At 40.2% G+C, this 288,358-nt stretch overlaps 12 protein-coding genes and 1 long non-coding RNA gene across 23 annotated transcripts in view; 4 read left to right on the top strand and 9 right to left on the bottom strand.

Moving 5' to 3' along the window:
* cecr2 (CECR2 histone acetyl-lysine reader) overlaps window positions 1-4,024 on the top strand; it is a 33,377-nt gene extending 29,353 nt beyond the window's left edge. For all 3 annotated transcript variants that reach the window (XM_086072706.1, XM_086072707.1, XM_086072705.1), the window contains one exon: window positions 903-4,024. Coding sequence is in view for 1 of the 3 variants with exons in the window: in XM_086072707.1 (XP_085928833.1) it covers window positions 903-943 (41 nt within the window). In the remaining 2 variants the exon portion in view is untranslated. The remainder of the gene's footprint in view (window positions 1-902) is intronic.
* Window positions 4,025-4,359: 335 nt separating this feature from the next.
* On the top strand, window positions 4,360-11,805 carry LOC147175694 (adenosine deaminase 2-A-like). The gene is made up of 10 exons (XM_086072710.1): window positions 4,360-4,489; window positions 4,888-5,223; window positions 5,305-5,521; window positions 6,692-6,905; window positions 6,986-7,113; window positions 7,190-7,280; window positions 8,281-8,389; window positions 8,499-8,656; window positions 10,032-10,234; window positions 10,311-11,805. Exons 2-10 carry the CDS (start codon window positions 4,920-4,922, stop codon window positions 10,489-10,491), a joined length of 1,605 nt encoding a protein of 534 aa, XP_085928836.1. The 5' UTR covers window positions 4,360-4,489; window positions 4,888-4,919; the 3' UTR covers window positions 10,492-11,805.
* ribc2 (RIB43A domain with coiled-coils 2) lies at window positions 10,188-16,110 on the bottom strand. The gene is made up of 7 exons (XM_086072711.1): window positions 14,025-16,110; window positions 13,868-13,949; window positions 13,181-13,465; window positions 12,997-13,115; window positions 11,473-11,643; window positions 11,235-11,401; window positions 10,188-11,175 (listed from the first exon to the last, which is right to left on the bottom strand). Exons 1-7 carry the CDS (start codon window positions 14,145-14,147, stop codon window positions 11,106-11,108), a joined length of 1,017 nt encoding a protein of 338 aa, XP_085928837.1. The 5' UTR covers window positions 14,148-16,110; the 3' UTR covers window positions 10,188-11,105.
* Window positions 16,111-16,239: 129 nt separating this feature from the next.
* tp53i11b (tumor protein p53 inducible protein 11b) lies at window positions 16,240-54,327 on the bottom strand. 3 transcript variants are annotated; one of them, XM_086072712.1, is made up of 8 exons: window positions 54,178-54,327; window positions 50,099-50,183; window positions 34,458-34,597; window positions 24,674-24,732; window positions 24,395-24,443; window positions 24,022-24,118; window positions 19,764-19,796; window positions 16,240-18,791 (listed from the first exon to the last, which is right to left on the bottom strand). In XM_086072712.1, the coding sequence occupies exons 3-8, from the start codon at window positions 34,584-34,586 to the stop codon at window positions 18,547-18,549; spliced, it is 612 nt and encodes a 203-aa protein (XP_085928838.1). In that variant the 5' UTR covers window positions 34,587-34,597; window positions 50,099-50,183; window positions 54,178-54,327; the 3' UTR covers window positions 16,240-18,546. The 3 variants fall into 3 exon arrangements, with proteins under 3 accessions (XP_085928838.1, XP_085928839.1, XP_085928840.1); XM_086072714.1 differs by having other exon boundaries at window positions 18,516-18,852; window positions 19,695-19,796; XM_086072713.1 differs by lacking the exon at window positions 50,099-50,183.
* Window positions 54,328-65,537: 11,210 nt separating this feature from the next.
* LOC147175691 (tripartite motif-containing protein 14) lies at window positions 65,538-72,766 on the bottom strand. Its single transcript, XM_086074802.1, has 7 exons — window positions 72,483-72,766; window positions 70,765-71,654; window positions 70,205-70,300; window positions 68,983-69,231; window positions 68,874-68,896; window positions 68,450-68,592; window positions 65,538-67,667 (listed from the first exon to the last, which is right to left on the bottom strand). The coding sequence occupies exons 1-7, from the start codon at window positions 72,733-72,735 to the stop codon at window positions 67,123-67,125; spliced, it is 2,199 nt and encodes a 732-aa protein (XP_085930928.1). The 5' UTR covers window positions 72,736-72,766; the 3' UTR covers window positions 65,538-67,122.
* Window positions 72,767-75,110: 2,344 nt separating this feature from the next.
* Window positions 75,111-105,846, bottom strand: LOC147175690 (LHFPL tetraspan subfamily member 3 protein-like). 2 transcript variants are annotated; one of them, XR_015094604.1, is made up of 5 exons: window positions 104,921-105,846; window positions 77,810-78,046; window positions 77,506-77,536; window positions 75,424-76,175; window positions 75,111-75,360 (listed from the first exon to the last, which is right to left on the bottom strand). XR_015094604.1 is itself a non-coding variant. In XM_086073892.1 (4 exons), exons 1-3 carry the CDS (start codon window positions 105,345-105,347, stop codon window positions 77,520-77,522), a joined length of 681 nt encoding a protein of 226 aa, XP_085930018.1. In that variant the 5' UTR covers window positions 105,348-105,846; the 3' UTR covers window positions 75,111-76,175; window positions 77,506-77,519. The 2 variants fall into 2 exon arrangements, 1 of the variants encoding a protein (XP_085930018.1); XM_086073892.1 differs by having other exon boundaries at window positions 75,111-76,175.
* Window positions 105,847-134,513: 28,667 nt separating this feature from the next.
* On the top strand, window positions 134,514-244,382 carry reln (reelin). Of its 4 annotated transcripts, none has more exons than XM_086073388.1 (65): window positions 134,514-135,013; window positions 160,336-160,443; window positions 180,332-180,470; window positions 193,807-193,877; window positions 202,661-202,693; window positions 202,804-202,882; window positions 202,963-203,059; window positions 203,475-203,526; window positions 204,990-205,095; window positions 205,209-205,449; window positions 206,466-206,611; window positions 208,030-208,181; window positions 208,258-208,373; window positions 210,389-210,597; window positions 210,770-210,898; window positions 210,973-211,082; window positions 211,217-211,283; window positions 211,372-211,605; window positions 213,882-214,043; window positions 214,351-214,587; window positions 214,677-214,869; window positions 215,546-215,658; window positions 217,102-217,239; window positions 217,319-217,505; window positions 218,489-218,694; window positions 218,768-218,939; window positions 219,055-219,261; window positions 219,357-219,592; window positions 220,623-220,780; window positions 220,865-221,072; window positions 221,155-221,231; window positions 221,309-221,467; window positions 221,550-221,744; window positions 222,166-222,439; window positions 222,523-222,663; window positions 222,746-222,923; window positions 223,001-223,085; window positions 223,215-223,397; window positions 224,339-224,507; window positions 224,665-224,770; window positions 224,879-225,105; window positions 225,189-225,412; window positions 225,483-225,633; window positions 225,739-225,997; window positions 226,082-226,331; window positions 226,423-226,591; window positions 228,098-228,238; window positions 228,536-228,713; window positions 228,790-228,983; window positions 229,063-229,313; window positions 229,418-229,572; window positions 230,732-230,946; window positions 231,156-231,333; window positions 232,406-232,581; window positions 232,675-232,781; window positions 232,857-233,099; window positions 233,171-233,346; window positions 233,429-233,502; window positions 233,572-233,733; window positions 234,940-235,097; window positions 235,275-235,494; window positions 236,243-236,440; window positions 237,893-237,991; window positions 239,411-239,534; window positions 243,077-244,382. In XM_086073388.1, exons 1-64 carry the CDS (start codon window positions 134,761-134,763, stop codon window positions 239,526-239,528), a joined length of 10,449 nt encoding a protein of 3,482 aa, XP_085929514.1. In that variant the 5' UTR covers window positions 134,514-134,760; the 3' UTR covers window positions 239,529-239,534; window positions 243,077-244,382. The 4 variants fall into 4 exon arrangements, with proteins under 4 accessions (XP_085929514.1, XP_085929513.1, XP_085929516.1 ...); XM_086073387.1 differs by having other exon boundaries at window positions 235,275-235,500; XM_086073390.1 differs by lacking the exon at window positions 239,411-239,534.
* A 243-nt stretch (window positions 244,383-244,625) lies between these two features.
* On the bottom strand, window positions 244,626-245,979 carry LOC147175688 (uncharacterized). Its single transcript, XR_015094634.1, has 2 exons — window positions 245,772-245,979; window positions 244,626-245,128 (listed from the first exon to the last, which is right to left on the bottom strand). It is a non-coding gene; the product is annotated as an uncharacterized LOC147175688 (long non-coding RNA).
* Window positions 245,980-246,636: 657 nt separating this feature from the next.
* On the bottom strand, window positions 246,637-248,027 carry LOC147175687 (protein Bouncer-like). Its single transcript, XM_086074758.1, has 2 exons — window positions 247,993-248,027; window positions 246,637-247,024 (listed from the first exon to the last, which is right to left on the bottom strand). The coding sequence occupies exons 1-2, from the start codon at window positions 248,007-248,009 to the stop codon at window positions 246,637-246,639; spliced, it is 405 nt and encodes a 134-aa protein (XP_085930884.1). The 5' UTR covers window positions 248,010-248,027.
* Window positions 248,028-249,215: 1,188 nt separating this feature from the next.
* On the bottom strand, window positions 249,216-251,060 carry LOC147175686 (protein Bouncer-like). The gene is made up of 2 exons (XM_086074037.1): window positions 250,327-251,060; window positions 249,216-249,844 (listed from the first exon to the last, which is right to left on the bottom strand). Exons 1-2 carry the CDS (start codon window positions 250,347-250,349, stop codon window positions 249,391-249,393), a joined length of 477 nt encoding a protein of 158 aa, XP_085930163.1. The 5' UTR covers window positions 250,350-251,060; the 3' UTR covers window positions 249,216-249,390.
* A 160-nt stretch (window positions 251,061-251,220) lies between these two features.
* Window positions 251,221-252,389, bottom strand: LOC147175685 (uncharacterized protein C3orf18-like). Of its 2 annotated transcripts, none has more exons than XM_086074039.1 (4): window positions 252,033-252,389; window positions 251,917-251,942; window positions 251,722-251,827; window positions 251,221-251,355 (listed from the first exon to the last, which is right to left on the bottom strand). In XM_086074039.1, exons 1-4 carry the CDS (start codon window positions 252,297-252,299, stop codon window positions 251,317-251,319), a joined length of 438 nt encoding a protein of 145 aa, XP_085930165.1. In that variant the 5' UTR covers window positions 252,300-252,389; the 3' UTR covers window positions 251,221-251,316. The 2 variants fall into 2 exon arrangements, with proteins under 2 accessions (XP_085930165.1, XP_085930164.1); XM_086074038.1 differs by having other exon boundaries at window positions 252,015-252,300.
* Window positions 252,390-254,687: 2,298 nt separating this feature from the next.
* pik3c2g (phosphatidylinositol-4-phosphate 3-kinase catalytic subunit type 2 gamma) lies at window positions 254,688-271,383 on the top strand. 2 transcript variants are annotated; one of them, XM_086074725.1, is made up of 33 exons: window positions 254,688-254,792; window positions 255,426-255,867; window positions 255,942-256,021; window positions 257,016-257,173; window positions 257,556-257,670; window positions 257,750-257,861; window positions 258,191-258,261; window positions 258,408-258,471; window positions 258,548-258,673; window positions 258,781-258,811; window positions 259,533-259,716; window positions 259,800-259,922; window positions 260,572-260,700; window positions 260,807-260,921; window positions 261,007-261,140; window positions 261,986-262,174; window positions 262,269-262,362; window positions 262,474-262,568; window positions 263,289-263,469; window positions 263,545-263,652; window positions 263,732-263,824; window positions 264,004-264,133; window positions 266,259-266,395; window positions 266,485-266,654; window positions 266,722-266,878; window positions 267,617-267,726; window positions 268,931-269,099; window positions 269,202-269,320; window positions 269,395-269,491; window positions 269,599-269,662; window positions 269,910-269,989; window positions 270,077-270,202; window positions 270,523-271,383. In XM_086074725.1, exons 2-33 carry the CDS (start codon window positions 255,484-255,486, stop codon window positions 270,673-270,675), a joined length of 4,098 nt encoding a protein of 1,365 aa, XP_085930851.1. In that variant the 5' UTR covers window positions 254,688-254,792; window positions 255,426-255,483; the 3' UTR covers window positions 270,676-271,383. The 2 variants fall into 2 exon arrangements, with proteins under 2 accessions (XP_085930851.1, XP_085930852.1); XM_086074726.1 differs by having other exon boundaries at window positions 254,728-254,788.
* Window positions 271,384-272,227: 844 nt separating this feature from the next.
* LOC147175683 (1-phosphatidylinositol 4,5-bisphosphate phosphodiesterase zeta-1-like) lies at window positions 272,228-287,732 on the bottom strand. The gene is made up of 13 exons (XM_086074029.1): window positions 287,672-287,732; window positions 287,515-287,581; window positions 286,696-287,167; window positions 285,198-285,399; window positions 282,810-282,954; window positions 282,503-282,655; window positions 279,789-279,989; window positions 279,497-279,653; window positions 278,633-278,749; window positions 276,332-276,504; window positions 274,551-274,677; window positions 273,069-273,218; window positions 272,228-272,997 (listed from the first exon to the last, which is right to left on the bottom strand). The coding sequence occupies exons 3-13, from the start codon at window positions 286,958-286,960 to the stop codon at window positions 272,915-272,917; spliced, it is 1,773 nt and encodes a 590-aa protein (XP_085930155.1). The 5' UTR covers window positions 286,961-287,167; window positions 287,515-287,581; window positions 287,672-287,732; the 3' UTR covers window positions 272,228-272,914.
* Window positions 287,733-288,358: the final 626 nt, after the last annotated feature.

The raw sequence follows: 288,358 nt of genomic DNA, 5'->3' as shown, positions 1-288,358 counted from the left end.
TTTATTTTTTTGCAGCAGATTCGATATATACACTGTAACACTGGTCTGCATTAAAACATAAACAAGAATGAAATATTTTCTAGATTAGTTTTTCACACTGAATATGGTGGTACCATTCAGCTTACCCCTCATGCTCCAGTTTTTCATTTAGTTTTTCCGGCTATTTTTATGTAGTCATTGTATTTATTATTATTATTATTATTATTATTATTATTATTTGTCAAATTACACCAACAAAAATCTAATGATATATTTGGATTCTACATCCGAAACTGCCCAAGAAAATGTTGTTGGCTACTTTGTTTATGCTTTATTATTATTATTATTGCAGACCAGTGTAATATGAACATGTGTATGAATCGTTTGTCCATTTGTGCCCTGTGATTGGCTGGTGATCAGTTGTGGGTTTGTCCTGCCTCTCGCCCAATGACAACTGGGATTAGCTAGGGATTTTCTAAAAGGGTCAGTTACTCCATAATGATAGGGTGAATAGCAATTTTATATGTAAAATGGTTACAGGAAAAAAATATACATGATCAGAAGGACTTATTTTATCTAATAACTAGTAGACAATAAAGCCATATGATAATGATTTAGTATCACTTAAACTGTGCACACTATGTTTATCAGCAGATAAGTTTATAGGCCATGCTAAAATGACATACATCCAAACAAAATGGTATAAAAAAAAAAGAGGAAACACATTTTAAGAGACTTATCATTGTATGTGTGCAAATGTTTAGAGCAGAGTAGATATCGTTGGTGGAAACGGGTTTATAGAGTTTTTACACTGCTACGTTTGATGATGACTGATTGTGATAAGGATTGACCCATGTACTTCATACAACACAACATGTTTAGCTTCCCAAACCTGAATAATTTTTTGTCTCCCCCCCTTTCAGGCATGATGAACCGAAGCAAAAGGAAGACTTGGACATGCTGACCCACCTCACACACTACAGAAGGCATGATTTACAGCATACAGTACAGTATATGGCCACTTGTTCAATTTTGTTACACTGGCTTCCAGTTTTGGTTGTACTTGGAAGTACTGCTGGAAAACCCCTAAATCTAAATTTGACTGAGCCCTTGTGAACAAAGAGATTGCGGTCCTTATGTGTTGTTGTTTTGTAGACACAGAAAGAACAGTTGTCACAACATACACTTGGATCTTCTATTAATTGACTTTACCACTGGACTGCCCTTTTCATTGTGATCAATCGAAATATACACAGGGAGGGGGAACTTTTTTTAAATTTTTTATAATGTTGCCGTTATCTACTGACTCGACTTGTTAAAACTCAGGTACTTTAATGAACGAAGAGTGTACAGTGAGACTGTCTCCTTGACCCAGACAACTCGGGTCCAGTTGTCTTTGGTTGCTTTTTTTGAATGTATGAGTGAATGTTTAGATGATAAGCACACTAGCTGTGAAGGAGAGGGGGAAAAATATGGATGAATAGCTATTCTAATTATTTCCACCCGCTTCCTATCCGTTTCCACTTAGACACTGTGTTTTGTAATCCTAAAGAAAATACACTATTTTACTACGTCCTTCGCTGGTCGTATTGGATTTGACCTGACTCTATCATGCACTGTGGCTTTGTTAAACTAAACCTCCTGAAACTGAGCGGCCTTGGATAGTCTTTATTTTTGAGTAAATCCTTGTTTATATGAATAAATAAATACAAATCTATCCGCCAATTGCTTAGTTGAATAGATTAATCTGTAACGAAGGCAACATCGTCAGAAGTCGTGTTCATGCCTGCTGTTACATTTTGAGAGAAACCCCATACTGAACATCTAATGTGACATTTGGCGTTTTGCATTTTTGCGCTATGTCGAGATGTGATATGAACAGCCTTGTTCCTCTGCGTGTTTGCTTCTGTAATTTGCTTCCTCCTCTCAGGGACTACACTTTGTACGGGTATTTTCATCCACTGTTATGAAAGAGGTGCAGCTTGAAGGAAACATTTTACTATATTTGTAGCAAGTTGACCCGTTTCATGTGAGATCCACTTTTCCTTTTGTTTTCATGAAGTCATGAATTTGAATGTCTTATTTCTCACTGGGCTTATTTGATGTCACACAGTGGATTTAATCGTTTTTGGGGTATCTTTTATACCTTTTTTGTTTTGTTTTGACCTCAGAGCCGCCACCATTGTTTTTTGTTTTATATCTCGATCTGTTTGACAGCAAGTCAGTCTACCTCGATGAGCCAATCTGTGGATTCTACAGCGCCCTGTAAGTCCATTACTTTTCAAAAATTCATTTTAGGCTTGATCATATATTAGCGTCTTTAGTAAATGTTGTCATGCTGTGCCAAATGATGGTGCTCACTGCTCTACCGAATACAGATGTGACATAAAATGAATCTTGTTAAAACATCCTAAATGACAATTTTACATTAACACTGCATACTTGTACACAATACATGGTGTTGATGTATTTGTGGTTGCCTTCCTACTTGCATATTTTTTATCCATGTGCAAATTGGTAAGTTTGACATGCACTATATTGGCACCCCTGATTAAGTTGCGTTCTTTAGCTTCTAATTTAGTTGTTTGCTTTTTAATCATAGTAGCAACATATTTAAAAAGAGGAAAATCCAACCTTTAATTGAATTTACCCCCATATTAAGAAATTATCATAGGTAGACACGTCACTGTATCTTCTTTCGTCAACGGCCAACATTGTCAATCCATCATATTTAAAGCTGAACCAAACAGTAATTGTCAATCCATCGTCCCATATTTTAACTGTGCTTTTGTCATGGCTAAATTACAGTGAATACAGTCAACTTCACCGGTCGCTACTATTTTAGGATCATCAGTAAATTTCAACGGTCCGTCAATCCGTCATCATCGTGATGAACTGGTGAGTGGTGAAATGTTTTTTATTAAAACATTTTTTTTTAACTGACGTTCCCTAGTCTGTCAGTTTTTCAAAGTTTTCTGTTCGCCAATAAAACGGGCATCCATCATTGACGGAATTCCCTCTGAAATGACTGTATTGTTTTACAGTACATCAAATCACGTGCCACAATCACTTTGTAGAACCCCCCCCCCCCCCCCCGTTTTGCCAACAAAAAACAAAATATTTCATATGTGAAATTACAGATCTTATACCATTCCTCTTTCCACATGTCTCTAAATCATCCAGTGACCTGGGTCCTCCTTGGCAGGCACTCTCCCCTTTAGGTCACGCCACAGGTTTTCAATGGGGTTGAGGTCTGGGAACTGAGATGTGCATGGGAGGAGGCAAGGAACTTAATTCTGTCTGGTGAACCATTTCTAGAATTTTCAGTATGAGTACGCTGCTGCAATAAAAATTTAATCTATTTTAAGGCTTTTAACACACGTAAACCAGGGGTGCCAATAATTATGGATGGTACTGTAGTTTGGCATGGAGCAATAAAACATTTATAGCAACAGGTACCTAAGTTTTATATATGTTGATGATGCAGGATTAATAGGGGGAAAAAATAGTAGCTTCCAGGAGTTATGCTTTGGTATTCTATTAAAATTGTGAAATGTAGTGGATCTAATGAGGGCTCGGAGGTTGTGTCTTCACTTGTACTGTTTTACAAGGATACAGTATGTGAAGTTGTGGGTGGTGGTTTCTTACAGTGTACAGGTGTGTGCGCAAGTGTTTGTATTCCCGTGTGTGTCAGTTGTGCAGAATTGATGCCAGTTATCAGTGTGTATATGTATGCGTGTGCACAAGTCCAATGTCATTCAATAGCGAAAACCATTTAGATGTGTAATATATTTATTTGCTATTTTCTGTATGTATTTTTTCTTCATTTGTGTTAATTTTAATATAAGTGTGCTGTCCAAGTTTCTGTTTTGTTTTTAAATGTTGGATACTGGATAGTATGAAGAGTTACCTGTTTAATTTGAAAATGAGTTAACTTTTACTTTTTCTTTTTTCTTTTTGACTTGAATGACACGGATTGTTTGGGAAATGGACTGGATTAATTTCTATACTGTACATTTCTTAGAAATAAATAAGTTTGCTCAAATTGAAGTGTTTGTGTCAATATCAAATACAATAGGCAATGGAGCCATTGATTATTTTTTATTTCAGTACAGTACTGTATTGCCAAAATACATTTAGTAATAGGACATCTAATGCGTTTGGCAAGTAGCCAATATTAATTACATGCACAGAGTGAATAGAAAAAATTATGGCACTCACAGTCTCATCTAAATTTCTTACTACTAGTTTTGTGGTACCCTACATTAAGCTATATCACATATATTTATTATATTTATTTATTTATCCTGTTTAATTAATCTTGTTCCGGGAGAATTTTGTTTACATGATATTTGAGCCAATCGTGTTGGAAGGGGCGGGGCTTATGAGCCTCAGGGAGCTGCTTTTGACAGCACTACTGGCAGGCGAAAGGAGACCTAGTTGGCATACTCGGACTTTTTCGGCGTCTGCTCGTCAGTCAACTCGTTAGGTGGTTCTGCTCTCTTTTAAGGTAACTTGTCATGTTTGGTACTTCACGTTGCGTCGTTTATCCGTCGGTGTTGATACCGCGTCTATCGTTTGGTTTAAAAAAAGAAAGAAAGAAAACGCACAGAAGCCTTTACGTGTCATTTTACATTATGCTTTGTGTGTTGACCTTTTGCTTTCATGTTCATTTTAAAGCCATTCTGTAATGTTAACCCAAAAATAATTGTTTTCTTTTTGAAATCTGATCGACACCCAAGTACACATAGTAGCCTACCGATGATTTCAAATGAAGGCATTCATTTTGGTACCTTAATCAATCCGAATGTAGTCAATAGGCAATGCATTGAGCAAAATGTGTTTTTGATTTTTATCCATAGGGACGTTTAATGAATTTAATAAAACGTTTCTTTTGTGTTAAATAAGGTCATTACGTCTCTCTGGTTTGCCAGTGAAGGATGGTGGCTGTGTTACAGCGCCCCCTCGCGGCGGTCGCCTGTCTGCTGCTGTGGCATGCAGCGGGGGTCCTGTCCAGGCCGGACCCCAAGAGGAGGGAGGCTCTCATAGAGCTGGAGGCCTCCCAGCAGACAGGGGGGCAAATTGTGCTAACAGACTTGGAGAAGCTTCTTGATGCTCGGCTGGACCAAATGAAGCAGGAAGAGATGGCCAAAGCTAATTTCCCTCCGGCCATGCACTTCTTCCAGGCCAAACCTTTAATCGAGAGCAGCCCCATCTTTAGCCTGCTGCAGAAGATGCCCAAAGGTTATTCGTTTAATTAATTGTTCAATTAATTAATTAATCAATCATTAAAAAGACACAAGTGTAATTTTGGTTTTGTTTCAGGTGGCGCGTTGCACGTCCATGACCTTGCCATGGGGGATCCCGAGTGGCTCGTGAAGAATGTGACGTATCGGCCAAACTGCTACATGTGCATAACCGAACGGTCGGTCAGATTCGTCTTCTCAGCGGGGCAGCCTAAGGGTGTGCCGAACTGCTCTCCTTGGATTCTGATGGAAACACTCAGGAACAAATCGGTCAACGTCACAGATCTAGACGACAGGTGAGGTTTTACGGGACAATCTGAGAGCCGCAGAGAAGTGAAAGCTTCTGTGGCTGATTGTTGTTGTAGTTTGCAGTGGCAACATCTTGTGGTTAGCACGTTAACCTCACAGGTTTGGGGTTCGTGCGCTTTTCTCAGCGTAATTCAAACGTGACCCCAATATAAAAATAAAAAAAATAATTTAAAAAAGTGGGCTGAAAGTTTGCAGCGGTGCAAAACTGATTTCACTTCCTGGCTCAGATGAGCGTGACTGACGTGCTGGAGCAACTTCCCTATTCACGCAAAGTGAGATTTTTTTTTTTGGTCTGCTTTCAAAAGCTCATGCAGGTCATAAAGTAATATTTAATATTTCACAAGGTCATGAATCTTAACTAGGTTTGATTCTATATACAGATTATTATTGTATGCTAGGAATAGAGTATGTGTATGATCCTTGCTGCTTGTTTATATGTATAAAGGAATAAAGGATGTATAGAACGTTGATCATTGTTTCTCCATCGTTTAAACACAATAAGTGAGATATGGAAGGAATTGCTTTTGATTGAGAGGCTTTTAGAATTTTTTTTTGGTATATATCCATTTTTGCTCCCAATAGTTTATATTCCGTAACATTTTCTAGATGTACACCATCAATATGTATGTAATAGCAAAAGGCAATACTTTCATTTTATTCACATTTTACTGGACTCATGAGTTTCTAGGGGTGTGAATTGCGTAGTACCTGGCGATTCGATCCGTGTCACCATTCGATACAATGCAGATTAATCCCGATACAAATCTATAAAGTTACGCAATTTTTTTCCTTTTTTTTTACTCAAATTTAGAAAGTACTAATCAGTAGACTTGTACATGTACACTGTAAGATTTGTATGAAAATGTATTTATTTATCTGAAAATTCAGGTTGCAGTCTGTTTCCTGTTTGAACAGCACTGAAATCAAATATTAAGGCTTAATGTTCCATTAATATCACATTCTCCCATGCTTAAAGTGTGAACCCTAAGTAAGACGTTTTGTTGAATATTCCCATCAAAAATTGATCCGGCCGCATATCGAATCGATTCGAGAATTGTGCACTGTAAGATCGCGATATATTGCCGAATCATCCAAATATCACATGCGGATGATGCCGTGCGGTCGCTGATGGTGTGGATCTCGTCACGCCTTTACAGCATCCGGGCCAACTTGACACTCTTCACTGACGGCGACCCCGAGGTCTTGTACCCCGACCAGGATGCGGTTTGGGAGACGTTTGAGCTGAACTTCAGGGCTGTGATGGGTCTGCTCACATACGCTCCGGTCTTCAGAGACTATTACTATCACGGCCTCAGCCTGTTAAACGAGGATCATGTCATGTATGTGGAAGTGCGCGCATTACTTTTGGAGGTTTGGAGGTTTTCATGGCTGTTTTGAACTTTTTTTTTGGGGCGTTGGCCATTTCTTGATAACTTGTCGACGACACTCAGGTATACGAGCTGGACGGCAGCGTTCACGACTCGGCGTGGGCTCTGAAAACCTATGGAGATGTCACCAGGCAGTTCGTAGCGGACCACCCGGATTTCTTTGGAAGCAGATTCATCTTCATTGTCCACAGGTGCCCTTCGGAGTCCCCGCCTTTTAAAAAAGATAATGGTACTGCAAGTGAACACTAATCGCGGCTTATGTTTCAGGACGATTGATGTCGACGCGTTGAAGGGGTTAGTGGAGAAGGCAATGAAGCTGCAAAGAGACTTCCCAGACTTGATGGTGGGCTTTGACTTGGTGAGAAACTCACTCAAGATGGCACCCAAGCAATGCGGATATTTTGTGAGAAGAGACTAAAGTCAAAACAGGAATTCAACACCTTTATTATTATGATTATTTCCGATATTATATTTTTTATTTTTTATTATATCAACTACACCTACATTTCTCGACCAATTCAAGCGATTCCAAATTCAACATGATCCAAAAGTTCACGCTTCGCGAGCCATTTCTCGCACAAAGAAGACAGAGACGTTCAAAATGTCACTTCCATTCAAAGTTCAAACTGTTTAGCTCATTAAATTTACCTTGCGATCAATTTTCAGCACTCCCCCAATTCTCACAAAGCAAAAATGACACCTTTTCCCCCCATACATTTTCTCAGTTTGAGGGAAGGGTTTGTTAAATTTGCAGCGCGCAATATTTTTGCGTCGTCTTGTGGTGACCTAAGAGAATGCATCAATTCAAAACGTCCACCCCATTCTATTCAACTTGCCATTAATAAAATGCATACATAATTCTACATTTTTGACCCAGCAATTCCCCATTAATTTCCAATCACACGTCCAGCAATTCATTCCCGTTCTAAAATGTTCCGCTAAATCAGTTCACCTTGGGAATGATTTTCAACATTCCTACAATTCCCACATACCTAAAAATGTCACTTTTTTCACTCTTATTCAATATCATTCAATGCCATTCGAATACTGTAATTCCATTTCTTTCAACAACATTCACCTCATCCAATATGATTCCACATGTTTCTTAAATTTGTTTATTCAACATTTGCATGCAATTTCTCCAGAAATTGCTTCATATAGTTTACAGTATATAGTTAAAAACAAAGTGCTGTACATAAATACAAAGGTGCAAATCGAACAAAAGACAACAATAACAAGGTTAAAACTACTATCTAAATAAATACAATAAAATAAGACACAAAGGCAGTTCTAATAATCAGCAATGCAATTAATCATCAAAAGATAAGCACTTTTATTGGAAGACATTTTCTGTGCAGGTCGGTCGTGAGGACAAGGGAAAGCCGCTTTGGTATTTCCGAGATGCCTTGTCGCTGCCAGAAGACACGGGCGTGACCCTTCCCTACTTTTTCCACGCCGGAGAGACAAGTGAGAGCTCAAGCTGCTTCCAGTGAAAAACACCTTGAGGAGAAGGGTTCAAATGGAAAAAAAAGTAGAATGCATAAATTTTAAATATTTCTCTTCGTTCCGTTATTAGATCTGGAAGGGACTGACGTGGACCAGAACTTGTTGGACGCCATTTTGTTTAATACTTCCCGCATCGGCCACGGGTTTGCTCTGGTTCGCCACCCTTTGGCGCGAGAACTGTCCAAGAAGAGAGGCGTGGCTGTGGAAGTGTGTCCCATATCCAACCAGGTACACATGGTCTCCTCTATACTGTTCTACATGGAATGCAAACGCGTTTATTGACGTCTTTCAGCATATTCGCAATTTTTTTGGGGGTGGCAGAAACAGTAAATCATAAGCACTAAATACATTTTAAAAAAAATCAAACAAAACTGTAAAACATTTTAAATTGGACACTTTCTACACAATTTGCATATATTAAGAAGAATTATGTGTGTTTTTTTAGGGATGTTCTGTACCACTTTTATTTATAAATAAAGTTTCTAAAAAAGGATTTTTGAAAAATGAATCTCATAGCTATGTTGGTAGCATCCAAATAAATAATAAAAATATTTTTGGTTTTCGGGCGACAATTCTAACTGAAACAGGATGTTGTGGCGAGGCAAGCAAAAATTAAACGCAGCTGCTTCATTCGCGCACACTGGCGCGGCAATCAGGTAAGCGCGGGTTGTGCTAAATACTTTGTTTAATGCTAAACGCTAGCTTGGTAGTTCAACAGCTGTAAACGAGTCAATACGAGGCGATGATGATGAAGATGATGATGATGTGTTTGCTTTCCATGTAGATGATTTATTTTTGGTGTTTTGTTTTTTGGGCCAAGCGTTTCTCATTTTCACTTTTGGCCAAACATTTTCATTTCGGTGCATTCCTATGGAAAACCTCATTTACTTACGTAATTCAATTAAAGTGAGACTCATAAGTGCAAATATTTTTCAAGGTATAAATTGGCCATGTGAAAAATATTTGTATGTGTATTTAACTCATTCACTGCCAATGACGGCGATAGACGTCAAAAAGTCATTTGAACTATTTCTATTAGTTTAACATTTTTTCCCACTTTTGTTAAGAGTATGAAAACCTAGATTTGTTTTTATTGTATTAGAACAGATTTAAAAATTTGGATTAATCGTGAGTTAACTAGTGAAGTCATGCGATTAATTACGATTAAAAATTGTAATTGCCTGACGCCCCTGATTTTTAATAATCTTTTCTTAAAGAAAAAAAATTATATATATATATTTTTAAAGATTAAAAATTGGGGGCAGCAGGCGATTACAATTTGTAATTGTAAATATTCGCATGACTTCACTAGTTAACTCACGATTAATAACACATTTTATATCTGTTCTAAAGGTACAAAAAAAATTCTAGGCTTTCATAAATTAACATTAATTTAACAAAAATGGGGGAAAAAAATTTCAAACTAATAAAAATAGTTCAAATGAATTTTTGACATCTATAGCCGTCAATGGCAGTGAATGAGTTAATGAATCTCCACAAAGTACTACAGCCAAATCTATTGAAAAATTCCACGCAAGGATTTCTGATTGAGAATTTTCTATGGTTGTATGTTAGTGATGCAAGTCGTCCTGTCTTGGAGCAGGTGTTGAAACTGGTAGATGATCTACGAAACCACCCGGCGGCGGCGCTGATGTCCCAGAGCCACCCAATGGTCATCAGTTCGGACGACCCGGCCATGTTTGGAACCTCCGGCCTCTCCTACGACTTTTACGAGGCCTTTGTGGGTTTCGGGGGCAACAGGTCCCACGTGGGCACGCTCAAGCAACTGGCCATCAACTCTATTCTGTGAGTTCCGACAAAATAAGTGACATGCTTGAGTTTGCCCGCTGACGTGTTGCCATTTATTTATTTATTTTTGCAGGTACAGCTCGCTGAGCCCAGAACTGCAGAACAAGGCTTTGGGTCTGTGGCAGAGGAAATGGGACAAGTTTGTCTCTGAAAATGCTTTCCCGAAACAAGAGTGCAGTCATGGCAATTTTTTTTGCTCAAATGCTGACACGTTTCCTTTCAGGAGACTCTTTAATTCTGCCGCAGTGCCGTGACGTGAGAAGGATGGCGGGGTTTGACTGTTTATTGGACGAAGGGCACCTGCTTGGCTTTTCTTCTGAATTTGCACTAAATGCGACATGCTTTCTCATCTGCACTTGCCATACGAACTACACTCGCTATTTTTAAATATTTTGTTCGCATTTTGCTCAAAACTTGTTTAATTATTAGAAGACCAAAAATGATATATATATTTTTTTTACATTTGTTTGCCACTGATTATTTTCTGGCAAACACATTGCAGACATCCGATTGGCTCTAATGATGGCCTTACAGTTTGAGTTTTTTTTTGGCAATATGTAGACCGATTTCCATTTAAGAAATGCTCAAGACCCCAAAAGTAGGGCAACTATGTTTTTGCTTTGGATCTTGCAGTTGTTTGCGTGGTTTGCTTGTGTTTTAATAAGTTCAAATGTGTCGTATGTACGATGTGGCTGAGGAAACGCTCTTTGATGATACTTGTTTTTAAACTGTCCCCTTTCTACAAGAGCGCTGTTGTCGCATTGATTGTGACATTTGTCAAAAACTGCCAATGAAACATTGCATATGTGAAAGGTATTTATTTGTCTGATTTTGGAACACACAATAAGTCCGCCTTGGATCGTCGTCGTCAGCGGCAACTGGTGTTGAATTGGGAGAAGAATCGCTCATCAATGTGTCCCCTCCCGATGTCCTCTTTCCTTAACGTAGAAACATGACTTATGAAGCATCCGGGAGAGAACACACAGCTGTTTTGTACCTGTGCTCCTGCGACGCAGCCAGATGTTTGTTGGCGGTGTCCACATGCCGTCGGAGCTGCTTCCTGCGTCGGGCCTGCTGCCTGTCCAAGAGCACTGCTGTACGAGCCGAGTCCAGACGGACGCCGTGGTGTCGCATGTCTTCTCTTTTCTTCTCTAATTCCGCCCTCTATGAATAAACGCGTCCATTTCAAGTCGAGCGTGTTTTACACGTCAAATAGAGAATATGATGGACTTGACCATTTTCTCTTCAATCTGATGCTCGCGGAATTGAATGATTCGCGCCGAGCTCTCGGGAGGCGGCTTCCTGTCGCTGCTGGGATAAAGTCCGGGTGCTCCCATTGTGCCCGTGTGCTGACCTTGCTGCTGGGCGTTGTCCTGATGATGCTCATGACGACGCCTTTCTTCTGTCTTTGTCATTTTAACAGCAGAGCCAAATACAAATTTTAGTAGTCAAATTTATGGAGGGGGGGAAAAAAGAATCAATAAAAGCTACACATTTTTGTATCAAATGGTTGAACACAACTATATCTGTTAAATAATTAAACAAAATAAAATATTTAATTTGTCTCACTAATTGGCTCAGTTATTTATTGTAAATATTTATTTTTAAATCACGGGGGTTATGTGACAAACTGAAATAAGTGAAATCCATGATAGAGAAATACCCTATTTAAATACTTCCTATATACCAGTAGGCATGTTTTTTTTTTTATAACAAATGACATTTTATTAAATTATTAATTATTTGAGAGGGAACAATAAGACAAAAAAAACTTGGTGTACCAATCCATCTGTTTACAATAAACAAATCTTTTTACTTAAATGTATCTCACAATTTACATCACTAATGACCAAAGATGTACATTATAAATAAACGCTGCCACTTTGTGTAAAAAGCACGATTACAGAGAATTTAACATTCAAAATAATCTGATACAAAAGATGGACTGAGGTTGAAATAGATTTCTGACAAAAAAGAAAAATGTTATATATGGGATTCCTTGAAACGGTCATCCATCTGAGGCTTGTCTGTTACATGGGCTTTCGTGTATTTTCGTGTATTTGGGGGAAGAACACAAAAGACTTACTTCCCATTTTCAAATTTAGTGTAAAACAAAATGCTTTGCTTCCATCTAGTGGCCAACCGTGGCGTTACGTCCAAAATAACAAAATTGAGTTATAAACTGCACAAAAATAAGTAATCATAAAATCCAGGAACTAGAAGGAACGTGAACCAGGGAGCTGTGATGGAGTGAGGTTTACTGTACATACTTTTTTATTTCATTACGTAATTGTTTAAGAATTATAGTAACTTAACCAGTTCAGAGTACACCCCGCCTACTGCTCGAAGACTTAAGTGGTTCGGAAAATGGATGGATAGATCGTTAAAAATTAAAATGACTTATTACTTCATTATTGAATCAAATATTTAGCATTATGCTACATACACATTTTAACTATTTATTTTACACGTCCTGTTCATTTTAGGACTTGCTGGACTTCGTTTTGAGTCCTGTCAAGATAAATCTGCCTCCTGTATTTGGGTACAAATTCATCATTAGAAATTCTGCCTTTAAAAAAGGTAAATGTTTGCTCGAAATTACACAAATGTCAATGTCAGAATTGCTCATTCACTCCAGTTATCCGTTGGCAGGTTTAAATACAAATAGGGCATTCAAAAAAAAAAAAAGAAGATACAAAGTAAAATGTGTAAAGAAGCACGTCGGTCAAACACATTCCGAGCCTCCAGACACGACTCACCGCGTTGAGATTCCACTCTTTAGTCGCTACCGCTGCTGCTTTTCTCCTGGCCAGCTCTTCGTCCTGCAGCTGCAGCGCTTCAGCGTCCATGTCTACTCTTCTTCGGTCGTCCTGCAGTTCTGAAGGGCCCAGACGACACACCTGTGAGATCAGGCGCGCGGGTTTGAATGTTACGAAAACCTACTCTCCGTTTTCTCTCGGTGCTTTTCTGCGGCCTTCTCTTCCCGCTGCTGGACGAGCCACCTCTGGAGCTGCTCCCTCTGCCTGTGCGCTCGCCCCCCGCTGTCTGGGTCCTCCCCGAGCAGACCGGGCAACATCATCACCTGCGCTTCTGGGTCCAACTCCTTCTCCCTTTTCCCGGCCGGCTGATGGCAGTAGTCCACGACGACCTTCTCCGTGTCATGTTTGACCTTCAGTGGTTGAGGACGGAGCAGGGAAGTTCGTCTTATGTTGTCCAGCAAAGGAGTATCTGTGGGGAGCACCTCTCGCTGTTTAGTCAAACATTCTACACTGTAAAAAATGGGGAGTGATATTTACTTGGAAAAACAAAAATGGTAAAAGTTTTTTTTCCAGGGAAAAATTCTCAGTCCATTTTATAAGGCAGCAGTTTGCCCTCATTAGCGTGCAAGCGGATTATACTTCATATACATTTTTCAGATTTCAAACTATTTTCCCCTCAAACATTATTTATTATACTGTATGGTGCATCTCAATAAATTAGAACACCATGGAAAATTGAAAACGTTTTAAACTACAGAAATAAATTAACTTGAAAACAAAATGGGTGAATGCAAAAAAAAAAAAAAAAAAAAAATCCATTCAACTCACATTCGTTTTTAATTCCAAGGTAATATTTTTCTATTTGCCTCACCATAGGCATCTTGTTGTTCCTTTTCTGCCCTTTTCCTTGCTATCTTCTCAGCCACTTGCTTGTCAAGAAATTCCTTGTCAACCTAAAGTATTATTTTTGAATAAGATTCAAGTTAATTGTTAAAGAATACTGTATGCCCAACAAACACGAAACTTACTCCGATGGTCCTCAGCTTGTCGTCAAACAGCCTCTCTCGTCTTCGTGCCTCAATGTCCCGACGCCTCTGCACTTTCATGTTTGACAGGCCTTCCGATAACAATTCAATGCTGGTCGTCATCATTTGTCACACTTGGGCGAGTGGAAAAATGTTCACCGTGGAAAAACGAGGAGCTTTTTCCTCCCCAGTGGGAACTGTGCGAAACACCACGGGTTGCTAAGACAACGCTTCGTGGTTCATCGGAACAAATCGGTCATTTTCGGGATTTCTCCGAGACACCGACAAAAGGTATGCTAAGTGAAAGAAAGAATGTAGGCCTACTTTTATATCAGCGGTATAATTGTAATCGGTACGGTACACACGTCTGACCAGACTTCGTTGTGTTCCTTTGAGCAGAAAATGAGCAGGACACAGATGTGTATCTAGAGTTGGGATTTATTTCCGCAAGTGAGATAAAATAAAATGGATTGGGCATGGGGATGCCACTGAGACGGGAGCAACCACAACATATCCCGTATTCTTTCAAAATAAAAGCTCAAACTGACGCGAACATAGGAAGTAACCAAAATAAAGCAACGCGTTTTCAATAACTCAATTGAAATATAACATTTAAAGAAAAAAAAATAGATTTTGGAGAAATTATTAAACAAAATGACAATAATTGTTTTTCTGTTACATAATGACCATTTAGGTTGTGTTTGAGCAATAAACATAACTACATGCATATTTTTTTTTTAAATAAATGTGTGCGGAAGACATTCAGAATATTTGTTCATGTGAAACTATTGTTTGTTTGTTTTTGCATTTTAAATTATGAAAGTAATTAACTGATTAGAAAAAGAGGATGAGCATGTGCAGTGGATCAAAAAATGTTGAAGACATCCACATAACATTAAACGTCGAAATAATCAACACAGAACAGGCGCTCTTTAAGTTTGGCGGGCAAAAAATGTTGATAGAAAGCCTTTAAGCGATTCATCGTAATCAATCAAAATTTCAAGATGTGTTTAATCTGATTAAGAAATGTAATCGTTTGAGTTCTAATTTTAGAAGTTCAAATATATATTTACACACACACACAAAACCATAAATGTTATCTTTTAAGTAGAGCTGTAAAACAATATATTATTTTAAATGAGATTAATCACATCTTAGAATTTTGATTAATCACGATTAATCGCCTAATAAAAAAAGGCTTCTTTTTTTTAAATCTACATTTTATTCCCCCACCAAATTTGAAGAGCACCGGTTATGTGTTTATTCTTTTGACAATTAATGTTATGAGAACGCTTTCAACATTTTTGATCCTCTGCACACGCTCATCCTCTTTTTCTAATCAGTTAATTACTTGCATAATTTAAAAATAACCCCAATATTTTGACATGAAGAAATATTCTAAATGTGATACGCAAACATTTATTAAATGCTTTACTTTAATGCATGTAATTATGTTTACTGCTCAAACACAACCTGTGCTACCTTAAATGTAGCCATCCGCTGTCACGCTAAAGGATCATCTATGGTGAAAATTAATAGTATGATTAATGCGATCATTTTTTTGTGATGAATATAATCAGTTAATGCTTTAACTTTGACAGCACTACTTTTAAATTAACAAAACCAGACAGAGTTGTTAAATACTCGACACCGACAAGACCCATTTAATCTAACCATCGAAACTTATTTAACACAAAATAAACGAGCCCCGGCCGGTAATGATGATGTCACTTACTGCTCAATTGAATAATATCATTCAGTTTAAGTTACTCCACGAACACAATATTAATGTTTTGAGTAGTGACGGCACATCACTGAAATATTGCATTTAAAGAATAACCATTTGTGTGCTACCCTTACAACGCATGATGTTGCACATCCGTGTCAATTTCAATTTTAATGGTACTTGCATATAACGTTACACAATTTTGTTTTACTCATCCTAAATATTATCCAGTGAAAAATATCCACATGATATTTTCATGACTTTTCTATACTTAATATAATTTTTTTCTCTTCTAATAACTGGACCTGGAAGATGCATGTTCAATTTCCATAACTTTTGCAGGTTTTTCATGACTGTACGAACACTGACAAGAACATCAAGCACAAACTTGCGAACTTGTTCCTTCGTCGGATGTTGGGGTCTCACAAATCGGATGTTAAAAATGTGTGCGGGTTCCAGTTTGGTGCGCAACAAAACAAGCGATGGCATGCATTTTGGACGTCTTCAAAATAAACAAAGAAGGTTCTTTATTTCAAACCAACAATTCAATTTGAGGTACAAGATCCACAAAACAGTATATACAAAAGAAAACAATGCTACAAGTTGAAATGGGATGCAATTTAGAGCAGAACGAAATGTATCAGACTTAAACCATTTCTATCAATATTTCACTCAATTGACATTTTGGAGTAATGTAGGCGAACCACGAGGACAGATGTGAAGTTGGCCTACTAAAAAAAAGCTCATCTGCCCTAAAATGTTGCTGGGGAGAACTGTATCGAATTAAACACGGGTAAGAGATAATTACTATAGTATTCCCTATCTGGAGTTAAGACTGACTCTCGTAATAAGCATGCGTGTGCTGAATACTGAACAGGCAACTCCAAACCTGCATCCACTCAGACCTCAGCGCTTCTCCCATCTGGGGCGGGATCAAGGGACCAACTTTGAAGGAGGCTCTGTGTGTATTCACCAATTAAGCTTTGTTTTCAGTCGAATTTCTGGATCATTGACTTGACGGAGTCTAATTTGTGGAAAAGCACGAGCTGAGAATAAAAACCTGAACGAAACTGGAATGATGGCAAATAACTGGGAGGTAGAATTGTACTGAATGCAGTAGAGAAGGAGTCAAATTCCAAAGCACATAAGTTCCAAGTGCACCAAACCAAATCATTTTTAATTTTTTTATTTTTTTTAGATGTTCACTTCACATCCACCACTCTGAACACATTTAAGTGTTTGGTTCATTGGTTGCTACGCTATCTCAGCCATTGACATTTATAGACACGAGTTGTTTAAATAGGTACAAAATGACACTTGAGAGAAACCTTAGCTTGACCTAATACTGTGCTAACAAGTGCCATGTCCGCTTCACAACACCACCACATGTACTTTTATTTACAAAATACACCCAAAAAGGGTCAAGATTCTACGACGGCGTATTAGGGCCACGTATGAATTTTGTATATATATTTTTTTATAGAGGGCGGGGGCAATAATACGAGAGAAAAACGTGCAAATTTGCAAGAAAAAAAACTTGTAAATTTGTGAATCTATAAAGTGGCAGATTTGGGAGAAAAAAACCCTATATACGTAAAATATACGTAGCGTAGCTATAGTCTAATCATGTGAGGATTCGTTGGAGGTAAATAATGGGACACTGTTTATAAAATGAAAAGGCAGGTTGGAGACGGATTCATTCTTAAATTTAAACTTTACTCGTCATTCACCGCAGCTAGAGCGACAACACTTCCTGATCCTCTATCAGCTGACGAACACTAACCAATCAGATGCTAGCATACTTTCGGTAAATGCTAGTGAATGACGGAGAGCTGCAGATTCGACACTTGTACAAAAAAAATGCCAAATGGTATGAATGTGTAAATAATAATTCTGGAAACACAAATGTACAAGTAAATATACATCTTAACTTAAATCTTTAAAGTTTAAACTCAGTCACAAAAGTATTGGCACAAATACGACTTTATAAATTGGCAATTTGTGAGTTTTTTCTCTCTGAATATTGCCCCCACCCTAAAAAAATAAATATATATATATTTATGTGCCGATGTCCCTAATACGCCGTCGTAAGATGCAGTGTTGGTGACCGTTGGTAAATATTTTGAAGGTAAGGCTACGGATATGGTGTTATATAAAAATTGTGCTACACTACTCCAGGACCAGTAACCAGAGCAGTTTTGTTTACGCTAAATTTCTAAAACAAGGACTGCTTGTGACGCCAGTTCAACACAAACGGACACATTTTCCATGCTCATCTGCCTCGCATGTCGAAAGAAAGCATTACTGGTGTGAGCACACCGTACACATTTACTCTTCACTTTTGGTAGCAAATAAAATCACTTTGCTTCCTTGTTGAACAATTAAATACAACGTGAGCCCAGTTCCGTTCGCTACTGTGCTAATTATCAAAGTGAACAGAGAAAATGTGACTTTTTAGGCCTACATTTGAATCTGACTGCGCTGTTGACGCTTAAGCAAGCCAGCGCACACAGTTTGAATAAACACAACTGAACCACAGGTTCCAGCACAAAGAATTGGTCTTTGAGTGCAGGTAGGAGGCAGTGGCAAGATGCCACTTTATAAGGAATAATAGTAACAGTTTTTTAATGGAATAACAATAACCTTACATTTGGAGCTATTGTGAAAGAATACACATAAGGTGAAATAATACAATGCAATTTAAGGCACCCCCCCCTTTTTTTTTTTTACACTCTGTAGGAATTTATGAGGTTTCGACCTCACACACATCAGAAGGAGAAACGCATTTATTTTTCCTTATCAAGTCTTAAATGTGCTTATTTGTTGACTATTTGGGGGTAACGCTAAGCTAGGTCCTTTGGATGGATGGAGAAGCACTCCAATCAAGCTCCAAACCTTGTAACCACCCTTTTTGTGATCTGCGCTCAGCTGTCCAGTCCTCTGCCCGTATCCGTGTAGCGTGCGCATCAGCTCAGATCTTCTTTGGCTTGCGGCCCAGGTGGTAGTAGTAAGCCATGGTGACCAGCAGGAAGAGGACTCTGCTGAGAAGCAGCAGTATGGCAGCGTTGGGAAGCATGCCAAGCTCTATTAAGGTGATGGATGTCACTGAAAAACCACAACGCATCCCATGATTATTTATAGCAAAGGCACAGTTGCTATGGACATACAAACATTCGCCAGTATGTAGCGCGTTCTATGCAAGGGGTGGGAATCTTCTCCAACGCAGCGAGCTGAAGGCTAACGCTAATTAGCGCGCTACTCACAGCACTTGTATCGCTCAAAAGAATGGCTATTCGTACAAAATGCTTCAGGAATGCACACAGAGAAGCATCTTAACATTACTCACCGGCATATGCTCTTCCTACGCTGACAACTTCTATTGGCAGAATTTGATCGTGACTTTTTCCTCCTTCTCTCTAATGTGGCTACAACTTTACAGTGTATCAGAATGCGCTGAACCACACTGCCCCTAAGTGGCCAAATTGTGTACAACACGAACAGCGCTCCAAATAAAAGGCACACGCAAACAAGGGCAAGAAATCATTTAAATAAAATCAATTTTGGGACATTATAAAATCGATTCTGAATCGCTCAAAATGAGAATTGCAATTCTTATGAGAATCGATTTTTTTTGGGCAGGCTGGTATTGTTTCAAGCATACCCAACTCAAATGTCATTAATCAACAAAGGAAAAATATTCAATGTATTGACTGAGTTCATCTCGAGGCCTGTAGGAGCATTTGAATGTCCCGAGCTCCCAAACTCATCATTTTCATTGAGTTGAAGCTCTGACAAATGGAGGTTGTAACTCTCCATGCTGAACACTAGAGGGCAGTTTCTGCTCATGAATGTGAAGACTGCTGAAATGTGTAAGCGCTGCTGATCTTTTGAATAAAAACGGCTAGAAGTGGTGAAGAAAATGTGGCGTGGGGAAATGCGGTGAATACCAAGAAACTGCACTGCAAAGTAGCAAGCTTCGCTCAGCAGAGTCCACTGGATGATGATCTTCTCTGCTGTGTAGAGGCCATTCCACATGATGAGGGCCAAGCCTGCACAGACAAGCCGACGTGGGCAAACGATAGGATCAGGCGCATTAGAATAAACAAAACAAACACACACAAAATCCCCACATTTAGTTATCTGTTACATTGTGTACACGTGACAATATAATTGCTCTATTATTGATTCGGTTAAGTGCTTTGACTTATTGATTTTGGTAAAAGCTTGTGTTCCATTTCATGTTCTTCGCTGCCATTCTTGCAGTTAATTTCCCTGCATGTCACTCCCAGCCTGCATGCAGACAGACATGCGACGGAAACGAGCGAGGGTGGGCTGAAAGTTGGGGGTGGCTGATGAACTGTATCGTCTCGCTGCCAGAGAGCGGCTGGCTGCCTTGCATGATGAGACCCCGTCTTTCAAACCCTTTGCTGCTTCTTATCCAGAAAGAAATCAGCCCCCTCCCCTCCCCTTTGATAATCCCCAAAGGCCTGTTGACATTCAACAAAGGAGAAAAAGACTGTTTCTTATTGCCCATGTTGCCTCAGTCACATCTTCTGCACTGCCATGTTTAATGTCCCCATTGTGCTAGGCAGCATGTTCAGTTGTTCACGCTTTATTTTTGTTGCTTGGTTCAAATGTGACACCGCTACAGCGCACGCTGGAGGTTAGTATAGAAACATAAATGATGGAATGAGTACGTACGTACTTGATGCAACAATTGAAATGCAAATACTACATTCATCAATTGTGCCAATATTTAGATTTTTTTTCTTTCAAATTGAGTTCAGGTGAATTAGGGGTGCTTGTAAAAAATAAAAGTCTTCTAAATCTGACACACGACCCCAAAAAATATTTTTCATTAAAATAAAATAAAAACGAAAATGCTTAAAAAAAAAAAAAAGAGAGAAAAATAACAGAAACTATAATTATAGCAAAAATGTTCTTCGTTTTAGTCTTTGGTAGTTAATTTAATGCATGAGCCTTTGGGGATGATTTTAAGTCGATTTTTATATTAACCGGAATAAATACGTTCGAAACAAAGTGCGCCACAGAAGTGATGTCATCTAGCAGCAGCCAATAGAAAAGCACCTCCAGATGTTGTCACACCTAGGCAACAATTTTTCATGCTTGACTTTTGTCTCAATGACTCGGCTTGCCTGCTTTTTCCATTTAACTCAACCCAAATGCAACATTAGGTAAGAAATGCGTTACTTTTCTAAATTTACCATGGTGGTTTTTAACTCATTCAAACAAACAAAAAAGGATTTATAACTTTAAAAAAAAAATGTTTTAATGCTAGAACATACAGAAGGCTTTGATGCAGCTTCTGACCTGAAGAGGTCACTTAAAGCAATGGTAGTTATTACAAAAAACGACCAGCAAGTGGCAGCAGAGTATAAGAGATCAGCCAGGGTCATGTTGCAACAAGCTCTTTTCCCCACCGTTTTAAACGGCTTTGTGAATAATGATGAAACCTAGCTATATTCTAATGCTAATTGCTGCAAAACGATGATGAAAGAAGAGACTCAAATCTTTCTTTTGGTAGGTTCCATGTTTTCATAGCAATAGAACACAATATTCTGTGGGCCTTGCAAAATCTGTCCAAATCCAGTAAAACAGCCAGGAGAGAAGTGAAAATGTCTGGGAGTGAATGAGTTAAAAAACATAAAAAAAAAAAAACAATAATGCTGAAACAAACTAAAACTAAGCATCTTTTAAAAAACTAAAACTAACAGAACCACCCCGAAAACTAATTAAAACTAACTCAATTTAAAAAACAAAACTCAAAACAAAATCAAGACTAACTCAAATGAAAATTCTATACTATAATAACCTTACACGCTAGTGTTGTTGACACTGACAAATTTGAATGATTAAAAAAACAAAACAAATCCACATCTTGCTCAAGTGTCAATTAAAGGCCACTTCTATTTCGTCAAAACTACACGTTTGAGCCCTGAAAATAAAACCACTTTAAGTCTCTGGTGTCTGGAATAAATCCCATCAGGCCATCGCAGGGCTGGGATTTTCCTCGCTGTGACAACGAGGCACTCGAAAGTGGAAACACCAGAGTGAAGCCCTTGCCCACATGCTGGTTGTCACGTCTGCCCTCCTGAATTCAATTATTAGCGTCTTAACCTTCGTGTTTGAAGTTGAGTAGAGCATCATAAAATGTAAGTCTCTCTGGCACGTAAAGTATTTCTCAAGCGTTTCCCTCATCAAGGCCAACCTGCTCGGTCTACTCTTCAACAGGTCATGCATGCTGTCAGTAAGCCAGCACGAACCCTGCAATCATAAAGTGACTGACTCAGGCTTGCCTGAGGGCCTTTTACTCAAATTTCAGCTATTACAGTAAACATTATGCATTGCCAATATAATTTCTGTCAAAGGAAGCAGCAAAGCAGAAAAGCCATAATTGGCCCACAACATGGCTTGTCCTCTGTTGATTGCAATGCTTGAATTCAAATGGGGTGGGGGTCCAATTGAAGGTATAAGGGTCTTACAGCAAGGGTGGTCTCGCTTTCCAATCTCTTGTTTGACAAGTTGCCAACTTCTTAAGTGGATTTGTGTCCTGTTGAGAATGATTAAATCCAGTTGTATTGTGTACTTTAAAAAAATAAATATTATTTCATGTGTGAACTAAAAAAAAAAAAAAGTCGCGTGGCGCTTTTTAATCTTTTCTAGGCAACACACACGACCACAACTCTCAGATGACTGGCTAAACTAAATTCTCAGTCAACATCCCCTTGTAACCAGGTCACGACTCCATACAGTATGTCACCACTGTGCGACTGCTCACTTTAATGCTTTCCCTTTTCGGCATTCAAGCCCGCCACGGAATTACGCAAATGACTGAGATGAAGATTCAGTACGAGCTCGGATCCTGAAAGTTTCATTCGTCCACTGTAACGTGTTCGGTAATTTCACTGGTTAGATGTGACGAGACTATCAATCAGTAAATATATTGACGGCATGAAGCTTGTTAGTAAAAAAATAGGGGTGTCAGGGGATTAATTTTTTTTATCACAATTAATCGCATGAGATTAAATTCTTTAATCGTAATTAATCGCATGACTTCAATAGTTAACTCACGATTAATCGCAAATTTTATATCTGTTCTAAATGTACAATAAATCATGTTTTTTTTCTAAGTTTCATACTCTTGTTAACATCAAAGTGATTTTTTTTAACTAATAGAAATATGGCTAAATCTTTTAGTCATTGATACAGTAATTTCACAATAATTCACAAAATTGAGTTAAAATAAAAAATATGTACTGTACTGTAAAAAAAACGTGTGATATTGATTTGTGTTAGTCATTTTTTTATTGCATTTGTAAGACGTTGGTAACAGCTCAGTGAATTTTCTTTTTATATTAAGAGCTATATAATTTTCAACATGAAGTAACTTGTGAAATTCTGCACATTTTTAAAATTGTAAAATACTACTTCACCCCAGTCTCCACAAATATATCAATTATTATTAAATTTACTGCTGCTCACTTTTGACGTGGACATATCTGCTGCGTTGCAACTGGAATTTCCCCAGTACAGACTTTCCAAGTAAGGTGTGGTCATTAATTAAAAAAATTGTGGCATTAAAGGAACTTTAAAATGAAATAACTCAAAATTAACACACTCATTTTGACACTCCTAGATAAGTACAACGTATAAGCCGCAGGGTTCAAAGCAGTTATTTCTTAATTTGTACAGAACGAGAGCACCATCATTATGGAAAAGAAAGCAGCGGTAACCTTAAAACACCTGCGGTTTACACTCGGGTGCGGTATTCCCCAAATTTAGCTAGCGCGGCTTATAGTCCAGAAATGACTGTAAATCTATTTCCATTAATTTCATTAGGAAACATTTCTTGAATTCACAAATCTTGGAATGTTGGTAAAGCAAGGTTCCACACTACAGCACATTAACCATCCTGCCAGAAAAAAAGTGATGTATGAGGATACAGAAGTTATTTTTGAACAATTCCTGGAACCTTTCCATGCCCCTATAATAAACTCAAGACACAATGAATGAAATTAGAGGGAAAAAACAGAAAGCCTCGGCCATTACCCTACGGGATGTTTTTCAGCCTCCATTATGAATGCTTGGATGGAGCCATTATGACTGCACTACACAAGAAACCCAGTGCAGTGTGTTGAGAACATGCAAGCATTAAGACATCATGTCTCCATTTATACAAGTACAGCTGCAGATTACTGAGTGGGAAAGCTGTGTGCATTTATCTTTTTGTTTTTGCATCGGATCAAGACTCACTGAGTACTGCTCCTCCATAAAGGCGAACGGAGAGGCTGGTTGTAGATAGTTCCTCCTCAAACACAACCTCATATAGATGGTTAGGAAACACCAAGGCCTGTGTAGGAAAACCACCATACAAATGTCATGATCACAACACAGGAACATTGTCGCCCCCCGCCCACTAAAGGAACCCTCAAAATACAGCCAGTGTGCAACATGCCATAAACACTGGCCATATTCAACATGGAAGCAATAAAGCGGACAAAGACGAAACTGTTTCTCAAGACGCTTCATGCACACACAACTGAAAAACTGACCATTCATTCATAGTTGCACATGACAAAGACCGATTGCTCAGAATGCTGACTGGTTAAATTTCCGCAGCACTTACCATTAAGGCGATCACAGTGAAACCCACAGCTGAGGTTAGCAACCACATCCTACAGGAGGACACATAACAAAGACATTGCTCTAAACCACATTGAATTTGTTTGGACTTCACTGTAGGGCGAGACTGAGCGTCGGCATTAAAAAAATAAATAAAAATAAAAATCGAACAAATGATAAAAGATCCATTTCAAGCTGTGATAATCTCAGGGAACTGTTTATTTACATTTTCAGTTAGCCTCATAAGAGATGCTGCTGAGTTACTGAGGAGCCGAAATCTCACCTCAGGCCGATTGGCTCTCGAACTGCGAACTTCATCTCATTTCCCAGCATCTGACTGATCTGTAACACAGAAGGAATGAGAAATGAGTTAGGACAACGGACAATTAGTAATTACAGTACTAATGAAACTTTAATAGCTTAATATCTAAATTATAGTTATTCACCGAGTATCAAATAATTTGTGGATGATGATAACAATATAATTGACAATATTAAACCTCCACCCATGTTGAATTGTAGGAAACAGCACGATGAGTAGAGAGAGCAAGTGTGGAGCGATACATACCGGAGACAGCGAGAGTCTAAAAATCATATAAAACTCTATATGGATTTAATATTATGAATTTGAAACGCGTCGGTCAAGGTGCATCATTTAATTTAACTTGAGAGTAATGAACAGAAAGTGGAGATATTTAAAAACAAATTTGAGGCAGGCAGCTATAGCACTGCTCCTCCTTCGTGAGTCATCACCTTATCGTGGTGGAGGGGTTTGCGTGTCCCAATGAGCCTCGGAGCTATGTTGTCCGGGGCTTCATGCCCACCCATGGCAAACAGGTCCTAGGTGAGGGACCAGACAAAGCATGGCTCGAAGGACCCCAATGATGAATACAAACTTTGGATTTTCGTTTCCCTTGCCCGGACGCGGGTCACCGGGGCCCCCCTCTGGAGCTAGGCCTGGAGGTGGGGCTCGAAGACGAGCGTCTGGTGGCCGGGCCTACACCCATGGGGCCCGGCCGGGCACAGCCCGAAAAGGCAACGTGGGTCCCTCCTCCCATGGGCTCACCACCGGTGGAAGGGGCCAAAGGGGTCGGGTGCGCAGTGAGCTGGGTGGCAGCCAAAGGCGGGGGCCTTGGCGGTCCGACCCTCGGCTACTGAAGCTAGTTCTGGGGACATGGAATGTCACCTCTCTGACAGGGAAGGAGCCCGAGCTGATGTGCGAGGCTGAGAAGTTCCGACTAGATATAGTCGGACTCACCTCCACACACGGCTTGGGTTCTGGTACCAATCCTCTCGAGAGGGGCTGGACCCTCTTCCACTCTGGAGTTGCCCACGGTGAGAGGCGCAGAGCAGGTGTGGGCATACTCATTGCCCCCCGGCTGGGCGCCTGTGCGTTGGGGTTTACCCCGGTGAACGAGAGGGTAGCCTCCCTCCGCCTACGGGTGGGGGGACGGGTCCTGACTGTTGTTTGTGCTTATGCACCGAACAACAGCTCAGAGTACCCACCCTTTCTGGAGTCCTTGGAGGGTGTGCTGGAGAGCGCTCCCCCCGGGGACTCCCTCGTTCTGCTGGGGGACTTCAACGCTCACGTGGGTAATGACAGTGAGACCTGGAGGGGCGTGATTGGGAGGAACGGCCCCCCCGATCGAAACCCGAGCGGTGTTTTGTTGTTGGACTTCTGTGCTCGTCACGGACTGACCATAACGAACACCATGTTCAAGCACAAGGGTGTCCACATGTGCACTTGGCACCAGGACACCCTAGGCCGCAGTTCGATGATCGACTTTGTAGTCGTGTCATCGGATTTGCAGCCGTATGTGTTGGACACTCGGGTTAAGAGAGGGGCGGAGCTGTCAACTGATCACCACCTGGTGGTGTGTTGGCTCCGATGGCGGGGTAAGATGCTGGTCCGACCAGGCAGGCCCAAACGGATTGTGAGGGTCTGCTGGGAACGTCTGGCAGAATCCCCTGTCAGAAAGAGTTTCAACGCCCACCTCCGGCAGAGCTTCTCCGTTGTCCCGGGGGAGGCGGGGGACGTTGAGTCCGAATGGACCATGTTCCGTGCTTCCATTGTTGAAGCGGCCGATCGGAGCTGTGGCCGTAAGGTGGTTGGTGCCTGTCGGGGCGGCAATCCTCGAACCCGCTGGTGGACACCAGCGGTAAGGGATGCCGTCAAGCTGAAGAAGGAGTCCTATTGGGCCTTTTTGGCCTGTGGGACTCCGGAGGCTGCTGACAGGTACCGGCTGGCCAAGCGGAATGCGGCTTCGGTGGTCGCTGAGGCAAAAACTCGGACATGGGAGGAGTTCGGTGAGGCCATGGAGAACGACTTCCGGACGGCTTCGAGGAAATTCTGGTCCACCATCCGGCGTCTCAGGAGGGGAAAGCAGTGCGCCATTAACACTGTGTATAGTGGAGATGGGGTGCTGTTGACCTCGACTTGGGACGTCGTGAATCGGTGGGGAGAATACTTCGAAGACCTCCTCAATTCCACCAACACGCCTTCCTTTGAGGAAGCAGGGTCTGGGGACTCTGAGGTGGGCCCCCCTATCTCTGGGGTTGAAGTCACTGAAGTGGTTGGAAAGCTTCTCGGTGGCAGGGCCTCGGGGGTGGATGAGGTTCGCCCGGAGTTCCTAAAGGCTCTGGATGTAGTGGGGCTGTCGTGGTTGACACGTCTCTACAACATCGCGTGGACATCAGGGACAGTGCCTCTGGATTGGCAGACCGGGGTGGTGGTTCCTCTTTTTAAGAAGGGGGACCGGAGGGTGTGTTCCAACTTTAGAGGGATCACACTCCTCAGCCTCCCAGGTAAGGTCTATTCGGGGGTGCTGCAGAGGAGGATCCGTCGGGAAGTTGAATCTCGGATTCAGGAGGAGCAGTGTGGTTTTCGTCCCGGCCGTGGAACAGTGGACCAGCTCTACACCCTCAGCAGGATCCTTGAGGGTGCGTGGGAGTTCGCCCAACCAGTCCACATGTGTTTTGTGGACTTGGAGAAGGCATTTGACCGTGTCCCTCGGGGAGTCCTGTGGGGGGTGCTTCGGGAGTATGGGGTACCGGGCCCCCTGATACGGGCTATTCGGTCCCTGTACGACCGATGTCAGAGTTTGGTCCGCATTGCCGGCAGTAAGTCGAATTTGTTTCCTGTGAGGGTCGGACTCCGTCAAGGTTGCCCTTTGTCACCGATTCTGTTCGTAATTTTTATGGACAGAATTTCTAGGCGCAGCCGGAGTGTCGAGGGGGTCCGGTTTGGTGGCTTCAACATTGCATCTCTGCTTTTTGCAGATGATGTGGTGCTGCTGGCTTCTTCAAGCCGTGATCTCCAGCTCTCACTGGAGCGGTTTGCAGCCGAGTGTGAAGCGGTTGGGATGAGGATCAGCACCTCCAAATCCGAGACTATGGTCCTCAGTCGGAAAAGGGTGGAGTGCTCTCTGCGGGTCGGGGATGAGGTCCTGCCCCAAGTGGAGGAGTTCAAGTATCTTGGGGTCTTGTTCACGAGTGAGGGTAGGTTAGAGCGGGAGATCGACAGACGGATCGGTGCAGCGTCTGCAGTGATGCGGACGCTGTATCGGTCCGTTGTGGTGAAGAAGGAGCTGAGCCGAAAGGCAAAGCTCTCGATTTACCGGTCGATCTACGTTCCTGTCCTCACCTATGGTCACGAGCTGTGGGTCGTGACCGAAAGAACGAGATCCCGGATACAAGCGGCCGAAATGAGTTTCCTCCGCAGGGTAGCCGGGCTCTCCCTTAGAGATAGGGTGAGAAGCTCGGTCATTCGGGAGGGACTCAGCGTCGAGCCGCTACTCCTCCACGTTGAGAGGAACCAGTTGAGGTGGCTGGGGCATCTGGTTCGGATGCCTCCTGGGCGCCTCCCTGGGGAGGTGTTCCGGGCATGTCCTACCGGCAGGAGGCCCCGGGGACGACCCAGGACACGCTGGAGAGACTACGTCTCACGGCTGGCCTGGGAACGCCTTGGGATCCCATCGGAGGAGCTGGCTGAAGTGGCTAGGGAGAGGGAAGTCTGGGCTTCCCTGCTAAAGCTGCTGCCCCCGCGACCCGACCCCGGATAAGCGGAATTGAAGACGGAACGGAACGGAGCTATAGCACGTCATACACAAGGAAACTCGGTCTGCTTTACATAATTAAAAATACAATATTTTAAAGCAAAAACAAAAGAGCTAAAGACACCCACAAAGTACGGAAACAAACGTTTACATTTTAGAGGACTAAAATTAATAAAAAAAACTTGAAAATAATTTAGGGTTAAAAACTTTGAAATATTTCAATCATAGGCACGGTGAAAAGCATCGTTTTTAACCTGAAATAAAACATATTCACACTTTAATATTAGTTTCATATTTAATTTGTAGGTCATTGAGTAATATTTTCCTTCTCGTCACATATGCACCAAAATGTAACATGTAACTTCAGAAGTATTTGGGAGCAAACAGTAACTGTACTTTGAGCCAAATTCGTGTCATTGGCCTCTTTGTTGATCAGTTAATAATTAATTCAATGTATCTTAACTGAAAATGAAAACAAAAAAAACTCACTTTATGACAACACAATTACCTTTTTTTTTTTGCATATATATATTTTTGGTTAATTTTATAAAAAAAATGTGTTTGTGTACCATATTAAAACACTGTCGAAAATAACACTTCAAGTCTAATGATGACTTTAACTTTTATTGCATTCCTTTTATATCTGTCCTAGGGGGAGGGGCGGGCAAACTCGGTCCTCGAGGGCCGGCCTCCTGCATGTTTTCGAGGTTTCCCTCTCCGAGCACAAGCTGATTCCAATCAACAGGATCATTATCAGGCTTATGCAGAGCTTGCTGATGAGCTGATCATATTTCAGCTGTGTTGGAGAAGGGAAACATCCCAAACCTGCAGGACTCCAGCGCTCGAGGACCGAGTTTGCCCAGCCCTGTCCTTGGGGCCCCTCCCCCCTTTCCATGAAACCTAGTGACGCCCATGGTGTAGCTCATGGCTATTAGTAAGCTGCCTTTAATAAACAGCTTTACAAAACAAGCAGACAAAATGAGAGCAAGGCGGACGACTGACAGAAAGTGCTCTTATGATGTTAATTAGCGACTGTAAATGTCTTCATCTCCTTAATCAGAGCCCAAAGATTAAGAGGGGATGTGTCATAACATCATCATCTTGTGAATTCCGGATGAGTAAGCAGCCGCCAAGTAAATCCCAGGAGACAAATGGTTTGCTGCAAATTAACTTCATCTAGGCAACGCTTGCTACCAAACAATGTTTAATTTATATTCCTGAAAACTGAAAGATGCTTGCAGGGGGCAGTTATGACAGAGTTGTGCCTTTTGGAGTCGGATACAAAGTAGTATTCCATTAAAACAATGCTCAACTGGCAATTGCCAAGTCATATTTGGGGCATGTTTTACATCACTGGATTTTCAAGTCTGTACTATCAGGCACAAACGAATATCATGTCTAAAAACTGTGGCAATGACAAAAATCGGCATATAACTGATGCCCAAATGCATCGGAGAAAAAAACTATTTTTTTAAACTCTAAATTGAGCAAATGGGAAAAACTACCAAATTACAAAATACTGAAGAAGAAAAAAGAAAAAGTAAACACTGTGTAAAATCAGCATGCAGTTTTATTTGTATAAAGTTGATTTACAGCCACGTTCTGTGTCATCCAATTCTTAAGAGTAGCTGCAAACAAGCGGGGCTTGAGACTGCGACGAAAATGCGACCTGACTTGCTATAAATTTCATCTAGTTGTGTTTGTGCAAGTGCATACGTTTTAAGGCTCACATCAACACCGGCACTGTAATGTATATTTAATTTGTGGTTAAAAATCTTCCAGTCTCCGCATTGTGTGCACACTGTCCTCTGTGGACTTGCACGCGGCTGCAGATGTGCGCGCTGTTCCAGTCATAAAACATTTCAGGACGTCAACATGCTGCGCTTCCCCGTCGACAAAACGCTGCATGCATGAGCATTTATAATCCAAATGGCAACCCCGCGAAAGCATAAATAAATAAATAAATAAATTAGAGCTGTCAAACGATTACATTTTTTAAAATCAGCTCAATCACATCTTAGAATTTTGCTTCATCACGATTAATCACTTAAACGTTTTTTTTTTGCCATTCATACATTCTATGGCCGCCAAATTTAAAGAGTACCTGTTATGTGTTAATTATTTCGACATCTTTGACATTTTTTGACCTCATCCTCTTTTCTAATCAGTTATATAAATTACTGGCATAAATTTAAAATTAAAAAAAGAATGACCCCAATATTTTCACATGAAAAAAAAAAACATTCTGACCGTCATATGCATGCATACATTTATTAAACACTTTACTTTAAGGCATGCAGTTATGTTTATTGCTCAAACACATTCTGCGCTACCGTTAACGTAAGCATCCGCTCTCAAAAAATCATCTACGGTCAAAATTAAGTGTGTGATTAATCTGCGTTAATGCATGATTAATGCGTAATTTTTTTGTCAATAATCAATGAGTTAACACTTTGACTGCACTCAAATAAATAAATACATAAATTGTGTGTTTATAATATTGGATTGAAGGTTATGCTGCTGTTGATTAAGAAAGTACAGCATTTAAGTTGAACTGCTTTGCCCAAAGCATTGAATCTCCAACAGCAGTGGTTTCTTCTCACTCCAAACTATTGTTGTGTTGTGGTCAGAGCATCAGTATCATAAAAAAAAATAATACACTGGGGCGTGAAAAGCAGCAAAGCAAGAAAGATAAAACATTTTCCAACAATGAGTGCTTTCAACAAAATTGCTATCAATTAGTTGTTATTTTTGCTTGACAAAACCCTTAAAGAGAATCAAACCTGCCCTATGACGGACGGCGGAAAGAAATTATTGTTGAATGGAAGTGGCCGTGTCCCGCAGCGACTTAGTGACTGTTATTTTACAAATTAAAAGTTATTATTGCCCATAAAGCCATGGAATATATTACTTCAACCGAAGGTCGCCTGTCAGTCGAAGTTGAACATTTAGTCGGCACTCATAGAGCGCGATATTTACTTAAGTTGGAGGTCGCTAATTTGAAAACAGCCCTTTACCTTCTGTTGCCTGCTGTTTTTACCAAGTTAATCAAATCGCCGACTTTGCCGGCATTCACAGTGCACGACCTCCTTCTCCGGGGCTGATTCAAAAGCTTGTCGCTGGGACGAGATGCTACGCTCACACCGTTGGACAATATACCTCGTAAAGCAAAGGTAAAACTTGTTTATCATGCTAACTGATTTATTTTTATATACATGCCCGTTCTATATTGAACCGCTGTGATGATGTTATGTTACTATGTTTACTAGCATGGAAACAGTGGCAAGCTATGCAGTCATTTCATGAATATGACTCCGGCACCAGAGTGGAAAAACTCCAAACACAAAGACGAAATCCCCCATTATTGTCAAATGCACTTAATAGTTTTGAAGTTTTAAAACTAAGCTGTGTGTTCGTGCAGTTGGAGTGGACGCTAACTATCTGGCTCGTTAATGTGATTTGAAACGCGCAATTCGACACCTCTGTTACAATCTTTGTTAGAGTGTACGTTTACTAGTAAAATGTATGAACATGTATCTACCAATTACAACATTTATCTACTAACCTCGCAAAAAAATTATCGCTGCAAATCCTTGAATACTTTGTGGGATGCCAGTCCTTTCTGTTTTCTGACATTGTTTGTCTTCATTAATAGGTATGCGATATAAAGCAACATTTGGTTTACTCCTTTGTCTGTCTGTACAACAGACCGCACAGCAAGATATGACCATAAAAAAAATATATAAAAAAATTAGATAAAGGACTTTACGCTGTACGAGATTCAATGGTTACAATACAGGCAAGTGGCTCTTTTGCTGTCCAGCGTCCCGGAGGGGGCGGTCCCATGAGGGCTGTGACGTCACGTGCAAAAGGTCAATAGTTAACATAAAACATAAATGCAAGTGTCTGTCTTTGAACCATAATGTTTGAAATAAAATGCAAATTTTATCAGAACATGTTACATATATGTGGACGTATTTATTACAATTGTGTTTCTCATCAAAACAAAAATGAGAAAAAATATTTTCTGAAATAATTTTAGATCCGATTGAAATGTTCAATATTATCTGCTAACAAAATTTGTAAAAGGGTAAAATCATTGCCCTGACTAAAACTAGACTAAAATGTGTAGTTATTATTATTAAACTAAATGAATAAAAAAAACAATTCTTGCACTAAAACAAAGACTAAAACCCTCAACTTCAATTTCATCTTAAACTTGACTAAATAAAAAATGGGATGAGGTTGACTAAATGTGATCAAAACTGACAAGCACGATTGAAACTGGACTAAAACTGACCCCCTGCCTTCACGTGCTACGGGAAAGATGGACCCTACCGCTCGGAAACTCATAATTACGACCGAGTTCTGTTCATGTGATTTTGTTGTTATAGCAAAATTTCGTAAGCTACGTAATTGTGTAGATTCTAAAACAACCTGCCGTGCTAGCAAAAGTTAACGCCCTTATATGTGCTAATATTTTTTGCTATTCACAAACTCTTCTGCGCTCTCCGCCATGTTGAAACTTGAATAGTTCTCTCAACTTGGAAACTCAGGTATCAAAATAAATTCCCAGTTGTCCAGTAGAAAATACGACATGAGGTTCACGTGCAATTTACTCCACGTGTGGTATTTCCCATAATTTCGATACCACATGAAGGCAGTATTAGACTCCATTTCAAAACGGCTGATAAAATTAACACTACAGTACATTATCGTTATATTGCACAGCCCTACATAGACCATACATAATGAATACATCTGTGCCAGCTGTGATCACGTGATATCATGAATACGCTTTCTTGTGGTTCCAGGGGGCTGTTTGACGGAAACACAGGAATATTTGTGCATGGAAAAATACCCAAAGCGAGCTTTGCAGCAACTGATGGGAGCAACTGATGGCAGCAACTGATGGCAAAGGATTGACTTGGGGAGGGGGCAAAGGGAGAAACAGGAAATGAAGAACTAGCGTGGCATTTGAGGAGAGACGCTTAATCACAGCTGCAGTGTTTTTTCACCATTCATCACTGCGTCCGAAACGAGCAGTAAACAGAGAATGAAAAATGTCCACGTCAAACAGAATGTATACGAGGCTGCTCTGCATTTCGACAGTTAATGAAGCGGTAGGCGTTTGTGGGGGCCTTGTCAGAGCATTGAAAGAGCGACCGCTGCGTTAAGAAGCTGGCAGTGAAACACAGCCAATATGTCTGACATAAATAGAATGCGTCTATCTAACTGGTGTGGCAGATAACAGCAATAGTATTCCTGTCTCGGCAGGAAGAGGCAACAAGTGAGGCACAAGAGAAACACTTCCCTCCTTTGTTTACAAAGCCACATCGATTCAGACTTCCCATCCACATTTTCTCCTCATCACCTCACATTATGAACCACAATTAAAATTCTAAACCAGTGTGAATGTCTGATTTAAACAGGGAATTAACACAATTTACATACGTAAAACCACAGTGGCTTAAGTGTGACTAATACCGGATTGCCACGAAATCTTACACTCCATAACACCGACGAGGCTCAGTTCATTAGCATGGACTGTCAAGCATTAACAGATCCTTCCCTCTGTCGGATGATGTGTAACTGGATGTACATAGCAGATGTCTTATTTGGCCTCCGAATGTTTGTGAGGGTGTCCTTACTACTAATTTCATTTTCAGCATTCAACTATAATCTCAAAATGATCAAAAATGTTGAATGAGTCTTATCAGGCCAACTTGGTCACTGTGTTTTGGAAAAGGAGTGCTTTGGATACGCATCACTGTCTATTAGCACAAGCACACATGAATTCTTATCGGAATGCACAGTCCTCTGTCTTCCAGAGGAAAAAGCAAATGCACAGAATAGGACACCAAATAGCAGATTGGTGTGGCTTTAAAAGCGGATCCAAAGACTGTGTTCTACACATTGCTCTCAAAATAACCATTACAGTAACGATGAAGGATGATTTACACCAGCTACAATTTGCCTTTTGCACAACCCACGATTGGAATTTAATCTGACCTTTGATCGGTGAACTTCACCGTCGTCATCCTCGCCTCCAACTCCGAGAATCTTCCGGCTTTTCAGGCGGCTTATCAAGTCGGTCTGACTGTGCTTCTTCATCAGAGGAGGGTGGGGTTTAGAAGCCATGATCCACACACCTGGCAAGAAAATAGAAAATGATCTTGAAAAAAACAACAACACACATTTGGGGGATTTCTCTTTTATTTTTTTAAATGATTCCTATAAAATGTGGAACGCCCCCTTGTGGAATTAAAAATGATAAATCAGAAAGTGAATAACATAAGATCGGCCTAGCGCACAAACTCTGTGTCAAACTCAAGGCCCGGGAGCCAGATCTGGCTCGCCACATCATTTTACATGGCATCAACTTCAGGCTCGGCGATATGACCCAAAAATAATTTCATTCTGGACGATTACAATTTTAATCAAAGTAATAAACCCAACAAACGTTTATATAAATGTTTCGTTTATTCGAAAATGTATCCCGTGCAAAATGTTCACACAAGATGGATATTGATTTAAAATCACTTTTAACATAAATTTAACATTCCTACCTTGTAGGGGGGAAAAATAGCTATTCTTAGCTATAGCAATAATTAGCTAACTTGCTTAAATGCCACAATTTAGTTTGTAACTAAACACCTCTTGTAAACCACCCATGCCACTTGTGCAAAATTACAACTCACTGTAACATTTGGATATAAGAAGACTGTAGTTACTATATTACTAAAATGTCTTTGACACTGCTGGTCGAGAAGATAAAGACAGATATCGCCTTAACTCAACTGTGACGCATGTGACTGTTACTTTGTTGGTCTGCCGACTGCCGACCGGCAAATGAAAGCACAGGTTGTGAATGACTGTTGGTATTCATCTTGACTTTATGACAATAGGATGGGCAAACCTTAACATGACAAATCTAAATCCACAATGTCTCACTTGGAAGGGTGGGAATTTTATTGAAAGATAAAATCAGATTCAAGCGCTTTTGCACATAATGTACAAAGCTTGACTAAAGAAGGCTTTAAATGCATGTTGTTCAGTAATTATAGCTTTGTCAACTCATATGAAAAAGAACGGTCACAGGCAAATTGCAGAGGAGCAACTGATTAGCGCTAATGACCATTGCCTGAGGACACAACATGGACAAGCACTAGTCAAAACAAAGACATCATCATCGACCCAATAATGATCATCTCCACAAAGCACACATGCTCTGAACAGCCTGTAAAGAATTAAATGACAGTTCCACAGGGAAAATCCTTGGGGGGCGTTTAAAGCAATACTTGACTCGTTGAGACATCTTCAACAGTAAGAAGATAATATCTTGTCTATAATGAATGTGATGACTTCATTAATTTTCATGAAAAATTAATACCTTTGAAAATAATTTTTCCCACTTGTCATCCTCATTCGACAGCGACATCACCTGTGCTGAGGTAACAGGTAACGACCAATTATGGCTCAGTTTGCTGAGCAAAACCCCAAAAATAGGTGTGCCATGATTGGTCGTTACCTATTTCCTATGTCATTTTCAGTCGACAGCAAGTGGAAAATTTAGATTTTTCTTTAAAGGTATTAATGGTACATGAAAAATTATGAAGTTATCAAATTAATTCTGGACAAAATATTAACTTTTTACTGCTGAAAATGGCTCAAAGACTCAAGTATCCCTTTATCAGGAGCAATTATTGAAAAATTAGTGAAAAATACAGAAAATTAAACACCTTTTTATTTTTTACTAAATAGTGTATGTGCAGTGTATATAAATACACATTATACTGTATATACCATCTTTCTAGCTTTTAAAATATGCACATTAAAAGGTGCTACGATCGATCGGCTAATCGTGAACAATTTCCGTGGAAAAGTACGTGATTGCATATATTGATCAATGCCTTGCATTGCCAATCACAAAAACTCAGAATTTGCAACCTGTAGCCAACTAGAGACAAGCCTGTGAGCAGTATAGTGTCCCCGCCCACTTTCCTGCACTTTCCTTAACACTGCAGATCAAACCAGTAACTGAATCATAACTATTAATTTTCTGCACTGTCAATTTAAATTCAATAATATCTTGCTTTTGCATAATGAAGGGACGGAAATTTGGATAAAATGATAACAAAATTATTGATTGATTATTCAAAAACAATTATTGACAGATTAATTAATTACTGAAATAATAGTCAGTGAAAAGCTCAAAAATTAAAAAAAATGTGCAGCTAATCATTGTGCTTAATATTGGAATTAGTATTAGCCAATCTCACTCAGGGATGATCCGTAACGGAATCTGCGGCATAAGACCCTGATTGGAACATCCCTAATATATGCACATCCATCACTCTACATGTCTCTCTATAGTGTACACACACACACACTAAATAAGATGAAAGGACAAAAAAAGACAAATGTACAAATTTGGCGATTTAAAACAAACAAACAAGTGACGTAGGTGTGCTTAGAACATGGACATCGAGGGATTCCATTTGCTAGTCTACTCAGAGAGCTGTCACTCCAGAAAAAGCTTGACAACAGTGGATTCCTTCCTGACTTATAAATTCAGAGATCAATGGGAGCGGAATTGCATGTAGGCAAGCTCTCTGAATGACAAAATCTTGAGCCAAAACGGAAGCAAAATACATTTCCTGCCACTTATCCAGTCAACATCTGAGAGGCTGCGTGCATACCCTGTAATGGTCACCAGTATGTCGCAAGAATATATTTGACATCAATGCAATGCATTTTTAAAAAAATATTTGTTAAGCCTTTCACAATTAATTACCCAACTTGCTGTACCTCATTGTGGTAATGACAACATTTCATTCGAATGTCTTGCTCGGGTTATAAAGAAAACGCAAACTAAAACAGTCCACAGAGGAAAACGGAAAGTAATAGTGGAGAACCTCCCCATTTGGACCAAACACTTAAGTCTTTATAGCGTCAAGACCCATTGACTTGGTTATGTGGCGCAGCATGAGCCAGCCTGTTCCAAATGTTTGCGATATATACGACTATAGCCGTGACCCCTGGAAGCTTGAACTGCTTCATGGCCAAGACCCCATTAAAGACCGAGTGCAAAATGTGATGCATTACTGTACAAAATCTTCCATATGCTCAAATACTCCTGCATAGGTCTCCCATATGAATCTCCCTAACACTGCTTCTTGACTTGCCAATGTAGCACTGATGCAGTTGCCTAGCAACTACCCATGGTACAATCAACTTCTTATCGTAGAAAACACCTGTCATGATTACAACTACCGTAGCTTTGATGAGGCGCTCGCTGTTGAGAGCCACTGATGATGACACTACTGGCGGTATTTTTCGACAGCATATGGGATACTGCAAGATCTAGTAAGATGAGTGTTCAGTCAACTGGAGACAGGCCGTGTTTTGATAATGAATTTGAGAAGAACTTATGCTGCTTTCTTCCGAAGTTGTAAAAAAAGAGGAAAGTACACAGTGAGAAATCCTGAGGAAATTGGAGGGTTTCCAGAGATTGCACTGCTGAATTAGGAAGATGGAAAATAAATAAACAATGTGTGTGAATGTGAATAGTCTCTGTGATCGAAGCTACTGAAGGGTGAGGAGGTCCAGGTGGACCCAACCTTTCACTTGACAGTCTGCAAGAATCAACCACTGCAACCTATAATATAAATAAAGTGATCCCTTACGATACCATGAATACTCTTGTAACTCAAAACACTCATCTCAAATCATCTTTCCCCGTTGAAACATATAATAATACCATTAATGCATTACAGCCCCCCCCAAAAAAAAAAAACTTTAATGTGCTTTTTAATAAGGAAAACAGCAGTCCAAAATATTGTACTTAATAAAAAAAAATCAGCCAAAGATTACGATTGGCCAATTTTGTGGCAAAGTAAGTGATTGGCAATGCAAAAAATAAATACAGTGTAAAGAATTGAACAGGTTTTTTTTTTTTTGCTTCAGTTCAATGGACAATAAGCTGCTCCTTCTGGTGTCCGTGCCTTGGCCACCCGGGGTCAGTATCATACAACTGCACAACTTACTCAGTAAGCTGCTGTAATTCATTTTTGAGCATTGTTATATTGCCTGTTTAAATGTGTTGTTCCACCGTTCCATCCATCCACTTATCTACAATACACACATACATGTACATGATAGCAATATACATATATAGAGAAAATACACTATTCATCCAATATATGCACAAGAGGCAACGCTGTCTCAATTCCTTTGCTGGATTTGCCGGCAGAGCATGTGTTGGTGAAAGGACAAAAATGGCTAAACATAGTAAGAACTGTGGGAAATGTGTGAACTCCACAGGAAACCCTTGCAAGAGAAACCCTTGCAAATGTGTTAAAAACAACAACAACAAAAATGTGTTATTTAAAATTAAAGAGGGTTGACACCCTAGCTTATCTTTTCCAAAAATAAGAAAAAGTAGCCAAGCATCTTACCTTCTTCTGGTACAACCTTTTGGTTTGTACCAGCAGTTAAAAATGTGATGCACGCGAAGGAGTTCTTTTTAACATAATAGTCATTTCCGACGTTCCTTTTTCGGTGACATATGATGTATGCCTTCCTTGTGTAGCCGTGTGTAATAACGACTGCTAACGATTTCATTCCTTGATACCTCAGGGACTACTATAGCTTCATAGTGGTGTAACTTTAAGCTAATGAAAGGAAGAACCAATCCCCATGGAGCAGGACAGCAGGTGCATCAGTATACTGCAGGCCAAGTCACTATTACACACACTGTATCATATCGTCATTTCTGCCTCTGCATATAGATTTGACCATGTGCGGTTAGCACAGTGAAAGAAAGACAACAAAGTAGAAATGCTCGTTTATTCCTCAAAAGAGGTGAATGCTGATGATTTAGAACAATTGGTCCTGGTGCCTATGATGAAAAACATTTAGTCATCAATGATGGCAGTGCATATCTAATGTGTGTCAAGTTACTGAACATGTGTGTGACTTAGCATCCAACAAACACATATACGTATAATAAAATAATCTAAAAAAATATTTGTATTAAATTCAGCAATACCAGCCCACAGTTCAGCGCTAAAGTACAATTAATTTGTAGATATCCAATCCCCCAAATATCCAGACAAGGAAAAATACCGCAAACTGAATGGGGGGGAGAGAAACCTTGAGAAAGAAACACAGATTTGCCCAACCTCACCCCTTTTCAGGATAATAACCATGCTGCAGTGAATGAAACATTGAACACATGAAATTATATACCTATTTAAATTATACGGTTTAAACAGCATGAGAGTCAACTTAATATGTAGCGCCTGTAGCTAGTAAAGTCAGGCCTTTAAAATAAAGATGGCGGTGTAGCAGCACAGTTACTACAAGTGTCAAGATGAAACTATTAAATTATCAACGATATTAATAATTGAGGGCTCGTTTAAAGCCATTGTTTAAATACATTTTTTCCTAATCCTCTGATTTCAACCTCTCAACAATTAGTTATTAAATTGCTTTCCGTGGTCCTTCATGAAAGCTGGTTATCTTTAAGAGTGACATTTGCAAACATCGTCTTTTACTTTGGAAAACAATGACCGAACCAGTAACTGAATCAGCCGTGTGACATTGCATAGTTGTTGTTAAGTTAATCACTAAACAACATCAAATGAACAACAATGATTGATGACAAAATAGTAATCAATACAAAATGCTTTTGTAATAGCATAATTAGTGGCTAATTGTGAAGTAGTACGTTTGTACAACGCCTATCCCTGAGAATGGTGATCTATGAAACAGAAAAGATTTGCAGCACTTGTGCAGTTCGGTGAATAGAACTAATCTCCCGTTTACCATCAACAGATTATTGTGGTGGGATAAGAAAAAGAAGAAGATGAAAACGGTTTGCTCTTCTGAGAGCAGTCAACATAGAATTAGCCCGTCAGTTAATAATAACACAAAGAGAATTAGCTCCCTTGTCAAATATCTTATCCATTGTAATTGCGAATATTTTCAGAGTGACTACTTGAGTCCACAATATTAGAACATTCAATATAACAACAATTGTTTGTATTAGATCAATTGCTGTCATCGTATTATCATAATAATCAACTATTCAAAAGCTGGGGAAAGTTTTTTTTTTTTTTTTTTTTTTTTTTTTTAAAGGACACCAACACCAGTTTCACAGGGTAAAAGCTTTGCATTTTCTTTGAAGAAAATGTCAAGTAGAACAAAATAATCTGTGCTGGGGTAAAAAAAACAACAACAACACACTTATATGGTAATGGTGGCACTAGGAGACTACAAAAAAAGGTGAATTCGGAGCAAGACTGAGGAAGTAAGGCAAATCAAGACAAAAAGAAACTTGGGAACAAAAAAAGAATAAGGCCTGAAATGATAACATCAGCAGAAGTCCATCACCGGGGGTTGGCAATCACTTCAATTATTTCTTAGGTGGGGAGGAATGACAACTGTGATGTATATGTTGACAAAAACACAAAGCAACCTCACTATAAATCCAAGGAGAAACATGAATGATGAATGGCTAGTTGATTGGTTTACAAATGAGAACGCGAAGTACGCCTTCTAAAAAATAGAGCTCGTCTCGTAACAATCACAAGCTAAGAGGAGGACATAATACGAGGTGTGTTTTCATGACATTACACAATCAAGATGTTTTGCTGAATTCAAGGGTCGTCTCACTGGTGCGCTAGAAAAATCAGGTATCTGGCGTCACTATCACTTTGCCAACCAGCTCAGTGGCCTAGTGGTAGAGTGGCCGCCCTGAGGTTGTGGGTTCAATCCCCAGCCAGGTCATATCAAAGACCATAAAAATGGGATTTGCCTCCCTGCTTGACACTGTTAAGGGTTGAAATTGGAGGGTTAGATCACCAAATGATTCCCGAGCACGGCCCCTGCTGCTGCTCACCGCTCCGCTGAGTCAAATGCGGAGAATGAATTTTGCACCACTTAGGTGGGTGTGACAATCAGCGGTACTTTAACACAAACCCAAGAAAAGGTCCAACCCGGGTTTCAAAGAGTACCGCATTTTACTGATGAATTTTGTTTGACTATCGTTATCCGAACGTCACAATACAATAAATATTACAATAACGACCTCACAATATGATAATAGTCACGATATTGTGGGGAGATTCGGGTTATTATAACAAAAAAATGCTCACGATAGTGTATAAAAAAACTTATGGTATTGTATTTAAAAAAAAATCTGATATTGTGGGGGGGAGAATAATATTGCGTTTTTTGTACATATTACCAGCCGTGACAAAGACAGTCTTGGCCATGACTGATTTATGGGAGTGATAATCGCCACCGTGGCCAAAACATCCATAATTAAAATTAAACTGCACTAAACTAAGCACCAGAGTGTGCTAGAACTGCACACATGGAATACAACCTGAACCAAATTAATTTGGAAAGTTTGGTTTCCTCTTGTGTCATGACGTTGACTGAGATTTGTTTTATAATCCGTTACATCATGCATATGTGGGTCACAGCATCGGGGGACGCGTCTTCAAAGGCGCAGATTCATTAGGGGCTGTCAGTGATGGTGTTACTGTCGCTGGAAACAGTACAAATTGGGAAGTAAAACAGTGCTGACAGACACAGTCGAGAGATGAAAGATTTCCGAAGAGCAAGAAAATAAAATAAAATGACATCACAGCACAGCAGGGATCTAGCCAGCGCTGAAAGAAAGATAAACAATCGAGTCTTGAGTTTTTTGCACAGCAGCAAAGCTGACAAATCGTTATTCTGTTTTGCACCAACATATAGTTACCCTCTTAAAATAATTGCCCAAGTCTTTTTTTTGTTGTTGCAAAAAATATATTTTTTGTCTAAATCATATCCTCAAGATGAAAATGGTTAGATTTTTTGGGGGTTTCCTGAAATATCTGAAAAAAATTACGATTATTTTAAGGTGTCGATATGCTTTTTTATATGACAGCCGAACAATAAGTACTTATGTGTAATTATTTATTTGCTGTTTTTACGTTTGGTAACAATACACTACAAATAGGATTTATAAATAAATTTGCTTTATTGATTGATTTGAAGTTCTTGTACTTTTCTTTTCTTTTAATCAGGTACAATGTAAAGGACAGAAAAACATCCTTTCTTATCAGCATCTGTAAAGAAAATTGAGGCCATGTCATGACAATAAGGCAGAATCAAAAAGTATCTAGAGATACTAGCTAGAGACAAAAGCTTGTTGTGCGTGGTAACTGAGTGGAAACTAGTAGGGGTGTGCCCCCCAAAAAAACGATTCTCATTTAGTACAATTCAGAATCGATTTTAAATGTCCCAAAATCAATTTTATTTAAATTATTTTATACTGTCTTGCCTTTGTGTGCCTTTATTTGGAGCGCTGTTCATGTTGTACCTGATTTGGCCACTGAGGGGCAGTGTGGTTCCACTAATACACTGTTAAGTTGTAGCCACATGAGAGAGTAGAAGGAAAAAGTCACGGTCAAGTTATTCCAATAAAAGTTGTTTTTTGCAGTGTTCTTTTGAGTGGTAAAAGTGCCGCGAGTAGCATAGAGTATTATCAAATCTGAATCGATTTGTGAGACATTCAAAGATTCCCACTCATACTGATTAGGTAGGCTTTAATTACAAATTAGTGGATAAAAACCCTATACAAACAACACCCCCCACCCCCACCCCCAAGGCCGCAGTAAATTGAAGGAGATTTTATTGTTATTTTTTTACATTGCTCAGGCAACCCGCAGAGCATTGATTACACAGCAGGCACTGTGGATTATACTTAATTTTTTTACAGTTAGGTACTAAAGCAAGTGTGAAGTACCATTAACTTTATTAACTGTTAAACAAGTATAAGACAAATTTAATCAGTTGCGGTTCATTCGGATACATAAATATAAAAAGTAAACGTAAAAAAGTGCATTACCCACTTGAGGCTACTCATTTTGAAGATAATCAGCATTTATGCGCATATCTCTTCTTTATGACATACAGAGTATGAGAAATATCTTACGGAAAGGACATTTCCTTTCTGTTCTTGTCCTTGGGTGAGCGATAAAGCAAATTAAACCATTTTTTCTGCTGCCCACATCCTGTAGCCTCTGAACAGCACTGGCAATAAAATGACTTCTCTTACTGATCAAGCCATGCATACGAGACGGTGCAGTCAATCAAGAGAAGACTCCTTGACTTTGTGGCTATTGCAGAAAACGTTTGAGTTCTACTGTAGCTCTACTAAAACAATATTAGTTGCACGCAGGAGGTAGTCTAGCTTGATGAAGTCCTACCGGGTTGCTAAGCAGCCTCCTTGGGTGACGGGCAGAACTAATTTCAGGGCTTAAGTTGCGTCCGAAATAATGCCTACTCATGGACTTTTACGGCTTGGCAAAGGTCAAAAATAGTTCTGAATTTTCTAAAATATATCATTTATTTGCTTAACAATAACAAGAATTTAATTTCATCAAATGTATGCTTTTGTCAAAAGTGTGAGGTTGGGTTTGAAATGACCCACCAAGAGGTTTTGACAAGTCAGTAACATTTAAAGCCACCCACTTGAGGATACAACAGTTAAGAGTACATAAACGGTAATATATGTTTTAGGGCCGATTTAAATCGGCCAATATTAGCTCTTTGAAAATGGCATTATTTCAGCATTAATCGGTCGATTAACCGGTTATCTGAATTTTATTCTGCCAGCAATCAGCCTTACTTAAGAATGAAGGGGATTCTTTACACATTCAGTATAAGTGTAAAATCTGATGGATTGATTTAAATTGATTTCACTTTCAAAGCCAAAACAAAAATAATTAGCCAGCGATTGTTCGGAAACCCCATCAGGCCTTTCAATTCTCTTTCTGCCCTTTGTTTCAGTGTCTTCGGGAGGACTGTGTTTGTTGCCTTTTGACCATCAACATTGGACCGTAAACAAGGCTGACATTTGGATTTCTGCTCTGTAGGACAACCCCTAACATAAGAAAATCCCACACTTGTGCATACTTGATTTGTGAAAGACAAATCTGAGTTAACATATCCTCACAAACCCCTTAGGAGAATGTCACCAACCTGTAATTATTACTGCAATAACACAACTGTCAGCATCACCTGAATCAATTGCCACTCATCAGTATGCAGACAACACACATTCCTCACTTGTGCAGCCACACAAACAGGTACATATTTAGGGCTGGGCGAGAATTCGACATCAGTATTTATCGCAATAGACACATGATCAATATCAATACAAAATGTTTTGATATGGATATGTTCGACAGAAAAAACTAAAAAAAATCAGGAATCAAACGCGGACCCCGGCATTGTGAGTGTTGTAGTATTAAGAAATCTTCATAATATGCTCATCTTGATCTTGAAAGGCTGCAAAAATGGATTGGAAAGATTGTTTTGCATGCTTGTGGCAAATGATTAGGTGCCAGACAAGAGAATTCAATTAATTCTGATATCGAGGACTTAGTAAATTGTCTTCGAAATGACCTCATCTTGGAAGCAGAAAATAACCAGCAACCAATCAAGAGAAGCACACACAAACAACTAAATTACGTTTGTTGAGACGCATGGGTTCTTCGGGGAGCAAAGCTGTCTTAACTCACGCTTCAAATTTCCATTCAATGCCTTATGAGTCTCAAACACTACACAAGCTTTCCAGATGATTTATTAACCATTGCTTGTTTGAATGTGTGGGTTATATTCAGGGGTGCACATAAAATGTTGGGTGTGGTTCTCAAATGAGCACCGGGAGTTATTGTTTGGTGCTCGTTAGGGCTGGGTTTAAAATATCGATATTGAATTGATATTGCTTTTCATAGCCCAATATCGGTTCATAAAGCCATGTATCGATACTTTTAATACGGCTTTTTCCGGTACATTAATGTGCCCGAGGCGAGCACGTACTTGTTCAAAACCTCGTGTGAGGGTTGTTGAAACGTGCCCTTCTGTTATTCAGAGTAACCCCAAAAGGTGCCCAGCGCTTACAAAAAAAGGAAACAGCTCAAGCCTCGCCTTTCTCCCTCTCAAAAAATACACACATGCAAACACACAACGTCTAGACAGATGCATTATGGGAAAGGTTTTTTTGTGTGCAGTTTTAAATTCTTAAATTCACAAAAATTCTGTGTCACATTGGAACCTAAAGTAGAATCCTAATCGTTTACTGTGCATCTTGCTACTCTAAATAGTAAATAGTAGCAGACTACGGACTACTTCTTCTACTTCAATTTGATGGTTGTCAAATACTTTTGGTTCATTAGCGTCACCTTCTTTACCATAGATACCTATGGCTATGAAGAAGGCCACTGGCGGTAATGCATGACTTCTTCTACTTTATTATTGCGGTTGGCAGGTGCGTTTGGTGCATTACCGCCACATTATTAAACGGAGTGCATGCATGTGGCAGTAATTAAACTGTACATTAAATGAAAGAAAAAGCGAAAGACTGAACAAATACACCCACCAAAAGAAGTAAGGTAAGAAATCGGGCATAAAAACACAAAATGTGGATGCATAACTATGCACTATTACTATTTTTTAAATGTATTTATTAATCACTGGAACCTTAGCATAAAAAGTGTTTTTCCCACTGTATTTACATTGCGCTGTAGTTGTAATTGATTTCAATTATTATTTATTGTTTTGATCAGGTCATGTTCAATAAAATATACATGATTAATGTAGCTGCTTTGGATTCATTATAAATGTAAATATTTATATTTTTACTAATGCTCCAAGTAAGAGAAAGAAGTTTCCACAATTTGCAACATTGGTACTTCTGAGAATGTCTTCCAAATAAAAATAAAAATTGCTACGGCAACTCACTCCAAGCATCACAAATAAAGCCAAAGAAAAATTACTGAGCTTAAGTGTCATGTAACAAATGACAACATGCTTAATGAATCGACCATTTTTTATTCAAATGAGCTTGTTTCACATTCATGTGCATAATTCGCTTTACAACTTTGTTGAACCTCCGTGAGTATTAAAAGACAGCTTTGAAGTAGACAGTAGACACGTCAGCCTTTTCCTCAGACGCCCTTACTGACCCTTTAGAAAAAGATCAGTGTATTGAAATGGCTCAATCAGTGAACAGATAAAGCTAATTTGATTTCCTTTTTTTGATTGAGTTATGAAGGTACGGTGTACTGATAAGGCCTTGTATGGTGTTCATATGAGACGTGTCCAGATTGGAAGGCTCCATTTAAGTGGCTCCTCTGCCTTTAATTTTTGACATGCTCTATATCTCAAAATAAAACAAAGCGGCTACTTGGTAAATGCGAGTGCAGCCACACAGCTTGCTAATCAGGTTTTTACCAAGTCCCCAAAATGCCATGAGGGTTTAACAACGTTTACATAGCAACAAATGAGGGAATCAACCTTAGACGGCAGCAAATCTTTGCTTGCACATTATGTCTGATGTTCATGCACGAGGAGCTTGATCTTTAATCACAGGAAAGGTTGCATTTGTCTCCTGGACCAATTTGTTTAATTTATTTCCTTAGTTAGAGCCTTTTGAGATTTTTATCTTTTTAAGGATGAATTTAACTTCAGTGGCCTACTGCTCAGTCTCATGTGTTAGTAACAGATTTTTCAATCAGGATACGTTGGCTAAATCTAAATCTGTTAATTTGCTAAATATTTGTATTTTAATGATGGAAAAAAAAAGCAGAATATGGTCAAAAGAAGAACTGCCAGTCATCACATTCACATAATACCCTGTTTTATGTAACGATGAAACCAGTAGATTTGTCTTTTGCTTGGGCCAACATACTCTACATATAATCTCAATACTAGGGGATAGACTGAATATCAGCCAGGCCAAGTATCAGCGCCGCTATTTCGCACTTGAATGAATGAATGGATATCGGAAAAAAAATCAGACGACCAATAACAGAACAATTTAAAGCTGTGCTAAATTTAGTTAAACCACTTATTTCATTCACTGCCACTGACTGCTATTAACGTCAAAAATTCATTTGAACTATTTCTATTAGTTTAACATTTTTCCCCACTTTTGTTAACGAGTATGAAAACCTAAAAAAAAAATTGTTATTGTACATTTACAACAGATGTAAATTTTTTGATTCATCGTGAGTTAACTAGTGAAGTCATGTGATTAATTACAATTACAAAATGTAATCGCCTCTTGCCCGTCATTTTTTATAATCTTTTTTTTTTTTTCTGGCAGTGAATTTCTGGCAGCACGTTTCCACATGTAAGTGTAGTTTGCAATTACGGACGATGTTTCGGAAGCAAACATTTTGCTCCTTTACCCATTTGGCCATGTTTTGCTGAGGTGAACTTTTGGCGACAGTCAATCGGTGTTGAGAATGTACTTTCTACGTCACACCACATTCAGGCCCAGAACAAGCTGACATACTGCCAAATAAAGTTTAAAAACATACAGATGCACAAAACCACACACAGCGTGGTAAAATAAAAACAATGTGGGACAATATCATTGGTTGTCTCAGGGACCACCGGTAATACAACACAGAGGGCTGTAATGGATGGGACATCCAACTCTCATCACCTTCTCCTCACAATTAATCATATACTGTATAATCCAACATGAGAGCATCCAATCAGAGCCATTCGAGATATCGTGTTCACAAAAACACTCCAATGAAAGCATCTGCTCATTTCTAAAATTAATATGCAAAATGTGACAAGAGAATTGTGTAAATTGTGTGTGCCCGTACAAAGCACCAGCCTATCTTATTAGCATATATTTGCATACATTTGCATTTATATGTACTTCCTCCTTTCAAAAGTGGGCTATATTTTCCAAAGTCAGTTGCTTAAATATAGACTTCTTAGATGGCAAGAAAAACTTTAAATGCAATTTTTAATTGACAGAAAGTGACATGGCAAATAAAACGACAAGAATGCCTTTGGATGCATCAGTACAGAGTGAAGAGACAAAATAAACATTTATCTTTTTGTAGTGATCACTAAGGAACTACTTCAGTGACGCTAATTCCGGATGAGCCAAGAAAGTTCAGTGATGAATGATGCAATAAGACAGCAACTGTTTTAACCAACTGTTCAATAAGGAAACACTGCAGTTAAATAGTGTACATGCATTGTTTTCACAAATTTATTAGGCCACCACCAAGTGTAGTGTTTATACATAGCCGCCCTAAATTAAAGTACCGTAAAATCCCGTGACATTTTTTTTCCATATAAAATGATCCAAAATTGTCCCACCATGATACACACGGAATCATTAAAAAAAACATAAAAATACAGACGTTTACCGGTACCTAGATGTTGCGTACTTACTTTCCAACATGATATTTAATAGCGAGGCAACTTCAAAATAAAATATTTCCATATGCAGCAATATGCTGACATTAGTGCCTGGCTGCTTTTATTTTGAAGTTGTTCCCAACAGCCTGTCGCGGTGTGACCGCTGACTTGACTCGTTTTTTGCGTCACTATGGTTGCGGTGTCTTGCAAACTTTTGCCACCGACGCCAACAACAGAACGTTGTTCTGAAATCAAGTTAAATCACTAATTAAGGTCACTTAAAAGACTACTTAATTACACTAACATTGTATTATATGGCACTTGTTGCCGGCATTCATCACCGGCTCCAGGGTTAGCATCTCTGGCTAGATGGCTAGAGGTTAGCTAGCCGCTAAGCAAACTAGACAGCGAGAGCCATCAAAGGCAGTTTAATAGACATAAATGACTTTGTACACATGATGCTGATAGCCTGACACATTTGCCTTTCCTACTGACCCACTTTTGAATAAACCAGGGCCACTCAAATGTGCTGTTTAAGCTGGCAAAATCGCTACTGACGTCACTTGGTTTAATCGATCAAAATCTATGGAGAGAGATTATCTTAAAAAATAAAATCGGAAAATTAAGCAATTATAAATCAATTAATTGTAAAAAATATATATAAATTTCTCTAAAACTAGAGCCAATTCAAAGAAATGGATGTCATTTTCAGACTCAGCAGCCCAGAATTACTCAAATCATTAAAATGTCCTTGGCATTTGGAAAAAAATACAAATAAATTGTTGGCCAGTATAATAAAGGATATCAGCAAATCAGGGGACCGTATCATACACTGGTACAGAGAAAAGAGAAGAAGAAAAAAAACTTTTTAAGGGTGATTTTTGGGGGGCTTATTATACACGGATGCATAATGAGACTTTTTTTTTTTATGTTTCTATAATGATTAATACTACACACTATGGAAAGGCCTTTTAACCAAAACTACGTTTTCAATGAGTTTGAAATGTATAATATAGGCTACCTAGAGTAAAACCTGATTCCAATGTTCATTTAAAATATTATAATGATTAGATAATGGCTCTATTCTAGTGTTTTGATAAGCACAATTGTGCACATTCTGTACTCATATCATTTGAATAATGTCAGCATCAGAAAAAGCAGCTCCAAAATATCAGCATTAGGTGCTGAGTTGAAATGTTAGACGTGAAATACAAGAGGTTCTAGGTGAAAGTGGCTGATGACCTCATCTAAATGGCAAAAGGGGAATGTGAAACCACTCACCCATACATACATCTGCACAATGCGCGCACACACGGAAACTTGGACTGACAAAGCAATGGAACTGAGCAACACAAACTGACAACAAAGTGATTTCCAGTGACTGTTAGCCCTTGAAGGAACTACAACGGGCTTACCGATTGTAGATATGGGATTTGCAGTGGCAAGATGACGCAGCTATCTTGTTGGAACAAATTTCCCGTGGTGTCAACAGCGGTTCGCCTGTCAATCAAGTTAAGAGCATGTTTAAAAATATATTCAACTGGAAACTATCTCAATGCAGTACAGCAATGAATAAATAATAAACATAAAAACAAAAGGTCAGGTTGACCGACATGACAATAAGAAGTGGAGGAATTATACAATAAATGCCAAAATTGATTTGCAGACAGCTGGACCTGCCCGAGGAGGGACATGAATTTCCAAATATACACACAATATTGTCTACAGTGGCTTGTCAGCACTCAAAAATGGAATTGCTTCGGTGTCTTCTCCCTGCAAGAATTAATGACTTTGGCAGCCTACAGTTGCAATAAATGTGCCAGCATCATAGAAAGCAGCATATGGTCTAAGATTTGCTAATCTTGTCCACGGGAAATGAACAAGCACATCTGCTCGAGGGTCATTATTAAAGCCACAGCTAAACTTTCATCGCAGTCGGCGGGGAATTAAGAGGTGGGATGCCACGAAGAAAGTGATCCGTGTTGGATCATACAAAGACTCCCGACAGACTAAACACAAAGCAGCATTTAATCGTGATTCTAAATATAGCGGACATTGTACACTTGATCTAAATGATATCTGCTTCAATCTTAATAACTTTTGAGGCATTCAAAGTAATGCCTTAATGCATTTCAGTGAAAGCCTCCGATATTGAAAATACCAAAAGACAGTTGACTTTACGATGTGCATTCCAATCTTCTGTTCATACGCATTTACAGCATGGAAGAAACTTGTTACTACCATTTTTGCATGCTGTAATAATTTCTCTAATTATCCTCATCAATATTTGTTTTTGTGATGGTTCAGACTAAGAGTAACAATTCAAAGAAAAGTATACATGCTGACAAAGGTCTTTCGGTCTGCATTACGTCATGCATGACAATGGTTCAAAAATGTTTGCGTTTTTGTAGAATTATTTAGCGGTTCCATTAATTTTCTCAAATATGCATTCGTAAAATACTTATTATCCACGTTTTAATCCCATTATAAGATAAAGTGTGTCAAATAGATTATAAATGTTTAAAGTACAGGTCAAATGTGCCAGCCATACAGCGGTTAGTTGTGAAAGTAGTACTGATGTATTTACAAGCATTTCAGACTTTTTTTTTTTTTTTTAGCGCACGAGGGATGCTTGCCTTCGATCTGCTGCATGAATACTACCCGCCCTGTTCCGAATGCCCTTTTCATTTCAAACCACTAATAATCATAAATCTACGATGGATTCAGCATGCCGTGCCATAATGACCTATATTATGAATTTAAACTGTTAGTTAATGAGGAAAAAAAAAAAAAGGGGTCACCATCTGCTTTGGCTACCATTGAAAGAATATTCAAAAGGACCTGAGGGACCACTTAAAGCTGTACAATGTGCTGCTATATGCCTCAGTGCCTTGTCACAAAAAAATGCAGACACATCATCTACATATGCTAGTGCTTAACTCTTTGCCAATTAGTCAGGACTCACTGCCTCCCTCCTGGGATGCCCATGCTAAAAATAAAAAATAAACACTTGTAGCATGAAATTGTGCGAACGTGTTCATGTCAATAAAAGACTCCGAAAAAAATTACTTGGGCCCAACGGCCAGCCAAATTAACTGGCCAATATAAGCTCATAAAACAAACAAACAAACACATTAAAACGTAACAATACTGGATTCAGGTCACTTGAAAATACACACAGATCAGATCCGAATTGTGTACTTAGACATGCAAAGCAAATCCAGCCAGTGAGACATAGCATGCTCTTGCTGTTGGTTTGCATGAGTGCCATTAGTAAGATGGAGGACTGAATGAGGGTTGCCCATGGTCAGTCTATCCCGAGGCTACAAGTGCAGGAAAAAAAATTAGGCTGGGCGGGGCAGATCGTCATCGGGCCACTCTGACCCATTTGCCAAAACCTCACATAGATTTTGTGACCCACAATAGCATATCACACATTTAACCATCGGCAACAATAAATATGATGGTGCAGCAATTAAAGTGTAAAGGAGAAACTTGCATATTGAGCAGACTAAAATGATTAGATATAAGACTGACTAACGTTCGTTATTCTATGTCTACATTTTTAGAGGCAATTTCAGGACGAACAAACGCCTACCGAGCACAATTAGCAAGAGACCTGGAACAGGCGCTGTCAAATTGTCAAGTCACTGACTGTGATTGTGTCTTGAAATGGAAAAAAATAGCCAATTAGCAAGAGACTTGAAGCTGGTGCTGTTGCTGTTGCTGGACCCATAGAGGACTACTGGACAAGCAACTAGTTGGGTTAAATGTTTGTATATTCTACTAAATGGAGCAATGGAGCTACAAGTAAAGCTAACAGCAGGGCACAACGATTGATGCTTTTCTGATTGAAAGTGTTTTATCAGGCAACATGATCATGTGATCGCCAAATCAGCTTTTTTTTTTTTCTTTTTTTTTTAAACATCTGTTGTTGCATCCTACCCGTCGTCCTGCCAAGCTCACCAATCAGAAACAGCATTCTGCTTGTGGACAGGTCAAGCTAGCCAATCAGCATGAACCTCCTCCTCGTGCTTTCCAACATTAATGTATTCTCAATTGGCTTCAATTGAACCAGAAACGCAGTTATTATAATATATTATAGTTATATTTAATCCCTAAGGAAAACAATAGTACGTCTGTCGTTTGGGAATATTTTGGATTTAGGTTGCAAATGTCAACAATGCAAAGTCTAACAATTTGTCTATGAAGTGGAACCTCGGTTTATGAACGACCCGTTTTAACAACAATATTTTAAAAGAAGAATTACCGCAGAAGATTCTGCACTATTTCCTAAACTATTTTGTATTGCATCTTGTTTTTCCTTATGCGTGGGCCACAGCTGACATTAAAAATAAAATAAAAATAGAGAAAGGCAAAAAATTCTGTATGTGGATTGACTAAGGAAAATATGAATCAAATATTTGGATATGTATGTTTGAGGAGAACGCATCAGCCATAGAGCTATAAGTATTAATTTCAAACCAATGCTTGTACATTGGAGCACTTAGAAATGTAAAAACAGGCATGCTTCTTCCCGCATGTTATGATTGGCGCCCGTTTGACCCAAGCCACCATCTTTCGTTTAATGGTTTGTTGTGTGTTGTTTTCACTGCAGGCAAAGACAAAGACCCATGCATGGATTGAGGGCAAGAACGTTGTTGTCCTACTCAAAACAAAAAGTGTTCCTGTTTGAAGCTCAAGGCGTGATGAAGGTGTGCTGCAGTATTGCTTGTCGGCTCTGACGACAAGTCATGACACACCTGAACTGCAGCATGACTTCATGCGTGCCTCCTGCTCATACCACAACACCCTTCATTGCTGTGCAAATGCAATCGTCTAAGAAACCGGGCAAACAAACTACATTGTGTATGAAGGGAGATTATATAAATGCGTGTATGTTTAAACTGTATTAAAATATTCAATGTATTACTTTAACTAGCTCTTACTGTTATTTATTTTTCTATGTAGTGGTTGGCAACAACTATAAAACAAATTACTTAACTTAAATACAAGGTCTTCAAAACAATACCGCACTAGCTAACGTTATGCATTAATCAAATTAAGATCGACAGGGCGGGGAGAGACAGTTGTGTTTAGAATAACCCGAAAAAAAACACTTAAACGGTGAAGTTTACAAGATGACAACACGGACACAAAAATTCGCCTTTGTGTAAATAAGACTTGTGTTTGACACGCATTGTTTTTGCGGTATTTCATTCGATTTCATCAGGCAACCAACACTTAACTTGGCCATACGACGTAGAACACACTTACACATAAACTTCATAAGCGCATCAACTAAACCCAAGGACAAAAAAAATACAAATAAAGCAGGGAAGCAATCTTACACTTTACTGTGAAGTGGACTCTCGTGGACCGACAGTATTTGAGCTAACAGTCATTATGAGACGTTCACGGACGCACGCATAAAAACATCGCCCAAATCACCGTAAAGTACACGTTTTGTAAAGGAGAAAGTAAAGTAACTTACAGGTTGGGGAGCAGCGCAGAAGCCGAAGTTTGGTTGAAGGTAAACAGTCGTCGTTTAGTGCAGCGAGTGAGCCCCGCAGACAGTGAGGAGGAACATCCCTGCGCTCCGAGCTTTCACTCGACACAATCTCCTCAACCGCTAAAGCCAGCCACGAGCTCCCGCTTACCGTAAACACCAGAGCTCTCTTAAACGCGCACATTTAAAAAAACTACCGTAATATACACAAAGCGCCGCCGCGTTGCTAATATGGCCTCTCACGCAACTATAGACTGCCTTTGGTGTCAACAGAATCACTCAGTCATGATAAAAACAAAAATACATCAGAATAATAAAACACTTTTTTTTTATTATATAATGGCAACAATTTGCAAATATAAAATGATAAATCTCATGAAATATGTTTACTTCATTTTACTTTTATTTTTTTAACTTGTCTGTGATTTTGGCATCTCACACTCGGTTCTGCTAACTATGGTGTGCGACAAGTGGTTAAATGTAGCCTACTAAAAAAAAAAAAGGTAGGCCCCATGGTTTTATTTGCCACAACAAGGTATTTGATAAAATGAATCATTCTGTTTTCATAATCATATTGAACATTTTTCATTTGTCCCTGAAATTGTCCATCATCAAATCTTAACCAGGTTTAACATTTGTGATTATTGACCCTAACTATTTTCCTAGCAGAATGGGAAGGAAAAATCATTCCACTTTACAGGATAATCACTCAACTCACTCAATATAATCTTTAAGACATCTGATAATGTCTTGACTTTATTTGGAAGAGGAAGAAAAAAAATGTAGAAATGTATATATCGATTATTGACATGTGTACTACACAAATAAAAAATATTCTCTGTGCTTCTCACCACTGCAGAACAGCTGTTCATCTTTCTGTTGTCACATTTTGTCTTTGTCGAGAAAATAACAGTACTGAGACTCAGGTGTTAATAAAACAAGTTCCTCGACATTGAACAGAGGTGCTGAATTAGTGTTGGGGGAAAAAGGCTCAGAGGAGTCAGCGGCGGAGGCAGGATTACAGTCAATGTGTAGGTGGTGAAATCTGAAGCCGGGACTGAAATCTATGCATTGAATAGGACAGCTCCATCGCTGCTGGGAACACATGTCAAAAAGTTGTCATGGCAATATAATTTCAATCTATATTTGATCACATTTGTAATATATGTGCACATACCCATAAATATATTGTTGGTCCGTGACGTAAACAGTTCCACTTCAGAAGTACACCGTGATAGATGGTGCAGAATGTGATCTGACAAACAAATGTAAAAACAGCTACTTTTAGTAAACAGTTCGACTTTGTTACAGCTTTATTCGAGACATCCTACATCCACAGATAATCCTTTTAGACACCCCTAGCATTAAAGTCTCTGTGGATTTTTCTTTTTAAAAGCATGTCCCTTTTATACGATAATTCCATGGCCCAAAAATGGATCAAGAATTCAAAATTTCTCCTCCTCCAAATTCCCCGATGCTGACATGGAAAACAGGATGTTGCTGTTTTAAGCGCAAGACGGTAAATACGGCATCTTCATTTAATGAAAGGGCTTATTTAGGTGCTGTCGCCGGAGGGGAACCACTCATCACAACGGTAAGGTTGTAGAAAATCAATGGGGGAAGTTACTTCCTGAAAGAAGGAAAGAACAAGCTAATAATGCCTGCTGAAAAACGGTGATGCCGATACTGTAAACACAGCAAGAGGAAAGGTATTTCTGGCAACATTAACGCAGAATGAGGCATCAGCGTCAAGTGTTATATCTCTACGGAACACCAGAGATCAATACATATACTCTATGGATGGATGGACGGAGGGACGGACAGACGATAGCTAGCTAGCTAGATAGCTAGATAGCTAGATAGATAGATAGATAGATATATAGATAGATGAATTAGATTAATCATTATTTGCTCCATCAGAGCTTTGAATAGAATTAGAGACGCTGCTAATGCATAAGACAAACAGAACATTATTGCCAGTGAATCGCTCTCCCAAGCATACACGATAAAAGTGGAAAGTAAAAATGTCCTCCCAAAAGAGTACACAGACAGCATGATATCTCGCATTCAAAAACAATTAGACAGCCTTTGAATGTGAAGGAATTCTCCAAAGCTTTGGTACATTTGCCTCTCACAATTTGCTTCTATAAGCTGCTCCTCTTATAAACACAGTGGCATCTCTTCTTTCTAGTAATAGGTTATTAAAACAAAAATCTAATTAATATTTTTCTCAAGGTTTGACATTGATAGACTGTGGGGTTACCAAATATTATTTTATAAGCTAAACATGTCTTGGATCTTATAATATTAAGAGTTCTTCCAATTACGCTCAGTCAGCCCAGAACCCTAATAACTTAATTGATGTTATATTTCTGCTAAGTATGACAGTGGATGCACGGACGAAGGTTTGAGAACCATCCAAATTCAGGCAAAAGAATAGAAAAATCCTTACGTTGACAGCGTGGAATACATTTAAATCCAACATGAATATGCATGACTTTGTGCATATGGCTGCAGGTGCGTCGCCACAATATATAATCACGACCTAATGCAATCGCTGCATGTAAGAGCTCAATGATGTCAAGTTGTCAAGTAGATAATCCATCTGCAGCTGCAGGAACCAAAAGTCTTCCCATGCTTGTCTAAAATGCACTTGTTTGCTTTGTTACTCAAATTGTCTTCATAAGAAATACTTTACTCAAGAGTATTGTATTGCATTTGCTCACCACGTAAAAAAAGAAAATCTCAGCATGAATCACAACTGTGCCTAATGTATCGTCTCCTTCCATGTTCTTCTTCATTTGTGGGGTCTTTTGGCACTTGGAAAGCCATCTTGAAATGGCGCATTACTAGTCTGCATCCAACTGATATTGGCTTTCCACTGCAAAGAAACCAATGTGAATTGATAGCGGCTCGATGTTGTGAAGTGTCATATCTTAAGACAATACAACTGGTCAAAAGACTGCTCGTATCTTGAAAAATTAAGAAACTTAATTTTTAATGTTATATTTGATGTGTAGTAAATTGGTCATCAAGAGTGGGGTACCAGAGAAAAAGACTTAGGGTATTTGATATTTCAAACAATATTTAGAATATTTTTTTTATGACAGCTACTGTTGCATTTTGGAACAGGACAACTGTAATTTAAGGGCAAGTGTCGTGTATATTGTTTATTAATTATTTGAATAGAAAATGTGCTAAAGCAAACGTGAGGAAGTTGTGGCGGACAGTCCATGGAGCACCCACTAAAAAAAACAATCACTCTTAGGAAGTAAAACAGTGTAGTTTGGGAATCTCTGAACTCGAGCCTTGATTTGGTCCAGAAATATCTCAACGAATGAATGGCTTCCCGTGATTAATATTAGTTTTGCAGAGCGGATTCATTTTTATGACTTTTCCTCCTCTATCTCGCGAGCTGCTTTCAATCATAATTACAGGGCAATTCATCTTTTCTTGCGGTAATATGGAAGGAAATGGCGTGTGTATAATAAAGTAGTGCAGGAACAGGCTCACGTACTGCTTTCCCTGGTTTGTTAGACTGATGCGAGGAATATTTTTAATGTAAAGCCTTCGTAAACACATTGATGAAATCAGACTTTTCAGCCTGAGAGGCAGCAGTCGTCCTGTTACTTGAGTGCTCATTAAAACCCACAAAGCGGTAAAAAAAGATTGCTAATTTAACCTGCATAATGCAGCCTCTCGAGTGTGACGCAACGCTGCACCATCAAAGAAACATTAATAACTTAATTACAGGGTAAATATTTTTAATTCTCCCAGCTCAAAAGCAAAAACAATTTCACAGGTTAGTGGGTAGTTATTAACATCTGAAGCATGGACATTTATATTTAAACCATTTTAGCAGAAATTGTCTATAGGTATGAACAGTTCTTTTTACCTTCTATGGGCTACTGTGTGTGTCCTGCGTTTGGCTGGCGGCCAGTCCAGTCCAGGTTGGAACACGGCTCCAGCCCCCTACTGAGGACGCACACTGGAGATAAGTATAATACATTTATTTTGACAGACAAATACTGTTAATATCTGTCTGAATTTGGTAATACTTCAAGGCTAAAAGTCAGTAGCAGTCATGTAGCTCACTTGAATCAAATACAAATAAGGACATCATGAAAAACTTACTTTTACAAGTTTGCATAGAAGTATTCGGGTGTCTGGTTGGTGCTTGCCCACCTATGCCCATATCTCACTGAGCGGTGAATGCTTGTGAACATAGCAAATTTTGTGTTTTGTCAGAGTTCATAAAACATGTTTGCAAACAATTTTCTTGTCTTTCATAGTTTGTAAACAGTGGCAAGTGTTTGCAAAAGAGTCACAAGTATTTGTAAACAGTTGTAAGATGTGTCGCCGTATTTCTTTTTTTATTCACCAATACTAGAGACCTAGTGACCACGGCTCTAACATGTAGAGCCATTCCTGCGCTGCATTTGCCGGTCAAACAGCCACTAATAGTTGCCATCCATCACTTTCCTAAACATTTGCGTGTTGTATCTAGGAATCGCTAAATGTTGCTTATGACAGAGGGTGGCCTAATGATTTTCATCAACATTCATCAGAAAAGTTGACAAATCCAACATTCGCCAAGTTCGCTAAGTGAGATTTAGTTTGCAACTAAGAACATAAAAAAACTCTACTATGGTGGCTTTTCAGGGACAACGATGATTTTATAACGCATTGTTGTAAAAGTCCCAATTAGCAGTGTGTGTAAATAAAAATGCTTACTGTTGACAACATTCTCATAAATGTCTATTATAATAACAAACTTAGGTTCGCCATAGTATTTCACTGTTACCGTAATACTCTTTCTTTCTCCTTCACAAGTGGAAATTGAGTGAGAGGTGCTGACACTCACGATAGTCGTGAAATGTTAGCAGCGCTGCATGAAAATATGACAGCCCTCTGGGGATCCACAAAGAGAGGCGACTTCTATTACATTTCCCCCCACAGCTTGCATTTTCTTTACAGCCTGAAGATCCAGCAAGGCCAATTACTTATCTGCTGCTGTGCAGCTATTTATCGACAAGGGCAATGTACAACTGAAACGCACTTAGTTCAGCCTACAGTTAAAACAATAGTAGTCCTCGGATAATTTGCAGTTGGCAGAAATAGTCAAGTGTTACTAACAACCACTTTTTGGCTGTCTTTTATTCACATCTCGTTGAATAGCTCCTAAAACACAATATTGCAGCCAGGTAGGTCAAAGACGGCAGCCTTTTAATTTGAACTATTACAAATGTGCTGAGTTCAAGGACTCCGCATCCTGTCTGCCAAGAAAAAACGACACGCAAGCTGACCTTTATTTCACCTCACTTCCAATAACTGTGCGAAAAATGACACGTATGACCAAGCAAATGTTGACTGTGGCGGCCATCTGGTGGGTTCGGTCATAAAAATGATCTGTAATTGGCTTGGCTGTAGATCATGTTGTTGCAGTCCTCAATAACGTAGGGTAAACACAGCAATAAGCAGTCCTAATTTGAGCATTTTCTTTCTCTTGCAATCAATGTTAGCAAAAGTTAGCAAACTCTGTTATCTCTGAACAATGTCAAGTGGTGTGGGGTGTTTATTTGAATTTGCTGTAATGAAACAGGAATATTATCTAGTCAACTGTATTCAATACATGTATGGTAAATACCCAAAGGAATCTTCACAGGCATCCGTCCATCCATCCGTCCAGTTGCTTTTCTCGATAGGGGCCGTGGAGTCCATCCCAAATGACTTGGAGGGAAAGACACGATTACACCATTTACTGATCACCTGTCAGTCAAGGTGGGATTTGAGCCCACAACTACATTTCCAATGACCCCTTGTCTCTGAATCTGAAATTGTGCCATTTCTGTACTCTCTGTGAAAATGGGAGTTAATAGCGCTTCACTTTGAAGTGTATTATTTTTACAGGGCCGCCCTGCCTAATGTATTTTTCCAGCCCTTAATGGGGTAATACACCACCTACACACTTAGAATGTAGGATTCAACTTAAAAAACAATTTTTTTTTAATGCCAAGATGCTGCTGCATTAGTCAAAAGGGCGACTCTGGCTTTTATGTTCACGTTTAAGTGTAACAAACATGTGAATGATTGTCAGCTTTGAAGGGAAATGGCTGCAGAGTGTATTCAGCTGTGACCAGTGAGCTATAAAGAGACCCGCAAGACATTATTCACATTTCTCCCCCAGCATGAATTTGAGCAGTGTAAATTAGTCACGTCGGAAAATCTCAGAGGAGGCAAACAAAGGTGCATACGAGGGAAATAGAAAACCGTGAGAATTCAAAATAGCTCCAAGGAAAGCACCGAGGAGGAGGTGTAAAACTTTTGAGGACATCGTTTCAATGAGCACTTCAAATCTCCATCATTTAAAAGAAAATTCCGCAATTTAAATTTGATTTGTAGCTTTATGGCTTTCATGGTGATGAAAACAGCAAAACTATCAGAATCCAAACAAGCTATTCAAACAGCAGCATACCAATTAGCTTTCACGCTTACAAAAAACAGAAATGCATTGGAGGCAATTGAAAAGAGGTCCAGGGGAAATGTGATTTACATGGCAGAAAACTCATTGCATTGGGAACCACTGATGGTCTGTTTGTTGTGTGCAAGCGGCAACTCATTTGCTAGTTTACAACAGCGTTGGATCTCTCCTGGATGGTATTTGATGTTGCAATGTGGAGCTAAATATGTTGACACAATGCTGTAAATGTAAGGTGTTTCAAGCTATGTAACTCCATCAGACACTATTGTTTGCTTATCTAATTTTTTCCGTATTTAGTTTTGTGCCCATGATATTTGCTTTTACTGTAAGATTTATCCATCCATCCATCCATTTTCTTAACCACTCACAAGGGTCGTGGGGGGTGCTGGAGCCTATCCCAGCTGACTTCAGGCAGTAGGCGGGGTACACCCTAAACTGGTTGCCAGCCAATCGCAGGGCACACAAAGACGAACAACCAGCCACACTCACACCTATGGACAATTTGGAGAGTTCAATTAACCTGCCACGCACGTCTTTGGAATGTGGGAGGTAACCAGAGCACCCGGAGAAAACCCACACAAGCACGGAGAAAACATGCAAACTCCACCCAGTAAGGCCAAAGCCCGGACTCGATCTCACGTCCTCTGGACTGGGAGGCGAACGTGCTAACCAGTCAACCACCGTGCCGCATATGATGTGTCCACTTATTGGAAATGTGTGTCAACAAGGGGAAGTTAAAAAGGTATGTAAAAATGGCTTTCATAATTCACTACGGTGCCTCAAAGAGACTTTGCAAAGCTACCACTTATTACCACCAATTATTATTTGGAGCGAGCGAGTAAACAAGCAAGCAGTCCGGCAGCTGGCATGTACTCACTGGGTGGCTAACAAGCGCGGCTAGTGGTTGAAGCAGGTGTGAAAGTGGGCCGGAAGGTGCGGAACTGCATTCCGATTAAAATATAAATAAATAAATCGTTTTTGGTCTGAAAACATGATTGCAACTGTCAAAACCCTATGTTAAATAACCTGCCAGGCTGCCACCCAAGAAGAAAAAAATCTACTAACGTCAACTTTACATACACAACAAGTCACCAAAAGCGGGGGAAGCGTGAGGCGGCGCAATTGCATATCACGTGGACGGGCGCGAGCGTGGAGCGGCGTGGAGGACGCGTTTGGAGACATGGTGTGGTGAAAAATTTGAACTTTCTTTGCATTTTGCCCCGCGGCCTGATAGGCTGAAATATGTGCCACATCGGCTTCGGGGGTGGACTACGTCACACACAGACTAACTGTCTGACTGACTAACCTGCGTGCAACAACACGGGCAGCCACTTAATACCCCGTAAAAAAAATGTATGCCCTCCTGCGGGTACAACGCATGTTTTTCAATAAATACATAAAAACACACGTGGGCATTGTTTTGAAACAAGAAAAAAATATTAATCGTGGAGAAGAAAAAGAAAAGCAAGCACTCGCGCTGCACTCAATGACCACACACGTAGTAGGAAATCTCAGATATACATTCAGACGACTGAATGTTACTGTTTTTCTGTTTTGTTCCAGATGTTTGAAGTTTAAATATGTTTGCAATGAACCTTTTCGAAGAATCTCCACTTTTCTGTGGTAAAAGTTATAATATCCCACGGCAGGGGATGCAATTTTTGTACGGGGGTAAATACTTTTGCCAGGACAGCGGAACGCTTCCCAGTAATTTTTGGTGTGAACATAGCACAAAGTGCTTTTGAATTGTTCCAGTGTGCTTGTGTAGCGTAATCCGTTTCCAACGATATCTATTATTTACGGAATTCTGTCCACCGGCTTCGTGCTCTGTGTATCTGACGAGTCACGTCGATGTGTGCACGTCAGTGTTTTTGTTATCTGCTATTTTGCACATCATTTAAAAAAACAAAACAAAAACATTCTCGCAGCGACCTTTATGTCAGGGAGTTCCGGCGAGAAATTCTAGCCACTTTCACCCTTTGGTAGAAGCTAGCAAATGCAAAGCAGAGGGAGACAAAAGGCGGGAGCCTGAATCACTGGACTCAGCTACGAACAAACGCAGGATCGAGCTCTGAAAGGTAAGCGGTGGTTATCCCATTGAGTCCGACATGAGCTGCAACTATACTACTACGTTGGCAAAGTTCTTCTTCTTCAGGTATCTGTAGCAAAAAGATGGACCAATTAGTGATTAATACCCTTACGATTAATTTTTTTTTAATGTGCGTTGATGTGATATAAATTTTTTTGGGGTACATATTATTGAAATTAATAGTGTTTTTTAAACCCCTTCAAAGACCCATAGATGATTGCAGTGAACATGACATAAACCAATAACTACGAAGCAGACGTACAGATCACTAGTCCATCCTGATGGCCTCATTTCCAAATGATTATGTTGCATTAATCAAAAGTAATAGCGCAAAATTGGCTGTCTTTAGGACACACATAAGGTAGGATATTTGAGGTCTTGCAATCAGGCATATGCTGACGTGCGCCTTGAGGCCAGAGCAGCTATCAGAGAGGCAGCAGGCGGGTGGAGGGGGTGGGGGTTATACATGGCATTTCATCTTCGCCAAGCGTGAAAGAATCCGTTCGATGAACATGTCCTTGACAAAAACGCAGACTCCGAGTCGCCTCTTGACTATCAAGAGAGCTCACTACTCAGATGCTCTGCGAGGACCCAGTCTGTCATCGTAGGACGTGTCAAGTACAGCAGATTTCAGACGGCATGTTTGAAGAGGACTCAAAATCACAGCGAAAATGTTTGCTTAACTGTGAAGACAGAGAGGCAGGGGGTACTTAAAGGAAGAATGAGCACCTTGTCTGGTGTGAACCATGCTGATGGATGATGAATGATGGTTAGTGTGCATGGGACATAGCAGACATAGCTCATAACAGTGTTGAAATAGATAGTGCCACTTTGCCCTCTCTCGTCCAATGTGCTGACATGTCAATGCAGGGGTGAGCAAAAAAAACAAAAAAAAAACAAACAAACCCTGAGGCCAATTGCAGACCGCAGCACGTGTTTACTTGGCTCACCACATGTTCTGTTCATGAAAGTTTTAAGTATTATATGTACAAAGACGATGACACACTATTATCTAATGTTAAAAAATTGAAGCGTTTTGTGTTGAAAAAAAAAAAAGAATTCAATTTTATTTCTAAAAAGTAGGTTTAAGAAAAATTGCCACACTACAGTATTGTTCTTAAAATTAGACGCCATATTTTTGAAAAAAAATAATAATTCTGACTTGACACATGCATGTACACCGGGCTTTGGCCTGATGCGACCACTTTAGAGTGCCTCGTTGTCTGCCATGGGTGCATGCATGGCACGGAGAGAATGCGGAAGAGTAACTAATTAATTGTATTATTTTAGTAATTTCTATTTTTTCAATTTGAACATGAAGGCCAACATGTAGCCAAGAGATTTGCACTGGTGTAATGCTTTTTGTTTGTCATAGATAAGACCAAATTGAGTGGCCTGTTTTTTTTCTTCCATTTAATATATTTATCTTGTAACCATATCCTGACCTACAATATATCGAATTGATTTGAGCATGCTTCTCAAACACAAAGACTGTTCCTATCATCTGTATGTGACCCCTCGTGAAAACGGTTTGGATATCCTTGTGTCAATTACACAGTGGCATGTGATACTAGTCTGTAACATTGACTTTTTTTGGCAAAGCACAAACACAACATTTTAATCAAGAGCATCTCTGCAGAAGTCCTGAGGTGAGCGAAAAATAAACACAATTGCCCAGAGGCCAAGCCAAGAGAGTGGGGGTCAACAAACAAAAAAAAGACCTGTCACTAGCCTCGTCTCACATTTCCATTCTGTGCCAAGCCGAGCCTGCCAGGTGACTCACATGTGAGGCTCCCCGCACACCTGAGCTCACCAGCTGTTGCCATGCCAACGCAAGATGTAGCCACAAGGCATGACGACCCCGTGCGTCGAGACGGTGCACGCCCCTGCTCCTCGCATTTGCCCCCAGCTTTCTCTCGCTCTCGACAACCAACAGACCTCATGAATCATGTCGGCCGAGATGCAATGAAATAAACATGAGGTTCACACTGAAAATGACATTTTAACAGATCCGCTCCTCTAGAAGTACACCAGCAAAATCGATCGAAAGAAGTGCTGTGTCAGCAAGTTCTCTTATACATATGGGGTGTAACAAAAACATATCTGAATTCAAAAACTTGTTTTGATTTAAAATGTGAGTGAATCTAATCAAACTAAGATACGTATTGAACAGTCTTTTATTGGAAAGCTAAATCTTTGAAGAAAATGCCACGTTTAAGTCTCTTGAACTGAGCCGTACAAAATCAAACCGTAATCGTACCTCACCCAGGGAATTAAGATGTTATCAAATCGTCTTTCATTGGAGAAGCACACCAGATATTCAATTAGATAAATATAAATTTCTGGAAAAATGCCTAAATTGATGCAACAAGTATTACAAGACTGCTTGGCAGGATAGATTTAAAAAAAAAAGGAGGTGCAGGCTACATTTCTCCCACAACTGCTCTACCCTGTTTGTCTTTTGCATTTATTCATTCAGATATGAATATTGAAAATGATTAATCTTTAGCTCATTAATATTTCAAAGGGGATGTGTATACTTTCCTTTTTTATCCCCACTGTATTGGCACCATTCACTGACTAGAGAGAGAGAGAGAGAGGGTCTCTCATGAGTCTGAGCTGAAGAAAGACACTAGTTTCTCATTTCTCAAACAACATCCAGCTATCCATTGGGGTACATTATCGTCAGACGTCAGCCAATCTCACATGTTGCGGCAGGAAGTTGGCACGTTAACTTGTACTTACGGCGGCTGAACAAGACTAAATTCAATCAAGAAAGTTGTATATTTCCTTTATTTAATTTCTGTAGAAAGACAGGAAGAATTTTGAAAGACAGAATTATCACATTAAAACATTGCTTCATGATTATTGACAGACAAAAAGGTCAAATTGTGGTATTACCATAATACAGTGGACACCCACTCGTCGCAGAGAAAAAGAGAGATTGGGCTGACCCATGACTAGCGAAAAGTCTGTGAATAATTGACAGCCATCGAAATGCATTAAAATATTTTTTAAACCCCAAAAATTCTTTAAAAACCACCGATACACTTCCGATGTGCTTTTTCCGTGAATAACGGAGGGCAGGTGCCGAACCGCGAGTATGCAGGGATCCACTGTAAGATTAACTGGCGAATGCCCATTTCTGACAAAATTGAACGTGAATGCTTAAAACGGAAGTCAATCCAAAAATGTTCTTTACAATATGTTCTATGCAGCCCTACGAGAGCTCTCAAGATCGCATGTTGTTTCTTTAGGAACGCTGCGGAGGCTTACCTTGCTTTCTTTATATCCGTTTCACATTGCTCGACAGAGAGCCTGCCGCCAATAAACTTCACTATGCAGAATGCATTTGGCACGTAAATAACAATGGTGCCGTACGTCCAAATAAAGTTTCTACAAAATGTATTATACTGGAAATGATTTTTGAAAAATCTATCTCATAGTTATGTTAGTAACAACCAAATAAATTATATGGAGCAAACTTGTCATCACAGTCGGGGTTCTTTTTAAGCAGCAAAATCCACCCATTTTACATTTTGCCGCTCATTAAGGCCAGCTTCAGTAAACGGGTGTGCCATGATTAGTCATTACCTGAGCCACCCACTGTGATGCCATTTTCAGTTGTCAGCAAGTGGCAAAATGGCCACCCTGAGATGGATGAAAATGGTGGATTTAGCTGCTTAACTAATTTTCCACAAACACAATACAGTATTAAATAACAATACCGTGTTTAGACTAGTGGGGGCACATACAACAGCCATCCATCCATTATCTAAACTGCTTATCCTCAGGAGAGTTATTTGTGAGCGTGCTGGAGCCTGTAATTGTAAAGTAAATTTTTGGGTTGACTTCTGAAGAGCTGACATTTTCAACTTGGAATGGTTTTAATCAGTCAAAAAATGTGGAAAATGAAGGTAGAACGGTCATAATTCATTTGAAAGGTCAAGGGATTTTAGGTCAATATTGGAATGTAGAAGACTTCCTAAGACATCCTGAAAGAGCTCAACAGTTTGAAGTTGAAACATGAAAGAGCAAATTTGTTGACGAATGTCTCATTCCAGTAAATAGGATTTTTTAACCCCCACATTTTTCACAATAATGTGCAATGTGGAAATTGTGGGCATGTGGAAACTTGCTACCTGCATATCTTAGATTTTGTGAGGTTTTACAACACTGAATGGTTTAAATCAGTTTAAGAAATGTGAAATGAGTAGAATGCACTCTTCAGAATTCAAACAATTAGAATGTCATATGAACATAGTAAAAATGACAGCTTTTATGCTCTCTTCTATAAAAATAGCCCTCAGGCTCTATAGTAGATTATTCTTAGCGTAAGGATGATTATGGAAAATGCCAATTAAGACTCAAATAAATTGCAGATGGCCAGCTGGGCTTTGGACACAGACACCGCAGGGTACAAGGGCCCAGTAAACTTGTGCTTGTACAAATGCATTGAAGCAAGACTGCCCCCTGGTGTCACATTGAAGAATGTTAACATCCCACCATCATGGTCAAGAAACACTCCTACCCGCTGCAGCCTGTCTGCAGTCACGAGCGTCGCCGTCTTGTTGTGCAGCACTTCCAGCTTCCTCCTATCACACGCCAGGCACCAGGAGGATGTGTTGAAGCCCAAACGGGAGCTGTCCCGTTGACCTTTCCTCTCCATGCGCTCCTCGCAGACTCCCACCTTCCAGCGGCCTTCGTCTACGGGCACATCCACCTCCCAGTACCAGCGACCTCCACGAAGGCCGCGCTTGGCCAGCACCTGCGGGAAGTAGCTGAAGCGAGCATCTTGATTGGTGAAGGCCCGCTGGGCCTCGGTGTAGGTCACCCTCCTGTTGTTATCGGATAGTTGCAGCTTAGGATGGGCCGTGTTGGCATTAAAGATGGGAACAGTGCCATCTGCGCATGAAGGAAAAAAAAAACTCTTAGAGAGAGAAGGGGAAGGGGCGGGGGCGTTAGTTATGAAACCATCGATTTCTGTTGTCCTTCATGACAACAGACAATCAAAACAAAACATTAGCTTTCCTTTTGGAAAACAATGATCAGCATTTTTCTGACATGTTACGGACCAAACCCATAACAGAATCTTAATTTATGTGCACTGCCAAGTTGAAATAATGTCCAGGTTTTTAAAGGGATGGACATTAAAAATCATTTTTAATCTGATCCATTTAAAAAAAAAAAAAAAAGCTTTCTAAAGGGGAAGTTTTTTGCTTATTAATTTCTTTATTTATGATTAAAGCAGCAAAATACACTTTTTTTATTATTTTTTTTTACAATTTCAGGGAACAGCCATTTTGTCACTGGATGTCGATCGAAAACAACATCACAGTTGCTCAGGGCTCAGATAACAACCAATGACGGATTCTCGTGTTTTTTTTCTGAAGCTGAGCCATGATTGGTCATTAACTGTGATGTCATTTTCAGTCGACAGCAAGTGGCAAAATGGCCGCCCCCTGAGATGGATAAAAACGGGTGGATTTTGCTGCTTAACTCCTATTCCAAAAACTCAACATTAATAGAATGTGTTTAGACTAGTGGGCACAAGTAACATATTATTATTGTAAAGGAAAATAAACATTTTGGTTTGACTTTTACTTGATAAAAATATTTAGTTGCATCTCTTCTGGCTTTGTTTTAAAAGGTTTGATTATAATGAATGGAAGGCTATCAAGTCTCACAGAGCACTGTGTAGAGCTCTCGGTCCTTCGGCTTCGAGATGACCACCATGTTGAGACGTTTCTCCGTCCACTGCTGAAGACATTTCAGCCGAGCTTCATTCGCTTCCTCCGGAGCCTCCGACTGATGCACAGTTTCCATGTTGCTGAGCGGAGACAACATGAAGACCATAGGAATACCACTTAATCGGGCCACAAATGTAATGATTTTTAACCTTGTAAATAATCTTTTTTTTTTCTCCAATATGACAATTTCCTTTACATAAATTCAAATAATGGTGTTGAATCCATTAATTTTGATAATGGCCTCATCAGACTGTGGAAATTGCCGTTACGTTGTTTATATAGTATATTACAGTTTGTATACTGGACTATTCGTTTATGAATTAAATTAGGTTCCATAATAAAGTAGAAGTGAATGACTTACAGTTGGGGTACTTTTCTGTATTCCTGTGACAAAGGAATAGAACATATTGTCATGTTTAGCTATGACTGATAAATATGTCATATACGACAACCATACCATACAAACTCACCATAATGAAGGCTTGGTCCCTGATGAGATTTTTCCCCTTGGCATCAACCAATGTCTCCAAGGTGTATAGTCCTTCCTGGATGGAGCGCAGGGAGTTTTGAAGGTGGCTGAGCTTCTCCTGCAGGTCGCCCACCACCCTGCTCTCCTCCTCTTCCACACACTCGAGCGCCGATTGCTCTTCCTGCTGCAGGGCCTCGTTGATGGCTGCGTACTGCTGACGCACGCCTGCCCGCGCTTCGTTCATAACCCCCTGCAGTTGTGCAAGACAGGCACAAATGAATTGGTTTTTGCACTTAATAAAGATAATCATCGTTCAAAAACGGCACTTTGTCTGACATGGAACAAATTAATTTGAGAAGGGGTCAAACACTATTTCTTGGCATTCAGGGTTTTTCCTGTGTAGAAAATTCAGAGGCGGCCACCTCCACCTTATTTTCTTGCCACCTCCAGCTTGAGTGACTGATAATGAATGAATGCTTTAACATGATAACAGCCATATTCTTATTGGAACTATCATTCTTATTATTGAAACATGGAATTATTATATGTTGCCTGTAATAAATGAGAGTGAGTCAGTTGAATTTACAGAATACATGCACGTCATGGCACATGGTCAGGATTAGGGATGTTCGATACCACTTTTTTCCCGACCGATACACAACTCTTGATTAGTCACCACTACTGATACCAAATACCGATACCACTAGTAAATAAAATTCCCCACCCATAAATGACAGATGATTTTAAATAAAGACCTATATACCCAACTATATTATTTTTTCTTAAAATTCTATGAAGTAACTTTGTATTTATATCATTTTTAATTTCCTGTCCCTAATCCTAAAACGCCGCGGGCAGCCGATAATGGTATCGTCACCGCCGTGAGTACCGATACCTTAAAATAAGAGTGGTATTGGCACAGATACCGATACCTGGTATCGGTGGTCACCCATCATACTCCGGATGATACCACCTCTGCCCCAATTTGAGCCAGGAAAAACCCTAGCATTGTATGTTTGGAAGGATGAGTGCAGCCAGCCAGGCAAGAGAGACAAAGGGAGACTTAAGGGAAGGTTGATGAAGGCAGTTAATACTAGAAAAGATGCAGAAATAGGCTTAGAAGGAAAATGATCATGTGCTGCTGCGACGGGACAACCAAAAGTCAGTGTCACATGAAAACACGGAATAAAACAAAACATGCATGTACGGTTTTTTTTTCTTACTCTGACGGCTTCTTCTTTCTGAGTGAATTCTGTCACTTGGTCTTTCACTTGCTGTTCTACACTCTGCAGCTGATGGATCTCCCCTTTCAGATTACCCTGCACAAACACACACACCTTCCTGTGTTACACAAACCAATGCAGAGACCGACATTTGGGCCAAATGTGACCATTTTCCTTCACTAGTTCCAATTATGGCCGAGCAATTCATTTCAAATTGACATCATATATTTAAATGTATTTACATAGTGCCTAGAGCCATTCAATGCTTAAGAAGTGATGTCCATATGTTTACATACCATTGTTCCAAGAAAACATGTCAAGTTGATGTGATTTTTTTCAAAGTCACTTCAAAGTCATTCAGCCCCAGTATGTACAGTCCCCCGCACATAATATTGGGGACATTTGTTATTGTAACTCTTTGCTTGTCAATTTGATGGCGGAGAATGACAAACAATCGAAATGAAGCAGTTTCATCCCTCCAAATTGCAGCCTGTGCGATTAGAAAATTGCATTCTACTACATCGAATTCAATTAACTGTTCAGCCCTAGCACACGCTTACCCTGAGCTCTTGCTCTGCCTCCCTGATGCTGATGCAGACGTGACCGCGGTGGGAGCCGATGACGGTGCACACTGTGCAGACGCAGACGGCGCACTGCCGGCAGTAGATGCGGTTGATCTCCTGGTGCTCCTGGCACCTCCAAACAGAAATGTCCACCGTGGGCGGAACCAGTGCGTGACTTTGGAACACGGGGGACTCCATGTGGGGACGCAGATGCTCGGCACACATGGAGGCTCCGCACACCAGGCAGGTCTTCACCGCCAACTGTTTTACGATTCTTCCAGTGCAATAATGGCATGGCACGGGGCCTGTATTTTTGCTCTGAGGCTGGCCAAATACGTCAATCCTGCTTGGGGATCCTGAAGCGACAGCACCATGTTTGGGGAGCATCATCTGTGGCTTGCTGACATTCTGTACAAGGGGAAGTGATACCAGTGAAGTGGAGGCTGCAGTAAACGAACAACTACTGGCAGCAGCGTCGCCTGACACGTGGCCATCTTGGTGCGGTGTCACAAGAGGAAGGACACCACATAAATCTGATTCAGCGATGGCGTCGGAGTCATCTGGTTCCACATTTTCAGTTGGAATAGGTTGCTGTGAACTTTCTTGTGACCCATCATCATCATCATCATCATCATCCTCATATGAGGAGGCTGTATGGCCATCCCACTCGGGATTCAGCCCATTCTCGGTTGCCTCTACACTGGGTGGGTCTTCTGCTGTGTCCGACGGGGAATTTATCGGAGTCTTGCTGACAGATGGCCGCTCACCTGTCGTTGGTCGCTTTGTGTCAGGTTGCTCTGGACCAGGAGCGCTGGCCTTTCTCTTGCCAAGGAGTCGGCTAGCCAGTGAGGGCCTTGTCAGTGTGGTTGAGATTTTAGTGGACATACCTGGAAATAACAGACAACCAAAAGCAGCAAGGATTAAAACAGCAATATAAATGATATAACACTAGTATAAGAATGCTAATTGGAATTGGGCAGGGTGTGAATGTTTGTCGGTCAAGCCAAGTTAGGTGGATATGAATGGGCATGATTTTATATTACAATGAAATGCATTGGATGGACAACATATGGATAGTCTGGGACTAGTGTGAATACTCAACAAAATATTAAATAATAATGAACGTTTCCGCGATTAGACTGCACTAAGGGGTTAAAACAAGAATGTGTGTGTTCATTAAAATTACATATTAAAGCAAAGCCTTTATATTAAAAAAAGATGCTTGACATTTAACTGCTTTAATATTGCCTCTTTGATATACTTAACTATATATTTAAAACGCTCTGGCAAAGCATTAGTATTAAAACCATTCAGGTAAAGTATTTTCAGCTTTAGATGATAGTATTCCACATTTAATATAAGTGTATGTGATTCATTAAGGGGTTATAAATGTTAAATGAAATGAAAAATAAATAACCAAATATACCAAGAATGCAAAAGAAAGAGTACAAATTACAATTGTACATAGTTTTAAAATAAATGCTTAATTATTTGTCATCAATTACAATCATACCTTATATGATAAATGGTACTTCATTCATATAGCGCTTTTCCACCTTAAAAGGCTCACAAAGGGCTTTATATTTTGACTACTCATTTACCTATGGCTATATGTTTAATTTTATGGAATTGCTTGGCCCATTTGTCCGTTTTAAAGATTAAACCTGTACCAAGTGAAACCGTTCAAAGTTAAGTTTCATTTCTGCATCGCGTACCAGGGCTGCTCACTGTCGAAAGTCGTCGACTGCTGTTGTTTGGCAGCCATAACTTGGTGCTGGCAAACGGCAGCTTGTCGTAGCTTGTGTTACACCTCCACTCCGGACAACGGAACGGCCCGTCGGGGTGAATACTCCACAGATCCCCGATACATCGCTGGCAGAAGCGGTGGTTACATTTGAGGACGACGGAGTCCTGCGTTAGTTCGTCGCACAGAGGACACTTTGCTGGAGTTTCCAACACTCCCCCCATGTTGTTGTGCCTTCGTGAATACGATGTTTTTGGAAATCCACTTCCGGGATGACGAAGGTGGAGAGGCGGGGCCAAAACATTTGAACCCATTTCCTGCTACTCTTAAAGGTAAAGCGTAACGTTAGCCGACAGAGACACTTTCCGTTTTATAGCACCGAACTTCAATAAACATACCTAAATAATTGTCTAAAGAAAAACTCGAGGCAAAAAAATACAATAAAAATAAATCCTACCTCTGCTGCTGACTGTAATTGACATCAATTTGCACTCGCTTGTCAAGTCACTTGACAAACCCAGAAAATGCTGAATAGCTGGGTCTCATTTCATTTTCTTAATTCCTCGCAAAAAACCAAAAACAAAACAATTTGGACACAAAACAGCAGTGAAAACAATAATGGTTTGGTTATCATATCTATTTCATTTTTTTAAACACACTAACTTCAGCTGTTTGGATACATGTTTAATTCATGATCCAGAGGGGCTTTATCAAAATGCAATAACCCTGCTATAAAAGAAACAATAAACCACAATTTAAGCATCAAACTAACACATTGCTGTTGTTGCGTGTGTTCAGCAGGTGATCTAATGAAAAGCAGACAACGTAATATGAAGTTATTGGCCATGTGGCCCTGTGGGGACATAGAACGACTCTCTTGATGCCAATGAACCACACGCAAGCAATCAACCACAAACCACTCACAAGCATTATTACTTTCACTGCAATGAATCATGCACATAATCCTTGGACTATTTATTCGAAATTTATTTATTTATTTATTATGCAGCAATTCACTGTAATCTAGTTTACAACAGATTTTTGTATTCTAATTTACAGGCATAATACAATAATACATACATGAATAATACATTAACCACAAATGACTACAGGATCAAGAATTATAGTCATCTTTACACGTCCTCTTTTTTTCTGACATCACTGATTGATTGATTGATTGAAATATTTATTGACAACAAACGAAGCATGTTTACAAAAAATACGACACAACTGCTGCCAAAGGGTTAAAAACACAATAAAGCCATAGGCTTATTTCCATTGTGGTCCCTAACTGGACTCGGTATTAGTATGAGGAGTCCTGTTTCATGCAGTCTCTGCTCATCCTCTACTGCAGAGGGTTACCTTGACAACTGGGGCGGAGCTAGGGGGTCGCGATAAAGGCGAGCTGTTACCTATGTCCACAGGTAGAACCAACATCTCAGAGACTGTATTTTCACTCATGTAGTCATCTGCAAGTCTCCAAATGAGACTTGTAAATAAGTGTGAAAATCAGTGCATGATCCTTATTTATGCTTAATTGTTCGAGGTGCACAATTAATCAAATCTTAATCGTGATTATGATTTTGGCTGCGACGGTTAAATCAACCAATCGTCAGCAACATTTATATTCAGTGACCAAGGAGTCAACATATCATTAAGGCTTCATTGAGCATTTTAATATTACTATTGATTTATTAATAAATAAAAATCTGTTGTTAGATTTGTATGCTGATTAAAAAATTGGCATACTGATCCAAAAATTGGTCATTATTAAAAATTCGGGGTATCAGGCGATTACAATTTTTAATCGTAATTAATCGCATGACTTCACTAGTTAACTCATGAATATATCACACATTTCAAACAAACAATAAAAAAATTCTAGGTTTTCGTTCTCTTGTTAACAAAAGTGGAAAAACATGTTCAACTAATAGAAATAGTTCAAATGAATTTTTGACCTTTATAGCTGTCAATGGCAGTGAATGAATTAAAAAAAGAAAGGATTATTAAAATTTCGGGGCTTCAGGTGGTAAATTTTTTTAAAATCGTAATTAATTGTATGAATTCTCTAGTTAACTCACGATTAATCACAAATTTTATATCTGTTTAAATGTACAACAAAAGTTATTTTTTTATAGGTTTTTATAGTCTTGTTAACAAAAGTGGGGAATTTTTTTTTAAACTAATAGAAATAGTTAAAAAGATTTTTTGACTTTTATAGTCGTCAATGGCAGTGAATGAGTTAATGAAATGGTAATTTTAATAATTAATTTAATAATAGTTTAATAGGATTAGTGCCGACTTTTCTCTTAACCTTGGGCATATTGTTTTATTTCGTTTTATGCATTTTTTTGGTTTCCAAAGCTCATAACTATTCCATGTGTTTTATTTATATACAATACAATTTTTTTTTAGAACTGAAAACAGGGATCCTATAACTCAACAAACTTGACATCATATAAAGAAACTGTGATCAGTTTGGATTCATTAGCCAACATGCCAACAATGGTTTAAAAACAGCTGTCAGACAAAAGTGTTATTCAGCGATTGATTTACACCACAGCCACATTCTCAGACCAAAATAAAAGGACAAGAGTGATAGAGTGAAAATCTTTATTACGTCTTGATATACGGTCTTCTTCAAGGAATCTCTTAAATTGCTGTGAGATAACCCCAATGGGCTTTTATCTATATCTATTTACACAAGACAGGTGAAGCTAAATCCATTTCATCTCCACTTTACGCACAAGCCATACCATTAGATGACACTGCATCCTGTTACCCTGTTTGCACTCACTAGTTAACACAAACAGATAAAGACACATTAAAATAGATATACAACAGGAAAACTGTGTGCACGTGTGTGAGTACTACACGCACACAGACTGTGACACATTCACACGAGCGTGCACACGTGTGTTCATTCAGTCATACGTTCGCACAGCGGCTACACGTCCTGCAACAGGCGATCCTCTAATAGCCCCATCACAGTGTAGATACTACAGTTAAATACTAAAAACAACAGAACTGAAGCACTGTGCAAAGTTAGCTAGACGGGCATAGAAGGGATCGAGTCCTATAGCATCTTATTCTTAATATATTTTCTGTACATACTTGAATCTACTGTACATAGAATATTTGTTAAATGTGAACAGAGAAAGACAAACAAATGGTCCAAATCCTTTTTTTTCCCCCCGTGTCATTGTCAAGCCTTTACATCCAAAATGATGAAACACAACAGATTGACTGTACATCGATTCTGCTCGTTTGGATAAATTGTGAGGCAGATGTTGACAGTGGAACGTACAGATCATTGTATTTGTTAACATAGATTATAGTAAATGGGTTGTACAGTAGTACAGTAAGCATGTGTGTATCGGATAATGATGTCGTTGCAGGTAGTGCTGAGTCCACACCTGTCATTTAGTAACAGTCTCCGCCCCCGCCATGGTCAGTCTATGCAAAGGGGGGGTTGCTCTGCAGACTCACCGCATTACACGGGTTCGGACTATGTGCTGGAGGATGACGTAAGGGGCTGCAAGCAAACAGGAGAGGTCAATGGCTGAGGGGTTTTGAAAAGTTGAGGGAAAGAGGCTGTTTTTCTCTCCTCCTCGTTCCTGTCGTGTGATGTTGAAGGGATGGTTACTCTGTGGGCCACAGGAGCCTGGAAGTATGACAAATCAAAACGAATGATTCAGCATGTCCTCCAAAAAGTGACATTTGGTAGTGTGGTAATACTCAAATGATCTCAACCTTTAACAAGATGTGTAAAAACACACAAGCTATTTAATGTTAGACTTTTTTTCTTTGTTTGTTTCTTGCTAACAATGAAAGACTATTTTCAAAATGTGGTACACAGACTTGTGTGTGTGCTGAAGTAGGAAAACATCTCAAACATGCAGTATAGAGACTCTTGTGGACCGGAGTTGGTGACCCCAGCTGTGAGGTACATGGAGGGAAAAAAAAATCACTGAAACAAATGAAAGTTTGCAACTTAACACATGAAATCCAATCAAATACATTAGCACGATGTTTGCACCTGTCCATTCTTGTAGCTATGAGTACTTTTTTTTTTTTTTTTACTTGTCTACAATTACATTTTTATTTTGTGTTTATGCATGTTGTATTAACGTCATCTTTATTTAACAATATGCAACAGCATTAAAGTGGTTTACATGAAAAAGCTTTATTAACTTATTAGTGACTGCTACAGATGTCAAAAATTTATTTGAACTATTTGTATTAGTTTAACTTTTTTTTTTAGAGTATAAAAACCTAGATTTTTTTTTTACTGTACATTTAGAACAGATATAAAATTTGGGATTAATCGTGAGTTAATAGTGAAGTCATGCGATTAATTACAATTAAACATTTTAATTGCTTCTTGCCCGTAGTTTTTAATAATCTTTTTTTATTTTTATGAATTTATGGCAGTGAATGAGTAATTTTCATTTATTTCAACTAGTGAAGTCATGTGATTAATTACGATTAAAAATTGTAATCGCCCGATGCCCCTAATTTTTTAATAATCTTTTCTTTTAAGAATAAATGAATAAATACAAGATTATTAAAAATTAGGGGCATTAAGCGATTTAATTGTTTAAATCTTAATTAATCGCATGACTACATTAGTTAAATCACGATCACACATATTTTATCTGTTCTAAATGTACTATAATTTTTTTCTTAGGTTTTCATACTCTTGTTAACAGAAGTGGAATTTTTTTTAAACTAATAGTAATAGTTAAAATGATTTTTTTTACGTCTATAGCCGTCAATGGCAGTGAATGAATTAATGTCAACATTTTTTTTATTTTGGAGCAAGATGTATGAAGGGATCAAATTTCAGGGCAAATTGTTTGTATTCTTAAATTTGCATTAAAAATGTTAATATCACTAACACATGGCTACCAAAACACCAGTCCCTTATTTTGTGTTTGATTACATGATGTGGTGGTAATACACATGCACATGTCAAATGTTGTGTTACTCACCAAAATGCGTAATGCTAAGCATTGCCTCCCTCTGAAAAATAACAGAAACAAGGAGACAATATTAATTAAACTGCATCTGCACGCTCTCAAGGTCATGCTATAAATAGACTCCCACGAACACACTTTGCCAAAAGCATCCTACACGTTGACTGCTTGCATTTCTCACATACACCAGCAGAGGACACCAAGGATGCATGGTGTCCTAAACAACAACTCATCAACCATATTTGTGCAGTCTGCTGGGTTTTAAAAGACAGAAATGATAAAACATGACATCATCATTAGCTTATGATGTCACTTTCACCCTTGCTCTCAGCCAGCAGCTCCTCCGTCATGAGGCCGTCCTGTCGATTCCCGAGAACAAAAGCCAGGAAGGAGAGAATGAGCGCGTCCAGGATGCCCATGATGGCGAGAATGTAAGCCCAGCGCATGGAGCAGGCCCCCAGGCTGTATTTGTCCGTCTGCTCCCCGCACATTCGCCGCACTTCGTCGCTGTCCCAGCCATCGGGGTAGATCATACAGCCCAGTACCAGACTCACACCTGCAGGGAAGGCACATAAACGGCAATGTGTGTGAATAGAGGTCATCATGTGAGGATATCATTAACTCATTCACTGCCATTGACGGTTATAGACGTCAAATATTCATTTGAACTATTTCTACTAGTTAAATTTTTTCCCCATTTTTGTTAACAAGAGTATGAAAACCTAGATTTGTTTATTGTACATTTAGAACAGATATCGAATTTGTGATTAATCGTGAGTTAACTCGTGAAGTCATGCAATTAATTACGATTAAAAATTTTAACCGCCCTGACGCTCCTAATTTTTTAATAATATTTTCACATCAGGCGATTAAATTTTTTAATTGTAATTAATCACATGACTTCAATAGTTAACTCACGATTAATCATACATTTTATATCTGTTCTAAATGTACAATAACAAAATTCTAGGTTTTCATACTTTTGTTAACAAAAGTGGAAAAAATGTTAAACTAATAGAAATAGTTCGAATGAATTTTTGTCAAAAGCCGTCAACGGCAGTGAATGAGTTAAGGAGGGAGGGATGTGAAGAACACTTTGTCATAATGAATGACGCAAAAAAAAAAAAAAGGCCACTTCAATTACTTTTTCATGTGTACAGCGGACTCAAAAGGCAGTAAAGTTGCACATTTCGTCAAGTCGTAAATCTGGCTTATTCCTGTCCAGTACGAGAATTAAATGAAAACCTTCATCTTTGAAAGTGGCGTTGCGGTGACATCAGAAGTCGCATCCTTTTGGAGAGGTGCTGGCAGAGTGACTGCAGAGTGCTAAGAGCAATAGACAAAAAAAAAACTTCTTGTTTCTTCCTAGTAGGCTGCTACAAGGTACTACAATAAATCAGCGACACCACGACAGTGTATGTTTTGCCACGTTAACAATAGCCGCGTTGCATCCAAAATGTCAACGATGACATCATTAATGATGAGCCTTGCATGGGCCCTACTATGCGTTAGCATTAGGATATTTGGGACATTCTTAACTCATTCACTGCCATTGACGACTATAGACGTCAAAAATTCATGTGAACTATTTCTATTAGTTAAACATTTTTTTCATTTCTTTAAATTTTTTATGAAAACCTAGAATTTTTTTACTGTACATTTATAACAGATATACAATTTGTGATTAATCGTGAGTCAACTATTAAAGTCATGCGATTAATTATGATTAAAAAAATTTAATCGTCTGACGTCCCTCATTTTTTATATATTTTTTGTAATTAGGGGCGTCAGGCGTTTACATTTTTTAATTGTAATTAATCACATGACTTCACTAGTTAACTCCCGATTAATTACAAATTTTATATCTGTTCTAAATTGACAATTAAAAAAAATCTAGGTTTTCATACTCTTGTTAGCAAAAGTGGGATTTTTTTTTAAACTAATAGAAATAATTTAAATGAATTTTTGACGTCTATAGCCGTCAATGGCAGTGAATGAGTTAAGACAAGGTTGTTTGGTTGTGTACGTGTAATTCTCAACTGGGATTGGCATTAAATAGTTCAAGACCTTTATTTTTTTGAATTGTCCACTATCTGCCAAACTGCTTATTATTGTTTTGATGAGTTAAGTTCACTGCTACTATACAGTACTCCTATCTAAAGTTTGCGCTCACATGTAAATATATAAATAGACAAAATGACGGCTCACGGGTTGGGTCACTCACAACCACTGTGCTTTACATTTACTGTTCTTTTGTTTAGCCACACAACTTCATCCTTTGACTTGCCTTTCAAGTGTTAAGAAAATGTGAAATTGCAGCTTTTCACAGTCAGAAGATCAAATCACTCTGATCTTCAATTTGTCTGGCCGGTGTAATGTAAAAGTGAATCTTGAAGCAGAGCAGCACAATAAGATCAGAGGCCCTTTAATTTTTCATTTTTTTTTATTACACTTCCTATATAAAAAAAAATAAAAAATAGGGCCTTAGGATTCAAATTGCCCGCTTTGCAAAAAAACATCTGAAGAAGCTGACTGCACCACATTTGCACATTAATAATAAAACACACCAAAAAAAATCCACTTAGTTATCCCTATTGCTCCCGCTCTAACTTTGCTGAGTGTTTGGGTGTGAGGGATGAATGCTCCTGCTTTTCAACATTATCATTGATTGTTACATAGAAATTGCATCTTTAGTGCTCGTTTACCTTCTTTTATGGACTGGCCTTTTAAATGTAAATTCAATCTATAATTGTATTCCCTCCATTTTCATCACTGTGGCTGCTCTCTGGCAGGCCCTTGCCCATTTTAAATAAATTGCTCTTCACATTGCTGCTCAAACATTTGCATTAAAGCACACACATACACAAACATGCGCACACACTAATATTGTAGTTCATTGATGAAACTAAACATTGCTATCCACAGGTTCATACAGCGGACTGTTTTTAGAAGGTCAAGTCAGTAAACTACTCAAAAGAAATTTAAAGTTTAACAGGTTTAAAATACAAAGTTAGATGGAGCCTATGACCTTACAACCTGCATTTCTGCATAAACTGGTCACATGTGATCTGATCATCACAATAATAGGCACTGTCTGCTTAAGCTGATACGAAAGCTGGGTTCGGGTTATAACCTGAGCTATGTCGCACTAGATGAAACCAAAGTTGACTTGTTTGAAAGGAACACTCAATACTAGGAGTGGAGAAAAAGAAAGCCCAGCCCACCACTATCAAAACATCCCAATTGTAAAGTATGCTGGCGGATGTAACACTGTTTGGCACTGCTTTGCTAACTCAGGGCTTGGACTTGATTACAATCACCAATGGAAAAATTTATTCCCAAGTTCCCAAGAAAATGCAATTTTCAAGATGCTGTGGTACGAATCCAAAAATTCTCACTGGACATTCAGTAATATTATCTAAAAACTTTTTGCAGAGAGAGAGAGAGAGAGAGAGAGAGAGAGAGAGAGAGAGAGAGAGAGAGAGAGAGAGAGAGAGAGAGAGAGAGAGAGAGAGAGAGAGAGAGGAATAGTCAAAAATTCCTCCTGACCATTGTGCCATTCTGATCTGTAACTTCAGGAACAGGAAATATTTGGTGTGGCTACTAGGGGTGAGAATCTTTGAATGTGTCACGATTCGATTCGATTCAGATTTTTGGGTCTGGAATTCGATTCAGAATCGATTAAGAACGATTTTTGATTCAAAATGATTTGATTGACAATGATTTTTGCTTCAATCTATAGATGTGCAAGGAATTGTAATGATCTACTCCAGTCTGACTCGCTAACGCTAATTAGCGCGCTACTCGCGGCACTTTTATCACTCAAAAGAACGTCTCCACACTGCAAAAAAAAAACTTTTATTTTCCTTTTACTCTCTAATGTGGCTACAACTTAACAGTGTATTAGACTGCATGGACCCACACTGCCCCTAAGTGGCCAAATCGGGTACAACATGAACAGCGCTCCAAATAAAGGCACACACAGACAAATGCAAGACAGTATAAAATAATTTAAATAAAATCGATTTTGGGACATTTAAAATCGATTCTAAATCGTACTAAATGAGAATCGATTTTTGGGCACACCCTAGTGGCTACTGCTGCCAAAGAGGTCTAAAAGCACTAGTAATAATAATAATAAATCCAAATGTCCCCCAAATCTTTCCACCTGCATTTATTTGGACATTTCCATGTTGTATTCAGTAAAAACGTTCTTACAACTATCCTGAATCCTGACAACAGGGGACATTTCAAGATGCTTGAGTGAGTACAAAGGGAACGACACAGCAATGCATGCAGGAGACAAATTTAAAAGAGCAGAGCATCCTCCTTTCGCTCCCCCATGGCTCTAACTGTCATAAGCAATTCATGTGGGCCCGCTAGTTCCCAGAGCAAAGAGTCAGACACTCTCTCTAATTCAGGTGGACAGCGAGCACCCTGCAAGCTCACCAAGAGGCATCAACACGCCATTTCACTCCCTTTGAATCCTTAAAACGAGGGAGGGACGGAGGGAGGGAGGGTTAGGGAGAGAGATAACTTTGGTGATTAAACAACCAGAATGCGCAAGTCGAGTGGAACCTTTGGCTGGAGCTATGTTTAGTGAATGCCTCCAGGTGGTACCAGACAACAAGACCTTTTCATTCAGGCAAGATGGAAGTCGGAGCTGACGGGCTGTGTACTTGGCCCCGTGTCACTCACTTATACTGTATCACTGCCTGCCAGACGTCCTCTCGAATCCTGTGCATGAGTCCGCCCCTGGCTCAAGTCTTGACAGACACAGGTTGCGACTGTAGAGATGTTGTCGTTTTATACAGAAGTGGAGCCCACGGCGGGTTATCTCCGGTGCAAAAGCATCATTTTACCTGTATGTATGTTAATGTCACAAACACAGTGATACAGACGACTTGACTTTTTGATACATTTCTAACAGGTTTCAAGGTGTTAAAAAAATAAATATAATACTGTAAGCAAGTTGGAAACTTGGGTGGGATTAAATGGAAGTACTAGGAAGAAAGGAGTTATTTCGTGACCATTGGAAGTTTGGAATCTGATCGAATGGCCATGACATGTGGGGTCCCTCAAGGGTCAGTCCTTGGACCCCTTTTGTTCAGTATGGATACGATACCTTTGGGTCAAATGCTTCAGAATGCCAATGTTGGTAATCATGGCTATGCAGATGACACACGGCTATACCGTATATCAATGTCCCCAAATTACAACAGTTCAGCCAACATGTTGAGTAACTGTATAGAACAAATTAAAGTGATACTTGACTCATTGAGCCATTTTCAACAGTAAGAAGATAATATTTAGTCCATAATTAATGTGAAAACTTCATTATTTTTTTCATGAAAAATTAATACCTTTAAAAAGTTTTTTTTTTTTTACACTTGCTGTCAACTGAAGATGACATCACCTATTTCCTCAGCACAGGTGATGTCATCTTCAGTCGACAGCAAGTGGCAAAATGTCTTTTGAAAGGTATTAATAATACATGAAAAATAATGAAGTTATCAAATTAATTCTGGACAAAATATTAACTTTTTTACTGCTGAAAATGGCCTTATGAGTTAAGTATCCATTTAACAACTAAATGTGCCAAAATGTCCTTCCACTAAACCAAAACAAAACAGAGATAATTGTTTTCTGCAATAAAGAAAAAATGAGTCACTATCTTTAGAAACCAAAGACCAAGTCCAAGTGCCACCACTCCATATATTCAGATTGACCATCTCTATAAATAAATGTTCAAACTATTGATTATACTGATATATTGGTGAGCTTTGGGGGATACGAGTGCTTTAAAAGAATGCCGCTTTGACGACCACGAAATCAGATTGTTTGAGAATCGCTCAGCCCTACCCAACAGCAAACATTTTCAGAAATGTCAAAATATTTACTTGGTTAATTTTACGTTTGTTGGGTGGGCTGGCACTAGAGAGACCCAACTTTTTTTTTTTTTTTTACACAAGTGTTTAAAAAGTCAATTTACTACTCATCATCAATGTACTCAATTGGCAGTATCAATCAGCAATGTTATCCTCATACTAGGTAGTTTTGTGTGTGTGTGTGTGTGTGTGTCGTCTTGTTTTTGTACATAGTGGGGCCAACATTTCGGGATTTCACACCCGTCCATGTGGGGCCGTTTTGCTGGGCCCCACAAGTTTAGACCTCTTTTTGAGGGTCAAGACTTGGTTTTAGAGTTTAGGTTTGAATTGGGTTTTGGTTGAGGTTAGGGTAAGGAATAGGGGTAGGCAATCATTTTCGATGGTTGGGGTTAGAGGAAGGGGCTAGGAAATGCATTATGTCAATGAGATGGCCCCACAAAGATAGCAAAACAAACCTGTGTGTGCGTGTGTGTACCGTATCTCATTAGATTGCACACGAGGACATAATGTGACTGGTGCGTGTAGGATATATGTATTCACACCAAAAAAAAGAAGTGAGTCAATCCTATATTTCTTTCAGCCTCGCGTTATTTTTTTTACTAGAGTATAACAAGAGCTGGAGCAGATCCATCCGTGTGTCTGCTGCATGCCTTCAGTGCCATCATGAATTTTACATGACCCAAAAGGATCGAGCAGAGGCAGAGGAAGAATAATAGTAGCCTGTCATGCAGTGATAGCATCAGGGGACAAAGTGGGAAAGCGAGCAGTGAAATATCATGGCGAATCATAGAATGTGCTCGAAATACTGTGCTCATGCCTGGCATCTGCATGGTGGCCTCCTGTAAATCCAGATGCAGGCAAGTGGCAAGAGCAGAAGCACAAGCGCCCTTCATGCAGTCAAACACTTTTTAAAATAAAATGTTAAGCCCGGGGTCGACTCATCCATAAACACAGCAGCTCGCTCATTCCAGAAGTGCAGAATCCTCTTAAATAACAAAGTCTAAATTTACAGCGCTTACATGCAACGAATGGCTCGATACACCTTATACAGCAAAATCCACCCGTTTTTAGCTATCTCAAGGGGGGGCGGCTATTTTGTCGCCTGTTGGCTGAAAATGACATCGCTGTTGATCAGGTAACAACCAATCATGGCTCAGCTTGTGAACGTCACATGGCCAAACTCAGAAAACAGGTGAGCTGTGATTGGTCGTTACCTGAGCCCTGAGCAACTATAATGCCATTTTCAATCGACAACAAGTGGCAAAATGGCCGCCCCCTGTGATGGATTGAACAGGTGGATTTTGCTACTTAAATCATATTCTAGAAATGAGCCATTAATCAGAATGCCGGGTTTAGAGTAGTGTGGCTTCATAGAGCATATTATTGTGAATGACTTCCCTAAGCCAGCATTGGGTTAAAAAGCGGCAGAGCCAATGTTAGGTTTTGACCTAGCATGTTGGGTCGAGATGTTGATCCAACAGGGGTTAATACATTGCACTCTAAAAACTGTTGGGTAAAAAATGACCCAATTTTGGGTCAACAGTGGACCGATCCTCTACTTGGGTCAATTTGACCCAACTTTGAGTGAAGAAATGGGTCTTTTAGTGTAAAACAACTAACAAATATTGGTCAGATCCTTTACTTGGGCCAGAAAATTGGGTCATTTTGTATAAAACAACCCAAAACGATGGGTCAAATTGACTTATAAAGTGGATCGGTCTATTTTTGTTCCATAATTGGGTTATTTTTGACCCAACTGTTTTTAGAGTGTTTGATGAGTTAAAACTTCCCAAAAATGGGTTACTAGGTTATCAATATAACTGTGGTTAAAAATTACTCTCTTTTTTCAAAAGAAGAAGCCACTGTCCCGTCAGTCATAGTTGGTCGTGTGATATGATAAACATCAAGGCATGGCAAAGTTTAAAGAAGTGTTTTGGTCACACAAGACTCAAGTTCATTGTGCATATTAATGTACAGGTGAATGTACATGACTGTGTTTTGAATTATGTTTGAGAATGTTTCATTAAGTTATATAGGGGTATGAGTTAAAAAGTGTTTAACTCCTTTTTTCTGAACGTGTATAGGTTATGATTTTTTGTTTTATATGATTTTTAATATCTTTGAGTAGATTGTTTTCTTGTTTTCTTTTTTTATATATATGTGAGTTTGAAAAATAAAAGGAAAAATTAAAGCCTATCCCATCTGACTTTGCGCAAGCACATATTAACAAGCAAGCATTGACATGCACAACTCTGGACAATTTCAAGCTTTCGATTACATAATCTAATTTGCATGTTTTTGGAATATGGAGGAAGCCTTGAGCACTTGGAAAAAACACACGCAAGCTCATGGAGAACATGCCAACTCCACACTGGAAGGCCACAACCCCAAACTTTAGTTGAGGCATACGTACTAACCCGTAGGTCCCCATGCTGCCTGATTATAATACACGACAGTGTTATTTTCCATATCTAGAATCTCACATTGTGCCTATCAAATGCTCCTCGTCCCCAGCAGCAGCAGAAGCCTGACAGCTGACGGAATAAAGAGCATGATCAGTCATAGCAGAGGGGAACTGACGGCCTCATGCTACCCTTCGCACATCTCTCATCTTGAGGACAGGGACAAGAGGAGAGACAGATTAGCGAGCGAAGGAGGGAGGTGGGCTAGGTGTTATAGGACTGAGCTCACGCATGCGGGGGTGACATGCTCCAGCCCTGTCCGACTATCTGTCTGTCTGTCTGCATGCAGCCGCTGGCGAGCACCAAGCACCGCGCAAACATCAAGAGCGCTGGCCACCATATGCCGGATCCGCCTTTGGCACAGCTATTTCAAGCTTTTCTTCACGTTTGTCGTCAGCACACACACCTCCCCTGACTTGCTGCCATCCCGCAAACACTGGGATCATGCGAGTGGAAAACGGGGTTGAGAAATTCTAGTTAAGCTAGCAGCAGCTTATGTAATGGGCTGTAGGTAGGACAGATGACGCTCAAACGGCGCTGCACGAGAGTCTGACAGCAGACCGGCAGATGGTATTGCAGATTTGACAGCAAGCACATTGGCTCATTTGCTCAAAGGGAATAGCAAATCCCATCGATAGGGCAAGAAAAATCCCATTGACTTGTGAACTCTGAGCATCATTTGTTAGCATTGTGCTGCGGTTTCAGGATGGGATTTGGCCAGACTCAGTCCATCTGCTTTATTGACTAAGGAAAGAACATATCTAGTTTTTTTTTGTGCATACATGCACAAACACAAACACGTGACAAAAAATGTGTCCGTGATTGCAGCAGCACTTTGCAGATTGCTCATACACACGTTTTCTTTTTTCTTTTTCTTTTTTTTTTAGCCCTTTTTGATTGGATTTAGCGAGCTCGGAAGAGCTGAAGCTGGTCACAATTTTTGTGTGTGTGTGTGCGTGCGCTGAAGTCGAATCTTGGAAAACATCAGCTGCAGGATGGCTCGGCGGATAACACCACTGATTTTGGACTTTTTTTTTTTACATTCTGCGACCTTTTTGAAAATGCTAAACCTAATCCATCAAGCAATTATGTATTATAGTTATTTTAGTTTCTTCTTCTTCATCTTCTTCTTCTTAAAGGTGTAAAGGAAAATTGTTTTGGATTTTTCACGTTGTTGGGGTGTATCTTATTAGATAGTATGGATTCACCCCTGCCATTGAGAAATAAAGTGACAGTGTGTGGGATTTAGTGTCATCTAGTGGTGAACTAATAGAACGCAACGATTTTGAAGCACGGGCACTACGGTGCCTCATAGAGATCACACATCGCCAGCCAACCACCAATTACTACGTTTGTGAATTTCTTCTCCTTTGGGTATTCGCAGCAGCAAAACAACGTCAGCCTCCTATAAGGTGCGGCACAACCTGTGTAATACAATTAGCAATTACTAGACCTACAATTATATAAAAAAAAAAATGTTGATATGATAGAGCATATTCTTTTTGAATATTATTGAAATTAATAGTGAGTTTTTAAAATGAATTAATTATTAGTTTACCACTAAATGGCATTCAATCCAATACACTGTCACTCTTATGTGATATGTTCACAAATCAGACCTCAGCACAGAGAAGAAAGTTGACAAAAACAGTTTGGATTCTGAAACGGAATTACCTTTCTTCATAAGGCATTATAAAGAGAAATGTTACTACAGTATTTGACTTTGACATATATCAAGGTGGAAAAGCGCTATAAAAATGAGGTACCATTTACAAAATATATTTTTGCATATCTAGAAAAGCTCTAATGAATTTAGTCGTAGTAGAGGTCATAGTCGTTATAAGGTGCGTTGCACCCATCTTTTCAACACACACACCCGTGGGCCGCAAATGGCCCCCAGACCATAGTTTGGACACCACTACTTTAATTCAGCAGCATGGGTAGCTGAATGATTCAAATAAATACAACTTCTTCTTCAGATTGCATTTTTATACTATGTACACAAGTCAGATGAATCTGTACTCATATACAGTACTGGTATGGGTCCGAAAACGATTAAATAGTAACTCAACAGGAAGTCAGACTCTTGCTCCACCCCTCACTAAGATTTGAAATCGGCGCTCAAAGGGTGTGTTACCTGGAGGACTGTTGGGTTGCGAATGGGAAGAGGGTTGGGCGTGGTCTGGCTGCGATTGACAGCAGCAACTCACTAACGCCCAATTCACACTGACTGCGGAACAGACGCGGTCCGTTTTCCATACGGCATTTGCACGGACTGCAATTCACACCGCGTGCGTTACGCGAATTGTCCGTATCCGGAAATCTGCTCCCGACAGACCACAAGCTCGCAGGCTCGTTCATGGTGCGCGTGCGAGTACGTGCACCATCTTAAAGCGACAGCCACAGTTGACAAACGAAGACATGACTTCAAATGAGGTAAGAAAAATTCCGCCCCTCCCCTCGCGTGTCAACGCTAGTATTTTTACATGGAAAAAGAAGATTATCTTTAACCAAATTTACAGAGACATTTTTGTCAAACCAATTGAAGATCTCTGTCACCTGTTTACATGTAATATGATCTACATAGCTTTGCTACAGGTAAACGTCATGTGATTGATCAAAATGGAGTTCATTCGTCCATTTAGTACAGTAGTTGTGATTGTTGAGGACTTATTAAAGGAACAAGTTGTTTAAATCAAGGGCTGCAATGATGACGCAGGCTCGAAATGTTGAGATTATATTTCTTGAGTGACTCATCAGGTGACAAAAAAAAAGCATCTAACAGGAATGCATGGACTGAATGATTGAGTAATGTCATCTTGCCACCTACACATAGACAGATGTAGTTGTTAAATAAGTTATTTAATCAATGAATAAGTCATGGAGTGTCCCTCAGCAACCTTCCTTGTATAAACCAAACAAACCACAATGCATCTGGCAATTAGTGAATCCATTATTACAGAATTTTATCCAAACAACCTTACCTAATCTGTCCATTAACAAGAAATGATTGCACATTGGCACAAAGCGCGGTTGCAGAGGTGACGGTGGTGGGGGAACGTGTGGGGAGGGTGTTGGGGGCAGGGGGGATAAGCACATCCAGCTCAGAGAAGGAGAGAGCCAAAGCTTACATAACACGTCCAAAAAGAGGTTGCAGACCTCCACTGAGGATAAACACAGGCACGGGCAATGGGGATCAAAAGCATCTTTCAAATTTTGTGTCAATACTGACAGGTCTAGCAGTTCAGCTTCAACACATGCAAAAGAGCCACAGAAATTTGAACTACTCCATTAATAAGTATGATTTACAGCAACAATATGTATCAATTGTAGAATGATGACCTCGGATCACCTTCAGCTGTTTTTCCAATTATTTGTACTGTAGAGCAAAGGCTCATATTTTACATTACATTAACAAAATCTCACTGCACACCAAAACAAAATGTAAGAAAAAAATACAGAGAAAAGATGAATGGTCTTACTTTTTGTGAAATCTGGATGTTTCGTTAAAGACAAGCCTATTATTCTGTTGTATAAATGGCAACTCATGAATATACCATTAAGTGCACCTTCTGCCATTGAGTGGAAGACAATTTTGTTATTTTGCCTGACACTATACATCACTGGCATATAGCTACAGACCAATAAAGATAATAGATATTATTTTTGCAAATCACCAATAATTAGAATACTTGATTCCTCATGGCACACTATTGAAGTAGAGAATCGCTGATCTTGTCAAGAGCTAAAACGATTCTGCCTTTCACTCTGCAATCAATGGCATGCTAATCAAATCTGAACCAAATTTTAAAACAAAGACGTCTGTTGTCTAAGATTTTATTTTATTTTATTTTATTTTTATTTTTTTTCTTAAGAGCTCAGTATTGTTCATTCGGAAATGTCATCATCATTGCTCTTTTTTTTTTTTTTTTTTTTTTTAAATACATATATATATATATATATTTTTTTTTTTTGTGTGTGTGGGTGAGTATGTGTATGTGTGTGCGTGCGTGCGTGCGTGTATTTGTTAGCTCACCAGAAAACCTATTAGAAAAAAATCGCATACCGTTCACCTAAACCGAACACCAGGAGACCCGAGGGGACCGAAGAAAACCAAGGAAGGTGAAATCCAGCACCGACCAGACACCCCCCCCCAGAACTCCTCCCCAGCCCAAGAAACATCCAGACCCCAACAAATCCAAAAAACATAAAATCAGGGAGGCCTCAAGAGACCAAAGGAGAGACCGAGAAAAGGAAGGAAGGACAGACGAAGCCGCGTGAGATCCGCAGACACCAGCCTCCACCGATTCAATAACCTGAGGAGGAAACAGATTGTGTCTGAGTTTCGGTAGATGCTGGTGTGGTGGATCTGGCATGCATGAAAATCTCCACCAAAGAGGGGAGCCGTCGACCCCCGCCGGAACAGAGCAAGCGCAACACCTCAGGGCCCCCCAGGCCGCGGCAGCGCCAAAGGACGACCCCCGGGCCCCGCCAGGGCCACCGGCCGGAGAGCAAACCCAGGAGCAGGAGCGCCCCCCGCCCCAACACGGCCCGCGCCCCCGGCCCAACGCAGCAGGACGGGGCACTGCAGGCCCACCAGGCACCCCACCGGCCCCCAACCCCCGCCCCCGCCCCCCATCCACCCCCGCCACCCACCCCAACCCAGCCCCAGCCGCCCCCAATCCCCCAGACACCCCCCACCCCCAGCACCCCCCCCCCCCACCCTGCAACCCCCACCACCGCCCCCCCCCAACAAAGCCGCCCCCCCCCGACCCCACCCCGACCAACCGGCAGCCCCCCAACCCCCAGCCCCCGGGGACCACCCGCACCCAGGCACCGGCGCCGAAGAGGGGCCGGACAGCGGAGCGGAGAGGGCAGCCGCGCCCACCCCACCCCCCGCCGTGTGGAAGGACGGAACACCGGGGGCAGAAGGGGGAGATGGGGGCACCGGAGGGCGGCCGACACCCCCGAACCCCAGGCCCAGCGGGGGAAGGCCCCGGTCGTCACCCCAGCGTTCTTTGTGAAAATTAACCCCTGTTACTGAGTCCGCCAGCTCGCGGACTGGCGAACTCTACCCCTAAACCGTGAATGTGACCCCACCCAGTGTATATACAAGTGTGTGTGTGTGGTGCATTAAAATTAGGAGCAGGTGAACCGGAGCCGATGGAAATGATATTGCCACGCTCCGATCCACCCGCCACCCAAGCATGTTGCTGAGTGTATGTGGTGCATTAAAAAAAATAGATAGGGCGGGGGGGGGGGGGGGTGGCGACACGGACAGGGGACCGCAGCACTGCTCTATACTGCGGCCCCCAACCGATGGCACCCCCACAAGCCCCCCCCCCCACCCACAAGTTGTGTGGTGTATTAAAATTGGAGGGGAGTTGTAGGGTGAAGACGGTGTTTCCACCCTACCCCACCCCCCAAAGTGTGTTATGTGCCCTATATGTCTATAAAAGTGTATTGTGCAAACCTAGTGTAGTGAGTTAAGAGGTGTGACCAGCGGGGCCCCCCCCAACCGGGCGGGGGCAGGAGGCGCACCGGCCCACCAAGCCCCCACCCACCCCACCAGGACCCCGGCGGGCATATGGGACCCGTCCGGCGGGGCGATAGGGCTCGCCCCCCGGATACTGGGTCCCGCCCGAGGTGTCAGGACGCCCACCGGAGCGGGGCGGGCACGACACCAAACCCCAGCCACCCCCGCCGGCCCCCATAGCACCGAGACCCGGGCCATGGATGGAGCCCCCGGGCCAGGGGAGGGGAAGGAAGGCGTACCGGGGAAGGGGAAGGGAGGAGGGAAGGGGACGACAAGAAGGGCAGGGGGCAGCGGCAGGGACGCAAGGAGAGGGGGAGAGGAGGAGGAAGGGCGACGAGGGAGAGGGGACAGGGAGGCGGAGGACGGGCGGGGAGAGGCGAGGAGGGAGAGGCAGCAAGGGGGAGGAAGGGGGAGGGGAGAGGGAACCACCGGGCACCCCGGCGGCCCACAGGCCCCGAACCGCGTCGCCGGGCCCAGAGCGACGGACCGCGCCGGAACGGCGCCGCCCCCGACACCAGGGAAAGCCCCGCAACGCAGCACCCCCCAAGAGACCCAGGGAACGGCCAAGACGCAGCCGCCACCCAGCAGCCAACAGAGGGGCAGACCCGCCCACTCCCCGCCAGGGGGGACAGCACCCACAGAATTAACCCACTGGCATGCCGTGAATCCGAATATCAACCCCTGGTGCCCATCGGAGGTGAATCCGCTCGATCCCGCTGGCAGCAGCCGGGTTCCTGACTATAGAAACACAACCATTAGTTACAAATTGCCTAATACAGAAACATTAATGCAAGTTATAACGCTGCTGTGGCTCTCGCTAACAGGCAGAATTAAAATCCAAGTTTAGGTTAAAAAATTCTATATACGTAGACCATGTTTCTTTAAATTTTGACATTTGGTTTTTATTTGAGGCAGATATTTTTTCCATTAAAATATGATTTATGAGGAGGTTAGACCATTGGTCGATATTCAAAGTTTGTTTATTTTTCCAGTTAACAAGAATTGTTTTTTTTGCGATAGTAAGGGCTACAAGTATAGATTGAAATTGTTTATGTGGTAAGTCAATTGTTGTTAAGTCACCTAGCAAACACAAGTTTGGAGAGAACGGTATCCTACAGTCCAAGACAGCGGAAAGTTTTTCTAAGACTTTAGTCCAGAAACACATAACCGGAGTACATAACCATAAAGCATGAAAATAAGTGTCTGTAGTGTTTTGTAAACACTGGAGACAAATGTCGGAGTCTGAGAGTCCCATTTTCTTCATCATATATTGAGTAATGTATGTTCTGTGAATAATTTTATATTGGATAAGTTGTAAATTTGTGTGTTTTGTCATTTTAAAAACATTTTCACAAACTTGAATCCAAAAGACAGATTCCGGAGCTATAGACAAGTCTGTTTCCCATTTTGAGATGGGTAAAGACGTTTTATCAGTATATGAAAGTAACTTATATATTTTTGAGAGTTTTTTTGTTGTTGTCGGAGAAAGCTTGATAATATCTTTAGCTAAAACAGGCGGTTGGAGCGTACCCTGGAGTGTTGGAATTTGTTTCTTTATCATACTTTTAACTTGCAAATAATGTAAAAAGTTTCAGTTTTTTATTTTATATTTTTGGAGCAAGGATGTATATGATATAAACATATTATCTGAGAAGAGATGGTGGAGATGTGTAATTCCTTTCTGCTCCCACACATTCAAATAAAACGATTGGTTGTTAATTTGAAAGTCGGGGTTATGCCATAGGGGAGAAAGCCCGCTGGGCTCCACTTGGGCTTTTGTCATTTCTAGTGCCTTCCACCAGGCAGTCAGGGTGGCGGAAATCATTGGATTTTTAAAGCAGTTATGGCGCTTAATCGATGTTGTAATAAAGAGTAAATCTAGGAGTCTGAGGTTATTACAATCCTTCTGTTCTAGTTCCAGCCAACAGTTAGTATCTCTATTGGGTTGTGACCATAAAATAATATATTGTAGCTGGTTGGCTATATAATAGTGCATACAATTTGGTGCCTCTAGACCTCCTTTGGATTTATTTTTCTGAAGAGTAGATAGACTAATCTTTGCTTTTTTTTTTTCCAGTAAAATTTTGTAACGGCTGAGTCCAACAACTGGAACCAGTTAGCCGTAGGTTTAAATGGAATCATTGAGAAAAAATAGTTTATTTTGGGTAAAACTTTCATTTTAATAGTGGCTATTCGTCCTATTAGAGAAATAGGAAGATTATTCCAGCGCTCCAAGTCACTATAAATGCTATCCAGAAGTGGAGTGAAATTTAAATTAACTAAATCAGTTAATTTAGGTGAGATTTTTATGCCTAAGTATTTTAAATTACCTATAGGAAATGAGTAGTATGGGTCCTGGCTTGCAGGGTTCCATGAATTTTCTGTAATAGGTAGAAGTGTTCATTTTGTCCAGTTAATAGAATAGTCTGATAACTGTGAGAATTTAGTTATTAAGTTAAATACTTCCCCTAATGAAATAGCAGGCTTTTCTAAATAAAGTAAAATATCATCGGCATATAGATTAATTTTATGTTCTGTTACCCCAGAGTGAATTCCTTGAATCATTCTTTCCTGGCGTATGGCTAATGCAAGCGGTTCAATAAATATTGCAAATAATAAAGGCGACAGTGGGCATCCCTGTCTTGTGCCTCTCTGTAGAGTAAAACTCTTAGATATAATCCCATTAGTAGTAACAGTAGCTTTAGGAGAATCATATAATACTGACACCCAGTGAATAAATGACTTCCCAAAGCCAAATTTATTTAAAACAGCAAAGAGGAAGGACCAGTTAACTTTATCAAAAGCTTTTTCTGCATCCAATGATATAATAACTGCCTTTTTATCATGCCGCTGTGACATACTAATAAGGTTAAAGAGCCTTCTAATATTATTAGTAGAGTGACGCTCTTTAATAAAGCCTGTTTGGTCGCTATGAATGATTGTCGGGATTACTGTTTCTAATCTAGATGTAAAAGCCTTAGTGATAATTTTAATATCAGTGTTAATTAGTGAAATCGGACGGTAACTTGATGGAAGGGTGGGGTCTTTTTCTGGCTTTAATAAAAGTTTAATTGCTGCTGTATTCATGTGTGGGCGTATGTGACCATTAGTTTTAATTTCTGTTACTACTCTTAAGAATAGTGGAGCAAGCATTGACCAGAAGTGCTTTAAAAATATAGCCGGATAACCATCCGGGCCGGGTGCTTTGCCATTTGGCATACTATCTAGAGCACTGTACAACTCGTTTATAGTAAGTGGTGCATCTAACATATCTTTATATTCAGTAGTTACCTGAGGTATACTTAAGCTACTGAGGAATGCCTCAATATGCTCTGGGTTAGGTTTATTAGTTTCTGAGTATAAGTTGTGATAATAATTATAAAAAAATTTATTAATTTCTTCTGGTGATTGTGTACATTCACCAGTTGTACCTTTAATAGCCGTTATAAGCGATTTTTCCCGATTACGTTGAAGTTGGTTTGCAAGAAATTTACCTGATTTGTTATTATATTCAAAGTTGTTGTATCTCAATTGTTGTATTATAAACTCTGTCTTTTTAGTTAACATATCGTCTAACTGTATTTTTGTATTTTGTAAGTCAGTCCATATTTGGTTATTTGGGTTTATTGCGTACTCATCCGTCAGTTGTTTAATTTTATCTTCCAAGTCTTTTTCTAATTTTTGATCCTGTTTCTTTTTATAAGATGAATATGATATAATTTTACCTCTAATTACTGCTTTCCCGGCTTCCCAGAGAAGAGCTGGAGATAGGTCTGGAGAGTCATTTATTTCCAAAAAGTCTGCCCATTCTTTTCTTATAATTTTGTCAAATTCTGCGTCGTTTAGTAGTGAGATGTTAAAACGCCATGTAGGTGGTGGTTTAAAGGTATAATCAACTTGTAGGGAAAGGGAGACTGGTGCATGGTCGCTAATAATAATAGGATGTATTTTTGTAACGGTTTTATCAGCAATAGAATTATTTGTAAGAAAAAAATCAATTCTTGAAAAGTACCGGTGCACAGCGGAAAAGAAGGTAAATTCCTTCTTATTTGGGTTTTTAAGTCTCCAGCTGTCGACGAGGCCAAAGTCATCCATATATTCCCCTATTACTTTTGTGGATTGTGATCGCCTTATACATGTTGTTTTATTAGAACGATCTATTAATGGATTTAAGGTTGTGTTAAAGTCTCCTCCAATAATAATAGTAGAGTTCGCTGCTAATTCAAACAGCTTAGAGAAAAATTCATGGAAAAAAGCCGGATCATCATTATTAGGGGCATATAAATTACCGAATGTATATATTTTATTAAATATAGTCACCTGAATAATAATGTATCGGCCCTCTGGGTCTGTTATTGTATTATTTAGAGTAAAGAGTAAATTCTTATGTATGAGTATACAGACTCCCTGTTGTCTAAGATTTTAAATGTCAGATTCAGTTAACCTAGAACATTTAATAAACAACAGACCAGGAAGGAAGAAAACAGACTTTGATTATTTTTGCTCGCGAGGAGAATGAAACAGATATGTGAACAGATTATCTCCTACCGTTACGAAGCACATTCCGCCGAATCTCCTCTTATTGGCTAGGCCCTAGTTACATAGCCAATAGCCGCTCTTAGGGTTAGGGGAAGTACATATAGCAGCAACAAGACAATCATCCCGGATATAACTCGTTGCGCAGACAATAAAGGAAATGTTTTTTCTTCAGCGCGGAAAGTTTCAGTCAAAGTTCACAGTTCAACCGCAAAATGTTCCAGCCGTTATCTTGTCAGCTTCTTCTCTCCAGATGACCCCAACCCACATAGTTCAAACATAGGTCACACTGTTGAATAAATGATTTGCAATTACTAAAAAAGTAAATATGGGATAACTTATGTACATTTATTATAACATTAAATATAAAAACAATAAAAATGAAAATAAACTTCATCATTTTGAAAATCTTAAAATTCATTCAATAAACATACGCTTATAGACATTTCAACAAAGTAAAGAGTTGGAGTGTGCAATTTTTTTTAATATGCCCATATTTTCCTCCTTAGGGAAAATGAATATCGGCTCCAAATGTCAGTTACCGGCCTTCTTGACTACTAATAATCGGTATTGGTATCAACCACGAAAAAACATACCAACATATCTTTACTAGACACCTCTCATAATGTGTTGGTACAAGAGATGGTAGTAGCATTCTACTTATTTTAGAGCCACAATGACACAAGGCCGAGGAAGGAGGACTCAGATGCAGAATATGAAAAAAGCCAATCAATGGCTAGAGTTTTATGCGTAACAAAAAATCACTTCTGGAAAAACGAGGGAAAAAACAAGGCACTGGCAGAGAAAAAAAACAAAAGGTGCTCCAATAAGGGAGGTAAAAATGGGAACCAAAAAACACTCACGTGACAAGGCAAAAGGATCATGAGAACAAGGCTGTGAAAAACGCTTCAGTGGACACGAGGGTAACACATCGGCACATGACAAGGTAGGCGCAGATAAAGGCCCCGTCCAGATGGAAGCAAAGCCGGCTTCGTTTCTCAAACAAATCTCGTACACAAGACATGCGTGTGTCCAAAAGAAGACACTGAGGACGTTTAATGGCTGTAATGTATATGCCAAGTCTGGAGTGGCGCTGTAGGGACAGGGAGCGGAACGGAAAGCGTAGAAGAAGAATCAGCAAAGAAGACGAGCACTTTTTTTTCTAACTTTATTGCAATCTACAGAACAAACATGGCTTTTCATGTATCAAAACAACATGAAGAAGACGAACATAGGAGAAGTGACAATGGCGGGTGATTCAAGTACAACAGCGCTTGTTGAACGTGGGAATAAAAAAGCTAAATATTTTGCTGCAAAAGCATAAGCAAGCTAAGGAGGCTGCGCAAAACGACTACGACGCGGCTATCCGCCATTGTTGTTGACAGACTGACGGTTTGCGCGCAGTCACGCGAGAATTGGAGCATACGTCATCAATGTGCGACAATGCGTCGTCATCGAGCTGCGACCATTACGTCATCACAGGAGGAGTATCCTTCATATGGTGTCGAGACGGACGAGTTTTGAAATCTTTCTACTCTGGAGCCCGGTTTCAAAAGTGATCAGTTTCAAACTCTGAAACCGCGCCATCGTGTGGACGGGCGGACGAAACGGTAAGAAACTTGTGAGGATACATTTAAACTGCCGTTCGTGGCCTATTTAACAGATGGGGATAACGAGGCACAGGTGGGAACAATCAGGGATGACAACATACAAGCAAGCGCAAGCAACCTGAAACGAGATTATCAGACTTCAAAATAAAACAGGAAATGGCTAGGATAAAACAAAGACAGACAAAAACCACACGACGGTGTAACACACAACAATGAGAACGCAATGCTTATGTGAAAATGTTACTTGTTACATTCATTTTCCTAATCTTCAGTAAGATAGCTTTTGGTTATTACACACTCTTGAAATATTGTGAAAATCCATCTATCCATCCGTCCGTTCGTTCTCTACACCTTCAAAGTTGTGGGTCACTGGAGCCTATAATAGTTGACTTAAGGCCAAAGATAGACTACACCTTGCAGGGCTCCCGACTGCCTCGAAATTGTGGCATTTTGCTTCAAAAATGTATGTCAATGCTAGGAAATTTTTCATCTACTCACGCCTGTGCAACCAGTAAATTAGCTAATATAAAAAATAAAAAATCATTCATTAAATAATTAATATTATTGAATATTTTTTTTGTTGCTGACAAACTTCTGCTCCACAGAGTTCAGCTCATTTATACTTAATGTAGAGAAAATGAGTGAGTGCAGTGAATACTTCATGGCAAGTCGACAGTGTGTGCCCCGAAATTTTCACGTTAGGAGCCACTGTGCTACTAGTAAAATAAGTTATTCTGGAGCCTTGCCCTGGATGGTCGCCAGTCAGTCATCTGGCACATAGACAGCCATTAACACTAATATTCACACCGTCATTAAGTAGGAACTGAACCATGCTGTCAGGCAAATGAACCATAACACAATCAGTGACCTATATCAATTTTGTGTTATATGTGCCTATACATGCCAGAAAACAGTGGTCAGTAGTCTGCCACAAGGCAATTTTGAATATGTGTTTAAATAGAATGCGGCTTGAACATTTATGATAGCAGGGCTGCCACTACCGACTATTGTTTTTTCTGCTGATTAGTGTTTTAATTTAAATCCCTTCATTCAAAAACAGGATATTATTTCTTATTTACAGGGCATAAAATCCACAAATGCAAATTAATTATGATTCAATTACTGCTTTGGTCTGTAATGTGTCAGAAAATTGGCATAATGATCATTCTTTTCAAATGTCTTATTTCAGAAAAAGAAGAAAAAAAAACACCCACACCAAAATAATTGGTCTTCTTTCACTACTCAGACTAAAATAATCTGAGAATATTTACTGTTGAGACACTGAAATTCCAAATATTTGGACAATTTTAAATTAAACAAGGTTGCTAAACAATTAATCGACAATCAAAGTAATGAGTGATTAATTGGATAATGGATTAATTGTTGATTAACCGTTGTGCCTTTAAATGAAAGGAGAAAAAAGTAAAACAATGAAAGCTCTTAAGTCAAACACGATGCAGAATTTGACGATTCGAAGATTCCGGGTCGCAACCAATTGGCGGGTCGCCTTTTTTGCCGTGTTTTCCCACTGCACTTAGTGGAGCACAGTGCGCCATTGACTAACCCTTTTATTGTTTATGTGCTGCTATGACGCAGATGCAGAGAAAACCGTGTGTAGTATGTGTTTTGGTTGAGTCAGTACGTGTTTACCTGGATTTGTGTCTCCGCGCTGACGACACACAGACAGCATTTTGCCGGGTTACTCCGAGTTCACTGCAGTGGCAAGATGTAACTTTTACTTTATTTTTGGGGCAGTGTGCAGATTTTTGCCAACGGTATCATAAGAAATAATGAAACAATGAATCACTTAAAGGGGAATATGAATTAATGTTAATGCAGTAAGCTTTCAAATCTAATGACATTGGTTTGAATCTGAAAAGCAAACGGTAGTAATGTTAGCCTATATGGCTTTATAAGTGCATACATTCACACACGATGCATGCCATGGCAAGTGGCAGCCAGAAATGGCCTCTCACTCAAAGAATGTTCTTGTTAAGAGAGGACTATTTAGGGTGAGTGAGTGACGCTTGCAGGGGGATTCATTTTCCTCTCATTTCAAAATTCTCCCTTATACTTGTTTTCATGCTTAATCCTGCTGAACCGGACGAAGCATATACGCGCTGCACGCACATCTTCTACAAGCTGATGACTTGCACTGCAGCAGAATTCCCCTCTACACCACATTATTGTGTAACGCTATACGGACTCAAAGTAAAAGGCCTGAATATGCAAAAATATCGAACTCAGTGGTGGTTTGTTTACCTCTGAGGGTTTAAGAGTTCATTTTCTCATTTCCCTATGGCAAAGTACACCGAGTGCTTGTGAAGAATGAAAACCCCCAATGCATCACAGTGTAATGGTAATGACAGTTTGTGCATTACATAAATCTGCCCCAGTGGGTATCTGACTTGATGCGCTGTATGAAAAACAACACCATCTTCTCTCGTGTGAAACTGCAGCAGCCATCACAATTCACTGCTTGTGTCGTTTCTAACGCGACAATGCACCGCCACACAATGTTTTCCAAATATTGTAAATTAAAGAAGCCCCCAAGGTGACATTGAGTTTCTGTCATCGGAACAGCAGTATGGACGTAACAGTCAAATCTATCTTTCCTGAGAGCTAGGCAGCCCAACTTAGTACTTCAAATTGATGTAGAACTGCACTGCATCATACTGGAACAAGGTAACTATAGGTCAACATGTTGCTGAGGCTTCATAAAGCACTGACCGAGGTTGTTCTACCCAAAATGAATAAAGACCTCTCTGACGGTGTCAATACCAGCTATTGTATTGGATCACATTCACCTGTGAAGGTGTGGATGTACCTAATGAAGTGTCCTACTTGAACAGCATCAGAGTCAATGCAATTGTAGACAAAAGCCAGCGTAGGTCCACTCATGCATTTTGATAGACACACATTGGATCAATATACTAATCGTTCCTGTAACGATCTTTGGTACAATTAGGATGCAACAGCAGGTCTCCCCGTCTAGTCTTCCGAATGGGCTGAATGCAGCATTATGAGAAACGTACACAACGCAATCAGACGTTTCTCCAATGAAGCACTACGAATGCTTTCACAGGCCTGATTGGGAACGAAAGTATTCATTTGCAGCATTAAGTCTGGAGAGTGAAAGAAGAGAGGATGAGGGCCAAGACAGCAGTTATTATCCGTGCCACTTCCTCTTTAAAGTCAGATAAGTGTTTTTTCTGTCATCACTTAATTCATTTGAATACACTTCAGCTGGTAACTGAGAACATGTCCATATAAATGTTTGGGTATTTTCTAAAAATTGTTTTCCCTATGCGTTGTGGCCTTTTTGGACTACAGGGTGGCCTCAGCTTTTCACTGTTTTGACCTGAGATTTCAAGATTACAAACAGTGCTCAATGAAACAAATTGGAGTAAGTCTACGTTTCTATTATATTTATGGCCTTTAAATACATACAAATACTTACAGTAATTATAACCACTCCTGCATTAGCAGAGTACCAAGCTTTTGTAAAAGTGCAACTCAGGTGAATATTTTCAAAATTGTCTTTTTCAGTGTTTGTGTGGCGACCGGGGAAACAGAGGGAAAAAGCTAAGTGAGCTTAAACCTACAGTGTTCTAATCATAAAGGCATAACAATATTGCAATAACTGCAGACTCGCAGAAAAATCATGACACACATAACTAAACATGCGTGTCATGATTATATTTTGTGCAACGTTCTTAAGAAAACATACATTACGAACGAGTGTGATAAAATTCACTATTAAGGACAGTTGCCGAACAAGGCTTTTTTTTTTAAGCTTGTCCACTAATTTATGCAAAAACTGACATAGGTTTACAGTACAGTATGAGATCGACTGATTTTAAACCTACTTACGATGTGAGGATATTTATAACGTATAAATACAGCGAATGTGTTGCTACATTAAATAAACCATAGTATGACCCATGCAGCTGCAGTATGCTTTTTTTCATGCTTCCGACTGGCTAAACACGACCTGACAGCCTGCCAATATAATTTTCAGAAAGCTTCAGAAAAAAAAAAAAAAAGTATTCTAGTACCCATCAAATATATAAGTATAGGCCTACCTCACCGTGATAACTGAGTGCCTTGGACTGCCATTTGCACTGCAAACAGTTAACTTGCATATCAAATGTGTGCCTTACATCTATTCTCGCTTTAAAATGTAGTTTTATTTAGAGTAGCTTGTGCCTCAGTTTCCTTGAATCTGTCCATTAAAAAAGAAAGAAAGAAAGAATTTCTATTTAAAACTGTGTCCTACTGGATAGTGTAAAACACGGTAAAAGGTACTCAAAATGCTTCACACTGCCTGCTGAAAACCAGTGAGCACCTCCCCCACTCACACACATCATATCACATGAATGGCCTGTAGGTGTGCAAGTGTGTGAAAGATTTGTGTCAGCTTGTGACAACCAGACAACCGCACAGTGCTGACCTTGCATATAAGCAGCACAGAACATGATTACACCACTTCCATACCTAGGTATTGCATTTGGAGTTGGAGCACTCGAACCAAAATGATAAATGGAGCTAAACGGTAAATGTGCATAAGGGTTCTGCTGATGTTACGAAACATACAGCATGTCCTGCTGGTATGACTCATCTGTGGGAAAGGAAAATATTGATAAGGTTACCAGAGGGTGCAATAAATAAATGAAATAATAAAAAAATAATAAAAATAAAAATAAATAAAACAATAAACAATATCAGATTTATTATGCATAAATATTTTGGTCTTAAAAGTTAGCTTCACGCTAAAATAAAGGCAAATGAACAATGAATTAATTCAATTCAGTATCTCAATGAGCTTGCAAAAAAAAAGAAGAATGGAAAACACATTTTTGTTCTCTTCAAAGCAAGGAAGACACTTAAAAAAAATAAGTTTTACTTTTTTTTTTTTAACGAGCAACAAGGAGTCACCTGATTGCAAACAAGATGTTCCACAAGGTCAAAATGAGAGGGAGGGATGCACGGATGGGTGAAATTATGTGAAAGTAACAAAGGGGGATAAGGTAAGAGGGTTTTGATGCATGGACAGAAATAACTGCACACAGGCAAAGACTGTAGTTCATCAAATGGACACAGGAGCACTCAACTGTTTTTTTCCCCCTCTCGTTTTCTTTTAGACACACACACACAGAAATCTCAGGTGTTTCTTGGTGGTCTGCGTTCACATGAAACATTCAACATTTTTACCTGAGCATAACTAAGAGGAATATTTGAGTTCAGTTTTCTAGAAAGGCAGTTTTAGGAGTTGCCCCTCCATAACTCGGCCACTATGATGCATGACCCTCAATTTAAATTGTATGTTTTCTCAAAGCCTCCAATATAGTGGTAGGTTGCTCTCCAATCTTCCACATAGCAGCTCAGTGAAGGCAGTGGAAGTTTAAGCTTCATCGAAGAGCAGTGCCGCTCGACAGTGCTAAGCAGTCAGGCTCGCTCATTAGGCATCAGCAGCTTGTCATGGTCAGACTCTCTCCTCTCTGCTTTCTCTTTCATCTCTTCACTGCAGCAGTAGCCTGCTCATTAAAACGGCCTTAATGCATTAATTCAGCCCATCACGCCATGCGGAGCTGGACCTGTTCCACATATTACGACCTCATGCTGACAACCTCAATACCTCAGACAACACTCAAACGGCATGGACGGCATTATACGGTGACAATGGCAATATCAACACATGGACAGCAAAGTGAGAGCATTGAAATCCGACTGTTACCAGCTGCACTCTGTAAATGCCTGAAACAGGATTTTTTTCCCCTTTCTTTTCTTTTTACATCTTAACTGATTTTTGGAATGGGAGAAAGCCCCCGAAGGCATTGAAGAAAAAACAAAAACATGACTTCACCATCAGTCATTTGTCTTCATACAATGACATCATTATAAGTAGACGTTATTTACTGATGATCATGTCTTTTATCGTAAGTCATGTTTGAGAAACTACAGTATATATCGGCAGTACTCGGGGAAACAAACGTTATGAGCTGGCATCTATATGTCACTGCAGCTGCTATACGGGGTATGAAGGTACTAAAAACGCCTCCAGACAGTGTGTCATTGCAAGAGCAGCTCGAAGAGACACAGCGTTTGTCAGTCTTGGCAGCTCACACTGACAATTCATTTATCTAATCAGTGCACCAGTCACATGGAAAGGAGTCCAAGTGCTCATGTACAAAGTTATGGCAATGATTGTGAAATTGTATGACTGTAGTGTACTATTATTTGGCTATTATTGCATCTTTATCGGCACAATGTTTTAACACTTGGACACTTTGTCACTACACATCAAGAAAGCCATGAGACCTCGGTTTTGCTCATCTTTCTTTGTCCTGTGAAGAAGCAGCCTCATCAATGAGTATTAAGAGACGAAAGCAAGACAGGTCAAAAAATTAAAATTTAAGAAAAGGCCTTTTTTTTTTTATGTGTGTTGTCTCTTGCTATTTATGCGGGTTTCCACTTTTACTATTGCGTAGGCAAAAGCTAACTTTTTTAAACACTTGTGTGACAAAGAGTGATATCAAAAATTACAATAAAATGATAATGATCAAAAGTTATGTTTTTAAGATTGTTATGATGTGACCAAAATATTACATCTAACCAAGGTTTTCTGATAGCACCAGGTTAACCCTAGAACACATGTCAGTTTCCTTTACTTTTATCCATCCAGGGTCGCTGGTAAGCTGGAGCCAGCTGATTTTGAGCAAAAGGCAGCGTAAACCCTGGACTGGTCTCCGACCAATCACTGAGCACAAACAACCCTTCAGACTCACCTTCACACTTCAATTTAGAGCCTTTACGTGCGTGTTTATGGAGTATGTGGGAGGAACATAGAGTGCACACAGTAAACCCATGTTGCTGCCAATTTCGTTTTTTAAATAAATAATATAAATAAATATATATGAAATAAATCAATCAAAATATAATGGTTAATTCAGTGGTTGGAGCAGTTGATAGATAGATAGATAGATAGATAGATAGATAGATAGATAGATAGATAGATAGATAGATAGATAGATAGATAGATTTTTATAGTACAGCCAACAAGAAATCAAAACATTAAAGAGTAGCATTGAGTAGGGATTAAAATACATTTAAAGCTAATCCAAACTACGATAAAACAGGAAATGATGTGTGTCAGTACATGGCAAGTAAATAATGAACAGTCTAATTATGCTACTTACTGCAGAGTGTGGAGTAGAATACTACTATTAACAAATGAATGACATATATACACCAAATATGTATTGTATCATATAGTGTTTGACATGGAACTGTAACCTTGGCACCAATGATTACAGTACCTGTACGCATTGTCTATCATAGCGATGGGGCCACATGTGTGTCATATGGAACGTGCTCACTGTTCTTTTTGCGGCTTACCTGAAGCAGCCTGCATCCAACCACAGATCTTGTACACGGTGGAGGTGCTGAGGAGGAAGAAGAGCGAGAAGCATCCGATGCAGGTGACCACCAGCATCATGGACATCCCAATGAAGAAGGAGGCGGCCTTGAAGGCTCTGGACGGGATGGCGGAGAACTCAGTGAAGCTGCCCTGGCAGGCCAGCTCTCTGGCGATCCCGTCCCCGATGCAGAAGTGAAAGAGACCGAAGTAGCCGGCCTGCGGCGTGTCCACGCCATCGCCGATCCAGTAGGGCTGCGAGAAGATGGTCACATTCACGATGCCGAACAGGATGGTGAATATGGCCCACAGGAGTCCGATGACGCGGGAGTTTCGGACATAATTGGTCTGGTACAGTTTGGCAGCTTCTGCAGACGGTAACATTGATGCGGCGCTGGCGGGTATCATTGTATGCACACCATAAAAAAAAATGGAAGAGGCGCTAAAGCTGTTTTATCATGAAGCGAGAGAGGAGAGCAAGAGAGCCCGATCTATGGCCGTGCTAGTGCAGCACAGCAGCATCTGCCTGGCGCGATCAGCTCGTGACGTGGCATCGTCGAAACGGGCGCTGGTAACCGTCAATGAAAGTCGATGAAGCCGCGATCACACTAGCGGGGTGTGCGCGCTCGCTCCCTCTTGCACCGTGCAGTCGTCGTCAGACGTGCACATAGCCAATGTCCTTGGAAGCCGAGCGACGTCCTATACGCGCTGACGTGCCGCACACAGTCAACAACTGAACGTTGGTATGCACTCACGCGTACTTACAAATCCAAATTTGAATGGCATTCAGGCCTGCACGCGTGCTTCAACCGGATTTTATTCTCCCGTTTGATGACAGCATCGCCGCCGGTCAGTAGTGATGCTGGCAGCCGGAGAGGGAGGGGCATGGGCGACGTGGGTCTGTGCGGTGGAGGCTGATGACACACACGTTTCACATGCAGACTAACTTGTGTGTTCCCCCCCCCCCCCCCCCCCCTGCAATGTCAGTTCATGGGCGTTTATGACATGAATACATAACAAAAGAATAGGTGCAAATCAGAACAGACGCAGCAGCTGTGACTCAGGAATTTAAACTGAGGAGCTAAATACATTCAGACTATATCATACATGAGACGAGCTACAGCTGGCGGGGCAAGGTCAAGGAAGGTACTGGTTGGCTGACACTGGGAGGGGTGGTGCATAAAGTTGAGATTAGACCAGGTAAAATTAATAATGAGGCATAATGGAGCAACACAAATAGGCTACAGCCAATCAGGAAAAAAAATCAACCATTTTAAATCGGAGTTCAACAGAAAGACGAAAACAAGTCTGTCCATCCAGACATTGGTGGTATTTGAGTGTGGCTATTTATTTATTTATTTATTTTGCATCCAGTTTAGTTGTATTTAACTTTAAGGAAGACATTTGCATTTACTCTCTACTTTTAGAACAGTTTCTTTCTAAATATATATTTAGGGAACATTTTTATTTAACTTTTACATTTGAATAAAATCACCAAGTATTGTGATTTTAGTCTTAGCTAATCAGAATCCTAATATTCAAATAGTGCATAATTTTTCAGTGGCTTACACTATATTGAATGTGCTTTTCAAGAATAGAACTCTGCCTGTTTTCGATGAAAAATAAAGAACGTATTAAAATAAATAAGAAATGTTTTTATATATTGTAATCTTCTCTTGTGTTGTACCTCACATGTCATAGTGTGCTGAAGTTTGGGGTAATGTATATACAACAAATACAGACCCAATTATTAAATTACAGAAAAAAGTGATTAAATAATGAATAAGATTGGCAACAGAGAATCAACTAAACAATTATTTATAGGATATGGTATTTTTAATATATGGATATTGTGTATTTGAAAACACTGGAATGCTTTTTCATGCAGTAAACAATAGCCAACGTGTTTGCATTCAGAATTCTTTAAATGAAGAGAAGGAAACTGTAATTTAACGGAGTAATGTGAGGACCAACGTAAAATATAGATATGTTTCAGTTTTAGGTGTAAAATTGTGGAATGGACTTGATGATGTGTTGAAGTTGTACTTCTCGGTTGCGGTTTAAGAAAAATGTAAAATAGTTCATGCTTATCATGTCAGTGCTAAAATGTAAAACATTTAAGAATTATAATGTGAATGTAGTATTTATCTACTTTGTTTTGTTGTAACTCTATGTGATTCATGGGACTGTATTGGTGAAGGAGACTGTACAGGATAGGCAGTAATAATCCTGGTGCTTCAGCCTATTCCTTTTTCAGTTAATTGATTTGTTTGTATTTTAATTTACAAATTTGTATTTAAATGTTGGTGGTAATGGTAGCCTACTTTTGAGTATTTTTTAGGTGGTAGGTAAAAAAAAAAAAGGTGTTATAATGGGATGCGGCAGTCTGACTGTTATCAATCAAAATGCTACACCAAAAACAATAAACAGATAGTTAGGTTTAAAAAAAAAAAGGCATATAACATCACATAAAAAAACAAAAACAGTCTACTGTATATAGTATGTAACCAGCAGAGGGTAGCCTACTATTAGACAATTATAGGCTCCATCACATTCTGCAGTTAGTTATACAATGTCATTGTCATAATTTAGCACAATGGAATTTAAATTAAATCTCGATTGAAGAGTAGACTTTGAGCTTTAATTCAAAGGGTTTTAACACAAGATTCAAATAAATCTTTTTGGGGGGGCTTTACAGATAATGCCCTGAGTCAGATGCATTGTCCTAAATATGCTCCATTCGTAGCTTGGATTAACATTCGGATTTACAGAGAGAGTTCAAGCACAGATACATTGGTAGTCTTTTCTTCAGAAACTTCCCACATTTACTTGAAATAGCTAATCTTATTAAAATAACTATCTGCAGGGAAAGACTGATCTGAACAATTGAACAAGCATGAATGCACCACTGCACATCAACAGTCAAATTGTACGAGCATGAATATAGTGCTGTCCACAGTCCATCCATAATCCATTTTCTATACTGCTTGTTCTTATTAGGGTCAAGAGTGACCTGGAGCACATCTTGACTTTTGGTGTGCACACTCTAGAGTCTAGACTGCTTACCACCAGTTAGAAACAAACAAAACGAACAAACAACTGTTTACAATGGAAATTGGACAATTTAATGTTCAATTCATCTCACAAACATGTTTTGGAATGTGGAAGAAAGATGAAGTTGGAGAAAACCCATACAAGGAGGGGAGAACATGCAAACTTTACACATGACCCTAAAACTAGCCACTAGTCCAGCATGCTAACACCCAGACTTCTTTTTTTTAAACTCCGCGCATGAAGGCATACTTTGGACTTCTTTTTTTTTAAACTCCACACATGAAGGCATACTTTGAGATTCAACCCCAGAACCTCAGGACTGCCAATATTACTCCCTTAAGTGGATGTAGCCTATACTATATGGAATGAAAAACTCACAAGGCTCATTGTAAACTGTTCATGGTTTACAGATTATCTTTTTGAGTTTAGTGTGCAAGACATTTTGCATTAAACCCATATTAGCTGTTATGACATACGGAAAATACCTTTTCTAGCTCAATGCAGATGTTTTCAGAGGAAAGAGGTGTTACTAATGGTATTAATAGGCTGTGAATAGTGGAAAATCCTTCATTAATGTGATTAGCACTGCATATTTCCTTCCTCTGAGTTTTTGGTATGAAAAAGCTAAGCCTGTGAAACATAAAGTCAAGTCTTTCCAATCAGCACCAATCAGCTTTTCCCGCCAGTTACTTGACCACGACCAATTATTGTTATTATTATTTATTTTATCAGCTCTGACTATCGGAAACCATTGTCTTCAATTACTTGATTGTCACGTCTAGCAAGTAGCTTTACCATTCAGTTTACCTTTGGACCCACCCGACCCCAAGTTGGTAAATGTATTTTGACATCATTTTTACCAATTAGATGTCATTATTTGTATTGCATCCTTATGTAATGTATTCAAGGTCGCCAAACCAACTCGAAATAGGAATGTGACAAAACAAAATCTTGTCTGATGTTGTAGTAATGAAGTTGGCCAACAGGGGTCAGTGTAAGCTAATGTTAAAACTAAGGCTCCATGAAAGCTTCCACTGAAAGAGATAGGTCCTACATACGGGTTCTCGATTCAAGACCATCCAGGGAATGAACGGCGCAGAATATGTCACCACGGAACACAAGAAGGCAGGCTAAGTTACTGCAGAACAGTAAGTATACAGTTTCTCGTTGTTTCTCGTCTCTTGTTGCACTCAGAACTGGAAGCGTTATAGATTGAAGGTGAAACATCTTTAACAAACAAGAATAGCCCAGTTGCCTCGCTACAGCACAGGTGTGCTGAGCAAGTGTCCAAACAGTATGTTTGTGCATACAGAACAATATTGACCATTTGCGCCGACGCCACGTGATCACGTGACTGCCCTATGACGGACGGCGGAAGGAAATGATTGTTGAATGGAAGTGGACTTGTCCCGCAGCGACTTAGTGACTTCGCGACTCTTATTTTACAAATTAAAAGTTATTATTGCCCATAAAGCCATGGAATATAATACTTCAACCGAAGGTCGCCTGTCAGTCGAAGTTGCACATTTAGTCGGGACTCATAGAGCGCGATATTTACTTAAATTGAAGATCGCTAATTTGAAAACAGCCCTTTACCTTCTGTTGCCTGCTATTTTTACCAAGTTAATCAAATCGCCGACTTTGCCGGAATTCACAGCGCACAACCTATATCATTATGTAGTCAATGCCGTCTCTTCTCCTTACACTGATTTAAAAGCTTGTTGCTGGCTGAGTCTCTGGGATGAGATGCTATGCTCACGCTGGGGGACAATATACCTTGTAATGCAAAGGTAAACCTTGTTTATCATGCTAACTGACTTATTTTTTTAAATAGTCCGTTCTATATTGACACGCTGTGATTATGTTATGTTACTATGTTTACTAGCATGGAATAAATGACTATCGTAGTGGAAAGCTAGGCGGTCATTTCATGAATATGACTCCGGCACCAGAGTGACAAACTCCAAGCACAAAGACGAAATCCCCCCATTATTAAACTGCCAAATGCACTTAATAGTTTTGAAGAAGGTGCATTTTAAAACTAAGCTGTGCGTTCGTGCAGTTGGAGTGGACACTAACTATCGTTTATGTGAGTTGAAACACGTAAGTCAACACCTCTGTTATTAGAGTGTACGTTTACTAGTAAAATGTATGAACATTTATCTACTAATTACACCATTTATCTACTAACCTCGCAAAAAATGATTGCTGCAAATCCGTGAATACTTTGTGGGCTGCCAGTCAATCTATGTCAGTCGTCTTCATTAGTAGGTGTGATAAAAAGCAACATTTGGTTTACTCCTTTGTCTGTCTGTACAACCGACCGCACAGCAAGATATGACCATTTTATGAGATAATCGATTAGATAAAGGGCTTTATGCTGTATGAGATTTAATAATTACAATACAGGCAAGTGGCTCTTTTGCTGTCCAGCTTCCAGTAGAGGGCATTCCCATGAGGGATGTGACGTCACGTGCAAACGGTCAATAGGCTATGCCGTCCTGTCCCCCTTGCCCACACACTTCCCTCGTACTAAACTGTATACACTTGCAAAGACATGAGGAAAACACCTTGGACATTTGAGGTCTTTCACATTGGTGCCTAAATCATCTAATCAAATGAAGTCAGCAAATGAACGTACCCCAACCAAGTTCTTAATAACGTTGACGGTAGTTTGTCCCTCATTCGTAAATATGCAATCTTAACACACTGCCTCGTGAAGACCACTGTCTTTGTATGGCTAAATGTGAATCAAATTAATGCATTTGCTAGAGCTTATTTTAGTGTTTTTATTTCAGAAAAGGCGACTGGACAAAGCTGTAAAGTGGAACTGCTCTGTCTTTGCCAGACTGGAGATTTCAGAGGCAGTGTTGGGACCGAGGAGGGAACAGTGGCTCCAAGAGTTGAAGAGGAAAGAATGGTTGGTAGAGGATGAGAGAGATTTGCCTTCATGAATTTGGGGTGTGTGTGAATGCCAAAGAGAGAATTAAGGGCTGCATGTGTTGAGATAAGCATGGTTTGTTGTTGCGATTTTTGAAATGGACATAATGTGTGTTAGTTAATGTGCATGTGTTAGTAATAATTGTCTTTTTGTAGTACGCCAAAAGTTTCTGTCAAGTTGAAGTTGACTGAGTTACACTAATAATCACATTTCAGATCAGCTTTATTGACTAATCTACAAAGTTTAGAAATTGAAATCATCATAATTTAGAAAAGTTGAGTTTTACTCCACTGCAGAATTGTATTTTGGGTAAGGAATTTATTCGGGGCACTTTATTTGTGTAATCCTATTTTTGCGCATTTTAATAATAATTTAGAACAAATAGTCCTTCCACAAAGAAATAATATTCTGTATTGAATTGCAACCAATTACAGTCATTGGTTAGAGCTCCATCACTTTGCTTGTCTTTCTTTCATTTTTGTTGAAATTACTCACAATTTATTGAGGTAAGGTGTCTGTCAGAGCAGAGGCCACTTTTTTGTGGAAATGAAGTTAAAAAAAAATAAAAAAAAACACCCTTAGATAAATGTAATACATGTGCAACTGATTAACAATAAAATAGTACTTAATTGCAGTCCTAATGTATTATTCATGCAATTCATTGTAACTATTGAATAAACGGTCAAACAGCTTGTAATTTTGCTGAACAAAGAAAGCTTTCTCGGTGTATTATTCGCCATCCATCAGCATCAAAATTTTGTTGACACAAAACTAACCTGCTGAGTGTCCCCTCGCAGCCCGAGTGTCTGAAAGGGCTTATTTAGATTGTGAGGAAGTTTCCGGACTTTTTGTTCCCCAGTTGGCACACGATTTTGTCTTTTGTGGCGCTGACTCCCACTGTGATCCACAAATATCGCAGGATTCATCACAATGCCAACGCTGACTCTCAGTCTCGTTGTCAGGAAGCCTGGTAATTATGTATTTTCGTTGTAATTGTACTGGCATCTATTTCCCAAATGCCCTTGTTTTTCCCCTGCTGGTGCTTTGGATCCACCGCTGGGGATCAAACAGCGCTTCTGTCAACAATTTGCTTCCCTAAATCGTAGAGCATAAAACCCATCACGACACAAAAGCCAAACAGTCAAAAGAAAGCACAACAAAATGATTTTGTGGTTGTTGAATAATTGGCTCGCATGGGTAAATGTTTACATATGTCTAATCTTGTTTGTGAAAGTAAGGCAGTGTAAATGCATACAGATTGTTAAATGATTTTTGAAACTTGATAGACGCACACTCGTATGTTCTCACTGCTCGTATAGTGTGCAGTCGACTGTACTTAAGATGACCAATACAGCAAACTACACATTATGTGTCCACTGGCAACGGCTCCCTGAACCACAAGTCTGGCGTAAAACCAAGACTGACCTATGAGGGGTAGCATGGTGCTAGAGTGTAGCTAGGCTACCTGTTGTGGTAGTAGTAGAAGAAGAAATAGCAGCACATAGGCTAATTGTTGCTGGTAACTAACTACATGTTAAATAAACACTCAGCTCCTCCTCTCTTTGTATCCGGCAAGAGATTCAGATTGCTTTTAGCGATGGTTTCAAATTGACCACGTCACAAGCTAACCGGTCAGAGACTTCGGAACATCTTTCATGACTTCGATTGTGAGGGAAGGAAATACAAGTTTAGTCAGTTAGGCGTGCGCTATAGTCATTATTTAGCAGAATAGTTTAACAAGGCTAAACTAAACAAATACTGTATTTAGCTTCTTCTTTTTTTGCTGGGCAAGCAGTGACAATAAAATTGACAAGTTTGGAATTTGGACATTCAGATGTGATTAAAGGCCAAATATCAGTATGGTAATGTTGATTACATTATGGCCTTTTGGATATATATTTTTTTAAAGGTAGGGCAACGACAGGAAGTTTGCCTCTGCTTTCCCCATTTTGATGATGTGCTTAGTCCCTCCGGAGTACTATAGGCCCTGCTTCACACTAATGAGCCTCCTAACAACTTGCAACTGTCTATTGGTTGAATGAGCGCAAACACAAGTTCATTAATGCTGACGATGAGCATTAATAAACATGTTTTGCCCTAAATTAAGTCAGGCCGTGGTGCTCAGTGCATTTATTGTATGGGGTTTTGTGACACCCAATTTCTCCCATCTTCCAAAACAACTTTAAATGTTTTATTTAATGAAGTACATACTAAATTGTGATAAAATGATTGGAATGACGTGAATGAGTAGCCTGCTTTTGAGGATTCATTGAAAGGTTTGGCTCGAGTGAGTCTTAGGTAAACACCATATCTACTGAAAGTCTGATCAATCTGCCACTAGGTGGCACCATGAGAGAGGACGAAGCCTTCCTCACTTGGGATTCAATAATAATATGACATGACTTTAGCAGTCTAAAGGCGGACCTACAAGGGTCATGTGATGGTGCAATTGACCCTTGAATGTAGAAAATGGGGAATTTCAGTGGATGATTTATGTTCTTTTACAGCGGCAAATATATGCACTGTGAAGTGGGAAGTGTGTGTGTGTGTGTGTGTGTGTGTGTTCAAAGTTTGCCTTTGTGAGTGGGCCAGGTTCCGTTTGCTGTGCGTGACTGTGAAGAGTTATTGAGCAGCGTGCTGAGTGTACACATGGACCAAGGCGTGTGGAAATGTTTCACACTATGCGAGACCACCTTTGCTCACTTACAACATGCCTCTATAACCTTTAAGTAGGCAACTCCTCATCACTAACTTTTTCTTTCTCCATTCAGCCGTTGCATCTGTCCATACATGCGTCACCTTTTCTGCCAGTTGTACAGTGCTGACTCTTTTTTGAGCAAATCTCTCATTTATTATTGAGCCTTGTTTTTTCCCCATCTCAGAATAAAGAAGGGGAACGGATCTTTTGAATGATTAATACAGTACATGAAAAATGTATCATGAGTCATTTTCAACAATATGAACTGGTAAAAATTTAGCAAGTCAATAGATGAGACAGAAAAAGTGTTTTTTGGGCCCTGATAGGGAAAAGAACAGGTGTAGCATTCAAAAGATGAGAAACTTTAGGAGTGCTACAAGCCCACCCTGGACCACAACTTTAAACTGTAAATTGTTAACATATGGGACACAAAAAGGTGAACACAGTATGACTTCTTAGTAAAGCCAACCAATTGAATACTGTATATGCTTTAGTAGGGGTGGGAATCTTGGAAAGTCTCACGATTCGATTCCGATTTTTGGGTCTGTGATTCGATTCAGAATAGATTTTCGATTAAGAAAGATTTTTGATTCAAAATTATTTGATTGACAATGATTTTTGCTTCAATCTATAGATGTGCAGGGAATTGTAATGATCTACTCCAGTCTGACTCGCTAATGCTAATTAGCGCACTACTCGCGCCACTTTTATCACTCAAAGGAACGGCTCCACACTGCAGAAAAACAACTTTTATTGGAATAACTTGATCGTGACTTTTTCCTTCTACTCTCTAATGTGGCTACAACTTAACAGTGTATTAGACCGTGTGGAACCACACTGCCCCTCAGGGGCCAAACCGGGTACAACATGAACAGCGCTCCAAATAAAGGCACACACAGACCAAGGCAAGACAGTATAAAATAATTTAAATAAAATAGATTTTAGGACATTTAAAATCGATTCTGAATCGTACTAAATGAGAATCGATTTTTTTTTTGGCATACCCCTATCCTTTAGTAGTTTATGCACCTAAGACTGCTCCATAGAGTCTTCTGACCCATCTACCCCTCACTAATTACCTGAAGCAAAGATGGTGATCCCCAGCTCTTCAAACTGTAGCCAGGCCAAAACCTTTATTCTGAAATGCTAATAACATTTGAAAGTCTTGTTTGTACATCCCTTCACAGTAAAATATACACATAATACATTTAACATTTAAGTTCATGGGACACTGTAAAGACGCGGCAGACTGTTTTTGCGTCCATCTTGTTATCATAATCATAAATCGGACTCTAAAAAGCTTCGGCTGTCAACACCTCCATGTTTGATCCATGCATATATTTGAGCTCCAAGCGGGGGAAGAAACAGAAATGGATCAATAGCCGGAGGAGGTCATACAATATATTCATGCCACGGGTCTGCAGCATACCATTTATATTTATGCACTCATTTAGTTGTTTGTGTCTGCAAATAGGCAATGGCTTGTCACAGCTCATGAGTGCTACCAAGCCAAATTTATGCAATGATAAATAACGTCATACATACTGAACATGTACACATTCATGAACGACTGTATTGGCAAAATAAATGACTTATTGAGGCACCTAAAGGAGCCTTCGAGAAATGGTATTGTTAATCTTTTATAGCAACTGTAATAGTTATGAACGATACACTGCAATCGATGGTTGGTTTGAAACCATTTTCAATGAGTAAGCGTGAGTTGCATTAATTTGTAATCGATTCTAGGTGTTTATATGGTGTTCAATTGCATCCACAGTGGTTTGCTTGTAATGCAAAAGACAATGTAAGATAGCCTTGTCCCGCCTCTTTGTGACTTTGTGAGCGAGACAAAGCGAGAGAGACAGGGAGAGAGAGATGTTGTGGAGGACAGGGACAGGGTGCAGGGTGGGACCAACTGCTCTAGTTGTATGGCATAGCAATGTTTGTGTCACACAAACCCTGGCTACTTATGATCATCAGGAGGATGCATGAAGGACCTGCCCTCATCTAGTATATGGTCACCTCTCTGTGAACCGCGCTTAGCCTGAGGCGGTGTTTTTGGAACCGGCAACAACATTTGAAGGACATCAAGAATGAGTTCACAATGAAGACTTGTGGTAGTCTTTACTACTATCACTATAACTATGCCAGTTGCATGTGGGTGCTAATTGAATGATTTTTAAAAATAATTTATGTTGTGGTCTTCAAGAACAAATGATATGAAAACTAATAATCGATGATTTATACCCCCCCCCCCCCAGTTCGAACCCTTTTAATTGCCAAAGGTTGGCCATACCACTTCCTGAGTATCCAATTAAATTATGATTTTAATGTTACTAATACATACTGTAGCACTTAATGATTATCCATTAGACTTAGATTTATATTAGGGGTGCCAGGCGATTAAAAAAATAATAATCGTAATTAATTGCGTGACTTCAATAGTTAACTTACAATTAATCGCAAATTGTATTTGTATTTTTTTAGTTCTATGCTCTTGTTTACATAAAAGTGGGGAAAATGTTAAACTAATAGAAATATGGCTGCATCTTTTAGTCACTGTTCTAGTAATTTCATAACAATTTATAAAATTGAGTTAAAATTAAAAAGATGTACTGTACTGTAAAAAAAATTATGTGATATTGATTTGTGTTGAGGTCATTTTTCTGCCACTAGATGGCATCATTGCATTTTTAAGAGGTAAGACGATGACAGCTCAGTGCAATTTATTTTCGTATTAAGTGATATCTAATCTTTAATATGACGTAATTTGTGAAATTGTGCACATTTAAAAAAAAAAAGTCAAATACAACTTGACCACAGTCTCCACAAATATATGCATTATTATAAAATGTATCACTGCAAAATGTTGACATGGACGTGTCTGCTGCGTTGCGACTGGAATTCCCCCAGTACAGGCTGTCCAAGTAAGGGGTGGTTATTAATCGCACGTTAAAAAAAAAATGAACACACTAATTTTGACAACCCTAATTTATATACTGCTTTTCAAGGGATGCTGGTACGCTAGCTCTGTGCTAATGTAATTCCCGTGCTGCTCAAAGCCCCACTAATATGGTAGGATGTACATAACCAACATTGTATTATTCAATGTTTTTATTGATCTGGTATTTTGATGATACCAGCATTAATCAAACTTCACACAAAATGTGGCAAATTTACCCATTTCAAATCAAAATCTTCATGGAGCCGAGAAAGAACTAGTGCAATAGCTGTGTATAAAAAGTCATATTTTACAGTGTGTAAAGCAAGCAGGTGTTGCGAATGTGGGTTTCATGTACAATATGCAGAATGTATAGCCCACGGCGATATAGACAGAAATAGAAGCAACAGCCTGTCAATGAAGTGTCAAGAGAACAAGGAGCAAGAAGTTCAAATGAGGAGGAGGAGGAGGAGGAGGAGGAGGAAGAGGAACGGTGCAGGAGCATCTAATGAGAGAAGGACCGAACCTGTGAAATTCCTCCATAACAACAGGAGGCAAATGAGCCATAATTCATAATCATACCTGACAAAGGTGAATGTCTTCCATCTTCATTTAAATGCAATTCTGCCCCTCCTCCAACACTGATGACGTTTTAATAAGGAATTGATTTTTTTTTTTTTTTAAGCATGACCTTGTGACCTCATCGCTCATTGGAGGCTAGTCCTCATCTCTGAAAATCAATGCAGCGGACCTTTAGAAAGCACCCTGCCCCCCTCGGCTCATTTCACAAGCCCAAACGTGTCATTAATGTGTCATTGAGTGCGAGTCTTCGCCGGGGGCGACAGGATGTTCCTCAGCTAGCCCCTTGTCGGATGAGAGGGCGGACAGACCCAGTTCCCCACCAATTCTGTGAAATGGTGCAGAAAACAGGAGAAGGGACACGCCTCACGCTGTCTATCAATCCTGACCTCCTGTGAAACTTCATCTCGCTGCCCTCATCTGTCAGAGAATGGCGAAGGAGCTAAAAGAGGAGGGGGTGCTTCAGGGATACATAATTCAGTGTTTCTCTCACAACAGCCTGAGCTTGGCCGGGCTCAGCTCCTCCAGCCAAGCAAGTCTGTTCATACGAAAGAGGCTCACAAGCCGCTCTGTTGTTCCTGCAGGCATTCTGGCTCCACACATTCCCAGTCATACTAGCATGATTTATTCTGCCTCTTCATCCATGGCGTGCGGCTCGGACCCCAAGGGGATGACTTGGAAAGCATTTTTGTCCTTGTCAGGATACAGTTGCAAATATTTGGCATAAGTAATGTGCCAGCATCACTGTGGGCTGTCGCAGTGATACTGCAGGAGACCGCCGCTCGACCAGTGAGCAGCAGCCCTGTTTGGCCTCAATAGGAAACAGCGGAAAGAACTGCTGAGGGTACGGACGGGGCACCTACATTTAGGAACAGTCAGTGACTAAGCTAGGGATGGTCCAATCCTATCCACTGGATCGGTATCGAGTCCGAGAATCAGTATGTTTTTATTAGAACCAGTCCAATCCCTAATTTGTTGGAATTGAGATGTTTCTGGGGTTGGTGAAAGACTCTGGTTGGTAACCCGGTGGGTAGTAAGTAATGTCTGGTCGGTGCTGGATTTCACTTTCCTTTCTTTTCTTTGATCCTTCCTCGGGTCTCCTGACAACCTCACGACTCTAGCTGGATTCTGAAGTATTTGGTTTAGGTGAATGGTATGGGATTTTTAATAGGTTTTAGGTGAACTAATGAGTACACACATGCACGCACACATGCACACACACACACACGCACACACGCGCACACACACACACACACACACACACACACACACACACACACACACACACACACACACACACACACACACACACACACACACACACACACACACGCACATGCACATACTCACCCACTTACCCAAAAAAAAAAGAAAAAAAAAAAAAGAGCAATGATGATGACATGTCAAATCGGTAAAATTACCGAATGAACAATACTGAGCTCTCTCGGGAAAAAAAAACAAAAACAAAAAAACTGTCCAATCCAATCTATACTCAACAAAAATAAAAACACTTTTTGTTTTTGCTCCCATTTTTTTACAAGATGAACTGAAAGATCTAAAACTTCTTCACCATTTATCTCAAATATTGTTCACAAACCAGTCTAAATCTGTGATAGTGAGCACTTGCCGAGATAATCCATCCCAGCTCACAGGTGTGTCATATCAAAATGCTGATTAGACACCATGAATAGTGCACATATGTGCCTTAGACTGCCCTCAATAAAAGGCTACCCTGAAAGGTGCAGTTTTTTTTTTTAATATTAGGTGGTTCTTAGGCACTTAGAAAACCTAAGGCACACCTGTGCACTAATCGACATCTTGATATGGCACACCTGTGAGCTGGGATGGATTATCTCGGCATAGGAAAAGTGCTCAATATCACAGATTTAGACTTGTTTGTGAACAATAATTGAGAGAAATGGTGATATTGTGTATGTGGACGAAGTTTTCGATCTTTGAATTCATCTAATGGGTTTCAGTTTCAGTCTGTGGTTGTTCCCCTTGTGCCAGTTTTTATTTGTGCTTACTAATGATGTCAGCAAACTTCACAATTTAATCTAGCTCGAACCCAAAACGCTATGCCCTCGTGATCACTTTTCTCAATCGCCATCATCACAGGCTGTGTGAAGCTCCAGGTCAAACATTGTGCTGTGATGTCACGCGGAATGAGACAGCACGATGACTTGTTAAATAGCTTGGCGGGAAATGGTGGTGAGCAGAAGGGTGGGAGAGGTGAAATTACAGGCCTGCTGTTGAAAGTGCGGCCTCATGACCATAATGTGTCAGCTTCTGCTGATGAGGAGAGAGATGCCCAGTTGACATCCATGATTAAAACTGATACACACTTGCATGGTACGTTTCCATCTCAGATGAAACTAATTTGAGCTCATACTGAGCAATTTAGATCGACCATTATTTTTGCAGTTTCTGGCGATTCTTCATTTTTCCCCCTGCTAAATATAAAGCATATCAAATGGAACAGCTTAATACATTTTGGCATGATGGCAAGACATGTCCCTAAAATGTATGGGTGACTTTAAAATCACCCCCGAAAACCTAAAAAAGTTTGCAATGACAATTCAAGAATATTGTCAACACTTACTTAATAATAATGATGGTAATAATAATAATAATAATAATAATAAACTTTATTTGAAGAGTGCCTTTAGAAACAAGTGTTTACAATGTGCGTTGACAACCCCCACCCAAAAAAACAACAACTAAAAATCCAGATATCCTGTAGCAGAATTCTCAGTGAAAACAGTTCACAAGAGGTTGGCAATAAAGTGGCACTTTCCAAAACCTGCACTTGCTTCAATCTTAAATGTAAACAACAACAAAAAAATGACTATCACTACAAGAATATGAATATTTTCAACATAAAAAAGGTGTGTACAAGAATAGCATGTGATGGCTGTAACATTTTGTTGAGTTTCCTTACCGTTTCAATAAAAAAATAAAGTGTAGGGATGAGGGATGTAACAATAACGGCAATGTTGTGATATTGCGGTGTTAAAATTGCCACAATATCATCGTTGTCACGTCCACGATATTAAAAACAGCACATCTGTTAAAAAGGCCAGGTTGTATTCCATTTGTGCAATTATAGCACCCTCTCGTGGCGAGTTTATTAATGCAGTTTAATTTCAATTAGGAATGTTTTGACCACTGTGGCGGTTATCACACTCATAAATCAGTCATTCCAGCACATATTTTTCAACATCTGTATCAAAAACATGACTTTCGGCCTGCAAACACAGCATTGTGAACTACATAGACCAGGAGGAGCCAATAGGAGGAGCACATGACAATGACATGTGACACGACATTACTCATTTTCAATGAATACACTTTGACTTTTTACTCATCCAAGTCTTTCCAACTGTTCTCAATTTGTCTTTTTTTCTTCTTCGCGCTAAACATTTGGATTTGATTTGAGCTCAAATGGATAATGGAAAAACACGTCGAAAGCGCTGACAAGTCAGTGATACACCCACGTTCAACTATTTGTAGATTAGACAAAGGTCTTGTTGTTTACACACCATCAATGAGCTGCAATTGTTGGACCCACTCATTAGCTGGCAGTCATTAGCGTCTTGTCTAATTGAACATCATTTACAGGCGGCAATGATCTGCCGAGGTGACCTTGATCCAACATCTGTGTAATGGTTATGCCAGAGCAACAGAGTGCGCTTCTCCCGTTTATGCCGTTATGAACACAAATTACAGTCAGGCCCATGTTTGGCCATAAAAGTCTGCACTTCATTAGTCATAATTACACTGCCGTTGCCAGGAGTGTTGATGAGTTTCTTTGCTCTTTGTCGAACCATGCCGGGAGAATGAAATTCATCAGAAATGGCGCCGGCGGAGCAGAGACCTAAACATCCTGGTTCTCATCTTAGTTTTTTTTTCCATTCCTCTTATAATTGCTCATGGAATATGAACATTGGCTCTAATCTGATGGTGAGAAGGGCATCTGTAAATCTGAGGCACTCGGGTGAGACAAGTAGCAAATGCATGCTGGAGGAGGAGAGTGGAGGGGGTGATGCTTGTTGCTGTGATGGATTAATGAGGCATGGCTTGTCAGTGTGGGCTTTGTGCTTTCTCAATACAGGATATGTTCCTGTGACTGATCCAAGGTATTGGGCTTTTGTTGTTAATTTCATTTTTTAGGACACTGAGGATGCTGTGAAAGTGTTAATACAGGACTGGTGTATAGGGAATTACACTAAATTGATGTTTTTCCTCAGCAATTTGATTCTGTAGAGGAGGAGAGCCGCCCCTGGCTTGGGACTTTGATTGCGCGATGTGAGGAGGAAAGGTGAGAGAGCATCGGAACGACTGCACACGAGCGTAGGAGAGTGCCTGGAGAGGTGGGCAGCCATTGAGAAAAAGGCCAACTGCTGAAATGTGAGGTCATCAGAGGAAATGTAGCAACAGAACTTGCAGAAAAGATGTTAGAAACATTCTCGAGAAAAAAAACAATGACTCCGTCTGGTAAAAGTCAAAGATTAGCTCCTCTTATGTGTAGAGTGACTCTGAGCAGGCTTGCGAACATACAAAGGCACGTGATTGGCAGACACATTTGTGATGGAGACGGACAATGAGCTCAAGCTGGATGAGCACACTCAATGGCTATTTAGAGGAGATGAAGTGAGAAATGACAGCTGAGCAAAAGGGTGTGAAGGCGATGAGTGAACGAGCAAAATGCTGGGAGGATGGGGGGGGGGGAGTGGGAGGTCCTATTGTCGACTTTGCCATATTGTACCATACACGAGAATACAGGTATCATTTTTGACTGCACTACAAAAAAAGAAACGCACAAGATGCCTAATCGATCTCAATCGGAAAAGGTCGTGCAGTAATTGCTTTAAGGAAATATATTGAAGTGCTTAGCCAGGGAAGCTATGAAAAGGTTTTGCCGCATGTGCAGGTTGTCCATTACTCATGTTTTTTTTTTTTTTAGAATTGTTTTCAGGCATGATCGGTACGAATATTTATGCAGCCAAATCAGCAAGGCATCACTGCAGGGCTCACATTTCAGTTCATATGAAAAGCAAAGCTATGATGATATGTTACTGATGTAGTTACATATTGCTTCCATTCTGAGGCAAGATGGCCATAGATCAATAGTGCTTATGTTTGTGGAGCATGACTTCATCTTCCTCTTTGTCCACGCTATCTTCCTATATTTAATTATTATAGATATGGTAGAGATTGGCTGATATGTTTTTTTTTCAGGACCGATACAGATACCGATGATTAATAGTCAACCGATATTTGGAGCTGAAATTCGTTTTCACTAAAAGGAAAAATAATGGTGTGAACAATTTTAAAAGAAAATACACCAACTCTTAACTTTGTTGAGTTTTTTAAAATAATGTTTATTGAACAACTTTTAAGATTGGCTAAATATTGGCTTTTTTTATGTTAGTAAATAGCCTTTTTTTTTCTACCAAAAAGTTCAGGGACCTCCCAGGGTCATTAGTATGTCTTATAAAGGTAAACATAAAAAATAAATAAACAAGTAAATGACTCACTATTGTTTTCTGCAGTAAATAAAGTTTTACAAAATTTCAAAATATCTGAAATCTTACAGTACATTTTTACTTATCCTTGTTTTAATTTCAAACAAATAGCGAAGGTGCAGAGACTGACCAGGGTGAGCCGCATTTGTTATAAAGTGAACAGAACATTTAAATAAAGCTTTCTGAAGTGAACACAATTTTAAATTGATCTATTATCAGACGTATGATTCTTCAAAAAGGCTGATACCAATGTTCATCAAAATACTGAATATCGGCGCCAATAATCGGACTATCCCTAATATATGGGGTGGTCCTCATCGATCCACAATTGAATGTCTGTGTGTGTGTCTGTGCATGTGTTTGACTGTTTGAACCATGTCAGAACATAAGTAAGAACCTTGCGTGCTGACCCATATAATTAAGTCCACCCTCCATTTCTTTGTTGCTCCAAAGATGAAGGTCACATTATCATTTGTATCATCTGTCTGTCAGTCATCACGAAGGCTCCCCCACGTGTGTGCTTTTAGCTTCATGTTAGGCATGATGCTCATCCGTCTGTCTGACTTTTCATGACAAAACATCCATGATCCCATGTTTCTCTCCTGCATACCCATTTAACCCTCCTATTATGTTGTGGGTCTAAATGACCCATTTTCAAGTTAAAGAACAAATGTTACCGGGTCAAACTGACCCAACATTCACATCAACAGATTATAATAAATTGATCATTTCAAAATGTGTGCAATGAAAATTGTTACTAATAAGATATAACAACGCTTATTGTGTTGGCTTTGGAATGGTAAACATTACGGGTCAAAATGACCCGTAGTATAATAGCTATATTTTTTTGCTACGTCTTATCGACAGACAATTAAAATTGTTCATGTGGACATTTTCAATTAAATGTTAAATGTTTATTGGAATGCTTTTAGAACATTAAACATAGCGTGGGTCAAACTGACCCATTTTAACATTGAAAACTACACATTCGTAGTTTTTTGTTGTTGCTATAAAACCACTCCCTTAAAATGGTGCACTTTTACATATTTTTATCTTATTCACTGCCAGCTATAGACGTCAACAATTAATTTGAACAATTTCTATTAGTTTGACATTCTTTTCCATTTTTGTTAACAAGAGTATGAAAACCTAGAATTATTTTTTTGTACATTTAGAACAGATATAAAATTTGTGATTAATCGTGAGTTAACTAGTGAAGTCATGCGATTAAGTACGAATTAAAAAAATGTATCGCCTGACGGCCCTAATTTTTAATAATCTTCTTAAAAAAAAAAAGAATAATAATTTTAAGAATCTTTTTTTTATTTTAAGAAAAGATTATTAAAAATTAGGGGCGTCAAGGGATTACAATTTGTATCGTAATTAATCGCATGACTTCACTAGTTAACTCACGATTAATCGCAAATTTTATATCTGTTCTAATACAATTTTAAAAAAATCTAGGTTTTCATACTCTTGTTGACAAAAGTGGGAAAAAATGTTAAACTAATATAAATAGTTAAAATAATTTTTTGACGTCTGTAGCCGACAATGCCAGTGAATGAGTTAATTAAATGTTAAACGTTTAGTGGAATGTTCTTACAACATTGAACATAGTCCGGGTCAAATTGACCCATTTTAAAATAAGTAGTTTTTCACAATGGAACTTTATCAGCACACAATTAAAATAGTTCATTTTGGTATATTTGCATTGAAATTCATGAGCTATAATTCATTATCAGGGTGCTTTGGGAACATTAAACAGCCCGGGTCAAATTGACCCATTTAAAAATTTAAAAACTACAAATAGTACTATTTCATGATGAAACTTGTTAATAATGGTTCATTTGAAATATTTGCAATGAAAGCAGTTAATAATGTTTTGTGGGATGCGAATTTTAATCATCAAATATGGCCTGGGTCAAATTGACCCAGGAACATTATTGCAGTTCCTGAGAAACAAACTTAACAGGAGGGCCAACTAATGCCTCATCATATAGATCCAGCACCAACCCAAATTGAAAATGAAGCAGTTAGTGGTTAAAAACTTGGTAATAAATATAAAAGTGAAGGTGCCAAATGTCTTTCAGCTGCACTGCCGCACTTGTGGTCTTCTCTCTGGAATTATTTCCCCCAAATATTTCCTGACTCCAGCACAACTGTGGAATGAGAACTGAACCTGTATGAATTCCAGGTCCCACTGTCGGTTGACTGTCGTGTGTCATTTTGAGATATGCGGTCAGCTTCCGCCTTCAGGAATACGCCGCCTTGTCTCGGGAGGAATGGGATAGGTGAGATGGAAGGAGATGAAGAGACGGATGCCTGTCTTTGTGCTTCTCTAGAATGAAACATGGAGGCAAGGAGGGGGTTGGGGGTCTCTGGGTTCAAAATGAGATTTTCATTTATTTACAGTATATATTTAGTTGGGCTTCCAGCTCGAGGCTGTCTGCTTGCTTTTTGTTTTCTATGTTCTTTGGACTCACTGGCCACCTTCCCCCACCCACTTCTTCCTGTGTTTCGATCAGTGTGAGTATGTGCTCGTGGAAAAAAATGTGCGCGCGGGCTCATTTACGCTTCTTCCACTACGACTTGTGATTCTTTTTGTTTCTATACATTTGAGCCATGGGTGTCAATGTGTATCTGCGTGTGTCCTCCAGTGCGGATGAAAGGGAACCTTTGAGTTGGACTTACTTTTATTTTGCATGTGCCAAACACGCTGCGCATCATTACTGAAAACGATGCCCGAAAGCAGACAGAAACCACAGTTTTTTTTCACATATTCATGAATGTACCACAGTAAAATCAATATTGTATTCATAAGGTTATAAAACGCCATATGAGACCTATGCATAGCATTTCTAGTGTATATTCAAAAATAACCTTTTCATTGATAATGATAGAGAAGTACTTTGTAAAAGCAAAAAAAAAAAAAAAACACAACACAGGAGGGATTTTCACACATTCTGCTCTTATACTAACCCCAATTGTTTGCTGGAAGCTCAGCTTGGGAAAAGGTTGCTGTAAAACCACGGAGCGCTCGTTCCGCCTGCGCGACAATGTGGCCTTGTGTCGGTCATTTTCCTCGTTACATATTTCTCATCCTGTTCTTTCACAGCTCTTGTTACCATGACGGCCATGTGAGAGAAGGGGGGGTGGGGTGTGCTGTGATGGCAGGGAAGTGAAAATGTGAAATTTGGCATTCTGTGTCTAACAAATGCAAAAGAAGCACGAGGCCAACCGTCTGTGCATGTTGCAGCAGCCCCGAGCGGCGCACTTTGCGTTGCTCGGGAGCTCGCGACGGTGACTCACAGCTGTTGAAAAATGGATCACACTTAAATGGTGCCAGGCCATGTGTCTTCCCCATTTAAACGCATCTGCTGCGGGCCCTGTAGACAAAAAGGCCTTGCTATTTGACTGATGTTAGAAAGCACATTTTTAGTTACACTGACCAAGTGATTGTGGTGATTATTTTTCCACACGGACTGTTACTGTGGGCGAAATAAGCCAGGAGGAAAGCGCGTGTAAAAGACACAAAATGTTCAATTACCAAGTCTAACTAGAAAATGTTACACTGATAAATTGACTGGATTGGGATCGGACGATATTTAGCACTTTATGCTAAATCAGTGATCGGCTGTAATGTATTAATTTGCTCGAACGATCAATGATGTCATTAACTGGCTCCACGAAATAAGACATTACATGTTATGATTTATCTTTATCAGCATTTTTTGAGCCCCCCCCATGCATTTCAATTGACGTTAATTATGCAAGTGTTTTTCGCTATTCGTGGGCCAAGTCAGTCCCTGTCGACTGTACAGTAAATACAAAAGTTTTTAAATACATATATTGCTCCATCTTCTGATCGATCAGTTGCTTTTCCCCCCAGCTAAATTAGTTTTTTTTTTTTTTTTTAAACACTGATGCTGGTGAATTTTTTATCACTTTAACAACAAAGGTAACAAAATAAACACACAACTCACACAAGTCACTCATTAGCGGTTTTGCCAGTTAATTGCCATCCAGTGCAGTGCACTCATTCAGTCACAGATAAACAATAAATCAATAAATTCTGTGGAGTAAATTTGACTCTATTTAGAGTGGGACTAAATAGACTGGGTTTTGGAAGAGAGTAAAAAAAAAGAAAGAAAGTTACCCAAGGGTTGAGGGACGAACTCAGGACCTTCAGCTTGGGAGACTGCCACACTACAACCTGAGCTATGCCCCTCCTACCGTTTGCTTACATCCAAGAGGAGACCGAAAACATCATTTTTGATCTCTTGGAGATGGTGCTGCTTTGCTCAGGGAGTAGATCGGCTGTCTCCCAAGCTGAAGTTGTGGGTTTGTTCCTCAATCCTTGAGTGACTTTTATTTTTTCCCCAATTCTTTATTTTACTCTCTTCCAAATGTAAATATTACTCTAAAACGGAGTCATTTAGTTATTGGATATGCGCTACTTTAAATGTACATGCAAATAGACACTAAATTGGAATTGCAGTCTAAATCTAGTCATATTGATTGTATTGTAGTGTCCAAATGTATTGGGTCATCGCACAGAGGGTGTTGAGGTCATGGTTCTCAGGTTCATCTGCACCAAAGTCCAGCGTGACTTTTTGTCCTGGAACAGAAAAGGGCCTTCCTAAAACGTTTCCCGCAAAGTTGGAAGCTAGTAGCTTTGGAAGTTACAGTTGTCCGGAATGTCTCAGTAAAAATGAAAAACCACTGAATCAATGAATAATTCAGTGGGAAATTTATGGGGTCAAACCTTCAGTGTCAAAATATGATGTTCAGCATTCAATAACTGAGTTGCAGGTTTCTAAGCAGGCCTAGCCATAAAACAATTCTTATTTTCAAATATGTTGAGTATCTAATTTAGTTAGAAACTACAGTGTGAAGAAAAACATTCTCTATTTTTTCATCACTTGTGCTCACTGCTGGTCTGACAACCAAACCGAGTGGTTTCTTGCATGCCATCAGTAACTCTATGTGAACAGACACTAAGTTTTTAGGGCGCTACCAGGCAGATTTATTTCACATATGACAAGCACCCTTCTCCTTATACATCTTTTTTTTTTTTCAATTGAAGTGCGCAAGGCATCATAGCTGAAGTGCTCCCGCAGGGCCTCTCTTTTCTTTTTGCTTGTTTCGTCCCCTCCTCCAACACCAGTTTTTATTATCATTTGCCATATCCAGTAAACAACCTGTTAGTGGAAATTAGGGTCCAGTGAGTGATGAAGCGACACATCATACCCCCTCCTGCCTCCTCTTCCTCTCTGTCTCTCTCTTTCTTTCTCTCTCTCTTTCTCTCTCTGTCATACTCCATGCGTCCCTTTCAGCTCTTTCCACTTTTGTGCCCCCGCCCTCTGTTCTGCCTTGTTTGGCACGCAGCCTGTATTAAGAGTGGTGGTGATGGTGGTGGTGGTGCGTGTGTATGGATGTAGGCGGGGGGTCTCAAATGAAGATTGAAGTGGACAAAAAAGCCCTGGCGCAACCTGGAGGTGGAAATTAATAATGATAAAAATAATTACTGCCCCATTCCTCCCTGACCTAGTTTTCATAATGGAGAACGATCGCCCCCAGTTGCACACTATGCATGTGTGTTTAAGTATTGGTGTGTCTGTGTGTGTGGATGTAGGACAGGACCTACATGGAGACAATTATCACCAAAACTTAGCACACGGACGCACGATCGGGGGTAGAAGACCTGCCTCCACAGCGGCCAACTTGACATCAACCGCAAGTGGAGATCTTCTTGCACTTCCTTTTTAATGTACTCTTGCATCTACATGCCATGTTGACCACGCACCTCTCTCTGCTCTGAATTTAAAGGGAACGAGGCAGCCGCTTCCATTGAATGGCAAACAAGTCAGACAACTGCACCAACGCCTCCTAGCTGCGCCGTACCGTCTAGGGAAATACTAAAGAAAAGAAAACTCCACCATTGCACAGTTAGACTACAATTTGCGCTTGACTTGCGCTGTGCATGAAAATGGTAGAGATAGACCGATATGCTTTTTTCAGGGCCGGATCCGATTATTGGTAGTCAGGGAGGCCGATAACCGATATTTGAAGCCGATATACATTTGCAGAAAAAAAAAAGTTGGTGTCAAAATTTTGAATAATAAAAACTCCAGCACTTGACTGCTTAAATTCCTTCAAGCACATGTTTATTAAACAGCTTTTGTGATTTGAAACATGTTAAATGTTTTTTGTTTGCCATCAGCCTTTGCACAAACTATAATGCCAACTCCCAAATAGCCACTAATTCACGGGCTAACTGTTAGCTCGCGGGCTAACTGTTAGCTCACGGGCTAACCTAATAGCCGTTAATTTGCAAGCTAGCCGGTTAGCTCGCGGGCCAATAGCTGCTAATCCGCGAGCTAGCTGTTATCTTGCGGGCTAATTGCTGCTTATTGGCTGTTAGCACTGCACGAGCAACCAATCAGATGATGCTGTGGGGGAGGGGGGGGCAATGCTGCAGGGAGTCAACAGCCGCTGACTCAGAGCAGACGGAGGAGAAAAGCGCCCATCGGAGCAAAAATAACAGTTTTTAATATATCGGCCATCAAAACAAAAAAAGAGGCAGATGCTGATATTCATCAAATGCTGAATATCGGCACCGATTATCTCCCGGGCCGATTATCGGTCTATCCCTAGAAAATAGGGCCCGATGTCTTGAGCAGGTGATCTAACTCCTTTTTGCAGGTCATAACACGGCAACTAAATTTGCATTTCAATGCAGGACTATGATTTTCATTTTGTTACTCATGAGGCAGTTTTATTGTTTATGGTAAATGTGGTTGTCACATAACAGCGATGATTGCTGTTTCAGTCAAAAGGGTCATTAAGTGTGTCTGTAAGAAAAGGCATCTGATCGTGGATCTGAACTAGAGCTTGTCTATTTTTATGTACAGTAATCAAATGATGTGATATATTTTCAAGATGGCCAACTCTAAGTTCAGTCTTACTTTTAAGCACCACTTTTTCCCATTAAGTTTATCAATTGACATCTTTGTGGAAAAAAAATAAGCCCCAAAACAGCCCATATTACAAAAAAACTAAAAACGGGGAGGAGGGTGTTAAGGCTGTTGGTGCGCCATCATTCTGTTCTGTCTCATCCCGTTTTCATCTGGGTTCTGCTCAAGTTCTGAGAGCAAATATGTCGTTGTTGTTGGCAACTTTTTACGACACAGCACAATTCATATTTACGACTCTATTATTTTTTGGGCTTTTGTATCTGAATCTTGACATAGTCCATTTATTTCTCTCAAACTCAATTTAGTATTTTGCAGCAAACCAGGGCAGCAGTGAAAATGAGTGAGAATTTTCATCTTTTCTTTTTAAATGTGTTGTTTATCATTGGCAAATTTTAAACTTAAAGTTCTGAGGCAAGCAATATCCCGTTTTATCAACAAAGATACGTTCCAGACCAACCCACCATAGGTGAAAAACCACGATATAGAGAGACCATAAAACACATTTTTTAAATGTAATTTCACCCCTCCCAAACACTTAAGACACATTTTTAAAGTATTCCTTTTTAAAGTATTCCTGTTCTCACTCTCTTGCCCTCAAGAGAAAATGAAGAGACAAACTTTTCAGAAAATCCACTAAACTTAAACATAAAATGTAAATGCATAATAATTCTAATCAGCACAAATGTTTCATTATTTATAAACCTTCAAGCAAGCATGAAGGACTCGCTGAAGTCCATGCAGATTGGCTCACGCAAAGTATGTTCATGTCCTTTCCTTTTATATTAACTCACTCATTGCCATTGGCGGTTATAGACGTCAAAAAAACATTCTAACTATTTCTATTAGTTAAAAAAAAATCTACTTTTGTTTACAAGAGTATGAAAACCTAGATTTTTTTATTGTACATTTAGAACAGATGTAAAATTAATCGTGAGTTAACTATTGAAGTTATGCGATTAATTACAAGTAAAAATTTTAATCGCCTGACACTCCTAATTTTTAATAATCATCTCGTCGGGCGATTATATTTTTTAATTGTAATTAATCGCATTACTTCACGAGTTAACTCACAATAAATTACAAATTTTATATCTGTTCTAAATGTACATTTTCATACTCATGTTAACAAAAGTGGAAAAAAAATGTTAAACTAATAGAAATAGTTCAAATGAATTTTTGACGTTTATAGCCGTCAATGGCAGTGAATGAGTTAAAAGCGATGGTAATAATTATTTCAATGAATTGATGTCTATGCTTCAGAAGGTGCGATGCATATACGCTTGACGTTGTTGTCGTATTTACTATTGAAATACATTGGCATCCACCACACATATCAACAGAGGGCAGAATCTGTCGGCTTACGTCTGGATCAAATCTGCTCCACAACTTAAACCTGGTTTCACCTGATCTAGAGTGTAATGTACTTTCTCTCACCAAATTGTCAGTTGTGCCGGGGGATGGGGGCTGTAATAGAAAACACCCCCTGTCTGTCAGGATGCTCAGTGAGGCGCAGCGTGGTCTGCCAAATTCCCCGAAATGGTAAACTAGACTTGGCCTGGCATGAAAATGAATTTTTTTTACGCTAAGCATGTCTGTCTACGAAAATATGGCCCTGTATATTGTAGTATGAACACCAACATCGTACATTCATGTCGTGTCCCATCGTGATACTCACCTGAAGGCACGCAACACTAAATTTGAACTTGCCCTGTGCACTGTAAAAACATAAATATATTTTTCAACATAAATAATTGTGAATAAATCTGCGATATATTGTGTTCACTGCAATAGACCTTGGATCACCACTCAAATCAAGTTTGTGCATATGTGCATGGAGATATTTAAAAACTTCTGTCAAATGTATGCTCCCAGTAATTGGCACCTCACACTGAATGTTGCTGATAAGAAAAGTCTTAACTAAATTATATTTTACTTGGTGCTCTGTTCTCCATCCTGCCATAGAGCATGGCAACATGACAGAAAGGAAAAAAAGTGCATTCAAAACTTCCAGCCTGATCTCTTTAAGAAGTTTGCCAGCAAGTTAATTAAAAGTACTTAATGATGAAGAGCTTTAGGGCTGGTTGTGACTGAGATAACCATTCACCTCTCTCCTCAATCTCGGCACGCTGGTCCCGTCTAACCGACCTTGTAGGACCTCTGGGAGTATATACATCCTTGGAAAAGTTAACGCCTTGCTGGAACATATGCTGCTTGTCGCTTTATCATCACAGCAAGCAATGCGGTGCTATTGCTCAACATAGTAAAACAAACTCATGAAATAGTAGCACACCTGCTCCTTGTCACTCTCTGTCACGCTTCTTTGCATCGCTTCATTTAGTGGTCTGATGTCACGCAGCAAGGGCCTGGATTGAGTCTGAACTTCATGTACAAATGACATGTTAAATGATTCTCCAATGGCTGAGAGAATTCACCTGGTCACTATATGTGACTGCATCCAATCTATCACAGTTGTGAACACGCCGAACACATGCAGAGCAGCTTTCCACCATTCAGTCAGCAATTGGAAAAGTTAGGTGCCTTGTTCAAGGGCACCTCAGCTATGCTTGGAGGACCATGTTCTTAACCCCTAGTCCACAGTTGGTATTTTTTCATAACAAATATTTAGTTGTTTTTTTTCCAGAATAATAAGTGACCTCCATGTTAGAATAGAAAGACAGACTGAGTGAGGCTTTTATAAATATTTTCCTGTGTGTGTACACATACACTAGCTTGTGTTGGAGAAGCAGCTCGTCTGGCAGGTGATTTGCTTCACTTGAACCGAAAAATAAATAAATAAAACATTCTATGCTGTCAAACGAAAAGAAGCAGACATGGGCAAGGTTACAGTGTGTGGTTTGTTTTGAGATTGCATATGCATTTAGCCTGTGTTTGTCTGTGTGGTGTAGCCCTGTGAAAGCATCTGGCCTGAATACGCTCCCGCTGTGGGTCAGTCCGTCGGTTTGGACACGACACAGCCAGCCAGCCAGAGTGTGTGTCCAGCTTGATGCTTTGTGTGTTTGTGTGCGTTTAACCACAACGTAGAGTCAACACACAGCAACCTGATCTCACACAGCTCACAGGTTTTTCCAAGCTGACATTAGGCAGTGTTACTTGTCAGTAAACAAACTTATTCTTTGAGGTCTTGGAAAACCTTGGATACCTTTTCTTTGTTTCCGGCCAATCGGGTTTGACATAATCGATCCAGTGGCAATGGGCTTTAAAAAAAAAGGTATGAGTAAGGAGTGAGAGCCCTTAAATGAACATTTGGGGCCATATTGTTGTGCAATTTATCTATTTAGACAATTTTTATATTTACCCTATTTACCCATTCATGGGGCATAATGACTGGCCCTGCTCACGAATACCCAAAACTCACGTATAATTGATGCCAATTGAAATGCATGAAGACAAAACAAAACAAACATTCTTCCAAAAACCATTCCATTTAATGTTTTCAGTCACAGAGCCGATAAATGTTGTCAGTGGCGTAACACCATGCTGAGAGGCCCCGGTGCCCCAAAAAATGTTTGGCCTCCCTCCCCCCAATTTCCCCCCATCCACCGTCCACACACGAGCGCGCGCACACACTCACGTGCGTGCACATAGCCATTGGAGAGAAGTGTGACTTTTACAGGGCCTCCAATTTTAATATGATCACAATGTGCGATGCTTGCTGTCGTATTTATAAATGAAACACGATGACATCCACCACACACATCCGTGGAGCTCAGAATCTGTCTTGCCTGCACTTAACCAAATCCACCAAAATCACGTTACACCAGCGCCACAACTTAGACCTGTTCTCACGCCCTTGGTTCTTTGGAACGCCCAGCAGGGGGCAGTGTCGTCTGCCAAATTCCTAAATATCGACTCGCAGGAGGAGAATCAAGATGCTTGTGCGGTTTGTACGCTGTCTACAAAAATATTGTCGTTGGAGTCTTGTCCAAAACCGCAACCCCCAATTGGGAAAGGCTGGAAAGGAAAAGACACTTTTGCCTCTCTCAATTTCCATTTGAAAAATTTACATCTTTATTTTACTTAATATAATTCATTTTTTTCCCCAATTGATCCAGAATACATCAAATCCAACATTGTAGCCATTCAATCAATGATTTGACAGTTGACTGACTTTATTTTTGGCATAGACTGCTTGAGTGCTTATTGCCGTGACTGTGATGTCTGTGCACGGCCTTGAACTGAGCAGATCCTCATTTGGCAACATGTGTGCAAGGATTAAAAAGAGGAAGGGGAGATGCGTTGGGTGTGTACAGCGTGCATGTGAAATGCTCATCTCCAGTGGGGGTTACAAAGCGGCATAATTGCTGGTGTCTGTGCTGGAGCGATGGAGGGGAAAAAAGTTGGAGAATCCAGTGGAAAAGGAGATTCTGGAAAGGAAAAACAAACTAGTGTTGCCGAAGAAGGGAGGAGATATGGAGAGGTTGCAGAAGCGGGAGATTGAAAATGGGGAGGGATTGTGGGAGGAAAAGAGATGTGATAGAGGCTGGGAGAGGAGCAGGCAATCTGGTGGATGGGCAAAAAGACAAAGGCAAAAGAGAGGAGAGTGAGTGGGATCTATCAGGGGGGCTGGTTCGACTTGAACACACTAAGCTGCATGCAGATCTCAGCTCTTGAGAGAGAGTAACCATGAGGGTGCCAAAGCAGCGCTTTAGTGAGCCTTGAAGACGGCGTGGAGAACGCAGAACCAGGAAGAGCTTAAGGAAAAGCCAGATTGATAGACAGTGAAGAGAAGGAGGAGAGGGGAGGCCGACTCGGAGCTGGTGTTGAGCGCAGAGAGGGAGGAGAGAGGGAGCCGCGCCACGGGGAGGGGGGTGGGGGGGGGGAGGTATTTAAGCGCCGGAGCAGGACAGCGCAGCCGAAGCTCTCAACTCCCTGAGTGAAGGTAGGACAGGGAGAGGACGCAACAGAAGAACTGAGCTTCTTCCACACTTTTCATACTTTGACTCACAACACGCACACACACTTTTGGACTTTTTACTCATCAGTGGACTCTTCTCCCTGGAACCCCTCTACCTGCATCCTCTTTGCTCATTCATTCAGCACTCCCCTCAAATTCACTCTCTCGCCCTCACGCTTTGAGGGCAGATGGCATCGGCGTGGGCCTCTGTCTGGGGCGCCTTCGTCTGTGCCCTGCTGGCCCTGGTCCTGGGGAGCGGCAGCGTGGACTTCGGGGTGCCCCCTGCGAGCTTCTACCCCCGGTTCAACCCCTTTTTCTTCCTGTGCACCCATCACGCAGAGCTGGATGGAGTTGGAGTGGCTGAAGGTGGAGGCGAGGTCCTGCTTACCCTTCAGATTATGGGCAACCCCACCGCCTACACCCCAGGACAGGAATATCAAGGTGTGTCCATCTTTTTTTTTTTATTATGTGGAATAAAACTTACTTTTTATTGTCATAGTTTGTATATACTATATTCTCTTATTCTGTTTGTGAAATTTAGTTTTATTATTGAATGTCAATTCATGTTTTCTGTATTTTTTTAATACTGATTTTAATTTGAAAACATGATCAGTTTAAAACAGAACAAAACAAAAAATCATTGTAGGGACGAAGAAGAAACATCAACAAACCTACAATTCAATCTCAAATGACACTTATTTGTGTTTATAGCCTAAAATACACATTTCAATCAGGTAACGTGCACTTTTCTCTGTCTTTGCGAGCGAAAGTGCAGTTTAGATCAGGTGTTTGCTGTTTGGAAGCGTTGTTTATGTAACTGTTAAAAAATTGTGATACTGATTTGAGCAGCTTTGGTGTTTGACTAACCTGTGATCCGGATGCTCGGTGCGTAGGCAGCTTCTCCAAAGCATCCGAGAACTGAACGAGAGCGCGCGGGAAAGAGAGAGCGCGCGTGTGTGTGTGCAAAAACAGTGAGTGGCAATGGACAAAGAGAGAAAGGATCAGTTAAAAAAGGCAAAACATTTCAGTTTAGTTCAACCGTGCTGTGGGTGCGAGAGGAGACTGATGAATTGGGCTTTTCCCACGCTGATGCGCTGGCACCTGGCTGTGGAAAAGTGATCCCTCGCGATCGCTGCAACCGTCTCACCACTGCCTTTCACTGGCTGTTGTGACTTGACACTGCGGACAGTGACCCGCACGGGCCATCGCAGTTCTACAGAGGTCACGTTCCCATGCTACTGTCCTCTCCTCAAGAGTCGTGTATACAAGTTTGATTTATATTACACATTTGATCTCACTCTCAAAGTAAAATAATATACACTATTTGTGTGTTCTTCTCTGGTTTCATTTCATTTTACGTGGCTGAGTTCTAACACTCATCCTCGCTTGATTAGCGATCTTGTGTTATCTGAACAAATAAACTTCTTGAATTCAAATAGCATCTGGTCAACTCGGTTTGTTGTGAAAGAAATGATGAAGGCCAAGAAAAGCCAGTAGTCTGGAAGAATCCGTTTGAGCCTTTCTCTGGAAAATACCCAGGGATCGAGCCTTGAGTCAAGCACCTTTTAACTGGGGCTGGGCTTGTATGGGGAGATTTGAATAACTGGCTGCTGGATGGGAGGGATGGCTCGCACTGAGCGGTTTAGATAATTAGCATTAGAAACGTGGTGGACTGGGAGGAGGGAGAGATTTAAATACGGCCGCGGAGTGAGGGGGAGATTTGAATGACGATGAGAGGATTGAGCCGATAAGATAGGAGCAGCGTGGCTTACACGGGAAAAACGACAGGCTTCCAAGCTGCTCACTTTTCTTTTTCCGCCTGTGTTTTGGCCCATGATGGCAACTCATTGTTAAATTTTCTGCGGGTTTGACTAGAGAGGGAGGAAGGCTGAATGGCAAGTGAACAAGTGAAACATGACAGGCTGTATACCAAGTCAAGCAATATTTTTTGCCCCTTCTTACTTGCATATCTGTGAGGAAGGTATATTGTGGTTTTTGGATATTTGGCCTTTTGACGAATAGCGGCATCCGCCTCTTTTTTTAATACAAATATTAATTAATTATTATATCACGCAGTTTTTATTTGTTGCAAGCAATTTTTCTTGTGGCAAAGACATTTTGAACATGTGCAGACAGTTTTTCATTGTCTATGAACATCTTTGCATCTTTCTTTTTCACAAAGCCTGACAAAAAAACAAAACAAATTCGCTACATTCGCAAGCATTCAAATCACTCACTAAGATGCCAGCTTGATTTGCAATGCAATATTCGTCAATATGCCAAATATCTGTGCCGGAAATGGATCTATCCGCTCTCAAACCACATTGTTACTTCCACGGTGATATTTGGTAAGCGAGCAGGCGCAGATATGACCTGTTAATAAGAAGATGCAAACATATTGCTGGACTTTGTATACAGCTCGCCATGTTTCACTTGTTCATTTTCCATTCAGCCTTCGCGTCCTCACTAGTCAAAACAGCAAAAATGTGAGGTTCCATCCTGAGCCAAAACACAAATGGAGGGAAAAAAAGTGAGTAGCTTAGTGACATACCAGTTTAAGAGATCAATTTAAAACTGGGCTAACTTCACATAACTTTTTATTTATGTATTTATTTAAATTGTCACTTAATGAAGATGTGCCGCTGACACTGGGAACACACACAGCAAATCGGTCAGTGTTCAATTTCCAGTGTTCGATCAAATATGCAGTAAGTAGTGTTATTTTAACACTGTTAGGATAAAAAGTTACACTGTCAGAGTAAATTTCCTTGAGTGTTGGGGTGGATGTTGGGTGTAGTAGCACAACCTTGAGTGTTAAATTGACCTTATTTCTTTTTCTTCTAGAAATGAAAACAAAAATAAGTGAAAGCTTAATATTTCAGTTATGTGTACATTTTGGAAACTTTATTTACTGTATGTAGAAAACTTGGGCATTTCAACAAAGTTTTTTTAATTAATAATTTTTTATTTTGACGCTAATATTTTCTCTTTTACTGCAAATGAATACTGGCTCGAAATATCGGTTATCGGCCCTAAAAAAAGACACATTGGTCAATCACTCTTTGAGAGCTTCATCCAGGTGTTAAATTCACAGATTCACAATGTGCCCCATTACCTAACAACCAACTAACAATCCTTCCTGCTGACATAGTGTACATATTTAGGCTCACTGTTATTATTATTATATGTTAATTTCTAGATAAATAGCTGCCATCTATTTGGCTTGGCTTGATCTAAATTGCTTTTATGACATCAGTGGCCCTCACGTTTGGTTAACGTGGTTTAATCTCCCAAAAGCAACATGTGATCTAACCAGGGAGTGAGCTCCACGAGGAAAGTGTGGTTGTCAGGCATCAGAGATGTCGGCCATGTGCTTGGCAAAGGCTCGTACGGCAGAATGTCGAAGAAATGCGACCCCAGCGTGTTTATGCAGGATGTCGGATATCAAAAATGAATTGATGAAGTATTTAAAGGCAGATGAAGGAGGTGAAAGTCGAACAAAACATCCACGCTTTGAACACCAAGCAGAAGATTCTGTGCGGCCCGTTTGCTTTACAGTAATTGAGTTTCTGACCTGACCTCGCTGCCTCCTCCAGTGTTGCTTCGGAGCGATAAGACTGGGATGTGTGGGCCGTGCACTGTGTGTGTGTGTGCGTGCTGTAGATTACTGTATTAAGTTATCAGAATGCAATGGTCGAGAAAGGTTACCGCTTGTGCTGCAACTGTTGCCAGGATTGTGGTTGGAAAACAAAATGCGGAGAGAAGTAGAGTTCTTGGAAACGAAAGAGAAGAAGCAGTAAAAACATTGTGTGCTCTTCAGGTCTGCACGAGACAAAAGCAGGTGTCACTCACACGTGCAATCAACGTTTGCACTTATCTTCAGGAGGGTAGCGCAGGAAGGTCACGCTGGGATCGGAACTGTCCTCAAAATAACCAGCAGGTCATTTGCTATACTTGGGAAGCAGATTTCTTGGTTGGTTTATAAATGGAGGGACTAAGGACGAGATCTGGATAAAGGTTCCCATTGAGAAATTTACAGCAATTTTTTTTTTACAGTTTGAGGCACTATGGCGTGAACTGAAAAGACAACCGCCTCACTTTAAATGATGTTCAGGGGTCATCACCAAAAATAGCGCACAGGAACATTCTGATTTTGTAGGAAATAAAAAAATGTAAACAATGGAAAATATTTCTAGAAATAAACTGTTACATATTAGTATCTGTTTCCAAATTTTGATGATAAATTATTAATGTTCAATGTATTTACATAAATGATTACTAACTATAGCAAATCTTTATAGAATTGATTATCCTATTGATTACTCTGATAATCACCCTAAACCCGTTTTGAGGCAGAAATTCTTGTGGACCAGTTTTTGTGGTTGACTGAAGTCGATTTATCCTATTTTTCCCCAACCCTAACAATAACATAATAATAATTACATGTGATTAAACATAATTCGAGCTCATTTGTTATTTCAGAAACGTGTATCAAACTGGTAGCAAATTAGTAGAAAGGAAGTACCGGTAACTCAAAGCTTCAAGCAGTTGATCATACTCACATACACATACATTCTACATTATCTCTATTATCGGCACTGTTAAAAATGTTCCCCATACAGCAACATAATGTTTGCAGGAAGCTAAAAAAAAAGCTCAACTTTAGTTGATAGTCAATACATAAAACATTGCCCAATTTGCGTAAGTCATGTAAGTTTGAAAGCCCAATGGAAACATGAGTGGGGAAGCGGTGGTGAAGAGGTGTCCTGCAAGTGAATAAGCTGGAAAAATGGATGTGCTGGAGCGAGAATTGGGCCACATGCTTTTTGTTACATTGATGGATTTGGTGCAGTTTGCTGATTGCACCCGGGTTTGACATAATGTGTTCAGTTGTTGTGAAAGTCCGAGTCGTGTCAGCTTTTTCAAAGCCGGGATATGTCAGTACAGTATGCCGATAGGATGTCACTTATGTCTAAATTGGTTTTGGTCTTTTGTTTAAATGTCAGTTGGCATATGATGTTGGCCTATTCTTTACTCATGATCCATCATGCATAATAATGACATAAACATTTGTTTCTACACACGATTTGACTTTATTATCACCCACTGGGGAAACCACATTAGATTCATTGTTTTCAATTTCAGTTGGCTGTCTCTCACCACAGAAATTTCCTTTTGTCCGCAAGACACAGGTCACAGTTTCTTTTTGTTTGATTTTGTTTCACAATATATAAGGTACAGTACATGTTGTTATCATAAACAATGTGAGAATGTCTGGAGTTATTGTGTGTTGTTGTTTTATGCGATCAGACATTTATTCCATGCTAGTCAATGCGTCTCTAACACAGGGCATCTGAGAAGATACTCTTTGGGCATAACTACTCTGTTGCTGCTTTCCAACACACGTTACAAAAAGAATAACTGGAGGAGTTGCATTTTTTTTTTTAACAAATGCTGGAAACAGCAAAAAGCCTCTATTGTTTGTGTCCAAATCATGAACAGACTGGGTGACCGCAGAATAAATCCGTGCTTACCCTGACGACGCCTTGAAAATACAACAAAAATATAATTTCTGGTGTGTGAGAACATGTCTGGCATGGACATTCTCCTGATTTGTGCTAAATGTCTGAAAGGACAACAAAACGCCGGACCAGATTCTCAGTCTCAAGTGAGACAGTTGCTGGCCAGTGCTTCATTGTGCCAAGTTAATAGAGCCAATTCAAGATTAAATGAGAATTATTATTAATATTGTTATTTTTATTTTTATTATTATTTTATTTTATTTATTTATTTTATTATACAAGATAGTGTTTTCTCCATAAAACCAGCTCTTCCGGTGATTTTATCTTTCAGATGATGCTAAATGTGTTCAACTTTTCTCCAGCCCGCCACCTTCATAATGGGTTTTACGTCTTTTCCTATTTTTTTCTGCAAACACTGTTGACTTATGTCTGTAGAAGAACATGCCAGCCATTTTAAAGCAAAGGTCAGCAGCACAAGGCCTTGTTTAGGCTTTGGAAAAGCCGATGCTATCAGACCAGGCACTTGGCCTTATCAGTAAAGCAACACAGAGCTGTCATGGAAGCACTGCTCCCATCTTCAAGTTGTTAGTTGCTACATGCCAAAATGGCACTACTGTCGTCTGTTCAGTTTCCTGTTGGATGTCATGCTCACCCAAGAGCACCTCGCAATCTTGAGAGCTATTAAGGGTTTGATTTCTGACTTTTTTATTTTGTTTTTTTTATTTTTGTTTTTTTTTAGGTCAATTTTGCCCATCTTTTTTCTGTCTCTCTCCAGCTTCTTACCTCTCTGTAGCACACGCTTACTTTAAAGAGCCGTTGCAAGAATTGGTCTGTGAACCAACAAAAGGCTGGCCTAGTTTGCATGCAGTCGTCCAATTTTGGAGAACAGGGAGACTGACGCAAGTGGAGAGGGGACAGGGGCTAATGGTTTAATGGGGCTCTCCTGTGAGCAAAGGAAAACCAACATGCGGCGCGTAGTTGCACTTTAAAGTGTACCGAACCTTTTGAATTCATTAACTTCGCAGCTCTTCAGTCACTCAGCCTCCCGCTGCTTTGTCTGAATAGCTCACTTCACTGAGTCGAGGGAAGTGTGTCAAGTGCATTACTATTTGTATGGGCGTGTTTGGGTGTTTGGATGTTCCGTCGATGTGGACAATGAATGATGAAGCATTTAAAGAGCATTGTGTTAGTTGGGATATGTCCGTTCCTATTGTGTGGAGGAGCAGATGGGCAAGAAATGAGAATGGATATGCATTTGGAATCTCCCTTTTGACACACATGCATGCTTGGCCGTGCACGCAGCTTTCAGCTCAAAATAGGTGATCCATCATTTTAAAGAGACAGGTCAGATGATCCGCGAGCAAAACAGATATGTCCCGATTATCAGGCTTTTAGAATTCACTATATCCGTGAAGCAGGAAAATGACTCGGCTTTTATTCCCCCCTTTCCCAAGTGAATAATTGGCAGGTGATTGACATTTATGTAAAGTGGCAGACTGTAGGTTGTGCTCTGAAAAAGTTGGAGAACTGAATGTTGCGTTCCTGAAAGAATCTTCTCCTATCATTCCATTTTTTTTAAGCAGCTTGTGTGCTGCAGGTTTGCTTGAAAAGCAAGAAGCCATTGAGTGCTTTTCCGTGATGAGGTGTGTTCTTCCTCCTGTCTTATTCAGGCAAGAGGCACTGAGCTCTTACATTTTTTATTGTCCAATTCCTCAATGGACCTTTTCTCTCTCTTTCTTTCAAGCCAAAGCATGCGAGCTCTTAACATGCAAATGCAAATTTGTGTTTTCAGTAACTTCCATGAGTGGGCAGATGAGTGGGTGTAAGTACTTTCAGGATGTTTGAAGAGCGTGCATGTCTGTTAACTTCCAAACTGGGCTGCGCAGATAGATGCAAGGCTGCGGCGGTTCAAGCATGCACTTGCTTCCCCTGCGTCTCTTTGTGGTTCGTGAAGGATTATGTTTCAGGCAGCATAAACATCCACAAAAATTTCACAAAGCAACCCATCCAAAATGTTACTTTCCGCATTTTGTAGCACAAAAGCATTGCTGTTTTTCATTACGTCATTCACATCTTCATATACCCAAGATGACTACTTTTCAGGAAATAATAACAAAAACCGCCTCATTCAAGTTGGTAGTATACTATATACTGTGAGACAAACATCAACAGAACCAGCCTTCACTACTTCATAAAAGCAAAGGTCTGTGGTTACATGTTTTCAAGTCATCTTCCAAAACTATTTTGCAAAGGTATTTGAACCATGAATGATGCAAAAAATAAAATGATGAGCTAGTTAAACAATTTTAATAGGCGAAAATAAATCTGCGCGCAATTACCTTCATGGCTGACAAGTTCCTTCTGCACCAAAGTATTCCAGTTATCCATTTTTAATAAAACAGGCCTACTCAATTGTAACTAACATAATTTTTACTCATTAGCGTCCAAACGACATTCAGATGTAAAATCTTGAGGCGACATAATGTCACAGTGATGAAAGAGGCAGAGTTTTACAACACTTCTCAAACAGTGGAGTTACCGGTCTACAAGGTCTTTCAGTTTAAATTGGTTAACAATAGGTAAAATAATTTTTTTTAGTTGCGACAGACCATTTGTGGATAAAATACAAACTTGACCATACATGGACGTAAGAGGCTTCAGAATGTGAATGGGACATATGTACACCACCACTCACCCATAGACAGCTGGGATAGGCTCCAGTCTATGAGGATATGAGGAAAATTAAATTAAATAAAATATAATGGTGGATTGCTTGACAGTGAAAAATTAAATAAAAAATTTTGGTGCTAAAACTGTCAAATAATTGCCATTTCTGATTGATGTTTTTACACTTTTTTGATCCTTAAAAAAAAAGAAACATTGACATATATGAAAAAAGGTGCTCTGATTATTTTTTTATAGCAATTTAAAAAAAAAACCTCAACAGTTTCCTTTGCGAATTTACCGAACCCTTCTTTATTGTAAAATAAAATATTTTTTATTTTTATGTTTTCTTTTTTTCAAATTCAAGACATAGGTGTAAGATTTACTGATGGACAAAATGAACACAGAGAGTAAGTACTCTTTTCATCAATCTGGCTCTCTTCATCTTGAAGTCAGAAAATGTTGTGTTCTTCTTGCAGCTTAAGAAAGTGTGAAACTCAACTCTATATTTTTAGAAGACAACCACCGCTGTTTTCTTAACTTTGAGAGCCAATACTAACTTTTTGTGGCTTTAAACGCGTTTTCAGCGTCTAATGTACACTTGAGGTGATTCTTTGAAAATCTTCAATCTATCGTGCACAATAAAAATCATGTTAGAATATTTTTCAGAATGCAAAATAAACCTATATACAGCAAGACATTTGAGTCCCCAGCGTTTGGTTTAAGATGGAACCCAGGAGCAGCAAATACAATGAAAAAAGCAGAGGCCTCAGAATTTAACCTTGTTGAACACCAGACGTTCCGTTATACGTGTGAACTGATATTGCACATATTCGTCCGACCACTTTCTTGTTTTGCTCGACATAGTATGAAAAGATTACAATAATAAAGGAATCACACGACGTACCATCACAACAGTCAAAAGTCGACTACTGACTGCACCACATTCCCAGCAGCACAGACCATGCAATGTAGCGTGATCACCTGCAGCCACTGATGGCCAAGTGCAGCGTATCATCACAAATCATTAAAGTCGGGTGTGTGTCTTGACCTCCGCGAACCCCTGGGACTGACTCACTGAACCCAGGTTTAGAACCACTGTTATCGTGTCATAGTGTATCATAGATGACATCATCATGACAGCAAAATCGCTGCATTTTTCAGATGGTCAAAGAAAAGCGTGTTTCCCTACAGATTTGTGCACCATTTCGATTTTTTGTCACACTCCCCTATTTCCTCCACACCATTGTTTTGTCATTTCTCAGCACACGTACACACGACTGTGTGTTTATGCAAACTCATGCTAATGCCTCCCTCATAACACTGGCCCTGTGTTCATTTTCCTGGCGGACTACTAAGTGTCCTTTGGGTGCACTTGAATTGCGATGGATCCTTTTTAAAACATCTCATCCTTCCTCGTCACCCCTGGTGCTTGTTGTGTCTTTTATGTGGCAGTTTCCCAGCCGCTGCTGATTGTTGTCAACTTTACCCACGGCCTCTTCCTCTCAGAGAATGGAGCTCCTGTTTGTGGATGGTACACCTCCCTTTGCCACTTCTTCTCCCACTCTAGAACTTGGAACCTCCCCCCTGGTGCCTCATTGACAGCTCAGTAATCCCCGCTTTGGGGGCAACGTGTCGTCTGTGCTGATAGCATTCAATGGCTCTTGTAGCCCCTCAGGAGACTCACTACAGAGTAGGCGACGTGGTGCAACTTGCAGGGCGCTGGTGACTCGGCGCGTGGCGTTTGCGGATTAGCCGTAGCCCCACACCCCCCTTTTTTCCAGCACCGGCCCCCTTCAAAAAAGCCTGGCCCACTAGTGCTCGACTTGGCAGGCTGGCGGAGGCAGATTACACAGCCCCTCGCATGCACAGCTCACACATCCTCCTGTCCAAAGTGACAGCATGGGTGAGGGGGTTGGTGTTTACAGGGGTCTGAAAATATCTAATTCTCCTAATACGCTGTTGTGAAATACCCTCCATGCCCATATAAATGCTATTTAACTCCAGACCCCACACATTTGTGGCATCAGTTAGCTTAGTACGGCTTAGTGTTTAACTTGTCGATGTCTGTCTTACATTCCTGAGTTTGTTCTCCCTGTACCTGCGTCAATTCTTCCAAGTGCTTCGACTTCTTCCCACATTCAAAAAACATAAATGTACACATGACATAGAAAATTACTTGTGAATAGTGAAAACAAAAAAGAAGAGCGATGATGATGAGATTTTGACTCAGAAAGGCTGCTAAATGAATAAAACTGAGCTCTAAAAAGAAGAGAAAAAAAGAACAATGTCCATCATCTGCGGTCTACAAATCGAGAATGGCATGGGCATCTCAGCTCATTAGTTGTTTGCTTTGCAAAACACAAAATGCCATCTGTTTCTGTTTCTGGATAAACAAAAGAGTTTGTTAAACATGTCAACATCGTATTTTAAGGTGAAACATTTGAAATTCCGGTTCCTATTTTCCAAAGTATTTCCGGCCAAAGCATAAGTTTAAGTAGAGTTGTAAATCGTCGGAGCTACCTTGTGGTCTCAAGATGTACTTTCTTCTCGTATTCTGCTGATGTATTGTTCCATTACAGACAGTGTGAAACTCCATTAAACAATATTGTGCTGTATTTACATCCCGCCAGTTTATTGCTAACAACCGTTTTTTAAACTGGTGCATTTTAAGCGTATGAAGGGCTCTTTTTTTAAATCATTTATTTATTATTATTTTTATTTATTTTTACATTACAAACGCAACACACACAATCAAAAACATGCTTCTTAGTAACGTTGTTTGTTTTATCTTTGCAATTTATATGCAATTTTGTAAATAGTCAAATCTGATGAATTATTTTTAAATGAAAAAAAATACCCTTGGACTAGGTCACTGTTTACAGCCAATGGCGGACCTTGTTTTCTGAGAATCACCCATACTGTAAGTCAGTACAGTACAACTGTGCAGTGTGTCATCCTTAATTTTGAAATGATTGATGCATTCTTTTGTTAATTTACTTGTCTGACAGGGAAAATACAAACTAGTTTAGAATTTGTAGTTCTTAACTAAACTGTACAGTTGCCACTGTAGCGAATAATACAGATGATTGCTTCTTGCTCTTTCACTCAAGGTATAGAGAGATGATCTTACAAGGTCTGGCTGGAAGAAAAAAGGCTGGGAATTTATAGGCCTATGTTAATTAACACTACACTTTTCTAATTAGTCCAATTAAATTAGAACTAAAGACAAAAGCTTTTAAATGGATCTAGCATCAGAGAAAAGTACCTTGTTGTCTTTAATTACTCCAATTAGTGCTTGTACTTAGAAATCAATCCCTCCCCTCTAATTTATGCACCGCACCTTCCCTTCACATTGCTCACTTCAGCTTTTCTTCCTTCCACTCAATCGTTTTATACCTAAGAGCTATGGAGGCAAATTTATTCATGTCAATAGTTCACTAAGCTGGCTATGATCTTTAACCTTGACGCCAAGAAGGAGCGGGGAGCAGAGAGGTTAAAAGAGATGCAAAAATATCCCTTCTTCCTTTCCAACAAGCAGGATGTCTTCCACTTCTATTAAGAGCCAAGCTCATGTAGAGCTTCAAGATTGAGAAAATAAATTTGAGTCAGAACGACATCTGTGGGCTGCCTCGAAGACCTGAAAATATTAATTGTCCTGACTAACCACTATTGACACAGTCACATAATTACTGGCTGAGTTATTTGTAATGGGTACTTAGTTGACATCTGTTCTTTGACTTGCTGAGCTAAATGATTCATTGACTGTACAGAACTATAAATTACTATTTTCCCCCCACTGTGCTTGATTCAAGATGGAATACAACATTCAAAATAAGGACGTACCGGTAAACTATACTGACTTATTGTGTGATGTTGAAAAGTATGTTGCCCGTAGGTCTAAAGATCATCCTCATTATTAAAAAAAAAGAAGAAAAAAAAGAGCATAAAGGTTAATGTCAGCTGTTGGCCAACATTTTAGAAATCCACGGAATTAAGAGCATTTATTGTCAGCCAATAAGGATATGAAGATAGTTAAAAGGAACCCCCGACTGTCATGACAAGTTTGCTCTATATTATTTATTTGGTTGTTACCAACATAACTATGAGGCAAGGTAAGCCACCGTATCCGTAGCGTTCCTAAAGAAACAACATGCGATCGGAAGAGTCACCCTCTCCCACGCCGTGCTCTCGTCATTCACCAGACGCATTCAAGAGTTTTGATCGTCCCTTTAGGAACGATACGGAGGCTTACCTCGCTTTCTTTATAGGCGTTTCACAGTGCTCGGCAGAGAGCCTGCCACCACTCTACGTCATTACGCACTGAATGCGTTGCGACGTAAATAAGAATGGCGGCGTACGTCCAACTAAAGTATCTACAAAATTTATTAAACTGGAAATGATTTTTGAAAAATCTCATAGCTATGTTAGTAACAACCAAATCAATAATATAGAGCAAACTAGTCATTACAGTCGGGTTCCTTTTAAGGCAAGTGCACTGCAGACAATGCGAAACTTCTTCTGGTAAGCCTCAGTGAGCTGTGCAGGGCTGCAAATACAGGCAAACTCCGTAAAAAGAAATACCCCATGGATCCATCTGAGAAAGGTTTGGAAGTATTTAATGGCCTTGGATTGATAGTCATAAACAATTGGAAGATACCTTGGGGATATGTTTGTGGTCAACTACAACCATGCATTTCTAGTTAACATGTTTTACATTTCACTAATGACATGGACTGTGGTCTTCCCTCCACACATGATTTAGTGCATAATGTGATGTTGCAAAAGGGAATATCTCTTAAAACAATGGTGGAAGTTTCCTCTATGAACCTGGCTTGAACCGAAGAGTTACAGTAAATACCAGCTAAAAGTCATTCTTGCCATATCCACTAAACTGGAAACCACAAGAATGGTGGTCAGTGATTTACCTCTTGGTAGATGGCTTATAGTACTAAAACACATACTGTATGTTTAATGAGTGTCTGTCTGCACCAGGTAAAGTTGGCCACGGATGAGCACATAATGGATTAATTAACTTCAGGCAAGAAAACGGGGATATTAAGCGATCACAATGATGACACAGCAGATTCAGGTGAGAAACATATCCCTGATGTCAGGTCAAAACCTCATAAGTATTTTTTTTTCCCCTTTCAAAAATCCATACTTTTGTTCAGTCCACACATGCGGGTATCTTTATTAATTATCAACCAATCTTAAGTGTTTCAAATGTCTTGCTCTCCTTGATGATACAATGTTAATGGTTGAACAAACAGGCCATTTTTGGGGTCTCCTAAAAATTGACAATTTCGGAGGTACACAGTTTTGGCCCGACGCCAGTGATATTCATATAGTAAAAAACACGTTCTCCTGGCATTACAAAAATATTTATATTAGCTAAGAAAACTAGTGCTGTAGTCAAGACCACACAAACTGAGACCAAGCCAATACAGTAGAAACTAGAGAGAATCGAGAACCAAAAAAATGCCTTCAATTCCGAGACGAGACGCTTAAAAAGTGGTCTCAAGAACTACAGCACTAGAGAGACACAGACAAGTTTAGTTGTTATCATTAGCCAAATCATTAGCACTTTTGCAAATCATTTTACATTCGCAAAGGAAGGGGAACACTTTGTTTTGATAGCTTGTCAATGCCAGTTAGCTCCTATTAACTCATTCACTGCCATTGACGGCTATAGATGTCAAAAATCCATTTGAACTATTTTCTATTAGTTTAGTTTAGTTTCCCACTTTTGTTAACAAGAGTATGAAAACGTAGATTTTTTTAAATTGTGTTAGAACAGATGTAAAAATTGTGATTAATCGTGAGTTAACCAGTGAAGTCATGCGATTAAATACGATTAAAAATGGCAATCGCCTGATGCCCCTAATTTTTAATAATCTTTTCTAAAAAAAATTTAAAAAAAGATTATTAAAAATTGGAAAAAAATAATTAAAATTATTGTATTTATTTGATTATTTAAAAAAAGAAAAGATTATTAAAAATTAGGGGTATCAGGTGATTAAATTCTTTAATCGTAATTAATTGCATGACTTCACTAGTTAACTCGCGATTAATCACAAATTTAATATCTGTTCTAAATGTACAAAAAAAAAAAATTCTAGGTTTTTATACTCTTGTTAACAAAAGTGGGAACAATTTAAACTAATAGAAATAGTTTAAATGAATTTTTGATGTCTATAGCAGTCAATGGCAGTGAATGAGTAAAAAAAAAAAAAGCTGAACTTTTTTTATTATGCCGACTCAGCAAAACGGGTATTGTCCTTTCCTGGTATCTGAGCCGAGCCATAATACAGTTTCCCATTCAGTATGCCAACTCCTACTACTCACTGTCAGGAGTTGTGTGGTTACGACTCACTAAGTTGTGAGGTAGCACTGGGGTAATGGGAAGTTTCTTAGCGTGGCCAAAGTGGGACCTTGCTGGGTTTGCCTCTTGGAGTGAGAGAGGCAATGAGGTTGTACGGGTGACAATTTAGCCCAGATTACCTCCTTGTTTCCCATCAGGGTGGCTCCCAGTGGACCAGGCCATACGGGAAGGAGGAACACTTGGTGTTTGTCCATTTCAGTTTTTTGTACTTGTACAACTGCGTAACATGTTCCAGTTTGTCATTGATCATGAGGTTGCGGTACCAGATTTACACAAGTTGACTGATTTAACCAAACTTGGGGAAGAGTGGGGTATAAAGTTTAAACCAAGAAGAAAAACCTTTAAATTGAATGATGATGGCTGATGCTTGAATCTTGATGAAAATTCATGAATGTGTGCAAGTGGGTGCCGATCCAAATTCTAAATAAGGATTATCCCAACATGACAGATGTTTGTGCTCCAGTGAGTATTATTCCAGTTTGAATGTTGATTTTATTTGTGGTATTTCCTCATTTGTGCTGAAATCTGAATTTCCACAGAATTTGTAAAGGGTTGTGGTTTAGTGTCTTAAGCCAATTTGGTATTTGACTGTGTTTGAGCATTCCTTCAGATTTTGTCTTGCAGCTGGTAATTTCAATTTTTACAGTCTGTATTCATACTGGGGTTTTTTTTCAGTTTGTTCCCTGACTTGCGTTTCCCTAATAGCGATGTCGCTTTTTGCAATCATTTAACCAGTTCATTATTGCTTACACAACTGAAGGGTGCTTGACAAGCTGCATATCTGAGGCTGTGTCTTGGTCTGCAGAACACATGGTGTTGATCATGAGGACAGCTCACTCTCCAGTCCTGGCAGTCACCAAGCCACAGAGGGAACAAATTATTTGTGTTCCTGAACCCTAATCCAATCTAACCATTTGCAACAACCGCTAATGCTGCATCTATTGCTGAATAATATGCAGATTTTGTTTTGTTTCATGTGCAGGATATTAATGCTTCAAGACTCTGTTTTGTTGCCTTTTGGTATTACAGGCCCTTTGCCTCTAATTCTCATGTCATCATATCAGGATTTAAAGCAGATTTATTTAGAATTTCTTTTTCACAATTTTAAACAGTTTTCTATAACATGTCTGTGATGTGCTTTTGTCCAAAAATACCCCAAGGATAAGAAATGACAGCACATTTTATACCAGATTTTTTTAAGCCTCTCAGAACTCAGCCTTTGCCACAGTTTTGTATGCCATAATGACTGGGGAGTGGGGCTCAGGACAGCGGACCCCATAGTGTGAAGGATAAAAATGAGTGCCCATTTAGAGAAAAGCATTTTCCCTCGTGGAGTGGAGACGGCACAATCAAGAATTTGCTATTTGAAGCTAATGCTAATATGTGCTAACAAAATCCATTTGAATTCTGCTTGACTTTTGGTTATTATGACATAGTGTTTCAGGCAGTGTAGCCCAGCCGTAACTCAAAGTAGGCCGATGCTAGCCCAACTTAGCTAGCAAGTCACCGGTGAAGAAACTCACGGTATTATGTAGCCTAAATTACCTGCACAGTTCAGTCTCAGTCTGGCAAAATTCAGAGCGAGACATTTTCAGAATTATTTGCCTTGGATGTATAATGCTACACTTGATGAGTGCCAAGGCATTCTGACTCAGAAACACAAAAAAATAAAATAAAATCTTTCTAAAAATATTATAGCGTTTAAAAAATGATCAGGCCAAGCAGCGAGCTAGCAACAACTATTTAACGCCAATTTGGAACAGTTACTGTGAGCCGTCAACACGCCAAAACCACAACAACACGCTAACGGTGTGTAGCTTACAAAAAAGTGTCATGTTGCCTTCACAGCCCCTTCAGACCATGGGAAACTACAGAACCTGTGAACCACACACAAGGCTTGCTACAATATGTTCTTGGAAAGATTAAGAAGTTATGTTTTGTCATTTTATGTTATGTTACGCTATGTTACATTACGTTACATTTTGTTATGTTATGTTATGTTACGTTCTATGCAGCCCCACTAAATATGGCATTCTGATTTGTGGAATATGAAGAAAGCAGAAGAATCCACCCGTTGTTATCGATCTCAGGGGGCGGCCATTTTGTCACTTGCTATCAATTGAAAATTATATCACAGGTGCTAAGGGCACCGGTAACGGCCAATCACAGTTCACCTGTTTTCTGAGTTTGGTCATGTGACGTTAGCAAACAGTGCCATGATTGGTCATTCTTGTTCAAAGAATGACCAATCATGGCTCTGCTTGCAGTGATGTCATTTTCAGTCAACAGCAAGTGGCAAAATGGCCGCCCCCCAAAAAGGAGCAAAATGGGTGGATTTTGCTACTGAAATCATAATCCACCAAATTAATCCGTGTAAAAAAAGAAAAAAAAAGAAAACTGATTTGTCCATTAACAAGTATATTTTCCATAAATCAATCTTAAGCAGAATGATGTCAAACACTTGTGCTTACTCATGTTCGAGATTTTGTTGTACAGCCTTATATGAATGCAGACAGACGCATGCATTTGCATTGTAGCACAATGAAGTGTGATTGTGACACATCTAATGTGTGAAGAACAGGATGCTTGTGACTAAACCACACGCCTCTTTGTCTTCACGGCTGTTGCAGGGGTGAAGTGAAGCCAAGCTAAGGGAGTCAGCAACCTTGTAAGAGATACAGTAATGATGCACTTTCGAACCTCTGGCAACCTTTTGGAAAAGCTCCTGTAAACTGGGTCCATGTTTGGATCCTTTTGCATAAAGTGTTGGACATGTTGTCATTAAGCAGACCTGTAGAAGATCAGTGTCCAATGGGTTGCTTTTGATCGAGTGTCTCACAGCAGATGGCAGTGCCAGCAGGCCACGATGGTGCCAGGAGGTTACGCAATGGAATGATGCCTCTAAGACCTGACTGGAACACTGCATGACACATACATGCAGGGAAACACTTCCCACGCAGGCCCCTTGATAATATTGCAGATACAATATATCCATACTTAATAATGGATTTTATGGAAGTTGCTAAAAAGACCATTTTGATTCTTCCATATGCTTAATTAATGGTGCCATGCACCGGTGAGTGGCAGTTTGAAGCATTTGAGGAAGCTAATGATGAAGTGGCGCCCTGACCCTGCTGCTATGGTCACACAAACAGATGGAATTGTAGATTCCCCACGGCCTGGTCTTCATTTCCGGGTGCTCTCTGGGCACGTGTGGGTCTGCCTGTGGGATATGGGTCAGATGGTCAGCTATCTTTATCCGAAGTATTGCCAAGAAAAGATCCATTCATTTGGAAAGGAAAAGGGTGTTCTCTTGGCTTCTCGCTTTTTGTTTTTTTTTCTGCCTGAGAATATTTGGGTTACTATGCGGCTTGCTCTACATTGCACTCCCAGAACCTTTAGCGCGGCGTCTGCGGTGGAGCTTATGAAAGTGAGTTTGTTTGTACACAAGAGCATTCAAAAAATGAACCATTCAGGCCCCGCCAACCATGCCAGGAAGACTTCAATGAATGCAAGCAAGGTTGAAGCGTAAATCAGTGTTTCTTACTTTCCAGCGCCGCTCTAATCCTCCTCCATGCTGATTCCTACGAATGAGCCCATGCCAGCAGGCTTTGCCAACCACAGTGGCGAGCAAGCTTTTCAACGCCGTCAGGAGACATTATTGTTGTTTTAACTTGCAAGTGGGCACTGTTAAACTGGAGCCTAAAAATTATTGCTTACCCAGCATACACTGATCTATTCACATTAGTAAAAACCTCTTTGAATATATTTATTTTGTATATATATTTTGTGTTTGTATATTTGTATGCTCAGGTACGTTTGTTAGGGACAAGCTGGAATCTATAATATTTTATGCATTAATCTCGTAACTGACTGGTTAGCACGTCCGCCTCCCAGTGCAGAGGACGTGAGCTGACGTGAGATCAAGTCCAGGCTTCGGCCTCCCTGGGTGGAGTTTGCATGTTCTCCCCGTGCTTGCGTGGTTTTTCTTCGGGTACTCCGGTTTCCTCCCACATTCCAAAGACATGCGTGGCAGGTTAATTGAACACTCCAAATTGTTCATAGGTGTGATTGTGAGTGTGGATGGTTGTTGGTCTCTGTGTGCCCTGCGATTGGCTGGCAACCTGTTCAGGGTGTACTCCACCTACTGCCCGAAGCCAGCTGGGATAGGCTCCTGCACCCCCACGACCCTTTTTGAGGAATAAGCGGTGAAGAAAATGGATGGATGGATGGAATCTCTTAAAATAATCTTTTCACAAACCTTGCACTGTAGGAAAGTGAGGTTACACATGCACTAAAAAAAACATGGGATTACCTTTAAAAAAATAAGCAATCCATTGCATCCATTATTTTACCTTGGATTGATGTAAATAATTCACTCAGAACAACCTGAAATTTTGAGCTAAGCTAATTTATTAAACCAATTACTTCAAATGGTTGGTTGAATTTAAAATGACTAAGTTAACTTCATTATTTACTGCAAATAAACATTTTCATTTTACCTTGAAAATCTTGGATTTGAACCTGCAATTTCTGAAATTGAAAATACAGTATTTCCACAAAACACTACATTGTTATATATGTGGGAAAATGCAGACATTTTTTGGTTATCTTTGTCAACCATGACACTGGTAAAGGTAGTTTATCTGTAAAAATGAATGCATTTAATTACATTTTATGTGTTGCATTAGTGGCATGGTGGCTGCCACGTGTTCAGAGATTGAACATAATAATTTCAACCACTTGAAGGAATTTGTTTATTTCACGTTATCAAATTTGTTGACAGAATTACAATACGAAATATTGAGTGAATTATTTCCATCAGTCCAAGTTAAAAGATTGGATGTGACGGATTATTTCAATTTTTTAAAAGGCTTTAGGTGTGACATACAAATACATATTGAATTAGCATAAATGTGTTATGCTCCGCTGTGTTATGTGCTGGCTGGTATTTTATGCCGTAATATTACTCCTGGTGGTGTTGAAGAAATTTCAAGGCCCATCAATACTTGAGCAGCGGCGCGGTTGTGCGTGTCTGTAATGAGGCATACCACATCGCATCATCAATATTACATGCTGGCTTAGGGCCACTGGCTTTGCTCTGTGCTGTGTTCAAATACAAAATAATAATAATAATACTTGCTGACCAGCATATATCCATCTCTAAGATGAACCTTTAACATTAAAGGAGACATAAGTCTATGCCTTTATAACAACTCCCAAGTTTTTTTTGTTGATAAAAGGTCTTTGACATTCTTCGGTCGAAAGACTCAAAACATAACAAAATTACTCCGTTCTGGTGAGCGGTGCTGTCTTTTGTTGTTGTCAAGTCCCCTTTTCTCTGGGGCCGAACTTGCCTACCCCTGGATTAATAGAACCCTTGTGGCTGAAGCCAGAGGGCAGCCATCTTACATTGCCACTGTTACTGACATCTTCTGTTATTTTATTTATTTGTTTATTTATTTTATTCAAAGCTCTGTTCAGTGTGTATTTTACGCTACGATCCCTTTATGGAGTCATAAGAGCCTCTCAAAGAGCAAACTTCACTGTTTGCATCGGCTATATTCTGATTCTATTATCTCTATATCGTGAATTGTGACTCACAGAGTTTTTTTTTGCTGATGGGCATACTTTAACTTGTTCTTGATATATAGCTTAGAAGAGAAAATGAATAATAAAATGTACATGTCGTGCTTCTCCCAGACCTATTGGTATAACTGTATGTCATACACAGTAGCGTTTTGGCCCTAGAGGTAGAAAATTGTTTGAAAACACCACAGAGAAATCAATGCATTCAAGTTCGGCAGGCTAGTGAGAGGCGAGTAAGTGGCATTGACAGCGAGTTTAGTCATATATAAGTCTGTGGCCTGTATTCAACCATCGAAGAATCTGAAGTGCAGAAAAAGAGCAGCGAAAGACAGACATTTTCACTGGTGGAGGTCGCACTTCATCACCAAATTTTGGATTACTCGCATATGCAATCTATCCAAGTTGGGTAGTAATGCACTACATTTATTTGAGTAAATTTTGGGAAAAATTGTCAGAATAGTTCAATATGACACACTTTATGATCCTGCTTGGAATACAAAAACATAGTAGAACCTTCAAACCTTTTTTTTTATGTGGCCAAAAGCATTTGACATAATATTATCCAAATTACTGGAGTTTTATAGCGGAGTAACCATGAGTCAGTGTAATTAAATAATTTCTTAATCACTCGTGTTAAGTATATATTTTGGAGGACTACTTATTACTTTAACTTTAATCAGTTATCTGATGTCACAGTAGTTTCTCTTTAGTACAATTTTAGACTACTCTCTACCCATCTCTGCAAACTTGGAACATGATGAATGTGTTGTTGTATGGTCTCCTTCTGTAAATGAATAAGGGCTAGATATTCCCTCCAGATTTTTGCTTGCTATGTGTGAGTCCGACAACTCTTTGGTGAAGTGCCCCACTGCTCCAACACACATGCTCACACACAACTTGCCTCATGTGTTGAATGAAAGTGTTGGCTCGCATTCCTCCATTATGGCTCCTCGTTCCCCCTTCGGCCAAGGGAGCAGTATTCAAAAATAAAAGTATGGACGAGAATGATAAAAGCAACCATCAAAGGCCGCCAGTCTGCGCCTGAAGATTTGCGTGTGTGCGTGTGTGTGAATGAATAGTACCCCCTCAAGTAACTGGACTTGATCAGATTGGCTCACTTGATCGGCTACAAGTGTGAGCTGAGTGTTAATGAGGGTACGTGTAAATAATTTAGTTCTTGCATTTGTATTGATCAGGTAGCTCGGCTCTGCAAAGGCATCAACACTTTTCATGCCTTTGCCCCCCACTCTCATTTTTTTCCTCGATGGTAACCTTGTGCTCCCAGCTGCCCTTACGCCTCCACATCAAACGGAGCAGGTACTCTGTTACAAAGGAGAGGAAAGTGCAGAAGGGATTATTATTATATATATATTTTTTGCCATGATTTCTCAAATGGGAAATGGCTGATGGAGAGAGGGCAAATAGAGAGAAAAAAAATCCTGTGCATGTGTCTATAGAGTAATGGAGTGTGTGTAACCTTGATGATGCAGGTCAATAGAAATGTGGAGATAAGCGTATTGTGTGTGTGTGTGTGTGTGTGTGTGTGTGGAAGCTGGTGAAGCATTATCTATTCTACCACTCCATTAAATACAACATACCATGGCCTTGGATCAATGTGTGAAATGTAAACACTGCCAATATGTCTCACAGGCACTGTGGATTGCATCTGTTGAATGGATAATGTGTTTTGGGAAACAAAAATGGCGCAACAGAATAAACATGTATTCACAGTGCAAACACTAAAACTCCGTATATGAACGAGAAGGCCGTTTTCTCTCATTTAGTGGATATAGTAGTGCTTGAGATTGATTACTAGGATTATGCTGTTGCCAGGCTAAATGGACTGCACCTCTCTTTGTGCTATATTACTATTTTTATAACGAGTTCATGTTCATTCTGACCAGACTGAGAGATTTGAGAAAACAAAAGAGCAGTAGAAAATCAGAAGCCATTTACAAAGTGTGACTGAAAAGTTCAGGAGCGATGACACAAAAGATATATTACAAATATACAAGCTACAAACTTTAGGCTTTTAAGTAATGTTGGCTTTCTCTGCCGCACCTTCAAATACTCTTGGAAGGGTTCTTCTGGTTTCTGTGCAGCTCTGCATAGAGGCCATCTTGATGTCGTCCATGTCTTAAAAATTGGTTCCCTTGAGATAGATCACAGGTCAGGTGGGTAGGGGGGGTTGCTAAAAAGTGCATCTTTCTCGGCCAAGAACTCAGATGCTCAGAGCACAGTTGAAACATCTACAAGTTGCCACAACTCTGGCCTTTTCTCGCGCACTGAACAATGCAAATACATGGTGATCATCTGGCTTGTATCGAATGGGAAATTATGTAGTGTGGGTTTGAAATAAACTTTTCTGAAACTACTTGAATATTAACGAGAGAACAGTGCAAAAAGCTTCACTGGGCACTCATTAACGCTGCCACAACGCACTTACGTCACCGACGCATGCAAAGTAGGCAGTCACATCAAGCTAGCTAGCAAGGAATTTATGCTGCATTCGAGGGTGGTCGGAAGTTGGACTTTTCCGATTTCAAACCCAGGAAGTGTGTACGGGAACGTCCCCTTGATTTTGGAAATCCGACTTGCAAAGTTAGGAAAAAAAAGTACCCCGACTTCACAGACGGACTACGATGTGACGTCACGCTACACTACCCCGTTGTAAACGCAGACCGTGAATGGTAAAACACAATCTACTCGAGTATAAAACTAGATAGCTTTCTTCATTCATAAATATTCGACATAACGCGTAACACACCGTTCGTGACAGTGCGCCGCTATCTCCCTGCATGAAATTATACGGTGAACTACTCAACGGTATGAAATAAATAAATGCTGGAGGTCAAAATGAGTTTTGAGGACTAAAATAAAACATATGTTCAGGACCAGCTCAGTGGAATAGTCGTAGAGTGTCTGTCATTAGACTGGGAGGTTGTGGGTTGAATACCTGGCCAGGTCATACTAAGGACTTTAAAAAAGGGACCCATTGCCGCCCTGCTTGACACTCTGTATTAAGGGTTAGACTTGGGGGGTTCGATCATCAAATGATTCCCAAGCGCGGCCCCTGCTGATGCTCACCGCTGCGCCAGGAGATGGGTCAAATGCGGAGAATGAATTTTGCCCCACTTAGGTGGGTGTTGACAATTAGTGGTACTTTAATTTGAACAGAAGACAGAGAAGCAATGCTCGTAGTTGCTAAGCTAACCTAAGCTTACCTTGACATGTATTAGCGAAAAACTGGATTTAAGCGCTTGGGTGATCGAGTACACTTTTATACAGAAGTCTGGCTGGAACTTTGATCAGTTTTGTTGAAAAGCTTCACAGAAAAGCGGGCACTTTTGTTAGCCCTATTTCATATTTCATTCTTCTCATTATTTACATTTTTATCCAATTTAAAAAAAAGGTATTTAGTTGTATGTCAGCTTTTTTTCTTCCCAATACGAGACATACGGTATGAACTCTAGCATAATTAATGTATAAGAAGAGCATTTGACATGTCTGCATAGAGCAGAATGAGTTGCGAGCTAAATTATTGAGGCTTTCATATAAAGGAGCGATGAGCTGAAGTCTACTCTTAAAAGGGGACGTAGTACATCAGACATTCACAAAAACATAGGACACGCATTCAAACCCACACACATATACACAAACATTCGGCGCCTTGTTTGTGTAAAGTCTTAATGGAGTCACCCAGACGCGCAGGCAGGCAGGGTGGGAGACTGGGCCACACATTCTGCTCTGCTGACGATCCCACATCCAAACTCAGAAAGCCTCAGGAGAAGAAGAAGCGCCGTGAGACCAAACTGACATGTTGCCATTCAATAACTGAAAACACATCGACGCCGCGGGTGTCACCGCATTTTTTATTCCCCAAAAGGCAGAGGGGGATTCCAGGGTCCGTCGATGCTAACTGCAGGTTGTTGTTTTTCACTCCTCCTTGTGTAAAAGTGTATTTTTGGGGAGTGGGTTCTTCTCGAGGTCAGACTTCTCCCCCGTGTTCGGCTCCGTCTGGCTGGAAGAGGTCCAGCGGCGGCGCTGCCGGCTCTGTGGTCCCATCACTCAGGGTCTTGGTTTACTGGGTGGATCAATAGTTAACTTGCTGCGGGTTACACTAAGCCGTAGATCTCAACCGCTGCATAATAGACCTCTTGGCAGATTTCTACCCCGATGCTGAATTGCGGTGACCCAAAATGACTACAGGCCCAACCCGCCTGTCGGGGTCACCCAGCCAATTAGCTTATCGGTGCTTTTGCTCTTAGGCAATGACCAAAGAACATGTTTTTTATGCCATTTTTCTCTTTTTTTTTCTCTAACCTATATTTTTATTAAGGGGATTTTCTTTCTTTTGTTCTTCTTTGTCTGTATAGTCATGTTTCCCCCTTACAGTACATTTTTGTTCAGCCAGACCCTAATCTGTATTTGTTTTTATGGAGGGTTGTGTAGGTGGCTGCCTAAATAACTTGACACAGCGTAACCAGCCAATTAAATCAACAACGAGGAAGCCTACTAGAAAGGACAAAAATAGATTACATCCATTTGTGAAAAAAGGACATTTTGTGCTCTTACAGTTCCAATTAATGATGTGGCAATTGTCTGTTGACTGATGATTTATTAGTACTGTATGTGTCATGCTTCACTCTCAGCCATTTTCATTGAAGCAACCCCCTTCGCTCCCGGCTATTTTACTGGATTTGGACTGATTTTGCAAATTCCCACAGAATATTGTGTTCTATTGCTACAAAAACATGGAACCTACCAAAAGAAACATTTGAGTCTCTTCTTTCATCAGAAAAAAACCCCTATATTTCTATCTGTTTCCGTTTTGCAGAAATTAGCATTAGAATATAGTTAAGTTTCATCCTTATTCACAAATCTGTTTTAAACTGTGGGGAAAACAGCTAGTTTGCAACATGACCTGGTTGATCTCTTATACTCTGCTGCCACCTGCTGGCCGTTTTTGTAATAGCTACAATTGATTTAACCGTTCTCTGCAGTTCAGAGGCTGAATCAAAGCCTTCTGTATGCTCTAGAAAAAAAAACACACACACACAAAATCCGTATAAATATGTCTTTGGGACACTGGTAATATTTAAAATAGAATGTATTTATACATTTTGGGGAGCAAATGAGTAAGTACCAATTTTCTTCAGGTGGTTCCCAAATTACAGTGCATGAAAACCTGTGAGTCATTAAGAATCCGAAGATCGAAAAAAAGTAAAAATCTATCCTCAAACTGAATCTTACTTTTCTGCTTGATGGAAATTACGTACTTGGCAAATTGTCAGTTTAAGTGTGTTCACTTTCACACCCGCTGTCATATTTAGCTCTCCACTCTTGAACCTGAAGGTTATGTTTTTCACTTGAATTGTTACCTTATTAGCATGTGTGCTCATTAGCAGCAGGATCCACAACGTGTGGTCAGTAAACACGTTAACATTACGCTATCCGTCATCAGATGTCTGCCACACATCTAATTATCCACAGTTTGTAATCAGTTAACAAAGTCTTAGACTTGAGCATTTTATCTGTGGAATATCAATGAACAATTGGAATTTAAAATAAAACCAAATATTGCAATGCTCTTGTCTTCCCAGTGACCATCTCTACCAGTGTGTCATTTGATGGTCTGTTGGTGACGGGCCTCTACACCTCCACACCCGTCCAGTCTGCTCCCATCCCCGCGCCGGCTGCTTTTGGCTTCGGTAAGTCTAAGATGTATCCCTCGGTGTGGCGTCCTCAGCAGTGATCTGAAGGCTAGAAGGCTAGGCTCTTCATTGCATGCTCAACTTAGCAGACACTCACTGATGACTGGAATGACGAAGTTTCACGGGGCGCACGACCCAGCTCAGTGAGCCACATCCGTTCCCAGAATGAGTAGAAGACCATTTCCCCACTTTTGTTGTGACAGGCTATGATAGATGAAGAGTGGGAAAGGCTGAGCAAGAAGACTGGACTTTTGAGAGTTGAAGCACAGTGTAGCTACTAGTGGTTAGCATGTCGACCTCACAGTTCTGAGGTTCCAGGTTCAAATCTCTGGCCTATCTGTTTCTTGAGCATGTGATATGGGAACAAATTAAGCCCACATGCTAGCAAAAACTATATGTGTTTGAAGAGGTTCTTCTAAAAGGGGAAGAGGTCAAATAATGAGGGGCGGGGGGGATTTCCCCATTATTGTTTAAGGGGTTAAGAAAAACCTAGCGCAGGGCTCCCACTAATTACAACAAATGCATTTAGCCTTATGGTGAGGGTTATTTTTAATCATTTGTTTGTCTTTCTTGAATATGTGGAAACGTATGGTCCATTGATACCTAATGCATCATGTTGTTCGATAACTCATTTTGTATAGCCATATTACTACACCAGATCAGACTTACTACAATACATGTTCAAAAATGTTTGTCACTAGAGGGTAGTACAGGGTACTTGCACATTGAGGTACTGGCACATTGGAATTTGAATTTTTTGAAAATGGCACAATCACCTTTACACATCATCACACTCTTAAAATAATTGCTATTTATTTTTTATTTAATAAATAAAAAGTCTTTTTTTGTTTTGTTGCAAAAATCATCTCCTCATGATGCAAATGGTAAAAAAATTTGTGTTTCCTGAAAAATCTAAAAACAAAACAAAAAAACCTGTTGATTATTTTAAGAAGGCATCGATATGTGTTTTGTTTGTTTGTTTTGTTGTTTTTGCCAGGCCTGATGTGTGTTAAAAATGTCATGTGTTTTCACACGTTTCGACCAATTTTTCATGGCAAACAGCACATCGCCATGGCAACAGCGTTAGAAAATATAAAAAGCTATAGCTCCAACAAACTTTTTTTTGTAGGTCTCTGGCTGTTACATATACTTCCCGTAGATCTTGGTGAAATAAACAACTGGGGCTGTGTCGTTAAAACATTCTAGGGGGCGCTACAGAGCCTTTTTTTTTTTTTTAAGCCACACAATTAACTATTATAATATTGATTATTTTGACAGGTCTGATGAGTGTTTTCACTAATGTGAAGACAGTCAAAATCAGCCAAATTTTTCTTGGTAAACACTGCCTCGCCACAGCATCAGTATTCGGCGGTCTCTGCTCGAGATCCTAATTATAGCTGGGAGCAGTCAGTATTCTCATTTGGTGGCGTTGAGGTCACGAATCTGAAGTTCTTCTACAATAAACTCATCCTAACATGCTTTTTAGGGACATTGTCTATTCATACTGGCCGGGGTAGAAAAGACCCTTCTCCAAACATTCAAACCAAAAAATGGAGACAAAGAATTGGGCAAAATGCTTTGGTGAGATATGCAGAACTAACAAAATCTGAAAGGTCTCGTCCTACCCTTAATCGATTGATCAATTGATTGAAGAGGTATTTTTTTAAGGGGTTACGGGTAGTCTAACTGAAGTTCTTGCAGTTAGCCTGGTCCATCTGTATTCCTTGTTATTTGACTATTGACAATGGCCCTGTGATGGGCGACTAATTCAGCTAGGCAAACATTGCTTGATTTAGATGTCGTGCTACATGTTCACTTCACATACTAAAATGTATTCTGCATTTAAGCAACCGAGTCGAAGCCCACCTTGACCTATTTCTGGATAAACAGAGAATGTTTAAAGTCCGTCAAGTGTGAATAGATGAAGCCCTTGAGTGCAGTGGAGATTTCTGGAGGCCATTGACCAGCAATGAAGAAGTCCTTGGAGAAGAGGCCTACTGGCCCAGAATAGCTGCCCGGCGGACTCCATTCATTCAGAGGCTGATCCTGACAATGTTTATTTCTTGGCGGCATTTTTTTCTGGAGATGCATTGCAACACCTTTAGTTTGGCTTGCTACTTAAAAAAAAAAGGTTTCACTATACAGAATGATGTGTAATAGCGTATACATAATAACAGTTTCCAAAAATCCTGTTACAATTTTTTTTTTTTTAAATCTATTATATTAAATAGAGTGGGATTTTTAGCTGTGTGCAATTTGGGTAAGTGTCACAAAAACCAAGCTTCCCCATAGACAAAGAGCTTCATCAGTTTGCTCGAAGAAAGCTTCTGATGCGTAAAAGAGCTAGAGACACTTTGAAGAGCAAGATGTGGACCAGGGGCCGGTGAGGGTCACGCAACTCAACAAGAGAGTTTTACAATCCTGGTGTTTAGTGTCTCGGAAGGGGTGTGGCTCTAATCCTTCTTAAGGGAGGCATTCACACAGAATTCAATAGAGAAATGCACATCCACACTCCAGCTGTGTACAGCTGTTTGAAAGGCGAGTGGCAGGGGAGCATGTGGCTGACAGATGTATCAGCGCGAGAAGCAATATGAACCTTTGGACTTGAAAGCTGAAACATCCTTGCATCGGCACCATTTATTGTTGCCCTGCATTTTCTTATGGCTTGACTGTTTTAAGTTAAAAGTAAATGTATTACGCCCGTTTACCACATCGTTAGATGCACTTGAAAAAACAATGACATCCCAAGTAAACAACATCACGGACTTGTGGTTAGCAAGCCTCACAGTCGAGAGGCTCTTCGCATGCTTGCATTCCATAAACTTCCATGTTAGGTTCATTGAAGACTGTAAATTGACCGTAGGACCGTGTAAATGATTGTTTTATGATGCTGACCAGTCCAGGGTGTGTAATGCCTCTCGCCCAAACTGTGCCGTGATATGCTCCAGCTCGCCTGCAACCCTAATAAGGACCTGCACCATAGAAAACGGATAGTTGAAATTAATAAGCTGCAATTGGCCGCCTTTTGCCCAATGACAGCTGGGATAGGCATCTGCGACACTTGTGGAGTTAAGCGGTTCAGAGAATGGATGAAATTAATAAGTGGAGTCAAATGCCTATTACTTCTTACTGACCGAATGGAGCTGACCCTTGTGAGGACTAAGCGGTTAAGTAAATGGATGGATGGATGGAAAAACTAACTGAAGCTACATCTTAGGTTTCTAAAGCTAACTAAAACAACCTATAATTATAGCGAAAATGTCCTTCGTTTTAATCTTTGTCAATGAATATCATGCATGAGCTTTTGGGGTTAATTTTTTTATGTATTTATTTCAGTGTTGCTGTACATCCATAGCTACAGAAGAAGGGAGGCCAGTTAATTATTCGCGACCTTTTTATTTTAATCTTGCACTCGTCAAATACTTCATATGTTAAAGAAAAAACTAAAACTAATACTGAAAAAAATGAAAACTAAAGCAAAGCATTTTTGAAAAAGTTAAAACTAATAAAAACTTCCAGGTTTAGTGGATGGTTGGGACCCAAATGCAGGGAAGCAGGGAGGTAAAGCAAGTATGTGCTATAAAAAAAGAGAGAAGTAATTAGACAAAAATTTAAAGGCAAACAAAGTATTCAGGTAATCTTAAAACACCAGCAAAGTCCCAAATCACGTCAAAATAAAAAACAGACAAGACCTACGTAGAGCGGCACCATAGACTGTGAATGGCAAAATATGACTTACAAAATTTTAGATATTTGTTCATTTTTATTGTTACTTTATTAACAAACAATTTATCAGACTCAGCCATTTTTGTTGTTTACATTTTTCTCGAACGCTTCGAGGTCGACAATCCGAGTGGGGTTAATGCAATTTCCTACTTTCCTTGAATGCAGCATAAGGGCTCAGCTTGTGGAAGTCACGTGACCAAACCCACATAACAGCTGAGCCGTGACGCTCGTTACCTGAGTGAGGTGTGTGTGTTATTTTTGGTAATAGTAATTGCTAGCACCTTGCGTATGATTGCATAAATTCAATTTCGTTGTACTTGTGCAATGATAATAAAGTCATTCTATTCTATTTAAGTGACAAAATGGCTACCCCCTGAAATGGATAAATGTGGGTGGATTTGGCTGCTTACTTCCTATTCCTATTATTCCACAAACACAATATTAATCAAAATGCTGTGTTTAGACTTGTGGGGGCGCATAGAACATATTATGAAGAACATTTTGGACTTGATTGCCCCTTTCAACAGACAAGAAAGGGTATGTTGGGGTTTGTGTTAGACTGTTGTTTAGTGGTTGGTGTGGTCAGACAAGCCTGCCATTCCCCACTCTATTGTGTCACACTTAGTCAAACTCATTAAACCAGTGCAGCAAGTTGCACTGTTCTTCTTCTGCAATCCTTTTATGTTTTTTATTGGCGGGTTCGGGTGGGGGGGGGCTCTGTCACATGGAATGATAGAGAGACGCACATACAGACGCCACTGCGTGGAGACAGTGAAGGGAAAGTTTTATTGGCTTTCTTTCGTTCTGAATAACAAGGCGCTTCATACTACATTTGTAATAAAAGTGTGAGGCTTTGGGGAGCTGTCTTTTTACCGCGTCAGAACTTAACACCCACTCGTCGAATTAGCCCAATGGAGCAATTGCGCTGTTAGACAGAGTAATGTGAACAATGTCACATTTTTCTGCTTCGAGTCAGGAGCTTCACCACGAGCCGCCGGGTGGCTCACCACAGACCTTTTGGGCCGGCGTTATTACTCAGCTATGACGAGTGCGGAATCAGTTAAGCTGGAGATAAAAACATTGTGGGAGCCAGACATGGTTAAGAAAGAAGGAGTGTAGAATGACATATGCCGCCTCATAAAATATGCTGACACAGCAGTTAAATTCACAACATGCACTTGTTATGTGGGTTAGTGTGTAAAAAGATTCATTCGGGTCTATTGTGAGATGAGATGCTGCCTGAAGAGCAACTTCAGTGTGGCCTGACTCAGCTGCTGGAGAATTCCGTCCGACTGCTTCATGTTTTTCCCCTTTTGACGTTTACTCTATTTAGAGTGCTTTGTTTCCATTCCAGCCTTTTGGCTTTCCCAAACGGAATGCACACAGTCGTCTAACCATTATCCTCTGGGGATTTCTATTAAGGACAACACCAAATTGACATGTTTTTCTTAAATTTGCATTTGATACAACAGTTAGCTGTAGTACTGCACTGCAATGATGAGGTGATTAAACCTCAGAAACAAGAACCTTGATGGAAATAAACGTGTCATGGTCCAACTGCTGTAATTGCAAAATCTTTTCCATCACGTAAAAAAAAAAAAAGACAAGAGTGCATAGCCCTTGTAAAAGTCTCCCTTAATATTGAAATGATGGGGATGAACCAGTCTTTATTGCAGAGATACACAGAAAAGCAAAGTGGTGAGATTAAAGTGAAGGCGATGAGTGCTGAGCGGGAGGGGCAATTTGGACAAAGTGTGCATAAAAAGGGGCAAATGGCGAGCAATGAGCAAAGAAAAGGAGATGGTGAAAGGCGGGTGGGTGGTTGCGAGAAAGCGGATGGGATCATGATGGGTTGGCGTTCCATCACACCCGGTGTCTGGGTGGCTGATTGGTGTTGCTAAGCCTCTCACAACACGGCCATTGATGGATGGCTCATTCGCAGGGTGATGTTTATTTTGTCATTCATTTGCATATTTGTATGCATTTGCGACACTGCTCTCTTATGCCGGCTAAGGCCAGTGCTCATTTGGGTATGATGGAACTGGCTGGCTGACAAACGGACAGCTTAGTGACAGGGACATCAAGCCCCCAGTCTGTCCTCATGACGGATGGCTTCCTGCTTGCACACGAGCTATTAGAGATGAAATTCGGCTGCACCTTGACCTGCAGAGGAGGGGGCAGCTTAGGGTGTGTGTGGTCAAAATTGCAATGGTTTCTGCATGAAAACACGCAGCGAAAATAGACACACTCATATAGTAGCCTTCATTTGTGATGGCAGTGAACCTCAGTTTCCCATTTAAACTTATCAAAACACACATTTTAAGTATTTCTTAAAACCTGTTCTCGCTCTTGCTGTCAAGAAGTGGGAGATTGGCGTATAACGTCACTTTGAGGAAACGAGAAGACTCATTCTCACATTTCTACAAATGCAGGAAAAGTGCGTTTGCTTCAAGCTTTTTTTTTTTACTTCCAATTAAAGTTTACAGTAAAACTGACATGTCAAATAAAAGAGATTTAAAAAACGAAATCAGCCAAACCATATAATTTCATCTAACGAAAGTCCGCCAGCTTAATGCTAACAAATAAAATACAACGGGCTAACACCGTAGACGGGCAAATGGGAATTAGTATAGATGTTGCTGATACAGTCATTAATATGTAATTATAAAGCTTCAAATCATTGCTCTTCACTCTAGAAATGAATTGGTTAAAAAAAACTACCAATCCATTGGCTTGCTTACCCAATAGATTAGTCAAACATTGACCATTCCGGGTGGTTACGGGCATACCAATTTTAGTGGTTAGCCAAACACCCAATGTAATAGGTTACAATAGAAAGTAAGTCTAGATAGATCACTTAAAAATATATTTATTGTATCAATTTATTGTATTCTAACTGTATTTATTAATTATTATAACTGATTGCAATATATTATAATATATAATAAAGTGTTTAAAAATGGAAATGTGTGTCTAAATAGATCACTCAGCATGACCAGCTCAGTGGACTAGTGGTAGAGTGTCTCCCCTGAGACTGGGAGGTTGTGGGTTCAATCCTTGGCCGGGTCATACCAAAGACTATAAAAATGGGACCCATTCGCCGACCTGCTTTGACACTCAGCATTATGGGTTGGAATTGGAGGGTTAGATCACCAAATGATTTCCGAGCGTTTCTCACTGCTTCTTTAGGGGTTGGGTCAATTGCGGAGAACAAATTTCGCCCCACTTAGGTGGGTTTGACAATCAGTGGTAGCCTACATTTGTCAGCCTCTAACACAGATTAACCAATATCTTGGTCAGAATGACCAATTTGTATCTGTTGGCCCAATCATTAATATACTGTATATTGGTTGAAAACACCTACCATTCTAGAGTGGTTGTTTTAACCAAAGGATCTGTCGGGCACGTAACTACCAGCTAGATAGGTCCAATCTGTTTTTAGGGTGTAACACACAGGGGTCAACAACACATATAAGCAAGGCTTGAGGTACTAGTGACCCGACTTTTTTCCCCAGAACTTTCCAGAACAGAACAGAACTACACATTGTTTATTTGAAACAACCACAAAACCTCCACTACCTTATTGCTAACATACAATTGCAAACTCCATAGGCACACAGGCTACCAATTGGCTGTGTTGTTCCCAATGTATATCTGAAAACAAATGGTGCATGTATTTTTTATCCTCTGCGAAGAATGTCACGAGAATAGAGACCACAGGTGGCCAAAAGTGTACACAAGATTGAGTAGCACAATGTACATTGCAGTGTGACAAAAAGATTGACCGGTAATTCTTAACTTTATGTTTTTATAAAGTATAAAATGATTGATTTTTTGAGATTTAAAAAAACCGCATTATTAGATTTTGGTTTTGTTATTATTATATTTTTTGAGAGGCTGAAAACACCAAAAATACTCACAGGCATATATTCTCTCTGTGGAAAGAATAACTATTACTGCTGCTTAGTAGGGGGCCTTCTCTGTCTTTTCTTCTCGCTCATAATTGCTTTGCATCTAAGAGCTCAGTGCTGCCTGGCATGTTGTGGCAAACTAAATGGAAGAACATTTCTTTGGGGGGGGGGGGATCACTGTATTTGCAATCATGTTTTTAAATTCTGATTTCCACCCTCATCCATTTTCAAGACTGAAGGTCGTCTGTTTTCGCCCTCTCAAAGAAAGCGATTGAATGCGGGCTGATGAGAGATGGCAGCTCATCATGTCGCTGTTTACGCAAACACACAAACCTTGTTTTGCAGCCTCTACCTATAGTCTCACGCGGATCTCCCCTGAGAGCGCAACATACCACCCCTACTAATACACCTCTCATCATCCAGCTCCCTGCTGAGTGTGTGTGTGTGTGTGTGTGTGTGTGTGTGCCGGGGGAAAGAGGAACGCTGTAGTGGAAGCATGTTGCAGGGCGAAGGAAGGCGTTCCCATGGGGGAGCGAAGCTGTCAGTCCCTGGGAGACTTCAAACACGTTGCCTCCCTGTGATCAGCCTGCTTCCTGGTTCTCTGCTGACAGCTCCCTGACTGCGCCACTTACACTTCTTCACACACACACATACGCGACGGAGCAGATAGATACGCACCACCACGAGAGCGCCGCACACTCTCCGACTTATCTATTCATTCCACAACGCATTCTCGCATTCAAGATGCGCACATCTGCTCTGACATCCTTCATTACAATAACCTTGAACGCTGACACCAGCTCTTGAGAGTCCCAAACTGTTGATGCTTGGCTCGCAGTTGAAGAGAGGGGAAGCAAGTTGGTGCTGGCAGCAGCAGCAGAGGCGGTGAGGATGTTAATAATGATGATGATGACTTATCTAAGCCATTACTCCTTACCCCGCTCAGGGCTCCTCGTGATGGATTCATTAGTGCAGAAGATGAAATGAGTTGTCAGGAGCAGGAGTTATTTGTGTTCTCTGAGGCACAAACTTGAGAGTGGGAGATCGACTGGGACGGCTGGTTGTAATGCTTGCTGCCTTTCTGGCCCGCTCCTCATGAGTCTTCTCTCCGTCTCCTTCGCAATGACAAGAGGCTGATAACAGGCGGATAAACATTTTCTGAATCCCAAGGACGCTTGGGTGATGATGCATCACAAGTCAAGTCCGTCCGTGCGCAAAGCTCCCCTGCCTGCCAGTTAAAAGCGAATCCACCTTCAAAGAATTCAGAGAGCCGTCTCCATTATTAATTCAAGCGATATCAAGAGCAGAGTCCAGACTAGTGCATTAGCGATGGCCATACCTGCCAGCACAATTGTACTCACCTCTCCCCTGTATAAAGGGAAAGTCAACCTAAACATTAGTATATTATTAAGAACATTTTTCTTCTCCTTCTCCTGTAGTGCATTTTAAGCTTTACCGTGTTTCCTGCGCGTAAACAAGGCAGAAGATAGACCGCCTGTGATTGATTTCAAAGCATGTGTGTCGTGTCCATTTTCTCGGAAAGCGGCAAGCGTGGGCCGTGGCTCCAGTGTGTGGTCTCACTTGAGCTGGAGTTATTTTCTGCCACACTGAGAGATTGGTTCCATGCCAGAAAGCAGGAGAGGTAGAAATATAGATGGCATTTGACTCCGAGACTCGTATTTCTGTGCACGCTGTCGAGTTTGCGTCAGTTTCAGCACAAAAGGCAAGTTGGCTTTGAAGTGTGTCTTCTGTGGCGTCATCTTCCATACCTCCGCATGCACCTTTCAAAGTGAGTGGGCACCCGTGGGCTCGGCGTGCAAACGCGGCAAAAGTGATTTTTACAAAGCCTTCTCGGCCTCTGAGCTCTATTCATATTTAAAGTTCCCTTGCAGGGAGTGTTAAAACAGTTGAAGTGTTCTTTGCTGCTGCGAGATGAGGAGGACGTGTGGTGATTCTACAGATTTCTTCACCCCAAAAGGACTGGATCGAATCTGACCATCCGTTCTTTTAAAGCCTCAAAGAACCCCTCCGCTCACTCAGTTTCAATCTGACCCATATTTTGTCAGTAAAAACAGTTTTTAACCTCTTCTGTTTTTCGCTCTCCTTCAGAGCCAGGATGGAGTCATGATTAGTCCGCTGCCTCTCAGCTCCAAACCTCGTTCGTATTCACAATTAATTACACTAAACCGCAATTAGCATGTCACATACATGCTGCGGCGCAAGGGGCGACATGCTTTGCTTCCCCTTGGCTTTCCACTGGCCCTTCACCTGTCGCCGTGGGTGTCATTCATTCTCAACATGTATGTCAGGACACAGCCTGCGAGAGCGCAGCCCCACCAGTTTGTTTATTTGCTGTCTGGCGGTCCGCGGACGTGGGTGCCAGGAATTAGCACAAGTCAAATCAGATTAATTAATCCCCGGTTCAAACTATTAGTCGAGGAGTCGCATTGAATTAAAAATCAAATTAGCCTTGGCGCCTGCCGGTGAAGCTGCTGTGATGTGTGCCTGCCAAGCCACGGTGACACATATCCACAGAAGGCTCATGGCTGTCACTGATGGTTGGACGTGTAGCGGGATGGAGGAAAAGTGGGTGCACAAGGACAAGAGGAACGGCAACTTGGTGACTTTGCCACCCCCGTGTGGAAAGTTTCTCCTCAGGCTCACAGTTGGCCGACCTCCCATGGGTGCTCCTACACGGGCTCCAGTCCACCAGCGCCAAGTCGTGTCACTCCAACATGGCCTTTAAGTCACACTTCACCCTGATTGATTATATAATGTATTCATCTTGAGCTTGACCTGGAGACATCAAAAGATAATCAAATCAGAGTTCAAGCCAATAATGTGGCAGTTAAAATTAAGTTAAATAGCCTATGACCTATGAGAAAGAATTTAACACACAAGAGTTCAATACCCTCACTGTTTTGAGGGAGTAATAGTCAACCATTTTTACACTGAGGTGGGCATTCCGTCAATACTGGCGGAAGGTTCGTCAATCCACCCGTTTTCTTGACGATTGACTGGAAACTTCTAATATTGACGGAAGTGGGTTTTCGTCCATCAATGTAATCAATACCTTTGTTTGTTTTGTTTTGTTTTCTTGAGAGCTCAGTATTGTTCAATCGGTATTTTTACAGATTCGACATGTCATCTTCATTGCTCTGTCTTTTTTATTTTATTTTTATTTTTATTTTGTATGTGCGCGTGTATGTGTGCATGTGAGTGTGTACTCATTAGTTCACCTAAAACCTATTAAAAATCCCATACCGTTCACCTAAACCGAATACTTTAGAATCCAGCTAGAGTCGTGAGGTTGTCAGGAGACCCGAGGAAGGATCAAAGAAAGGAAAGTGAAATGTAATCAATACCAACTGAAGGACTATATTGTTTTTATTGGTACAACCGTACTCCACACATTGTGACATTTTTGGCGTAGAGACAGAAAACCACTTACTGACTTGCTAAAGTTTGTTTATATGATAAAAAAAAATGTCACCCCTCACCAGTTCATCACAATAATAGCAATGAGGGAGTGACGGCCTGATGGACCAGTGAAATTTTGTGACGGTCCTACAATAGCGGTTATAATTAGCTATGGCTGAAGTGCGGTTACAATAGGGATGACAGATTGAAAGATCAACGATTACATTTGGTCTGGCTTCGGACTGGTTTCCTGGTCTTTGATGAATAACGGACCGTCAAAATTCACTGACGCGCCAACCTCTGTTTAACATTCACAAAGCTTCTTTTCAAAATGTCAAATTTCCTCTGTCAGCTTCTACCTTTACATCTATAATCCCTGTAAACTATTTCATTGGAACTTCTGAAGTTGGACTAAATCCTTTTCTGGGACACCAGTCAAACCTTGCCATTATACAATCTTTATGAACTGCCCAGGCATTGTAAAATTGCCAGCTGAGAGTGGGAGATCACTAAAATGCGTTGTAGATGAAGATACATTTCTGTGATTGTGTCCCCCCCCCCCCCCCCTATAACAGGACAGAAAAACGTCTTATTGTCTTACAGCATTGGAGGAATATTTTTGCCCCAAAATTTTGTTCATCAGACTTTTCAACATTTTCATTCCTGTTTATCGAGCAGTAAAAGTGGAATGCTTGTGTATCTACTTGCATGAACACATATAAATATTCAGCACATAACGTATTTGCATGTGTGTTTGGGAAATGGCTGGCGAGATGGATGGTAATGGCTGCGCAGAGAGGTGAAAGTGTCATTCATCAAACAGGGCGCAGCTCCAAAACAACACTTTGATTCATTCAGAACAACATTAATTTCAATGATGACACATGAGTTCAGGGGGAATATTATTATGCCTCACCTCGCTCCATTCATCATTTATGCTCGTAAGACTTGTAGCTCTTGAAAGAACACACCACAGAGAGGTGATAAGTATAAGCGGTTATTTAGTCTACACTTTTTAGTTTGGTGTTGTTTAGTATTTGACAGTAGGTATGTTGTAATAAAACTTGAAAAGGTTCAACTATGAATGGCTATGTTTGTATCGTGTACATGTGTGGCGTTGTGTTCAGGAATCTATAAAGGATGCTGTGAGACATTGGAGCTAAATTAAAAGTATTGAATTAGAGTATTGTCCTTTCAAAATGTGTTTTATTAGGATAAAAGACAATTCCTGTAGTTTTTTTTTTTATGTTTTAGACTAGATGATGCACAGTTAGCATATCACCCCCAGGTGTCCTTTTCTCCGCTCACATTTTCCCACAATGTGCCGTATCCCCTCATTGGCGGACCATTGGCATCTTTCACCACCCACATTAATGCACAGCTTCTTCCTGGCAGCGTCGCACCTCGCCACACGAGCGCTGAGCCTTCTCTGCGGTACAAACAGAGATGGATACCCGTTCCAGCCAATGGCGGAGCCGAATCAAGTTCGTGGCCATGAGACTAAAGAATGGCTGAATGCAGCACAACACACAAAGCCATACACATATCACATGGGCTCATTCAGCAGCACAAAAGTGTATGGGGACCCGACTGGAGCTGCCAGGGCTTGTGTGATGTATCATTTATGTCACCATTGTGTGGCCTTCTCGTCAATATGTTGACAGGAGCCTTCTGCCTCCATGTTGGAGGATTCCCATACATACACAGCCCTTTTATATATTAGAACGATCCAACGTGTTTTAAATTACGAGTTGATAATAGGCTTACCTGGGATTTTATCGATTGTATCAGTGTGATATTGCATACATGATAAACACACAAAGTGAACCTGGAGATATACATTTGCGTCATAAAGATTCATCTTGCATTTTAAAATGACTGTTGACTGTTTAATCAAGGAGGGATTTCTATTAAATAAATCAAATCATCTCATCATCTCACCTCATGATTATGAAAGCGCTCCTGGTGGTGTCTGCTTGTATCCCAATGAATGCAAATGTGTGCCAGCTAAATGGATTTGCTGGAGATTGCATGTAAACAACTGAAATGTTTCATAATGACCTCAAAGCTATAAATACTTCAAATTTTAGACTTTACCTTTTATCTTTAACATCAGTGTATGACCTTATAAGATATTAGCTTCTAGCCAGATGCGAAATGGTGCTTACTGTATAAATTGCATTTGTGCACACGGATTTGAACGGTGCCTCTCTAACGATGATTTCTAGTGCCAGTGCGCAGGCTCCTGCTGCTCTTGCATCGCAAAGTCAGTGCCAGGCCGAGCCACCGTTCGCCCATCTGCTCCGTCGGGAGATTCTCACTCCATTTAGTTGACTTGATTTGCGCTTGGCTTTGCAAAGTGAGAAAAAAAGAAGGCAAATGAAAATGCTGTATCACAAAAGGCAGATGCCAAAGAGGACACATTTAAAGGGAATGAAACGAACCACTTTGGTTATGATTGAAGGCGGCTTTGACCACACCCACACTGGCGCAGCCCCACCTTACAGTGCCTACGATCTGTGAAATTGCCAGCATCGGTTCTAACCCGCCAGTGCAGGATTTATGCCGGTCACCAAAATAGTTCTCAAGGTCTTAAACTGACCAAAGTGGTCTAACAAATTCTAAAAACATGTTGAATTTAACTCCCATGAATGTTCAGCAACCTGAATTTGGCAGTATGATTCATGCACTATTTTTTAACTGAAAAACGTTGACCAAGCAATCCTGTGTTAGCACCTTTGTCTGGGTCACACTTACAGTAAATGAGTAGTTTACAGAAAAGTTGAAAGATTTCGACATCAGTTGTTGAAATATCATATGTTTCTCTGTTATCGAATAGAAGAGTGAATGAACAAGGGTACGGTCACAGGGGCTTAGCACTTTGTTATATATTTGCATTTCACAGCGATGAAAGCGCCTGTGTCTCCTCCTTTGCTCATCCGCCTGTGCAGAGCCAAGCGTGTCGGCACTCCAAAGCGCACATTGTTGAACTGAAACATTTGCTGTTTGGATTTCATTGAATAATAGTGATCTTTTATCCCACTCGCTCCTCAACATGAAAGAGGACTCGTTTGGTTATTTGCATTTTATGCCCCAGCGTGTTTTTCCAATGGGAAAAGACATTTTCTGAGTTGTCCTGGAGTGCGTCAGTCTTCCTTTTCATCTTCACCTCACCTTCTCTGCAACCATTTCTTGTTCTCTCTTTTCCCGTGTGTCTCTCTCCAATGTGTCTCCTCACCCGCTGGTGCCCATGTAAAGCTTTAACTGTTGGCATTTGATCTTAAAACCACAGTAAATTCTGTAGAGGAAATTTGACTTTATTTAGTTTTGGAGTATTTACACTTGGAAGAAGGAAAGAACTGAAAAATAAAAGTTACTCAAGGGTTAATAAGGATGCCACTCCTACTGTTTGTTTATATCCAAGAGGAGACCAAACACAGTGTTTTTGGTCTCTTGACATACTACTAACACACAGCAGGAGCTGCGTGGCTCAGGGGGTAGATTGGCATCTCCCAACCTTAAGTTGTGGGTTTGTTCATCAATCATTGAGTGACTTTATTATTATTATTATTATCATTATTAAAGAGGACATGAAGGTAGCTGGTGTGAGAGCAGAGGATGCAGAGGACAGGGTTAGATGGAGGCAACTGATTCGCTGTGGCGACCCCTGAAGGGAAAAGCCGAAAGGAAAAGAAGAAGATTATTATTTTTAATTTTACTCTCTTCCAAGTGTCAATTTGACTCTATTTAGAGTGGGACCAAAACAAAAAAATGTATTCTTCCAAATAGTGTTTGTGTTGAAAGCAAGTATATAAGCCTAGTATAGTCATTCTACAATAATTGTAATGTGCCACATCCAGTTTAAAAGTAAGAAACACATTTGTGTTTATATGCTATAAGCTTCCCAGAGTGCTTGTTGTCACGTGTCGTAAATCACACGTCGCATGTGCTTGCGTAGCATCACATGTGCTAAATGGTACTTCGTTTATATAGCACTTTTCCACCTTACAAGGCCACCAAAGGGCTTCACATTCAACTACTCATTCACCTGCTGATGACACATCATCAGGAGCAACTGGGGTTTCAATATTTTGCTCAGGGATACTTTGATTTGAATCGAACCCACAACCTTTAGTTTGGGATATCACTCTACCACTGAGCCACACCACCCCCACATATGTTATTATCAATTGATTATTGGCATAAATCAAGTGGTTCTACGCGAGGCTTTTAAGTTTTGTGTGATTTTACAGGAATATTTTCACCCCAAATATTTGTACAGAATTAAGACAGCAATCCATTTTAGAGTTGGTTCCTCTTTACACAGAAAGTTTACAAGTTAGCGAATGTACTAGATGCAAAGCACAGATACTCACATGCAGCTAGCAGTGTTGAATTGGAACATTTATAGTGCTGTCAACATAGTATTATTCACAAATGTAAATTGTGGGGTGAACATTATTACGGGCAGCAATGGCTGCAATGGTTTCCCTTGAAGTCATTTGTTTTGAGTCGCACATACACGATTTTGCATAATGATTTGCGCGGTGATTCAGGGACATTACAGCTTCAGCATTACAAATCATTTCATGAGCATGATTATGTTCTCAGTGTGTTGAGTTACAACTGAGGGGTGCAATGGGGAAGGGCCGGGTCGCATGTGCAGGTGAAACAGTTCGCAGTACATCCTTGTCATTTGAAGACACTTTTTTTCTTTTTTTTTTAACCCTCCTGTTTGCTGTGCATAAATGCTGACCTCCAAATGGCGACTTCGTGACGTAGAAAGACGATGAATTATCACACAATTATCTTTGCGGATAAATTATTTACGGCAGTTGTGTATTTACTGAAAGGCCCAGATGCTTCTCTGCTGACACTAGAAAGCCATTTCGTTTTGGTAAAATATTAACGCTCTCTAAATGTCTGCATCGCCAATGATGAATCATCCAGGATTGCGCCTTTGCCCTGTGATATGAAGATTACGTGCATGATGTAATTTCTCTGGTGCAATCACAGACCAACATGGACCCTCATAAATAAAAGCATTGTTATGTCAGGTGGCGCGAAAGGGGAGAAAGGTTAGGACTCAATGAATGAGGAACGGACAAAGAAAGATAGAAAAGAAAATATGAATTATCTGCAAGGGTGAGTGAAAACATTTTAATTAATCAAACGTTGGGATACCAGAGGATGGGGAAACATCACTCGGTGTCGGTCAAAGACATCATCTGAGGACAATAAAACCTAGACACAAAAGAACAATTTCTCACATTCTTTTTTTTTGATGACACAATCGCTTGTCCCATTCCACACAACAACTGCGCAGTCGGTGAAAAGTTTAGGTCGGTGTTGGAGTTGAACATTTACTTTTTATACTCATTAGAGATTATACACACTATTTCTGCTACGTTACATGCTTGCTTCACATATACTGACTTATACTGACATAAAAATCAAAGTATGGTTGGCAGAGACATTTACATACTTTAGCCTTTTTTCTCTTTGCTAATGGCCCATAAATATACTGTGTAACAATAAAAAAAATAAAAACACCAAGTATGTTAGTACGGTAACTGAGCTGCTTCATCAGATTTAAATAACACGGTTACGTCAACCGGTCCCACTATTTCATTTAAATTGGATTAATGTGAGGTGACTAAAATATAGCTAATGTTCTTAACTTAATTCTACATTATATAGTTGTGTTGAATTTACGCAATGCTGTTATGTTGAATTTACTCAACATTATGATGTTGTATTTACTAAAAGTAATTGTGTTGAATTGACCTGATATTGTTAAATAAAAAATTATCAAACCTCATCAAAATGCTAGAGCTTTTCCAACTATTAGAGCAAAATCAAGGCATATTAAGCTTTGCTTCATACTTAGCTCTCATTCACTTACTGTTGGAGCAGCATCAGGACAGGAGCAATTGGGCGCTCAGTATCTGGCTCAAGGACACTTTATCATGCTGACTGAAGAGTCAGGTATCCAACCCACAACCACTGGTGTGGGAGACAACCACGCTACCATTGATCCATGTCGTCCTACTGCAATCACACATGTTAAACATACTTAGTACAAATTAGGTTTTTTTTTGTTTGTTTTTTTGTTTTTCTTTAAGAGCTCAGTATTGTTCATTCGGAAATGTCATCATCATTGCTCTTTTATTTTTATTTTTTTAATTATTTTATTTATTTTATTATTATTTTTTTTTGTGTGTGTGGGTGAGTATGTGTGTGTGCGTGCGTGCGTGCGTGTATTTGTTAGCTCACCAGAAAACCTATTAGAAAAAATCTCATACCGTTCACCTAAACCGAACACCAGGAGACCCGAGGGGACCAAAGAAAACCAAGGAAGGTGAAATCCAGCACCGACCAGACACCCCCCACCAGAACTCCTCCCCAGCCCAAGAAACATCCAGACCCCAACACATCCAGAAAACATAAAATCAGAGAGGCCTCAAGAGACCAAAGGAGAGACTGAGAAAAGGAAGGAAGGACAGATGAAGCCGCGTGAGATCCGCAGACACCAGCCTCCACCGATTCAATAACCTGATGGGGGAAACAGATTGTGTCTGAGTTTCGGTAGATGCTGGTGTGGTGGATCTGGCATGCATGAAAATCTCCACCAAAGAGGGGAGCCGTCGACCCCGCCGGAACAGAGCAAGCGCAACACCTCAGGGCCCCCCAGGCCGCGGCAGCGCCAAAGGACGACCCCCGGGCCCCGCCAGGGCCACCGGCCGGAGAGCAAACCCAGGAGCAAGAGCGCCCCCCGCCCCAACACGGCCCGCGCCCCCGGCCCAACGCAGCAGGACGGGGCACTGCAGGCCCACCAGGCACCCCACCGGCCCCCAACCCCCGCCCCCCCCCACGACCCCCCGCCCCCCATCCACCCCCGCCACCCACCCCAACCCAGCCCCAGCACCCCCCACCCCGCAACCCCCACCCCCGCCGGCCCCCGTAGCACCGAGACCCGGGCCATGGATGGAGCCCCCGGCCCAGGGGAGGGGAAGGAAGGCGTACCGGGGAGGGGGAAGGGAGGGGGGAAGGGGACGACAAGAAGGGCAGGGGGCAGCGGCAGGGACGCAAAGAGAGGGGGAGAGGAGGAGGAAAGGTGACGAGGGAGAAGGGACAGGGAGGCGGAGGACGGGCGGGGAGAGGCGAGGAGGGAGAGGCAGCAAGGGGGAGGAAGGGGGAGGGGAGAGGGAACCACCGGGCACCCCGGCGCCCCACAGGCCCCGAACCGCGTCGCCGGGCCCAGAGCGACGGACCGCGCCGGAACGGCGCCGCCCCCGACACCAGGGAAAGCCCCGCAAGGCAGCACCCCCCAAGAGACCCAGGGAACGGCCAAGACGCAGCCGCCACCCAGCAGCCAACAGAGGGGCAGACCCGCCCACGCTCAGCCAGGGGGGACAGCACCCACAGAATTAACCCACTGGCATGCCGTGAATCCGAATATCAACCCCTGGTGCCCATCGGAGGTGAATCCGCTCGATCCCGCTGGCAGCAGCCGGGTTCCTGACTATAGAAACACAACCATTAGTTACAAATTGCCTAATACAGAAACATCAATGCAAGTTATAACGCTGCTGTGGCTCTCGCTAACAGGCAGAATTAAAATCCAAGTTTAGCTTAAAAAATTCTATATACGTAGACCATGTTTCTTTAAATTTTGACATTTGGTTTTTATTTGAGGCAGATATTTTTTCCATTAAATACATTGGTCGATATTCAAAGTTTGTTTATTTTTCCAGTTAACAAGAATTGTTTTTTTTGCGATAGTAAGGGCTACAAGTATAGATTGAAATTGTTTATGTGGTAAGTCAATTGTTGTTAAGTCACCTAGCAAACACAAGTTTGGAGAGAACGGTATCCTACAGTCCAAGACAGCGGAAATACAAATACAAATTAGCTTTGAGAGCAAACTGCCAAACTGGCCTAAAATGCTCGATGTAATTGTCTGCGTTTGTGCTTGTCTGACTGTTTGTCCGTCTGCAGCAAATGGCCATATGTATAATGGACTAGAAATGCATATGCAAAAACAAAGGTGTTTTTATACACACATCTTTTTTTTTGATGACACAATCAAAGGTGTTTTTGCATGCAATTTACATGCTAAAACAGCTGCTCTCAAAACTAATTTGGTAAGTATATTCAACATATGGGTTTACAGTAGGATTGCATGGATCAGTGCTCGAGTGGTCGTCCCCCAAACCAGTGGTTGTGGGTTCAAGACCTGACTCTAGAGTGACCAGTTGCTCCTGATGCTGCTCCTGTAGTAAGTGAATGAGCGCTAAGTGTGAAGCAAAATGTAATATTCCTTGAGTTTGCTGTAATAGTTGGAAAAGCGCTACGATTTTATTAAATCGAGAAAAATAGTGTTAAATAATTTCTACATAATGGTGGTAAAAATAAATTCAACATAATGAGGATTGATATTTTGTTGTTGTTGAGTAAATTCAACATAACGGCACTGTGTAAATTTACCACAACTATGTAATGAAGTATTAAATTAAGAATATTAGCTAAATTTTAGTCATCCAACATTCATCCAATTTAAATAGTTGTGTGGGACCGGTTGATGTAACCGTATTATTTAAATCTGATGAAGCATTGCATGCCTTTTTGTGATAAGATATTTAAGGTATGGTAGATAAGATAAGGTAATTTTACCCTGCTGCAAACACAAATAAAAAATGGGTAATATCCAGCTATGGTGGCCTTAAAATAAAATAAAAAGGTGCAATATGGCACTGATGGCACAGGTACAGTTCAACACACAGTGGTACATTAATATGATGACCGTCTTTGTCTGTTTCTTCCAGGTGTGATGCCAGAGCGTCAGTTTAGCGGCACTCAGTTTGTATGCAGCGTGGTCGCCTCCCATGTGAGCCACCAGCCCTCCACCAGTTTCAGCTTTGTCTGGATCGCACCACCTCCCGGCACGGGCTGCGTCAACTTCTTGTAAGTCGCTTTTTGGGTACTATGCTGTTTTGGTGTGTGTGTGTATGTGTGTTTTCAACGGCTAAGCGAGGTTTGGCAAATGAATACGCAGGTTTGTTCGGTCATGCGTGCAGTACACCAACCAAGACAGTACTATTCATCACTGCGGTGTGGCCTTGCTTTGACCCAGTAACTGTGGGAATACTTTACGAGCTGACAGTTCTTTCCTCAGTTGGAGCACAGACTGGATGCTAAAGAGGCTAAGCAGTCAGTTGGAGGTCACTGGACTAAAAAAAATAAAAACTCTTATAATGTTATACATAAAGAACCCCTTCCCTAAGCATGATTCACCTGCAACTACATGTCAATTTTACTGTAAATCAAGTATTCCCTAAAATTCCTGTACTTGTGCTTTCTGTAGTGGTCCAACAGATCATCATTGATCCGTGGTTGGTTCGGATCAGGCATTACGTTTGCGCATGTGTGAAAATCAAGTTTTAAAAAAACTTGCTCCCAAACAAAGCCGTCATTTGAATGGCGCCGAATGGAGTGCTGAAAGTGTATGCGAAACTGCACACCTTAAAGCTTATAAGAATTGTTTAAACGACTTTCAGCCTTAAGTGATAAAACGACAGGTGCACTTGGTGCCATTCTTAACCGTCCTAATGGAGTTTATCGGCAAAAAAAACACCATTGCAACGCTCGAGAAGACAGAAGTGTACGCTTGTAAACCTCCGTTCACTCCTCCAAATGTTCAGACAGAAAAGAAAGATCCAAACGGACGTGTAAGAAACAAAATTATTTTATTTTTTTTACACGTTTATTTTTGTCAAGCATCACGAATCTTGCTAGCGGACGTACGTGTAACTAAACTAATGGAGTGACAGTCATTTAAGAACCTGCTTCTAGCCCCAATTGACCCCTTCAGTGAAGAAAGCTCCTACCCGTCTCTTGATCGCGTCCCGTTGTTGTGTCTTTGGTTCAACTCTGCGTTTGTGCAAGTGCACACATTCAATCAAATAATAAGCACTTAAATAGGCTTATCTGCAGAGGGTAGTCAGTAATGACATGCTATTCATGTTTAAAATAGATTGAACGGTTAAAATGGTTCAAATCAGCGCTTCCCCCGTTAGTTGTCAATGACTAGTTGGTAGCAGGCTACCAGCCGGCCAAGACATTCAGACATGTCAATGAAGTTGAAATACACTCAATGTAACACGGCGCTTTCGCTTATGCCAACTTCAAAATAAAGTTCACCAAATTGTTGGCAATGCAAATAGCCTTAGTGGACTTTCACTTTGAAGTTAGCCCACGTCGTGGCGTGATGGCTAGCTTGACTTCCTTTTTAGACGTTTAGGATTTCTTTATCGTAGTTTTGATTGCCATTGTAGTTGCGACCAACATCAACACTACGCTGTTCCGAACTCATATTCAATCGCTAATTTAATTACACCGCCATTGTATGATACGGCAGAAGTCTCCGCCGTATGTGGCTAGCAGCTATCTGTTAGCATTACCAACGAGTGCCTGGCTGGTAAGTGAATTTGACAGCTGGTACCCTTCTTGCTTTAATTATTTTTGAATATTCTGGACCAGGGCCTTAAATGGCACTTTGAGGTATTTTCATTAAAAAAAGAAAGAAAGAAAAAAAGATATATCGAACTTGGTCTTCATTTATTTTATAAAACATAATTTTTTGCCCATTTAAAAATAAAAACATTCAACTCAAAATGTCAAACATAGTCATTTAGATTTTAGGAACACAACTTTAAGCCATTAATACCTTGTAACTTTACACATGGACCATTTATAAAATAAGAATATTTCTGCCTCATATTGCAATTCAAGTAAGTTGTAAATCCTCAACCGCTATATTAAACATTGAGAATAGTTTTTTTTTAAATTATTGGATGGGAAAAAGCGTTTTACAAAATAAATGAAGACAAAGAAAGTAGCCTACTATTTATCTTTTTTTGTTTGTTTGTTCTTTGCCAAAAACGATCTGATCCGTGACTCTGATCCAAACCGTGACTTTTGTGATTGACTAGCTTTCTGTAAAGCCCTAAGATGCCTTCCCATATGCCCTACTCCCACTAAGGTGCCATGTTAGCAAATAATTAGCTAGTGCTAGCCATGAGTAGAAGGTGAACAGCAGCATGATTGGAATATTCCAATTGAGGTCTGATAGGGAGGAAGGCTTTTTATGGAGTTGATGTCAGGGAAGGAAGGTGATAAACTCCTTAAGATGTTGCACGAAAGGTTCGGATCACTATTGGCTGTGTGAAGTAAACAGCTAATAACAGCTAATCAGCTAATAACAGTTTGCTGCTTACCATAATGCCTGTACACAACTAGAGATGAAGTGCCATGTGCAGTAGTGTGTATTTATAATATTGAAGTGTTTACTGCTTAAATTTAAAACATGTAATAAATTGGCTAATAGGAAAGTAGTCAGATAGGCAGGTTTGCATGGTGGAGTTGGTGGCAAATGCTTTTTTTACTGCGAAAAAATAAAAATACAAATTGTGACAGCAAAATAATAATAATAATAAAAATACAGAAAGAAAAATCTCAAAATTGCTTTGCTTTATTGTGGTTGTGAATGAAATAATATATTTCACCTTTGGTGCACATGCAATCTTCTCTCATGGTAGACACTGATATTTTCCATTCAGTAGGCCTTTCAAGCCACGTGTCTTTTGTTAGTCAGACGTATTTAGCTGCTAGTGCTAGAAAAGTGTGGATTGAAACAATTAGGACCAGTCAAGTTCATGCAAAGTGCATTCTATCAAATGACAAAGATGTACTTGGTGAAGCCCCATTGCCATTTCATGTTTGAGACTTCATAAAATGGCACAGTCAATTCTGATTCTTTTCTCTTTCCTAAGCAGTTGTCCTCTTGAAAAAAGAAAAGAAAAACAAGCCAATTGCACATCAGTGTTTCACAAAAACATCAACAGAATGAAGCCTTTTGGCAGTAATCGCAAAAAGCCCTAATGAATGCAGACTGTCTGACAGAGACTTTTACGGTCAGACTGGCAAAAAAAAAAAGTATTCTGCGGGGGAATTTGGTGAAGCGGAGCTGCTATTTAAACAATATTCACAAAGCCAAACAGATTTATTGGATTTCTCTGTCTGCCAGCAGGCACATTTACTATTGAGCGCATGTCAGCTTATGAGGATGAAGCATTTCCAAGTATTTTTGTGTCAGTGTGTATATGACAATGCAGAGAGGCGTGTCACTGCTGATGACGGAGGGCCACGACTGTGTGACGGCAGGGGCCCCTGCAGTTGACCTTATCAAAGTCAGCCAGTCACACTCTAACCAACGCACACCCAAGTTCCAGTTCATAGCGTCCATCTTCACTTGTAAATTGTCCCCCGCAATGACGCGTCCCTGGTGTGCACTGATGCAACTCTTGGGAGAAAATCAACAGGCGACCTTGGCGGCCGCGTCGTCATTTCCAATACTGAACTGACACATTTTCAGGTTTATTTGATCTACAAATGTGGCAACCTGGTGACAAGACACCGCTCTCAGACTTTATGGCCATTTTAATCAAACTTCAATTTGATTTGTTAACGTGCAGAATCCTGAAAGTTTCTAAGGCCGTTTTTTTTTTAAGGAGACGTACAGTGGTCACTTGAATTTAATTTGTTTTTGTAACACAAAACTATTGCATCTGAAATCATCTTTCTCCCTCATTAGGCATTTTTCTGTTTCAGTCTCTCCAAAACCCCAGCAAAAAAAATCCAATGTGTTATTTACAATAGTACAATAGTAGGGTGTTTATTTATGTTTATTTATCTATATTTGTGTTTGATTAAAAAAAAACATAAAAATGTGAGACATTAAATAATGACGAATGTAAACTAAATTGTTAAAAAATAGAATTGACATTAAATCAATAAAATAATGCAAGTGAAAATAAACACCAAAATGATAAAGTAAATTGATGAGAAAAATTTTACAAAAAATTAACCACACATTTTGATGTGGAAGTTAATTAAAATATTTTACTTTTGCATTTAATTTTTAATAATACAGAAAAGCAATGTGAAGGAAATAGAATGATACATTTGTAGAAATGAAAACATATATATTAAGTATGCTAAAAATGATATACACTTTTTAATTGTGTTATTAATTAAATGTAAATAATAAAAAAAATCTAATTTTCAGTTTTGACTCTGCATTTTAATTTAATTTAACAAAAAATATAAAGGAAAAGTTGATGTGCAGGAAAATAACGAGGAATTCATTCATTAACTCTTTGACTGCCAGACGTTTTCAGAAAAGGGATGCTGTGAGTGCCAGCCGATTTAAGCATTTTGACTGATCTTTCAAGGTCCACAGAAAATTCTTTATTTGGACTATGGAAACACACATACTACCAAATGAAAGATTGAACTTTCATCTTTCATCAGAAAAAAAAGTTTGTTTCTATCTTATTCCGTTCTTTAGTAATCAACAATAGAAAATGGTTAGTTTTATCCAAATTCGCTTGTTTTGGACCAAAATACGGAGAAATCAAGCTTTTAGTGAAACGATATTATTTGATGCACTCTAGTGAATTTTACACTTCTTTTTGTCCATGAATGATGCCACAAACACCTAAATAGTGCTTTACTTCTATAAAACACTACCACCAAGAATGAAAAAGTGTTTTTTGATAGCAAAATACGTTTGTTTACATTCAACAGTGTAACAATTTGACAACAATTTGGCAAACTATTTACAAATTTGTGCAACTGTGGTACTATTTACAATTATGTTTTTCTTTTTGTGTAACACTCCCCTGCGTGCAAGGAGACGCAACATGATTTGCACAACAGATTAGTTTCACTGCGATTGCCCCTTCGCGTGCACTTTCTTGCCGGCCGTTTTTTCCGGGGAATAGCAAGTATATACTGCAGTGTGTGTTGCCATCACGTCTACTATCAGGATCATGTTACGGTTACGTTACGGTGGTGTTACGTGTGGCTTCCTCATGTCCTTCATGTTCTGATCCATCTTATCCACTCCATTCATGGTGGCATCGTAGTCCAGAACCAGTGTCTTCTCCGTGATCAGACTGTACCCGCTCCTTCAATGAATATGCATTGGACTCGGGGTACTCTCCATCGTCCGATCGTCCGCCTGTGTTCGGTTATGCTCCGCGTTTTCTGGCGTTAGCCTCGCTCGCCGGTGAGGCTTACTACATGATCATAACGGTCGCGTCAAGGCTTCCAACTTTGGCGTCAAGCTCGAAGTCACCATCATCATCATCGTCGACATCAATGCGCTTTTTAGTATTGATCGATGCTTTCCGTCTTTGAAAAAAATGCTCAAGCGTGAGCTGCTTGCAACCGGTCGCCATTGTTGCTTCATCAGCCATTGTTGCATCATCAGCCAGTGTCCCCTCAACACTCTAGCTCCGCCTCACGTCTTCTACTGACGCCCACGGTGGGCGGCCCACCCAATCTTGTCCAAAGAGAGTCACCGCTGCCATCTAGGGGCCAAAACGAGTCATTTTACTAACTAGATCTGCTTGATACTTTCAGCACAGCTGCCCAAGGCGTTCCTCCTCCCGTTTCCAAAAAAAACAAAAAAAAACATAGTGAACGTCTTTTAACGTCCTCGGCGCCCCTCCGTAGGTTTTTACTAAACGTTATATAACGTTTATGGCGGTCAAAGAGTTAAAAAGGAGGAAATGAATCACACATTCCAATTTTCTATTAATCTTAATTACAAACAAATTTTACAACTTCACATTTACAAACAATAAAGAATGCAAAGGAAAAAGAGCTGAACAAAATAATTATTAAAATTATTAGAAACAAATTAATAACTTATTTTAAATACGTTTTTATATATAGATACAAATAAGACACTGAATAAAAAACAACTGCACCAAATGATGAATAAATGTATTTTTAAAATATGTTTGGTTTTCTAATACTTTTATTGAATATCTGTATTGTAAAATGTGTCTTTCATTACACACACACACACAAAAGAATGTGAGAGAGGAATCTCACCAATATGTTTAAGGGGAAAAAGTTGTAGCTACTAAATAATATTGCACTTTGTAAAAACATATAGTTAAATGTGAAGAATTTTATATTTTACAGCCAGAATTAATAACAGCACCCTTTGATGTTCACAACATCCGGGTGACACAAGTAAACTAGAGTAATAGTTGTCATTTTTAGCAGAGGATAAAGAATATATGCTGTTGAGTATTCCTATAATAATGGGGTCAAATCTGTGGTGATAAATAAAAGGTTCAAGCGTTTGTGAGAATGAGCTCAAATTGAAAAAAAAAAAAAAAAAAAGTCCTCAGGCTGTAACACAAATTACACTTGATCATGTCCTGCCCTTGCCTGTAGCGCTTGGGTTGTGATTGAGTGTCCACACAAGCACAGTGAGTGTTTGAATTAAAGCCACAGACACCCAGCGTCCTTCAAAAGGCCAAAGCCGGTCTGTCACTGCATTAAAATGTGGCTGCGGAGCAATTTTATGGGCGATATTGTGGGCAGGTTGGTGGCAACACATCACTGTGAGGAGCATGATGGAGTGCATGGACGCGGACATCCAGAAGAACTCATTTTCTACCGGGCTGTAAATTACCTACGGAAGGTAAGGGGAGGCCTTGGAAGAGAGGGGGGAAGATGAACAAGGTGTGCGCATACACAAAGTTCAATGCACAACTCGCACTACCGGAACTCAAACTACTTTTAGAAGTCAAATGTATGGAGCACTTGATTTTTAAGACAGATGCCAGCATTGTCGTTTTGCTTGAGTTTAGAGCATGGGCAATACGAAGTTGTAATCAATGCGTGTGTCCATGCCTGCACAAAACACACAGCTGTGACCCACATATGATTCTTTGTGCTCTGATGTGACACACCTCTTTATATTGTGGCGAATGCTTGGCTGAACACCACAAAGGTGAAAATGGTTCATAGTTTCTTCTGTTGAATGTTGAGACATCTGCTGTCTCTTCCTTTCTGCGCCGTTTTATTCCGCTTCACTTGCAGCCCGCAGGCAATCGCTGTGTGTCTCTATGTATACGTTTGTGTCGGTATGAAATATACGTAGCATCTTAATCCACCATCCAATGATCAATTATTTGGCTATATTCCTTTTGCCTTTCGTTAAAGAGTTTAATGAGTTAGTAATCTCCTTTTTTTTGTTGCGCTCATGAACACACGGCCGGATTGATAATAGACATAGTCTAATGTCATTCAGGGGTCAGAGTTCAAACCTCTTACTGACAGATGACCTATTGCACACTTAATTGCTGCTGGTGATAGCCCGGTCATTGATTTCCTGTGCGTTCAAATCAATAACCCAGTCCATATTAACAGGAAATCAGTGATTAGCGAGCTCCCCTCTTCATTAGAGCGCCCGGCTTGTGGCCTTGTGACAAATCCACTGAAGACGATGTGATGGTTTAGGAGAATCCCATTAGAGATGCAGAAAATCGGATCTTTTGTTTTTTGAATCTCTAATATAGTCAACACCTACTGGAGATGTCACATAGTATATGAAATTAAACGTTTAGGCCTCATCTTCTAATTTTCCTGCAGGAATTACATTTATTGACTCTATTTTAGGGTCAAAGTGTCACATATCAAACCTGTGATCTCGACAGTCAACAAAAAATTGTCCTTACAACAGTGCTAAATTCGTCTGCGAAAAATTGTCATCATATTTTTCGTCACCAGACGAAAATGAAACAAAAAACAAAATAGAAGCCGTTCATTGAGACGATGACAAGAACTAAATTGGCTGACAATTTTGTCAATGACTAAAACTAAAACAACACAGTGACGAAAATTCACAAAATCCAATCAAGGAGTAATGAAACGCGGGTGGGAGAAAAGAACTACTCACAAACTGTTCACTGCACTTTATTTAACGTTCAAACATGTTTCTATTCATTGTGCAGCTGAAAGATGAATCTCAGGCAATTATGCACTTAATTTTTTAGGTGAAGACGAAGCTTTAAGACGGCATATTATTGTCAGTTCAACATGTTTCATTGCAACAATGACTTGACTTGTGTGTTATACTAGAGTTGCAAATGGGTGTGTTATAATTTTCTGTATTAAAGTTGAAATGTATGCTGAAGGAAAACATCTACTAAATTGTAAATTTAGTCGACTTAAATTACTCATTTTTTTCCATCGTCTAAAATTGAATTAAAACTAAAATACAATCAGATGACAAAATGAAAACTTTCATTTTAGTCAAACGACTGTAACTATAAAACGAAATAAAAATGTATTGTCAAAATTAACACTGCTTTACAATAAGCAATGATTGAATACAAACTAATAGGGACGTTCGAATAGCGAGGTCTTGCTCGACATACAGCACTGATTTTTACAGTGTTGTATTCGACACATTTGGCAAATTCAGTTTTATAGGACCTCGGGGAATTTCTGTTTCCCTAAGGTGCTGATCCATGACCCCAGTAATTGTACATAAACACCTGAGACACACTCACATAGATCCCCACACATATGACATCTACGCGCTGTGATCAATACTGTTGCAAACCTCATCCACGCTGCACCAACATCACACAATCTCGCCAGGGGGGGTCGCATACCCACCTGCTGGGAACTATGAATTCCAGATGAAATAGAGCATGGAGATGGGGAATACATGCAACAAAGTGACACATCCCACAAGGGACGACGAGTCGGCTCCACCTGAATTTTGTGTGAAATGACTCATTGTGGGATACGTGCTTCCGCAAAATGGTGACCTATTCTGCGCGGCAAGATCAATAGAGCAGATGTGACATGCTGTTGACTCTGCGGAGTTTTTTCTTCTTCCCCCCACTTCATGCAAATAGCGAGGCCAAGGCAGAACCCTTTTTGAAAGCACATTTGTAGTATTTACTTGCACCTTTCCCCAATCCCCGATAATTATTACTCTGACGGGAAAGTTGATGGGCTCTCTATGACCCGTGTTAACGAGCAAGTAATGTGCCAAATAGCCCCCAAAGCCATTCCTCTGTCGAGACTCCATTACATTTACAGTACATGAGCTCCTGGAGCCTTCGCAATTAATTTAGTTACATAGAGAGGAGGGGCCAAATTCGGTTGCACCGTGCACCCTGCACCTTCTCCAAACATCGTGGCAGTGATGAAATTACAGGAAACTCACTGCAATTTTCAAGTGGCTGATCTCTTATTTCCTGAATATGAATAAGAAATATTCTCAACAAAATATGGGGTGTCCTAAAATTGAAGTAACAAGTGTCCAAGGTAAGCGAAATGTAAAAGCTTTCATGTCAACAATCATAAGATCTATTAATCACAGCAACATATTCAAACAGATATAAAGTCGTAACCAGTTTCCCGAAGTTACTGATTTACTTTAAAGAAGCTGCTAGTGGAGTCTACTGGGATTTTGTCCTCAGAAAACATAAGACATTAAAGGGGAACTATTAAATAAAAGTGCATTCAGAAATACCGCTAGCAGATAGCTGCTAACCTCCTAACCAATAACATTGACAACTACCGCTGTATTACAGAATTAATGGTAGCATAATTAATTAGCCCTTTTTTGTTTATTAAATTCGTTTTTGAATATCACTTCGGACACTGTGTTGATGTTGGTGGCATCATTACAGTTGTTTGTGTTTAGTTCCCCTTTAAACTTGGGTTCGTTTTTACACACCTCGGTATGAATGAGAATTGGTTTTGTAAGGCTATGAAATGATGTCAGGTTGTTGTTTTTTTGGATACTTTGTACAGCTAAAATGTTTATTTCAAAGTAGGTCATTGCATCAACATCACAAGTTTTAATTGGACTTGGATTAAAACATGAATGAAACGGCACAACTCCAATACGGTACTCGTCTGTTTGGATCGGAGCCTCCGTACTGTCTGTGTCTGTTGTGCTCCATATAATTCCACTCCCTTGTTTTGTTTTGGTGCCATAACCACAGCTGGTCCCCAGCGTGAGAGATAAATCAACCAATTAGGTTGCGTTTTGTTTTGTTTTTTTGCTAGAGTTAGTCCAAATGCACTCAATTGTTGTTCTTTGTTTTTATGGTAATGAAAAAAAAGTCAAGTAGAATTGTGATGAATTGAGCGAGGACGAGAGAAGCAGAATTTGCTAAATGTTCGTTTTGTGCTATGTGTATGTTCTTGTAAAATGTTTAGAGAAAATGTTTGAGAATCATCCGGCTGTCGTCAGCTCATCAAATGGTTAGCGTGTGCGCGCGCGCGCGCTCGTATGTGTGTGGGTCCGTGCGTGCGTGTGTATAGCTGACAAAGTGGCTCCTGGGGGATGCTTATGGCCGTCAGCAACATGTAATCTAACATGGAAGACATGCTTCGTAATTACCCACTCTAGGCCCTTTTGGGAGCTGTTTGAGTGACAGGCCGTCCATCTGCATACATGTTAAAGCTCATATAGATGCCTTGGAGTCTGTGTGTGTGCGCGTGTGTCGGTTAATGCCCAGCTTTTATGTACGCTATACATATTTGACAGCGCTGTATCTAAACCTGTTTCCTCTCAACAAATCTCAAACCTTCCCTCTCATGCTCCTTTGTTAAGCTTTCCCCCCGTTACATATTCCCCGTTTCCTCTTTACCCGTCTCCGCTTTCTCTCTCTGACAATCTCCTTTCGTCTAATGAGAAAGGAGAGGATGACACTTATTTTCACAAGATGAATGATACCCCCGTTTAAGGATGAAAAGGAAACATTTAGGCCCCTAATTGCTTTTTTCTCCCCAGCAAAAGTCCAATTAACATTTAAATGTTCAATAAATGCTGTGTGTGTGTGTGTGTGTGTGTGTTATTAGCAGGGCAGACGCCAGTGTCACAATGAAACAATCGCACACATTTGTCAACTAAATGTGCTCCCTTTTAGTAACGCTTTAATGAAACACATGACATTAATTCCGTATCACACTCTAATTAATATAAATCTAACACATGCGGTCGGGGATGGTTTTAAACTAGCCGGTGTTGGTCTTGAACAACGTCGGCAATTGGCAAAGTTGCATTGAATTTTGCATGCAAAGATTAGCATTAGCTTCCGACAATTAAGTCTGGGTATTTGTGTTTGCACGCAGTTTAGTATAATGCAGAAGTGGGTAAAATTTTTTCCAATGGGGACATTTAAAAAAAAAAAAAATTTTTATATGACTGAACTCGGTGCTTCTCAATCTTTATTTTTTGTTATGCCAACCCAAACCTTGCACACTCTCTGACAATGAGAACACCATTACCGTGTACTGTAGTGGATGTGCAATTACACTTTATTCTACAAAGGACAATAAATGGGTTAGGAAAGCCTGGGCATACAAATAATGCGTAATGGATATTAACTGATTTACTCCCAGCCATTTTCACAGAAGCAATCCCCTTCACTCCCGGCTGTTTTGCTATAAAAACATGAAATTAATCAAAAGAAAGATTAAAGTCTCTTCTTTCATCGGGGAAAAAAAGTATGTTTCTATCTGTTTCCGTTTTTCAACAATTAGCATTAGAATATAGCTACGTTTCATCATTATTCACAAATTTATTTAGAATTCCGAGTAAGTGAGGGTTTTTTCAACATGACCCTGCTTCATTTTCTATGCTCTGCTGCCACCTGCTGGCCATTTGTGTAATAACTACCATTTATTTAACCGCTCTTTGCAGTTGAGAGGCTGCATCAAAGCCTTCTGTATGCTCTAGCATATTAAAAAAAAAAACTTAAAAAAACATCTAAATACATCTTTGGGACACTTAAAACATTTAAAATAGAACATATTCATGCGTTTTTCATACTTGTCCCTAAACCTAACCCTACTTCTACAATACTTCCAACAAGCTTTCGTGCTTTCGTATTTAGCGAACCTGTGTTTAGTAAATATTTAAGAGGCTTGTTCCTACATTGCAACCTACTGTTGGAAATGCATCATCTTTTATTCATAGATACCAAACTCAAATTAGTTCTCAACCAATTCTGAAATACGACTATAATTAAGTATGTTTCCCCCCCTAGCTCTTCTCCGGCACAAGAGCTATTACTAAATAATGAGGGCTGTATTCATTATTCATGAGCGAAGACAAACGTAGCCATAAAAGTTCTACGCGCTGGGGCAGGTGAACATGTTGCAAAATTCCATACGGAATGTAAGAGGACGCTGAAAAATACGAGCATTAACCAAATTTAGCTAGATATCAATGATTCCTGACTGTTTTGTCGCTTAGTAACCACAAATGGGAACATTTTCTATTCTGTCGGCGTGATGTTTGCCAAAAAAGAATGTTGCAGCCAAAACCATGAAACAGCTGCCACTGGAGGTTGCAATAAAGGAAGGTCATAATAATAATGGTAATTATTATTATTATTTAAGCTATATAATTACAAGACTAAAATGTTTTCTTGATGGACAACTGAGTCAAATTTGAACTTTTTCACTGACAAAAAAAAAAAAATCGCACTGATTTTCGAGTAGTGAAGTAATATTATCTCTGGCGTAAGCAAAACTTTATAAGTCTACAAAATTGCCTCTTTTTTTTCTGCTAGCAAAGACATCAATTTGCCCATTCACTCCACAGTGTGAAGAATATTGCACAACTGGATTTTATTACAACAATTTGAGAGAGTTGACTCTCGTCACTGATGATTTTTTAAGTAGTAACCCAATTGGCTTTTGACAGTCATTTTGATATTATTACACACATTATCACCTTAGGCTCTCTCAGTCTCAATGTTTTTCAAATGATTGGATTCGCTCGGTTGGCATGTATTTTTCCTTTCTGCCGTAGTTTACATTAGGTTACACATTAGACTGTGTACGATGTCATGTATTTGTAGTAGAATGTAAATATATAAACCTTTTCTGTGTTTGTTTTTGTACAATGAAGAGGTGGCATCAAAGTAGACCAAGATAAAACTCTTAAATGACTTGTAAATGTTACTGAGTTTGACTGTTTGTAGCTACAGTGCAGTAGGACATATGCACGTAAAAAGACGTCTACATCTTCTTATATATAATGCACTTAATGTCCGTGCAAGGAGATTAATTTTGTATTCCATACATGCATATGTAGTGTACAATCAGCGCTCTCTATCACGCAACCATTCAGCAATGAGGTGCTGGAAATCTTCCGCACATTTTTCTACTGAAGCGCCACAAGTACGTTGCAATTACTCAATAATTAAGATTGCATTATTCTGATGTCACACCTTGTGTGTGTTTTTAAATGTTTACACAACAACAACAAATGACCAGACATTTGGGGATATTATGCTTGATGACTGCATGAACATAATAGGTGAGCACAAAATGAAACTATTTGTTTTGAATCCAATTCATTCTTGTCGTTTGTTCTTTTCCAATCTTTCAGAGCGACTGCCACGCACCGAGGACAGATCCTCTTCAAGGATGCGCTGGCCCAGCAACTCTGTGAACAGGGAGGTGAGTACGCACGCACACACTCATGCGCACACACGTGCACACGATTCCAGGATGGTACATTTTAAAGTGCCGTGATTTGATTCGGTTCAATTCGAGTGATTAGTGTTAATACCTATCATTTTCATTCTGTTGACTAATTAAAAAACAAATCTTACTTGCTCTCATTTTATGCTCAAATAAAACATAAAAGTATTCATACTGATTGTTTTCACTAATTATGTTTACATAGGTAAAACCCTTCAAGGGAATCGCTCTCAAAAGCTCAAGTCCCGTGTAAACAATGTTTGAATAATGAGTGCATTTTCTTTCACTGTCATCCTTGAGTCTTGTGCGAACGGGTCTCCCAGCCATATGATTTCTCTCTTGAACTCATATTGTTAAAGGGTATAAGGATTCCACTTATTCATTCCGGTGGCACAAACGTCACAGCTGAAGCTCAAGATACTTAGAGGCCCTATATTTCCAGCTTAATTTCAGCTTATGCTCAAGTCAGCTTCTTTTTTTTTTGAACCCGCTCTCTTGTTCTCTCTTGCTGTCAGATTTATACTTTATGGCAGACACTGCTTATATCCACTTTCTGTGACAGCCTTAAGTAGCAATTGACAGACAGCGCAGTCCAATTTCCGCATGCCGAGTGAGTATAATCGCTTGTTTACAGGAATGAACCCCTTGCTTACTCACAGACTCCTCCTCCAATAATTTGAGAGGTGTAGACATTTCACTCTTAATGCCTTTTTTTGAGCAGGTTGTGGGGGTAAATGAAAGAATGTTGTGTACGGTAGTGTCTAAATGACATACTGAAACACTTCATCTCATGTATGTTAACTCCTTGCCCAAGAAATCAAACCCCTCACCAACATCTACTCACAAATTGTTTTATAAACCCATAAAAATATAGCAACATTTTGAGTCTTTCCAAAAATGTCTGGAAAAATCTATCGCAAAAGTCAAATCTATTTTAGATTTCAAAACAGTATCATATTTGATGGCAGGTTTTAACAGTAAAAACTGCCTTGAGATGAGTGGCTCGACTTGCTTTTTGATATATGAGCCATCGTTCGTCCATTTTTTTTGTTTTGGCTTGCGAGCAACAACTTGACATACGAGCGCTGTATGCTGTCATTAAACTCAGCTCAATTCACACAAAGTGGCGCATCTAAAATCTTAAATTGAAAAAAAGTTCCATTTGAAAATACTGACCTATTTCGCTTAATACAGTAAATATTACCCGTTAAAAATATTTACCTGTGATACATACCTAAAAAATTATAACCTTATCCTCATCACAATACCTGCCAAAATGTATTAATTAATTAATTAATTATTTATTTATTTAATTTCCAGTTACATATAACACATTATTATTATTATTATTACTATTTTTATTTTTTTTAATTAATTTTTACCAAGCCTGGCTTCCATTGAAGGGTACCAGTTATAGCAAAGAGAAAATATGTCACGATGAACAAAGAACTAGTTTAACACTTTTATGGCAGTTGAGAATGCTAAAATGTTACTTGAAACATGACCTGTAGTGTGTGTGTTTTTATGGCGACAGGTTTACATAGTTTCCTATTGATAAAATCAGTTTTGAATGAATTGGAAGTCAACTAAGATCACAGTAGTGGATTGCATCTGACTTTGGAAGTTACTTTGTATCTGAAGCCAACATACATCACTTTAGTGCCAAGGCCCGCAGCATCCAACTCATGAAAAGCAGAGTGGACAGGCTACAAAGATTTAAACCTCAAGGTCTGTAAATGTCCTAAGTGGCAGCAGAGCAACAAGCAGTGATGTATACAGGGTGATCTGTAGTAAACAAATCCAAGTGTGACACTGGTAAAAGGGTGGGGGGGGGGGGGGGGGCATGAAGGAAGGATGCGGAGCCGGAAACGACAGCTAACTGTTATGACAGCGTTTCTCAAGAGAAATGATGACAAAGTATACATGCACACAAATCGGAGAGGGTGCTATCATTTTCGTGATGGCCTCTCACTTCTGACAAGATCATATTTTCAACCACTTCGACAGTAGGTGTCCTGACACTGTGAGCTGCTCAGAGCCAAAAGTTACTTGAACTATCAAGATTAGCATTCAAAGTGGATTAATAATAAAACAAATATAAAAAAAAGTACAAGGCCAGCCCGAGTCTCTTCATACGCTTAAGACTGACGCTTTGAAGAGCCGCAGAAATGAAAGCTATCTAAAGCAGGGTTATGATCCGGAGGAAGGAGGAAGAAAAGTGGAAAGAAAAGTTGCAGGGAGAGACGTAGACAGCCAAGCCTGCCGTGAGAGGTAATTAGCCAGGGTGACGGGTTAAAGAACACATGTTCAGATTAGTCAGGTGAAAAGTTGTAGGGAAAGCAAAGAGGTATGAGTTCCAAAACATTGCGGACATATAGAGCAGTGTTTATGTCTGTGTGTAAAAAAAAAATGCTGTTTATGCCTGGTTTCAGACACCATAGACAGAAACATCTCTACATTGTATGTAGTCTTAAAAAAAAAAGGAGGAAAAATGATTTCTTGACAGCAGCCAACAACAACTACTTTAAAGTTCAGACTATGAACAGTGACCTTATTCCCATCTTTCTCCCTTGTTGCTTAATCCTCCTGTTAGGTAATTGCTTTCTCAGGAATAGCACTAATGTTCCCAGGTCAATTTGACCCGGGCTATACCTGATGATTAAAATGCAACATTATTAACCACTTTCATTGCAAATACAAGTAGTTCAAATGAACCATTTTTTACAAGTTTCATCATAAAATACGACTATTGGTAGTTTTTGTAGTTCTTTAACTTTGAAATGAGTCAATTTGACTTTGACCCGGGCTATGTTTGATGTTCCAAAAGTGCCCTGATAATGAATTATAGCTCTTGATGAATAGCTTTCAGTGAAAATTAGTCAAAATGAACCTTTTTAATTGTCTGTTGATAAAGTTTCATTGCAAAACAAAAAACACACACACACAAAAAAAAACACCTCATTTTAAATGTGGTCAATGTTAATTCTTGTTATATAGGTGAAAGAAGTACATCGCCACTGAGTTCTTGCTAAGTAATCCAGATGAGACAAGTCCATGGTGGGGGGACATGGAGGACTGTGGTGTAGTCTGAAGGCTCGAGTGGTTGTGCCTGTAGAGCGAGCAGGCCGTCCATCAGCTCCGCCTCCTGACAGCCGGCGCTGCAGTCCCGGCGTTCTGCCCAGTGTCGCTGGGTCCTCATTTCCAGTAGGGAAATAAATCTGCTCTTTATGAGCCCGGACCGGTGCACTGCAACCCAGATGGATTATCACGGGGACTTATAACTCATAGAGGTCACTGCTCCCAGAGGGACGCTTGATCACGGTGCAAAAGAGAAGTGATGGAGGGCCTCGTCGCTCACGTCACCTCACTCATACCCGCCCTGCATGTTCACCTTGTCCGTTATTTGTGACTGAAATCCCTCAAAATGAGTATGCAAACTTTCTGATCAAGACCAAATTACGAATTTGCTTCCTCCTGAAAACTTAAATGTATTGCCAACATGTCATCAGATCTTTCCTCGCTGCTGGACTCGCTGGAGTGGACTAAACAATCTTTGTTTCCACCTACACTTAAAACTCCTTCTGGAGAAAATTTGGATAGAACTGGAAAATATTAGCATCTTCCCGTTGCTTCTCCACCGCCACTCACCTATATGATTGCTGTAATGATGCCAATTGAAATCCACACAGAGGCCCTGCTTTTCTCAGAGTGGGGGTCGAGTGGTTGCAATTCAACCCCGCAGAATCATCTCATCTCAGTAATTCATTGAAGATAAAACAACAGCATCCTGAGTCCTGGGGAGAGCATAATTGCGACCGCCAGTTAGCGCAACTTCAAACGCGGTTCGGCTTGTCGAGGATGTGAGTCAGACGAAGTTAAAGAGTGGGTGGGGGGGGGGGTGGGTACGAGCACGGCGGATGGCATTTACGGAGTGGCGAGAAAAAGCCAAGAGAGGGGAGATTAGAGTGAGGATCGGACTGAGAGTGGATTTAGAACACAAGTCATCCATTTGTGCACAGATGTCTAAGTCTGCCAAAGCTCGGTACCATCGTTCAACCCCAAAAATACTCATCAGCACTACTCCGCTTTGTATTCTGATGCAACATTTTTTTTCTTTTTTTCCCTGTTTATGTGTGCTTGTGAAAATCAGCTCACACAAAAATGCAGTAAGGATTGGGCATGTGCCGCTGTGTGTGCATGCTCGATTATAAACCCTGGCTAGGAAGATACAGGCATTAGCAGAGATGAGCTGCTAATAGAGGAGGCAGTAATTGAAGTCTTTAAGGAAGTGAGAGGGGATTAATCCCAGTGAAATGAGCACCACTGTCTGGTCCGGAAGCGCTGAGGGTGAAGCGGCTCTGCGTGATATAGGACAGCCGGAAAGAGCTTGATGAAGCATGGAGAAAGAAAACAGTAAATGAGTCCATTGGATTACCCACTCCAAAAAAAAGAAAAGAAAAACTTCTGGGCTTTTCCGCAGCCAATTGGACTTCAGTAGCAAGACCAAAGGCAATTTGGAAGGGTTGTTAAAGAGAACAGAGTATCAACCAAGCATGTGCTTGACAGGACTTTCAGTGGATGGATTAGTAACTAGGAATCTCTTTTTGCCTGCTTTTGTAAACTGTTTACACAACTATTTATTCCCTTCTTATAACAGTTTAGAACGGACGTAAACAAGGAGCTCAAAGAATGCACGGATTGCATGTATTAGGAATCCTACGTAGCTGCTTTGAGTGGGTTTAGAATTAGGAGACGTTGCAGGATTAGAAGCGGAGAACAAGTAGCGCCCGGGGAGGCCTTTGATCTGCTTTTAATGGGCTTCTATGTAGAAAGTGTGCTGCCACCGTGAAGCTGAGCAGCAACAAACGCCAGAGCAGCACCTCCTTAACTTCCCTGCATCAAACGTTAGCAACACGGGGCGATTGTGAATATCATTTTCTAATTGGCATGAACAAAAATGAGGCCTAAACCAAATTTAAGGCCATGTCCCTATATTCACACTTCCACCCCTGTGCGAGTGTCTACGGTGTCCCAGTTCTTCGAAGTGGACTGTCACCTCACTAAGTCCCGCCCCCTTTGGGCCCTTGTTTTACACTTCGCCTGAGCCCACATCGATGTGGGTTCAGCCGAAGTGTATTACTCACAATTCATTGCGGACTTGACAAAAATAGCGGAAAAATGGCGGCATTCGATGGTCATTCCTGTGCCTTTTTCGAAAAATAAAATACTTTTGACTGTAAGTATGAAAGTATTATTCGTTTTATCATATATGTGTAATTTTAATGCCGCCTACATATTTTTGCCCTAGTGCAGTTGCCGTACTTAGCGACCTTGTGCACATGCGCCGCAGGTCGTGCGGCCGTGGCTCAGGGTGTAGCGACGATCGTTCAGTAACCAGAAGGTCAGCTGTTCGATCCCCACTCTCCCTGTGACGTTGTGCCCTTGGGCAAGACACTTCACACACATTGCCGCCAGTGCTACTCACACCGGTGTATAGAAGGTGTGTTTGGTGGTGGTCGGAGGGTCCGTAGGTGCACACTGGCAGCCACGCTTCCGTCAGCCTGCCCCAGGGCAGCTGTGGCTACTTAAGTAGTTTACCGCCACCACAGTGTGAATGTGTGAGCGCACGAATAATGCAACCACTGTGGAGCGTCTTTGAGTATCTGATTAGATAGAAAAGCGCTATATAAAGCCGATGCATTATTATTATTATTAATCGAACATAGTGGCGCAAGTCAATGACGTCACACGCACTGTCCCAATTCGACAACTTTCTCACGCTTGTAACCTGCACTCTCAAACACTTCGTGCACCTCTATTAACTCATTAACTCCCAGCCATTTTCACTGAAACAACCCCCCTTCGCTCCCGGTTGTTTTACTGAATTTTGTTGCAGCATGGCCCTGGTTGATCTCTTATACACTGCTGCCACCTGCTGGCCGTTTTTTGTAATAAACTACCATTGTTTTAAGCGACCTCTTCAGGTCAGAGGCTGCACCAAAGCCTTCTGTATGCTCTAGCATAAAAAAACATAAAACATTTATAAATACGTTTTTGGGACCATGCCGATATTTAAAATAGAAAACGTGTATACGTTTTTGGGAGCAAATGTGTTAAGTAAACACTTCATTGAAGAGCGTAGGGTGCAGTGTTAGCATTGAGACAGGGCCTATCAGTACTTGCTGAGTGATTACGGCACATTGTTTGTCTCACTCATTTTGGATTCAGTCGATTATGTCCAGTTATGAATCACTGTGTCACGGACTCACGTAACATAGTTACTTAACTTTAGATCCCTCAATTGTGGCTCTGCATGTGTTTTATCAGATGGGTAAAATAATCTCGGATTGAAAATACAGGGGCAGATTATCCTTCTCTTCAGTCTTGAGAAGGATGGATTCATACCAGAGCAGAGCAAAGAAGCTCAACTGGCGTGGCATTGTTCAACAAGGTCAAAGGCACTGTCACACTTAAAAGTTCCCGAGATTGGGCCCTTGATTTCAAGTATATACTGTATACAGATCTGTTATTTGCACAAAACACAATAGTGTTATGTGTGATGGATCGCCATACAGAAAGTGTCCAGTAAGAAGATTGCCGACACTCTGAAACTGAGCTGCAGCCACAGTGGCCCAGACCATAAAACGGTTTCACACAATGGCTTCCACTCAGACCAGACAGTGAAGTTGCTCAGCGTTCTTTGCAGTAGAAATAAATGTGAGGAGGTCAGCCTGATGCTCAGACCATACACCGCACACCTAAACTGGACTGCGTCACTGCTGAAGAAGCCCTCTTCTAAAGATAAAGCATACAGTTTCCTCAAGACGGGCAGACTAAAGACATGGTTTACTTGAATCATGTCCTGCGGTCTGATGAGACCAAGATACACTTACTTGGTTTAAGGTGTGTGTGGCGGTAAGCAGGTGAGGAGCACAAAGATATGTGTGTCTTTCCCGCAGTCAAGCATGTTGATGAGAGTGTCATGGTTGGAGTTATACCAGTTCATTGAGTCTTAGTCATGGTCTTTGACTATGTTTATATGCAGTCAATATTTGGGTTAAAATTCCGGATGCTTGCCCTACTAAAAGTCTGGTTATACATAATTTAATGCCCATGCATGTAACGACATTAAGTAGCACAAGTCAACGATTCTTCGAGCTTGGAAATTGCATAGTAAAGAAAATAATTATGAATCTTTTATCACCCGGTCAAAAATCCATCCTGAATTCTAAACACACTACCTTTTCCGTCCTATCATTTATAACCGCTTCATCTTTGAAGCGCAAATGATGCATATATGCTCTGTAACTACAAGACATCGCAAAGTGGCAGCTATATATTTAAAGCTGTTTTTAAATCATCATATTTAACTCATTAAGTCTTAATACTTATAGCAGAGTGATGCTTTAGCGTGTTAGCTTGGCCCGGGCCACGGATTGCAGCATTACAGCACGCGGAGGCCTTTAGGGAGGACGGCAGTTAATTGGCAGTGAACCGTTAATCATGGCCGCCCGGCCCTTCGTGACTGAAAGGAATTTACCATTAGCGGCCAGGAGGCCACAGCTGCGGCCAGCCAGGACACCACCAAAGTTTGTTCTGCCACCACATGATTGACGACGAGGTCCACAAAAATGTATGCACTTAGTGGCTGCTTGTACACACAGAGTAGGTTTGCCTGTCTGAAGCATTAAGCAGCACGAAGACAGCATGTTGAGCAACTTGAAGTAGGGGTGTAACAAAATATTAAATACATATATCATAAATAGGGTACATTTATTGTATCCCGCTGTGGAAAACCTGGGGATACTATAGTTCATAGTTGTCATCTGTCTGGATTTTTGCGTGCATCGCAGTTTGATTTGGATCAAGTTCAAATTTTGTTACAGCGCTTGAACAGAACATCTTTCTTCAGTTTGGATAAAGTCATGACATCATTTCTTCTCACTAACATTGTCTGGCCCAAAATGAAAGGAAATATGTTTTGCTAAACAACTTACATACTGAATGCAGTATGATACATTAGAAATGCCATGTGGTCTGGTGCTGGATTTCACTTTCCTTTCTTTTCTTTGGTCCTTCCTCGGGTCTCCTGGCGGCGGCGTTCGGTTTAGGTGAACGGTATGGGATTTTTTAATAGGTTTTTGGTGAACTAACGAATACACACACACGCACACACGCACACACGCACATGCACATACTCACCCACATACAAAATAATAATAATAAAAAAAATAATAAAATAAAAAGAGAGCGCAATGATGATGACATTACCGAATGAATACTGAGCTCTTCAAAAGAAAAAAGAAGAAAAAAGAAAAAAAGAAATGCCATGTGGTTTGATGAGACCAAATAGAATAATTTGTGATAGACAAGGCAAACCTGCAAACATTTTCAACTTTATTTTTTCACCTTGACCGTAGCCAGTAAATGGATTAGCATCTCACCAACAGCAAAATTCAAAATATAGCCATCCAATTCCAAAGCCCAAGTCTTTACGAATAATCTGCTTCCTTCCCAGTGGATGAACTCCATACATTTAATCTATAGACAACCTATCAGTACTTCTGTAACTAGAATGATTATCAGCATCATTCATATTGATAACATGTGGACAGTGCTAACAGCAACAGTGTATAGGCCTAAAGTCTTGGGCAACAACGTTAACAGTTTGAAGGAAGAAATGTAAAATTTTCCCAGGAATTACATGTTTATTTGTGATGTTTGGCTTCTGATACTGACTCTGTTTCTGTCTGTTTCAGCTCCAACAGAGTCCCCACTCAGACCAAGTCTACGTGAGTCTGCATTTCAGCGCACGTTTTGTCTTTTCTTTAAAGTTGCAAACCTTCAGAGAAGTGCAAATAGTGTCTAACGTTAAGCGAATGTTATGTGTGTGCACGTGTAGTGGAGGTCCACGCAAACTATGCTGTGCTGCGTGACGACTTTGATTCAAACCTGCAAGGGGAGCTGGACCCAAGCATTTGGTATGTAGCTGGTCCTCTTGCAATCCTCAAATTCGTGCACTTTTGCAGTCATACTTGTCTTTGTTACGGTTCTTGTGCAGGTCTGAGTGCACAAACTGTGAGCTGGGTGAGCAGTGTGGGGTTCTGATGCATGGCAGAGCCGTCACTTTCTGTGAGCCCCTTGGAGAGCGTGAGTTGGTAAGTGATTTGTGAACACTCCTGGACAGTTTTGTATCCACTTTTTTATTTTATTTTTATTTTTTTTACATTTTGTCTCCAGCCTTCCTGTGTAGAGTTTATGATTAAGTGGGTTGCTCCCAATTCTATGGGTACCTTCCACATTCTGAAAACATGCGTTAGGTTCATTGAAGCCTATAAATTCTCCATTGTTGTGAATGGTTGCTTGTTTAAGTGCCCTTTGACCCCGTCTCTTGCCCAAAGTCAGCTGGGATAGGCTCCAGATCACCCACAAACCTAATAAGGACAAGTGCTATAGAATGGATGAATAGATGTTTTGGTAGTTTGAAGGGAAAAAAAGAATATGGAGATTAATAGTGTTCAGTTGACAGCGATGCTATAATTCCTTAAACCGCTGTCTCTCTATGCCCTACAGACAACTATCCCTCTCAACACCAGCACAGCATCTGTCCTTCAGTTTGCCCTGGGTGAGTATTAAATGCAATCAGGGGGTTCCGCCAAGGATACGGGGCCTGTAAATGACAATGTTTTTTTCCGAATTGGCTCTGTTTTTGAGTTGTTCCATATTTATAACATATGCATTATATGTAGTAGTAACAACAACAACAACAATAATAATAATAATAATAATAATAATAATAATAATGGTAATGGTAATAATAATAATTGGATAGAGATTTATATATATATTAATTATTCCATATTTATTACATAGGTTTTATATCATATGTAATATACAATACAAATATGTTATAACATATTTAAAACACATATAAATATGTTAGGAATATGGAATAACTCATGAACTAGAGCCACTTCTCAGGAGCCCAAAATTACCCAGAAACCTAAGAAAATAAATAATTAAAATAAAATAAATAAATACATAAATAAATATAAATTAAATAAAAAATGATCATCACTTTTCTGCCTATTACTGCACCCCTGCATGCAAATTCAACAAAGATACTACCCGAAATCACATTTCATAATGAAAAAGCGTGTGCGCAAATCCTTTTAACATTGTCCAAACACCGAAGACACTGCGTGCATCAGTCTTATATAGTCTGGAACAATAAGTGCCTGTGTAGCTCCAGGAAATAGACATATTTTGCGCTCACCTGTCACTCCACCAGCTTGCACACATTTCTGCTCATCTCACGCTCTCTCTGGTCCACATCGCTTATTAATCTTTTACACGAGGCACCCAGTAGGCCATGGTAGAGTTTTTAGAGATGTTCTATTTTTCATGACCATTATATGCATCCGGAGATTCTCGTGGGGAGGCGCTACTGAACACACCATTCCCATTCTCCTCTTCCTCTTTCTCGTATTGTCTTATTTACTAATGTTTTTTCATACATGTGAATGTATACGGTCAAAGCTGTGCAGTTAAGTGATGGCTGATTCATGCTTGGCTGTATCCGAGCGAGGAGGGAGCAGTGCAGTACCGATATAAATTGACAAAACATGTACGCTGCACCATCGGGAGTAAACAGTTGGGGATGCAGGCACTGGCATGCTCCATTAACGACCTTTGAACCCACAGTATCCCAAAGCATCCATGCAAACACATTACAAAGGCACAGTGGTCTTACATAAAGCTTTGGAAGATGGAAAGCCATTTAAGTGGGCGGCCCAAAAATACTTCTATATTTATTATTTCTGAAGAATCTTGATCAATGCTAAATAATCCAATTTACAAGCTGTCATGAATTTTTGAAATATTTCATTTCACCACACCGCGATCCAATCCTTCAACACCATTCTCATGTCATTTACATAGCGACATCATTCAACATTATTTCCAAAGGCACCAAGTTGTATCTTTGTGCATTCTTGGAAAATGATCATTTCCAAGCGAGTGTGGTTCATCTGATGTCAAAATACATTTACACAGAATGGTCACTATTTGTTGTTTGCGTTCCCCCAGGTTCGGGCTCCTGTCGTTTCAGTTACTCAGATCCCAGCATCATCGTATCATACAGCCTCAATGGAAATGCCAACAACTCTGACTGGATCACACTGGAGAAGATCAGGTCTCTCTCAGTCCCTTCCCTGTTCTAAAAATCCCTCTCCAACAGTTCTGTAAACGGAGTTTGCAAATATAGCCGCCACTCACAAATGTATCCAAATCTCTTTGTGCTTCCAGAGCTCCTACCAACAGCAGCACCTTCGTCCACCTTCTTCCAATGCCACTGAGGTCCAGAGCCGAGAATGTTCACCTCCGCTGGTCTCAGGAAGCACCCGAAGGCCCGGAAGGCTACGAGTCCTGCTGGGGAGTGGACAATGTGCTGCTGCTTAATGCTGCTCATAAAGCTCCACTGATGGAGGACAACCTGGACCCTCCGGACACTGCCAATTGGCTGTTTTTCCCCGGCGCTACAGTCAAGGTATGTTTACATTAGGGATGCTTGACACCACTTTTTTTTTCCCAGACCGAGACCAGTATGAGTACTCAACCAGGGTTTCTGCGAGTCATTAACTCATTCACTGCTATTGACGGCTTAAGACTTCAAAAAAATAATTTGAACTATTTCTATTAGTTTAACATTTTTTCCCACTTTTGTTAACAAGAGAATGAAAACTTTGAATTTTTTGTGAGATTTGTGATTAATCGTGAGTTAACTAGTGAAGTCATGCGATTAATTACAATTAAAAAATTTAATCGCCTGATGCCCCTAATTTTTAATAATCTTTTCTTTCTATTCTAATCGCATCAGGCGATTAATTAATTGCATGACTTCAATAGTTAACTCACAATTAATCAAAAATTTGATATGTTCTAAATGTACAATAAAAAAAATTCTAGGTTTTCATACTCTTGTTTAAAAAAAAAAAAGTGGAAAAAATGTTAAACTAATAGAAATGGTTCAAATGAATTTTTGACATCTATAGCCGTCAATGGCAGTGAATGAGTTAATAACCATTAAGTCATTTAATAGATTTTGATCAAAATGAAGCCCTTAAATTGCATCAAAAAGCATTAAATATGATGTTCAGAGGCATTAAAAATGTAAGTGCAATTTATGTAAAAACTTTGTTAATGCTATACTTTGCTTACAATGTTGTGCAAAAGAGTGAGTTTAACACAATTTACCAATAATAAATGTGATAATTGCTCTGAATTTGAAAAGAAAAACGTACTGTTCCTTTCACCAACGTTCAACATGGAACACTAATGTCGCCTAGTAGCAGAAAATTAACTCAACACAAATCTATGAATCAATGTTTCACACTCTTTTTAACTTCAAATAACTTAAAATAATTAATTACTATGAAATTACCGGGGGCATTGTGAGTACCAATACCTTGAAATAAGGCCATTTACCATCCCTAGTTTACATGAATTAAGGCTCTGTATTACCTTCTCGTATATGATCATTTAACAAAATACACTGTTTTCCAGCATGCTTGCCAGTCAGAAGGCAACTCTCTGTATTTCCATGGCGGTGAGGCAGTCGGTCACAACTTCGCCTCCAGCAGAGACATCGACCTCCACCGTGAGGAGGGAAGAAGCTATTGGGAGGAGGATTTTGAGAGCCCACCCGCAAAGTAAGTCAAGAAGACAATGGCCATACGCAACCCCCACTATCAGCTGATGGACATCGTGCAGTGTCCCAGAAAAAGTGACATCATTCCGTAGTCTATGGAAACCCAGATTCCTCATGCAACTTTTTGGCGTGTAGTTCGGAAAAGCTTGTAAATGACGCCTTATAAGCTGCAATTAGAAGTTAAGGAATTTAAAAAGTACACCCCCTCCCACACACACTGAAATTAGGTCACATTTATATTTCAAATGATGACAATTTTGTTGGAACGCCCTGTACATTATTAGAAAACGCAAGTGACTATGCACATCATTTTTTTGTGGTGTTTTATGTTCTTCACATTCTATTAATTCAAACCGCTACGATACTGAACTTGAATATACTGTATGACAACAATTGATAGCGCAACGAAAGAGCCAACAAATTGTTCTGAATAGTTACTTTGGTTATCTTTAACATTTGGGAAACTGAACTGAATCAAACTGAAATCCCAATACAGCTTGTGGGCAGAGTCAAATGGCAAATTCTGTATTAATAAAAAGGTACTCAAGTCGCTGATGTAATTCTTCAAAGCATGCGTATGACAACCACAATGGTAAGATATTTTTACACCACTAAACCACCTAAGAGCTTTAAAAGTAATCTCAAGGACCTGAGGAGCACTGCAGGAGGATCATTTTTGCCCTCCTGGTTTTATTCTAGCTGGGAACTTTTGCGATACGCCATGCCTATCTGTGTGGGAACTAAGATGTCGGGTATAGTAGAAAAAGAGCGAAAGATGCATCGTGAGTAGGCAGGTATAAGCCATGCCACTGACTGCTTCACTCACACAGCGGTCCATCTGTTCACAGTGAGACGCGTTGTCACGGGTCAGTAGAGAGCACGGCAACTGCCATCGGGTCATAGCTAATGGACGAGAGCGGAAAAATAGAGATGGTAGATGTGTTAAAGTCGCGGACAACAATTATCTACCTGCGCTTTTTGCCACCAATGAGGCAAGCATGACACTCGTGCGGCTTTCCGCTATCGTGCTGTGTGCCGTCATGTCACCCAGCGGGCCTGTCACACCCGTCAGGTGTTGGCTGTAGGCAGAATTTTTCCGGTAATGATACCCACCACCATTATTATTTACCCCAACATGGTGGCTGTGACAAAAAACACACACAAACATGCATGATTTTTTATTTATTTTTATATTCTCATCATGGGAACGGAAGGGATAAGGACACCCAGGAGAGGGTTGACACACTGAGTTAACTTCTGTCAGCGCTAATGAGGATCCTCTCTCCACTGTGCACAAATATGTCTGCATGTACTATACACCTCTTATTTCTGCTATACAGTCCATGACAAACAAAACTTGGTAGATTTGCCTGGTTTGCAACTTTACTCGCCAAATTGGCCGTTTGTTGTGTTGCTCAGCTGGGACATACAGGGAGCCGTGTACGGGACTCAGTGTGGCGAGATTGAGTCGGGCTTGGCGCTGGTGTTTGAGACGGACGGTCGGAGGAGAGTGTGCACGCCCTACATCGACACCACCTCATATGGAAACCTCCGCTTTCACTTCTCCATGGGTACTGAAATCAGCCATCCATCATATCATGTAACGCTCCATATGTACATTTGACTGAAAGTAGTGCTCTTCCGCAGGTGGTGGTGAGTGTGATCCCGGAGTGTCACATGATCACAATGTCATTCTGTTTGGAAGGTCGGAAGGCAGGAGGGAACGTGTGGTGCTAGACACGCTTCCATATTCTTCCTACAGGGTGAGACCCGTCCCAAATTACATTCTAAAACGATTGTAATTTCAGACAAGGAGGTGACTTTTCATTAGTGGCTACAGTTTTTGGTACTTTAACCCATGTTTTTTTTTTTGGTAGATATCCTTCCAACAATGTAATTAAATAACATTTTACCATTAAAAATTCAATTAAATTCAGATCAACAAGTTAATATAGACCACAATGCATTGCGAGCAAGAAAACAAAAGGTGCAAGAAGAACGAAATCATTGAAAATATGTGCAGGGCAACAAAGGGAATGAAATACACTTTTTTTATCCACAAGAAATAGTCAGAGCTCTTACGCGCTGGTGCGTCATTCCAAGTACAGTGGTCGGTCACGTGATATGCGACGAGGAGCAAATAGTTAACTGGCTGTCTGAATCGCCAAACAGAATGAGGGCATTATGTGTTAGGCCACGATATAGATCGGGGCTTTAAAGTGAATGAGGGGTTCGGGGATCAGTGTGGGCATTGGGGCAAAGGGATGGTTTCCGTCTGAGGGCCATTATGACTGTGAAAGCCATTAACTGTAAATGATCGTATTACTACATTGCCTCTGCAATGAGTTGTTATTTTATGAATTTTATATTGTTAACACTAACATGCAGTTGAATTTGATATCAGAAGTAGTGGAAACTTGAGACACACAATTTAGTAAACAGTTACTATATTGTTCATTTTATTTAAAAACGAGATTATTTGGGAGAAAATGCTTTTAATCTGTTAAAATGGAATACAAATTCAGAATTTACAGCTAATTTTTTGCTGAAATGAAAAGAAAGATTCGGCAAGGATCATGAAGTAGACACACTTTAGTGGGCCACATAATGCCTTGGTTAGACTACAAGAAAATAGCCCGATTTTGGCCCGACCGACGTGTCGCGGACAAACGGGTCTTGACGTAGCGTCGCCCGTGTAGTGTGACACGTTCAACGATTGGTCGCCTGTTGTCTGGGACGATTCACGACCATCACGACGAAAGTCTAGCATGTCAGAATTTTTGCTCGCACAATGTGACATACCTACGTCGTCGTCCTTCCGCATCATTGACCAATAGCGAGAGGGAGCGAAACGTCAATCACACACTGACCAGCACATTCTAGCTCCTTTTTATAATTTATTTTTTTTATATATATTTATTGCTCCCCTGGATATCTCATGGGACTTGGCCAGTCGGGTGAGCCCGAAAAACAAACCAAAATACCCCGCTGCGGCTGCTTGAGCTCATATAGCGCACGCATTATGCACATGTGTTGCCATTTAATATGAGCACCAAATACTTTAATAATATCAAAAGTCACATCATTTTTTATTTTATGGACGGGAGCCATGCACCTCGCAACATGGTGGCGGAGACGAGAGAGAGGAGAAACGGCGACGCGTAGAGTAGCCTATACAAAAAATATTCTGACTGTCGTTCTAATATTTTTTGTAAGTAAGATTTGGACATAAATAGGGATGGGAACATCTTTGGGACAGACATATACATGATCTTTTTATAGAAGTCGGGCCGGGCTTTTCTCCCCCTTGAAGGGTGGATCGGAATGAATGCGCGTATCAAATGCACTGTACTAAAACAAGTCAAATACAAATAAATATTTAAGCAGTATAAATTACACAAATTATACAATATAATATTTCAGTGTTTAATAACTACCGAGCAGCGAGTGAGAGCAACACGCTCATGTTTATGCAGAATGTCACGGCCGCACTTGTCCCGCGTGCTCCATTCAAACAAACGCACCCTTCCTGCCTCTTTTCTTTTTCCGCCTCCCCGACAACCGGTGCTGACGCGGTAGTCTGGGTCTGGATTAAACGTTATTTAAATTTTACCTATTGAGCATCCACATCATGACTTCACTTATATGTTTTAGCTTTGTCAGTTAAGCCCTATAGTCGTTATCCTCAATTGTTTTTATTAACAACAACAAAAAAATATTTACAAAGCACATTTAGTAACCTTGTACTCGTTATCTCCCCTCATGTCTTCTCTCTTAGACACCTGCTGTGGTTTCAGTGGCGCTGCCCTCAGAGCTGCAAACGCCAGTCACCCAGTTCTGCCTGGAGCAGCACTCGCACGGGGGCGCCAACCGCCACGTGTGGGCCGTGGACTTTATGCAGCTGCTGCCCATGCTTCCTGGCACGCACACACACGTGGCTCAGTTCTCCATCAACCTCGGCTGCGGCTCCTACCAGCCTGCCAACGGGTGGGGCCCATTTGAAAAAAAAAACGGCTTTTAATGTGGTTTTAAGTATAAACTAAAAAAATACTTAGCTCTGCAAGTACCACTAATATGACCAACATCAAAATACAGTATAGTTGGACTGTTAATCAAAAATGAGGCAAAAGTTTGACTAATATTTATCTTACCGTTTCAGTGTCAGTCTGGAGTTTTCCACCAATCACGGTCGTTCCTGGTCTCTGCTCCACACCGAGTGTCTACCGGAGCTTTGTGCAGGGCCCCACCTACCGCACAGCACCATCTACTCCTCTGACAACTACAGCGGGTAGGACTCACCATCCGGTCGAATGAGCGAAGACTCTAATGCATCACTTGGGACCTTGTTTTGCATTTCTGCAGATGGACCAGGATTTCGATCCCTCTGCCCAATGCTGCCTTGACAGAGAGCACACGCTTTCGCTGGAAACAGTCTGGCACCGGTTTGGGCAACATGTGGGCCATTGACAACGGTCAGAATTGTATCAATATCCAACATTATTGTTACAATAGTCTTGTTTCTTTCTTTTTATGGCTACAATAAAGACACATTAGTTCATTTATGACTGTATTAAAACACTTTTCAATTTCCATGTGTGTTCTTCAGTTTATATTGGTCCAGCCTGTTTGCGCTTCTGCTCAGGGAGAGGACATTGTTCCCGCACAGGCTGCAAGTAAGAAAATGTTTCATCCCATTAGCAACTTTATCCAGCATTATCTTTTTGACACATGAATTCATATTTATTATTTTCCTTTCCTCAGGTGTGACCCAGGCTTCAGTGGTCCAGCTTGCGAGCTGGCCTCCCAGACTTTCCCGGCCTTCCTGTCGGAGGGTTTTTCCAGCCCACGACTGTCATCCTACCACAGCTTCTCCTCCCTGCGTGGAGCGGAGGTCAGCTTTGGCTGCGGGGTTCTGGCAAGCGGCAAGGCGCTGGTTTTCAACAGGGACAGCAGGAGACACCTAGTCACTGCACCGCTGGACAGCTCTCAGGCCAGGTAATTGATGAATTGGCTCTCAACATTGCGCAGACCTCCGCCAAGGCTGAACAATTCTAGTGTACGAGCGCAGTAGTACAACTCATTTCTCAGGTGTCTTCACTTGTGATTGATCCAACAGATGCATTCAGCATCCACTCTCCTGTCACACCCTCTTTCAATCATGTTTATTGTGCTGGGTGGGGGGTGGGGAGGAGGAGGACAATTGCGGTTATAGGCTGGACTGCGGATGAGAGAGCTGGCAGGAGAGGATGAGAGAAAACATTTGGTCATGATGAAGTTCGTGATGGCATCTGTGTTAGATTGATTATGCCTGTTGTGGCTCTCTTGTGTGCCACCTGATGGGCATTTTTAATGCCAGTTTTGTGACTCATAGAACATCTGGCTAAAAGAACAATCAGCTCTGCTAATGAAAGTCCACATCAGCCAAGGACAGAGAGGTGGAAGTCTGCTCTGCTGGCTTTAGACTGAAGATTAGATATTATCGTCAATATATAGACCTAAATAGCAGGATGATTATCTCTGCTCAAATGGGAACTCGAGCCTCACATAAATATAAACACTAACCATCATATGGACTTGCTCACGTTACACTCGTCCCTTTGCCTTTGCTTCGCTCCTTTAATTTACTCCTCATTTATTTAATCATCTCATCTATCATTTCGATGCGCCACACAACCTCTGACTTTCTGTTTATGTGACCTCCTACTCCCTGCACACATTCCATCTCAAACACCTTCTTTCTTTCCTGCCATTTACCAACTTGACTTTGTCACTATTTGTGAATTTTCCTTATATTATATTATACACTCATGTGCTGCATTCACGTGTGCTCTCATCAATGTTGTTTAAGAGTACGATTAATCTAACATGCTACATTCTCCCAAAAAAGTAATCAGACTAAAGTTACTCTTCAAATGCCCCTCATAGTTACTTTGTAGGATGCATATGATTCTGCTTGCAAGCAGCAGCATTTTAGAGAGGATGGCATTATACAAGAAGATGCAGTTGACTGTTTCTCAGCCTCTCGCACGCACCTTTTTTTTATTGAAAATGAATGGTTGATAAATAAAATAATACGGGAGGACACCCGATTCGCAACATTATAGTTAGTACTCACTAAAGTCACAAAACAAATAACTATACATTATAGAGCATGTACGGAAACTCTGGTATTGAACATAGTGAAAGCATTGTGGGAGTATTCCAATTAACGTTCATGTTTGAGGAAGTGACATCATCGTTTTCAGAGCATCGAGACTAACGTGTCCATAAACTGCAAAAGGAATGACAGATTCATGTTTTCAAGATGCAAGTATTTTGAATTTGTGTCAGCTAAAAACAAAAAATTGTATTAGTCGATAATGTTGTCTATGTAGCTTCAATAACACTATGTCAAAAAATAAATGAATAAAAATCCCAAATCGCAGGGCAGTATGTATTCACAGTCGCACCAGATTACTGCACGAGGTCCCCAAATTTAATCGCTATATTTAGAAACAATGTGCATTCTAAATGTTGAGTTTTGGTATTACAACATTAATAGGTAAATATGTCAGGTAAATAGTCTTTATTGTAGACATTATTTAAAAAAAATAGTTTTTGTTAAGTGAAGTCTAGAAATGAATTATTTTTTAAATTAAAAAAGTAGTAAAAAATTGTTAACTGTAACCATGAAAATACTTTTTTTTTTAAATTAAAATAATGATGATAAGTCAAAAAGGTGGCTCTCTTTATTTTATTTTTTATTAAAACAAATTTTGTTCTTAAACATCACAGTGAAAAAAAATTCAATTATGTGGCAAAACCGGATGTCATTTTTATGTTGAGCAGAGTTGTCGTCTGCTAAATATATAGAGGTAACTTGTAAATCTAGCATTAAAAAGCAAGTATTTATTAAAGTAAGTTAGTTCATAAAGCAAGTAATCAGTAAAGTAACTAACATTACCTTTAAAGAAAGTAATTAGTAAAGCAACTAAGTTACTTTTTAAAGCAAGCAGTTAAGCAGCTAAGTAACTTTTTTAAAGCAAATAAAAAGTAAAGCAACTGAGTTACTTTTTAAATCAAGTAATCAATAAAGTAACTAAAGTTACTTTTTAAAGAAAGTAATCAGTAACTAAGTTGCTTTTTAAGCAAGTAATCATTATAGCAAATAAGTTACTTTTTAAATCAAGTATCAAGTAATCAGTAAACTAACTAAGTTACTTTTGAAGCAAGTAATCAGTAAAGTTACTTTTTCAAGGCAACTGTGGCAACACTGGCTCTCATCTGCACAGATACCTCCAGTTCACCCTCCGACTGGGCAGCCGGAGTACCCTGAGCTCCTGCCCCGCTCCCGACCAGGCAGGAGAGGGTGTCCTGTTGCATTACTCCACGGACAACGGCATAACCTGGACTCTGTTGCAGCACTACGCTTACCAAGGGTTCCACGAGCCAAGGTTTGTGTTTTTTGAGGATTCCAGTGGGATGCTAAGACTTTATTAGCACTCATGCTGGCCGTGTGGGCTGCCGGGATGCATTGAGGCAGTTAGTGCCATCTATGTTTGCAATGAAGACAAAGTGGGAAAGTGTGGCTGACTGATGTGTGCAGCGCAAGAAAACAGGCAAATTAATTCAAGAACAGTGAAAAACAAATGAAGCTGGGATTAGTATGCTTCCTTCTGAACCGTGCTACTTGTAATCCTACATTTATGCAAGAAAATAATTAGAATTACAGCACACTGTATTTTTCTCTCTCCCGAATAGGATTGTGTCTGTCGAGCTCCCCGCTGGTGCTCGAAAGTTCGGCGTGCAGTTCCGCTGGTGGCAGCCTTACCATTCCGGGCGCGGTCATGACGTCTGGGCGCTGGATGAAATCAGCATGACCTCCGTGCTCTTCAACACCATCAGTCTGGACTTCAGCAACGTGTTGGATGTCACGCAGAGTCTTGGTTTTTACCTCGGTCACGTGCAGCCCTACTGCCAGCATGATTGGACGCTCAGGTAGGACAAGAAGTCACCTTGTAACCGGTCAGCCATTGAAAAGGCTGATGATGATTGATTGATCTGTTTTCCTTCGTGTTACCCTTCAGTTTCTCTGGTGAGCCAAGCCCTGGTTCCAGCATTCGCTATGTGGAGACTCAGTCAATGCAGATTGGCGCCTCCTACAGTCTGCAGTTCTCGCTGGTTATGGGCTGCGGTCGAGAGTCGTCCCCTCACATTGACACGCAGGTCCGCCTGGAGTTCTCCACCAATCACGGCCTCACTTGGCACCTGGTCAAAGAGGTAAGAAACAGGAGTCGTGCCCACCCTTAATGTCATGGTATGACAGAAATGTATCGGTTTTGAGAATTATTACATATTGAAACAGTACCTGAAGGTGTAGCCCTTCATTCACCTGTTTCTAGCTCCCGTGACCCTGAATGGGATAAGCGGGATAGAAAATGGATGGATGGACTTAGTAAAAGCCTTTAAAAGTATCTTGGAGGAGCAAGGAAATATATAATGTATTCATGATAACGAACTTTCTCTAATAAAGCCCCCTAATAATGTTAAAATGAGATGCAGCACTTTGTGTAATCAGAATGATCGCAATGACTTTTAATCACGCCCCTTTCAAGCAAATACGTAAGACTTTAATCTTTAAGTAGCTTATCTTCTCACCATATGAGCAGATATTTTTCTATATGATCGCATTTGATTTATAAATATTTTAAAAGTCTTACAAAGCTCAAAATCTATGTGCTAAGCATTTTTTTTCTTGAGTGCACAACTGCACAAGGACAAATATTTGATGTGCAGGAGCTGTGTGTTCAGGTGTTAATTGTTGCTTGATTGGTGCGATTAGAGACGCTACTGTTAAAATGAAACAAAATGCGCCGAATAATAGATACTGACGGTGTTTGTCTCTTAAGAATAGTCGTGTCTTTTCTCTTTTCACCTCTTTTTCTTTATCACTTAGGCTTGTCTGCCTGGCATGCCGAGCTGCTCTGAGTTTACGGCGCCAAGCGTGTACCACCCGTCAGAGTTCACAAAATGGAGACGCATCACTCTGTCTTTGCCTCAAAAGACATGGTAACTCACCTTTGTGCGACTTTCACACACTAGGATACTTTTATCACTTAAATATCATTAAAGCAACAAATCACTTTGAGGCAATATGCATGATTACAAGAGAAATGCAGACTGAAATCAAAAAGTTAACTCATTCACTGCCATTGACGGCTAAAGATGTCAAAAATTCATTTGAACTATTTCTATTAGTTTAACATTTTTTTTCCACTTTTGTTAAACAAGAGTATGAAAACCTAGATTTTTTTTATTGTACATTTAGAACAGATATACATTTTTTGATTAATCGTGAGTTAACTAGTGAAGTCATGCAATTAGTTACAATAAAACATTTTAATTGCCTGACGCCCCTAAGTTTGAATCTTTTTTTTTTACCTTTTTTTCTTCTTTTTTTAAAAAAAAAGAAAAGATTAATAAAAATTTGGCTCGTTAGGCGATTATTATTTTTTTAGATGTAATTAATTTCATGACTTCAATAGTTAACTCATGATTAATCACACATTTTATATCTGTTCTAAATGTACAATAAAAAATTCTAGGTTTTCATACGCTTGTCAACAAAAGTGGAAAAAAAAATGTAACTAATCGAAATAGACGTTTATAGCCATCAATGGCAAGGAGTTAGTTAAAATATGTAAGCAACAAAACTTAAAAGCATCTATTTGCACGGAATACTAAAGTAGGAATTCTGCACTTTATATCCTGAAAATGTTAAGGTTATATTGGGCAGCCATTGTCTGTGCAACTTCTTTTTAGTACAACTCAATTTTAGCCTTTGTGTTTTTTTTGCTCACATCTCCTTTGTATGATGTCACACTAAATGATGTCACCTCCTATATCATACTTTATTTTTAAGTTCACAATTATTTGAACTTGTTTGTCCCATCAGGGCGAATTAAAAACAACAAGTACCAACATGTATTTTTTAAAAGGTTATCAACATGACACGAGAGCCACCTTTGACCCTGCATATAACTTCTAGCCCACAAAGCATTCCATTACTCACACGGTTGACATTGCCGAACACATTGGCATTATGAACCTGTCATCCCTCCCAACATATGATGATTGCCTGTACCATCAGCCATAGGTTGCACATACATCGACACACGTAAACAGCTCACAGATCACTCTGACCTTTATACCAATGACTTCTTACTTCTAGACAAGCATCCTCTAATCTCGGGAAGTGTGCTGACAGGTCACAGGGTCAAGGCTGTAATTTGGTCATAAAAGTGAAGTAGAAGTGGGTCCAAGGTGATTTTAGGGTCGTTTGTCACGGCTGCACAGCTGCACAAGCAAGCACAATCACACTATTTATCACTTACTATCAACGTAGCTTACAGGTGATCAAGTTTTGCTTTAAATATCGATTACATGAAAATACACTTGACAACTTCTAAAGCAAAGTATCAATGTGTTTACTTTTGGACCATCGGTGTTCAGGTCCAGTGCCACACGCTTCCGATGGATCCAGAACTACTACGGAGAGCAGGATGAGTGGGCCCTAGATGACATTTATATCGGCCAGCAATGTCCTAACAGGTGTCACGGTCACGGCTGGTGTGACCACGGACACTGCAGGTCAGCCTTCAAGGTCACAACATGTACATAAATTGGACTTGTGTGTATTTTTGATACATTTAAAGCTCTTCTGTGGCAGGTGTGACGACAGCTTCTCCGGAACCGACTGCTTGCCCTCATCCCCGCTCTTGTCCAGTGTCCTCTCAGACTTCGAGTCCCAGGATGCGCTGCTGGCCGCTTGGCAGGAAGTGATTGGCGGGGAGGTGGTCAACCCCGATGTCGGCTGCGGGGTGGTTTCATCCGGTTCGTCCCTATACTTCAGCAAGGTAGAGAATAGCCTAATCTTATTTTTAATCACTTCCAAATCATTTATTTGGTCCTAATTTTTATTTTTATTTTTTTGTATACTGTAGCTAATGTACAAATAGTTTACTCTCTGCAGTGCCTGCCTACCCATCAAATGTAAACGTCAACATTAAAGTACATCTTTTTTTTGCTGCTTTTTCTGAACCATTATCTATATCTGCCCCACTGTTCGGTAACAGTGGTCCCGAATAAAACAACAGCCACCCCTGGAGCATGCTATAATGTAATAATATCCGGAAAATGTAATACAATTTGCACTTAACATGATCAAAAATGTAATAAAACCCAAATGTAATAAAACTCAGAGTTGATTTCAAACCCCAAAGTCTATTTTCAACTCTGTCTGATTTAAATTGTGGCCAGTGCTGGAGTTATTTGACTTAATGAGTTAATTCATTAAGTGTTAAACCGACTCTTCAGCGAGTTAATCAGAGTACGCTCAATTGGGCAGTGCATGCTTTGATTAACTTTCTGCAGAGTTAATAAATCGGCCCAGTCAAATAACCTGCATTTAAATCAGACAGTATTAAAAGTTTTTAAAAAATGGTTGCTCTGTTAATGCATGTAACAGTCTTACATTCTCAAAACAAAAAATAACGATACATTACATTATCTGTAAAAAAAAAATAAAATATATATATATATATATACTGTACATATATATAATGTAATATCAGTCATACATTTTTTAATTACATTATTAGGTTTTATTTTTTAATCGCATTAAGTGTTCATTTGATTACATTTTCAGGCGTACTTATTATAGGGTGCTACAACCCCCACACTGAGTTCTCAGCCAGTGACTTGGTACCTATAGCCAAAGATCTTGAACCAAAATAAAAATAAATCTGTTTTAAAACTACAGCAACCTTAACCAGAACCCCCAACATTCCATGGCTACAATGAATAGTTTTTCATGTTAAGTTTGTGTGTGTGGCATCAGGCTGGCCTGCGTCAGCTGGTGACTTGGGACCTGGACACGGAATGGGCTGAGTTTGTGCAGTTCTACCTGCGTGTGGGTGGAGACTGGGCAGATTGCAACCAGGCTGACAGCAGGGAGGAAGGAGTACTGCTGCAGTACAGCAATGACGGAGGCATCAGCTGGGGTCTTATCGCCGAGATGTACTTTACAGACTTCACCAAGCCTCGGTGGGATGAACAGCGCTTACGTTTAACACAACTGCTCCTTTCAAGTTCATCATTTCAATCTGTTCCCGAACAGTTTTGTCCACTACGAGCTTCCTTTGGCCTCGAAGACCCCCTGCACGAGATTTCGCTGGTGGCAGCCTCTTCACTCTGGAGAGGGCTATGACCAGTGGGCAATAGATGATGTCATCATTTTGTCTGAGAGGGAGAAGCACATCATACCCATGGCCAACCCTACTTTGCCACAGGTATTAATGCGTTTTGCATTAAAAGGAGTCATTTTTCCCCATTTTAGAATAAGGCTGTAACATAAAATGTGGAAAAATTGAAGTGCTGTGAATACGACTAAACCCATTTTGTTAGAACTTCTATGAGAAGCCGGCTTTCGACTACCCGCTGAACCAAATGAGTGTGTGGCTGATGCTGGGTAACGAAGGCATGGAGAGGGACAGCAACAACAGCTTCTGTGCTCCGACTGCATCTTCCATGGTGTTTGGCCGCTCTGATGGAGACAGGGTGGCGGTCACAAGGGACCTTGCTCTGCGCCCTGGCTACACCCTCCAGTTTAAGGTGAAAACAACAACACCACCTTACATAGACTGATGTGTTTGTGCAGTGTTGTTAAATATGTATTAACTGTTCATTTTGCATTGTTTTTCTACTAGTTGAACATAGGTTGTGAGTCAGAGTTCAGTGCGTCTGCCCCAGTCCTGTTGCAGTACTCCCATGATGCAGGTCGCACTTGGGCCTTGGTAAAGGAGGGCTGTTACCCCGGATCCCCGGGAGCAGGGAACTGTGAAGGCAGTGGCCGGGAGCTTCGAGAACCCACCGTGTACAACACTGGGGACTATGAAGAGTGGACCAGGGTCACTGTGGTCATCCCACGCAATGTTGCAGCCAGGTAGCTATGGTAACAGCAAAGGTGGACAAATTGTGGCCCAAGGAGTTATTACATCATCAAGAGTCCTGTAATAATTTTGTGCGTGTTTTTTTAGTTAATTAATTTAATTAATTAATTAAAATTATAATATTATTTAAAAATATATATATTTATTTAGCATTGGCATTTTAACCAAGCACAATATAAATTGAAATGTGCCCACACCGCAGACATGTTGGCTAATGGTACATTAAACACCAAACGATGGTTGAGCATTTTCTGGCGGTGCGATTGCACTTTATAGTTAATGTATAGTTCGCACAGGCGGGGACGGATGCGTGCGGCATTAGCCAAAGTGTTTAGCACGGCCAGCAGCATGCCGGTGAAAAAGTGGAAGCATTTGAGGGGCTCTTATGAAAAGAAAAAAAAGGGGGGGGGAAGGCGCTGTTTGAGAAAGAGAGGCTCACCTGTACTGCAGTACATGGCAGTACTGTCTTTTTTCGACCCACTTGTGTGCTGCTGCGACCGGTGCAAACTCACACGGGGAAAATCCACTAAGCCAGCGAGAAGAAAAGAAACTTACCCCGTGTTCGCTTGCTTGCAAAGAGTTTTTTTTGCGTTGCGTCACCACAACCTATTTCGGCCATATTCTTTCGGCTTTAAATTTTTGGGCCATTTTCGGCCGAAATTTTTCGGTGGCCGAATATTCGGTGAATCACTATTAATTAGGTTATTGTAAATATTTAAAAAATACTAGTAAAATAATAAATTTTACATCTGACTGGCATTGGTACAAAACCTTGTACTTCCAATACTTTGTCAACCATAAACATTGCATCATCAAAGAAAGAAAGCCATTTTCAACACTTTCGATGTGTTAGATTAGGCCTCTTCATGATTAGATAGGTGAATTGAGTTGTTAAATTGTTTTTGGTACAACCACCTCGGGTCCCAATACCATTTTGCAGTTCATATATTTTTGACAGACTTTATGCATATCACTCTTAACTCTTTGTATTTTTCTAATTGACTGTTCCTTCCGTTTCTCCAGTAAAACTCGGTTCCGCTGGTTCCAGGAGAGCAGCATTTTCAGAGATGCCCCAGCATTTGCACTGGATGGAGTGTACATCTCTGAGCCTTGCCCGAATCATTGTGGCGGGCATGGTGATTGCATTTCTGGAGTCTGCTTCTGTGACATGGGATACACAGGTAAAGTCATTTGTAGAGATACCTAAGTTGAAGTGTTTGTGTCTTTGGGTGATAAACATCATTTAGTTCATTTTTTCCCCATAGTGGAACAAGATAGCTGTGTCCCATCCGTAGCCGGTCCCACTGAGCTGACTGAGGGCTTTGAGGGCAAGCTAAGTCCGCTTTGGCAAAGTCTAAGTGGAGGGCAAATAGGAGGTGGTTGTGGCATCATCAGTGAGGGCAAGGCGCTTTACTTCAGCAGCCCTGGGAGGAGGGAGGCTCGCACGGTGCCCCTCGACACCACCAACACTCGGTGGGTGGAATCCATTCTCGTTCCTTCAGGATTTTGAGTCATGCGAGAGAGTGATTTAAAATGTTCTCTCGTGAATGTACAGATTGGCGCAGTTCTACATTCGAATAGGCAGTAAAAGTTTGGGACCCACTTGCACCAGGCCCCGATCACGCAATGAAGGTACACAGCTACAATTGTATCTTTACTTGTTGGTCATTAGGATTGTTCTATTGTTATGTTGTTGTTTTGGTCTTCAGGAATCCTTGTACAGTTTTCCACCAACAATGGTGTCCAGTGGCAGTTCCTGCGAGAGCTTGACTTTAGCTCCTTCTTGGAGCCTCAAGTGGTGACCATTGAATTGCCACCACATGCCAAATCCCCTTACACAGTGTTTCGGTGGTGGCAGCCCCAGCAAGGTTAGTGCAACGGGTACAGTAAACTAAAATGACTCTTGTTTTCGTTGATTTATTGTGTTGTTCTTTTTGGTCATGTTTTCAGGGAAACACTCAGCCCAGTGGGCTCTGGATGATGTCCTAATTGGTATGAACGACAGCTCCAGAACTGGTTTCCATGACAAGTTTGACGGCACCACACCTCTGAGGCACAACTGGTACCGCATTCAGGGCGGGGAGGTGACTGTGGACTGTTTGTCCCTGGACACGGCACTGACCTTCAACTCTGAAGCCATCAATAGTGAGTCACACAAACAAACACACCCAACTTTCATGCGTCCATTAAGAGGACATTCCAATTACATTTTCTATTTATGCGGCATTGGGAGAGAACAGCAGTGAAATGGCCTCAGAGCAACATAACTCACAACAGGCTGAAACTGAATCACCCATTTACTGTGGCGCCATGAATGGCGCATTATAAATAAGGGCAAACTTGATTGAGCATCCTGCCTGTTTTTTATGAGCGCACCCAGCTGTGCGCACATTTAATTTCTGAAAAAATAATGCGTTCAAGTGGGCTTATTCTTTAGAAGTGCACAGCATGAGTTATTTGACAACACCTGTACAAAACCAGGACGCACTGAATGTCACCTTTTATGAAAGTTCTCATAATGCGCTTTGAAATGAATACATTTTTTCATATGGGAATTTTGTTGCAGAAAAGCCAAGGTATGCGGAGAGTTGGGACTTCGAGGTGTCCGGTTCTTCCTTCCTGCAGTTCGAGCTGAGTATGGGCTGCAGCAAGTCCACGTCCTTTTCCCACGGAGTGCGCCTGGAATACTCCACAGACTGTGGACGTCACTGGTCCCTCATTACTCCGGAGTGTGTTCCCCCAGCTATCGGTTGCGCTGCTTACACTCAAAGTTCCATCTATACGTCAACGCAGTACAAACACTGGAGGAGGATTACTGTGTACCTGCCAAGTGCTGCTAAGTATGCACTATACACAACCCCTAATTACGACTATATTTACGTAGATATTTGTCAATGCTGAATTTGTGCTCTTGATATCTCAGTTCTCCGAGAACTCGATTCCGTTGGATCCAAACCCATTTTACTCCGGGGGCTGAAGGTTGGGCTTTGGATAACGTGTTGCTTGCCCCAGGTTGCCCTTGGATGTGCTCTGGTCATGGTCTGTGTGACAATGGACGTTGTGTGTAAGTCAAACGTGAATTTTTAATTGGATATGCTTGCTTTATGTCGGTAAATTCATGTTGAGAAATTCTCACCCTGTCTTAGGTGTGACAAAGGTTATGAGGGTGCACACTGTGTGCCCTCGGCTCCCCTCCCGTCTGTTTTGAGGGAAGACTTCAATGATCACCTACAGCAGGAGACCTGGCCGGAAGTTTATGGAGCTGAGAGGGGAACTCTGAGTGGGGAGCCTCTTAAATCTGGAACTGCCCTCATTTTTAAAGGGGTACCTGTCGTCAGAGTCAATTTTGCAATTTTACACTTGGAAGGATTTTGTCATCTGAAAATGTGTTCTCTTTGCAGGACGGTCTACGTATGATAGTGTCAAGGGATCTGGATTGTACAAACACTCTCTACATTCAATTCTCCTTCAAGTTCATCACAAAAGGTATATTCAATTCAAATTCAAATATTGGCATTCAGCTTTCCGCATTGACACGCAATTTCTTCAGAAAATGCAGAGATGTCTAGTTAATAATGTCACTGTCATTGTTATGGTATTTATTTTATGGTCTAGGTGTACCTGAGCGCTCCCACTCAGTACTGCTGCAGTACTCAGTGAATGGCGGAATCAGCTGGCTACTGTTGGACGAGTTTTACTTCCCATCTTCCACGGACACGCTGTTCCTTCACCTGCCGCTACCCGCCAGCGCTCAGACCAACGCCACCCGCTTCAGACTATGGCAGCCTTACAACAGTGGTGAGGAAACACATTGGCATTCCCAAATCTCCTTTGGAAACAGAATGATCATCATCATGGTCATCAAATCCTGTCAATTTAGAACATTTTCTGCTTGTGTCAAATTCTACAAAACCGGTTTCATCCAGCTGGGATCCAGATGTGGCAGCAATTAAAATTTCATATGGAAATGAATTCCACATTTTCAAACATTACATCATTCCTCATTGATTGTTTCAGTTCTTGTGCCCTCCTTAAACTTACTACCCTTTGGATGTACTTGCAACTGGCAATACTTTTACGAGTAGTCTATGTTGGAAAAATGGTTGAATATCACCGCTTTTCTTCTAAATAAATAAATGATGACATTACAGAAGTCTTGGCTTTAGACTCGAATGGCAGAGAGAAAAAAATTAACTGTGATTTTAGTAGAAGTCAGGGGAGGCATTTTTGATTGATTGATTTAAAACTTCTAAAAAATATGAACGCTGTCAAGTCAATTTTGTAGTTAGTCTTTGACATATCCCCCTTACAGTATATCACCCAACTATGTATTACATGGAAACATTTTTTTTTTGTAAAAACATTTAAAAAAAAACAAAAAAGAAAACTGCTATTCAAATGATTAAAATCATAAAAACAAACAGAAAATAATATTTTATATTTTTATTAGTCTTGAGTTTTAGTGATTTATGAGAAGAAATAGCAGAAAAAAAACTTTGCCAGCCATGTTTTATGCGTGTACATTTTCAGTCATGGTGTAAAAATTATGCAAAAGTAAAAATACCCTAGTTTTTTTTTGTTTTAATCATTAAAGGGAACATCCCCTGCTAAATTTAAACTATAACACAGCCCCATAAAAAAATAGCTAAAAAAAGAAAAATGAAGAAGAAAAATTTACAAAATGCCAGGGGATCACATGAGGGTTTGTTTAATAATACAATTATTTTGTTGTCCATCAGGTAAGAAGGAGGAGGTGTGGGTGATAGATGATCTCATCATCGATGGCAGCTCCTTGCATAACCCACTAGTGGTCATAGACAGCTTTGAAGAAGGCCCGAATGAATCCAACTGGCTGTTTCACCCGGGGGGCAACACGGGCCTCTACTGCCCCTACCAGAAGACCGGCTTGTAAGAAAAGTGTTTCACTTTGAATGTTTACAAAGACTAAGTCTCGTTTTGCATATCCACGTTTCCGATGTAATCAGTGAACCCAAGGGTGATATGATCTACAAAAAGGATGTTTTTAACCTTGACTAATCTTCTTGTTTGTGTGTCTGTGTTGCAGAGAGGAGGATGAGTCAGCTATGGTGTTTGTCTCCAGCGAGCTGGGGGAGCATTCCATCACCACCAGGGACATTGACGTAAATGAGAACACAATCATCCAGTTTGAGGTACGCGAACAGTCTTGATGACTTCTTTCCCAAAGTAACAATCAGCACACTGACTGCAGGCATAAATCAGTGCGGGCAATCCTGGCTGACGTCTTTTTTTCGCCACAGATAAATGTCGGCTGCACGGCTGAAAGCTCATCGGCCCATCCGGTGCGACTTGAGTTCTCTCGGGACTTTGGTGCCACGTGGCACTTGCTGGTGCCGTTGTGTGCTGGTGGGCCACAGCCATCTTCCCTATGCTCCACCGAGCTCCACCCGGCCAGTGTTTATTTCCCAGGCACTACACAGGGCTGGAGGAGAGAGGTCATACATTTTGGAAAGCTGCGTCTCTGCGGGTGAGCACCAGTGCATCCTCGCCAGATAGGTGTCTCTTCTTCTTCTTCATTTGTATTTCTTGACCATCTATTTGTCCCTACAGATCTGTGAGATTCCGTTGGTATCAAGGCTTCTTTTCAACTGGATCGGTTCCTCCAACATGGGCTCTAGACAATGTATATATTGGCCCTCAGTGTCAGGACATGTGCAGCGGCCATGGAGCCTGTGTAGGGGGCACACATTGTATGTGTGACCCTGGCTACTCTGGAAGTGACTGCTCTGTGCCTGATATTCCAAACCCCGACTTCCTCAAGGAAGACTTTGAAGGTACACTGCAGAATAGCAACAGTATCTCAGGAGCTGCGTTGTAGTAACAAAAAATAATGTTCACATGTAGGCGGAGCAGTGGATGTTGACCTTTTTAGACAGCTGAGTGGTGGTAAACCGTCCAGAAAATGTGGTATCATGTCCAGTGGGAACCATCTGTTCTTCAGTGAGGATGGGCTGCGCATGTTAGTCACCAATGAATTGGACTTGTCTAATGCCAGGTATGTTTAGAATTGTCTTACCATATCCCCAATTTGTTACAGATTTTTTTCTAATTGATGTGCTGAAGTTGGAAAGACTGTAATCACGATTGTCAATGGCGCCAGGTTTGTTCAGTTCTTCCTCCGTCTCGGCTGCGGTAAGGCAGCACCGGACCCGCGCTCTCAGCCAGTTCTGCTGCAGTACTCTCTGAATGGAGGTTTGACATGGGGTCTCCTCCAGGAATTCCTCTTCAGCAACAGCAGTAACCAGGCTCGCCTGGTGGCCCTCGAGATCCCGCTGCGTGCTCGCACGTCTTCCACTCGCCTGCGCTGGTGGCAGCCCTCTGAAAACGGACAGTTTTACAGTCCATGGGTGATTGACCAGGTACTGTGAGGCAACAACAGCTTTGCCTCAATCAACCAAACACGACTTTACATTTTATGCATTGGAACTTTCTTCAAACATCAGGTGGTGGTTGGTGGTAGTGCCAGTGGCTGGGGACCTCTGGAAGATGATTTCTCCTCTATTGATGGACGCTCATGGCTCCTCCACCCAGGAGGAACCAGAATGCCAGTTTGTGGCTCGGACGGACCTGCTTTTGCTTTCATAGAGAAGTCCAACACTCGCTACGCAGTCACCACAGACATCAGTTTGGGACAAGATGCCTTCATCCAGTTTGATTTTTCTGCATCCTGCTCTGTAACCAACTCCTGCTACTGTAAGCAACAAGACATGACGATATGAATACTTGGCATGAAAAAGTGAGCCTTAACAGTATACATGTTGTCTTTTCTGTGATCTCTTTATAGCTGTGGAGCTGGAGTACTCTCTGGATTTAGGTCTGACGTGGCAACCTGTTGTTAGAGACTGTTTACCGACAAGCCCCGACTGCTCCTCCTACACTTTGCAGAGGCTGCTCATTTCTGATACGTACAACAAGTGGGGTCGGGTGACCCTACACATCCCATCGTACGCAAGGTCAGTGCTGCTCCTTTCTTGTAACTACGGCTGTCAGTCAATTCATTTTTTTAAATCAGAATTAATCGCATGAGTTCCATAGTTAACTGATGATTAATTGTTAATTAATTGCACATTTGACATTTGTTTTAAATGTAAAATATAAAATAAAATATTTTGTACTATTTTCTATGTATCTCTGTGTGACCCAGTACCAAATGTCCCGCAGATATTGGGCTACGGACCAGTGATTGGGGACCCAACATAAAAATGGACAAATATAGAGTACCTTATAGTTTATTGATGCAGTAATTTTACAGCATTTCATAGTTATTTAAAGTTAAAAAGATATACACTTAAAAAGTGTAAAACATTGAGTACTTGATTGCTTATTTCCATTGGCTGGTTTGATCTCTTTAAAGTACCATGTTGCATTTTTAATGGCTGAAAAGTGCTATATAGATCAAATGTAATTGAGTAGAAGTGGTTCATAAATAGAAGGATGATTGATTTTGAGCTAAATGTGAGTAGAATTTTTCAGTCACTAGATGGCATTAGTGTTTTATGGTGTAGTTCATGACACACTTTAGTAAATTACGCTCACCCTATCCAGAAGTCCAATCTTTCTACGCCATGCGCCTCATGGTCTCGAAGCTGGAAGAGATGGCAGCCTGTGCAGTATTTACAGTTCAAATGCCAACGCCAGTGTTGCCTCTCCTCTCTTTAAATCAGCTGCAGTACAGTGCAGTTCTGGATGGTAATTCATTTGTATATGTGTCCGCTTACTCTGCTGCATTGTGATTGGAAATAAGCCTAAATAAGGAGCACGTATTAATTGTCGTTAGAAAAATATTAGTGGCGTTAAAGGAACTTTAAGTTAATTTGATATTAAAAAAATTGTTTTACTTTTGGACACATTACAGGTTACATCGATCACATCATATAATTTGCAAGATTGACATCCGAAAGAAGGGCTGACGGGTAGAAGCCACGGCTTTTTAGTAACCCGTCCCCATCGATTCTTACTATACGCATCATATACAATGATTATGAAGGTCATTTATTCATATCATGTCAGGTTTGACACCCTTGCTTGTAATAAATGATTGTGAGTGTGAAGTACAATAATTCTGCAAATTGTAAAAATCACCAATATTAATACCTCCTCTAAAAATATTTAGAATTGCACACTGAAATGCCCATTTGGCACACTCTGAACTTCCCACTAAAATATAAAGATCTGAGTCACTCAATCGAGATGTATCACTTCAACAATACTTCCTTGGCACCAATTACTATTTTCCGATTCGCCAGGGCTTTGGTCAATCTTGTGTCATCTTAGGGAGTTATAGAAAGAGCATTAATTTCGTTCTCAATAACAAACTGAATAGTTGGGGTTTCCTTGTACTCTTTTTTTTTTTGTAATCCAAACACCCTCAGTGGACATTAATAGTAATCACGCCTATATTTTCACGAATCGCTTTTTACTTTTGTATAGTTATTTTAATGGACGATTTATGTTTGTAGGTCTCCAGCTACAAGATTCCGCTGGTTCCAGCAGGCTCCGTTTGATAAGCAGCAGACCTGGGCTCTGGATAACCTCTATATTGGAGATGGCTGTCCAGATATGTGTTCTGGACACGGACGGTGCCAACAGAGCACCTGTGTGTAAGTAACATATGCCAGTGTTTGTTTCTAAAGCTGTATTTACACTGCATGGTTCATGTGCCACAATTCTGAGATTTTTCACCATCAAAAATCATGGCAATGTAAAAGCATGGAATTGGATATAGGCATTTTATTGGAAATGGGCATTTGGACCTGCAGTGTACAATAAATTCAGCCTAATGAGTCTGTCAAATTGTCATATACTCTACATTGGAGAATGCGTGTAGTTTATTTGTTTCATATCTTAAACTACCATACTTTATTATCCTAATGAACCACACGTCGTATCCTCATCAGGTGTGATCCAGAGTGGGGCGGTGAGTACTGTGATGAGCCAGTAGCTCTGCTCCCCTCCCAGCTGAAGGACAGCTTCAGTCGGGCTCCTTCACAGGGTCACTGGCACACACTCACTGGTGGGAAACTCAGCAGCGTGTGCGGAGCTGTGGCCTCTGGAGCTGCGTTGCATTTTAGTGGTGTAAGTATTTCCTGTCTCTCTTACAGTTTTCTTCATTTTTAGCACCAATATTGTTTATTCTGTGCCTCCTATGCAGAGTTGCAGCCGTCAGTTGGTGACGGTGGACCTCAACCTGACCAACGCCGAATTCATCCAATTCTACTTCATGTACGGCTGCATGATCCCACCTAGCAACCGTAACCACGGGGTGCTCCTGGAGTACAGCTTGAATGGAGGAATCCACTGGCATCTGCTGACAGAGATTTTCTATGATCTGTACACAAAGCCTGGGTGAGTGCCTTTTGAATCAAGTCATTTCTCGTGGAACCGAGAGGACCTCTCAAATCTGTATTTGCCATCATGTCTTCAGGTTTGTGAATGTTCTGCTGCCTCCTGCTGCCCGACAAGAAGGCGTGCGTGTGCGCTGGTGGCAGCCTCAGCACGACGGAGTAGACCAGAGCGATTGGGCTCTGGATAACGTCCTCATCGCAGGGTCAGACACGCGGGCGCAGATTTCCGACACATTCGGCGGCGTGGCGCTGCCCAACCATGAGAGAGCTCCTGCTGATGAAACCTCAGGACCAAACGGTGACCTGACCGAGCTAGAGGAAACCCCAATAGGTAGAGCGCAGTTGCTTTGAAATCTAAATCAAAGCTTCATTCTAACGAACAATAAAAAAAAAAAAAAAAGAGAATGAGAACATGCTGGTTTGTTTTGTTGTCAGTGAGCGACCATTGGTTGTTCTCAGAGGACTGCTCAGTGCAGCGTTTCTGCAGCTCCCCTGATGGAGTGATGGCGTGTGGCAATTCTGACGGAAGAGAGGTCTATGCTGTCACGCACGATATAATCCCTGAAAAGGGTTGGGTCATGCAATTCAAGGTAACTCATGAGAAAAGAGTACACATGTTCACTCTGTGGCAGGGCTGGGCAAACTTTTTGTGCACAAGGGCCACGTTTGATTTTTCAATGGCCCAACAATTTTATGTACAGTAAAATATATAAATAAAATGTGTGTGTGAAATAATTATTAAAAAGATAATAATGCATTATCATTTTATTAGTATGATTAGAGATGTTCAATAACACTTTGTTTCTAGACTGATACCACTACAAGTACTCAACTCTTGAGTAGTCACTCAGATACGATACCAAGTACTGGTACCACTACTACTTTTGATCAATACAATTTCCCCAAAGAACAATGACAAATAATTTTAAAGAAACATCTATATATCACAGGGTAGCATTTTCTTTTAAAATGCATGAAATTAATAGCAAGTTTATATTTTTCTGATTCTTAAATGGCCACAAGAGGGTGGCCAATACTGGTATCGATACCGTGAAATAAGGCCAGGTATCGGCCCGATACTGATACCTGGGATCGGTACTCGCGCAATCCTAATTATAATTAATTTAATTTAAATCAATTAACAAAAATAATAGAATAAAAACCTAAAATAAAAAGAATAAATGTCAAATTATATTTGTTTTGTATTTTTACTTTTTTAGTCACAATAAATACATTTATTATGATGGACGGATGGAATTTATCGCGTTTTATCATGCACAAAAAATTCTGCAAACAAATATTCAATTATATAATTAGGCCAAAATCATCAATCATCATGAAAATCAATGTAAAATTTTACTTACCCACTTTACTGACATAAATACATTACATGCATATTCAAAATGTTCATTTTAATGTTTTTATACTATTGTTTAATGAATCAATTAAACAGTTCATACATTAATACAACAATATTGCAGGACCTTGATAATATAAATTTCCAAAGGGCCGAATTAAAGAATGAAGTAAGTCAATTGTGGCCCGTGGCCCATACTTGGCATCTCCAATATCACCAGATTTAAAATATTAACAAAATGGGAAAATATCTCATTATACTTCAAAATCATGACACCTAAAGTCACCTGGGGTCTTATGAAGACAAGCATTAGAAAATAGATGGATGAATAGGATTACATTGTGAAGGGATGACCGATTGTTGCAACAATATTTCACACATGTATCCTATAGATCGCGGTGGGCTGCGTCGTGCCGGATCGTGCCGCGGACAGACAGGTCCACGTTCAGTACTCTGCCGACTATGGTGTGACGTGGAAGTACCTGGTCCCTCAGTGTCTGCCTGCTGATCCCCGCTGCGGAGGACACGTCTCGCAGCCGTCAGTCTTCTTCCCTGCGCAGGGATGGAAGCGAGCTGTCTATCCCCTGCCTGACGGCCTCGCTGGCACGTAGGTCAAGACATTTCTAAACATGCGACGCTCTCTTAATATTTCATGCACCGTCATGCATGAGCTACATTATTGATAGATCTATTTATTGTTACAACATCAAAGATTTAAACTTGTGTCATATAAATCTTGGAAAAGGCAGATGCATGTTGTTTGACTAAACTCTTTACACGACCCAAAGGACTCAGCCTGCTTCTCCTGTCCTTTAGTTCAGTGCGCTTCAGGTTCTACCAGCAGCACTCAGACGTTCAGTGGGGTGTAGAGAACTTTTACATCGGGCCGGCGTGTGAGAGCCATTGCGGCGGGCACGGAGATTGTTTGGATCAACGCTGCCTCTGTGACCCAGGATTTACCGGACCAAACTGCTACGCCAGTACAGTACTGAAGGTAGTGTCTGCCTTTTTTAACTTGTTTTCAAACTATTGTGTTCTTTTCTACCTTGGGATTAAAATAAGAAAATTCTGTTCATATGAAAATGCTGGCTTTCAAGTCCATGCCAACAATGTGCAGCCCTATAATCCCAAGTATATATGTATTTGAACATATTTGTTTTTAACTCATTCAAACCCCAAAATGTGTAAATACGTTTTTTAATCATTTGTCCTTCACTCCCAAAAACGTATTTGCTCGTTTTTTGTATGTTTTTTTTTAATGCAAGAACATACAGAAAGCATTGATGCAGCTTCTGACATGAAGAGGTGGCTTAAAGCAACACTAAGCAACTTTCAGTTTATGTTGATTATGGCGGCGCCATATGGACAAAAGCAGCAATGTTATGCCAAAAGGAAGACCACATTTCCCATGAGGACGTTTTTGAGCTCACGCATGTCAAATTGACTTCCGTCTTTATAATGAATGTGGAAAGGGAGAAGTGGTATATGCCATAAAGCAGTCAGCAAATTTGTAGTTTTTTTGTGTGGCAGTGTTCCTACCATCCTCCTCAAAGTTGTTTATTGCCAGTAAAAATGATACAGACTCCCTCAGGCCATGGCAAAGGTACTATTCAACTAGTTTTAAGTCGATGTTTCATCAGAAGAATTATGAAAATATTTTATTACGGTTGAAAGGTTCCTTAGTGCTACTTTAAAGTAATGGTAGTTATGACAAAAAAAACGAATACAAGTATAAGAGATCAGCCAGGGCTATGATGCAATAAGCTCTTTTTGTCAGTGTTTTCACCAGGAATGTGAATATTGATGACATTTAGCTATATTTTAATGCTAATTGCTGCAAAACGGAAACCAATACAAATGTATACATACTTTTTTCCTGATGAAAGAAGAGACTCTAATCTTTCTTTTGGTAGGTTCCATGTTTTTATAGCAATGTTTTATAGAACACAATATTCTATGGGCCTTGCAAAATCAGTCAAAATCCAGTAAAACAGTCGGGAGCGAAGGAGGTTGCTTCAGTGAAAATGGCTGGGAATGAATGAGTTCATCAATCTTTCCCCCTGCAGGCATCTTTGAAGGAACGTTTTGACTGGGAAGGAGCAGCCGGGCCTCATTGGCAGGTTCTAGAAGGAGGTCGACCCTGCACAGACTGTGGTGTGTTGGTTGAGGGTACAGCCCTTTATTTTGGAGGAGCTGACGCCAGACAAGCTGTTACCGCCGACCTGGACCTTCGGGGAGCTAAGTCAGTATTGGAGATGTTTTGTGGTTGCAAACTCTTTTCCTTGTCATTTTTACTGTGCTGATGGATTTGAGATGATCTTTTCTGTGGCTACAGGTTTGTGGAGTACTGGGCCAGGATTGGAAGTGAGACTAACATGTCCATGTGCCACCGTCCAACATGTCGTAAAGAAGGAGTGCTACTAGACTATTCTACTGATGGAGGTGCGCTTTACAGCATGTTTTATCACTGTCGCCTTTTTGTCTCCCGCCCTGCGAACATGTTGGTATGATCCTCAGGTGTGTCGTGGATCCTACTGCACGAGATGGACTATCTGAAATACGTGTCTGTGAGGAGAGATTACATCGTCCTGCCGGAGGGAGCCCTGACCAATGCCACTCGTCTACGTTGGTGGCAGCCTTTTACTATGTCCTCTGGTTTGGCCTCTCCCAGCCTGGAGAGAGCCCAGTGGGCATTGGACAACATCTTGGTTGGAGGGTCAGACATCAATCCATCAACCTTACTTGACACCTTTGATGACGGTAAGTAAATAAAATAAAAAAATGTTTATCGGGCAAGAGGTAAGCAGCTCCCTTTCTGTTGTCTTTTCCAGAGGGTGTATCTCATGAGGAAAGCTGGAGCTTCTATCCGAATGCTGTGCGAACTGCGGGCTTCTGCGGAAACCCCTCGTTCCACCTTTACTGGCCCAACAAGAACCAAGACCGGACGCACAACATCCTCGCCACTCGAGAACTTATAGTGCAGCCTGGATATATTTTACAGTTCCAGGTATTCAAACATCTGAATTAGCAACTCTTGTCTGTGTGTTGCATTGAGGGTGATGTTTTATGTTGATCTCTCACTGTTGCAGATAGTCGTTGGCTGTGAGGCGGACACATGTCAGGACCATCATTCTGTTCTGCTGCAGTACAGGAAGGATGCAAGGTTGATATCGACACATAATCATGACTGTGTTTAATATGGAATTGAACATTTGTCACGCTCCCCTTTCAGGTCTGACTCTTGGCAGTTGGTACAGTCTGAGTGCCTCCCCTCCTCGGTCAACAACGTGGGCTGCTCTCCCTTCCAATTCCACGAGTCCACCATCTACAGTCCCGTCAACAGCTCAACATGGACCAGGGTCACCGTTCAACTGCCTGACCACGTCTCTTCAGGGTAGGGCTGGGCAAGTTCATCCATTGAATAAAATGGCTGCAAACAGAGAGGAGAGACAGTAGTGTACAAACGCAAAGCCAGTATTGTTCCAGAATCTTTTTTTCAGACCGATGCCAGTGTGACTATGAAACTGCCACAATATCGTTGTTGTCATGTCACGATATTAAAAGCAGCACATCTGTTAAAAAGGCCAGGTTGATTTCCATTTATGCAGTTACAGCACCCTCTGGTGGCTAGTTTATTGTGCAGTTTAATTTTAATTAGGCATGTTTTTCGCCACCTACGTTTAAGACCCATGCTAAAGGCCAGATGAAAGGGAACCTAACATGTTTTAGTTCCTCCACAGATTGACTTTATTCACAATGTGTGCGTGTGTTAGCAAGTAAGTGCCTCAATATTAAGTAATATTCAGGATTTTGGGTCGTTTATATGCATCAAGGTTGATGTTCGTGTTACCATTTGAACTGTATGCATAATTATGACCTCAGCTAATTAGAATTCTATAGACGAGATATTTAAATTAAAATAAAATGACTGGTCAATATTTCTTTGTTTCGGCTGTTATGTACAAAAACACAATATTGTGCTTTTTTTTCTCCTAATAGCTTCTGTTTTTGTTTTTGTTTTGCTTTTTACAATATAATGAGTTTTTATACAGTATTGTGAGTTTTTTTATATGGTTAACCTCCCCACAATATTGTAATAATTATCACATCGTGAAGTTCATATCGTGAAAAAAAAAGCAATGAGAATAATTGTTTTAAACCACCTATGTATCGCAATGTAGCATTTTTCCTTAAAATTGCATGACAATAATGGCATTTTTCTGTTATCTTTTTCTATTTCTATACAAATACTTACAGAAAGTACATCTTAATGGGCATCTGTCAGACATGTATGCCTTTAGTTCGTACAATTGCCACAAGAGGGCAGCCGTTAATGATATCGGCAGCATCTACGAGTACCAATACCTTAAAATAAGGCTGATATTGGTACCGATACCTGATGTCGGTACTCGCTCATCCCTGCACAAAAGTACAACTTTTTTTGAATAATGCCATTGTCATTAGTTTTTTCTGTAAGTAATATTATCAAATCAGAGATTTTTTTTTTGAAGCCATACTTATTTTTTTTGTCTATTTTAACACAATATAACAACAACAATATAGTTCCGTGTCCACTTTGTCATGTGTTGTCTATTTCCAGGGCGACACAGTTCCGCTGGATTCAAAAAGAGGGCACAGGGGAGCGTCAGAGCTGGGGGGTGGACCGCGTTTACATCGGCGAGGCCTGCCCCGGACTCTGCAGTGGACACGGCTACTGCACAAGTGGAGTGGTCTGCATCTGTGACGAGGGATATCACGGTGGGCCACTAAAAAACAAACAAAACAAAAAACAGCTAAAACCAAATACACTTGTGATTTTTAACAGAGCCGTATGACTGTATCTGTGTATACAAAAAGATGCCTTTCTATTTTATTTTTCAATGTGATCACAACAAACAAACCAATTTCCATCATTGTCTCCCCCCACCTGAACAGGTGATGACTGCTCCCTGTCAAGCAGAGACTTGCCCAGCTCCATCAAGGACAACTTTGAGTCGGGCAGCGTGTCCCCGGAGAGCTGGCAGCTGATTCAGGGCGGAGGAGTGGGGAGCGGATGTGGACAGCTGTCACCGCATGCTCACGGAGACTCGCTTTATTTTAATGGATGTAAGATGAGGCAGGCTGTTACTAAACCGCTTGACCTCACTCGAGCCAGGTACAGGTACAACCAAAACACTAATCACAACATGATGTGCTCACATTACAGACTGCTGTGAAAACGTATTGCCTGCTTTTCCTGTTCCAGATTTTAGTTTTTCTTATTCCCCCACTTATTTATTGGAATTAGATGTTTTAGATCATCGCACTAATTTTAGACTATCGGTCTCTGTGTAAAAAAAAAATGCCCCTTAATCTTAAACTGGTGAAAAATATTTTTAAATTGTTTTTATTTTCCAATATGTTTAAGGTATACCTCTTTCTCAATTGGATTTAAGACTGGACCATGTTTACTCCAAAGCCTCCATTTTGTTTTTTTAGCCATTCGGAGGTGGACTTGCTGATATGTCAGGTTGTTATAAGAAGACATTACAGATTACAAGAATTCATTGTCCCATTAATCTCGGCAAGTTCAACTTTTGTCCAGGCAGTCCTCTTAAGTATTTCTCCAGAATTCCGAAGGATCATTAAGCTTTATTTTATGCAAATGTGAGATCAAATTTTGTATGACCTTTGAACTTTGCCACTCATGTCATTTTAGCCCTGTGTCCTTCTTATGGTTGAGCATTGTCCAAAATGTTGAACTTTGATAAATGTGCTAATACAATCTTAAATCAAGAAAGGGGCAAATACAAGAACTTAAGAAGTGTTTCCTCCGTTTTAGGGATGCTAAAACAAATGCGCCGACAACTCTGAGGTTGACGTCTCCCTCTGACCTTTGCCATCCCTTGTGTGTCTCCCTGCAGTAAGATCATGTTTGTGCTGCAAATTGGCAGCGTGGCACAGACAGACAGTTGTAACATTGCTCTGGACCGGGCCGACACGGTCGATCGAGCAGTGCTGCTGCAGTACAGCGTCAACAACGGAGTGAGCTGGCACGTCATCGCCCAGCACCAACCCAAAGACTTCATAAAGGCCCAAAGAGTTTCCTACAATATTCCGCTGTAAGTGACCCACACTGAAGCATTATTATCTTTTCAGATAGAATAATGTTGGCAGCTCTTAAAATCTCATTAAATTATCCAGTTGTACCTACTAATTGGCTGGCGTTTATGTGTTATAATAATAATAATAATAATAATTTAACCATCCTGTTGGATTGGTTCATCAGGAACAGTAATAATGTTCCCGGATCAATTTGACCCAGGCTATATTTGATTATTAAAAACACATCCCAATAAACATTGTTAACCGCTTTCATTGAAAATATTTCAAATGGACCATTTCTAACAACACTTAAGTTTTATGTAATTTTTTTTACATAACAAATTCCGATTTACTTTTTTAAGATAATTTTAACACAAACCTACCAAATAAAAGTTTTATGATACATATAAAGCATATTTATTTGAAATGCATAATGCTCCGGTTTATGTTTAGTCAAGTATAATAGTTTTTTGTTGTTTTTTAACGTTTCTGGGATGTCTGCATTCAGTTTCATCCCCAAAACAAAAATGTTTAAAAATATATATATTTTAATGGACATAAGTGTTTTTCACATAGCAGTATATTTATTGTGTACTGAATAGGTAACTTGATTATTATGCAATTCAAACATTATAAATAAATACTCTCATTATTATTAATTTAGAGTAATTTCAAATAAATAGGCTTTATTAGACTAATGAATATGTATCATTTAAGATTTATTTGGTAGGTTTGTGTTAAAATTATCTTGAAGAAAAAAAAAAGTAAATGGGAATTTGCCATGTAAGAAAATTACATAAATCTTAAATTAGGCTTAAAATATTTCTGTGAGTGAAGTTGCATCGTGAAATACTACTATTTGTAGTTCTTTAACTTTGTACTGGGTCAGTTTGACCCGGGCTATTGTTAAAGTTAAAAAGGCGTCTGATTAACAGTTTTCGATGCAAACATGTCAAAATGAAACATTTTAATTGTCTGTTGATAATGTTTCATTGCGAAAAACTACTAATTTTAAAATGGGTCAATTTGACCCGGGCTATGTTTAATGTTCCAAAAGCATTCCAATAAACATTTCACATTTAATTGAAAATGTCAGAGTGAACAATTTTAATTGTCTGTCAAACACAACAACAAATTATTATACTATGGGTCAACTTTACCTGGAATGTTTAACATTCCAAAACCAACACAATAAATATTGTTATAGCTTATTAGTAAATAATGTCAGTGCACATACATCGATTTCTTATAGTCTGTTGATGTGAATGTTGGGTCAGTTTGACCCGGTTTATGCTCCCTATTCCTTGCAAATATCTCAATTATTGTATTGTCTGTTGGTGCCAAGTTTGGTGGTACAAAGTTAACATTTGTTCTTGAACTTGAAAGTGGGTCATTTTGACCCACAACACAACAGGAGGATTAGCCATTATCCTCGTCCATTACATATCGTGTACTCCCGCTTTCTCCAGAGAGGCGAGGGTGAAAGGGGTGATGCTGCGATGGTGGCAGCCGCGCCACGGCGGCGCAGGACATGACCAGTGGGCGCTGGACCATGTGGAAGTAGTTCTGTAAGTACCCAAACTCCCGGCTAGACATTTGCCCCCCACCCCCCTCCCTTTTTTTTTACTCCACACATACACAGGAAGCGTGCACACAGGTCGTAAGCGCATCGCCACACACGCGTACACCGACAGTGAAGTTCATCACTGCTTCCGGTGTCAGGCAAGCAGGAACATTTCTGCATCTGCTTCGCTTTGAAGGGTTCTGTTTGTGGATGGCTGGCAAATTATCATCAGTGTCTTGTGGGTGGAAAAATCACCCAAAAAAAGAGGAATGATTCATTCAGTCTGCTGTCAAAAGCTTTACCGACAACTTCACAGGTCACTGATGATATGGTGGTCTATTATCAGCGAGTAAATTCATGTCGGTAGCCTGAAGTAGGTTAAATGCATTTCCTGCATGTTGCTAGCTACGGATCTTGCTCCCTGCCAATGTGGGTGCTCGCTGTTTATTCAGACCTAAACCCGATGTATTAAAACTTTTGCCCAGTCTCCTTAAAACAGTACAGTCCAGTTTAGTTGAGCATAAAGGGTACGATAAGTGTTTCTCAACCTCGAATGAGCAAAAGCGCATGTTTTAGAAAAATCTCAGGGCAAACAAAAATGTCATCAAAAGTATGAAGACTGAAATAATGATGATCTTGTCTCAATATACTCACAAATCTACTCCAGTGGGAAATCTGGGCCTGTTGAACTCAAATCGCTTTTTATGGGAAGATATTTGTCTCAAAATCATTCACACAAATATATTTATGGGTTTTTCAGACCCACAAACATTGTTCTGCCTGATCGCGACATCCATAAATAAGCAAAGGTACATTATGTATTTCCAATTGGAGCATTTTCCACGCGTCGATGCCACATTTAGATGCCAGAGTGGAGCTAGTCCATTGATTGGTCAATTGCCCCAGTGGGAGCAGCCATTTAAGAGGATTCAAACCCATTTGCATGTGTTGTTTGTGGGCGTGGCAGCTAACGCCATTGTGCCTACACAAGTCACATCAGCGTCAAGTCTTCAAACTGAACTGTACTGTATGACTTGTTGGAAAGCTGCTTTTAGTGCCTAAACCTGAGCTGCCCCCTGGTCTCTGTGGCCGTGACCCCGCCCCGCTCCCTATGCACGGCGTTCAACAGTGTGTGCTGACAAATGTGACCATGATCCTCACACTCTTGTTTATTTCTCTCTGCTCACCACTTCTCCACTCTTCCACGCCCAATTTCCTTTTTCTTTTACCCCCTCCCTTTTGCCGCTTCATGTGCTGCTTTCCCTCCGTTCGCGCCGCCTCGTATCCAACCTCATCTTCCACTTTCATGCCCTCGCAATTTGCTCTCCGATGGACGACTGAACTTCCTACTTCCATTTATTCTCACTCTCTCTCTTCTCCTCCTCTCCCTACTCCTGGGGGCCCCCGCCCCATCCCTCCCCAGGCCAGGGCTCCCACCCCTCACCTTTCTGCGAGACAGCAGTCCCCCACACCTGCCCCTCCCCTCTCGCGCTCTAACCTCTGCTCTCTTCTGTATTCTGCTCCCTCTGGCATGGCTGTAGCGTCAGGTAAGTTCACCGCCTCGTCCTGAATGAAGCCCCGCCCCCTCCAAACCCCACCCACATCCACCCCTATCCCACCCCTCTCTTTTGCCAGCCTTCCTCCTCCTCACACAACACGCACACACTCTCCCTCGGTTTACACTGCAAGCCTCGCTCATCATCACCGCAGTCATCTCCACAACCTCGCTTTTTTTTTCTCGAGTCCCACGCAGACCAGCTGCTCACACAGTCCAGGTGGAAGCTCCCTAACATGACAGCCACTGAAATTAAACCAAATAAAATCAGTTCATTGTAATGAGCTGCCAAGTTTTCCAATATTAAGTTGACAAATTAACACAAATGTCAGTGTTGTGTTGTGTTGGTGTGAATAGTATGTGTGACGTATCCCATCACTGTGCTTTTATCGGTTTCTTTTGTTTTTTTTCCTGGCTACTTACTTGATGAGCCAACTTTTGTGTTTCAAATGGCTTTAAAAGTAGGGTTTCGGGTTCAGCGTTCCTCGCTGAGTGTCTGGAACGCTCTTTTTCTTTTTTAGTCCACACACCAACCTCAGCTTTTACTTGGCTGGAGTATTTCATCTGCTCAATTCGACACCTCGCATGGCTCAATGCATTGGGTCAATCTCATTGACTTATTTGCAAATTCCAGTGTCCTCAACCCTCTGTTTTCATCTTAGCTCCTCCCCCTACCACAGGGTTAGCCCACGGACCACATGCGACCCGCTCTGTTCTTTAACCCAGCCCACCGAGCATTTAAATAATCCAAAGTCTTTCTATGGAAATATGAATTAAGGATCAAAATCCACCCAGTTTGATCCATCACAGGGGGCGGCCATTTTGCCACTTGACTGAAAATGACATCATAGCTGCTCAGGTAACAACCAATCACGGCTCAGCATATGAACGTCACGTGACTGAAGTGAGCCGTGATTGGTCCATAGCTCAGCAACTGTGATGTTGTTTTCACTCAACAGCTAGTGGCAAAATGGCCGCCCACTGAGATGGATCAAAATGGGTGGATTTTGCTGCTTAATTCATATCCCACATACGTATTATTCATCAGAATGCCGTGTTTAGACTAGCAAAGAATATATAATTGTAAAGAAAACAAATGGTTAACTTTGTCAAATGAATGGTGCAATAGTGAGTTTGATATTTCCTCATTTCATATTTGCTTCTATGCAAAAATATATCTGCTTGATAAAGTAACTCTTCCGGTCTGTGGCTCAAGGAAGGTTGGGCGCTGCTGATGGAACGGCAGGCTCGCCACTACTGATGGACCTCCAAACATGCCAGTGTTTCCCACACCATATTAATAATTGGGTGGGCCACCCAAGTAAACTGGCCACCACCCAAGCAGTTTTCATGAAAATGTATTTAAAAATATATTTTTTTTTTTTATGTGCCGTGACCGGATATACCGCATGTAACGTTAGTTTGCTGTCACTCACTTGTGGATCGTGAGGCTAGAGGAGACGTAGTAACAGGACTGAGAACCCCAAGCCCCCTTCCGGAGTCCGCCCATCCAAGTAGATTTCAAATCTGTGGGAAACACTGCATGCATTCTGTCATAAGCACATTAATCTGATTCAATTAGATTTATTACAGTATAAAAACAAGCTTTCCTTCAGAGTGTTGGTGAGAAGCTGTTAGACTTAAGCTAATGCTAATCTGCACATCCAACAAAAAAGTAATGCAGCTCTGCTTACCTTTTGGCTTTGATGTAGTGTTTCACCACTCTGCATCCAGACTGCAAATGAATGGCGTTGATGTGAAACTGACTAAATTAAACCAAAGGCAGCTAAATTAGCAATGGCTGAAATAAACACAATAATCCAGCTCTTGTAGATGTGTTGACGTACTGTATTTCCTGCCAAGATACACTTGTGTACAAGTGACTTCACTGAGGCAGCAACGAGAACCGCGGAAGGATGCAAATAAGACAAATGAGATGCACCCATTGATCGCTTGTGAGGAAAGGACCGCCCCTTTTTCTGTGGCTTTTGGCTGTTTGTCCATCCATTTACGACATGCGCCCATCCCATCCATCCATCTTCTTGGCATCAAGTATACAACCTCCCACCCCTCCCCCAGTCACCCCGCTTTGCAGAAAGCCCTCCAGCTCGCCCCGGCTGCACAGCTGGCTCACTGGCGCCGCCCTGCTGGACGGAAGAGACAATGAACAGGCCAAGCGAGAACGACGTGCCACCATCTCGTTTCTATGCTCAAGACCATGCGCTTGCGTTGATTTTCTTTTCACCCAATCTTTACTCTGACATCAAACATTCGCTGTCTGAGCGTGTGCGTGCGTCCCATGTCTTGTCTTGTGGGTCAATGGAAATCTGTATATCATTTGTTCTTTGCATTTGCAATTGATTATCAACATCAAAGCTTTACTGATTATTTTTTATGTATATATTTTATTTTTAGCCAACGCACTCATTCATGATTACGTGTATTGCGCTGTCTCATAAATTCCTTTCCTGGGCACGAAAACAAAAATTTGTATTAATAATAATAATAATAATAATAATAATAAATAAAATAAAATAAAATAAAATAAAATAAAATAAAATAAAATAAATAAGATTAAATTAAATTAAAAAATAAAATGATAATATTATTATTATTAATAATAATAATAATAAAAGTATTGCAGACATTCTCTGGATTTGATGATGACATTTGATTCTGTACAAAGTCAGATAGAGAAAAGCCAAGCGTAACATTTAGCAGCCCTCCTGTATACTGTCCACTGTGAAGTAAATGTACATATTCGGTAAATACACATACAACATAGTTAGATATTTTCTGCTTAAATAACCAGAAATGTTCATACCACACACATATTCGATTACTATAGATAGTTTATTTGCATATAAATTTAAAAACCTGTAGCTATGTAAAATCTGCTTTTTGCCCATATGTGGCCTGTATCAGATTTTTTTTAATGACAGTCTGAACAGCTCAAGTCAAATTTAAAGCATAATTGTGGTGATAGTAGCAGTGAAGGAAAGTCATGAAAGTTGCTAAATGACGGCATTACATAATTGACCATTTACATGTAATTGTAATAGATTCTATAGTAGAGAGGAATAACCTCATGAATGAGACAAAAAGGGCTTTAAGTTGTAATGGACAAATGAAGCTTCATGAAACACTTGCAATATGTTTGTGTCCTCTAGATGGTGCTCTTGGTTTAAAGATAAACATAACGTTTAGACAACTCGTGGAAACGGTGCATGTAAAATGCATGTTTTCCAAACCGGTTTTGACAGCGCGAGAAAGCCCATTGAAAATGGAATGAAGGAATGATACACATATTGATGCCATGACCTTTCTCACCCTGCAGAGAACATAAACAAATCCACTTTTATTGATTTGTAGTGTTTGGGGTTATGACCTCGACATGCATGATGCCAAAGTTAGAGCAGCAACATTGGACCGTCACCAGGTGTGCGTGTATGAATGAGTGTGCGTCTGACTTTCCTTTCTCACTAATCACACATGTCCCTCCTCCGCTTTTTCACTGTGTTTGTATCCCTGCAGCACCCGAAAACAAAACTACATGATGAACTTTGCCAGACAAAGCGGCATGCGTCACTACTACAGCCGCAAGCGGCGGGCACTGCCGCGGCGCGCCTGAGCCTCCCGAGACGCGATTTTGCCCCCCCCCGCCCCTTTTTGACCCGCCAATCACACACTGACCCGTCCGCACTCATCCCTTTGCCTCCTGACGACGTCAACACCAAATCAAGTTCATGCTTTAGCCAAAATCCGCGCCATCTCGTACCCGCAATGCTTTGGCGTGGATGAAGCTCAGAAGACAGGAGCGTCGTGGCCATTTTATTTACTTTCTACCATGGACGGTCAGGATTTCCAATTGTTTTTCTAAGTGTTGCTGTGGTTCCTCTTCCCACCTTGGCTCCATCTCCTGCCTTCCCCCCCCCCCTTCCAGTCCCCTTCCAGTCCCCTTCCCGTCCCCTTCCCGTCCCCCTTTTCCAACCACACTGTGAAATTGAGAGATAATATATCACTGCTGAACTGACCAGCCAATTTGGAGAGCGGCCTCCCAATTCCACTGAGCCGCCGAGGGAGGACGGCTCCAAGCCGCCAGCCGCTACGCCAGGAGAAAGACCGCGACTATGATACAGACCATGAAGAGGAACAAACGGTTATGAAAGCGTTGGGTGGGGGGTGGGTAAAAAATATAATACTGTGTTCTTGCTGTTCTTGTGTGTCTGTGGGTTCTTTTTGTGCTGAATTGACTGTGGTGTTTGTTCATTTGTTTGTTTTCTACTAATTCATACGCTTTTAAGAGGGGGCACAAGGGGGTGCTGGGTTCTGCTTCCCTTTCCCCCAATTTTCTGGATCGGTCCTGTGTGGGCATAGTGGAAAATCCACAGGGCAGAACCAAATATAGGGAAAAAAATATTTTTTAAAAATGACGGACTGAGCATTTTTGTGTGTTCAATTGAAAAAAAATATCATTTTATTTATGTTTGCTCCCGAAAAATACAGATATTTATGGTATATGGCTCTTCATGTGACCTATTTAAGATGCACTGTGTGTGAAATGTATGTTATTTTCAAGTTGTTAAGTTATTAGGCAGTCCAGTCAAGTTGTTCTACTGCATCATCTCCCCTCTTCTCTTGTGCTGTTCCCCTTTTTGCTCCATCACTGTCCGCTCTGCTCTCTTGAGGTGAGGCTCTGTTCGTGTTGTTTTTTGAAGTCTCTGTAATATGGACCCTCTGCCCTCAGTGTAACTCCAGTCTTGTACATACATGTATATCCACTACTATGGGGAGACCCAGCAGCCTTATAAAAGGGAAATAAAGAACTGCCCAAACCTCATACTGTACACCTTGCCTTAACTCATTGGCCTGATGCCAAACATTTTAATCATGGTATTTCTTTTGCTCCATCTAAAGAGGCCAAAACAAGCGGTTTAAATTCCGCAAGAAGCTGTATTTGTACCACTCCATTTTTTTTGTTTGGTTATCATTTGTATTGATTGTTTTGAATAGGAGTCAAGTGAAAAAAAAATGTGTTAGCTTCCATGCATACAACAATTGAGGGACAGATCAGGCCTGCAAGTCATTCAAGTGAGACTTTATTACCAATAACTAAAGTTGATGTGTAGTCAGTGACAAGTCTTTATTATTCTTATTCAATAGGCCACATGGTGATTAACTGTATACCAAGTTGCTAAATAGACAGAGCACAGCACTATTCAATTGTGGTAGCAGTTTTTAAATATGGCCCGTATAGTGTGGAGTCCATAATCACAGACACATTCAGCTCAATTGTTCAGGGAGAAAAGAAAATAAACTGTTTATGAATGACCAATATTTATTTAAAAACCAAACGTGCACAACAACTCGGGTATGAAAATAAGTGACATCTACTCATTGCCCAGTAATCATCTATCCAGTCCTCCGTCCATGCTGTGTTGTGTGTGATCTCCTGTCCTCTGTCACAGGACAGGTCTCGGCTGCTGGGTGAGAAAAAGTCCTAAGCGTTTCTTCAGGGTTACCTGGTGTCGAGAGAATCTGTCATCTGGGGAGAAACGGGCTGGGTGGGCTGCCTGTTAGCCGCCACTTTGTCAAAAGGGAAGAAAAATATGTTTTTACTTAAAATATGACGTTCTGATCTACGAACTAAGGATGAATTGTATATGTCGATTATGAACCCGTCATGCAGCACCGCCGTACAAGGTGACGTTGGTCATTTGTGCAACTACGCATGCGTACACCAACTAGTACATAAATTGTTTGGCCGAAGTGGAGATTTTGCCGTGACCGGCAACTCAATAAACGCTATTTTACCGTGAGTGGCGGAGAACTACAAGCATAAAATCTGTCATACATGCAGGATCACGGGTTCGAACCCCGCTCGGTAGTTGATTATTATATAAACTGCCATACACTCCGAGATTTTAGCTGGTAATGCAGATAGCATCCCATTTTAAGCGGCAAAAGAATTTGAAAACTTTATGAAAAGGGAGGAAGTGAGTAGGAACCACGCACAGTGCATGACTCGACCGACAAGCCACAGCCGTTCACGGCAAAATTGCGCTAGCAGTAGAGTTGGCAGACATGGCAAAATAGCCACTGCTTTATGGCTAAACATTTGCTTACAAGTATTGCAAGTAAATAAGAACATTTGTAAAACTAGCATTTTGTAGTAGTTTTACGCATCGAGGACGCAGTTAACCAGCGAGAAAATAAGCAAACTTGTTACCTTCAGCGTGTACACTCTGTTTCCGTTCTCCTCCAAGTAGTACTGCAGGAACATGGTGGTCTTTGCCTCATGGGGGGAAAAAAAAACAAAAGAACAAACGCTTTAAACTTTATATTTGGTAGTGGCGCTTCCTCACAACAACAAAAACTGCGTGAGATTCGTTCTTTTTCTGTCGCTCAGTCCCACACGTTTATGTAGTGTGCAACTACTAAACAGGATATCCGCGCTGAGCATGCCGGGAAATTGAGTTTTTACTTAGAGCACAACCAAAACCAATTTTGAGTCAGAAAGACCTGGCCGAAGTGGAGAGAGGGAAGAATGTTCAAAAAGCAAATCTGTCAAGTTTACTGAAATACGAATTTAAGATAAACTAGAGGCTAAAATAATCCGTCCAAGTCAAGGTATTGTATCAAGAAAGCTGCAATAGCAAAACAGACTAGTTGACTATTACTCAGTTGTCTGTACCAAGCAGGCACAACAATATTAATTTTCAAATGTGAGACACAGAAAAGGTGGAGTCTAAGTATGCAATTTTACTGCTCTAATGATAATCTCTGGCATTAGATTCTACCGAATATACACAAAGCCATCTAATCAAGAGTGTACTTTCACGTCACAAGCACAGAATCTATTGATTGGTGGAACTTTACACATTTGTCATTTTGGGTCAATTAGAACATAATTAAATGGATGTCATACACATTTGTGACAAATAATTTATTGAAATCTTTAATTCCTGGGAATACCAATATTTTAAAATCAGATGTTAAAAAATAAAAACTTTTTTTTTTTTTAATCTACAGCTCAATGCCTTCATAGTCCGCCACGTAAATCCATGCTGAAAACGGCACCATTTTATCTGACATCACTTTCTGACCATCCCAGCAACAGTCACAAGCGTTACGGCGATGATCACAAATACGTTGGCGAAGAGGCTCGCACCTGCGTTGCAAAACGGCCCGTTACAGCAAGTGTAACTCATCTTGTAGAAGACTCCTTTGAAGTTGTGATCGCGCTCCAGACCACAGTCCCTCTTCGGCATGCAGCCGCTTTCGGTCAGGACGATGGATGTGCCATAGCGACCCACCGCTTTGTAGCACACCTCATCCGGGAGGCACACGGTCTCGAGGGGGTCAATTATCTCGTCCTTGCCCAGGACGGGCCTGAAGTGGCAGCTTAGGTTCCCACACAGCACAGAGGGCATGAAGAAGAAGAAGAACGCCGCAACGTGCAGAAGTTGCCGCGTGCTTGCCCTGCAGCAAAACCAGACAAGTTTGTCAAAGCTACTAGAAAAAGTTTCTGTCGTAGCATGACTCAACTGTGTATGGGTTCTGCAACTAGTTGTCATAACCTTTGCTTCAATTTGAAGTTTTAATAGCGGGAGAAAGTGGTGACGCAGCATCATATCAAAACTGCCAAATCAAATCACAAGCTGTTGCTAAAAAGTGACATGTGGAGAGTCTGTCATCAAAATGCACAAAAGAAATTAATGTCCCATTTCTCAGCAGTTTCCTTGCAGCTACAATGACGAATGTACTTTTTCCCCCTTACAAAAAGTTGTTTGTTTTTAAAATGTATTTATGAAAAACTGTACTTGTACAGTGATGAGGAGTCTCAAAACAGTTTCTTCAATCAAGTTTAAGAGTAAAGCTAAACTGGCACCCCATGGAACAAAATCATGCACAAACTTAATGACATCTGTACTTCACAGCTGACATACAGTTCAACTTTTTTATGTACTATTAATAAATTACACTCAAAAGGTGACCAAGTGACACTGCAGTGATCATCTACAAATGACAGCGACTCTTGCTATTGAATATGGTGCATTCTGGGATTTGTAGTATCAATGTGTACTGGTCATTTAGCTTCTTTTTTTTTTGGCAGTGTAAAACCTTGCAAGCACAGGAAGAACATACAACCTGAGTGGCAGACATGCTAATGCTAATGTGTTTGTAATCCTGCTAACAAAAAAAATCAATAACCCCCCCCCCCCATCAAAACAAGTTCATTTTTTATTATTACTTTGTCCAGTGTGAACATTTTCCTCAGTATGAGAAAAGGTAAGCTCACCACTCCGTAATTATTAATTTTGAGCAATAATGAGTAAAAACAGTTAAGTTGTTAATCATGCATCTCACACACACACGGGTGTTAATGCTTCCCAATCGGTATTGCTTTAATACAATTAATGTGCATCATCTCACATATCAGAACTTACCGGTGCCTGGCGGTCATCTTCGATGTGGAACTGGAGTTGGGAAAGCAAAGCCTGGCAAAGCTCGTCTTTGTCGCTGTCAGGCCTGACACACTGCAATTTTATGCAGAGGCCACACCTTCACTTTCACTCACACACCTGCTTGAATTTAAGCTTAATTACATTTTCTATGTAAAAGCAACCAGTGAGATATGTTAAATCAGATACTGTAGGTTGTATGTATTCACATTTTTAATAACATTTCGTGCGATTACGTGTTAAACTCAAGGTCAAATGAGAGTGGGGGTGATTATCATAATTGCAATCGCCACCCCCACTTTTAACGGATATTACAAATATTTTGTTGTTCGCTTCCCTTCATGTAAATTGAGCCACTGAGAACTAAAATGGACTGACTCGATTTATTATATTGATAATATTGATAGATCTAACAGATGTTTGGACTTTGAACTAAACTTTAAGGTACAGCCGTAAAATTTAGTACTCCTCTCTTGCAAAATGACAGAAGTTAAGTTAGCCCACTCTTAAGTTCTCTGTGGCTCAAATGAATGCTAGTTGTATACGTATTTGCACACCACGATTTGACTTGAATTCACAATTAAATATAACACTCATGTTGGGTCAGCTGTGCATAGTTTTTGTAATATAAGACAGCCCTTTAACTATAAGCTACACAAAAATAAAAAATAAAAAGCAAGTCTATTGAGTTTGATTGAATCTTAATCAAATATTCAGACTCAGCAAAACTACAGGATTAAAAAGGGAAGGCAATGCTACAATTTGTGCTTGGCACAATTGTAGCATAGGTGCCCAAGTCATATTCAAATGTTTTCACTAAAGGCTAAAAATAAAAAATAAATCCAGCGAGATTCTAGTTTCATTGATCAATTTTGAACCCAATTACAATAACCTGGATAACCAAGTAGCTACAACAAAACACACAATTCATTCCAAGAAAAAATAAATAAAACTTAGGCACTTATTCTGTTAGGTTAAAAAGCACAGGCCAGATCTGGCCCACTACATAATTTTATATGGCATAAACTTCCACAATTATTTTCCAAAAACTTAACTGTAATAGTTTCAATAGGCTAATGAAGTCATTCAACATTAACAGTTTGATAATGGTCCGCTGCATTAAACCATAAAGAGACCCTTGACAAAACAGTTTTAAAATTGTTAAAAGACTTAATGGACAACAAGTTGAAGGTTAAAGAGCTTTTTATTAGTCATAATCCAGGAGGAGGGTTGACAAATCCACCTCTTTCTCTCTGGAGCAATATAAAAACATCATGACTGTGATTCATGCTAAAACAAACACATGTTGATGTGATGAGACACAGGTGAGCGCCCGTGGCTGCCAGGCCTCTCCTTTACTCAAACAGCAAAAAAAAAAAACGCCTACAAAACAGAGGGCGAAGGTTCGGTGCTTCCAACAGGGTCCCCTCCACAAGACCCCCAGAGCTTCTCCCTCAGCGCACGAGTGGCGTTGCCGTTCTTCTCCGCCATCACGCCCAGCAGCATCTTCAGTATGTCTTGGGATGTGGGTGCCATGTTGCATTTGTCCTTACAGCAGCAGCTGTGTCTCACCCGGTACTCCACCCCCCTGTAGGAGACTGCTGGGCGGCTGCCGCACAGACTGGCGTCCACGCAGCCCTGGGCAGACAGCGCATGGAAGGTGCCGTAGTAGCCCCTGGAGGTGACGCAGCGCTGGCCTGACGGGCACTCCGTGGTCATGTTGGGGCATGGGGACTCTTTGTCCTGCAGGGGGCAGAAGTGACACAGGAGGCTTTCCAGACGGGCCAAGGATGAGAGGAGCAACACTCCGGTCAACAAGATAGAAGTCAGAGTAAGCCTAAGAAGGAAGAAATTGTATATTAGTGACATGTATGGTTAAAACATTATCATCATTAAAGTTTGTTTTTTTCCCCTTCCACACAATGAGTCCAAAAATTCACAAGGCTGGGTCCTTCGAAGGCCGAATTTGTCGGCTGCGTGACGTCACTCCCGGCCCGACTTGACAGCACGCACGGACTTATGACTGATTTACACATGAATGGATTGTCGGTCAATGTGCTACTGACAAGCAGTATTGGCAATCCATTCATATAAAAGTCCGTGCGTGCTTTAGAGTTGCGTCGAGAGTGACGTCATGCAGCCGACAAATCAGTCTTCGGAGGACCCAGCCTTGTGAATTTGGACGCAGACATTGTGTGAAAGGAAAAAAAAAACAACTTTAATGATAATAATGTTTTAACCATACGTGTCACTAATGTTAATTATTAATTTCATTCACTACTTCCTAATCAATAAAATAGTATTTCATGCGTGGATTACCTCTGCTTTCTTTGCGCTGCCATTTTAGTGTGACAGGGTCTTGAGGCGGCTGCTGATACTCTGATGATGATGGTGGCGTGACCTGCTGTGCTGCAGCCTTCAAAGGTTATATACCTACTGATTGCCAAGTAGCAACAGGTGTGTTTCACAGCTATCAAACAGACACGTGATGTGCCAGATTGTTTCTAGTCAAGATATGTACGTCTAAAATATTTATTCTAATGATGTATATAGAATAAAAAATATATATATTTAATAAAGGCCTATAAATAAATTCCGTAACTTTTTTGATTCTACTAATATCAAATACATTAATTAAATGAATGGTTTTTAATTAACATATTCGAGGGCAAAAAAACGAAAGAAAGCTATTTATTGCAAATTACGACAGGACCGCTTTACCGTTCCAAATTGCATTCTTATCATGGGCTAACGTCGCCATCTGCTGTCCATTGCTGCAAGTGCACTACATGGACAAAAGTAAAGTAGGGACACCAGAGCAATGCTTTCCAATGCTCTCTAAGGATCTTTTTATCCAGAAGACCATTTGTAAGGTCAGATTTAAATTGAAGTTCATTCTAGTTTTTTTTTTTAAATATATATATTAACATGTATATATCTAAAAAAAAAACTCTGACATGCATTCAAACAAGTATGACATTTTTGAGACTTAAAAAACATGTTTTACATGTATACACTTTTAAATGGTCTTGTGAATACTTTAAGTAGTAAAGATTATGCTTTAAGCTATTTTTAATCAACATTAGTTTAGTTTTCTTGATAGATAACTTTGAATTTCTGTATTTTTCAACATTTGTCCTAGTATGTGCGCATTTATGGTATAATTACAACATTTTAGAGGTATGATGTTGAAGCAACCCAGCATTTGACACATTTGACCTTCAGCCTTAGGTTTAATTTAAGGAAATATATAATTTTTATTGACATTATGAATGATCATTTGCTTCGTCCACACTCTATAGCCGTAATTTACAGTAAATGGAGTTGTCCTTCCTTGTACAATGGTTCCTGTAAGAGGAAAATATTCTCGATGAGCTCCAATCTTCATACTTTTCCAGGCCATTTTATTAAGTACACTTGCCCAAAATCCAATAAAAAAGCTGTATCAATAAACTCTGTCTTAACAAATATAATTGTTTGATCGACACTGTGAGAGGGATCCTAATTTGGAGATTCGTAAATTGTGTAGAGCCGTGCTGCCTACAAATTATGTTATGTGTAAAATGTAACATAGTTTGTTTACTAACTGTTATTAGTTAAATGCAGAGGATTTTTGTTTCCCGATGCAGCTTTCATATTAAATTTCATTTGTTGCAAGTGGCCATAATGTTGTGAATACATGAATTGTTGCAATTAACGAAGTTGTTTACACACCTTCAGCTCTTCATCACTCTCCAGTTGACCATCCAGCCAGTGGAGGTCTTCCTCTGCAGGGTCGTAGCTGTACACTGGAATCAGCCGGTGGCGCAGTTCATCTAATCTGACAAAACAAACCCACAGAATGAGAAATACTAAATATTCGAAACAGTAAACAAATTAGAACCTTGATTTAAAAAAAATAAGTCTTACCTCATTCTCCTCTTGATGAGCACAACCTGAGTGTGAGCACAGCACTGTTGAAAACATGTGATGGACAAAGAGAAGAAGAAATGTAGAGAAATCTTTACCAAGGCTGCCGCACTCACGAGCAGTGTGAGGACGCCGAACGGGATGAGAGCGTAGTAGACAACAAATCCGCTGTCAGCATTTGCTGGTGAGACGTGAGGAGCACTTTGGTTGTAATACATTCTGATCCGCTCACTTTCCTGCCAGGCGGCCTCACATGGCACCTTTGTGACACATTCAGTGGCGTGCCCGTCGCTTCCGTGACACTTTAGTGTATCAGGTGTCACCAACCATTTTGAAGCTCTGAGATATAGATGAATGGAAAGGGCTATCAGTTTGATACACATTTCTGAAATATGCTCAAATGTATACGCAGTTGCTACTGGTGAGCAGGCACACAGGCTATAGCAGTAAGCAACATATAATGTATGTATTGGTGTGTTTATTATTTAAAAAAAAAAAGTTGGATTACTTAATAGATCATCCTGTGGAGCGAAGTAGTGCCATGTGCTAACTTTAAACCTGTTTAATAACATTCCTGTGGGAGGAGTGGATATCAGGTAGCCAACTGATTTTTTTTTTTTTTGGATATATATCTATACACACACGAACACACAAAGGACGGATTTTTCCACTTAAATTGTTTTACGGAATGTCCCTTCTCATTCAAACTTGAATCGTTATACTATTTAAAATAAGTGCATCAAGCTCGTTTTCCCATTACGTTCCGACATCAGGAGCAACAACACAATCAAATCCAATTTCACACAATAAATCATTGGATTGACGTTGTCATAAACGTAGCACTGATAGATCGAGAAAATCAAATGCCAAGCAGCTGTTTAATTTCAAACACTAATATCATAAGCATCGTTAAACATGATAAATTCGATTTAATTTATATAGCGCTTTTCCACCTTACAAGGCCCTCAAAGCACTTTACATTCGATTAGTCATTCACCTGCTGATGACACAGCATCAGAAGTAACTCAGGGTTCATTATCTTGCTCAAGGATAGCTTACTTCGGAATGGGATTGTACCCACAACCTCTGGGGTTGGGAGACGACCACTCTACCACTGAGCCACTTCACTCCAACATGCGCTCAATATTCTGGATGTTCACACCACACTGATTGCAATAATGACAAGAAAAAGACATGTCGGGACGCTAACTCTAGCTAGCTAGCTAGCTAGCTAGCCCTTCTACTGGATCCTATATTTGGAAGTATTTACACTCTAAAAATGGATTGGTTAAAAAAAACTACCAATTTAGTATGTTAAGCTCATATTGTCTTGATTAACCAATAGATTGGTCAGACATTGACCATTCCGGGTGGCTACGGGCATACCAATTTTATTGGTTAGCCAACTAACCAATGAAATTAGTTACATTAGAAAGTAAGTCTAGATAGATCACATGGAAATATATTTATTGTATTAATTTATTGTATTCTAAATGTATTTATGAATATAGTGTTTAAAAAAGGAAATGTGTGTCTAGATAGGTCACAAGGTGTGACCAGCTCAGTGGGATAGTGGTAGAGTGTCTAACCTGAGACTGGGAGGTTGTGGGTTCAATCCCTGTCTGGGTCGTACCAAAAACTATAAAAATGGGATTAATTTGCCTCCATGCTTGAGACTCAGCATTATAGGTTGGAACTGGGGGGTTAGATCACCAAATGATTTCCAAGCACTGCCCTTGCTGCTGCTCACCACTTCTTCAGGGGGTCAAATGCGGAGAATAAATGACAATCAGTGGTACTTTTTTTCGGGAATCTCATGACCCGCAGGATTCACGAAAAAATGTCAGCCTCTAACACACATTACCCAATATCTTGGCCCAATCACCAATATATATTGGTTGAAAACACCAACCGTTCTAGAGTGGTTGTTTTAACCAAAGGATCTGTCGGACACTATGAGCTAGATTGGACAAATGTAACCTTTTTTTTTTGGGGGGGGGGGGGTCAATTTAACCAATCAGTTTTTAGGGTTTACAAACTATAGTTGTTTGTTATTTGTGAGGTTTTTTTAAATTGACCGATGTCCTTTGAAATGGTTTAGTTTCTTTGTTGTTAGACCAACTCACGCCTTACCAAATTTAACAGTGTTCATTCTGATGATTTTTTTTTTTTTGTAGCCATGAACCCAACTGCTGCAGTTGAATCAGCGACTACAATTTGGTAGCCATAGCTTGCAAACTAAATGGAACCACAAAAAGTATCAAGGGTTTATGCAAAAAGACAGAAAATCAACCATTTTATGGTGAATTTGGCCATTTAAAGATTTTGTCATTTGGCAGTCATGTGTAATGGCTCGCCTCACCCAGTCACTTCCTTAAGGTCACAGATTGAGCAAACATAGGCTACTAAAAGTTTTTGGTCCACGAACATGCGGGTTGAGGGCTGGCTTAAAATTTTACATTTTGTTTTGTTTTCTTAGCAGATTTTCCCCTATTCTGGGTCACAGTTTTGGCATAGGTTTTATGGACTGATGCCATTCCTGACTCCACCTTTCTGGGGTTGGGACAGAGGTGGGCTGGCTCAAACTATGTTACAATTTTCCAGCCAATCAGTGAAAAATGTAATGAATGAAAATGTTATATACTACTCTGTACTCCGTATACTACTATTATTTTAGTAAGCTTCCTCAGTGTGACAATGTGTTTCCTCCAGCAGAGGGCGGGGTTGTCAATGTGTTCCACATGAGGGAAGTCAGGAAAGTGCAAACAATGGGAGGAGTCAATGCATAGCGTCACCAGCAAGTTTTCAGGTCTAACTCGCTCAGCATATGATGGCCTGAATTGACAAGAAACAGGGAACAACACTTCTGATGGTAGGTCAGTAGCAACTCTTTATTTTTATTTTTATTTTGTTATGTTATTTGCATTACAGGCACATTTTGATTACTTTTTCCCATATACATGTTTATTAGCATCATACTTGGGTGGAATTATACTGAATTACATTTGTGAGTTTGTGTAAACGTCCTCCTTTATGGCAATAATGCCCAATGTTGTGGTTATTGTGTATTTCAGTAAGGTTGTCATGTTTTGACTTTGTGAAGCTGGCAGGTCCTGAAACGTGGCGCGATATGCAGCATTTCCTGTTAGGATTTGAAAGGCTGTTAATGATAAGACTCAACACTAAGCTTAAGTCACATACAATAAGTTAGTTATTGAGTGAAATCTTTGGATGGACCTAAAATGCACATTTACAAATGTTAATTTGACCTTGCCTAAACTTACATATATGAAATGTCCAATTGTTCAATGTTTCAGTTTGTTTTGCATTACTTTCTGTTTGCTAACAAGGAATTTAATGGCACGTTTGATCCATGAATCAACCAATTCATTTCCTGGTTCAATTAGAATGTGTTTTTTAACAGTCCTGCAGTTTGCCGTCCTATAATTTCACCCCAAAACTTTTTGTGAGTAGTGAATGTGTGACGACTGCGCTGTCATTTCTTGCAGTGTGCCCTGTTGTGACTTGACATATTGCAGCGTCAAGAGTCACGCGTGTTACAATGTGATGGATCGCCCTCGACCGCCCTTACCGGCACCTAGAGTGCTCCAGCGACAAAATGCAAACATTGATCTCTCAGAATCTCTGACAGAGACTGAATTTGAGTCTCACATCTACGAGGAAATCGATGATATTGCTGAAAATACAATACCGATACACAGGACTGTTTCAAAATCTCAGTCTGAACCACCGACTCACGGCCAAAGTCGTCCACTCATACCCCGACGTATCGCCCCTCCCGTCCCGACTGGAAAGGCTCCAAGTGGACAGGACCACATTTCCCCACCTGTACCCCCCAGGAAGCACGCGCCCCTCGTAAACAGGTTCTCCTGTGACCTGACTGTCCCCGTCCATAAATTGACCCGCTCCAGCACACAAACAGGTGACCTGGTAAGTAACCGCCACAGTTTGACAATGAGGTGAAATTGACAGTGTGAAGACCTAAATGATTGTCTCCACGTTAGGATAAATGGCTCATCAACCTGAGAGATGCTCCAGAAGGCAGCACGACAGTGATGGCTGCATTCTGTCAGGCCATATCCAAGTAAGATGATACCCGATTATGCAAAACATAAAATACTGTTAAAAAAAAAAAGTATTGGTTCAACTCTAGCGTTGTTTTAGTTTTGCTTAGTTTAGTCCCTATAAAGTGAAAATTAACACGTCTTGTAAATTTGACACCTCCAAGAGAAGTGTTGTGACAACCCTTTTAAATTTCAATGTTAAAAAAAAAATCTGCTCCTATGACCTAAAAAAATAAATGCTACTAATTAAATCTACAGCTTTCTTATGCCCTCACATATACATGGTCATTTAAAAAAAAAACATGTAAATAAAAGCTTTACTGTAAATTGCCGTTTTAACTTAATAAACTAATAAATGTTTTTATTAATTATTTATTTTATGATAATTGATTTGATAATTACTATTCGTGGTCCTTTTAAACAAAAACGCCTTACTGTACATCGTCATTAAAAAAAAGCCTTACTATACACATGGTCATTTAAAAAAAAAGTTTTTCTTTTTAAATAAAATCTTTCTTACTATTCATGATCATTTACAAAACAAATTTTTAAAAATCAGCCTTTCTTTACTCACCTGACTCGGAATTTTAGATGGTCAATTGTCATTGCTGCACTGCTAATGTGAAGAATATGCAGTTTGTGTCAAATCTGTTGGCCCTCTGGGTGCCCCTGCTGGTTAAGGGGCCCCAGGCAATTGCCTGCCTTGCCTAATGGCAAACTACTCTGACCAAGGCAATATCGGACAATTGTATATTTCTGTAGGAACATTTTCAGGAGGGTCCTTGTCAGTTTCTGATGAGTTTGGTGTGAATTAAGTTCAACACCATCAAAAATAGTGAGTCCAAAATAATTGATTAAAACAGACACTCCCTTTAGGTGTAAAAGATCGGGTTTGTTTGTCCGTATAGTGTAATTAGTACCTGATAATCTGCTGTAATTACTCTAATTAAAACTTAGTAAATTGCTTTCGCTGTTCTTCTGAGCTTTGATCTGTCGTTGCGCTTCCGCCAACAGTTTGCTGTCGCGCCACAAGCACACACAAGTCGCTGACAACTTGGACGTGGTGTGTGCTCGAGTGTCACGCATCCATCCTGCGCTACTGCAGCAGGTCGAGCTGACAGTCACAGTGACGACCGAAAATAAGAGCCAACAGCTTCCAATCCCAACTACAGGTATCATCCATCAATCAATCAAGCTCTAATAAAAAAAAAATACAGTATTCATAGGAAAGATACAGATATTTATATATATATATTTATTTATATATATATTTTTTATACATGTATAATATATATATAATATATATATATATATATATATAAAAAAAGAATAATTATTATCATTATTATTATATATACAGTTGTTTATTGTTTATTGTGTATATATATATATATATATATATATATATATATATATATATATATATATATATATATATATATATATATGCTAAATGTAAGAAAAGTGGTCATTCTGCAATTTCACCCAAAAGCAACAAAACACTAACTCTTTATGATTAATGTATATGGTGTTGAATTTCCATCATTTGTCAAGTGAGCAGAACGGTGCAAAGTTTAATCGACGAGATTGTCCGGCTGTTGGAGATCGCTCGCAAATCCACAGGCCGTTATGTTCTCAAATTGTGCAACTCTGAGGAGTATCTCCACAAGTAAGCGGTTTCATTGAGGCGCAAACTCCTTATTCCCTCCGCTGTATATTTACACAATGACGCTGCACCCTCTCAACAGTGACGAGCTGCTGGGTGTGCACGAGGTCGTTCACACACACTGCAAGTTCAACATGGACCTTCCCCTTCGACTGCTCCACTCCAGCAGCCTGAGACGCGGTCTGGCCAGGGATGTGAGTCACTGCCATCTTTGTCAAACGTTATTCATTGACCAACTGCCCTGCAACATGATTGTCAGGGTCCATGTGGGTGGGAAAACACTAGCTGCATTCCTGCCTCTTTTTTTTTTTTTTACTTTGTTCTGTATACAAATCACATACTGGCTGCTGACATTTGGGGGACAGGCGGAGAAAGAGTAACTCAGATCTAATATTTAAGCGATTTGTGGAGGTGTTCAAATCAACATTGCGATGTAATAGAACGCAATTTGTGCCCGTGGATTCCTATAAGTGTGAACGTTTACCAAATTAATAATATAATTATCATTTTTTTTCTCCTTCAGGAAGGGGACGACAAACCTTCGGGTCAGCTCTATGAGCTGGTCCGGCCCGTCTGCGTCTTCAACGCTTGCAAGTAAGATAGCGAGCAGTCACGCCCTTCAATGGGCTTTGTTTGCCGTTTCATACTACTGTCGTGATGACATGTCACTAGGTTTACGAGCTGTGTGTGTTTACAGGAAATATTGAGTAAAGGTTCCAATGTTTTGTTGTCCCCCTCAGGTTAAGTCTGCAGAACGTGCTCATGAGCTACAGCAGGGAGGAGGCCATGCTGATGAGAAGCAAAGTCAGTCAAGACGGGTCACTATTTATCTGTAAAATATTAGTGGATGTAGCATTTCAAAGTGTCTTGATGTACGTAGTCAGGGATGAACGTCAACGTCTTGGTGGCCCACGTTCGAACCATTACCGATCTCCTGTGCGGCCTCTCAAACGTGGAGCTAGAGGACGCCATTGGCCGGATCAACAGAGTTAACCCCATACCTCTGGTAGGTCAGCACGGCACATCCATGTCAGGCTCCCTTTTTCTTTTTTCTTCTTCTTTTTTTTCAGTTTTGCATGCATGCATTAAGTGTGCTCCCATCTCTTGTTACAGAGTCATAAGGAAATGTCAGAATGTGAGAGTGGTGAGTAGATGTTTTGCATCTTTAACTCATGTGCGCCCAAAACATTCTATTTTAAATGTTTTAAGTGTCCCAAAGACGTATTTATACGTTAAAAAAAATCAAATAAAAAAATCAAAAGCAGCCTCTCACTACACAAACGGCCAGAGATCAACCAGCGGCCATGTTGAAAAAAATCTCATTACTCTCATTTCTAAATAGATTTGTGAATAATGATGAAATTTAGCTATATTCTAATGCTAATTGCTGCAAAACGGAAACAGATAGAAATATTCCTGATGAAAGAAGAGACTCTAATCTTTCTTTCGGTAGGTTCCATGTTTTTATAGCAATAGAACACAATATTCTGTGGGCTCGCAAAATCAGTCAAATACAATACTTTTGTGAAAAAGGGCTGGGAGTAAATTAGTTAATGTGCAATGGTGTATATGCCACGGAGGAGGCGGGACTTCCGACTTCCTGGTTTTCACAAATCAGCTTTGTTTCCGTTTCCTGTTTGCGACGTGTGGGCCGCGTCCCAATTCTTGCGCTTCCGCCCATGTGCCCCTCGGTTGCGCGTTTCCGTCGATGGGTGCGAGTGCGGTAGTGTGTCTGTCTCGAGTGTTGGAACGCGGCCACCAGTGGCCGGAAACGACGCTGATGTGTGAAACCTGGAAGTCGGAAGTCCGTGGCATCTAATATATACGAAGATGATTGCCACTGGCGATCATTGTGTGTCTTGTAGCCATGCAGGTGCTGCACAATTCCCTGCTGAAGGTCATGCAGAGCTTCTTTGACAACTTCCTGTCCAACTTCAGAACTGTGGACATCGCCAGTAAACCTCAGACTCGCGACGCGGAGCACAACAGTGAACTCTTACAATTCAACGTGGCCGCGCTCTATAAACTGCAGCCCAGCTGGCTGACCGCGTATGACATCAGCTGTACAATATGCACACATCACGCTAAAAATATGATCCTTACGTGTTCTCTCTTTTTTGTGTTTTTTTAAGATTTGATTGCTTTTCTATTTCCTGTGAGCTGACATATGGAGAAACGCAGATTTGCTCAGCTGTGGCTTCCGAAAACATCAGCACTGGTTTAGCCTTTGAGAAAAAAATACGTTGTAACCGCATGTGAGTTCACGTTCCACTTTTGTTACATGGTACACTATAGTGGAGCCTTACAATTTTTCCTTTACATATATCAAATCTTTACTGCACAGACAATTTTCTAATTCATGTTTTATCTCTTATTGTCATAAAGCTTTTCAATTTTTGCCTGACTTCTGAGTAATGCTCAACGTATGGGGCGTATGTGTTCAAATTTCATGAGGTGGACAGCTTTCCTCACATTTTATATTGACTGAATTTAAATTAATGATCTATGGAAACACACAGCTTATTACTCCCTAGTTTGATTCAGTTCAAATCTGTATTAGTAAGTGTAAATGACACGTATCAAAGAGTTGACTGAAGAGCAGCGTTATTGCACAGTGCCTATCTTTCACACTGTATATAATATGTACATATATAATATTGTTTACAAATATGACAGAAATGTAAAACTCATTTTATTTACATGTGTTTGTGTTAAAGAGATTGAAAATGTCAGCCTAAATGTATATAAGTAAATGTATGGGGCATAAATGTCTGCAAAATTAAAAAAGAAAAATAAATCCATGTTAGGGTTTATACAGTTTAAAGGTAGCCCCTAACCATAAATGGCTTCAAACGTGCTGCAAATGCAAACACAAATAGTCAGTTTTGTGTTTTGGAATGTCAGGATGGCATTTCCTGTCCCAGTAAAGCAGTTGCCGTACGAGAGCATGCTGACCTTCCAGCTGATGGGCTCAAAGCGAGGAAAGAGCCCCGAGCTACTGGCATGGGCTGTTCTACCTCTTTACAGCAACAGGTACATCTTATAAACATCAAACACAGACTGTATCACACATTTTAGAATAGCTTGCACTATTTTCCATTACAAAGCATAGCAAATGTTGACTAAACTGTGTGTTTAGAACCCTGGTAAGAGGGACCATCCTGCTCAGTTTGTCCATGTTGGCTATGCTGTCTTCACCCCCTTCGCCGGCCCTGTTTGACAGCCACAGACAAACAGTGGGGGTCATCCTGCAGGTGAGAAGTACCAGAAAGCGTTGCTCTCTCTTGGTAAAAACACACAAAATCAACAGCAGCTCTCTTCACCCGCTCTTGCACGCAGCTTGAGTTTCCAGATGAGGTGCAGTGGACGTATCGGAGGCCTGTTGCTCTCCCCGGGTCCTTCATATTCTCTCCGCCTTGCGAAGAGCTGGAAAAGAAAATGTTACGAGTGTCCAGGAAGCTCTGCCTTTGCTTGTGAGTCTGAGAATGGACACATATTTTTATTATACTGCAGATATATTGATTACTTATGAATGTGCTAAAGAAGCCATGATGAATGATTTTACATTTTCGTTGCTAACGAATGAAGCTCCATTTAGTTGTTATGCTGCACGGAAAATGGAATAAGCAGTCAACAGAAGTGAAGTCAGCCCCAAGTGTAAATGCTTTTAAATCCAGGTTCACATACCTTTGATTAAGGTATTTTAAACATTTTTCAATCATGTTTTTTTCCTTTTAACTCATTTACTGCCATAAATTCATTTGAACTATTTATATTAGTTTAACGGGTTTTTTCTACTTTTGATTAATCGGGATTAACTAGTGAAGTGATTAATTAATTAATTATTAATAATCTTTTATAAAAATAAAAAAAACATTAAAGATAAGATGATTAAAAATTAGGGGCGTAATTAATCGCATGACTTCACTAGTTATTAAACGATTAATCACAAATGTTATATCTGTTCGAAATGTACAATATTTCTTTTTCTAGGTCTTCATACTCTTGTTAACATTAGTAAAAATAAAAAAAAATTAATAGAAATTGTTAAAAATAATTTTTATAGCCGTCAATGGCAGGCAGTAAATTAGTTAATTATTATTTATTTTTTTTTCAAACTTCCTTATGATAAATGCTTTTAAAGTTTGCTGTCTAATGTTTTAACATTGTCAATGTATGTTATTTTCGTACATTTTGTAACCTACTTTTGTAACCTAACCTGCTATACAAATCAACTTGCCTTGCCTTGCCTAATGTGTGTGGAACGCCAGTGTCACAAAGGAAACTTATTAGACAACTCATTTGCTTTTGTTTCCAGTCTGTCCGAAAACGAGAAGAGCTTCCTTTGGAGTAAACGTCATAGCTGTGACAAAGCAAGCACCTTCCTCCACCTGGTGTTGGGTGGCGCCCCCAGGTGGCAGGCAGAGGACCTCACAGAGATTTACACAGTTGTGGACCGCTGGGCCATCCATCTTCCCGAGGAGGCTCTCTTCCTGCTCACCGATAAGTAGGCAGCAGCCGAGATGCCTGCCATGATTCCACATTGCCAATTTGCTCAATTGAATTAAAAAAAAAAATTTAATCATGGTTTTCTTGTCCAGTTTTCCAGACCAAACAGTGCGCGAGGCATCTGTGCAATATTTTGCACAAATACCTGATGATGATCTGGAGCTGTTTTTGCCACAGTTGGTACAGGTGAGCACCATAACAGACACATCTCCTCCTTCCCAACTTCACTGCTATTTAGTTCATCACCATCATCATCATCATCATCATCATCATCATCATCATCTTCTTGTTGTGCAGGCTCTGAAGAGTGAGTGGGAGCTGGATGGAGCACTGGTTATGTTGTTGTTGAAAAGATCAATAAAGAACGTTCGGATTGCCCATCAACTCTTCTGGTGAGTAACCAAACTCAACCATGGATTGCCGTGTTATTATACTGCCAATACAAAAACAATCATCATAGCCACATGGTAGGAAAATGCAGTATTAAACAAAAGCTGAGCAGTGGCAATTTTTCCCCTTAATTTGTGATTGGAATTTAAAATGCAATTATTTTTTGCCAAACACAACACATACATTGATCTGTATTACAATATTGTATTCATTATAAATAAATGTTGTGGCTTTGCTTAAGCTAAAATAAAGGTAAATGAACCATGAATTAATGTGAAAGACAGTTTATTTATCTATACTTCAATTAGAGTTGTTAACTTACTAATAAACACTTTGGGCCCTACTTTTGGTGCCCAGTACAAGTCAAGCGCAAAGACGTTTCCTTTCTTTTGGTATTTAGCTTCACTAGCGCAGATAGCATAGGGAGATTTGCGTGATGGAACGCAGCCAACTCCTGGCCAATCGAAGCGGCTCCCCTCATTCCCATTTAAACCAGCGTGTTCGAAGCACATTTATTAAGTTTGAATTAAAATAAGAACAATCATTTGTAGTAGTTTTAGATATTTGTAATGTAATTAATAATATATTTAGTATAATATACATATATATATATATTATATATATATATATATACACATAATTGTACCTACTGTAACTGTGATGCTACAAATGAATTTGAAAGATAACTTTGTGTTATTGGCCATCGCTGCCCGTGTGGCCAGGCTGCTGGAGGATGTTTGCTCAGAGCCGTACTACCGGAGCTGGTTCAGTAAAGTGCACGCGGCCCTGCGCTTCTGCTGCGGCCGAGCTCTGAAGGAGGAACTGGATCGAGAGAGTCGCTTGCTGTTAACGCTCATGCAGGTGGCGGAGAAGGTCCGGATGTCGGAGAAGACGCGACGGAAGGTCTTTTGAACTCATTTGCATGCTGGGACTCAGAAGCGAGTCCACGTTTTTGCAAGCTTGTTGATTGTCTTGCAGACTGTCCTGAAAAAAGAAAAGGAGAAGATTGAGAAGTTTTTCAGTGATGCGGAAAGCTGCTGTTTACCTCTCGATGTTGCCATCCAAGTCAAGGGAGTGGACCTGGATGTAAATGCTGCACAGCGTCATCACAATCCAAACCATACCTCTTTGAACGAGTGTTTACAATGTCAGCTTTTATTTCCAGGCCTGTAAGTTTTACAACTCCAATACGTCTCCTCTGGGGGTGTCCTTCATTTGCACTGACCCGCTGGCAAAGAACATCACTGTGATCTGCAAGGTTGGTCATAAAGCAGCACTTTATTGATCCTGGTTGGCTCTTTAGTTGTGACCCGTCAAGGAGAACTGTGAGCTGACGGGCGGTTACGCATCTGCTTGTGCAAACACACCACTTGGGGTGGAAATGGAGCTTTTTACAAAGTGTTTTTCCAATCACTCAATTGGTGGAGCTCTCTTCAGACAGGTGACAGTCTGCGCCAGGACATGCTGGTACTGCAGATGGTGCGTATGATGAACAGGGTGTGGCTTCAAGAAGGGCTGGATTTGCGAATGGTCACCTACAGATGCCTCTCTACTAGCACGACTCAGGGTGACTTTTCTTTCATTTCTTCGACTCACTAAAAGTATGTTGTCTTGAAGATTTGAATGTAGCCTCGTTTCACTCCTCCCTCCCCCCTTCACATCCGTGGCAAACCAAAAAAAAATGGCCGCAGCTCACAAACGGGCATCGAAGTTTTGCTAAAAATGAAATGTTACCGGTTTGATGGTGTCTTTTTTTGGAATGCACGGTCAATTATAACATAAGAGAGGCAATCAATTAATTCACTGCCATTGACGGCTATCGACGTCAAAAATTCATTTGAACTATTTCTATTAGTTTCACATTTTTTTTCCACTTTTGTTAACAAGAGTATGAAAACCTAGAAAAAAATTATTTTACATTTAGAACAGATATCAAATTCGTGATTAATCGTGAGTTAACTGTTCTAAATGTACAATTTAAAAAAATATATGTTTTCATACCCTTGTTAAAAAACTGGAAAAATGTGAAATTAATAGAAATAGTTCTAGTTTATTTTTTTTCCACTTTTGTTAACAAGAGTATGAAAACCTCGATCTTTTTTTTTTTTTTTAGAAATACAGATATAAAATGTGTGATTAATCATGAGTTAACTATTGAAGTCATGCGATTAATTACAATTAAAAAAATGTTTATGCCTGACGCGACTTAAAGACTATAAAAAATTCAGGGCGTCAGGCGATCGTAATTAATCGCATGACTTCACTAGTTAACTCACAATTAATCACACATTTTATATCTGTTCTAAATGTAAAATTTAAAAAAACATAGGTTTTCATACTCTTGTTTACAAAAGTAGAACAAATATTAAACTAATAGAAATATTTCTAATGATTTTTTTACGTCTATAGCCGTCAATGGCAGTGAATGAGTTAACTTGATCTGATGGGAACAGTCACTTCAGCGGCAGTGGTTGCAGCCGTATGCAGTCATCCATTTGCAGCCTCAAACAACACTTTTATGTCCCTTAACATGAAGAGAGCTTTCCAATTCCTTCCATTTTGCTGTTAACTGGAGTTAAATTACCGGCCGAGAAACTATAATAGTTTCTTTTGCTGGAGCCTCTGTGTGTCCTCATGAGGCAAATGATTGACGTGTCCCTCGGTCGCATGGCGTTTTCTGTCTCCACGGTCTCTGATTGATTGGTTTTATTCACACTGTGAAAATTTATGAAATAATGATTAAAATTGTAATCTGAGGCTTAAGAGAGAGGGATGATTTTCCCCCAAAACATTTTACTAATATTCTACTGGCAGCTCTTACAGACGGTGTATGACACAAAAAAATGCTAATTCCAACTGTAGCGATAAGCAACAGTTTGGAAAATAATAAAAAATGAATCAAAAAAGAGTCTTCAAGCCGTCTAATGCCTGTTTGCTGTCAAAATAAACATAAAAAGAAAATAATTATATTCTATATTAAAAATAACCAAACAACATTGCCTTCAAAATGGTCTGCTAGCTTAATGCTAAACTCTAATGGAAAAAACGCCTTTGACGTGCTAACAGTTAACATCGAGAGTAACATTACAGTATCTTACTGAGCCATGACAGCCATTGGAACCCCGCTGCAGCCCCCCTACGAGGCTAGTAGAGGCGGGGCCGAAGAGCTTTGTGGTGGACATTGGTGGAAAAGCCGAGCAATGAGATGAGAATCACGTGGATTCAAATTGTGGAGATGCGGTAAATGATGAGACGAAGAGGCAAAAGCAACACGTAGCCTATCTTTTTACTCGCCACGCAATATTGACTGTCTACCAAGCAAGCAACCCGTTTCTCCTTTCTACTCTTTTAGGTTTTCCATCTCTGTAAATGTACAATACTTTTTAGCTTGTGTCTGACTGTATTATACTGGCTGCTGCTGGCTAAGTAGAAGGAGCAGCTCAGTACATTGCATTCCAGCAAAAAATAATGACACACAAATTGGTTAATTTTTTACATTGTATTTAACGAAGAGAGTAATATCGGACAGAAAACGTTTTTTAGATTGTATTTATTCCTTGTGGGACAGAACACAGATGTAAAACTAGGACTAATCATTTGGTAGTAGTCATACATATAATCTGAAAAACATGAGGAAATAAGGTAGCGTTATATCTTGTGTTTGATTATTGTTTATATTTGCCGGCTAACAGGCCTTATCGAAGTGGTTCCTGAGGCGGTGACGCTGGGGAAGATCCAGCAGGAGTGGGGTCTGGGTGGGACTCTTCGACAGGACACCCTGGAGAAGTGGTTCCACATGTGGAACAAAACCAAGGAGGACTACGAAAAGGTGGGCAACAGTCCCCAATCACTGATAGAAGTCAACCACCGGGGCTGATTGTTAACCTCCGCTCTTGTTTGTTTACCGCTTATTTTCAGGCTGTGATGAACTTCATTCACTCATGTGCAGGTTGGTGCGTGGCCACCTTCATCCTGGGCATCTGCGACCGTCACAACGATAACATCATGCTGAAGCACAGCGGCCACATGTTTCACATCGACTTCGGCAAGATCATGGGCAATGCGCAGAAGATAGCAAATTTTAAAAGGCATGCCGACTATTTGAACAGTCTCATTGGAAGAACCTTTCACATCTTTTCATTTTTAACAATGCAGGGACCGATCGCCGTTCATCTTCACATCGGAGATGCAGCATTTCATCACGGGCGGTGGGCAGAAGCCTCAGCGCTTGCATCGCTTTGTGGAACTCTGCTGTGAAGCGTACAACATCATCAGGCACAGATCTGGCCTCATACTCAGCGTGCTGGAGCTAGTAAGAACAAACACTTCTTTTTTTCCCTCATGCTACTACAGTAGTTGTGAAACTCTTCTTAGTTTTTGCCTGCACGACTATAGGCTAATGCCCGTACGGCCCCTCGGTGGCCAAGTTATACACACCCGAAGAAGCTGCCATGAATTAATCATGATGCCAACTGTTTACGTATTTACATTCAGTAATCATTATATGTTTTGGCAGAGGTAATAAAATACATTAGAATACATTTATTAACTCATTCACTGCCATTGACGGCTATAGACGTCAAAAATTCATTTGAACTATTTCTATTAGTTTCACATTTTTTTCCACATTTGTCACCAAGAGTATGAAAAGCTAGAAAAAATGTATTGTACGTTTAGAACAGATATCAAAGTCGTGATTAATCTTGAGTTAACTAGTGAAGTCGTGTGATTAATTACAATTTAAAAAAATGAATCGCCTGATGCCCCTAATTAAATAAAAAAGAAGAAAAGATTATTAAAAATTAGACGATTAAATTTTTTAATTGTAATTAATCGCATGACTTCAATAGTTAACTCACGATTAATCACAAATTTGATATCTGTTCTAAAATGTACAATTAAAAAAAATCTAGGTTTTCATACTCTTGTTAACAAAAGTGGAAAAAAATGTGAAATGAATAGAAATAGTTCAAATGAATTTTTGACGTCTATAGCCGTCAATGGCAGTGAATGAGTTAATGGTGTTTGTGTGTGTTTGTATTGCCCCTAGATGACCAATGCGGGAATGCCTGAACTGAAGGACATTCATGACCTGCTGTACGTCCAGAGAACCCTCAGACTTCACGACACTGACCTGGAAGCCACGTCCTACTTTACAAAGTAACTGAACACATGCACACAAACTGCCAACAGCAAATAAATGTGGATAATCGTGTGTGTTCTTTTCCTTCCCTGGCAACACTTGCCGTCGTCTTTGTGAATGAGTACCGTGAAGGATGAGTGGCGCTTGCAGCCCAGTTAAACTTGATTTAATTTAATTAGAATAAATATAATTTAATGTAAGCATCCATCCATTTTATACTACTTATCCCATTCATTGTCGTGGGTGTGCTGGAGCTTATCCTAGCTGATTTTTGTCGGCCACAATTTTTCATCAGTGCAACTGGAGGGCACATACGACCACACACTTACTAACCAGATATGTGACAAAAATGTTTTTTTTTAAATATGGACAAAATACATGCTACATTTGTGGTCTTAATTTATGTATTTAATTTCTCATAATGCATTTCTCATAAAAAATACTATTCAGCAACAAAGGGTTTATAGCAAACGGCAAAATAGCCACATACTGTATTTTAAGGGCTCTCGCTTTAAAATGACCATGCTCAACAGCAAACCAACATTATATGCAAGATCTCAATTTGTGCATTTTTTCACAAACATTTACTCAACATAGTGATATTTTTGAGGTTATGTTTGTCCTGCAAGTCATTCCAAAACCTGTAAAAAAAAATGATTAGGCCTGCTCATATGGGGGAGTATAAGACCCGGTGTAAGAACAACTAAGGCGTGTCTGTCATCTAGTGGTTAATGGTGATATTACACTTTAATAATGATAATAATGTAGCCGCGAAATTTCTATGAATACCAGAGGTTTGACTCCTACACACACCCACCCCCCCAAAAAATTAACAAATAAACAACAAAATTGGAAAATATATTGAGAAAACAGGTGTAGTAGGAAACATTTATAATATAAAAATTTGTTTTTTTTTGTGGAAAATTATAGTTTAATTCAGATTTTAATTGGCTGAAATAAATGTCAAACAAAAATACAATAACACAATCTTTGACTACTACATTGCTCATAGGAAATATGTATTTTTCCAATTATTCATGACTCTATTTTATGAGGGTTACAATTACATGTCCAGACCCTGGAACCCTTACCAAGTTTACAGAGACTCTTGTTTTACAATTTTTTTTATTTGTTGCTGAACTGGATTCCTCCTCGCATGTTATTCTCTGGAATTGTCAAATTGATCTTAAATCAGCACGTTCCATTGTGTCTGTTGTTTAGGAAGATCAAGGAGAGCATGGGTTCTGTTGCGGCCAAATTAAACTTCCTGACACACAGCATGGCCCAAGGGAAGAAGTCAGCAGCGGCCATCCGCAACAGCGTTCCTGCTCCGAGCACCAACATTCAAGGTGCTGTCATCCAGGGTTTTGCCATGAAGGACAAAGTCGCGGTGAGACCGAGTTTAATGGAACGCTCCGACTGTTGTCCCTCCATTCCGTGTCAATCTTGAGAATTTTGGCCCATTCTTGTATGATTCCTTTTGAATTGTCAGATTTATGACCTGAGAGTGACCATTGATGACAGCTTCTGGTATAACCAAATGACATTTGAGAACTTTGAGCTGATCCACAAGCAGCTGCAGAAACACTTCATTGAGTCTGCTCTGCCTCAGTGAGTCCACTGTTCGAGACAAGCGTCCATCACACTCGCTCTGTGTCCTAACACGCTATGTTTTCCTTTTCAAGGTTCCCGTCCTGGTATATGATGTCATTCACCCCCAACAGGAAGATGTCCCTGCTGAATAAATACCTCAATCAGCTTTTCGAGGGACCTTGCAAGGGAGTATGTTTGCTTGATGCTGTCTTTTTTTGCTTGATGTCCTCCCGAGTTTAAAATGATATTACTGTATGCTAATGCTCATATGCGGAACTGCTCTTGTCTGATTTCAGAATGAATTTGTGTGCAGCTTGTTCTTGGATGGGCCCAAAACGGTTAAAGAAAGTGTGGTAAAAGGTAAATATCCACTTATCAGACGCAACATTAGGTACATCAACGCAATTAACAAGGCTGGAGACGAGCTGTGTTTTAGCAATTCTAGACTCCACACTGTGTCATACTGGGAGGTGTTTTTGATATTTCTGCCACAAAATCCAGAAATCCAACTTGGCCTATATTATCTTCATAATCTCGATTGTGCTTGTGTACCTCATTATAAGAACTGGGTGTACCGAATTGTCAACTTGTGATTTCCCCATTACAGAAGCGTGTCCTCAAATCCAGCTGTGCATTTCTTACAAGGAGTCGAAACTCTCGGTCTTGGTAAAACACCTCAAGAACATTGTGAGCTTGCCACACGGGAGGAATAACACTGCATGTTACATGTTCCGGCTCATGAATTTAAAAGTGTTTTTTTTTTTACTTTCACAGAAGATGGCCAACGGCTCCAACCCTGATGCCTACGTGGTCACGTGTCTCAGACCGGACCCTCAGCGGAAGTCCAAGAGAAAGACTAAAGTGGTGCGGAATAATGACAACCCCACGTTCAATGAACTGGTACAATATATATATTTTTTTCTTATACATTATATGATGATGATCGTGTTTTACAAAAAGGACATGGTGTTGTGAACCGGTTTTAAACCTAAATGGACAAACTACACTGACATTCAACATTGTCAAGTCCACGATTTTTTTTAAAACTATAAATGCATCATCAGACAACTGCACAAGATGAATAAAAAAAACAAAATAACTGTACATTAAATACAATAAATACAAATTAAAATATTGTGAGATGGCAGAACAAAACCTTACCAAAATGACATAGAGCTGCTGGACTTGACATGTCCCAAAATGTTTTATGTGGTTGACAGCTGGAGTACGCTAACGTGCACCTGCTGTACGGGATGGTGCTGGAGGTGAGCGTGAAGAGCAAGAAAACGTTTGTGGCCGCCACCAACGTCAAACTCGACGAGGAGCTGCTCGACAAGGAGACTTGGTTCACACTGGGCAACTTGGCGCTCTGACCGGAGTTGCTGCACTGCAGACCTGCAGCCGACAGGGGGCGCAACCACAATGTCTCTTGCCGTGATAAGACTGGATAATGTTACAACGGAAAAAAACCTCACGGAAGGATGTTTCGTAACTGCAGTGACTGAAAACGCTGAGTTGTTTTAAAAAAAGAAAAGAAAAAAAGCCAATCAAATCATGAAGTACACTTTTTCTCCTCACGAGTAAATCTCTTTCCTCTTTCTCGCAATGCTGGAGAGGCAAAAATATTGAGATACATTTGTAGGAAAAAATTGCACGCAACAAGCACTAACTTTAAGATGCCCTTTGTTTAGACAATGCCACGGCCTGACTAAATGAAACTCCTCCCCTCACTTTACCAGTTGAAGATGCCACAAGATGGAATCAAAACAATAGTTCTATATTACATTGGGTGAATAACTGCAGGTGAACATAATGTATCGCTAGACATGTAAGGTGCGTCAAAAAACAACTTGGTGCTAGGGAACATTTTATTTAAAAAATTTTTACACCAGTGATTGACAAAGTGGTGTGTGGGCTGCCCCTAGTGGTAAGCAAAGGAATCACTGACAGCAGTAGGATCACTTTAAAGGGAAGTCGACCCCCCCAATTTTTTTGACAATATGTTCTATGCAGCCATACTAATCTAAATATGATATTCTGGTTAATATTGTGTTAGTGGAAAATGAGGCAAGCAGCAAAATCCAGCCATTTTTATCCACCCGAGGAGGGTGGCCATTTTGCCACTTGCTGTCGACTGAAGATGACATCAATGTTGCTCAGGTTTCAGGCAACAACCAATCACAACTTATCTTCACTAAACAGGTGAGCTGTGATTGGCCGTTACTTGGACCCTGAGGAACTGTGATGTCATCTTCAGTCGACAGCAAGTGGCAAAATGGCCGCCCCCTGAGATGGGTAAAAACGTCTGGAATTTGCTGCATAACTCATATTTCACAAATGTAATATTAATTAGAATATCATGTTTAGAATCATTATAGTTAAGAAATGCTTAAGGTTGACTTCCCCTTTAAAGCTCTATACATTTGTATTGAACAATTAAGAAGTTTTTATGTACAATTTTCACTATACATTTTAATAGAAAGTTATTTTTCTTACATTGACGTGAAAACTAAAGCCTACTTCACTAAGTTTTTTTTTAGGTGGTATTTTGTGTACATTTTTGTAGAACCACTGGTTTAAACATCAACAGATTTAACGACCTTTACAATGTAACAGCAACAGCTTAAATATATTGTTTCACAACGTCCAAAAACCTCGGCTCGGTCTCAAAAGGGCAGAGCAGACTGTTTAAATGCCTCATTTGTATACTGTACTGATATTCCTGCATTTTGTGCGATGCAATTCCGAATAAGTTATCAAGTTTGATGTTCTGCCACATGTACAATCCAGAAGTTGAGCCGCACTGTGTTTGTTTACAGACTTGGCATGTGGCTATCTCATGAGACTGTCTCTTGCCTAATGTATTGTCAAGGGACTTTTGTGCGTATGTGTGAACATTATGGGGGGGGGGGGGGTGGGGGGGGCGGCACCTCTGACCATTCACTGGTCACACGGGTCCTCATGTTATCTTAATGGCATCCTCCTGCTGACAAGCCCGCTGGGCCCTCCTCTCACCATCTCACTTATTGGATTTGGTGATGAAGCCAGACTAAAATAGACTTTTCTTCGCTGGATTTACTTCAATAATGTATACCTCTGTAGATGCTATTTATAAAATTCCCTGCTGGATTCCTCACGTGGGAGGGAAGGAGTGATGCTTGGGGAAAAAGTAAAAAAAAAAAAAGTCTTTCATAGTCGAGGCAATGGAGTGTTACTGACTAACCTGGCGTCATTCGTTCGGTCTGAGCCACAGCAAAAGCGTCGGATTTATTGTTTTGTGTGAGGAAACAACTAGCTGAACTCACATCAAATATTAATTTTGTCACAGGAAGCTACAATCCCACTCGAGGGATTCTTCCCTTCAGTTTATGCAAGCTGCAAACAGATTTTTGCAGGCTCGCTTGTTGGGAGTGTTCTGGTCTTTTCCCCCGTGCAGCACTGGCAGGAATATAGCACATCTATTTTCACACAATAAAACTGATATTTATAACGGAGGAAATGCAATTGCTTTGATTCACTTGCATCCTTTTGTTGTTGCTCTGCCACACTCGTCGTCTCTGTTGGCGGCGTGTGTGTTTTTCTATATGCAAGTGTGCGTCGACTTGAGCTGTTTTAGGAATACCAGACAAAAACGAAAAGAGAGGCTGGATCCAAGCTGCATCCGTCTCGGGATCGAAGAGGTACCCAGCGATAGCCTGGAGGTACAAAAATAGCATGTGGAGGGAAAACAATAGCTACAATGCAATAAATGAGAGTTTTGACAGACCTTTCTTCAGGCTTCTGAAGGGAAGCGTGTACTGGCCCACGAAGTCACTGGATAGGAAGCCGGTCTGGTCTCGGACACAAAAGCGGATGAGACACAGGTCGGGAATGCTGATGCGGAAGTTCATGTCGGAATTCCAGTAAGGATTCAAAGCTGCAAGAGTCATCCACTTCTTTACTCAGTTTCACTGGAAAGTGCCATTCTTTCAGAAATTATGTGTCAATGATGACATAGGAAAATTATAAAAGCATTTTCCACAAAAAACGGCAATATATATATATATATATATATTTATTTTTATTTTTTTAAATCCAATCCACAGGCGCTATCCTGAAGGAGCAAGGACCACCGTACAAAATGGCCACCAAGTCAGGTACTACATATCCCAGCATGCCTCACACCTTAACAGGTGAGCATGCTTAAAGGGGAAGTCAACCCCCCAATTTTCTTACTACAACATGTTGAATGTGCTCCCACTAGTCACACAGACACAGTTTTCTGATTAATATAGCGTTTGTGGTAAGTAGCATAATTCACCTCTTTTTATCCATCTCAGGGGGCGGCCATTTCGCTACATGCTGCTGACTGTAAATTACATCACAGTTGCAAGGGGCTCTGAAAGGACCAATCACGGCTCCTGTGTTTTCTGAAACTGAGCCGTGATTGGTTGTTATATTATATTATATTTCAGCACCGATTAGCGTTTGATAAGGTATTTAGTCAACGTTCTCGACGCAAGCCGCATTTTGCTCATTGGAAATTTTTTGGGAAATTCTTGCATGATGATTTGATGTTTTAATTCATTCATGCCATTGACGGCGCTAGATGTCAAAAAGTCATTTTTACTATTTCTATTAGTTAAAAAAAAAAATCCGCTTTTGGTAACACGAGTATGAAAACCTAGAATTTTTTTATTGTAAATTTAGAAGAGATATAAAATGTTTGATTAATCGTTAGTTAACTAGTGAAGTCATGTGATTAATTACAATTTTACCAAATTTATCGCTTGACGTCCCTAAAAAAATAAGGGGCGTCAGACTATTACATTTTTTAATCATAATTAATCGCATGACTTGACTCACGATTAATCACAAATTTAATATCTGTTATAAATGTACAATAAAAAATGTTTTCTAGGTTTTCATGAATTTTTTAATGAAATGAAAAAAATGTTAAACTAATAGAAATAGTTCACATGAATTTTTTTACGTTTATAGTCGTCAATGGCAGTGAATGAGTTAATTTTGTGAACCATCAACAATTCTGACTTTTCTAGCAGGACTGAAAATCATACCAAAAATCAGAACAAGCCGAGTGCACAAATGAGACAGAAAGCTCTCAGCTGAATCTTGCAGAGATTTCCCTCAGTCATGAAATGAACGTCAAGGCTGACAAAGTGATGATGAGTCATTCAAGATGTGACTTACCGAGAAAGACTTGACCCCCCTTCCACACACGCACGCACAATGGTGCTGAAGTACTTACAGTTGTTTTTGACTGTGCTTGTGTTTTTTCTGTTGCAGTCTGATCCAATCCCGTGGATCTCAACTTTGACAAAAGGGTCCAGAGCTTTGCCACTTCTGGGAACAGGTAGGTTAGACCCACAGATCACCTGTTGGCAGCCACATGGAATGTTTCATGTAGTTCCAGCTTGGATTGAACTTTTGGCCATTAAAAAAAACATACCATTGCATCAAGTTACCAATTTCATGCTAAACACATGCGAGAAAGCACAAGAGGAGATATTTTTTCTGAGCACATGAATAATGTACAAGTTTGTATCACTCAATGTTATTCATAATTCCCACAGCGTTGACTCAGCCGACACCACAAGGTTTCCCCTGAAATGATCAAATAATAAATGGTGAAAATGTGAATAAAAGTGATGCTCTCTCCCGCCCCCACCACCTCCACTCCCCCAACCCATATCCTAGCACAGAATGCAGCACATTTATATTTCATCCATGCAGCTGAGAAGATTTGTTTTCCTCTGTGCGCAAGCTCCACTATGAAAAGTGGTCTCTGGTGAGCTTTTCTCTACACCAAAAGGCTGTTTGTTTTTAAAGATTCGAAACGTAGTGAATGGAAATTAATTGGATCAAGGAAGTGATGGCAATTAGACATAAAAAAAGTTGGTAAGCTGTGCCAATAATGGACTGCCAGCAAGGTCAATTTACTCAAGGAGGCAGGCCCATCTTAACTCATTCAATGCCATTGACGGCTATAGACGTCAAAAATTAATTTGAACTATTTCTATTAGTTTACTTTTTTTTTCCACTTGTTAACAAGAGTATGAAAACCTAGATTTTTTTTATTGTACATTTACGACAGAAATAACATTTGTGATTAATCGTTTTGAAGTCATGCAGTTAATTACCATAAAAAAATTTAATTGCCTGACACGATTTAAAAATAGGAAAAGAAAAGATTATTTAAAATTAGGGACTAGGGACGTCAGGCAATTATATTTTTTAATCGTAATTAATCACATGACTTCACCAGTTAACTCACGATTAATCACAAACTTGATATCTGTCTAAATGTACAATAAAAATAATTCTAGGTTTTCATGCTCTTGTTAACAAAAGTGGAAAAAAATGTAAACTAATAGAAATAGTTCAAATGAATTTTTGACGTCTATAGCCGTCAATGGCAATGAATGAGTTAAGTTAGCCAATGAATTGCTAATGAACACCTAAATCAGTCAGAGAAGACTTGAAAGTCATGCGGTTGAGATATTTGGCATTGACTTAGGCCTTATGCCGAATAATTAGGATGGTCGTTCTCATTTTTTTTTTGCAGTTGGGAGGTATTTTTGACCCGTCAGGTGGATAAATTAAATTATGACAAATATGGCGCCCTCTGCTGGACATGACTTGAACTGGCCTTCATTGCACTAGATAGTGGAATAAACCAGAAAAGCCAAGGAGGCACAAGTTGGGTGGTTCCAAGTAAGCAGGCTGGTAGTAGGAGAATATTACTTTCCTCGTCTAATACTCATTTTCCAAGAGAAATTATTTCAGCGTGTTATTTATGCCAGACCGTCCCCGGGTGCCACCATAATAAGGAGACACTGTGGCTGCAAGACGCCAGCATACCAACTCGCCAATCAATAGCATGTAGTAGGAAAGCATCTGGAGGGAAGAGTGTGAGATGCGCCTCACTCAATGAGCCAAATGACAAAACACGCTGATATTATTCAGTATTATGTAATCCATCTCTAGCGAATCAGTCGTGAGTGGAGTGTTGCCAAAAAGTACTAATACCTTGAGCAGCAGGTGTGTTGGTGGAACGCCACGTTGACTACAGCTTGGATCAAAGCTCCGTTCTCTTGACATGAGCACGGCAGGCTTCAGGACGTAGCCGCAGCCCCCGTTGTCTTGGAAACGGCCATCGTTAAGGTCCATGGGCAATCCCGGGGACTGGAAATTGAGAGCCACTGCAAAGTATAACAATAGGATCATGAAAAAGAACACACACAAAACGTTTTTTGTAAGTCTTCAATTTTTTAAACGCTCCAGGGGGTCAAGTGATATGTCGACTTGCAACAATACTGTATGTTGCATCAAGGAGGCATTCGAGAACACCCAATGTGCAACAAGTGCTCAAGTGAACCGTCGTTGCAGATGAACGCCAGCAGACAACAGATGTGATCTTTTTGTGAAACTTTCTGGCACGTCCTAATCCGACTCGCCAGTGGTAAGCATCCGTCTGCATCACTTGAGAGAATGTTCTGCTGATTTAACGCTGATCGATCCATTCCAGCGTGTCTGCTGGCACTGCGCAGCAAAATATCCCCATCTGCAGGTCTGCGGGCCCCAGCGGTCTGCGTGGCTTCATGTCGCGCTTCACTTTGTGGCAGATGAGGACACGCCAGGCGGCAGACGGAACACAAAACAAGTAACACGCATCGAGGCTCAGACTTTTTGCCTGCGTGCAATCAGCCACTGACAGGATCCAAAAAGAGTAAAAAAAAAAAAAAAAGGAACAGAGGTGAATGGGTTTGAAAGGCTTCAGGTAAAACATTGATTAGGTGGCCAGACTGTGGACTGCAAGGAAATATTCTTTCCACTGCTAATTAATACAATTCCCTTTTGATGTTGGACAAAGTCGCTCGCCAAACACAATATTTCTGTCTTTTCCTCCACAAACGATAACAGCTCGTCTCTCAAACGTACACCCGACATTTATGGACCATTTAATGTGGAATTCACCTTTCAGTTATTCTATGTGCTGATGAGTTAATTACGCGTTCACAAGTGCACACTGTCACTGTCTAATGACAAGAAGGTTTTTTTTCTTATGCAAGACAAAAAGAACAAAAACATTTCTTCACATGAAAACTTAATTCAACAAGCAGCACTTTGGAGAGAAACGCATTCTGTACTGAAATGGGTAAGTCAACCCAAAAATATTATTTACAATAATATTGTGTTTGTGGAATATGAAATCCATCTGTTTTTATCCATCTCGGGGCGGCCATTTTGCTATTTGCCGTCGGCTGAAAATGACATCAAGTTGCTCACGGCTCAAGTAGCGACCAATCACGGCTCGACTGTTTTCTTTGTTTGGTCATGTGATGTTCACAAGCTGAGCCGTGATTGGTCATTACATGAGCGCTGAGCAACTGTGATGTCATTTTCAGCCGCCAACAAGTGGCAAAATGGCCGTGAAGAAAAACACACTCCAAAACGAGCCAACTTAAAAAATTGCTTCAATTGGTAAGACACAATTGAATTAAGTTAATCCAAAGTGAATATTTAAGTTTAATTAATAGTCAGTTCATTAAACTAATACATTCACTTTGGATTAACTTAATTCAGTTGTGTGTTGCCAATTGAAGCAATTATTTAAGTTGTTTCAACAATTCTGTTTTTAGAGTGCAGATGTTTTTTACTATACTTAACTCATATCTCACAAACGCAATAATAATCAAAATGCTGTTTTAGACTATGTGGGCACATCAAACATATTTATTTTCTTTTTTTGGGGGGGGAGGGGGGTCACTTCCCCATCAAAACATACAACTTTTCCGTTCATTAGCTTAATGCTTACGCATAATGCAAAACACCTTAGTGGGGCTGACAAACAGTAGCGGCAACACATACTTGAAGACAAACAGTTCCTCAACATACATAGATAAAACAATATAACAAAACTTAAGACATATATTCTTTATCCTCTGTGAAAAATGACTAATATTAAAGAGGTTTGCTGAGTCAGTTACAGTAATTGTGAAAATCTTTTTTATTTGTGCCTTCATGACTGTATTGTACTGCCCTCCGGTGGCCATGTCACGCACACCAGGAGTTGCCATGAAATTATCATGGCACATAAATTGTTTAAATCTTTACAATATATTTAAGGAGGTTATTAATGTATGTTTCATAAAGTACAATATTATAGAGTGCTATTTTCCCAATACTTTTTTTTTTTTGTGAATTAAACTTTTATCTCAAGGCACCACTGCACATTATTTTCCTCAGACACCCACAACATGTGAGTTTTAGTGCTCGTACATCCGGGCAGATGTCGCACAGTGCACACCCGCTGTCTCTTTGACCCACCGAGTTGCGAGCCGACGTTCCAGAACTCTTGAGGGTTGTAGTTGGAAGAGGACGTCCTGGAGCCCGCTGGGTAAATCCTGCTCAGGAACCTCTGGTTGTGCAGAACAAAGTCTTTACCTGAAGATAAAGCACACACTACATTCAAGAAGATGAAACAAAGTGTCAAGCATGCAAATATCCTGCAGGGGCACACATTCAAGTACTTAGTAATTGACCAATACTGGCTGTATTTTAAGGTATCGAGTAATTGTGAAGGCCACACCAGCCACAGATACTTAAGACAAAAAAAAAATCTGACATCAACTAAGCCCTCCTCGGCCAGCTCTATGCACCATTTTTGAAATATTTTGACTTTTTCAACAAGAAGATCAAATGTAATGTTGTAGACAGGAAATAACGGATGGCCTCTTGCTGTACAAGAACTGTTATCAAACAATACTCAATTCATTTCTTTGGCGTTTTGTATTTAAGACATTCCACATTTCTGAAGTGTCGTTAGACTGCAAATTGACTAAACATCTCACAAAGTGGTTGCGGGAAGATTTACTTGGGAGACAACTTCACAATAGGCAGCAGCAATGGCGACACTTGAAATGACAGATGATAAGAGCCTGTGTGGACTCCTTTCACTCCCGCGACAATGACAAGGCCAACGTTGGCCATTTTTCGCCCTCGTCATATACGTCGTGTTCAATGTGGTCTTTGGAGAATTATGACCAAAGAGAAATGCTTCGGGATACCAAAAAGCATCCTGCAGAGACTTCTCTTTGAGCTCAGCATGGCTGTAAATCATTCAAATGTGCCGTTCTCACCGACGTGACAGCTCACAGTGCAGCTTCCCTTGCTTTTTGAGTGTGACGATACCTGAGACTTTGACCAGCTTGCGGGCTTTTTTCTCCGCCATGGACGTGTTCTCGCACGAGTTCTGACTGTCTTTGGAGTGGCCGAAGCTGACAAACTTGACTGACACGGTGTATATGACCAGGTCGGACAGAGCGTCCGCCACCACCACCTTCTTCTTCTATTCATTGCGTTGAGGCAGACAGAGACAAAAGAGTAGTCACGTCTTAGCAACAAGACATCATGCTAGCTTGTCTTAGTAGCGTCTCGGCTTTTTCAAATCAGCTACAACCTTCCTCCAACGGCCCTGACTCACTTTCTTCTTTGAGCCTGCCTTTCTGGGGGACCAGAACTTTGATCTGCTCTGTTGATCCTCCTCTTCCTCCTCTTCCTCCTCCTCCTCTTCCTCCTCCTCACCCTCATCTACACTGCCGTCTGCCTCTGTCCCTGTTGCTCCGTCTATCCTAGCACGAGGCTTTAGCTTTTTATTCTTGATCAGGATCTTATACTTTAGGTCCTGCGTGACCATTTACACACACACACACACACACACACACACAAATATATAAATATATCTATATCTATCTATATATATATATATTAGGGGTGTAGCACCAGTAGAAATTGGTTTGGATTGAAAAGATGTGAGAGCATTGATACACGGAATCAAAAAGTTAAAAATCAATATGAATTGGTTTGATGTTGCTGCTGTTTTGTTCCTTGGAATTTAACTAATGCGAATAGTTAGGGCTTTGGAGAGCTTTTACATGTTGTTACCCATTAAGAAACATGACAAAAGCTACAAATACTTGGGCGAGTAGCAAAACTACTAATACCAGCCTTGTATTCGTGGAGACTGCCAATACCAGTATTGATACCAGTATGTAGGACAGATGCCCAAGCCAAAGATGCAATATATCTAAGTCAGGTCAATGCTGGTCCTGGAGGGCCAGAGACCTGCAGGTTTTAGATGTTTCCGTCCTCCAAGAGACCTTATTCTAAAGATGAGGAGCGTTATCAGACTTTGCAGAGCTTACTGATGAGCTGATTTTAAGAATCAGGTGTGTTAGTGGGTGAAAGCATCTAAAACCTGCAGGACTCTGGCCCTCAAGGACCAGGATTTGGGAAACCTGCTGTAAGTATGCATATAGAAATAGAAAAAGATAAAAGAAAAAAAAGAACATTGGCATTCATTTCATGCAATTTTAAGGAAAATGTTTTACTGGGATCTAAAAATGATTAAACCTGAACTTGTATCTACTTTCATTGAAAAATTTGTCAAATTGACATTTGCATTATACGCTCTCGGATTGAGCCGTACCTTATCAAATCGAATTGCAATCCTACTCGAACGGTTCCACTTTAAAATGTGACCCATGTATCAAGATTTGTATGGAATCATCTTTTATTGGAGAGATGCACACCCCTAATATATATGTACGTATGTATATCCTACAGCCTATATATCCTATACATTATATATGATTTTATTTCATAACATTTCTTAGAACTTCATTCAGTCTTCACATTTATTGACTAAGAGTTCTTAAACTCAATCAAAAAGGCCATAAAAACTTCCTAAAGTTGGCTTCTTTCCTTTCGAAAAAATCTGCAGGTACTCTGGCCTACACATCTGCAGTATTGATGATGGATCAGCTTGGTGCAAATATGTGAGGTCTGCTAACTTGCTCACTTAAAAGTTGCTTGTTTCGCCATCCAAACAATGAAATTGCTTATTATTGTACTTGTTTCCAAAGGGAACATTCAGCCTTGCATCACAAATTCAGTATGCAACGCTACGAGCCTTGCTTTTGCCTCTGCTCTTCCAGCAGGTAACATTATGCATGTACCAATTCCCCTGACACATAATGTTTACTACAATTAATACAATAATTACAATTACCGTGGTGCCTTGAGATGCAAGTGATTGGACTTGTGAATTTTTCGAGCTATGAGCCATAGTGTGAATGTGCGACTGCGTGAAGAATGTATCCATTGTGAAGCGCATTGAGTGTGCATTATTATTATTATTATCATCATTATTATCCATTTTTTCTTGTTTTGCTTTGCTTTGACTTGCGAGCGCAGACTTGACATACAAGCAGTTTATGGCGGCAGTAAACTCAACTCAATAATAACCTATTGTGGATTTAAAAGAACCACATAATGTTGCCTTTCAGGCAGCTAGACTTACTGTTAATGCTAATTAGCATCTCTTTTGCGGTGTTTCAACAAAAACAGTGCATCAACATTATGTAGACTGACAATTTAACAGCCATATTTTCTTGATCCTCTGCATAGAACAACTAATATTAGTGCTATACTAATGGGCGAAGAGAGGAGTTGAGACGTCTTGATGAAGCATTACTAAGCCCACTTTGAGGCAGGACCCATCCGGCCGCAATTTGATTGACTGCTCCATGCAAGCAAGAAAAAAAGCACTAGAATTCTAGTGGGATGCATAATAAATTCTCGGGGGCCCAAATGGGGCCTTTGGGTCTACTGGCAGAGGGTCCAAAAGTCCAAAGTATATGCCACTCCTCTAGCAACAGCAGGATATATTGCTTTCCTTGGAACTCACTAGTAGTTAATGAAGAGATCACAGCTTTTTTTTGTCACCTTTCATGCGATAAAGAAGACATTTCTTGAAGAAGCTTTGAGAGCCGTGAGTCAAGCTCTCACTCGATGAAAATACTCTCTTGCCATAAATTTTAAATGAGAAATGCATGGGGCTCCGAGACGCATCCACGCTAAGAGAAAAGCCCTTCATCCAACTCATCGGATTGCAGTAGGCTGAAGTGCACATTATTTGTCTGCTATTCAGTAATGGCTGACGCAATGTTTTGACTTGAGGAGTCGGAAAAATAAATAATTAAATATTATTTAAATGGGAAACTGTTATAAGAAAACACGTTTGGCATGCATACAACTGTCCAAACTGTCTTCAGTGGAGTTTAAGTGGTTCATATCAATGTCCCAATTACACAATTAAGACATTTGCCAGTATAGCTTGTATCCACATAGTCTTACATTTGGGTTTGGGAGATCTTCCGCGGTAGGGTGATCCAAGCGCCCATCAAGCAGCTTGTCCCCCAGTATGGAGGTGAGGTAGATGGCCATGACTTCCTGTTGCTCCTTGGAACAATGGTTCTCCAGAGACAAGATTACCGGGTAAACAGACACCTGCCAGAAAACGATCGGCACATGGAATTTGATTGGCAAAATGGCAATTCACAAGTAACCCATCCATTAGCGATACTTTAAATGAAGCTAATGTGGCTTAGCGATGGTGAAACAATAGGAACGCACCACTCTACTTAAATCTACTGAGTGTTACCTCAAAGGCATACTGTTCCACAGTAGCAATGACGTCCTTGAAGAGAATCTTTGTGGTCAGGGTGTACCCATGGTAGACGATGGGCTCCATACCTGGCCCATCCCAGCAATCTATCTCCAGACAGCGGCAGCCTTTCCTCAGAGCACTGTGAATATAAACATTAATTTACAGTACCTGGACAAGCTACCATTCACACCTCACATGCACAATTATTTTTTGTAGACTGGCGCCCGTGTGCTCAGGGTCAAACGGGAGTAATTTCATTTTGGTGCAGGCACAAGTTGAGTCTACACTGTAAAAAAAATAAGATACTGTGAAATAACAGAAAATTACTTTCTACTAAAAACTTTTTTTTTCATAATTAAAGTGCAGTTTTAACTGTAATTTTAACAAGATTGTATGTAATATAACAGTATATGACAAAAAGATAATGTGATTAAGCAAAACATGGCCAATAGTTGTTGAAAAACTAGATATTGTGTTTAAAATGGCAACAGTTTAGTGTTAGGATAATTCATTTATATAGCAGTTTTCCACCTTACGAGGCTCTCAAACTTTACATTTTGACAAGTTATTCACCTTCTGATGAGACAGCTTTAGAAGTTTAGTATTTTGCTCAAGGATACTTCAAGATGTTCACCAAAGGGATCAAACCCACAACCTCAGGGATACCAGACGACCAATCTACCTCTGATCCACACTGTCACTGTTGTTTGTAATTTTGGATCTCATGAAATGTATATTTGGTAGATAGTAGGCAGCATCCGCAAGAAAATTAATGTTAATACAATGAATATTGCCATCTTGCACATTACAGAAGTTGTAGTTGTTTTCACTTAAAACAAAATGTCATTTCACAAAGAAATTATGGTAACATTCTCAAATTTTTACTGTGGGGGTGGGGGGGGGGGGGTCAGGGTTAGGTTTAATTTGTGAAATTATAATACATTTGTGAACATATTTTAACAATCAATCCATCCATCCATCTTCTGCTGCTTATCCGAGGTCGGGTCTCCCCAGCCACTTCAACGAGCTCCACTGGCGGGATCCCAAGGCGCTCCAAGGCCAGCCAAGAGAACTAGTCTCTCCAGCGTGTCCTGGGTCGTCATCGGGGCCTCCCGCTGGTGGAACATGCCTAGAACACCTCTCCGGGGAGGCGTCTCGGGGGCATCCGAGCCAGATGCCCGAGCCACCTCAATTGGTTCCTCTCAACGCGGAGGAGCAGCGGCTCGACCCTGAATCCCTCCCGGATGACCGAGCTTCTCACCCTATTTCTAAGGGAGAGCCCGGACACCCTGCGGAGGAAACTCATTCCGGCCGCTTGTATCCCGGATCTTGTTCTTAGGAACGTAGATCGACCGGTAAATCTTCACCACAATGGACCGATACAGAGTCCGCTTTTTTAACAATCAATATATATATTTCTAATGGAGATTTTTTTTGTAAAAGAACAGAAATATTGTGTTTTTACATTTACAGTGATTACATGTTATTTTACATTTGATTTATTTTTGTAAATTTAATATTTTTAAAATACAGGAAAAAAATGTAAAATAAAAAGTAAAATTCCGTTATATTACAGGTTTTTCTTTTTACAGCGTAGTGACGAAGCTGCCGCACCCCAACGTAGCTGATATATTGCTCACAGAAAGTAGACTGTGCTTGGCATAAAAACGGGTGCTAGACTGCACTCGCACGTCACTTGGCCTTCCGTGGACTCCGGTGCATTTCGCAACTTGGGAGGAAACCGTAGACTAGATTTTAGACTTGGTAAAACCACATCTAACTCGTAGCGCAGGTGGTGTAATGGAATTTTGGTGGATTAGATGGAGATGCAGGCAGACAGACTAACTCCACCCATGCAAAGCGCAGAGACTGCGCTTTGCGCTAGACATTTTAAGTTATGTAGGACCTGCTTTAACATATTATATCTGGCGTTGTGCATTTTGTTCAAAAGCCCAAGACACCTATCAGAGTACAATCTGTGCTTTCACTTTGTGATTTATTGAAAAAAAATAACAGGATAGGGCAGTGTCAGAAAGTGGCTACAAAGGAGATTAGCAGTGCATCAGCCCAGAAAAATTAAACGGCAGGACTTTTATTGTGAGTAAAGAAAGGCACACGTGGTTTGTCTTGATAAAATGGTTTCACCTTTTGTCTGGCGAGACACAGGGTGCTTGTTAGCTCGTTAGCGTCAAGTATATTATTCACCTTTTTTACTTGTTGACCTGACTGATTCCATCCATTTTTAGCGCATAGTTGTTGTTTTTTTATCAAATTACATTCTGTTTCTAGCTATTTCCCAGATGGATTTGTGGAGCCCTTCGACATGTCTTAGTAGCAGATTTAAAGTAGGCAAGTTGTAGATGCATGGTGCCGCAGACTTACCAAACATAGGCATCCAGGTGGCTTTTGCCTATTAGTTGATCTCCTGTCAGGTAGGTGTTGTGCGACGAAGATATGAAGTAGCTGCTGAGCGGCTGGTTCATGTTTTGGTAAACAAACTTGTGGGTCTGATCGAAGATACAGCAGTCTTTGGACTCCATGTAGCGGAGGAAGCCTTCAAATGTCATGCACTGACTTTCTATGGCTGCAAGAGCATGAGCAAGCAAGGTCGCCATTAATCCACACTGCAAAACATCAGCTATCTAACCTAGACTTAAACTCTTATATCAAGTCATAAAGTCTTAATGATCTTGTTTTGAGAATAATATACTATGCAAGAGCACATTTTTCAAAGATTTAGTGTTTTAAGATTATTTGTCTTTTATTTCTTACTTAGTTTGTAAATCCTAAAATTATTAATTTTTTATGCGCAATAAGCTAAAATGCTGTAAATGTCTGTTTGATGCCATAGTTTTATGTTTTCAGAGAATATCAAGCATATCAGGACCTCCTTGTAACAAATGATACACTGGTGACATTGCAGCCATACTGCCAATCACATGGCCCATATAGACATCATTATGTAATTCACACTCATACTCACACTACCACTGAGTAGAAAGAGAACCCATGCTGCCCACACAGAAGTCATGCTATTAATTCACTTCCATTGACGGCTATAGACGTCATGAATTAATTTGAACTATTTCTATTAGTTTAACATTTTTTCAATTTTTGTTAACAAGAGTATGAAAACCTAGATTTGTTTTTTTTACATTAAGAACAGATATAACATTTGTGATTAATCATGAGTTAACTAGTGAACTCATGCGATTAATTACGATTAAACGTTTTAATCACCTGACACCCCTATTTTTTTTTATAAATTTTTCTTTAAAAAAAAACAAAAAACATTGGAATTATTATATATATTATATAATTATTTTTTTCCAATTTTTAATAATCTTTTATTTTTTTCTAAAGAAAATATTATTATTATTATTATTATTTTATATCTGTTATAATACAATTTAAAAAATCTAGGTTTTCATACTCTTGGTAACAAAAGTGGGGAAAATGTTAAACTAATAGAAATGGTTCAAATTAATTTTTGACGTCTATAGCCGTCAATGGCAGTGAATGAGTTAATAACGTTGGTCCCAATCAGGGTTGCTTTTTCCAAAATAGCTTTACAATAATTGTAACCACATTCCCACTTTGCTGCTCGCATTAAGACAGTTATGGCTCTGTTCGTGACGGCATAAATCTGCTGAGTGTTGGTTAGTTCTCACAAGCCGGTTTGACCTCAGAATTTCCACTATATTTAACAAATGCATTTACTGGATAAAATTGTGCAAGTATACTGAATATTGTGATTATTCCGTGATGTTGTGGGTTACAATAAATCCTATCAAAGCATCCCATGGCGATATTTCTGCCACGGAGGGCAGCTTTCGCCCCCGCCAGTCGCCCGACACGTCCCACGGCTCTCTTCACTCACCTGCCTCCTCGATTTCATATCTCTCGATCAAACTCTCGGCCGTGCCCTCGTCGGCGGAGAGCTCCAGCTGCTCCTTGTGGAGGAACCTAAGCAGGGAGCAGGCAGGTAGCGTGGTCTGGCCTGAGGCGTAATTATGGAAGAGGTTCTGGATCTCTCCTCTCTTGGTGGACGGGGGCTTGCTTTTTCTCATTTTGATCTGCAAACAACCATTTGTACTCTTCCAATCCCCATCTGAGCTTCTTCTACTTTTATCATATATCGTCATATAAACTCATAAAAGTCCGTTTTTGGTTTTTGTCATTGACTTTTCCCTGTGCTTGTCATTCCTATCAGTCATTGAGACGTGTTTGCTATCCTATCTTGGTGCATCTCACACTCCGCTCCCTCTTTCCTCCTGTGTTCTACAGTTGTGACACAGGCTCAAACGTCAACTGTTAATGGAGACCCAGCGGCGGACGGTCCACTCTGTTCCCTGTGCAGTGCACACAAAAGGATAGAATCTGATATCATCTTCATTACCAACACAGAACATCTGAGCCTGCAGTGCGCATGAAAACGGGCTCTGCTGTTCAAAGGAAATCATCCAGTTGTCATTTTACACACTGTGCAAGGCATGCGAAATGCTGCCTAATTAATTGCATGGGAGCACTCAAGAGGTTGGACATATATGCCAACCCCGTTTTTTTTGTTTTTGTTTTTGTTTTTTAAGGGAGGAAAACTTTCTTCAAAACAAATTTGCAGTATGCTATATAAGAGACGTACTGTTTTAAAGAAAAATGAAGGCTTGAATGATAATTGCCTGCCTCAAGTGTTTCATACCTGCAGCAGTCCCTCGGCTTGAATGAACATGCACAGGCGTTATTGACATCTTCAGACACAGTGAAAACTAAAGATGGATGAAAACAATCACGTATCATTAGTTCCACTTGTCACTACATTACACAAGGTATAGTTACCCTTTCCTTTACTGACATACCTCTTTCAAATTGCTGATTTAAATATTTGCTCAGCTCTCCCCAGTTTCCATTTCGATTGCCTTTTCTGTTTTGTTTTTTTAACTAAAAAAAAAACCCCTACCTGGCGCTTTATACTATGTGACATCACCTTACAACCTTTCAAGTTTCCTCATGTTGACATCATCTTAAAGTTGTTGACATCATGTCAAAGATTTCTCCACCAGTTCCCGTGAAAATGCACGACAGGAGGCCTCAATTCAAATGATTTCATATTTATTGTGACGCTTCTGTCATTGACATGTTCGCACATGTGTTGCAAAGGACACAACCGGGCACATAAACATCACTAAGTTACAGCAAGTGCACACAGGACAGTTGAAACCATATGCACTAGTGTGGGAATCACTTGCTGCATGAGAAATAATAATGGAGAGCATTTTCTATTCTATTCTATTGAGAACACTCCTTTAATGCAATGTTTAGTTTTGGTTGTAAACAAAAAAAAAAAGCATCTTCTGAATGTGAGTTGAATAACTTTGGTTTTTGTAATACTCAAGGTGAAAAGCTTTTGTCTTGGATACAGTACCATATCAAACATTTTGACTGTGCTTGTTCAGCTTGGCCACTTTGACAAAGAATTGTTGCTACACATTTTTAAGTCTGCAAACTTTTTTTGTGCCAGCGAATCGTTACCACCCATCTTGGGT

The sequence above is a fragment of the Leptonotus elevatus genome, chromosome 4 (assembly GCF_054856555.1).
Source record: "Leptonotus elevatus isolate MCC_2025b chromosome 4, RoL_Lele_1.0, whole genome shotgun sequence".
In the NCBI taxonomy this organism is placed as follows: domain Eukaryota; kingdom Metazoa; phylum Chordata; class Actinopteri; order Syngnathiformes; family Syngnathidae; genus Leptonotus; species Leptonotus elevatus.
The sequence above is the reverse complement of the archived record's forward strand: the minus strand, read 5'-3'. Positions and strand labels throughout refer to the sequence as shown.

Coding starts and splice junctions, on each gene's coding strand:
- LOC147175694 (XM_086072710.1), top strand. CDS start 4,920: ATGGTGGCTGTGTTACAGCGCCCCCTCGCGGCGGTCGCCTGTCTGCTG. Junction 6,906..6,985: donor TGCGCGCATTACTTTTGGAG/GTTTGGAGGTTT, acceptor GACGACACTCAG/GTATACGAGCTGGACGGCAG. Junction 7,114..7,189: donor TTCATCTTCATTGTCCACAG/GTGCCCTTCGGA, acceptor CTTATGTTTCAG/GACGATTGATGTCGACGCGT.
- ribc2 (XM_086072711.1), bottom strand. CDS start 14,147: ATGATGACGACCAGCATTGAATTGTTATCGGAAGGCCTGTCAAACATG. Junction 11,644..12,996: donor AAGAGTGGAATCTCAACGCG/GTGAGTCGTGTC, acceptor AAAATGACAAAG/ACAGAAGAAAGGCGTCGTCA. Junction 11,176..11,234: donor GCTGCGTCGCAGGAGCACAG/GTACAAAACAGC, acceptor TTCTACGTTAAG/GAAAGAGGACATCGGGAGGG.
- tp53i11b (XM_086072712.1), bottom strand. CDS start 34,586: ATGGCTTCTAAACCCCACCCTCCTCTGATGAAGAAGCACAGTCAGACC. Junction 19,797..24,021: donor TTATGGAGGAGCAGTACTCA/GTGAGTCTTGAT, acceptor TTGTCTGTGCAG/GCTTGGCCCTCATCATGTGG. Junction 18,792..19,763: donor CATGTGGAATGGCCTCTACA/CAGCAGAGAAGA, acceptor ACTGCTGCTTCT/CAGCAGAGTCCTCTTCCTGC.
- LOC147175691 (XM_086074802.1), bottom strand. CDS start 72,735: ATGGGGGGAGTGTTGGAAACTCCAGCAAAGTGTCCTCTGTGCGACGAA. Junction 71,655..72,482: donor TTCGACAGTGAGCAGCCCTG/GTACGCGATGCA, acceptor TGTTATTTCCAG/GTATGTCCACTAAAATCTCA. Junction 67,668..68,449: donor AGAGCTCTACACAGTGCTCT/GTGAGACTTGAT, acceptor CTTCATGCGCAG/ATGGCACTGTTCCCATCTTT.
- LOC147175690 (XM_086073892.1), bottom strand. CDS start 105,347: ATGATACCCGCCAGCGCCGCATCAATGTTACCGTCTGCAGAAGCTGCC. Junction 78,047..104,920: donor TTGGATGCAGGCTGCTTCAG/GTAAGCCGCAAA, acceptor CCTTCCCTGCAG/GTGTGAGTCTGGTACTGGGC.
- reln (XM_086073387.1), top strand. CDS start 134,761: ATGGCATCGGCGTGGGCCTCTGTCTGGGGCGCCTTCGTCTGTGCCCTG. Junction 205,450..206,465: donor TCCCCGGCGCTACAGTCAAG/GTATGTTTACAT, acceptor ACTGTTTTCCAG/CATGCTTGCCAGTCAGAAGG. Junction 229,314..229,417: donor GCTAGAGGAAACCCCAATAG/GTAGAGCGCAGT, acceptor TTTTGTTGTCAG/TGAGCGACCATTGGTTGTTC.
- LOC147175686 (XM_086074037.1), bottom strand. CDS start 250,349: ATGGCAGCGCAAAGAAAGCAGAG. Junction 249,845..250,326: donor GCAGCGCAAAGAAAGCAGAG/GTAATCCACGCA, acceptor CTTCCTTCTTAG/GCTTACTCTGACTTCTATCT.
- LOC147175685 (XM_086074038.1), bottom strand. CDS start 252,299: ATGTGTATCAAACTGATAGCCCTTTCCATTCATCTATATCTCAGAGCT. Junction 251,828..251,916: donor CTCATCAAGAGGAGAATGAG/GTAAGACTTATT, acceptor TTGTTTTGTCAG/ATTAGATGAACTGCGCCACC. Junction 251,356..251,721: donor AGAGTGATGAAGAGCTGAAG/GTGTGTAAACAA, acceptor TTCCTCTTACAG/GAACCATTGTACAAGGAAGG.
- pik3c2g (XM_086074725.1), top strand. CDS start 255,484: ATGGATCGCCCTCGACCGCCCTTACCGGCACCTAGAGTGCTCCAGCGA. Junction 258,472..258,547: donor CCATGCTGATGAGAAGCAAA/GTCAGTCAAGAC, acceptor TGATGTACGTAG/TCAGGGATGAACGTCAACGT. Junction 262,569..263,288: donor ATTGCCCATCAACTCTTCTG/GTGAGTAACCAA, acceptor CCGTGTGGCCAG/GCTGCTGGAGGATGTTTGCT.
- LOC147175683 (XM_086074029.1), bottom strand. CDS start 286,960: ATGACGATATATGATAAAAGTAGAAGAAGCTCAGATGGGGATTGGAAG. Junction 274,678..276,331: donor CAACACACCTGCTGCTCAAG/GTATTAGTACTT, acceptor GGCTGCCAACAG/GTGATCTGTGGGTCTAACCT. Junction 272,998..273,068: donor CTTCAGAAGCCTGAAGAAAG/GTCTGTCAAAAC, acceptor TTGTACCTCCAG/GCTATCGCTGGGTACCTCTT.